The following is a 257,115-nucleotide window of genomic DNA, read 5'->3' as shown; positions in this document are numbered from 1 at the left end:
CCGTATTTTGTTGGTCAAATGTCTGAACATAACCTGGTTACGACTGGAACATCCATCCATCCATCCATCCATCCATCCATCCATCCATCCATCCATCCATCCATCCATCCATCCATCCATCCATCCATCCATCCATCCATCTTCTTCCGCTTATCCGGGGTCGGGTCGCGGGGGCAGCAGCTTTAGGTGGGACTCCCAGACTTCCCTCTCCCCAGCCACTTCATCCAGCTCATCCCGGGGGATCCCAAGGTGTTCCCAGGCCAGCTGAGAGACATAGTCTCTCCAGCGCGTCCTGGGTCGTCCCCGGGGTCTCCTACCGGTGGGACATGCCCGGAACACCTCCCCAGGGATGCGTCCAGGAGGCATCCTGATAAGATGCCCGAGCCACCTCATCTGGCTCCTCCCAATGTGGAGGAGTAGCGACTCTACTCCGAGTCTCTCCCGGATGACCGAGCTTCTCACCCTATCTCTAAGCGAGAGCCCGGACATCCTGCGGAGAAAACTCATTTCGGCCGCTTGTATCCGGGATCTCGTTCTTTCGGTCACGACCCATAGCTCGTGACCATAGGTGAGGGTAGGAGTGTAAATCGACCGGTAAATTGAGAACTTTGCCTTTTGGCTCAGCTCTCTTTTCACCACAACGGACCGGTACAGGGTCCGCATTACTGTCGACGCTGCACCGATCCGCCTGTCGATCTCGCGCTCCATCCTCCCCTCACTCGTGAACAAGACTCCAAGATACTTGAACTCCTCCACTTGGGGCAGGATCTCATGCCCGATCCGGAGAGGGCATTCCACCCTTTTCCGATCGAGGACCATGGACTCGGATTTGGAGGTGCTGACCCTCATCCCGACCGCTTCACACTTGGCTGCGAACCGTTCCAGCGAGAGCTGGAGATCACGGCCTGAAGAAGCCAACAGCACCACGTCATCTGCAAAAAGCAGAGACGAGATGCTGAGGACCCCAAACCGGACCCCCTCAACGCCTCGGCTGCGCCTAGAAATTCTGTCCATAAAAATTATGAACAGAATCGGTGACAAAGGGCAGCCTTGGCGGAGTCCAACCCTCACTGGGAACGAATCCGACTTACTGCCGGAAATGCGGACCAGACTCTGGCATCGGTGATACAGGGACCGAACCGCCCTTATCAGTTGGCTCGGCACCCCGTACTCCCGAAGCACCCTCCACAGAACCTCCCGAGGGACACGGTCGAACGCCTTCTCCAAGTCCACAAAACACATGTGGACTGGTTGGGCGAACTCCCATGCACCCTCGAGGATCCTGCCGAGGGTGTAGAGCTGGTCTACTGTTCCACGGCCAGGACGAAAGCCACACTGCTCCTCCTGAATCCGAGGTTCGACCTCCCGACAGACCCTCCTCTCCAGCACCCCTGAATAGACCTTACCAGGGAGGCTGAGGAGTGTAATTGGAACACACCCTCCGGTCCCCCTTCTTAAAGAGGGGAACCACCACCCCAGTCTGCCAATCCAGAGGCACTGTCCCCGATGTCCACATAATATTGTAGAGGTGTGTCAGCCATGACAGCCCCACAACATCCAGAGCCTTTAAGAACTCCGGGCGGATCTCATCCATCCCTGGGGCCTTGCCACCGAGGAGTTTTTTAACTACCTCAGTGACTTCGACCCCAGAGATTGGAGAATCCGCCTCAGAGTCTCCAGGCCCTGCTTCCTCAATGGAAGGCTTGTAGGTGGAATTGAGGAGGTCTTTGAAGTATTCTCCCCACCGACTCACAACGTCCCGAGTCGAGGTCAGCAGCACGCCATCCCCACTGTAAACAGTGTCTACGTTGCACTGCTTCCTCCTCCTGAGACGCCGGATGGTGGACCAGAATTTCCTCGAGGGCCGTCCGGAAGTCATTCTCCATGGCCTCACCAAACTCCTCCCACGCCCGGGTTTTTGCCTCAGCAACTGCCAAAGCCGCGTTCCGCTTGGCCATCCGGTACCTGTCAGCTGCCTCCGGAGTCCCGCAGGCCAAAACGGCCCGATAGGACTCCTTTTTCAGCTTGACGGCATCCCTTACCGCCGGTGTCCACCAGCGGGTTTGGGGATTGCCGCCACGACAGGCACCAACGACCTAACGGCCACAGCTTCGGTCGGCCGCCTCAACAATGGAGGCGCGGAACATGGTCCACTCAGACTCAATGTCCCCCGCCTCCCCCGGGTCATGGGAAAAGCTCTGCCGGAGGTGGGAGTTGAAGCTCTTCCTGACAGGAGATTCTGCCGGACGTTCCCAGCAGACCCTCACAGAGCGTTTGGGTCTGCCAGGTCGGACCGGCATCTTCCCCCACCATCGGAGCCAACCCACTACCAGGTGGTGATCAGTTGACAGCTCCGCCCCTCTCTTCACCCGAGTGTCCAAAACATGCGGCCGCAAATCCGATGACACGACTACAAAGTCGATCATCGAACTGCGGCCGAGGGTGTCCTGGTGCCAAGTGCACACATGGACACCCTTATGTTTGAACATGGTGTTCATTATTGAAAATCCGTGTCGAACACAGAAGTCCAATAATAGAACACCGCTCGGGTTCAGATCGGTGGGGCCGTTCCTCCCAATCACGCCCTTCCAGGTCTCACTTTCATTGCCCACGTGAGCATTGAAGTCACCCAGTAGAACAATGGAGTCCCCAGAAGGAGCGCTCTCCAGCATTTCCTCCAGGGACTCCAAGAAGGGTGGGTACTCTGAGCTGCCGTTTGGTGCATAGACACAAACAACAGTCAGGACCCGTCGCCCCACCCGAAGGTGGAGGGAGGCTACCCTCTCGTTCACCGGGGTGAACCCCAACGTGCAGGCGCCCAGCCGGGGGGCAATAAGTATACCCACACCTGCTCGACGCCTCTCACCGTGGGCAACTCCAGAGTGGAAGAGAGTCCAGCCCCTCTCGAGAGGGCTTGTAGCGTAACCCAAACTGTTAGTGGAGGCTAGTCCAACTATATCTAGTTGGAATTTTTCTGCCTCGCGCACCAGCTCGGGCTCCTTTCCAGCCAGAGAGGTGACATTCCATGTCCCAAGAGCCAGCTTCTGCAGCCGGGGATCAGACCGCCAAGGTCCCTGCTTTTGGCCGCCGCCCAGCTCACACTACACCCGACCCCTTTGGCCCCTCCCACAGAAGGTGAGCCCATGGGAAGGGGGACCAACGTTTCCTTTTCAGGCTGTGCCCGGCCGGGCCCCATGGGCGAAGGCCCGGCCACCAGACGCTCGCCTTCGAGCCCCGCCTCCAGGCCTGGCTCCAGAGGGGGGCCCCGGTGACCCGCGTCCGGGTGAGGGAAAACGAAGTCCATTTATTTTACTCATCATAAGGGGCTTCTGTGAGCCGTGCTTTGTCTGGCCCCTCACCTAGGACCCGTTTGCCATGGGTGACCCTACCAGGGGCATGAAGCCCCCGACAACATGGCTCCTAGGATCATAGGGGCACGCAAACCCCTCCACCACGGTAAGGTGACGACTCACGGAGGGGCGACTGGAACATATGATCTGGATAATGAAAAAAAAAATCATAAAAAGGAAAAAATCATGCATCACATCGCCCACAGAGGTAGGAAACAACCAAAAATACAGAAAAAAGGTAGTGATGATGTAACTAAGATTATTCCAGGTTTTGAGTGTGTGCGTGTGATATATATATATATAAAAAAAAAAAAAAAAAAAAAACTCTTCCTCACCCCCCGTGGGTGGTCTCTTTTTCCCTTCAAGCTAGGGTCCTCTACCAGAGGCCTGGGAGCTTGAGGGTTCTACGCAGTATCTTTGCTGTTCCTAGTACTGCACTTTTCTGGACTGAGATGTCAGATGTTTTTCCTGGGATCTGTTTCAGCCACTCCTCCAGTTTGGGGGTTACTGCCCCTAGTGCTCCAATGACCACAGGTACCACTGAAGTCTTCACTCTCCAGGCCTTCTCCAGCTCTTCTCTGAGCCCTTGATATTTCTCAAGTTTCTCATGTTCCTTTTTCCTAATATTACCATCATTTGGGATGGCTATGTCAACCACAACGGCTTTCCTCTGCTCTTTGTCCACCACCACAATGTCCGGTTGGTTCGCCATTACCATTCTGTCTGTCTGGATCTGGAAGTCCCAGAGGATCTTGGCTTGGTCATTCTCTACCACCTTTGGAGGTGTTTCCCACTTGGATCTTGGGACTTCCAGTCCATACTCTGCACAGATGTTCCTGTACACGATTCCAGCTACTTGGTTATGGCGCTCCATAACTATGCTTTACCTGCCAGCATCTTACACCCTGCAGTTATGTGCTGGATTGTCTCAGGACCTTCTTTGCACAATCTACACCTGGGGTCTTGTCTGGTGTGGTAGATTTGGGCCTCTATCGCTCTGGTGCTCAAGGCCTGTTCTTGTGCAGCCAGGATCAGTGCCTCTGTGCTGTCCTTCAGACCAGCTCTTTCTAGCCATTGGTAGGATTTCTGGATATCAGCTACTTCAGCTATGTTTCGGTGGTACATCCCATGTAGGGGCTTGTCCTCCCATGATGGTCCCTCCAGCCTCATCTTCCTTTGATGCTCATTGTCTGAGACATTCACTGAGCACGTGATCCGTTGGGGCCTTATCCCTGATGTACTTATGGATCTTGGATGTTTCATCTTGGATAGTGGCTCTCACGCTCGCTAGTCCTCGGCCTCCTTCTTTACGGCTAGTGTACAGTCTCAGGGTGCTGGACTTGGGATGGAACCCTCCATGCATGGTTAGGAGCTTCCGTGTCTTGATATCTGTGGTCTGTATATCTTCCTTTGGCCACCGTATGATTCCTGCAGGGTATCTGATTACTGGTAGGGCGTAGCTGTTAATGGCTAGGGACTTGTTCTTGCCATTGAGCTGACTTCTTAGGACTTGCCTTACTCGATGGAGGTATTTGGCTTTGGCTGCTTTCCTTGTTTCCTCGTCAAGGTTGCCATTTGCCTGTGGAATTCCAAGGTATTTGTAGCTGTCCTCAATGTCTGCTATTGTTCCTTCTGGGAGTGAGACCCCCTCTGTGTGGATTACCTTTCCTCTTTTAGTCACCATGCGGCCACATTTCTCAAGTCCGAATGACATTCCGATGTCAGAGCTGTAGATCCTGGTAGTATGGATCAGGGAGTCAATGTCCCGCTCGTTCTTAGCGTACAGCTTTATGTCATCCATGTAGAGGAGGTGGCTGATGGTGGCCCCATTCCTGAGTTGGTATCCATAGCCCGTCTTGTTGATTATTTGGCTGAGGGGGTTCAGTCCTATACAGAACAGCATTGGGGACAGAGCGTCTCCTTGGTATATACCACATTTGATGGTCACGTGTGCAAGTGGCTTGCCATTGGCTTCAAGTGTGGTTTTCCACTGTTTCATCGAGTTGGCGATGAAGGTTCTCAGAGTCCCATTGATGTTGTACAGCCTCAAGCATTCAGTGATCCAAGTATGTGGCATTGAGTCATATGCTTCTTGTAATCAATCCAGGCAGTGCTCAGGTTGGTACGTCTAGTTCTGCAGTCTTGGGTGACTGTTCTATCCACCAGGAGTTGATGTTTTGCTCCTCTGGTATTTTTACCAATCCCTTTCTGAGCAGTGCTCATGTATTGATCCATGTGCCTGCTGATCTTATCTGATATTATGCCCGACATCAGCTTCCATGTTGTAGAGAGGCAGGTGATTGGCCGGTAGTTGGATGGGACTGTACCCTTTGATGGATCCTTCTGGATCAGGATCGTACGCCCTTGGGTTAGCCACTTGCAAGTGCTTAAAAAGGGCATACTGTCTCCCGTGTGGTTCTTGCAAAAATAAGTTAGAGTGAGGACCACTCTAAAATTTTGGTGCCGTAACCCGGATCCTCATACCCGCTGCTGGTGGACGGAGGACGACGTGCTGCATTGTCGACAAGCCAGCGTCCATTAGGAGGACCTGGAAAAGAAAGACCCGGGAAGAAAATTCTTCGCTGGGCCAGCATCTTAGGTCTGCCTTCGTCTGACAACAGTGGATTGATGGGGTCCGGTAGAGCAACGAACCAGGGGACAAGTAAAAGCCCTAAAGTAAAAGATGTGAAACGCGTAAAACGTAGAGGTGCACGAGATATCGCTTGGGTTTAAGTCCCAGTGGAAGAAACAGCCTAAGAAAAGCAGAGCATCTTTTTCATTCATCGAAGAAGTGCGTAGATTCTTCTTTGTCTGTTTTTCCAAGCTAAGGGATCGGGCTTCGGTTAGTGTCCCAGTGGAAGGAACGTGCTAAGAAAAACAGAGCTTATTTTTTGTTAATCAAAGAAGAGCGTAGATTTTTCTTTGTCCGTTTTTCCGGCCAAAGAACAGCTTGGGTACAACTCCCAGTGGAAGAAACGGGCTAGAAAAAAAACTGAGCTTCTCTTTCTTAATTGAAGAAGGGCGCAGATTTATTTATTTTTTGTCCGTTTTTCTAAGCTGTTTGCATGAAAGTTGTGTGGTTGAATGTGACTGGTAGGATAAATTGACTAAAAAGCAGTTCTAGCATTCATCCACGGCAATAACACAGGCTAGTAGTTTGTTGAAAGGTCAATTTAAACCTGCATTGAGGATCCTCAAAGAAAAAAAAAACTTGAAAAAAATTGGAAAAACTAAAATTACTAAAACTAAGATGGGAAATAAAAATGATAAATCTCTAGCTCTTGAAGGAGATGAGAAGCACATGGCGAGTAGATTTTCTAATTGTATGTAATACATGCAGAAGTGGTAGGAAAAGTATGGGGTACAAGGAAAGTTGAACGTTGTGGTAGAACTTTTGGAGGAGAGTGTGGCTAGGAAGCCAAAGGGATTGAGAAATGAAAGAAAAGAGAGAGAAATGCATTGTGCTAGAGTGTGGTTGAAAGCTTCACAAGAGAGAAGAGAGCAAATTCAAAAGACAAAAAATAGATAATAAAGTGATGAGGCTGCCATTTAAGATTTGAAAAAGAATTCAGGGTGCACAGTGGCATCCCATTCAATGATGCAGCTGAGAGTGCTTATCAGCAACATCTTAAAAATGCGCTCCTCACTGGTCTCCCCCCTGACTTAGGCAACTGGGTGAGGAAACACTTGGTGGAAGCGGACACTGCTGTTACAACGACCATGCAGTGGGTCAGAGATGCTGACAAAGTGATCCAAAAAAGCGCAAGTTCTGATGTACCGTAATTGCCTATAAACCGCACCGGATTATAAACCGCACCAGCTAAAATTCAGGGATATTTCAGTTTTTTTCTTACATAAGCCGCACCGGACTATAAACCGCACGTGCACACGAGTTTTTTACAAAGAAAGACAGTACATAGAAAGCCTTTTTAACGTTTTAATAACATACTTGAATGTGTCTTTCTAAACATTTCCTGTGACGCAGCAAGTCAAGTCAAGTCAAGTTTATTTGTATAGCCCTAAATCACAAACAGTCTCAAAGGGCTTCACATAGCCAAAAATTGACAATTATTCTCAAAGCATCCCCTGATCATAAGCTCCCAAAACGGCAAGGAAAAACTCAAAAAAACCCTGGCAGGGGAAAATGAGAAACCTTGAGAAGGGACCACAGATGGAAGGATCCCCCTTTCAGGATCACCAGGTTATAATGGATGCAGAGAGTGCACAAGTAATACATAATATGAAAATCAATGAAAAAATGGAAAAATGGAAAAATGCAGCAGTAGTACCGCAGCAACGCGGAAGTGTGCACGCGAGTTATTAGCAAAGAAAGACTGGACACAGAAAGTTTTTTTTAAAGCTTTAATAACATACCTTATAATTTTTTTCCAAACACTGCCTGTGACGCAGCAGTAATACCGCAGCAACACGGAAGTAACAGCGAAGTCACTGAGACGCAGCGGTAACACAGCAGCAACACAGCAGCAACACGGTAACACAGGACTAACAGGGCTGGTTAAAAAAACATACCAGTATAAGTAAAAAAGAGCCGTCTTCATCTTCCTCCTGTGCACTGAAACCATCGAAGTCTTCCTCCTTAGTGTCCGATTGGAATAGCGTTAGATATCCTTCGCCTCACACTTTCTCAGTCTCTCTTTCGTCGTCGCTTTTATGCATTTCTTCGAGTGTGAAGAGGGTCTGTTCATGCTAATCTTATTCATGCACGCAGCGCTAAATTACATTAAACTAGAGAGCGACACGTATAGCTTAAAAGCGGCATCATATGCATTTCTTTTGTCCCCCATAATGACGGTTTGTGTATAAAAGCTTCCTGTCTTTGAGTGAGTGCGGGTGTGTGCGTGATGCGCGAGACGATCAAAACACAAACTAGCACGTCTTCTTCGGCGCATTATCTCTTCTTCGTCTGTCTCGCCCTTGCTTCCTGCTAGAGCGCCCCCTGGAGACCGGAGGCCGTAAAAATCCATAAGTACGCTCCAGAGTAGACACAAGATAATGTCATCAACATCGACTGCCTTTGGCTTAAAAGCGGCATCATATGCATTTCTTTTGTCCCCCATGATGACGGTTTGTGTATAAAGGCTTTCTTTCAGTAATGTCCGTCTTGATCGCGTTCTGCGTGATGCGCGAAATGTAAACACAAACTAGGGCGTCTTCTTCGGCGCATTATCTCTTCTTCGCCTGTCTCCCTCTTGCTTCCTGCTAGAGCGCCCCCTGGAGGCCGGAGGCCGTAAAAATCCATAAGTACGCCGCGCCGCCACTTAAGCCTCAGGGTTCAAAGTAACCTTCTGAATAAAATGCATTAAAAGTTCACATTCATTACAACTTGTTTTTGGTGAGCAAAATGTCAGAAGAATTGAATTTAAATGCTGATTGATTGGGTTTTAATACAATGCAGATGGTCCAAACAGTGCCACTGCTTTGTGTAATCTCTGAGTCACATGGCAGAGTCGGAGAAAGGGTTTAGAGCACAGGTGTCAAACTCAAGGCCCGGGGGCTAGATACGGCCCGCCACATCATTCTATGTGGCCCGCGAAGACAAATTGTGCATCAAATTCGTGTGTCATTACTAGAATTACAAATTGTCTTCACTTTCAATATCTTTTTTTTTTTATATTTGACCAGTTTTTACTCGTCTGATTTGAAAACGAGTTATTTGTCAGTTTGTTTTGTAGCTTTTACTGTATATAATAGTGTTAAGAGTAAAAGTGATCAAGTCATCACAAAAATCACGAAAAAAATCTTATATAAGCCGCACCTGACTATAAGCTGTAGGGTCCAAAATTTTGGGAAAAAGTCGCGGTTTATAGTCCGGAAATTACGGTATTTCATCTAGCCCGCATGTGGCCAATCGTAATTTAAAAAATAAATAAATAAATTTGTGTCGTGCGTACAATACAACTGTTTCGCTTTTATTTTGAAAGGCGTCGCACTTCCGTGTAGCGTACGTGTATGTGAACTGTGCGTGAAGGTGAACAGTGCGAAATAATGCTGCCCGAGAAACGTGTGCTGACCCTCAGAAAAGAAAAGTTGACAAGGAGTGCCGTGTTTTCAACAAGACATGGACTGCCAAGTATTTCTTTACAAAAATGAAAGGTAAAGCCATGTGCCTGATTTGTGGTACACAGGTCGCTGTGTTTAAAGAATGTAATTTGAGTCGCCACTATACGACCAAGCATGAGAAAAAATACATCAGTCTGATAAACAGGGCGCATCAGAGGCTGATGCATTGCTAGCAAAACTGCAAGCCCAGCAAGGACTTTTTATCAAACTTCACACCCAGAGATGGAGCGGCTTTGTCATTTGAAGAAAAGTTAAAGAAGTTAAGAATAAATTGTACTGATTAATAATTGTTTTTTTATTTGACCTTTACACCACAATTCCACATAGCTTAATATAAATATAAACAGAATAATTGTATTCTTCTAATTACCAGTACCAACTATTTAAAATAAATAATTTAGTGCATTTTACAATGGAAGAAAATTGAGCAGGTTTAAGTTATCGTAGGTGTGGCCCTCTGACACAACTCAGGTTTTTCATGTGGCCCCTTGTAAAAATTAATTGCCTACCCCTGATCTAGATGATGACGGCTTTCCTCTGCTCTTTGTCCACCACCACAATGTCCGGTTGGTTCGCCATTACCATTCTGTCTGTCTGGATCTGGAAGTCCCAGAGGATCTTGGCTTGGTCATTCTCTACCACCTTTGGAGGTGTTTCCCATTTGGATCTTGGGACTTCCAGTCCATACTTTGCACAGATGTTCCTGTACACTATTCCAGCTACTTGGTTATGGCGCTCCATGTATGCTTTTTCTGCCAGCATCTTACACCCTGCAGTTATGTGTTGGATTGTCTCAGGACCTTCTTTGCACAATCTGCACCTGGGGTCTTGTCTGGTGTGGTAGATTTGGGCCTCTATTGCTCTGGTGCTCAAGGCCTGTTCTTGTGCAGCCAGGATCAGTGCCTCTGTGCTGTCCTTCAGACCAGCTCTTTCTAGCCATTGGTAGGATTTCTGGATATCAGCCACTTCAGCTATGTTTCGGTGGTACATCCCATGTAGGGGCTTGTCCTCCCATGATGGTCCCTCCAGCACTTCATCTTCCTTTGATGCCCATTGTCTGAGTCATTCACTGAGCACGTGATCCGTTGGGGCCTTATCCCTGATGTACTTATGGATCTTGGATGTTTCATCTTGGATAGTGGCTCTCACGCTCGCTAGTCCTCGGCCTCCTTCTTTACGGCTAGTGTGCAGTCTCAGGGTGCTGGACTTGGGATGGAACCCTCCATGCATGGTTAGGAGCTTCCGTGTCTTGATATCTGTGGTCTGTATATCCTCCTTTGGCCACCGTATGATTCCTGCAGGGTATCTGATTACTGGTAGGGCGTAGCTGTTAATGGCTAGGGACTTGTTCTTGCCGTTGAGCTGACTTCTTAGGACTTGCCTTACTCGATGGAGGTATTTGGCTGTGGCTGCTTTCCTTGTTTCCTCGTCAAGGTTGCCATTTGCCTGTGGAATTCCAAGGTATTTTTAGCTGTCCTCAATGTCTGCTAATGTTCCTTCTGGGACTGAGACCCCCTCTGTGTGGATTACCTTTCCTCTTTTTGTCACCATGCGGCCACATTTCTCAAGTCTGAATGACATTCCGATGTCAGAGCTGTAGATCCTGGTAGTGTGGATCAGGGAGTCAATGTCCCGCTCGTTCTTAGCGTACAGCTTTATGTCATCCATGTAGAGGAGGTGGCTGATGGTGGCCCCATTCTTGAGTTGGTATCCATAGCCCATCTTGTTGATTATTTGGCTGAGGGGGTTCAGTCCTATACAGAACAGCATTGGGGACAGAGCGTCTCCTTGGTATATACCACATTTGATGGTCACGTGTGCAAGTGGCTTGCCATTGGCTTCAAGTGTGGTTTTCCACTGTTTCATCGAGTTGGCGATGAAGGTTCTCAGAGTCCCACTGATGTTGTACAGCCTCAAGCATTCAGTGATCCAAGTATGTGGCATTGAGTCATATGCTTTCTTGTAATCAATCCAGGCAGTGCTCAGGTTGGTACGTCTGGTTCTGCAGTCTTGGGTGACTGTTCTATCCACCAGGAGTTGATGTTTTGCTCCTCTGGTATTTTTACCAATCCCTTTCTGAGCAGTGCTCATGTATTGATCCATGTGCCCGCTGATCTTATCTGATATTCTGCCCGACATCAGCTTCCATGTTGTGGAGAGGCAGGTTATTGGCCGGTAGTTGGATGGGACTGTACCCTTTGAAGGATCCTTCTGGATCAGGATCGTACGCCCTTGGGTCAGCCATTCAGGGTGAGTCCCATCCCTTAGCAGCTGGTTCATTTGTGCTGCCAGGCGCTCATATATATATATATATATATACCTATACCTATATATATACCTATATATATATATATACCTATATATATATATATACCTATATATATACCTATATATATACCTATATATATATATATATACCTATATATATATATATATATATATATATATATATATATACCTTGGGCGGCTCGGTGGCGCACTGGGTAGCACGTCCGCCTCACAGTTAGGAGGGCGCGGGTTCGATTCCACCTCCGGCCCTCCCTGTGTGGAGTTTGCATGTTCTCCCCGGGCCCGCGTGGGTTTTCTCCGGGCACTCCGGTTTCCTCCCACATTCCAAAAACATGCTTGGTAGGCCGAATGAAGACTCCAAATTGTCCCTAGGTGTGAGTGTGGGTGCGAATGGTTGTCTGTCTCTGTGTGCCCTGCGATTGGCTGGCAACCGGTTCAAGGTGTCCCCCGCCTACTGCCCGATGACGGCTGGGATAGGCTCCAGCACGCCCGCGACCCCAGTGGGGACTAAGCGGTTCAGAAAATGGATGGATGGATATATATACCTCAGCTGCAGTGATCCTAGAAATGCTTGGCTACAAGAAGAATGACCATATGCGACCACAACAGTGCCCACCATGGAAGAGAAGGCTGGAGGCCAAAATCAAGATAGCACGGAGAGAATTGAGCCAAATGACAGAGGCCCAGAAAGGTGCAATGAAAAAGCAAGTTCCCAAGAAATACAGCCAGATGCCCATACCTGAAGCACTCGAAACTGCCAAACAAAGACTCCAAGCCTTGGCCAGCCGCCTAAAGAGGTACACAAGAGAGAATGAAGCCAGACGAATAAACAGGTAGTTCACAACACAACCAGCGAAAGTGTACGCTCAGTGGCAGGGGAATAATAGCAGAGCAGACCCACCAAGGCTGGACACTGAACAGTACTGGAAGGATATATGGGAGCGGGAGGCATCACATAAGAAGGATGCACAGTGGCTGGTGGCTCTGAGAAAGGACCACAGCAAGCTCCCTGAACAGAACCCAGTAACCATCACAGTGGCAGACATCCAGAGAAGAGTCTCAGGAATGAAAAACTGGACAGCACCAGGCCCTGACATGATCCACAACTACTGGCTCAAGAAACTTACAACTCTCCATATATATATATATATATATATATATATATATATATGGAGGCCAAAAAAAAATAATTAGATGTGTTGATTTGATTGAAGAGTTTGTCCTTAATGACTTGAGACATCAGGCCGTGAATGGCTTCAATGGTCGTCTTGCAGCTGTCCCTTTACAGGATCTAAACCCGATAGAACACCTCTGAGACATAATGTTTTAGTCCATCAGACGCCGCCAGATTGCTCCTCAGACTTTACAGGAGCTCACATACATGTGTATATATATATATATATATATATATATATATATATATATATATATATATATATATATATATATATATATATATACACATGTATGTATACATACATACATACATACATACATACAACATATATATATATATATATATACACATACATACATACACACACACGCACACACACACGCACACACACACACACACACACACACACACACACACACTGCTCAAATAAATTTAAGGAACAGTTTTTTATCAGGGTATGGCATGAATTAAATTACACTTTTCTGATAAGGTTTTAGTCAGGTACGCGGCAGAGTTTTTTTTTAATCAGTTTCAACTGCATTGGTGTTGATGGAATTAACAACAGGTGCTCTAGAGGGGCAACAACGAGATGGTCCCCAAAACAGGACTGCTTTTGCAGGTGGAGGCCGTTTCAAGTTCCTCCCTCTTGATCTTTTTTAACTGGCTTTAGCTAGAGTCATTATCATGACTGGGAGCATGAGGCGATTTCTTAACCCTCCTGAAGTTGAGCAGATTGTCCAACTCCTCCAGGATGGCACATCCATGCGTGCTGTTGCAAGAAGATTTGATGTGTCTCTCAGTACAATCTCCAGAGCATGGAGGAGATTCCAGGAGGCAGGCAGTTACTCTAGGAGAGCTGGACAAGGCCGTAGACTGTCCTCATCCCATCAGCAGGACCCATATCTGCTGCTTTGTGCAAGGAGAAACAGGTTGAGCACTGCCCGAGCCCTACAGAATGACCTCCAGCAGGCTACTGGTGTGAATGTCTCTGTCCAAACAGTCTGAAACAGACTTCACGAGGGTGCCATCAGGGCACGACGTCCTGTAGTGTACCCTGTGCTCACTGCTCAGCACCGTGGACCTTGATTGGCATTTGCCATAGAACACCAGAATTGGCAAGTCCGGCACTGGCGCCCTGTGCTTTTCACAGATGAGAGTGGGTTTACCCTGAGCACCTGTGATAGACCTGAAAGGGTCTGGAGAAGCCAAGGAGAGCGCTATGCTGCCTGCAACATCATTCAGCATGACTGGTTCGGTGGTGGGTCAGTGATGGTCTGGAGAGGCATTTCCATAGAGGGACGAACAGACCTCTACAGGCTAAAGAGCGGCAGTCTGACTGCCATTAGGTATCGTGATGAAATCCTTGCACCCATGGTCAGACCCTACGCTGGTGCAGTAGGTCCTGGGTTCCTCCTGATCCACGACAATGCCCGGCCTCATGTGGCAGGAGTATGCAGACATTGTCTGGAGGATGAAGGAATTGACACAATTGAATGGCCCTCACGATCACCTGATCTAAACCCGATAGAACACCTCTGAGACATAATGTTTTAGTCCATCAGACGCCGCCAGATTGCTCCTCAGACTTTACAGGAGCTCACTGATGCCCTTAGACAGATCTGGGAGGACATCCCACAAGACACCATCCGTCGTCTCATTAGGAGCATGCCGCGACGTTGTCAAGCATGTATACAAGCACGTGGGGGCCACACAAATTACAAAAAATAATTTTGAGTTGCAGAAATTGAATTCAAAATGGACAGGCCTGCCACATCATTTTTTCACTTTGATTTTTGGGGTATCTATATACTGAGCCCTCTGTAGGCTGACAACTTTTATTTCCATCAAAAGATGTGGTGTCCTTTTGTTCCTGAGACATTAAACTTTCCATATCAGTATAGATATTCAACATTTTTGTTGTCACCATTAAAATCTGATGTGTTTTCAAAGTTTTCCTTTAATTTTTTTGAGCAGTGTATATATAGGCGGCTCTCTGTTGCACTGGTTAGCACTTCCGCCTCGTAGCAAGGAGGGTGTGGGTTCGATGTGTCCTACGTAGGTTTCCTCCGGGTACTTCCTCCCACATCCCAAAAACATGCTTGGTAGACCGGTTGGGCACTCCAAATTGTCCCTAGGTGTGAGTCTCTGGTGCACTGCCCTGCGATTGGCTGGCAACTACAAACCGGATTCGGTTGAAGTTGGGAAATTGTGTAAAATGTAAATAAAACCAAAATACAACGATATGAAAATCCTTCTCAACCCATATTCAATTGAATACACTACAAAGAGAACATATTTAATGTTCAAACTGATAAACTTAATTGTTTTTTGCCAAATAATAATTAACTTCAAATTTCATGGCTGCAATAATTCCAGTAGAAGTTGGGAAAGGTGGCAAAAAATACTGAGAAAGCTGAGATAAGTTCATCAAACACCTATTTGGAACATCCCACATGTGATCAGGCTAATTGGGTACCATGATTGGGTATAAAAGGAGCCTCCCCAAACATGCTCACTCATTCACAAGCAAGGATGGGGTGAGGTTCACCACTTAGTCCACAACTGCGTGAGAAAATAGTTGAACTGTTTAAGAACAACATTTCTCAAAGCAAAATTGCAAAGAATTTAGGGTTTTCAACATCTACGGTCCATCATATCATCAAAAGTTTCAGAGAATCTGGTGAAACCACTACACGTAAGCGCCACGGCCGGAAACCAAGAATGAATGACCGTGAGCTTCGATCCCTCAGACGGCACTGCCTTAAAAACTGACACGAGTGTGTAAAGGATATCACCAAATGGGCTCAGGAAAACTTCAGAAAACTACTGTCAGTAAATACAGTTCATCACTACATCAGTAAGTGCGGGTTAAAACTCTACCATGCAAAGCAAAAGCCGTTTATGAACAGCATCCAGAAGCGCTGCCGGGTTCTCTGGGCCCGAGCTCATGTAAAATGGACTGATGCACAATGAAAAAGTGTTTTGTGGTCTGATGAGTCCACTTTTCAAATTGTTTTTGGAAACACTGGACGTTGTGTCCTCCGGATCAAAGAGGAAGCGGACCATCCGGACTGTTATCGACGCAAAGTTCAAAAGCCAGCATCTGTGATGGTATGGGGGTGCATTAGTTCCCATGGCAGAGGTGACTTACATTTCTGTGAAGGCAACATAAATGCTGAAAAGTACATAGATTTTGGAGCAACATATGCTGCCGTCTAAGCGACGTCTTTTTCATGGACGCCGCTGCTTATTTCAGCAAGATAATGCCAAGCCACATTCTGCACGTGTTACAACAGTGTGGCTTCGAAGTAAAAGAGTCCAGGTTCTCACCGGGCCCGCTTGCAGTCCAGACCTGTCTCCCATTGAAAATGTGTGGCGCATTATGAAGCGTAAAATACAACAGGGAAGACCCCGGACTGTTGAACAACTGAAGGGGTTTATCAAGCAAGAATGGGAAAGAATTCCACAAACCAAAACGTTTATTGAGTGTTATTAAAAGGAAAGGTGATGTAACGAAGTGGTAAACATGCCCTTTCCCAACTTCTACTGCACGTGTTGCAGCCATGAAATTCTTAGTTAATTAAGTTAAGTTAACTTAAGTTAATTATTATTTGAAAAACAAAAAGTATGAGTTTGAGCATTAAATATGTTGTCTTTGTAGTGTATTCAATTGAATATAGGTTGAAAAGGATTTTCAAATCATTTTATTTTGTTTTTATTTAAATTTTACACAATTTCCCAACTTCAACCGAATCCGGTTTGCAGTTCAGGGTGTCCCTCGCCTACTGCCCGATGACTGCTGGGACTCCAGCATGCCCGCGACAAGTGGTACAGAATATGGATGGATATATACTGTGTATGTGTGTGTGTGTTTGTGTGTGTGTGTGTGTGTGTGTGTGTGTGTGTGTGTGTGTACACACACGCACACACACAGAAACATTGACAAGAGATTTCAACAAAAGATTGTGCCAATGGTGGATAAAGAACCTCGACGAACATCTAAACAAGTTCAAGCTGTCCTGCAGTCTGAGGGTACAACAGTGTCAACCCGTACTATCCATTGGCATCTGAATGAAAACAGACTTAATGGTAGGATACCCAGGAAGACCCCACTTCTGACCCAGAGACATAAAAAACCCAGGCTGGAGTTTGCCAAAACCTACCTGAAAATGGCAAAAGCGTTTTGGACGAATGTTCTCTGGTCAGATGAGACAAAAATAGAGCTTTTGGGGAAAAGGCATCAACACAGAGATTACAGGGAAAAAAATCGAGGCCTTCAAAGAAAATAACACGGTCCCTACAGTCAAACAAGCTCCCTGATTTTTTGGGGTTGCTTTGCTGTCTGGCACTGGACAGCTTGACTGTGTGCATGGCATTATGAAGTCTGAATACTAACAACACATTTTGCAGCGTAATGTAGGGCCCAGTGTGAGAAACTGGGTCTCCCTAAGAGATCATGAGTCTTTCAGCAAGACAATGACCCAAAACACACTTCAAAAAGCACTATGAAAGTATTTGAGAGAAAGCACTAGAGAATTCTAAAGGGGCCAGCAATGAGTCCAAACCTGAATCCCATAGAACACTTGTGGAGAAATCTCTAAATGGCAATTTGGAGAAGGCACCCTTCAAATCACAGGGACCTGGAGCAGTTTGCCAAAGAAGAATGGTCTAAAATTCCAGCGGAGCATTGTAAAAAACTCAGTGGTGGTTACTGGAAGTGGTTGTTCACAGTTATTTTGTCTGAAGATTGGGCTACCAAGTATTAGGCTAGTGCCAATACTTTTGTCCGGCCCATTCTTAGAGTTTTTTTGTAAAATGACAATTGATTTGACTATTTTTCTATTTTCTTTTGCTGTTTTTCATTGCCAGCAAAATAACTTAAGATAATAATACAAAATCATTTGTAATTGCAATCATTTTCTGGAAGAAATTGCTCATTATCTGACAGAATTTAAGGGGTATGTATATAATAATAATAATATATATGTTAGAGATTTGCTCACTCTAACTTATTTTGCAAGAACCACACGGGAGACAAGCAAGTCCTTTTAGACACCTGCAGGTGGAGAGTTCACTCGCTCAAGGAATGAAGTCTGAAGCCTCCTTCCTGCAAGTGGATATTTATTAAGAGAAACAGAGTGGGGGTATGGGTAGGCTGGCTAGAAAGCCCTTGTCCTCTAGTCTAAACATGTCAGGGGATGTTTTACGACCTTGTGATAAGGAGGACAAGGTAAGGTATTTATTACCTGTTGCATTCCAACATAATCCTATGATAAAGATAACCTGGAAAACCCTAACAATATATATATACACACTCACATACATACGTATATATATATAACAAATATAGGCTTACAGGTGTTAGAGTGGTGCTCACTCTAACTTATTTTTGCAAGAACCACACGGGAGACAGTATGCCCTTTTTAAGCACTTGCAAGTGGAGAGTTATTCGTCGCTGTGCGTACAGCAATGATCGAATGAGGTCTGACTCAGGCCTCCTGCAAGAGCATTTTTATTGAGAGAAACAGGGTGGGGGTGAGAGTGGGGTTGAGAGTGGACAGGATGGGGTTGAAGCCCCTGGCCTCTGGTCAAAAAGCATAGCAGGTTTTTTTTTTTACGACTTTGTGTAAACAGAACAACTTTGATTGCTTCCTCTGCAGCTGGTCAATCAGTTCAAAAGATTTTAGCACTTTGTTCTACTACTTTTGTTAAGACAGGACAAGCTAGGTTAATTATTACAGGTTACATTCCAACATAAGCATAGGATCAAACTAATCTATCAACCCTAACATATCCCTCCTCTTTATCATATGATTATGTCACCCTGATTAACAAACATAAGCAAGAAAATATAATGAAGATAGAAAAATAAATACAAAAACAAGTACATCAACGTATTCATCACTTGCGAGGCATTTCCGACGGTCAGATTATCAAGTTTCTGTGAAATACGTTCAGCTAATCGGCATTATCGCAATCTTTTGTCCGCAGCGCATTAAAATCATCACATTCAACATGCCTGAGATGTTGCATTCGCACTTCAGCTACAGTAGAAGACACAGATCTTGATACAGCTGACTTCAAACATGAGATGACACAGGTCGTAAACGAGCACAACAATACCAGCACAACAAGCATAGGAGTCACAAGTTTCAACAGCAGTTGCCACCAGGCCCCGGAGAATAGTCATGAAAAGAAATCCCATTGATGTGGGACTTTGTCTTTTGACATAGCCTGCTGTAAGTTCTTCAGTGAGTTCACGGCGTCGTTGATGTGAGTGTCATTAACTCCTGGAATGTATGTGCAACAGGAAGTCCCAATGATGTGGCACACGCCACCTTGCTCTGCAGTCATCAAGTCCAGAACCATCCTTTTTTGCAACACCATCAGTCCAATAGCCTGAATCTCTCTGTTTTGTCCATCATTGACTTGCAGTGAGAGATTCACAAAGGATTGAAAACGATAGTTTAGTGTCTCGATGAAGACTGATTGTTTTCCAACTCCGATCCAAAGAAAAAGCGCATGAACGACTTTGTCTCTGACGGACCACACTTTGTGGCTGTCAGGGACAGTCGCACCCCAGACAGGGTAATGTGGTTCAAAGGCTGCAACAGCCCTGCGTCGACGTCCAGAAGAGTTGTGTGCTGTCGTCAGCTGATGATGTTGTATCCTGTAGGTGTGGTCGGTCCCCCACACTGGTGCACACACCCGTGTCCAGTTGGCGGGCAGCATCGGACAACTCTTGTGACCACAAAACCACGAGCCATTCTGAATGAAGTAGGTCCCGTCCGATGGTGCAGCCATGTTGGTAGGAGAGCCCTTATGCCTTGAAATGGCTCTCCCATCCTGGCACTCAGCGGTGATGTCCAAAGCTCCCATCCAGTTTCCTCCTGGAAAGCAGTCGTTAATGCATTCGTGGGTTTCATTTTCTTAGATGAAACACGTGTAGTCCATTCCAGGTAGCCTTTTTGTTTAGGCCACTTGTGGCATCTGTCATCCTTCAACAGTCACATTGAGATTAATACAAAAGAGTTCGATCACAGGTTCTTTTCTGTGAGTCCAGGGCAGTAGGTGTAGCGTCACTGACTGACAGCACGGAGTTGAAATCCAACTCCTCCCACAGAGGTCATGCATTTCGCTTCGGTGACAGTCATTTTTCTGGCCTCCAGGTGAACTTGCGTGGAGGAAGGGGGGGAGTTTGGAACACACAGCATCCCTCCTGTGTGTGGGATCGCACAGTGAACGTCACACACCGGTACCAAGTGTTGGTTTCGTATGGGTTTCTGGGGTCCCATGACCAGTAAAGAGTTCTCATCATGTGACCATCTTTTTCCTCGGACGACATTGTCACTTGGTCTATTCAGATGAGCCCATAGACCATAGCACGCTTCAGCCACAACGCAGCAGAGGATCCACCTGGCATATGGAGCCCCGTTGCTACGAGGATGGCAGAGACACCGATATTTCCCATTGCCTAGTCAGAGTGGGGATCTTATGGATTCCATTCTTCACCAACATTGAGACGCCCTGCCCTAAACGACGAGGCCCCTTTGTAGTCAGACTTCCCCCCACTCCGAAAATGGGGTACAGCACTCTCTGTAACGTCCAGTGGTTAAGGTGAAACTTCGCTGGGCCTTCCAGCAATGTTCAGTGCAGTGGGGGTAGTCAGCAAGGCTTGGAATGGTCCCTCCCACCATGGCTGGCCCAGTTTGTCCTCTTTGATGACCTTTCTGTCGTCTCAGTCTCCTGGCTTGGAGCGGTTGTTGACCTGTGGGAAAGAAAGATCAGGCGGCAGTAAATTTGCATTTGACACATCTTTCAGTTTGAGTGCTCTGATCATGCTATCTGCCAAGGACTGTTCTTCGTCTGTTCTTTGCAACTCTTGTAGTCAGTTGTATTGCCCTTTTGAATTGGGCAAATGGGAGTGTTTGCCGGAAGAGTTTGAGCACTTCCTAATGATTCCTCCTAACCAAAGACCATTTATGACAGCGGCTATCCCATTTATTGCCTCCTGTTTTAAAGGAGATTCTCTGATCTTGGTTGGATTTGTACTGCAGTAATGGACATTAAAAGTCCTACTTCAGATAGGCACTTTGTCAACAGTTTTTCAGGAAGCCCAGCCAATTCCCCCTCCTCCTTTTCATTAAGTGTTGATTAGCCAGGGAAGCGCATAAGTGCGTGCCCTTAACACCTACACCACTTCCTCATAGCTTATTTAGTAACTTTTCAATCATCTTCCGATTGCTTCAAGCAAAGCTTTGAAAAGCTTGAGAAAATTTTAACTTAATGGTATGACGCCAAATGTATTAGAGAATCAATTTGTCGTAAAGTGTTGTATTATTACTATCTTTCACTATCTGTCCTACTCCCTCCCTCCTTCTGAGGCTTGGCAACGCCCATGCCTCACACTTTGTCAAACTTTTTTTTTTTTTTTTGGAAGACGTGTTCTTTACTACATAGGATTCTATCATCATTTAATTTGACCTTCTTTCCAAAACACTTCTCAATTTCCCGGTTCACACATCTTCTGCATGTGTTATTGGTTCTCCAGTTTTTTTCTCTAGTTAATTATCAATCCAAAAGCAACCCTTTTTTTTTCTTAGCATTTAACTTACTCAAAATCACTCTTTCTTCAAAGTCGCTCTACTAATTTTCCATAGTAGTCTCCAACAACTTCAACCATTCAACCTGTATTTTCCTTTCATTCAGGCAATCATTCATCAATGCTCATTTACATCTCACACACAGTCTCCAAAAAGGAGTCTTTCTATCACATTGGTCCCAATTTATCCAAGCACTCCACACAACATTCATATACCATTTTCAACTCAAGGTTCCTGATAGAACAATCCACCAGTCCAAAAAAAACTCAACACAAAAAAACTGCTGGCAAATTAATCAGAATTGTTTTCTTTGTTTTTTAATTTAAAGAACTCAATCTCTCAGATTTAGCTCACATATAGAAGTATGTATAATCTTATAACACAACCAATCAATTATTCCTATTAAATGTAGCATTGCAATGTCTTAAATTCACAATTTTGCTTCTTCCAATTCCTGAAAGCATGTTTTGTCGGTTTTTTTTTTCCCGAATTTCTCATGAGGGCTTGACACTAACATGCACTAGTGTGTAAAGGATCGGACAGTACAGCCAAGTGCGTAGCGACAGACTTTATTGTGGAAGGGGATGATGGGAATAGCTGGCACTGGAGCGGCGATCGGGCTGGGGTGGACAAACAATTCTGCGGGATTCCAAATAGTCAAGCGAGTCAGTATCTCAGGGATTGATGAGCGAAGCAGCATCAAGGGACAGACTGACACTCGGGTCTGCGCTGGCGGCGCTGATATAGCGCTGTCCATGAGCCCGTGGCAGGTGACGGCGATTCCACTGACAGGTGGGCGTGGTCCTGTCGCAGGTGGCGCCAGCACGTGACATAGTGTGGATCAGTTTCTGCTCGCAAACAGATTTCTCTTTTTTTCTCTCATTTTTATTTTTCAAAATTGTTTCTGTTCTGCGGTGCAAATTGGATAGACCACAGTCTAGCAAATTTCTTTACACTACAAGTTTAGCCAATTGTCATCATTTTAACACATACGCACACACATGCACAGCTCTCGCGCACGAAAGGTAGGTCCCAGCACCAATGATTCGTCACAGGCTGGCCTTTTCCTGCAGTCGATCATGAGCTGGTTCCTGCCCACACACGCGAGGACAGCACATTCTAAGTTTTTATTTATCATCTAGAAGCAATTTGCATTTATTTACCACTTGATTTGCAAATTTTAACTTTGGTGTGCACACAATTTGATCTCTGGTCATTTGTCATTGGGCATACAAACAGCATTGTCATACTTCTTGTATATAAAGGAGCTCTAATAATCTAAAAAAAAAAATTCTAATAATCTGACAATAACATGTTTTGCTGTATGGACATCTCAAAGTCAAAGTCAAAGTCAGTTTTATTGTCAATTTCTCCACATGCCAAAGACACACAAAGAAACCGAAATTTCGTTCCCCCCTATCCCACGGTGACAAGACATGGCTCACAACAGACAAACAAGTAAACAAGTATAACAAAAGCGTGCTGAATAAATAATGAATAAATAACACAACAATAAATAAATAAATAAGAGGAGCAGAAAAAAAAAAGGAGCAAGTGCGCGTACAGCAGACATTCCCGAAAATAGCGCAACAGTGCCGCACGCTACGCAGAAGGGGGTAGCGAGTTCAGGGCCCTAACACCCTGGAGAAAGAAGCTGTTGGCGAGTCTGGTGGTGCGGGAGCGCAGGCTCCTGTACCTCTTCACAGAGGGCAGAAGGTCAAACAAAGAGTGAGCCGGGTGACTCACATCTCTGGCAATCGAGGTTGCCTTGCGGGCGAGATGGGAGGCGTAAATGTCCTTCAGGGAGGGGAGCGAAGCACCAATAATCTTACCAGCCGTATTCACTATGCGCTGCAGGGCCTTCAAGTTCTGTTCAGTGCAGTTACCACCCCAGACAGCGATGCAACTGGTGAGGACGCTCTCAATGGTGCCACGGTAGAATGTAGACAGGACTGCCTGAGGAGCACATGCACGCCTGAGCTTCCGCAGGAAGTACAGGCGGCGCTGAGCTTTCTTTGCCAGTGACGAGGTGTTTGCGGACCAGGAGAGGTCCTCACTGATGTGCACCCCCAGGAACTTGGTGCAGCTCACCCTCTCCACCACAGCACCGTCGATGATCAGCGGCAGGTGTGTTGTGTGACCCTTCCGGAAGTCAACAACGATTTCCTTGGTCTTATTGACGTTCAGCAGGAGGTTGTTGTCCCGGCACCACGTGGTCAGAAGGTCAACTTCCAACCTGTACCGAGTCTCGTCGCCCTTCGTGATGAGACCCACCAGAGTCGTGTCGTCAGCAAACTTCACTATGCGGTTGTCGCTGTAGGTCGCAGTGCAGTCATGCGTCAGCAGGGTGAAGAGCAATGGACTGAGCACGCAGCCCTGGGGGGCCCCCGTGCTCAGCGTGATGCTGGCGGAGATTTTGTCGCCAACACGCACCACCTGAGGCCTCTGTTATTTCTTTCTCTGTATGAGCATGAGCGGTCAAAGGGGAGGAAGCTTGTCATGCTGAAAATGTGACTTTTGCTCTGCCTCTTCCTCCGCCCTTTGATATGTTTTTTACGACGACACTCTCTTGACCAGTGTCCATGTTTCCCACAGTTCCAACAGTTGGCTGAATCTGATGGGGGTTTTGATTTGAATAGTGGCTTGTGACCTTGTTGGTCTCTAACTCTTCCTCTGCCCCTTTGGGAACTTTGGAAGAAGACCGTTGTATCTTCATCTAGATCATTACCATCATCATCTAGATCAGGGGTAGGCAATTAATTTTTACAAGGGGCCACATGAAAAACCTGAGTTGTGTCAGAGGGCCACACCTACGATAACTTAAACCTGCTCAATTTTCTTCCATTGTAAAATGCACTAAATTATTTATTTTAAATAGTTGGTACTGGTAATTAGAAGAATACAATTATTCTGTTTATATTTATATTAAGCTATGTGGAATTGTGGTGTAAAGGTCAAATAAAAAAACAATTATTAATCAGTACAATTTATTCTTAACTTCTTTAACTTTTCTTCAAATGACAAAGCCGCTCCATCTCTGGGTGTGAAGTTTGATAAAAAGTCCTTGCTGGGCTTGCAGTTTTGCTAGCAATGCATCAGCCTCTGATGCGCCCTGTTTATCAGACTGATGTATTTTTTCTCATGCTTGGTCGTATAGTGGCGACTCAAATTACATTCTTTAAACACAGCGACCTGTGTACCACAAATCAGGCACATGGCTTTACCTTTCATTTTTGTAAAGAAATACTTGGCAGTCCATGTCTTGTTGAAAACACGGCACTCCTTGTCAACTTTTCTTTTCTGAGGGTCAGCACACGTTTCTCGGGCAGCATTATTTCGCACTGTTCACCTTCACGCACAGTTCACATACACGTACGCTACACGGAAGTGCGACGCCTTTCAAAATAAAAGCGAAACAGTTGTATTGTACGCACGACACAAATTTATTTATTTATTTTTTAAATTACGATTGGCCACATGCGGGCTAGATGAAATACCGTAATTTCCGGACTATAAACCGCGACTTTTTCCCAAAATTTTGGACCCTACAGCTTATATTCAGGTGCGGCTTATATAAGATTTTTTTCGTGATTTTTGTGATGACTTGATCACTTTTACTCTTAACACTATTATATACAGTAAAAGCTACAAAACAAACTGACAAATAACTCGTTTTCAAATCAGACGAGTAAAAACTGGTCAAATATAAAAAAAAAAGATATTGAAAGTGAAGACAATTTGTAATTCTAGTAATGACACACGAATTTGATGCACAATTTGTCTTCGCGGGCCACATAGAATGATGTGGCGGGCCGTATCTAGCCCCCGGGCCTTGAGTTTGACACCTGTGCTCTAAACCCTTTCTCCGACTCTGCCATGTGACTCAGAGATTACACAAAGCAGTGGCACTGTTTGGACCATCTGCATTGTATTAAAACCCAATCAATCAGCATTTAAATTCAATTCTTCTGACATTTTGCTCACCAAAAACAAGTTGTAATGAATGTGAACTTTTAATGCATTTTATTCAGAAGGTTACTTTGAACCCTGAGGCTTAAGTGGCGGCGCGGCGTACTTATGGATTTTTACGGCCTCCGGCCTCCAGGGGGCGCTCTAGCAGGAAGCAAGAGGGAGACAGGCGAAGAAGAGATAATGCGCCGAAGAAGACGCCCTAGTTTGTGTTTACATTTCGCGCATCACGCAGAACGCGATCAAGACGGACATTACTGAAAGAAAGCCTTTATACACAAACCGTCATCATGGGGGACAAAAGAAATGCATATGATGCCGCTTTTAAGCCAAAGGCAGTCGATGTTGATGACATTATCTTGTGTCTACTCTGGAGCGTACTTATGGATTTTTACGGCCTCCGGTCTCCAGGGGGCGCTCTAGCAGGAAGCAAGGGCGAGACAGACGAAGAAGAGATAATGCGCCGAAGAAGACGTGCTAGTTTGTGTTTTGATCGTCTCGCGCATCACGCACACACCCGCACTCACTCAAAGACAGGAAGCTTTTATACACAAACCGTCATTATGGGGGACAAAAGAAATGCATATGATGCCGCTTTTAAGCTATACGTGTCGCTCTCTAGTTTAATGTAATTTAGCGCTGCGTGCATGAATAAGATTAGCATGAACAGACCCTCTTCACACTCGAAGAAATGCATAAAAGCGACGACGAAAGAGAGACTGAGAAAGTGTGAGGCGAAGGATATCTAACGCTATTCCAATCGGACACTAAGGAGGAAGACTTCGATGGTTTCAGTGCACAGGAGGAAGATGAAGACGGCTCTTTTTTTACTTATACTGGTATGTTTTTTTAACCAGCCCTGTTAGTGCTGTGTTACCGTGTTGCTGCTGTGTTGCTGCTGTGTTACCGCTGCGTCTCAGTGACTTCGCTGTTACTTCCGTGTTGCTGCGGTATTACTGCTGCGTCACAGGCAGTGTTTGGAAAAAAATTATAAGGTATGTTATTAAAGCTTTAAAAAAACTTTCTGTGTCCAGTCTTTCTTTGCTAATAACTCGCGTGCACACTTCCGCGTTGCTGCGGTACTACTGCTGCATTTTTCCATTTTTCCATTTTTTCATTGATTTTCATATTATGTATTACTTGTGCACTCTCTGCATCCATTATAACCTGGTGATCCTGAAAGGGGGATCCTTCCATCTGTGGTCCCTTCTCAAGGTTTCTCATTTTCCCCTGCCAGGGTTTTTTTGAGTTTTTCCTTGCCGTTTTGGGAGCTTATGATCAGGGGATGCTTTGAGAATAATTGTCAATTTTTGGCTATGTGAAGCCCTTTGAGACTGTTTGTGATTTAGGGCTATACAAATAAACTTGACTTGACTTGACTTGCTGCGTCACAGGAAATGTTTAGAAAGACACATTCAAGTATGTTATTAAAACGTTAAAAAGGCTTTCTATGTACTGTCTTTCTTTGTAAAAAACTCGTGTGCACGTGCGGTTTATAGTCCGGTGCGGCTTATGTAAGAAAAAAACTGAAATATCCCTGAATTTTAGCTGGTGCGGTTTATAATCCGGTGCGGTTTATAGGCAATTACGGTACATCAGAACTTGCGCTTTTTTGGATCACTTTGTCAGCATCTCTGACCCACTGCATGGTCGTTGTAACAGCAGTGTCCGCTTCCACCAAGTGTTTCCTCACCCAGTTGCCTAAGTCAGGGGGGAGACCAGTGAGGAGCGCATTTTTAAGATGTTGCTGATAAGCACTCTCAGCTGCATCATTGAATGGGATGCCACTGTGCACCCTGAATTCTTTTTCAAATCTTAAATGGCAGCCTCATCACTTTATTATCTATTTTTTGTCTTTTGAATTTGCTCTCTTCTCTCTTGTGAAGCTTTCAACCACACTCTAGCACAATGCATTTCTCTCTCTTTTCTTTCCTTTCTCAATCCCTTTGGCTTCCTAGCCACACTCTCCTCCAAAAGTTCTACCACAACGTTCAACTTTCCTTGTACCCCATACTTTTCCTACCACTTCTGCATGTATTACATACAATTAGAAAATCTACTCGCCATGTGCTTCTCATCTCCTTCAAGAGCTAGAGATTTATCATTTTTATTTCCCATCTTAGTTTTAGTAATTTTAGTTTTTCCAATTTTTTTCAAGTTTTTTTTTTCTTTGAGGATCCTCAATGCAGGTTTAAATTGACCTTTCAACAAACTACTAGCCTGTGTTATTGCCGTGGATGAATGCTAGAACTGCTTTTTAGTCAATTTATCCTACCAGTCACATTCAACCACACAACTTTCATGCAAACAGCTTAGAAAAACGGACAAAAAAAAAATAAATCTGCGCCCTTCTTCAATTAAGAAAGAGAAGCTCAGTTTTTTTTCTAGCCCGTTTCTTCCACTGGGAGTTGTACCCAAGCTGTTCTTTGGCCGGAAAAACGGACAAAGAAAAATCTACGCTCTTCTTTGATTAACAAAAAATAAGCTCTGTTTTTCTTAGCACGTTCCTTCCACTGGGACACTAACCGAAGCCCGATCCCTTAGCTTGGAAAAACAGACAAAGAAGAATCTACGCACTTCTTCGATGAATGAAAAAGATGCTCTGCTTTTCTTAGGCTGTTTCTTCCACTGGGACTTAAACCCAAGCGATATCTCGTGCACCTCTACGTTTTACGCGTTTCACATCTTTTACTTTAGGGCTTTTACTTGTCCCCTGGTTCGTTGCTCTACCGGACCCCATCAATCCACTGTTGTCAGACGAAGGCAGACCTAAGATGCTGGCCCAGCGAAGAATTTTCTTCCCGGGTCTTTCTTTTCCAGGTCCTCCTAATGGACGCTGGCTTGTCGACAATGCAGCACGTCGTCCTCCGTCCACCAGCAGCGGGTATGAGGATCCGGGTTACGGCACCAAAATTTTAGAGTGGTCCTCACTCTAACTTATTTTTGCAAGAACCACACGGGAGACAGTATGCCCTTTTTAAGCACTTGCAAGTGGCTAACCCAAGGGCGTACGATCTTGATCCAGAAGGATCCATCAAAGGGTACAGTCCCATCCAACTACCGGCCAATCACCTGCCTCTCTACAACATGGAAGCTGATGTCGGGCATAATATCAGATAAGATCAGCAGGCACATGGATCAATACATGAGCACTGCTCAGAAAGGGATTGGTAAAAATACCAGAGGAGCAAAACATCAACTCCTGGTGGATAGAACAGTCACCCAAGACTGCAGAACTAGACGTACCAACCTGAGCACTGCCTGGATTGATTACAAGAAGCATATGACTCAATGCCACATACTTGGATCACTGAATGCTTGAGGCTGTACAACATCAATGGGACTCTGAGAACCTTCATCGCCAACTCGATGAAACAGTGGAAAACCACACTTGAAGCCAATGGCAAGCCACTTGCACACGTGACCATCAAATGTGGTATATACCAAGGAGACGCTCTGTCCCCAATGCTGTTCTGTATAGGACTGAACCCCCTCAGCCAAATAATCAACAAGACGGGCTATGGATACCAACTCAGGAATGGGGCCACCATCAGCCACCTCCTCTACATGGATGACATAAAGCTGTACGCTAAGAACGAGCGGGACATTGACTCCCTGATCCATACTACCAGGATCTACAGCTCTGACATCGGAATGTCATTCGGACTTGAGAAATGTGGCCGCATGGTGACTAAAAGAGGAAAGGTAATCCACACAGAGGGGGTCTCACTCCCAGAAGGAACAATAGCAGACATTGAGGACAGCTACAAATACCTTGGAATTCCACAGGCAAATGGCAACCTTGACGAGGAAACAAGGAAAGCAGCCAAAGCCAAATACCTCCATCGAGTAAAGCAAGTCCTAAGAAGTCAGCTCAATGGCAAGAACAAGTCCCTAGCCATTAACAGCTACGCCCTACCAGTAATCAGATACCCTGCAGGAATCATACGGTGGCCAAAGGAAGATATACAGACCACAGATATCAAGACACGGAAGCTCCTAACCATGCATGGAGGGTTCCATCCCAAGTCCAGCACCCTGAGACTGTACACTAGCCGTAAAGAAGGAGGCCGAGGACTAGCGAGCGTGAGAGCCACTATCCAAGATGAAACATCCAAGATCCATAAGTACATCAGGGATAAGGCCCCAACGGATCACGTGCTCAGTGAATGTCTCAGACAATGAGCATCAAAGGAAGATGAGGCTGGAGGGACCATCATGGGAGGACAAGCCCCTACATGGGATGTACCACCGAAACATAGCTGAAGTAGCTGATATCCAGAAATCCTACCAATGGCTAGAAAGAGCTGGTCTGAAGGACAGCACAGAGGCACTGATCCTGGCTGCACAAGAACAGGCCTTGAGCACCAGAGCGATAGAGGCCCAAATCTACCACACCAGACAAGACCCCAGGTGTAGATTGTGCAAAGAAGGTCCTGAGACAATCCAGCACATAACTGCAGGGTGTAAGATGCTGGCAGGTAAAGCATAGTTATGGAGCGCCATAACCAAGTAGCTGGAATCGTGTACAGGAACATCTGTGCAGAGTATGGACTGGAAGTCCCAAGATCCAAGTGGGAAACACCTCCAAAGGTGGTAGAGAATGACCAAGCCAAGATCCTCTGGGACTTCCAGATCCAGACAGACAGAATGGTAATGGCGAACCAACCGGACATTGTGGTGGTGGACAAAGAGCAGAGGAAAGCCGTTGTGGTTGACATAGCCATCCCAAATGATGGTAACATTAGGAAAAAGGAACATGAGAAACTTGAGAAATATCAAGGGCTCAGAGAAGAGCTGGAGAAGACCTGGAGAGTTAAGACTTCAGTGGTACCTGTGGTCATTGGAGCACTAGGGGCAGTAACCCCCAAACTGGAGGAGTGGCTGAAACAGATCCCAGGAAAAACATCTGACATCTCAGTCCAGAAAAGTGCAGTACTAGAAACAGCAAAGATACTGCGTAGAACCCTCAAGCTCCCAGGCCTCTGGTAGAGGACCCGAGCTTGAAGGGAAAAAGAGACCACCCACGGGGGGTGAGGACAAGTTTTTTTTTTTTTTATATCAGCATATATATATCGCAGCAGTAGTGCGTCTTCCTGGTTTTAAAAGAAGAGAGAAGAAAACAACAAGGACGAAGAAGAAGAAGATGACAACCAAGAAAATAACGACGACCAATAAGAAGCAGCAGAGGAGGAACAGGCATGGCCATCAAACTTGATTTTAAAGGTTGAACGTCGCATTAATCCACCAGGATTGTACCCTTGGCTAAAATGCATGGCAGGAGTCTTGTTCTGGTAAGCCATTTTAGGATCAAATAAAAAGATTTTAACTGAAGTTTTAGCCAACGTTCCGTTGTATTAGTCTGTTGCCGGCAGGCAGAAGACACTCCTCACAGAGCCTGCGGCTCGCTATTTATTCTTCATTTTGCATTTTAAAAGGTAAAATTATTAAGTGTATCAAGTTTTAGAGGGAAAAAATTTTAATCAAAAGCCAACCTCGACTTCGCGGATTTCACGTATTGCGGGCATTTTCAGGAACGAAACCCGCGCGATAATCGAGAGAACACTATTTATACAAGCACCCTATAAGATAAATGCTATAAGACCCTTCAAACCTAGCACAACTGGCGCAATTTGCTCATGATGAGTGGGCCAAAATACCCGCTCAGAGGTGTATGTCTCATTGAAAGTTCATTGTAGTTATTACTTTTTCAAGTTGTATTTGTCATCATTTTTGTCCAGGCCAATTTCATGCATTTGTTTTTCAAAATAATTCAGATGAAACAATTCAAAAGTAATATCTGATTTTCATTTTCTATTTTGCACTCCATTTGAATGTATTACTTTTGTCAGATTCTATGACCACTGTGGTTTTTTGGGTGGTGGAATAGCGGCCGGGGGTCCATTGTATTGCACTTTTGGTTTTCTGAGGGTTGCATTGGTAATAAAGCTAGTACTGCATTAATTCTATTAATTTGTCATAGAAATGAGTTCCTTTATTTGTATTGACATACTATTTAAGTAATGTTCAAGTCACGTTGTGCACTAGAATCCAAACATTTGTGGGTTCTATACTGATAGGATTCCCACCACATGTCCTGACATATCAGACTGTTATGTTCCCGTCTTTCAGGTTACAGCTTTGTACCACTGCTCTCTTCAGCTCTCCAGCACGGGGTAATCCATTATGCAATGGTCAAGCAGACATGGGTTCATAAGTGTGGAAGTGGATTCCTTTGGAGCATGTAATCTTCATCACTGCACCGTTTAGGCTGGTGTCGTTAATCAATCTCATCATACCTTCTGCGATCATTGATGGCCTGGAGATGAGGGAGGAGATTGGTATTAAATGACATTTAAAAAAAAAAAAAAAAGCCACTTAGATTAGCATAGACGAGAGCAGGCATGTCTAGCTCCCGGCCTGGAGGGACGCTGTCCTACCTGTCTTCTAAGATCCCCTGCTGCAAGACACCTGATTCAAATAATGAATTCATCAGCAAGCTCTGATGAAGCTTGATCATGGAATACAGGCAGGACAGAAGCACTCCAGGACTGAGTTTGGACACCCCTGCACTGGTCTTGTTTGATCACTTCTCTGGAGAGGCCTCTTTACTATTAAAAAGCTTTGCCAACATCTTGCACTACGCCATAAAATACGCCCCAAAATAGTAACTATATCTATATCTATACTTATATCAGCCTCAATTATGGATTGGGGCTTGTAGTGTGGTTGACTTTATTATTTAAACAATGTTCATCATCACCTCTGACACTACTGGTTCACTGATCTTCTTTAATGTGAGTAATTTAGTGTCACAAGCCACTTGTTGGCTGATTATAACTATACTATACATGAATTTCCTCAAAGACAAAACATCCTCCCAACTCCAAATAACATAAACAACTTGACAGTAACAGGCATCTAAACAGAATAGGGTAAAAAAAAAAAAACTCTGTGCTGTCTTCTATACTTTTCAACAAACGGTTTAACTACATCTTTAAGAATTATATCTGGATTTATTGTCAGCCTTTTGATGTCCTGTATTCAAAGAACATATTGCGAGTTGAGTTAATTCATAGGCCACAGATTCATACATTTTCATTTCAACCCAATTTTCTGTCAACCAAGACATCACACACGAAGGCCGTATTTTTCTACACTGGCGACTGCGCGCTTGCCATAAAATCAGCTTCATTCATGCCAGCGCAAGTCTGGTCAAGCATTTTTGGGCCATCTGGCCATCAACTCATCTGGCAATTTGGTAAAAGAAAGAAATCTGTGTTTGGCAAAAAAATGGATGCATCATCATTTTAATGCTGGGACAATGGTTTAGTTTGGCATGTTTGTGAATTTGTTGACCCTCTATACCTCACTGGGTCTTCCTGGCGTGCCTCAGGGGCATTTTGCAATTTGGCAACAAAAAATAGACAACATTTAAGACAGGGTCAAGGGAGCTTTATTTCGATGCGCAGGTGGTCTAACACAATTTTGGTGTATTTAATTGAGGTGCAGGCAGACAAATTTGGCGCTCTGCGGTTGTTCATGGTGGACATCATGATTTTCCATTTAGAAATATGACGACAGCGTGGGACACTCTGAGTCATTGTAGAAATCCATAGATTGAAGAAATTATAATCATTATCATCTCAAATACATTTTATTAGCAGTGCCTTCAGTATTAAAAAGAGAGGGGGGCTGGCATCCACAGCGCCCACACCCCCACCACAATTTCAAAATCCCCGGTCAACGTACATGAATTAAGTGCACGTTGATCGGCTGATCAAGAAAAGATTACCATAATGTCAGGCACGACGTACTCGGGTTTGTGTGTTGAACACCCTGATTTTGATGCAAATGAAGAACACCACATTAATGTGCATGGAAAAGTCTACTTCCATGCAACAATGGCGCGCACACACAGGCCTGCTGGGTGAGAGGCCTGGTCCTGAGGTCCACCACAATAATATAATTTTCCTTAAATTCTTTCTTGTACAATTAAAATTAAATGATTAACTGTAAAAGCAGCAAATTAAGATGATAGTTCCGTAACTACCTTTGTTTCTATTAAATCAAAATAAATGGTCAGCTACTACTTCAGAAGAGACTGTTCAAGCTTAGTTGTTCCACTACATTTCATTACAGTTGGTAATCGCATGATTCCAGAATGAATTACAACTTATATGTTTGCATGTGTTATGGAAGGCATACTCACTGTAAAACTCCAAACTTGTTCATGCTGCGCTTGAAATCATCCTTGAATTTGACAAATTTCCCCATGTTTTCCTCCTGTTCTACTGAATGGAGCAGAGGAGTGTCGACAAAGGCAGGACACAGCACATTGATACGCACGCCGTAGTCACTCTGCGAAGATGCATCCTGTAAAATATGACAGTGATGTCCCACCGTAGACAGCACTCAAAGTATATGTTTGGTTTACATGACTAGCTCCTATCTAGCTACTAATGGTGCATTTGAGTATGTGCTACTTACGGCCATAACCCTGGTAAAACCAATGACTCCATGTTTTGTGGCTGTGTAGACAGGCTGGTGAGGAGAGTGCAGGAAGGCTGTTGCAAAACGATGCGTAAAAGACAGCCATATTAATGTTACTTAAACGTATAGCAATAATCTAAAGAAAATATCAACAGCTACTCCTTCAGCCATCACCTTATCATGGCGGAGGGATTTTTGTGTCTCTACATTGTTGTGTTTTTATGCCTTTATGCCTAGGTGAAAAACCAGACAAAGCACGGTTTAATAACCCCAAAGTAAAGATATTCATTGGGCCATATTTTGTTTCGCCTGGACGCGGATCACCAAGGCCCTTCCCTGAAGCTAAGCCCGAAAGTTGGTGGAGGGGTTTTGTGTCTCTACGTTGTTGTGGTTTTTATTCTTTATGCCTAGGTGGAAAACCAGACAAAGCACGGCTTAATACCCCAATTATGAAGAAATCCATTGGGCCATATTTTGTTTCACCTGGATGCAGATCACCAAGGCCCTCCTCTGATGGAGTTGACTGAGGAAAATTAACCAAATGGGGTCATATGTGAAAAGTAAACCAGTTTCACCACTCCACTGTCGATTCAGGTCCTTGGAGAAAGTCATACTACTCCATATATGATGACTACCTACAATAGTTAGTTTCCCCGTTTATATAGTTTACCGTAATTTCCGCACTACTGAGCGCACTGAAAAACGTAAACTTTACTCCAAAAACCACAGTGCACCTTTTAATGCAGAGCACCTTATATATTGATCAATTGATGAATTTGTTGATTCATACTGGTTGTACACAGCGCTCTGCGAAAATGTTTCAGTTCGTTTTAGTACGACTAGTATATTACAAGGTCGCATCGCTTCCCAGCATTACGGCAACCGTGGTCAGGGGGTGTCACTGAATAGCTGTTGTACCCACGAGGCTATTTCATTTCAAAATAGGCTGTTCCGTTAATGTTTTCGAGTACGTTTACGGATCAGTATCCAACGGAATCATGAATAAGCAGCGTCAATGTGTTAAATCAGTCTTTAGTCGGTTCCGATCACTTTTATGGAAGAGAGTTTGAGAAATGTGATTATTTACCGGGGGCTGCCACGACACTTTGCTGAGGCTCATGGGAGTCTGCGAGCTGAGGCTCATGGGAGTTTGCGGGTGGCTAGTGCTATAATGATAACTGCTATACGCACGAGGCTATTTCATTTCAAAATAGGCTGGTCCGTTAAATGTCAAAGTCAAAGTCAAAGTCTCCTTTATTGTCAATTCCTCCGCATGTCAAGACACACAAAGAGATCGAAATTACGTTTCTCACTATCCCAGGGTGACAAGACAGAGTTCACAACGCGCATACAAGTAAACAACACAGGAAAAATAAAACAAGAAGATGAACATATAAGAGTGATAGCACGCTAGCCGCTCCCGATGCACAGCAGAGTCCGGAAAGATGACAGTCAACCAGGCCACTGCGAACACGAGCACACAGCAGGCACGCACTGTCCGGTTCGTGGATCCTATCAGGCGAACGCAACCCATCTTGTCGTCCCGCGAACGAACGTACGCCAGGAGAATGGAAGGCACGGCTGGGCGAGCTGGGTTGGCCGCAAGCCTGGCCCGACGTCTTCGCGCTGGCCCCTCTTCCGCTGCCTCGCAGACTCGCTGCCGACGCATCCCAACAATGCTCCAGGACGGAGCAGTACGAGCTCACGACGCAGTCCAACCGGGGGAGGAAGAGCAGGCCAGTCCGGCGTCGCTCCATGACGAAGCAGTCCGAGCGCCCTTAATCTCTCCGCACCAAAGTCCAGAACGCCATAAAACCCACTTCCGCCGATGTTGAGCAGAACATGCCCGCCGCACTAGTAGCACGACGTATCACACGAAACGAACACACACAAAACTGCCGGACAAACACTCAGTAAACACTCACAAAACACCGAACGGGACAGAGAGTGGCCGCTGCGTGTGCACGCGCCGCCATCTTGTGAAATGTTCGAGTAAATTTACGGATCGATATGGAAGGGAAACATAGGTAAGCAGTACCAATGTGTTCGATCAAACTTTAGTCAGTTCCGATCATTTCATAGGAGATAGTTTGAGAAACGCGATTGTTTACAGGGGGCTGCCACGACACTTTGCTGAGGCTCATGGGAGTTTGTGCGTGTCTAATGCTATAATGATAGCTGCTATACACACGAGGCTATTTCATTTCAAAATAGGCTGCTCCGTAAATGTTTTGAGTAAATTTACGGATCGATATGTAAGGAAAACATAGGTAAGCAGTACCAATGCGTTAGATCGAACTTTAGTCAGTTCTGATCATTTTATAGGAGATAGTTTGAGAAACGCGATTGTTTACAGGGGGCAGCCACGACACTTTGCTGAGGCTCATGGGGTCTGCGAGCTGAGGCTCATGGGGGTCTGCGAGCTGAGGGTCATGGGAGTTTGTGGGTGGCTAATGGTATAATGATAGCTGCTATACGCACGATGCTATTTCATTTCAAAATAGGCTGCTCTGTTAATGTTTCAAGTAAATTTACGGATCGATATGGAAGGGAAACATAAGTAAGCAGTACCAATGTGTTAGATCGAACTTTAGTCAGTTCCGATCATTTTATAGGAGATAGTTTGAGAAACGCGATTGTTTACAAAAGGCTCGTTGTTTATTGGCTAGTAGATGCATACCGCAACCCTAGTTAACCTCAGTTTGTTGCAGTATAGCTTCTATTTTATGCACCTTTTAATCCGGTGCACCCTATGTATGAAATAATTTCTAAAATAAAAAATTCTATGAGGGTGCGCCTTACAATCCAGTGCGCTTTATAATCCAGTGCGCCTTATGGTGCTAAAAAAACGGTAATACACTTCTGCTTTATGGTAGGTCTCAGGTCAAAGCACAAGGTTAGACAGGATGTTTGTGGGACAGTTCTATAGGTAAAAGTACTCACCAAAAGGTCATTTGTTTATAATGAAGCTTTGTCATTTTATATGAACAACAAGAAGCAAGATGTTGATCCATCTAGCAAGATGCGCATTTCTCTATTCATTCAGTACAGGGGTCCCTGATCCCAGTCCTCGGGGTCTGGTGTCCTGCATATTTTTACATGTCTCCCTTCTGCAACACACCTGATTCAAATCTTCGGGATGGTTATCAGCAACTTGCTGATCACCCAACCATTTGAATCAGATGTGTTGCACCAGGGGAGACATAGAAAACATGCAGGACACCGGCGGACCCCGAGGACCAGAATTGGTAAGATCAGGGGGATCTAGTGAGTCAATGTCTGCGTATGAATTTAATTTGTGAAAAATTTGATTTGCTCTTGAAGGTGAAAAAAATGGTGGAAGTCCAAGGTATTTGTCCACATGTGACAGTGTGCACAATATAGTGTGTAACTGTTTAGTACCTGCCATAGAAGAAACATTGATGATTGTGCCTCCTTCCTTGCCATGCTCCTTACTCATATGTTCTAGAGCCAGGTAGGTCCCATTTATGACAGACGTCTGTAACGAAATGGACAACCTCATCATGGTGACATTCTTCACAACAGACGTGTGACACACAAGCAGAAATTAAAATCTCAAAAAATAATTTAATTACATGTTAATCAAATTGGAACATTTTGTTCAAACATGGTAACAACTTAGGAGTGGTTTTACGTCCTTCCTAGCACATACCAAGAAAACCCTATAGAACGTCAGATAAGTCCCCTGGAAAACAATCCCTGCTTATGTTTGTTGATGAGGAATTTCCTCCTCTTAATTAGCTCAGCAGTCAAAGATGGTGAAGAAAGATAAACATTTCTGCTCTCGGTGCTCAGCCAAATTGTAGAATTACAATTACTTTGCAGTCATACAATAGTTCACGAGAGCAACTCCTCTTTTTTCCTTCTCATGTATTTTTCTATGTGGATCCATTCCCGAGTTCCACAATGCATCACATGAGGCACGTGGACGGAAAATTGATGTGTTAAAACTGAAGACTATGTCTGTCCAGAATAGAACCTCTGGATTTGCATTAGTATGATCTTTGGTGTTGAAATATCATATACAAAATGCTTAATTACAAATTATTTTATGGTTTGAGGACATAGGCATATTTATAGAAAAAAATGGTGAGTGCAAAGCTGATGATTTGTTATCGTAACATTTCACTTTCAACGAAAACTTTATAAATCTCCCAGGGAGTCTAAACATTGCTTTTTAATTTTGTTTGCTCGGCAGAATTTGTACAGTGCTAAATCATCCCCGGCTCCCAAAAAAGTGTCATTCCTGCTCCCGAGGCTGTGTGAATGACAAACTAAGAGTTGACAGCATTATGCCTCTGGACAAAGAATTGGCAGGAACAGGAAATTAGTCAAGCCACACAAAGGAAATGTAACTCCAAACAGCACTAAAATAATCGAGAAACAAGTTTAATGTACACAATCGTTCATGAATTCAATTAAATCACATTTTAAAGGCCGCTCCTCTGGTGAATATGATAACCATCTACTCAAAACACTTCACTGTAAAAAAAAAAAAAAAAAGTTTTTCTAATTCACTCGCTGGGTAGCTGTAGTTGGTTTACTTACTTTACTCATTTGGACCCAGCAGACTTGGTCAGAGATTGAATTTGGGCGGTCAAGAAATATGAAGCTGACTGCCTATTTGAAGTGTACTAAACCTCAACTAAAGTTAATGCAACATAATACTGAAAATTGATTGTCCTTCATTTGATTAAGCAGTATATGAACATTAAATTCGTAATGCAAGTATCAATGGGAACTGATTCCCTGTAAAAAAAAAGTTACATTTGATTAAGTATCAAAATAATGACATAACCTGCGCAGCATCCGTTTGACCTGTTTTGACATAGTAAAATGGCACATGGCACTGTTCTTTTTTTTTTCTCCTGGTTTATTTTGCTGCAAAACTCCATCAATAAGTGCTGCCATGATTCAGATAGCACTCCTAAAACTGTAAGGTGTCATGTTCTCATTTACAGCAGCAGTGGTTGGCAAAGGCAGGTAGCCTGTCAGCCTCCACTGTAGGTCAGGGAGGTCCAATTCTGATTCTCAAGAGCCGCTATCCAGCCTGTTTTAGGTGTGTCCCTTCTCCTAGACACCTGATTAAATAGATCAGCTAATCATCCAGCTTTGGGAAAGCTTGAGAACGATTCAGATTTGTAGTCTGTTGAGTGAATCAATGTTTGGAAGCTCACAAATGTACTTTGTGGGGATTCTAAGGAGTACATTGAAGTTTGCAGTATTAGTTAGCAAAATAAATAAACTCCACACCTATTATCACCTCACCAAATTCACTTGAATGGTCTTCTCCCAGTTCTTTTCATTGTTGATTCCAGCATTGTTGATGACAATGTCTAGACGACCAAACTGGTCGACAGTGCTCTGGAAGGCATCTAAATGACAGAAATCAAATGGCATGAGTGAATGATTTAAGACATTTGTATAACTAAGGATAAAATTTGACACGGGCTCTTATGATAACAATCGTTGAATGCAGGGTTTCTCAAACTACGTCAAGAGGAGCAGAAAAATAGTACTTTTATGATTCTTTTTCAACAAACAAAAATTAACTTTGACAAGATAGTTGTAAGTTGTTATTTTTTTTGTTAAATTCCATCATTTTATGTACTCATTCACTTTCCAAAAACAAATGTGAATGGAACGCCTTTGTGATGTGACACACATGCACACAAAGCAAGACGCCGAATGACAAGTACAAAAGACGACCGGCAGTGTTTAGCCTCCATAGAGGCTCATCCTATAGAGGAGCGATGCGCGAGGAGGTCAAAATAGGTAGGGAAAATTAGGTGAGGCTTTTTGATCACTTTTCCTGGAGACCTCTACTAAAGATGACATCACATCACGATTGCCACGCATGATGAACCACGTGTGACTTAATGCAATACACAGGTCAAGTGGATAGTTTTCATTTTTTTTATCTTTGCTTTAATATGAATTGTTATGCCTAAAAAAAAAACAAAGTTTAAATCAGTGGTTCTTAACCTGGGTTCGGCCGAACCCTAAAAGTTCGGTGCGTCAGTATCAGGGGTTCGGCAGAGCCTTCACTGCGGAGGTCTGAACACACCTGAATTATTGTGTAAATCCGTGACGACACATATCTGAACTGGTCTCGCAAAGGCAACAGCACAAGTCACACTGATTTGCAGGTATGTACCGTATTGGCCCAAATATAAGTCGATGTTTTTTGCATTGAAATAAGACTGAAAAAGTGGGGGTCGGGTTACATTCGGGGTCTAGACATTATACCCAGTCACAATGCTAGACGTGCCAGATATCTTTAAAGGGAATGCTAAACTTAACTCCCCAGGTCAAAGCGAACCCGTCACAAAAAATAAAAATAGCTGTTAGAAAGGTTCCTATGTTGATGTTAAAATGTTGGAAAGTTACGTCACCGTGCCTTAAATCTCACGTGAGTTACCTCAGCTTATCGCAATTATTGGAGCTTGTGCGCAGCGGTAAGTTAAAGGTTGCTGGTATCGACTGAGTATGTTGCTGTGATCGTGTGCGTCTTTGACACAAAGTGAGTATATGCATTTCATTGTTACTACTGTCTACGGGGTGGCGGGTCAGAGCTTGCTTTGACAAAGGAAGCGTAAGGCGCTCCTTCCCTCCGCTAGCCTATGGGAGGTCCTTGGGCAAGACTGAGTACCCATTTAGCCCCCCTTGTCAGGGTCACGATGAAGCCACGGGAAGCAGGTGGTGGATGAAGTTTGAAGGCAGCCAGAGAGTATCTTTGTTACTGATTTTGGACTTCGTTGTTCTGAGCAGAGGATACCCTTAGGTACAATGGTCAGGACAGCCGCCCAGTATGGGCACTGCTCGGACAGAAAGCAATTGCAACCTACTGTCTGTAAAATTGCAAAGAAAGCCATGGAAAGACATTCAATGCTTAAATCGAAGATGAAAGCTTCGGAGGACAGAGAAGAATGGAGGGCCATGGCTTATACTCAGGAGCGACTTAGATATGTTTTTTTCACAGATTTTTACTTGATCATTAAGACATCACTTACTTACAAGTATAGTTGACCACTTCCCATATTATTTTTATATAGTTGATCACTTCACATGCTTTTATATCTTTATCTTGAACATATTCAAAACATAAAAAAATAGAGAAAACATCAAATAAAGCAATTAACGCTTTAAAGCACCATATCCAAGTCCACTGTCTGCTGTATGTACACTTGCTCCATTTTTGCTCCTCTTTTATTTATTATTATTATTATTTATTATTATTTGTTTATTTATCATTTATTCAACACTCTTATTTATTTATTGTTTGTGCCTTCTTGGGTTTTTCTGTGTTGCTTGTATGCATATGTGTACTATCTCACCGAGGGATAGTGGGAACGTAATTTCACTCTCTTTGTGTGTCTTGGTATATGAAAAAAAATCGACAATAAAGCAGACAAATTATATTTTCAGACGAAACTGGATGAGGGCGCTCTAAATTTCACCGTTGGCAATGACTCATCAACTGGGTGGGCTTAAGAAAAATGGCACCAAAAAGAAACTCATATTTTGCAGGTTACAAACTTCAAGCTGTAAAATACGCAGCTGAAAACAGTAATCGAGCAGCAGAAAGAAAGTTTGGAGAACCGTGATGTACCAATGGATTACTATTTCAAGTGACGTCAGTGGCACGGCGCGGTGCGGCGGTTGTTTACATAAAGGACAAACGTACCCACGTAAGGACTACCGGCATCATTAGCGGTGATCATTTCTAAGTGACACGGAGGACAAAGAGTTTGAAGGAATTAAGGATTTGGAGTGACATAGAAGGTTTGAAAAACTATTATGGCTTTTACGTACGCCCGGTCCTACTCTACTGAGTCGGCGGCTGGCACTCGGCCGAGTGGCTGTCCGCGAACGGTGCATGGGGCTCGGACATGGCCATTACGCACGCCCGGTCCTATGCCATGGACTCTCGTGTCTGGAAGTCCACGCCACCACACGCTTGGAAGTTTGTTTTGTTTAATAAAGAGCCGTTTACCAAACCCACGTCTATCCTTGTACTTTGTTAACGCTACAATATAGTTATATACTAGATCTGTGGAATAAAGACGAGGCTGACGTCAGGGCGCACGCGCGGCGATGTTGACAAAGGACGAGGAATTTGATCGATGGCTTTAATGGATTTAAAGTGCATGGATGGTTTGATAATATTATTGCTTATATTATAGTTATTTGAAATATAGTTTATCTATCGTTATATGAGCCTGTGGAATATTTCGAAGTGCAAGCGCCCTCAGCCGCGAGCACCCATTGTTGACAAAGAACGATCGATGGATTTAATGAATTGGAGTGACACCGATGATTTTATAAACGTGTTATTCATGTAATCGTTTTCTTTAATAACTCTATATGTTACGTCAGGCCCATTCTCAGCTCTTCGTTTGTGTTTGTCACGTTAGCATACCTATCGTTTAGCCTGTTGCTATGTATCGAACGATCGATGGATTTAATGAATTGGAGTGACACAGATGGTTTTATAAACATGTTATTTATGTAATAGTTGTCCTAAATCACTCTATATGTTACGTCAGGCCCGTTTTCAGCTCCTCGTTTGTGTTTGTCACGTTAGCATACCTATCGTTTAGCCTGTTGCTATCGTATCGAAAGATCGATGGATTTAATGAATTGGAGTTACACCGATGGTTTTATAAACATGTTATTCATGTAATAGTTGTCCTTAATCACTCTGTTACGTCAGACCCGTTCTCAGTTCTTTGTTTGTGTTTGTCACGTTAGCATACCCATCGTTTAGCCTGTTGTTGCTATCGTTTAGCCTGTTGTTGCTCGTTCATGACTGTTTTTGGTGTGGGATTTTGTCGAATAAATTGCCCCCCAAAATGCGACTTATACTCCGGAGCGACTTATATAAGTTTTTGTTTCACTTTTTGGGGCATTTTATGGCTGGTGCGACTTATACTCCGGAGCGACTTATAGGCCGGAAAATACCGTACTTGTATGTTGTTGATCATCAGCTTTAGTTTTTCTCTTAATCGTGGTAGTATTATGGGATAAATTCGCTGCAAAACAGGGCTGGATGGTTCACAGCTTGCGTCAGCGGAATGCGGCAAAAATTAAAGTAAAAAAGTATGAATTGTAGCCCCTGACAGCTCAGCTTCTATTCACTTAGAATAACTTTCTGGTGATTTCTGGTGACTATTGATAGCTTTGTAACCCATTCCTTCTTTTCTTACCGAAGAACGTATCTAAACTTGGTCCATGATAGCTCATTTTGAACTAGAAATGATCTTTTATGCTTTCTCTCTTTATATCTTCAAAGTTTCTCTTCAGCTGTCTAAACCACACGTCATCTCCAGTTAGTTCAAAACGGTGTCGTTGTACTGTCTCCCTTTTTATTTACGGATTCAGTACATTTTCAGTCACTTAAGGACCCGTCAATGGCTTTTTCGTGCACAAATCCCTCCCACAGCGAGCCACCAGTTTGTTTATCTCCACATGTGAACAGACAGATCAGGTTTCATCAACAACTGACGAGGTGGTAAAACCTGCATGTGTCAGTAGCGGCTGCATTCCACACTTGGCCAACACACAATCAGAAACAAAGACACCTGACTTCAGAGAAGTTATGTTTTCAACACATACTAGGTAGACACATTCTAATTGACAGCAGTCACACATTTAGAAGCACCGTCAAACAGCATTCCACAGTTGGTAACCTGCAGGGTTTTGCAGTGTCACACATGGAAAGCACTTTCCTTTTGCTCCCTCGAAGGCGCATTTCCCCATATACAGTGCGCAATGTTCAACATAACGCACTGTTGAACCAACAGCAGAAATGCAGCGAAACAAGCAGTCATGTGACTACGTACAAGACCAGACAAGCTTCATTTGAACTGAAATTCGATTGCTGCTTGTCAGCGAGAACCTCAAGTGACCGGATTGTCACAGCTTGTCTGTTGCAGCTGTTCTCACACTCTCAATGTAACCGTCAGCATATGCAAGCATAGAAGCAAGGAAACGCTTCTGGAAAACTTTTGTAAAGCCTCTTGGAAAGTCGGAAATCATTTACCAATCCAAGACTTTTTATGAATTCGCTATCGTGTTGGGCTAAAACCATAGGAGCAAAAATTAGACTTTTCTATTATGGGATAACTATATGAAATGTTCCCTATTACACTGTCACCCCCACAAGCTGTTACCTCTCAGTGAGTCACCATTGGAAACATCACACTGAATAAAAGTGCAGCTGTCAGCTCCAAATTCCGTGTCCAGTTGTTTCTTGCACTCATCACCACAGGTCTTGTTCAGGTCAACCACAGCCACCTAATGGACACAAAAGCTTGAAGGAAAACATCAAAAGGACTGTGCTGATGTTTTTGTTTGTGTGAAATAAATACACTCGACTGCCAATCAGTCTCAGGTAATATTGTCAGTATTTCAGCCAACAATCCCCCAGACCGCTTCATCAAAACAGTCACTTTCATGTAATGATCATTCTATGACAGTGATGCAAATTAGCACACAGAATCTGTGCCACCAGGTGAAACCAAAGTAGTTAGGTCAAAACAGGTTGTGCAGCAAAAGATAAGAGTCAAGACAGTTGTGAAAGAGCTGTCTATTCAGGGAAACACAATAGGTTTCATGACAATGTTCCGACAGTGTGAGAAACGGTCAAAGTGATGACAAGAAGCGGTTTGACAGATCAGGACTGACCTTAGCTGAGCTCTGTAGGAGGGACTGGACTACGGCTCTCCCGATGCCCTGAGCTCCCCCGGTCACCAGAGCCACCCTCCCATTCAGAGACATGATCCTATACACTTTGGCTTATCTGTGTCAACCTATCGCTCACTTTGAATTCTTTCTTTTTTGCTGTCCACCTACCTGAGGACTCACATACCTATCTGACGCCTTCTCTGTCTTTGAACACACTCGGAGGCTTGCTCAGTATTCCGTCTGTTTCTACTCTTTTGGTTGGGTATTGCTTTCCCTCCCCCTTTTCACTGTCTCCCTCTCTCCTTCTGCATATCAGTCCAAACAAATACTGTGTGTGTGTATGTGTGTGTGTGTGTGTGTGTGTTTGTGTGTGTGTGTGTGTGTGTGTGTGCGCGTGCGTGTTTGTGCGTGAGTGAGCGCGTCATATAGTCTAAGTAAACTGTTGGATAATAATTACAGATTTATTCAACAGTTGTACCTGCCCTCCTAACTCCACCTATTTCCTTCCCCACCCCTTTCTCAGCACTCTATCACGCCTCTCATTTTCACATTCATAATCTACGGGATATCCTACAACCGAGTACAACCATTTGGATCCAGTATTAACTATCTGCATTTCCCATCTGGAAAGACGTTGAACTCACCCAGGTTATGGGACAAAGGAGAAGCAGTGGGTGCAGGATTTCACTCCAGTGTTTGGTAAATGTTGCATTACATTGAGTAACAATGGGCTTGAACAGATGCCGTGTAAACATCTACAACTCGGAGAAGGAGGAGACCAGGAGCTCTATTTACTACTAGTCACTTGAATACGATTTATATTATATTTAACCTTGTTTGAAAAGAACCCTATTATAACAAAAGACTTGCCGTTTTAATAACAATGCTATTGGATAATAAAAACTAACCAGTTAATTTTCCAGTTTGATAAATGATCCTGTTTCACCTCACACATCTTTCAATACAATTTTTTTACAGTCACAATTTACAATGACCGCTATAATAATCAATAATATCTGGTCATTTTGCCAAAACAGCCAATGAAAACACATGCTTTCAGTATGTCCTATGGCCACTAGAACCACCCTTTAAACACATTCTACAGATTCACACCACGGGGGGGGGGGGGTTAGGGTTAGGGTTAGGGATGGGGGGCATCTAACGACTTATTGTTGTTTTAAAGATCTGTCATACAACTTACTCAGAGGAGCAATTCACATCAATACACTGTAGGGAGAGCCCTGCAGCAATAATTTGACAATTCAATCCATTCATCCATCTTTTTTGACTGTGATGTCGCATTTGCTTATAATGTGTACAAAGATTGTGATTTTAGCAGCTATCTTTAAACATAAAGATATTTCATTATTATTTTTATTATTATTGGTCCAAAATACACGAATTGCATTGAGTGTCATTTTAGCAACTATCTGTAAACATTTTATTGTTATTATTGGTCCAAAATACACTAATTGCAGTGAGGGTAATTATTTTTGCATGGTTATCACGTTTATCTACCACAGCAACTCGCTCAAGGCAGGACTGAAAATGTTCCTGTTTATTCCTGGGGAGTTTGGAAGCCAAGCTATCGTGTATTCTTGATGAGGAAAGATCTTGTGCAGTACAAATTGTAGAACGTAGATCCTGAGCTTTTCTTAAAAAAACAATTACCGTAATTTCCGGACTATAAGCCGCGACTTTTTTCCAAAATTTTGGACCCTGCGGCTTATAGTCAGGTGCGGCTTATATAAAAAAAAAAAAATCGTGATTTTTGTGATGACTTGATCACTTTTACTCTTAACACTATTATATACAGTAAAAGCTACAAAACAAACTGACAAATAACTCGTTTTCAAATCAGACGAGTAAAAACTGGTCAAATATCAATTTGCAATTGTAGTAATGACACGAATTTGATGCACAATTTGTCTTCGCGGGCCACATAGAATGATGTGGCGGGCCGTATCTGGCCCCCGGGCCTTGAGTTTGACACCTGTGCTCTAAACCCTTTCTCTTACTCTGCCATGTGACTCAGAGATTACACAAAGCAGTGGCGCTGTTTGGACCATCTGCATTGTATTAAAACCCAATCAATCAGCATTTAAATTCAATTCTTCTGACATTTTGCTCACCAAAAACAAGTTGTAATGAATGTGAACTTTTAATGCATTTTATTCAGAAGGTTACTTTGAACCCTGAGGCTTAAGTGGCGGCGCGGCGTACTTATGGATTTTTACGGCCTCTGGCCTCCAGGGGGCGCTCTAGCAGGAAGCAAGAGCGAGACAGGCGAAGAAGAGAATGCACCGAAGAAGACGTGCTAGTTTGTGTTTACAACATTTCGCGCATCACGCAGAACGCGATCAAGACGGAGATTACTGAAAGGAAGCTTTTATACACAAACCGTCATCATGGGGGACAAAAGAAATGCATATGATGCCGCTTTTAAGCTAAAGGCAGTCGATGTTGATGACATTGTGTTGCGGCACCCTTTTCTTTATTTCATGGTTCCGTCTACTCTGGAGATATATGTGTCGCTCGCTAGTTTAATGTAATTTAGCGCTTCGTGCATGAATAAGATTAGCATGAACAGACCCTCATCATGGAAAATGCTAGAAGAAATGGATAAAAACGACGACGAAAGAGATACTGAGAAAGTGTGTGGCGAAGGATATCTAACGCTATTCCAATCGGAAATTGAGGCGGAAGACTTCGATGGTTTCAGTGCACAGGAGGAAGATGAAGACGATGAAGCTCTTTTTTTTACTTTTACTTTAACCAGCCCTGTCAGTTCTGTGCTACCGTGTTGCTGGTGTGTTACCGCCGCGTCTCAGTGACTTTTACCGGTATGTTTTATTTAATCAAACCCTATTAGTGCTGTGTTACTTCCGTGTTGCTGCGGTATTACTGCCGCGTCACAGGCAGTGTTTGGAAAGAAATGTTAAGGTATGTTATTAAAACTTTAAAAAAGCTTTCTGTGTCCAGTATTTCTTAGTTAATAACTTGCGTGCACACTTCCGTGTTGCTGCGGTACTATTGCTGCGTCACAGGCAATGTTTAGAAAGACATGTTAAAGCATGTTATTCAAACTTCAAAAAGGCTTTCTGTGTACTGTCTTTCTTTGTAAAAAACTCGTGTGCACGTGCGGCTTATAGTCCGGTGCGGCTTATGTAAGAAAAAAACTAAAATATCCCCGAATTTTAGCTGGTGCGGCTTATACACCGGTGCGGCTTATACACCGGAAATTACGGTAAGACTAAGTTTATGTTATTTGGCAAAGGCACAGCGAACATAAAGGTACGAATAGAAATAGATGAGACTGAAATTGGGTGCAGGAAAACACATTTCTTGGGGTTACAGTAGATGAGTCGGAAGCCACACATCGAACACGTACCGTCCAAAATCTCAAGAAGCATTGGAGTCATACAAAGCAAAAGAAGGACTGGATTATCATTCACTTCGGACACTTTATTGTTCACTTGTCTTGCCATATTTGCATTACTGTGCTGAGGTTTGGGGTAATACTTACAAAACTTCACTACAGCCAATATTCTATTCTATTCTATTCTATTCTATTCTATTCTATTCTATTCTATTCTATTCTATTCTATTCTATTCTATTCTATTCTATTCTATTCTATTCTATTCTATTCTATTCTATTCTATTCTATTCTATTCTATTCTATTCTTATCATCCTGCAGAAAAGAGCAATAAGGACTATTCATAAAGTCAACTACTTGGAGCACACAAATCCACTTTTCATACAATCCAAACTATTGAAATTTACTGACATAGTATCTTATCAAACAGCAATCATCATGTATAGGGGAAAAGCAAAACAACTACTAGAAAATATCCAAAACTTATTTAGGATTCGGGAGGGAGTTAAGGGGGAATCACAACTTCAAAATCTTAAACATAAGAACAACCTTAAAAAGTTTCTGTATAACTATAACCGGGATCAAACTATGGAACAATCTGAATGAGGAACTCAAGCAAAGTCCAAATATCCACCAGTTTAAAAAAAATTACAAAAATATGTTGTTTAGCGGGTACAAGGGCAAAAAATGCCAAACAGAAAAATAAGTGTGAAAGTGTGTCTACTTGTGTTCTGTTGTAGATTTATACGTTGAATCATTAGTTTGATGGATAAAGTGAGAAAGGGGCAGAAATCTAAAAAGCTATGCTTCCTCCTACTCCTTTTTGGGCATTCTTTGTTATTGTTTTTTTCAGTTTGGTTTATTGTTTGTTTGTTTCATGGACTTAAATATGGCACTTTAAAGTGTTATTTATTTTGTTTTTCTGTTTTTATGTTTTATATATGTTCGAAATAAAAATATATCAATCAATCAAATAATCCCAAATACAATTTGTCTTTCACCTGCCTCAGTCAACGTGTGGCTTTCTTTGAAGAATACAATGATGATGTTATGCGGAAGAGTGATGAACATTGCAAGAATCACGCAAAGTGACATTTTATTAAAAATGCTCTTTGCTCTTATAAAATCACAACCTCTCAGAGATTTGTATTTAAGTGACAAAGTGAAATCCCCACAAATCCAAACACCTATACCACCTTTGGACCACAGTTGAAGAAATAATACAAAATCAGAATAGCGCCAGTTCATTGTTGAAACAATACCAATAAACAAAATGAGTCTATCTTGTATACAGTACACAGAGTGCAATAAATATAATTTTAATTGAATGAAACGACAATGGAAATCTAGCAAGGAAAGCTTAATATTTTGAGGATTTTCACTTTCAACAAGTGAAATTGAGTGCTACTTTTCATTAAAAAATACTGGGAAAAGAGCCACCGTATTTGCGGTTCCACTCTTCTTACCTGTCTGTGAATACAGAATCAATTTTGATGTTTGAAATTAGAGCAGCACATCAATGAAAACTATCATTTAAAATAACATTTAATGGAGTCAAACTGCAAAGGCAGAACTTTGTGTCCAGAATGAAGACATCCACATCGATTTGAATTAGTATTCTGATTAGGAGTTAGGAGGGTGCGGGTTTGATTCCAGCTCCGGCCTTCCCTGTGTGGAGTTTGCATGTTCTCCCCGTTGTTTGTGCCTTTTCAAACGTGTTAAACTGTGTCCATGTGCAAGCGCAAGAATGTTCTGCAAGACACATCTGCAACCCAAATTATGTTAAATTATGTACAGGTCGGAAGTTGACCTTCTGACCACGTGGTGCAGGGACAACAACCTCCTGCTGAACGTCAATAAGACCAAGGAAATCGTTGTTGACTTCCGGAAGGGTCACACAACACACCTGCCGCTGATCATCGACGGTGCTGTGGTGGAGAGGGTGAGCTGCACCAAGTTCCTGGGGGTGCACATCAGTGAGGACCTCTCCTGGTCCGCAAACACCTCGTCACTGGCAAAGAAAGCTCAGCGCCACCTGTACTTCCTGCGGAAGCTCAGGCGTGCATGTGCTCCTCAGGCAGTCCTGTCTACATTCTACCGTGGCACCATTGAGAGCGTCCTCACCAGTTGCATCGCTGTCTGGGGTGGTAACTGCACTGAACAGAACTTGAAGGCCCTGCAGCGCATAGTGAATACGGCTGGTAAGATTATTGGTGCTTCGCTCCCCTCCCTGAAGGACATTTACACCTCCCATCTCGCCCGCAAAGCAACCTCGATTGCCAGAGATGCGAGTCACCCGGCTCACTCTTTGTTTGACCTTCTGCCCTCTGGGAAGAGGTACAGGAGCCTGCGCTCCCGCACCACCAGACTCGCCAACAGCTTCTTTCTCCAGGCTGTTAGGGCCCTGAACTCGCTACCCCCTTCTGCGTAGCGTGCGGCACTGTTGCACTATTTTCTGGAATGTCTGCTGTAAGCGCACTTGCTCCCTTTTTTTTTTGCTCCTCTTATTTATTTATTTATTTGTTGTGTTATTTATTCATTATTTATTCTGCACGCTTTTGTTATACTTGTTTACTTGTCTGTCTGTTGTGAGCCATGTCTTGTCACCGTGGGATAGGGGGGAACGAAATTTTGGTTTCTTTGTGTGTCTTTGGCATGTGGAGAAATTGACAATAAAGCTGACTTTGACTTTGACTTTACACCATCTTCATTCATCATGAAGTGTGTCTAAAATCTTTAGTAATTAAATTTGTTCTTGTTATTGCTAATCAATAGTAATTATATTCTACGCTTGTATGACGCTTGTATGGTCATTCAGAATATTAATATTAATTTTGAGGATTTTGAAATTCCATGGTGCACCAATTTAACCAAACAGTGATAGAGATAAAACTAAACTGACTGTTGATGAGTTATATAACAGCTAACAGGAATTAACACACAGGTTTACAGTGTCAGTTTTAACAGCGACTGCTTACTCTTCTTTGTCTTTGTCCTGTCTTGATCTCTGCTACTGTGATTCAGATTACTATGGTAAACTGATTTTTTTCCCATCTCCCCCGATTATGATGATGGGACAGCTTCCATTTTATTTCACCAAAAATTTCATACCTGTCACGCCCGTGCCAGAGCACGCTCGGCCGGCAACTTCCCTCAGCCACACCCCTTCATCACCGTAATGTCTGTCACCTGCTTCCTCTTGTTACCTTATGTATTTAAGGCCTGTCCGTGTGTTTCTCCCTGTCGGTGTCTACTGTTGTCTTCCGTGCCTGTCCGCGCCCGGTGTTCCTGTCGTCTGGTTTTCCCCCCGGTCTTGTCTGGAGGCTCACGGTCATAATTTTATCCTTGTTCAAGTGGACTTCGGTCGGTCTGTCTGTCTGTTTGATAGCGGTGAGTCTCTGTGTGATAACAAGTGATAACAAACTTGACTTTTCCAGCTAGCATTAATATGAAACACTTGTAAGACTCTGCCCTTTGGTGTGATATCTTTATTTGTACACATTTAAAAAGACACAAATAGAAAGTGTTCAAAACAAAAAAAATTGTCATGCTCGTATATCATATAAAACCTTAAAAAAAAAAGTAATACAAGAACCCAACATACCCAACTGCGACCAGAAAGGCTCATGTGGGGAGGTGAAAATGGACTACTATATTTTAAAATACAAATACATGTTTTTTTTTTAAATGATAAACCGATTTTGAATTGACTCTGAACGCTTTATGTAGCATTTAATTACTGCTGCATACGTATATACATAAATTGCATACACGTAATTTTAATTAATTTATTCATTCATCCATTCTCTGTACCACATTTTTAAATTCATATTTTAAATGTTGCGCTGAGCCAAATGCCATGAAATTCATTGTGTGTCATACACCTGTGCAGATCTTAACGGTTAGGTTAGTTTTCCGAATGACAAAGTCTGTCAAAGTGTATGAGCTCTATTTTTGTGCTCTGACAAATCCAGAGTTGATGTGGGTTAGATCAGCAGTTGGTAGTTTTGCAGACAAGTGCAAACTGGCATACTGTACTGTATTTAAAAAGGAGCAGTTTCCGCTGTGAACAGAGCTGACCATTCTCAGCCAATAAAGGTGACTCCTAATTCCCTTTATATGAAACACCCTAACGTCTCTTATGGAGATAGCTCTGTGCAGAAAATGAGGCATGCCAGAGAATTTTCATTGCTCTTAGCCAGTGTGGCGACAGACAACACAAGGTGGTAACATCATTACATTTGGTGATAATCACTAGCGAATTAAATAGTTGGCATTTAGGATGTCCGCTGTTGTCAATTTTATTAATCCACACACATCCGGAGAGCTCTGAGTCTGTCTGCCTGTGCCCCGATCAAATCTGTCAAAAATCACATTAGGCTACGTGCGTCACTATTTAGACATGGTACGGGCAGGCATATCCTTGAGTCCGACTTTCTGCTACTCAATGGTCATTCAGGCGGTCCAGCCTGTGATTAAGCAAAGCACGCCCATACCATGAAGCTCCCTTCACCATGCTTCCCTTCACACATGGTGTTGTAATGTGTGTTCTTCCCAAACAATTCAATTTGGTTTCATCTGTCCACAGAATATTTTTACAGTAGTGCTGTAAAACAGCCAAGGGCTCTTTAGCAAAATTCAAAATGCCCTCCTTGGTATTCTCCCATGAACTTCATTCTTGTTTGATGCTTGTAGATTTGTCAACAAACATTGGGGTTTGCCAGTGATTTCAACGTCTTTAGAGAATTGGTTCTTTTTTTACCTTTTGCAGACCCCTTTACTTGATAGCCATACATTAGAAGAGAAGCAACAAATTTGTCTGACCATAGACTGATGAACATCAAGACTCTTAGACACTTGTGTAACCTATTCCATCATTATACAACTTTAGTTTAAATACAAAGACAAATCCTGACCTCAGCCCATCCGAGATGCTGTCATAAGACCTCATGAGAGATATTCACACGAGGTCCCCCACCCCCAAAAAAGAAACAAAATTCTTTGTGTGGTATTAGTTCATGCAAACTCTGTGTTTATTCTTGTGATTTTGATGAGACTTCATTTTATGACCAACCTTTGCAGAAATTCACAGAATTCCAGAAGCTTCCCGGCAGTGGTGACTCATCAAAAGAGGGCGCGAGCGAGGGCACTGCCCTACGAGATCAGTTCTTATTATCTTTCACTTCTTTTCAAAATTAGTGCACTTTTTTTGTAATTAGCAAAAAGTGGACAGAGTTCAAACCAGTCAAGAACAGTCTGGCTGGATTTAGGGCGAAACGGTTCAAGTGACCCAATTCTGGTGTGGTTTTTTTCCTCCAATGTGGCTCAGTCTGGATAGAGAACGAGGCAGGAAAATCATGAAAAAACAGTACAAATGCAAACCAAATCAGGCCTTAAACATATGAGTTATGAATTGCGTCAGTTAGGGAAATTTAAGTAAACTGGTTAGATGCACAAAGCCATTGTGATCCGGATGTCATTGCAAATCTCAATCGAATAGACTGTCTCTCGGCTGGCCTAGGAAACTGTCAAATGTAAAAACTGGCCAAAGTATCAATTAAGATTAGTAGATTTACAGTCACTTCCATTTTTTTTGTTCTTCTGCCATGTGTTTGCCTGCTTGCCTTTCTGGCATGAGTGTTGTTTTTGGTGTTAATTTAATATAAGCACGTGATCATAATTTGAACGTGATAGAGATGAAACAATACAGACCCTCAAAAATGAAGTAGGCACTGAATTGAAATCGGGCATTGAAATTTCAAGCACAGATCTCAAACCCTGTTTTCTCATAAAAAAAACCCATAACTGTTGTCTGAGTCATGCCGAATTATCTTCAACATGACCAAATCATGATTATTTTACATCTTTGTTTGCTTGTTTCTTCTTGTACATCTATGATTGTGGCAACATTGGGGCAATTTGAGGTCACAGGTCACATGATAGAGGAAATGTGACCAAATAAAGGAAGAAAGCATGTCCCCACATATGCAGTGCATGTGTGTCTTTCTTTATGGATAATGGAAATCTTCATGGCGAAGTATTTTATAAAGAACCCAGTAGAATATGTTGAAAAACAGGAAGGCAAGGGGGAAACCGGCCCTCGACACCGTGTCAATCTTTTTGGCTCGGTCGATAAATAACTTCCTCATCTCCTCCATGCTTTTCCCACCTCCTGAAGCGACGCCTGGACGATTCAGAGCAGCGTTTGCCGTGGCTCCTTGAGTGTTTGGTGCAGTGACAGTATTGTTAGTGGTGGCCTTGGAGTCCTTGCTATTGCTGGGAGTGGAGGTTACAGCAGCTGTAGAGGTCACTCTGGTCTCATGCACTTCCCCTTCCTGTTGGACAGAAGAGAGCAGTAGAAATCTCACTGTTTTTGTGTGCTCCATAAACTTCTAAATTTTATTGACAATACAGTGAAACCTCCAAAGCCAAATAATTTGTGGTCTGATGCTGGTTGACATTACACTTGGTCTAATTTCAAAGGCAGTTTGCTTTGGTAAACAAATAATTAATAGTACATTAATTTGGCCCACTCTTTTCTTCAAAGATCCACAAGTCATTCCATATTTTCCCCCTCCTATTTACAGCAACATTTTACATACATTCAAGTGACAGCTAAAACATTTAACATGTCATTTAAAACATGATTTGTATAGTTAATAAGGGTTTTGTTGACACCTGACATTTTCAATATTTCCTATTAATATAATATTTTTCTCAATCAAAGATTTGCCACCTTCCCAAAAGAGATTGTGCTTCGTTTGGGTAAACTACCCTGTTTGTATTCTTGATGAGGAAAGATCTTGTGCAGTACAAATTGTAGAACGTAGATCCTGAGCTTTTCTTAAAAAAACAATTACCGTAATTTCCGGACTATAAGCCGCGACTTTTTTCCAAAATTTTGGACCCTGCGGCTTATAGTCAGGTGCGGCTTAAATAAGATTTTTTTCGTGATTTTTGTGATGACTTGATCACTTTTACTCTTAACACTATTATATACAGTAAAAGCTACAAAACAAACTGACAAATAACTCATTTTCAAATCAGACGAGTAAAAACTGGTCAAATATATAAAACAAAAGATATTAAAAGTGAAGACAATTTGCAATTCTCGTAATGACACACGAATTTGATGCACAATTTGTCTTCGCGGGCCACATAGAATGATGTGGCGGGCCGTATCTGGCCCCCAGGCCTTGAGTTTGACACCTGTGCTCTAAACCCTTTCTTTTACTCTGCCATGTCACTCAGAGATTACACAAAGCAGTGGCGCTGTTTGGACCATCTGCATTGTATTAAAACCCAATCAATCAGCATTTAAATTCAATTCTTCTGACATTTTGCTCACCAAAAACAAGTTGCAATGAATGTGAACTTTTAATGCATTTTATTCAGAAGGTTACTTCGAACCCTGAGGCTTAAGTGGCGGCGCGGCGTACTTATGGATTTTTACGGCCTCCGGCCTCCAGGGGGCCCTCTAGCAGGAAGCAAGAGCGAGACAGGTAAAGAAGAGATAATGCGCCGAAGAAGACGCGCTAGTTTGTGTTTACATTTCGCACATCACGCAAAACGCGATCAAGACGGACATTACTGAAAGGAAGCCTTTATACACAAACCGTCATCATGGGGGACAAAAGAAATGCATATGATGCCGCTTTTAAGCCAAAGGCAGTCGATGTTGATGACATTATCTTGTGTCTACTCTGGAGCGTACTTATGGATTTTTACGGCCTCCGATCTCCAGGGGGCGCTCTAGCAGGAAGCAAGAGTGAGACAGACGAAGAAGAGATAATGCGCCGAAGAAGACGTGCTAGTTTGTGTTTTGATCGTCTCGCGCATCACGCACACACCCGCGCTCACGCAAAGACAGGAAGCTTTTATACACAAACCGTCATTATGGGGGACAAAAGAAATGCATATGATGCCGCTTTTAAGCTATACGTGTCGCTCGCTAGTTTAATGTAATTTAGCGCTTCGTGCATGAATAAAATTTGCATGAACAGACCCTCTTCACACACGAAGAAATGCATAAAAGCGACGACGAAAGAGAGACTGAGAAAGTGTGAGGCGAAGGATATCTAACGCTATTCCAATCAGACACTAAGGAGGAAGACTTCGATGGTTTCAGTGCACAGGAGGAAGACGGCTCTTTTTTTACTTTTACTGGTATGTTTTTTTTTAACCAGCCCTGTTAGTGCTGTGCTACCGTGTTGCTGCTGTGTTGCTGCTGTGTTACCGCCGCGTCTCGGTGACTTTGCTGTGTTACTTCCGTGTTGCTGGGGTATTACTGCCGCGTCACAGGCAGTGTTTGGAAAGAAATGTTAAGGTATGTTATTAAAGCTTTAAAAAAACTTTCTGTGTCCAGTCTTACTTTGCTAATAACTCGCGTGCACACTTCCGCGTTGCTGCGGTACTACTGCTGCGTCACAGGCAATGTTTAGAAAGACATGTTCAATATGTTATTAAAACGTTAAAAAGGCTTTCTATGTACTGTCTTTCTTTGTAAAAAACTCGTGTGCACGTGCGGCTTATAGTCCGGTGCGGCTTATGTAAGAAAAAAACTGAAATGTCCCTGAATTTTAGCTGGTGCGTTTTATAATCCGGTGCGGTTTATAGTCCGGCAATTACGGTAAGTATTTTGTGTGAAAATGTTGGGCATCGCTGCTTTATTGTAAAATTGTGGGTACACATTTATTTAAATATGGCAAGTTCAAATTGTCTGCTTACTGTGTTTTACAGTATGCAAATAAGCAGCAGTCTATGTTAATTGTCTAGAGGCTTGATTTACTAAGGGTTTGTGCCAGCATAAACGTTTGCAAACTTGAATTATCACACAAACAGATGTAGATGCTGATCTGCTAACCCGGTGCTCAGAGGATTACATTTGCTAAATGGGCAAAATGAACGTGAAGTTCATTTCGTAGATTCCCGCGAGGACTATAAGAAAATAGATTCATTTTGCATGCAAAGTGAGATTTGTCAATCCTGAACCAAATTGTGTAGCTGATTTTGAGCTAAAATACCATGTCTGATATGCAGGTCAAAACTGGCACACAGTGTGGCACCACTGTGTCGTCCAGGCATGATGAGAGGGGGCAGCGAAAACCTTGACGCTTGGGTAAACATTTTTGAAATGCCAGAATAAAAAAAAAAAAATTGAGACAACGGAATTCTGGAACTAAATGTTGAGCCAGTCTCGAGGTGTTAGGCCATAGTCTCACCTGTGACAAAACTCCTTTTTTCTCTGCATTTCTCAGTGTCACTTGCAGCTGGCATCTGCAGAGCACATTTATGGGTCTGCTGTCCTAGTTTTCAACACTATGATATGCAGGATATGCACATCCGATTGCTGTGCACTCTGGACAACACGGCTTTTACTGAATTGCAGGCTTCCCCCAAAATTTACTTGAGGGATCTTTTTTTTCTACACCTCACATTTCTTTACCTCTTCAACAAACACTTCCCACTCCATCACAACAACCTTTATTTTGCATTTTTCCAGGACAAAAACAATGAGCGCTAAATTAAAGTGCAAAATCCTCTTTTAAATGCTTGACCATTTTTACCCCTGTCAACATTACGCTCAATCAGTTGGAGTAGGTGAACACGCAATTCCTTATTCAGGGTCTAAATAAAAGATGGCAATCTTATTAGATCATGTGTAACAGGCCTACCATCAGTGCACGCAATGTTAGTGTGACATGCAATTTAGCACACACTATTGGGGGATTCAGTAAATCAGGCCCTCAGTGTTTAGATTTGTCTGATATTTGCTTAGAATACAAGCAGATACTTGTAGAAATACATGTCAAAAATGTTTGGTGCAGCATGATTTTAAATATACTGTAGGATATTTCACTGTCTTTGCATTTTTCTGTGATTAATACCCTCCTGAAGGTTATGCCCTCATCTCCTCTCAACCAGCTTTATTTGCCGGCAGAATGCTGGTGAAAAAAGACAATAAACTGGTTGCATTATGTCACATGCACATGCAAATACATGCCAACACACAATGTATTGTGCCATTCATTACCCTGCAGTTGCTGCTGTAGATGTTGGTGATAGATCCATAGACAGGGTCTGATGCCTTGAGGCCGTTGTCGACGTTTACATGATGGAGAGATTCAGCTAGCGCATCTGCATCAACTGCACCTCCACCGCTCTACCAGTCGACAGCATGCACACCAGTGATCAATGGAGAGAAACCAAAAAGGGGGAAGGGGGGTGCATCCAACACAAATACCAAGTACGGAGTGCTCATTAATTCAGTCAATGTATTATACGTGTTCGTTATATTTGTAAAGTCATTCGATTATAGTTACACAATTACAATTATAGTTACATTTTATTGCCGTGGGTCGAATTTCAAACTACCTGCTACATTTTTAGAAAAATTTACAAAACACTTTTAACTACAGACACTTAAATTTGAAATGTATATCTTTTAGACTGATGTTTTCCCATCCTTAATTATCATGAGTTATTTGTAATAATCATTTATACATGGTAAAGCTACATTCAAAATAAGATCTTACACATGTATGTCTTCTTCCTTGTTTAGAATCATTTTCTTCCAGTCCAGTATTCCACTAACACACAAGATTTCTCATTTACATCATTATCTTGTGTTAGTTAAAAACTTCATTTTCACAAATAGTAGGCAGAAGTCAAAAGGAGAAAATTGCTTGAGAAATACAGTCATTTTCTAAAATTTTGCAATCATTTGCTATCATATATTTGTTTTGTTCAGCGAGAAGAAGTGGTTTAATCTAAAAGAGAATTGCCTTCTAATTCGTATGCAAAACTTCTAATGGAAAAAAGTCCACCACTTCTATTAATTTTCCATTACATTGAAAAGAAGTAAACGTGTTATCTGCAGTAAATGTGAAATCAGCATGTTGACTGAATGATGGATGCTCCCAGGAAACAAAGATTCAAATCATGCTCATCTTGTTTAGATGGCTTGTGAAAAAAACAAAACTACATACTGCGATGAAGCCATGCAGAGACATGCATTAACACAGTGTAGCGACAATCACCTCTGCATTTAAACTCCACAGGAGTTGTCTGAAGACCCATCCTGTGCATGCACATATCAAACATTTCACCCCCCTCAATAAGCAGAAGTCATGGAAGATACTAAATGCATTTAAAATCATTAAAGCAAACTGAGAAACCGCATGCATATGCAATTCTGAGGAGAACTTTGAGAGAATTTCATTTCTGTTTTTCATTTTTCTTAATTTGTATCTGATTGATGTTCTATACAGTAATCTATTAATTTACCTATTGGAATATGAGGTACGTATATTTTAGAAATACAATGTGCAATGTTTTTCAGATTTTACTCATGGTGGATTATGTGACCATTGATTAGATTTCAAAGCTAGTTTTAGGCACAAAGTAATAATTGCACATTTCAATTTTAGGAATAGGTGATCCTAACTCCTCCTGTTCAAAAGACCGGATTGGATTATAGAGTGCCTCAGCCTATCTGTGAAGCGGAGGCCGGATTCCCTTTATTTTTTGCAGTTTAAAAGCCACATCACTTCCTCCACTCTCTCGTTCCTTTCTTTGTTTGCTGCTCCCTAAGGCCTGTTTTATGACCTTCACTCATGGGCGCGGCTGGACTCTGCTGGCACGTGGTCTCACTTGGGAAACCTGTTTTCTTTGTTGGCTGGATGCCAGCACTGGTCCACGCGTTTGTACAAAGGCCGTGACTGTGAGCTCACGTTGGCCCTTGATCGACTCCGCAATAGGGGGACTTAGCGTGCTAAAACCTTTCTGAGGCCTAAAACAGGCTGAACACTGCAAAAGCCGGGTGTGCATCACCAGGCCGGCACCACTAGAGAACTCCCCCTGACCACGTGCTGTGCGAAACCAGCCTTTTCCAATTTCCAATTTTTATTTTTGCCTTTTTCTTTCAACCTTTCGCCACCTTCTTTCTACGTGGCCTGGCTGGACCTCTAAGTTTTTTTTTAACCAAACTCATTTATTAACTGTAGCCTCCTTTGGATTAATAAACTGATTTCAGGTTTCCGTTAATTTAAACTTTTTTGAAACTATTAAGAAAAAAACAACATGGTGCCCTAGTGGCAGTTGATTACACCGCTGGCAGTAGATTTCTGCCACCACTAACAAAATGGATAATTATTTAACTAACTAATTAATAATTAGTTACTTAGTTAATTAATTTCAGCCTTTATTACCCCATATTCGCTACAACAGAAATAAGGTGGGGAAACTTAATCATGCTCAGTTATAATAAAAGTTGAAACCTCAGTTTGTCGGGAATGATTGGAGCAGGATGACGAAATACAGCTTGAACCAGGGTTTATTAAAGGGAAAGGGAGTTGGAAGGGAGGTAGGTGGGGAAAATGAAGACACAGACGGGATAGAGACTTACGGCCAGCAAACAGACAGACACAAGTCCACTCGGACACGGAACAGAATCTGACCGTGAGCCTCCACACAAGACCGGGGGGGAAACTGGACGAGCTGACAGGAGCACTAGGCACGGACACAGATGGGAGACAACAGTAGACACCGACAGGGAGAAACAAACGGGCAGGGTTTAAATACATCAGATAATAAGAGGGAGCAGGTGACAGACATTACGAAAACGAAGGGGTGTGGCTGAGGGAAGTTGCCGGCCGAGCGTCTCTGGGACGGCACGTGACAGAGTTCTCATTTCATGTTGCAGCAAGCGAATGAAGTACTAGTATTTCACCACTGGGGGACAGCCTGATGCCCTTAAATCAGGGGTCACCAACACGGTGCCCGCGGGCACCAGGTCGCCCGTGAGGACCGCATGAGTCGCCCGCAGGACTATTCCAAAATTAGCTCAAATAGCGGCACTTGTCAGTGAGCTGCATCTATTTATTTTACAGTCGAACCTCAGTTTTCGAATGTCCTGGTTCTTGAACAAATCGGAATTCGAACAAAAAAATTCGAGATTTTTTGGCTTCGGTTGTCCAACAAAATTCGGAGGTCGAACCTCGCGAGATGAGCCGGGAGGAACCGAGAAAACCCGACCGCGCCGCCCGGATGCCGACTGACTCCGTTGTTATTGTATTTTCGTTACTTTTAGAATTGTATTAACCCCTAATCATGCCTCCAAAGAAAGCAAGTGAGAGCAGTAAAGCCATCCTAAAACACAAAGACGCTCTTAAAGCAATGCGACAGTGAGCACCCGGCGCGCTGTGGTTGCGCGATCGGACCAAATTAAGCTCCCTGCGCACTGAGGTCCACTTAAATTTTGGAAAGTACATCAGGACTTTAAAAATATTTTCTAAATTCTAGCCACGGCTCTGTCACAATAATGCGACCAGCGCGGTGCAGTTGCGCGGTCGGCGATGCGCTACTGTTGCGCGTTCGGTGGTGCGCTGCAGCTGCGCGATCGGACAAAATTAAGCTCCCTGCGCACTTAGGTCCACTTCAATTTTGGAAACTACGTACATCAGGACTTTAAAAATATTTTCTAAATTTCAGCGACGGCTCTGTCACAATAATGCGATCGTCGCGGTGCAGTTGCGCGGTGGGCGACGCGCTACGGTTGCGCGTTCGGCGGTGCGCTGCATTTGAGCGATCAGACAAATATGCGCAAATGAAAAAATGCTTAAAAAAGACGCGGGTTTTTTGTCTTGAAACGGATTAAAAATGTTTCCATTATTTGTAATGGGAAAAATAGATTCGGAATTCGACCGATTCGCTTCTCGAACCGCCTTCTGAAACGGATTGTGGTCAAAAACCAAGGTTTGACTGTATTTCTGCTATTCTTGTTAAAATCACACTTACATGTTAACTGCAAATGACAATAATAACACAGTGAAAGCCGAATTGAGAAAATTGGCTATTTCAGAAGTGTATGTCAAACTGGTAGCCCTTTTGCCTTAATCAGTACCCAGGAAGTAGCTCTCGGTTTAAGAAAGGTTGGTGACCCCTGCCTTAAATTGACATGCTTAAAAGATAACATGAATCACTATTTCATTGTACAGCTACAGAAAAATGCTCCAATATTGGAGTATTTATTTTTCCCCTGTACATATCTTTGAGTACCTTGCTCTTCTTGGGATGTCGCCTGAATCGTAGCAACTCTTTATGTTGCCTAGAAACAAAATTAACTGCAGCATACTCCAACAGTGCAGAGAAGACAAAGAGAAGACACACTGCCATCCAGATGTCTATCGCCTTCACATAGGAGACCTATAAGATACAATGACACAACTCATAGTCAAGGTCCAGATTTGAATATGAATTGAGGATTTTGTTTATATTTCATTAATTCACTCGGAAACGCATGTGAACCTTGTCTGTAGTAATTATTGTTTTACAGCAACTCTCCGTAAAACGCTTTGAAATATTATTTTAAAGTAGAAGCTACTAATTGAACATCTGATGCCTGTTGTGTCAGAGGATGTGACCTCATTTTTTAATGAAATTATGCTGTATTCAGACATGCGGAACATAGTAGAGTGCAAAGCTCTGTTTGGCACTGAGAACACGATAAAACTCCTTGCTCCTTAACACACACACACACGTTAATGTGGTGTTGGTTGGCAATACGTGAGAGAGAAATGGGCATGCTAATAAGGGTGATGTAACAAAGTGCTTCATTTCTAATTTTTTCCCATGCATACAAGATGCCACAAAAAGACTGAAGGGCTCTTTCTCTCCCTGTCTCACACACACAAAAACACACGCACACACACACCCACAAACACACGCACGCACGCACGCACGCACGCACGCACGCACATGCATGCACACACCAGATGCGCTTAATTCAAGATTCAAGAAGTTTATTGCCCATGTTTGGGCATGCCAAACAAGGAATTTGACTTCGGTAGATCTCAGCCTCTGTTCAACATTTAGGTGATTAACAACATTCAGGACATGTGCAAAAATTGACAATTATTCTCAAACATCCCCTGATCTTCTTTATTATGCATTTTATGGCTGGTGCGACTTGTACTCAGGAGCGATTTATAGTCCGGAAAATACGGTAAATGATTAATGGACTGCACATAGCGCTTAATCTACAGCGTATGGTGCCCAAAGCTCTTTACAATGTATCACATTCACCCATTCATACACCAAATGTGAGGCTGCTGCCATGCAAGGTGCTGCATGGGTCCACTGGGATCAAATTAGGGTTCAGTGTCTTGCTCAAAGACACTTGAACACAGTCGCAGGGTTGAGGATCAAACCTGCAGTTTTAGGGTTGGGAGATGAGTGCTCTGAGCCACGCCGCCCCTAAAAAAGCCATGTGTAGTGACAATAGGCCATATTATTGTGTGCATGACTGATGAAAGGTGTCCAGCTGCTCACTTTTCAGACTGCAGGCATTCTCCTGGCCACTCAAATCTGTCAATTATGCTCCCTCACACCAGGTACGCACTCTGGGTGGAGCAAACCTACACTGTGGGTGTTCTCTGTCAAATCTGGCTCTGTGCGCATGCTACGTGCACCGCTGATCTACAATATAGGACCTTCTCACTGACACCAATTTACACAAAATGCTCTGCTTCCGGTCGCCAGATTCCAGGACAAAATTGCAAAAGGAAAACACTGTTTTTGTTAGGGATCGGACAGTACAGCCAAGTGCGTAGCGACAGACTTTGTTGTGGAAGGGGATGATGGGAACAGGTGGCGCTGGAGCAGCGATCGGGCTGGAGAGGACAAACGATTCTGCGGGATCTCAAATAGTCAAGCGAGTCAGTATCTCAGGGACTGATGAGCGAAGCAGCATCAAGGGACAGACTGACACTCGGGTCTGCGCTGGCGGCGCTGATATAGCGCTGTCCATGAGCCCGTGGCAGGTGACGGCGATTCCACTGACAGGTGGGCGTGGTCCTGTCGCAGGTGGCGCCAGCACGTGACAGTTTCAAAGTTAGTTAAATGCTATCTAGGGCTGTCACAACCAAAACGTTTAAGAATCAAATTATCCTATCAATAATTCCATCAATTACTCTGCTAATTGCCTCTAACTATGACGTAGCTGCCTATTTTTTTAAATGCTTGACAGTGATAAGCATGCATCTGAAAATAATTGTGTTTGCCAAGGTGGGTGTATATTAACAGTATTCTCACATGTTAACAATATGAGTGAGCCCACGAGCCGCTGGAACGAACGTGCATTATATTGGTTAGCTATTTATTTTTGTTGTACACGTTTCCAAGATGTGTACATGTTTCAAAGACCCCTCCGTGAATCGTCACCTTATCGTGGTGGCGGGGTTTGCGTGTCCCAATAATCCTAGGAGGCATGTTGTCGGGGGCTTCATGCCCCTGGTAGGGTCACCCATGGCAAAAGGGTCCTAGGTGAGGGGCCAGGCAAAGCATGGCTCACAAAAACCCCTTATGATGAGTACAATAAATGGACCTCATTTTCCCTCCCCCGGCCGCGGGTCACCGGGGCCCCCCTTTGGAGCCATGGCCTGGAGGTGGGGCTCGAAGGCGAGTGTCTGGTGGCCGGGCCTTTACCCATGGGGCCCGGCCGGGCACAGCCCGAAAAGAAAACGTGGGTCCCCCTTTCCATGGGCTCACCACCTGTAGGAGGGGCCAAAGGGGTCAGGTGCATTGAAAGCTGGGCGGCAGCCAAAGGCGGGGACCTAGGCGGTCCGATCCCCGGCTGCAGAAGCTGGCTATTAGAACATGGAATGTCACCTCTCTGGCTGGAAAGGAGCCCGAGCTGGTGTGCGAGGCAGAAAAGTACCGACTGGTTGTAGTCGGACTTGCCTCCACACACAGTTTGGGTTCTGGTATATGCCCTCTTGAGAGGGGCTGGACTCTCTTCCACTCTGGAGTTGCCCACAGTGAGAGGCGTCGAGCAGGTGTGGGTATACTTATTGACCCCTGGCTGGGCGCCTGTACGTTGGGGTTCACCCCAGCGAACGAGAGGGTAGCCTCCCTCCGCCTTCGGGTGGGCGGACGGGTCCTGACTGTTGTTTGTGTCTATGCACCAAACGGCAGTTCAGAGTACCCATCCTTTTTGGAGTCCTTGGAAGAAGTGCTGGAGAGCGCTCCTTCTGGGGACTCCATCGTTCTACTGGGTGACTTCAATGCTCACGTGGGCAATGACAGTGAGACCTGGAAAGGCGTGATTAGGAGGAACGACCCCCCGATCTGAACCCGAGCGGTGTTCTATTGTTGGAATTCTGTGCACGGATTGTCAATAATGAACACCATGTTCAAGCATAAGGGTGTCCATGTGTGCACATGGCACCAGGACACCCTAGGCCGCAGTTCGATGATCGACTTTGTAGTCGTGTCATCGGATTTGTGGCCACGTGTTTTGGACACTCAGGTGAAGAGAGGGGCAAGCTGATCACCACCTGGTGGTAGGTTGGCTACGATGGTGGGGAAGATGACTGTCCGACCTGGCAGACCCAAATGTACTATGAGGGTCTGCTGGGAACATCTGGCAGAACCCCCTGTCAGGAAGAGCTTCAACTCCCACCTCCGGCAGAGCTTTTCCCATGTCCCGGAGGAGGCGAGGGACATTGAATCCGAGTGAACCATGTTCCGTGCCTCCATAGTTGAGGCAGCCGACCGAGGCTGTGGCCGTAAGGTGGTTGGTGCCTGTCGTGGCGGCAATCCCCGAACCCGCTGGTGGACACCGGCGGTAAGGGATGCCGTCAAGCTGAAAAAGTAGTCCTATCGGGTTGTTTCAGCCTGTGGGACTCCGGAGGCAGCCGACGGGTACCGAATGACCAAGCGGAACGCGGCTTCGGCGGTTGCTGAGGCAAAAACCCGGGCGTGGGAGGAGTTGGGCGAGGCCCATGGAGAACGACTTCCGGACGGCTTCGAGGAAATTCTGGTCCACCATCTGGCGTCTCAGGAGGGGAAAGCAGTGCACCGTCAACACTGTTTACAGTGAAGATGGCGTGCTGCTGACCTCGACTCGGAACGTCGTGAGTCGGTGGGGAGAATACTTCAAAGACCTCAATTCCACCCACGTGCCTTCCATTGTGGAAGCAAGGCCTGGAGACTCTGTGGTGGATTCTTCAATCTCTGGGGTCGCAAGGCCCCAGGGGTGGATGCGATCTGCCCGGGGTTATTAAAGGCTCTGGATGTTGTGGGGCTGTCATGGCTGACACGCCTCTACAGCATTGCATGGACATCGGGGCCGGTGCCTCTGGATTGGCAGACTGGGCTGGTGGTTCCCCTCTTTAAGAAGGGGGACTGGAGGGTGTGTTCCAACTACAGAGGAATCACACTCAGTCTCCCTGGTAAGGTCTCTTCAGGGGTGCTGGAGAGGAGGGTCCGTCGGGAGGTCGAATCTCGGATTCAGGAGGAGCAGTGTGGTTTTCGTCCTGGCCGTGACCCTTGTTCGCTCAACGAGTCCATCATTTGTTTTGTGGACTTGGAGAAGGCGTTCGTGTCCCTCGGGAAGTTCTGTGGAGGGTGCTTCGGGAGTACGGGGTGCCGAGCCAACTGATAAGGGCGGTTCAGTCCCTGTATCATCGATGCCAGAGTTTGGTCCGCATTTCCGGCAGTAAGTTGGATTCTTTCCCAGTGAGGGTTGGACTCCGCCAAGGCTGTCCTTTATCACCGATTCTGTTCATAACTTTTATGGACAGAATTTCTAGGCGCAGCCGAGGTGTTGAAGGTGTCCAGTTTGGGGAACTCAGCATTGCATCTCTGCTTTTTGCAGACGACGTGGTGCTGTTGGCTTCTTCAAGCCGTGATCTCCAGCTCTCACTGGAGCGGTTCGCAGCCGAGTGTGAAGCGGTCGGGAGGAGGGTCAGCACCTCCAAATCCAAGTCCATGGTCCTCTGTCGGAAAAGGGTGGAATGCCCTCTCCGGATCGGGGATGAGATCCTGCCCCAAGTGGACGAGTTCAAGTATCTTGGAGTCTCGTTCACGAGCGAGGGCAGGATGGAGCGTCAGATCGACAGGCGGATCAGTGTGGCATCGGCTGTAATGTGGACTCTGTACCGGTCCGTCGTGGTGAAGAGACAGCTGAGCCAAAAGGCAAAGCTCTCAATTTACCGGTCGATCTGCGCTCCTACCCTCACCTATGGTCACGAGCTATGGGTCGTGACTGAAAGAACAAGATCCCGGATACAAGCAGCCGAAATGTGTTTCCTCCGCAGGATGTCTGGGCTCTTCCTTAGAGATAGGGTGAGAAGCTCGGTCATCCGGGAGAGACTCGGAGTAGAGCCGCTGCTCCTCCACGTTGAGAGGAGCCAGATGAGGTGGCTCAGGCATCTCAACAGGATGCCTCCTGGACGCCTCCCACCGGCAGGAGACCCCGTGGACGACCCAGGACGCGCTGGAGAGACTATGTCTCTCAGCTGGCCTGGGAACGCCTTGGGATCCCCTGGGATGAGCTGGACGAAGTGGCTGGGGAGAGGGAAGTCTGGGAGTCCCTCCTAGTGCTGCTGCCCCCGCGACCCGACCCCGGATAAGCGGAAGAAGATGGATGGGTGGATGGATGGATGGACGTTTCTAAGAATCCACGTCACGTCACATTGCTCTCTGCTAGAGATGTTTTGACAACAGACATCAATATGCTAGGTTTAGCATTATTGTTTAACAAAAATGAGTTGCCATTTCCATCTGTTATACATCTTAATACAACATTTACAAACACCATGCAGTGCTTTGCATATACTGATGCTGGGGTAAATACTTCTAAGTAGCAACCACACCGCACGGTGGAGCACTGGTTAGCCACGTCCGCCTCACAGTGCGAAATTGTGCGTTCGTTTCCGGCTCCGGCCTTCCACAGTGGAGTTTGCATGTTCTCCTCATGCCTCCGTAGGTTTCCTCCGGGTACTTCCTCCCACAATCCAAAGACATGCATGGTAGGCCGATTGAGCACACCTATTGTCCGTAGGTTGAGAGTGTGAATGGTTGTTCGGCTGTGTCTGCCCTGTAATTGGCTGGCAATCAGTTCGGCGACCACTTTTTGAAGTTGACTTGCTCACCTTTTTCCTCCTAGCCCTATTGCAGACAATTGCAGACAATTCCGTCGACTCACAAGATACATGCACCTCATGGCGGACCAAGCCGGCTCCCGATAAAAATGTGTGTTTTGTGTTAAATGTTGTTAAATGTTGTCTGAGCACACGCCGGAGGAGAAGGCGAGGTTCCCGAGCCGGCATCACACACCGACTGAAGAGAAACCCTCACAAAACAGCACTTCCATCTATTCTCCTTTCAAACGTGCGGTCGTTGGAAAATAAAATGGACTATCTCAAGCTGGACTTAACTACAGAACGAAAGGTGAGAGAATGCAACGCGTTCATCCTCACAGAGACGTGGCTTCACAACAACGTTCCGGACAGCGCCATTAAACTGGATGGGTTTACAACTTTCCGCGCGGACAGAAACCACGCCAGCATGGGTAAATCTCGAGGAGGTGGTGTGTGCATTTATATTAACAACAACTGGTGTACAAACGCTGTAGTTATTACAAGTCACTGCTCAGAGAACATTGAGTTTTTAACCCTCAACTGAATTCAATACCGTCAACATCACAGCTGTCTACGTCCCCCCCAGCGCTAACACAAAGGAAGCACTCTCCATCCTGTACAAGTCTGTGAGTACACTACAAAACACACACCCGGACTTGGTCTGCATAATCGCTGGCGATTTCAACCAGGCCAAATTGAAAACAGTAATGCCACACTTCCACAAGTGTGTGAACTTTGCAACAAGGGGAGAAAACACACTTGACCAGGTCTACACCAACATCAGACAGGCCTTCAGAGCGGTTCCCCACCCCCACCTGGGTTCATCAGACCATCTCTCTGTTATGCTAATTCCAGCCTACAGACCTCTGTTGACGAGAAGCAAACCAACTGTGAAGCAGATCAGGGCCTGGCCAGAGGGCTCCACAGCAGCTCTACAGGACTGTTTTGAACGCACAGACTGGTCTGTCTTCAGGGAGGCGGCCACCACCAACCAGGACGTCAACCTCACCGAATACACAGACTCTGTAACTGGATACATAACGAAGTGCATGGAAGATGTAACCGTCACCAAAGACATTACAGTGAGAGCAAATGAAAAACCCTGGTTCACCAGGGAGGTACGTGAGCTCCTGAGGGCACGCAACGCTGCTTTCAAGTCTGGGGACAAGGAGGCCCTCAAGACTGCTAGGGCCAACTTGCACCGGGGCGTGAGAGTAGCCAAGCGTGCATATGGTCAAAAAATCAAGTCACACTTCACAGACACAAAAGACCCAAGACGCCTGTGGCAAGGCATCCAGTCAGTCACAGACTACAAACCATCCCCCCCACCGTGTGAGGACAACATAGACTTCCTCAACTCTCTCAACACCTTCTTCAGCCGGTTTGAAGAAAACAACACCACAACACCCACAAAAACCCCAGTACACCCAGACAGCACAACACTTCAACTGGACCCAGCGGACGTGAAGAGGACCCTACTCAAGGTGAACCCCAGGAAAGCTGCAGGTCCAGACAACATACCCGGGCGCGTGCTCAGAGACTGTGCAGACTCACTCACTGACGTCCTCACAGACATCTACAACACCTCTCTGAACCAAGCCATCATACCAGCAATTTTCAAAGCTACCACCATCGTACCACTACCCAAGAAGTCACCAGCATCATCACTGAATGACTACAGACCCATAGCACTCACTTCCATCATGATGAAGTGCTTTGAGAGACTGGTGAAGGCCCACTTAACATCCACCCTCCCCACTACTCTGGACCCATACCAATTTGCCTACCGCCCCAAGCGCTCCACTGATGACGCCATAGCAACAGCACTCCACCTCTGCCTGGCTCATCTGGAGAACAAAAACAGTCACGCGCGGATGCTGTTCATTGACTTCAGCTCTGCGTTCAACACAGTCATCCCCCAACATCTGGTGAATAAGCTGAGTACAGTAGGTGTCAGCACTTCACTGTGCAACTGGCTGCTGGACTTTCTAACGAACAGACCGCAGACAGAGTCGGAAACAACTCCTCAGCGACCACCATCATAAACACCGGGGTGCCGCAAGGATGTGTGCTATCTCCCCTGCTGTTCACGCTGATGACCCACGACTGCTCTGCCAGATTTGAAACGAATCACATCATCAAATTTGCAGATGACACAACAGTGGTGGGCCTCATCAAAGACAACGATGACTCAGCATACAGAGAGGAGGTACAGCAACTCATCACCTGGTGTGATAGGAACAATCTGCTTCTCAACGTAAACAAAACAAAAGAAATCACTGTGGACTTCAGAAAGAAACAACCAACACACATCCCACTCATCATCAACGGCAGTGCAGTAGAGTCTGTGAAGAGCACAAAGTTCCTGGGAGTGCACATCACTGATGACCTCTCGTGGACTACCAACATCACTGCGCTGGTCAAGAAGGCGCAGACACGACTCCACTTCCTGAGAAGGATGAGAAGAGCCGACCTCCCCACCTCTGCACTCACCACCTTCTACAGAGGTGCTATTGAGAGCATCCTGACCAGCAGCGTCTCTGTTTGGCATGGCAGCTGCCTAGCTGCAGACAAAAAGGCGCTGCAAAGGGTGGTGAGGACAGCAGAAAAGATCACCAGGTCACCCCTTCCAGCCATTCAGGAACTGTACACTTCGCACTGTTCCAAGAGGGCAATGAACATCATCAAAGACACTACACATCCTGCACACAGACTGTTCTCCCTTCTACCATCAGGGAAGCGGTACCGCAACCTGCGGTCCCGCACAAGCAGACTGAGCAACAGCTTCTTTCCTCAAGCCATCGGACTCATGAACACACTGAGGAAAACCACTTGAACATTCCAAGTCACCATGCCACTTGGCACTTTACTCTTGCACCTTATATACAGATTTACACTTTTTCACTTTACTCTATGACCACTGATTGTACTTCTGCTGCTGTGTATGTAAGTGTGTGTGTGTGTGTGTGTGTGGGGGGGGGGGTTGTGTGTTATGTCTGTATTATGTCAATACTCTTATTACACACCGTGTGTGTGTGTGTGCGTGTGTGTGAGTGTGAGAGAGAGTATTTTACTGTATAGTATTGCACATGTTTTATCAGCATGTTAGTGTTTGAATGACTGCAATGTGTAAGTGTGCATTGTCTGTGTTTATGTTGTGAATGAATATGTCAGAGAAAGTTAGCTGTGTGTGTGTGTGTGTTGTGTGTGTTGTGTGTATGTGTGTGTGAGTAAGAAAGAGATTTATGTCAATGTCTTATTTAAATGTTTTTAGTTAAACTGCACATTGGAGACTGGTCAAACGCAATTTCAAACTTCTGTGGTAACCCTGTTACATAGGATTTTTGACAATAAAGTAAACTTGAACTTGAACTTGAACTTGAAGATACTCGAACTTCTTTGCTCCGTATTCTCCAAGCCTGCTGCTCTTTTCATGTCCCGGCCGGTAAAGGACTGGCACATTGTGACATTGTTTTTATTTCATCAACTGCACTGTGTGTATGCGTGTGTTAAAAACCCTCCATTTGTCTTAGTGTCTTCTTGTTCATACACATGTGATATAGTAATTACGTTCTTGCCCTTGATTGGCTGTTACCAACGTGACACGTCATTTCATCATATGTGAGCAGAATGGGTGAAGTCCATTCAGTCTGAAGACCGTTAATAAAATCACTGTTGCTCCTAACAAATCATTTAGGATTGACAGAGACATAGCATCTCCACATAGAATGCTCTAAAAAGAAATGCAAAACTAGTCTCACATTTGGAATTTTATGTACCTATTGTACATTTAGCAAATGAATCAGGAATTGATAAATAATTGCTAAATACATAGATGTCACGTGCTGGAGCCACCTGCGACATGACCACGCCCACCTGTTAGTGGAATCGCCGTCACCTGCCACGGGCTCATGGACAGCGCTATATCAGCGCCGCCAGCGCAGACCCGAGTGTCAGTCTGTCCCTTGATGCTGCTTCGCTCATCAGTCCCTGAGATACTGACTCGCTTGACTATTTGAAATCCCGCAGAATTGTTTGTCCTCCCCAGCCCGATCGCCGCTCCAGCACCAGCTGTTCCCATCATCCCCTTCCACAATAAAGTCTGTCGCTACGCACTTGGCTGTACTGTCCGATCCCTTACAGTACAGACTGACCCACGCTATGCAGCCAGCGAACGACGAGACGGCATTGAGCTGACTGGAGCGAGCCGAGACCGCCATCAGCAGCCTGTCCGCCGACATCCGGCACCTGATCGAGGTTGGTCAACAACAACAGCTACAGCAGCAGGAGATGGCCCAAGCCCTCCAGAGACTGTCGGTGGCTGTGTCCCCGGCTGTCACGGCACCCCTGCACCGCCCGTCTGCTGAGGCCAGGAGGCTCATGGACGTCTCGGAGCCCCGCCTTGGCAACATCGAGAAGTTTAACGGCGATCCCAAGCAGGTGAGGGCATTCGTGACCAACTGCCGCATAATGTTCAGCCTCCAGTCCGTCACGTTTGCGTCAGAATCAGCCAAGGTCGGGTTCGTCCTAACCCACCTCACGGGCGAGGCGCGGCTGTGGGGTCTGGCCGAATATGAAAGGATGGCCCCAGCTTGCGATTCCTTCGACGCCTTCGCAGAGGAATTGCTCTGCCTCTTCGACCTGGGATCCGCCGCCGAAGACGCCGCCGAGGAACTGGCGACGCTGCGTCAAGGTAGCCGCTCGGTCGCGGAGTACGCCCTTAAGTACGATCGGGAGAGGAGGTCCCCGCGGAACCCGCATGGTCACATTCCTCCGTCTGCTACGGACCCGCCAACCACACGACCCGCCGAGCCCATGGATCTGGGAGGGTTCCCTCGGAGGAGTACCGTAGACGCCTCTCACTGGGCTTGTGTTTTTACTGTGGGGAAGGGGGTCATCGGGTGGCGGGGTGCCCGTTAAAAGGCCGGAGCTCACGCGGCGTCGGGGGATCCGCGTGAGCTCGACCAGCACCGGCTCTCCCAGTCCCAGCACGCTCACGCTACAGGCACGTGTCCAGCTTGCGGCGGGCGACCAGAACGTGGCGGCCTTGGTGGATTCCGGCGCGGAGGGGAACATCATGGACATTAGCCTAGCACGTCAGTGGGGTGTTGGCTTCCTCCCTCTGAGCCCGTCCATTCCCGCACGTGCCATTGATGGCCGTCTGATCGGCGAGGTGGCTTTCTTGACGGAACCAGTTAAGTTACTGCTCTCCGGTAATCACCACGAGAGCATCCAGTTTTTTCTTCTTTCCCTCCCAGGACAGAAGCTCATACTGGGGCACCCTTGGTTGAGGCAGCACAACCCGGTGCTGGACTGGGAGGTGGGGGTTGTTCGGCAGTGGAGCGAACGCTGCCATCGAGTGTGCCTGAAGGCGGCCACCAGCCCACTCGGCAGAGCCCCGCCCAGGTACAGTCCCGACATCTCCAATGTCCCAGCTTTTTACCACGAACTCAAGAAGATTTTTAGTAAAGCCAGGGCCGCTTCTCTTCCTCCACACCGGTCCTATGATTGCACCATCGACCTGTTGCCCGGCACCTTCCCTCCCAAGGGACGCGTCTACTCCCTGTCCGCTCCTGAGTGCCGGGCTATGGAGGAATACATCCGGGAGTCCCTGGCAGCCGGTATCATACGGCCGTCCTCTTCACCTGCGGGAGCGGGGTTTTTCTTTGTGAAGAAGAAGGAGGGCACGCTCCGCCCGTGTATCGACTACCGGGGAATAAACGAGATCACTGTAAAGAACCGATACCCTCTGCCTCTTCTTTCTTCTGCCTTCGAGAGCCTTCAGGGTGCCACCATCTTCACAAAGCTGGATCTTCGCAACGCCTTACACCTGATCCGCATCCGTGAGGGAGACGAGTGGAAGACGGCTTTCAACACCCCGAGCGGACACTACGAGTACTTGGTGGTTCCGTTTGGGCTCACCAACGCCCCAGCGGTTTTCCAGTCCCTGATAAACGACGTGTTACGAGACATGCTGGACAAATTTGTGTTCGTTTATTTGGACGACATCCTCATCTTCTCCCGCTCGCTCCCTGAGCACATCAAGCATGTTCGGGCGGTGCTGCGACGCCTCCTGGAGAATTCGCTCTACGTGAAGGCAGAGAAGTGCGAGTTTTACGCCTCCTCTGTCAAATTCCTCGGCTACGTGGTGCGTGAGGGATCCATCGAAATGGACCCTGGGAAGGTGCAAGCGGTCACATCATGGCCTGTTCCCGAGACACGCAAGGGGCTGCAACAATTCTTAGGATTCGCGAACCTTTATCGCCGTTTTATCATTGGATACAGCACGGCGGCCGCGCCCCTCACCGCCCTTACCAGCCCCGCCTCCCTGTACAAATGGACAGAACGGGCAGAACAGGCATTTCAGGAGCTCAAGAGGAGGTTCACATCCGCTCCCATCCTCAGAGTTCCCGATCCCGACAGACAGTTCGTGGTCGAAGTGGACGCCTCGAACGTGGGTGTCGGGGCGGTGTTGTCTCAACGTAGCCGCCAAGACGATCGTCTCCACCCGTGCGCCTTCTTTTCTCGCCGTTTGTCAGCCTCAGAACGGAACTATGACATCGGTAATCGGGAGCTCCTTGCCGTCAAGTTGGCTTTGGAGGAGTGGCGGCATTGGCTGGAGGGCGCCACCACTCCGTTCATTGTCTGGACCCACCACCGCAACTTGGAGTATCTGAGATCGGCCAAGAGACTGAACGCGAGACAAGCACGGTGGGCTCTGTTTTTTGACCGGTTTGAGTTCTCTCTTTCCTACAGACCGGGCTCCCGTAATGCGAAGGCGGACGCCCTGTCGCGTTTGTTTTCTGGTGGGGAGGAGGGACAGGGTCCGCCTCCCGCTATCCTCCCGAGCTCAGTTCGGGTGGCGGCTCTTTCATGGGAGATTGAACGCCAAGTGGAAGCCGCATCACGCGATCAACCCGGCCCCAGCAACTGCCCGGAGGGTCGCTTGTTCGTCCCTGAAGGCCTGCGGTCGTCCGTCCTGCAATGGGTGCACGACTCACGCCTGGCCTGTCATCCCGGAGCTGCACGCACGAGGTACGTGGTGGCACAGCGTTTCTGGTGGCCCACCTGTCAGGTGGACACCAGCGATTACGTCAGAGCCTGCTCAAATTGTAACCCATGTAAGACGTCTACTCGTCCTCCTGCCGGGCTGCTTCAACCCTTGCCAGTTTCCCAGCGTCCCTGGTCTCACCTGTCAATCTACTTTGTCACGGGCCTCCCCCCCCTCGGAGGGAAACACGGTGGTCCTCACGGTGGTGGACCGTTTCAGCAAGATGATGCATTTCATCCCTCTGCCTAAGCTCCCATCTGCAAAGCAGACCGCGTCCATCATGGTGCGGGAGGTGTTTCGTCACCACGGTCTCCCACAAGACATCGTGTCAGACCAAGGTCCACAATTCGCTTCCACCTTCTGGGCGGAGTTCTGCCGACTCCTCGGCGCCACGGCCAGCCTCTCCTCGGGGTTTCACCCTCAGTCCAATGGTCAAGCGGAGCGCCTGAACCAGGAACTGGGCCGCAGGGGACCAGCGCGGGTGGGTCCAACAGCTTCCCTGGGTAGAATATGCTCACAATTCCCTCCCCAGCTCGGCCACGGGACTTTCGCCTTTCCACTGCGTCTTCGGGTACCAGCCACCCTTGTTCGCCCACCAGGAGCGTGGTGCAGCGTGCCCGTCGGCCCAGGCTTGTGTCCGCCGTTGTCATCGTGCCTGGGCAAGGGCCCGGGTCACTCTTCTCCGCTCTGTTTCAGGCTACGCCAGGCGAACAAGCACCGGACGCCGGCTCCGTTGTATAGAGTGGGGCAGCATGTGTGGCTCTCGACGCGGGATTTGCCGCTGCGAGCGGGATCCCACAAACTGGCGCCCCGCTTTGTTGGACCGTTCCCTATTCAGAAGGTGATTGGCCCGTCCGCGGTCCGTCTTCTCCTTCCAGAGTCCATGAAGGTTCACCCCACGTTCCACGTGTCCCGTGTGCGGCCCATCTATGAGAGCGCGTTGGCGCCGGCGCCCGTTCCGCCGACGCCGCCCCAACTCGTCGATGGGGGTCTGGTTTACGCTGTCCGCTCCGATCGCGGCGGCGCGGTCGTGGCCTCCAATACCTCGTGGATTGGGAGGGTTATGACGACGCGCACCGCTCCTGGGTTCCGAGCCGCTGGATACTCGACCTTTCGCTCATCACAGAGTTCCATCGCTGTTATCCGGATCAACCGGGTCCTCAGCGCGGGCGCCTGAGGAGGGACGAGGGGACCCGGGGTGAGGGTCCGGGGAGGTCTTGTCCGCCGGTACCGGGGTCTTCTGCTCCCGCGTCCGTCGGTCCTGCGTCTGGCGGGGTGTCGGACGTTTCGGCGGTGTACTGACCCCCCCACCTGGTCGCCCGGGGTATTGCCTTTTTTTTTTGTTTGTTTTTTGGGTCCTGGGGACGTCGGGAGCCGTCCCTTGTGGGGGGTTCTGTCACGTGCTGGCGCCACCTGCGACATGACCACGCCCACCTGTCAGTGGAATCGCCGTCACCTGCCACGGGCTCATGGACAGCGCTATATCAGCGCCGCCAGCGCAGACCCGAGTGTCAGTCTGTCCCTTGATGCTGCTTCGCTCATCAGTCCCTGAGATACTGACTCGCTTGACTATTTGAAATCCCGCAGAATTGTTTGTCCTCCCCAGCCCAATCACCGCTCCAGCGCCAGCTGTTCCCATCATCCCCTTCCACAATAAAGTCTGTCGCTACGCACTTGGCTGTACTGTCCTATCCCTTACAATAGACATATCTTCGTTTTCATTTTAGCATTTACACAGGCAATAAGTAAATAAAAAATTACAATACAAACTTTGTAATCACAGCAAAATATTTTGCAAATATTATAAGTTCAGTCATTGTCAATCTGTACTTAATTAAAAAAATCTGAATATACTAATCAAGACAGCCATCAACTAGCTCCAGCACAATCCTCGTGAGGATAAACTTTCCGAATAATGAATGAATGAATGAATGAATGAATGAATGAATGTCTTGTTATGTAGAAAAAAAAGAAAGAAAAAGGTTGCAAACAAATCAAGTGCTTGTCCAACCAACTTAAAAGATGGCAGCATTAGCGCTACCAGGTGAAAAGTTATTGTAGAGCAATGCATTTCATTGTATATTTGAAATCTCATGGTCAAAGTGTAAAATAGCTTAAACTCATGAAACACACTGGAAATTATATTAATTAGGTGTACCTAATTCAAATTTGTAATTTTGTCAGACTGGTTTACAAAGAGATGCACATTGCTAAAAACCTAACTGAATAAGTCAACAATACTATCATGTAATCGTGTTGACCAACTCATGCACAGTAACGTATTTGTCTTTAATAATTGATCATTGCACATCAGTTCTTTTAAAGCTGACCGGCAGTGCACACTCCAAGTTAGGCAGTGCTCTAACTGTCAAATTACTGTTGGATGTTAAGAGGAGCGTAACGCATCGAAATGAAAGCCAACCAAACTAAAGCTAAACAACAAAATACCCCACAACTGACCTTTGGCAATGAAGTCCTGGAGCCTGAGCTCTGTGTGGTCATTGTGAGGACAGTAGTGATGCCAAGCGCCACTCTGGCCGGGGCCGCATCCATGTTAATCCAAAAGGAGACCCAGGAGAGAATAACAATCAGCAGAGACGGGATGTACATTTGGATCAGGTAGTAGCCCATCTGACGCTCCAGGTGGAACCGCACCTCAATACAAGTAAATTTACCTGTAACAGGGCATATACACAAGGTGGAGATACTGCTGTCTATGTTTCACAAACTATACAGTGAAGGCCGGTTGATGACTTTTCCAATTTTAGTGTTTCAGTGTAGGACCATGTTGTGCCATGACATGTGTTGTGGCATTGTAGTCTGTTAGTAAAGATGCAGTGTAATAACATCAAGAAGAAAAAGCAGTGAGGGTCCTCGAATTATACTGAAGTACCCAACAGTGAGAGTCAGTCACAAACAGAAGAGAGACATTTGCCTGGGCGTATGCTGTGGTTGGATGTGGTATTTAAACCAGTGTTAAAGTAGCAATTGTGTGAAAGTTTACTGTAACATCCATGCTACATTCCATTACAAACTTATGCGGGCCTGCATTATTTTTGTTTCAATACAGAATGTTTAATTCTCATCTGTATTGTGTCAGTTTCACAGTAGAGTTCAACTCTGAATAACTAATAGATACTTTAGTGAAAGTCTCCCATTTCCCGACTGATATAGTGAGAACAGGCACTTAGTAACACTAAAAGTGTATTTTAGGAAGTGCAACTGTGTTTTATTATCGAATAAGTATAACTTTTAAAATAATATGTACTCTCTATTTAGCAGATGCGTCTGGAATGTACTATGTCCTGCAATAAAGAGGAATTTATTGTACTTTTTTAGGGAGTGGAATATTTTCGTACATTCAGAAGTGTATGAGTATGGATGTTACCTGTGTTGTAGTGCTTGGTACAGTATCTGAGGTCGGATTCGTCTTTAAGGATGAACTGTGGGAGCGTTAGTCCTTCGGCCACTTGGACCGGTCCATTCTCCTGCCACTCGAAGATCAGGTCATTCATGGTGTAACCAACTGTAAAAGGTGATTCATAAAAAACAGGATAATTTATTTTCATTCAACTTGTGAGGCAGTAGGTGCTCATCTGGGACATTTACACTGCTTTATCTCTAGGGATAGGATGAGAGAAATCCAACAAAATGAGATGTCTCACAAGATTGAGTCCTCAGGGACCAGATGAGATTTTTGCAATTTTTTTGATATAAAATAATGCCTTTGTCAATTTACAAAATGTTTTCTTTTTATTGAGCAGACTGCAAGAAATTGTATGATTTAGCCCTAAAGTGCAAATGTGAATACAAACACGAGAGTCAGTTAGTTAGAGGCTAATTTTTCAAATGCGGCTGAGGTCTTTCCTCCTACTGAATAGTTTAACAAAAAAGTATCCAGCCATCCATTATCACGAGGGTCATGGGCAATGGCGTGCTGGGTAATCGGGAGAGCCGGGCTTTTTCTCGGAGGGCCACTCCAATGTGTGTGTGAGTGTGTGTGTCGGGTGTGTGTGTGGGGGTGGACCATCATTTTCATATAGGCTACTACTTAATTAAGTTGTATAAATGGTTTTAATCCATGAAAAACCAACATGTCTTAAAACACCCCTTTTCCATCGCAGTTTTCTTTCATGTATTTTCAGTTGGGAGATACCATTACCGTATTTTCCGGACTATAAGTCGCTCCGGAGTATAAGTCGCACCAGCCATAAAATGCCCCAAAAAGTGAAAAAAAAACATATATGAGTCGCTCCGGAGTATAAGTCGCATTTTGGGGGCAATTTATTCGACAAAATCCCACACAAAAAACAGTCATGAACGAGCAACAACAGACTAAACGATAGCAACAACAGGCTAAACGATAGGTATGCTAACGTGACAAACACAAACAAAGAGCTGAGAACGGGCCTGACGTAACATATAGAGTGATTAAGGACAACTATTACATGTATAACATGTTTATAAAACCATCGGTGTCACTCCAATTCATTAAATAGCAACAACAGGCTAAACGATAGGTATGCTAACGTGACAAACACAAACAAAGAGCTGAGAACGGGCCTGACGTAACATATAGAGTGATTAAGGACAACTATTACATGAATAACATGTTTATAAAACCATCAGTGTCACTCCAATTCATTAAATCCATCGATCGTTCTTTGTCAACAATGGGTGCGCGCGGCTGAGGGCGCTTGCACTTCAAAATATTCCACAGGCTCATATAACGATAGATAAACTATATTTCAAATAACTATAATATAAGCCAATAATATTATCAAACCATCCGTGCACTTTAAATCCATTAAATCCATCGATCAAATTCCTCGTCCTTTGTCAGCATCGCCGTGCGTGCGCCCTGACGTCAGCCTCGTCTTTATTCCACAGATCTAGTATATAACTATATTGTAGCGTTAACAAAGTACAAGGATAGACGTGGGTTTGGTAAACGGCTCTTTATTAAACAAAACAAACTTCCAAGCGTGTGGCGGCATGGACTTCCAGACACGAGAGCTCCATGGCAGAGGACCAGGCGTGCGTAATGGCCATGTCCGAGCCCCATGCACCGTTCGCGGACAGCCACTCGGCCGAGCGCTGGCCCCCGACTCAGTAGAGTAGGACCGGGCATGCGTAAAAGCCATAATAGTTTTTCAAACCTTCTATGTCACTCCAAATCCTTAATTCCTTCAAACTCTTTGTCCTCCGTGTCACTTAGAAATGATCACCGCTAATGATGCCGGAAGTCCTTACGTGGATACGTTTGTCCATTATGTAAACAACCGCCGCGCCGCTGACGTCACTTGAAATAGTAATCCATTGGTACATCACGGTTCTCCAAACTTTCTTTCTGCTGCTCGATTACTGTTTTCAGCTGCATATTTTACAACTTGAAGTTTGTAACCTGCAAAATATGAGTTTCTTTTTGGTGCCATTTTTCTTAAGCCCACCCAGTTGATGAGTCACGGCCAACGGTGAAATTTAGAGCGCCCTCATCCAGTTTCGTCTGAAAATATAATTTTTTTCAGATGTAGTTTTTTGTTTTGTTTATTTGGTTGTTTTATCAAAGTCAAAGTCTGCTCTATCGTCGATTTTTTTTTCATATACCAAGACACACAAAGAGATTGAAATTACGTTATCCCTCGGTGAGATAGTACACATATGCATACAAGCAACACAGAAAAACCCAAGAAGGCACAAACAATAAATAAACAAGAGTGTTGAATAAATGATAAATAAACAAATAATAATAAATAATAATACTAAATATAAGAGGAGCAAAAATGGAGCAAGTGTACATACAGCAGACAGTGGACTTGGATATGGTGCTTTAAAGTGTTAATTGCTTTATTTGATGTTTTCTCTATTTTTTATGTTTTGAATATGTTCAAGATAAAGATATAAAAGCATGTGAAGTGATCAACTATACTAAAAATAAGATGGGAAGTGGTCAACTATATTTGTAAGTAAGTGATGTCTTAATGATCAAGTAAAAATTTGTGAAAAAAAACATATATAAGTCGCTCCTGAGTATAAGTCGCCCCCCACCCAAACTATGAAAAAAATGCGCCTTATATTCCGGAAATTACGGTACATGTTCCACCCCCCCGCACTCATTGAAGTTGGTAGAGTCCAATTTAGCTTTGAGCCTGAATGACGCAAGTTGTAGGGAAGAGGAGTGGCCTGTGAGTAAAAAGAAAAAGCCAGGTGGGGTTGAAAAAACTAAGAAAAAAGGAACGCTTTAGCTAACAGGTGTCAAACTCAAGGCCCGGGGGCCAGATACGGCCCAGCACATCATTTTATGTGGCCTGCGAAGACAAATTGTGCATCAAATTCGTGTCATTACTAGAATTGCAAATTGTCTTCACTTTTAAAAATATCTTTTTTTTAAATATTTGACCAGTTTTTACTAGTCTGATTTGAAAATGAGTTATTTGTCAGTTTGTTTTTTAGCTTATACTGTATATAATAATATAAATTTGGTAAACGGTTGTTTTTTTAACAAAACAAGAGTTCAACGAGCCAACAACTACTGAACTGTAACGATAAAAAGTTGCTACATGAAATAAAATATATCAAAGCACTATAACATAAATAGTTCACCACCACACGGCCCCAAGCACCGGCGTCGACTTCCAGGCGTGTGGTGGCGTGGACCTCCATCCCCGGAGGTGGCACTTCCAGCCACGGAGGTGGAAGAGAGCTCCATAGAATAAGACCGGGCGTGCGTAAAAGCCATGTCCGTGCCCCATCCACCGTCCCTGGACAGCCACCCGGCCGAGCGCCGGCCCCCTACTTCCATCCACGGAGGGGAAAGAGAGCTCCGTAGAGTAGGACCGGGCATGCGTAAAAGCCATAATAGTATTTCAAACCTTGTGTGTCACTCCAAATCATTAAATCCTTCAAACTCTCCGTCCTCCGTGTCACAAACAAAGCCGCAAATGATGGCGGTAGTACGTGGGCCCCCTTCGTCATCCCGTGATCGAATCCTTTGTCCTTTATGTTAACAACCGCCGCGCCGCTGACGTCACTTGCAGTTCAAACTACAAACTGTAATCCCTTGCTATATCGCGGGTCGTTTATTGCGGTTTCACTTTTTTCATTTTTTTTGAAATTTGTGAAAAAAATCACATATAAGTTACTCCTCAGTATAAGTCGCCCCCCACCCAAACTTTGAAAAAAAAAACGCGACTTATAGTCTGAAAAATACGGTAACTAGTGCAAAGGTTTAGGCGCTAGTCATTTAGCTCCGTACAGTCTTTATATTGTCCATTTAAAATACTACTTCAAAATCAGCGAAGTCGATTGAAGTGTCCGCTAAATAACAAATTTTGTTCTGAATTTATTTGAAATGTTTTTATTTAACCTAAGCTACATCCCAACGTTTTGGGCATCACCAATGGTTGCGTGTTGTTTTCCAAATGTTTTAAAGTTAATGCTCACAGTTGAAAAGAAAATGTATTTTACGATAAAAATAAATTGGGGTCCATGACTTAACCAATTTAGACAGAAAGATGCGTAGAATCGAAGCGGATGAAATCAAGGTTCAGGTGTAGTTAAAGGAGACATCTCATGAAAAATCGAATGTTTTTGCTTTTAAAAACATTTTCTTTCTTTGGAGTCTCCAGGAGTGTAGAAAAGTGTAATATATACCTCCAGATGCTGCAGAGATACTTTTATGATCGTTTTGGGGGGCTATTTTTTACTCCGTTCTTCGTTTTCTATTACCGTAATTTCACAACCATAGAATGCACATACCGTATTTGCCGGTGTATAAGTCGACTCGGTGTATAAGTCGACCCCTTAAATTCGACGGAAATTTACGATTTTATGATATACCCTTTGTATAAGTCGAGCTCAATTGTTGCATTATATTAAACTTCAAAATTCAATCAGAAATATGCGAAATTTATTGACGAAATGTGTTCAAATTCCGGGAGGCCGTGCGCATGCGCAGTGGCAGGAAATAGCTCCAGCCGAGCGGATCGGCACTTTATAAGCACCGCGGAGGAGATCGCGGAGTCTCATTCGACTTCCAGCGGCCAGCGCACTTGCGCACGCCGCCTGGCACCACCGGGAGGCCATGCGCACCGTGCGCACGCGCCAAGTGGCCGGAAATAGCTCCCGCCGAGCGGATCGGCTCTTTATAAGCACCGCGGAGGAGATCGCAGAGCCTCATTCGACTTCCAGTGGCCAGCGAGCTCGCGCACGCCGCCCGGCACATCCGGGAGGCCGTGCGCACGCGCCAAGTGGCCGAAAATAGCTCCCGCCGAGCGGATCGGCACTTTATAAGCACCGCGGATGAAATCGCGGAGCCTCATTCGACTTCCAGCGGCCGGCGAGCTCGCGCATGCCGCCCGGCACATCCGGGAGGCCGTGCGCACGCGCCAAGTGGCCGAAAATAGCTCCCGCCGAGCGGATCGGCTGTTTATAAGCACCGCGGAGGAGATTGCGGAGCCTCATTCGAGTTCCAGCGGCCGGCGAGCTCGCGCACGCCGCCCGGCACATCCGGGAGGCCGTGCGCACGCGCCAAGTGGCCGAAAATAGCTCCCGCCGAGCGGATCGGAACTTTATAAGCACCACGGATGAAATCGTGGAGCCTCATTTGACTTCCAGCGGCTGGCGAGCTCGCGCACGCCGCCCGGCACATCCGGGAGGCCGTGCGCACGTGCCAAGTGGCCGAAAATAGCTCCCGCCGAGCGGATCGGCACTTTATAAGCACCGCGGATGAAATCGCGGAGCCTCATTCGACTTCCAGCGGGCTGCGCACTCGCGCACGCCGCCCGGTTCAAATTTTCTAAGTGCCAACGGCTCTTGCGCCATAGAGTCCGCCTCGGCTGGTTCCCCATGTCGGCCAGAACAAGTGAAAATTCGTCCTCTTCCCCTGGAAGTCTGGCCAAGTATGGCGAATATTTTCTAAGTGCCAACGACTCAACCGCCGTAAAGTGTCTGCCTCGGCTGGTTCCCCATGTCGGCCACCAAAAGTGAAAATTCGGCCTCTTCCCCTGGAAGTCTGGCCAAGTTTGGCTAATATTTTCAAAGTGCGAACGACTCAACCGCCGTAAAGTGTCCGCCTCGGCTGGTTCCCCATGTCGGCCATAACAAGTGAAAATTCGGCCTCTTCCCCTGGAAGTCCGGCCAAGTTTAGCGAATATTTTCTAAGTGCCAACGACTCAACCGCCGTAAAGTGTCCGCCTCGGCTGGTTCCTCCGGTCGGCCAGAACAAGTGAAAATTCGGCCTCTTCCCCTGGAAGTCTGGCCAAGTTTGGCGAATATTTTCTAAGTGCCAACGACATTCATTTAGACATGGCGATTGAATGTTTACGTACCGGTAGTTATTGTCGTTGCTTGACACGCGATGACTCGCACATTCGCTCAATACCCAGTACTTCCCCCTAGCAGTCATCGTCGCTGTCTGGCTTTCCATGTCCGTTATTGAGGTGAGAATATTTGAAATTGTTGCTGAGGATGCGTGTTAATGCGACGAACACTTTATAATGATTCAGTTTCTTGCTGTTTGATGAGCCTGACGGACGCACACCCACGCACAATGAGATGCATGAGAAACGGCCTTGGTTACCATCACATTTGAAGCGATGAATACGAAGTTAAATTTTATGACTCGGTGTATAAGTCGAGGTCGATTTTTTTCGGTCGATTTTGGATCGAAAAAGGTCGACCAATACACCGGCAAATACGGTAAACGCATTAATTTAATTTCCTCAAAAAACAAAGGTGCGCCTTTTAATAAACAGGCGTAATGTCAGGCATGTCAGATGGCGAACTTGCCCAACTCTTTAATTTGGATACAGAAGATGAGGACTTGGACGGATTTGCGTATGAATATCGATCAACAATAATGTGAGTACAGTAGAGTACATGGTTAAACAGTAGAATAAAGTACAACGGAACTCACTTTCTTGCTCCTGTGACGTTTTTTGTTTGTTTACCGTAGATCATGGGATGCATGCGCCCTGTGATGCGGTGCGCCCTATGTGCGTGTTAAATACAGTAATGGCACACAACTGAGACTGCGCCTTTCAGCACGGTGTGCCCTTTGGTCGTGTAAATACGGTACGTATTTTTATCTATTACATCACATCCGTTGGGGCGTGACAAACCAAACAAGGTAATGGGTGTTGCCAAACAGAAATCCGAGTAACAAACATGGCGGATTCGCAAATCCGCCATGTTTATTACGATTCGGACATGTTTATTACTTGTAGCCCAAACAACTCAAGGATGTCGAAGTGGAGAGATCAAAATGTTCCGTTGTTGGATGCATCAATCAACACAAATTATTGCACCATCCCCTAACATCAGAACCTCAAAGAAGTGCCAGGTCAAATTTCATATTTCAATCAGTGTTCCCACGCCTGTGGTCGAAGTCCTGCTTGTTCAAGGAGTGTTTCAGAAATATTTTGTCAGTATAGAGAAGGATTCGCTGAAAGACTTCGTTTCGTTGATGTTTCAGTTCCTTTAACTTTTAACTTTGACTTAACTTCAATCTATGGAAACGATGGACACAGTAAAGCTTGAGATGACACGAACATAATAAACTGTATTTCACTTTGTCGATGCACTCGTTTTCATATCATTAGCGTCAGTCTTTCTGCTGATTTTGTAGCTGTTTTCACTTCTTCTGGGTGTATTTTGAGTAGTTGTATCAGATAAATAGCATCAAAGGTGCTGTATTATTCTTGGGGAACACAATAATGTGTTAAATGCATTCGTTAGCTTCTCGCTAACGCTAGTGCTAGCTTTATCTCAGCCTCCCACAGTGCTACGTATCCAATCTTCCATTTCGTTCATGTCAGCAGAATTGGCAGCATCTCTGATTTGCACTTCATTTTGTCACGAATGAAGCAGGACAACCAAATGCAACGCGGGCTCATACAAAATTTAAAGGAGAGTGTTTAAAATACAATGATGTATTTAAAAGTACAATTGAGTGTTTAAAAATAAACACAAGGGACGCGCCAGCCGGCCAGCACGCAAGAGCAGAGAGGAGCTAGACATGTTTACACTTCATAAAAGGTTCATAAAAGTCTTGTGTGGATATTGTAACAATGTATTTACTCTAATTCATTCTCTTATTTATTCAAATAAATAAGAACCTTTCTGAAAGGGTTAACATTTCTACAAAAGTGTTTAGAAATACAAAAAAAGTGTTTAAAAAAAACAATGAAGTGTAAAAAAACTATTATAAAGGTTCATAAAAGTCTTGTGTGGATATTGTAACAATTTGATGGTTTTTAATTACAGATTTTACAGAACCAGTCAAGCATGGAAAATAAGGCTGTTTTGAACTGATTTCATATACTGATCCAAATACTGCATCATTTGATTTTTGGTATCTCATATGCCCATGCAGGCTGGGCTTTCAGTAGCATGCATGACACATGCAGGCCCCCCACCACACACACACGCACACACATGCACGCACGCACACACTCATGCACTCGCACGCGCACATGCACACACGCACGCACGCACGCACGCACGCATGCACGCACGCACACACACACACACACGCACACACACACACACACACACACACACACACACACACACACACACACACACACACACACACACACACACACACACACACATACACACACACACACACACACACACACACACACACACACACACACACACACACACACACACGGGCATGCACACAATAGCACCTTAAGAAAGAAGACCAACTTCATCTTTTGTGTATGGCTTAAGGCATGTACCAGCTTTTACCAGCTGTTCCGCTTTTTAAAAAATGGTCCATAGAGCACCATGTTAATGCAGGTTTTTAAAATCTTCCTCCTCTTGCGTAGTTCAGTTTTTTCTGTTTCTCCATTTTACCATTTTTAATCTTTGTCAAGCTGGGTCATCCTGGTCAGAGCGTGGTCATTTAAATGATTATCTCAGTATAACACCAGTTTGTCCAATCTGTCTTCATTATCTGAATACAGATGCGGCTTAAAAATAATTACTTTTCTCATCCCAGTAAGCACGACAGTTGCATACGGTTTCAACATACATGTTAGCATTGGACGTTTAGTTTAGCGCTATAGTGAATGAATGAATTTGTGTGTGCGCGCATGTGTGTGTGTGTATGTGTGTGTGACGTGTGCACATGGGCATGCAAATAAGTACCGTAATTTTCGGACTATAAATCACGTTTTTTTTCATAGTTTGGGTGGGGGGGGCGACTTATACTGAGGGGCAACTTATATGTGAATTTTTTCACAAATTTTCAAAATTCAAAAAGAAAAAAGAAAAGAAAAGTTAAACTGCGATAAACTAACCGCGATGTAGCAAGGGATTACTGTAATTTGAATTTCAAGTGACGTCAGTGGCGAGGCGCGGCGGTTGTTTACATAAAGCACAAAAATTCCATCACGGGATGACGAAGGGCCCCACGTACTACCGGCACCATTAGCGGCTTTGTTTGTAAGTGACACGGAGGATGAAGAGTTTGAAGGATTTAATGATTTGGAGTGACACAGAAGGTTTGAAAAACTATTATGGCTTTTCCGCACGCCCAGTCCTACTCTACGGAGCTTTCTTTCACCTCCGTGGATTAAAGTCGGGGGCCGGCGCTCGGCCGGGTGGCTGCCCAGGGACGGTGGATGAGGCTCGGACATGGCTTTTACGCACGCCCTGTCCTACTCTACTGTGTTCTCTTTCACCTCCGTGGATGGAAGTCGTGGGCCGGCGCTCGGCCGGGTGGCTGTCCGGGGACGGTGGATGGGGCTCGGACATGGCTTTTACGCACGCCCGGTCTTGTTCTATGGAGCTCTCTTCCACCTCCGTGGCTGGAAGCCCATGCAGGCTGGGCTTTCAGTAGCATGCATGACACATGCAGGCCCCCCACCACACATGCACACACACGCATGCACGCACGCGCACACTCACGCACCATCCGTGGATGGAAGTCCACGCCGCCACACACCTGGAAGTCGACGCCGGTGCTTGGGGCCGTGTGGTGGTGAACTATTTATGATATAGTTATTTGATATATTTTATTTCGAATAGCAATTTGTATATGTTTTTATCGTTACAGTTCAGTACTTGTTGGCTCGTTGAACTCTTGTTTTGTTAAATAAAGAGACGTTTACCAAACCCACGTCTTTCCTTGTACTTTGTTAACGCTATAATATAGTTATATACTAGATCTGTGGAATAACGACGAGGCTGATGTCAGGGCGCACGTGCGGCCTTGTTGACAAAGGACGAGGAATTTGATCGATGGATTTAGTGATTTGGAGTGACACAGATGGTTTGATAATATTGTTGTTTATATGATAGTTATTTGATATATATTTTATATATTGTTATATGGGTCTGTGGAATATTTAAAATATTTAGACGTTAGCGGCGCGGCGCATACGCGGCATCGTTTCCATAAAGGACGATCGATGGATTTAATGAATTGGAGTGACACAGATTTATAAACGTGTTATTTATGTAATAGTTATTTGAATAACTCTTAATGTTACGTCAGGCCTGTTCTCAGCTCTTTGTTTGCGTTTATGTCACGTTAGCATACCTATCGTTTAGCCTGTTGTTGGTCGTTCATGTCTGTTCTTGGTGTTGTATTTTGTCGAATAAATTTCCCCCAAAATGCGACTTGTACTCCGGAGCGACTTATATGTTGTTTTTTTTCCACGTTATTTTTTTCATTTTATGGCTAATGCGACCTATATTCCAGAGCGACTTTTAGTCCAAAAATTAAGGTACATTAAAAGAGTATGTATGCTGACCCCACTCCCAAAACCTAGAATAAAAACTTTCCAAAGAAAATACAAAAGACAGATTCAAGATTCCAGAATTTCTATTCGCCATGTTTGGGCGTGCCAAACAAGGAATTTGACTTCGGTACATCACAGCCTCTGTTCCACATTTAGGTGACTAACAACACTCAGGACGTGTGAAAAATGACAAATATTCTCAGGCATCCCCTGATCTTAAGATGTCCTTGGTTACAACTATTTCTGTACCTGGCTTGGGAGGTAATTTAATTCAGGTGTCATAAAGTTTGATAATATTGTTGTTGATTTTCGGAACAAGGAAATAGGGTCAAGCAACCAAATATGAAATCATGATGCGACTCTCGTGAGAATGTTGTGTCTTGGTTCAGATAATGGATGGATGGATGGATGGATGGATGGATGGATGGATGGATGGATGGATGGATGGATGGATGGATGGATGGATGGATGGATGGATGGACATTCTCAATTTGAACTCAATTAGTACCAGAGCAGGGGTAGTTTAATCAATCAATCAATCAATCAATCAATCAATCAATCAATCAATCAATCAATCAATCAATCAATCAATCCTTTATTTGCCAAGTTTGAGCATGCCAAACAAGTAATTTGACTCCGGTATATCTCGGCCTCTGTACAACATTTCGGTAGCTATCAACATTCAGGACGACAGGTGCAAAAATTGACAATTATTCTCAAACATCCCCTGATCTTAAACTCCCAGGAGGGCAAGGAAAAACTCAGAACTCCTACTAGGCGAAATGAGAAACCTTGAGAAGAGACCACAGATGGGAGGATCCCTCTTCCTGTCATGAAGGGAATAGAGCTGGGTGACCAAATGCAGCTTGGACCAGGGTTTATTGAAGGAACTCAAAAGACAGACTATAGATACTCGACAAGGGATCTGAATAACTGAACAGAAAGACGAAACAAGACGAGAACAGACAAGCAACTAGAAAAACAAGAAGACATGAGACGCAAACAATCCGACGGGGAGTGACACGCAGACAGGACTGAAATACAAGACAGGTAACGAGAGGCAGGTGACGGCAATTACATAGATTGTGAGCAGAGACAGGAGGGGAGGGGCGACGCGAACAGAAATCATGGCAACATTAAAGCGTACCTTTGGTCATTAGCCATATTAACATTTTTCTATTCTACGAATATGGCTTAATCAAATCCCTGAAGTTTATTCAAAAAAAGCAACTCATGTAGGAAATAAATGGCTTTTATTAAGTGTGACATGGAAATACTGGGAGCATCCATGTTGCTTAGTTTGTAGCCCGGATCAGGCAGCGGCGTGACATCAGCAAGTTGATGCTCCAGCAAGCTCCAATCTTGTCCCCAGCGTTGGTGCAGTGCGAACAATTTTTGCCCATAAACAGAGGAAAATTGATGTGAAAAGGCAGCAGCGTCATGAAAAGAGATCCCAGAGACAAAATAATCCCGTTTTGAGACAGGTGTGTATCTGTGACAAGCAGTTTTTGTCCCCGTTTTGATAAATTACTGGGCAATTATTGTGGTTTGTTTACATTGGTTTCCCGTCATGGGGGACAAGCGTATTTTGCCAGGGAAGTCAGTTTCCTGTTAAGTGATTTTAGTAATGGCTATGATCAATTGGTCTTTTAAGTAAATGTCTGGAAGCTGATTTGTATAATACAGGGATGAGAATGGCAAATGTAAAAAAGCATGGAAAAGAAGGGGGGTTATACGCTGTCGCGGCGGGTGGGGGAATGCCCGCGAGAGTCGCCGAGGCTAACGTTGCTAGCCGGCCGCTCCCCCCATATATAAAAAAAAAAAAAATTTTCCCAACGGATTAACATGATTCACGAAAATACTTTCGACAGAAATAAACTCGGAAATCTGCGGGTCCGCGGAAAATTCTCATCCCTGTATAATGGCAGCCGGATAGCTTTGCCAGTGCGAAAGTGGGGTGGGGTGGGGGGCACAACCTTTTCTACAGAACATCTAATCGTTGTATTCATTTATTCCTACATCATTACTCACAATACCCTTAAATTTCAACATAATCGGTTTCTTATAAAGGTAGTATAGAGGCCTGATTGGGGCGCCTCAAAACGGAATCAACTTTGTGACGTCATATCCGGGGCGCCATATTTCTTCCCCAGGCAGCAAAAGTGCCGGTCAAACGGCAATGTTTCAGGGTATATACCTCTTGTCTCTAAGAGGTGTTGTGTTATTTCTTTTTTGATATTATACATTTACTTTATACTAAATCAGTGCCAGGCGGCTCGGTGGCGCACTGGGTAGCACGTCCGCCTCACAGTTAGGAGGGTGCCCTGAACCGGTTGCCAGCTAATCGCAGGGCACACAGAGACAAACAACCATCCGCACTCGCACTCACACCCAGGGACAATTTGGAGTGCTCAATCGGCCTACCAAGCATGTTTTTGGGATGTGGGAGGAAACCGGAGTGCCCGGAGAAAACCCACGCGGGCCCGGGGAGAACATGCAAACTCCACACAGGGAGGGCCGGAGGTGGAATCGAACCCACACCCTCCTAACTGTGAGGCAGACGTGCTACCCAGTGCGACACCAAGCCGCCTTTATTATTATTATTATTATTATTATTATTATTATTATTATTATATATCGTATTATACTTAAATGGAAGTGGAATTGGATAAAGAAACATTTCTCCAAAAAATTCTCTGTACATGTACGAGTGTTGTATTTCCTGTGCTCTCAGCATCATTACATCACAGTAAGCTGCATTATCTCAGAAAAAAATTATCTCAAATAAACACATCACATAAATTGAGCTACCGTATGTATGGTGTGGTTAGTGGGTTAAAGCAGAAAAATTACTGAAAAAAAAATCATCTGATCCTTGTCTTGTCAGTCCCCTGCAGTCACTGTCAGGCTGTGTTCCCTGAATTAGCCTTCACAGAAATTAGGTTACCAATTTATGACTTTGAGTCATTAAAAATCTGTTGCTACATGGCACTTTTTACAAATGACATCAGTCATGACATCAAATCGTGCTGCGGCTTGGTACCAAATTGGGGTACGGGCTGGTGTTTCAATCAGAGATATTGCTTCTAATCTGGTTTCTTGACCCTATCACCACCACCAATCACAAATAGATAACGCACCTTTCATATAAAAAAAAGCAGGTGGATTGTCCCGGGGTGCTGCCCTACCGCTGAACTATTTTGAATGAGAAAAACATAAAGAATAAAATAAAATATAAAGGAATTACAGTAGGACGCACGGTGGGTGGCGCACTGGTTAGCACGTCCGCCTCACAGTTCAGAGGGTGCGGGTTCGATTCCACCTCCGGCCCTCGTGTGGAGTTTGCATGTTCTCCTGCCTGGGTGCCTGCGTGGGTTTTCTCGGGGCATTCCGTTTTCCTCCCACATCCCAAAAACATGCATGGTAGGCTGATTAAGCCCTCCAAATTGCCGATAAGTGTGAATGCGAGTGCGGGTGGTTGTTTGTCTCTGTGTGCCCTGCGATTGGCTGTCCCCCGCCTACTGCCCGATGACTGCTGGGATAGGCTCCAGCACGCGGCGACCCCCGTGTGGACAAGCCGTACAGAAAATGGATGGATGGATGGAATTACAGTAATACATATTTTTTTAATCATATGTGTATCTATTCTTAGATAAGCAGGACAAATTGTATATAGTTTATGACGAATAAAAAGGTTTTGTTTGTAAGTTGTTTGATTTTTCGCAAGGGCACAAGAAATAACGAGATACATGGCGTGCCACATTGCAGAGGATTTGCAGCCATTTTGTTGTGGACAACAAGGGTTTTAAAAGGGCAGTAGCGAACCTGAAGCTTAAATGCGGGTTTCCTTCATGAGCACATTTTAGTCAATCTGTATTAGTCTTTCCACCGATGCACAAGCTGTCATCCAACAGAACTTTATGCAGTCAGAGTGTATCGCAATCACCACAAATGGCTGGACTTCATATACAACCCTGAGTTATATTACCAATACAGGACATATAATGAGTGAATGGGAGTTTAAAAGATATGTTAGGGCTGTCACTATTGAATATTTTGGGAATTGATTATTCGATCCATTATTGCGCCTTTTAATCAAATAATCATTACAATTTCATTTGCATTAATTTATATTAAAAAATATATCGATTACTGTTTATTAACCAATTGTTTTTGTTAGTTAGGCATTATTTCGAAGTTAAAGAAACAACTGAACACCAGCTAAAGCAATATCACAAAAAGCATTCATGGTCATTGTTTCCCAAAGTAAACGCATATGCTCTTATTTTGATAAACAAAGCTTAATCAGTCTGCTTTATAGAAGGACTAGAGCTATCAAATAATTTATACTTTTGAGAGTCTGAAATCTGTATTTAATAATGACTCTAAACGATCACTCAATTATTAAAATCGATTACTTTTGCCACCTGTACTATGTCCTACAAAATTTAGAGAAATGGGAATTACAATACTTCTTCACTGAAAATCAAGGCAATTCTGTTTGTCTAATTTGTAAAGAGACGGTTGTCTTGTTTAAGGATTTCAACCTAAAGAGACTATCAGACTAAACATGCTAAACACATACCTTGACAACATTTAACATCAACAATAATAATAATTGCTGTTGTCATTTGTAATTGCAATCATTTTCTGGAAGAAATTGATCATTATCTGACAGAATTTAAGGGGTATGTATATAATAATAATAATATATATGTTAGAAATTTGCTCACTCAAACAATATTTTGCAAGAACCACACGGGAGACAAGCAAGTCCTTTTAGACACCTGCAGGTGGAGAGTTCACTCGTTCAAGGAATGAAGTCTGAAGCCTCCTTCCTGCAAGAGGATATTTATTAAGAGAAACAGAGTGGGGGTATGGGTAGGCTGGCTAGAAAGCCCTTGTCCTCTAGTCTAAACATGTCAGGGGATGTTTTACGACCTTGTGATAAGGAGGACAAGGTAAGGTATTTATTACCTGTTGCATTCCAACATAATCCTACGATAAAGATAACCTGGAAAACCCTAACAATGGGCAATGCAGGAAACATCAAACTAGCAGTAAACGAGGCTGGACAGTCTCCACACAAAGTGTTTTACTCACACTTCAAACCTGGCACCCCAAGCCTGGTAGGCAGTGTGAGTATGCTGTGACATTTTTTTCATTGCGGTACATCTGCCACCGCTGTGCTGACCATTAATCAAAAATCTCACCGTGCATAATCTTACAATGGTTGTAGCAACTAGATGGAGCAGCTTGCTTGACATGATTGAGAGATGCTTGGAACAACCACAAGCTGTTGCTACAGCTCTTTTAAGTGATGAGTTTAGACCAGACATGGGCAAACTACGGCCCGCGGGCCACATCCGGCCCACGGGGCCGTTTAATCCGGCCCGCCAAACGTGAATAAATTGTATCATTGAACTTTTTTTGGGGTCATTTTTCCTGCAATTAGTATGTTTCCCCAATAGATGGGGGAGCGCCCGCCCGCGCATTTACTCCCGGAAGCCGTGTCAGAAAGCTCGGTGCACACTCACAAGTGCGTGTACGTACTAAGTAGTACGGACCCGGCGCACTCCGTGCTCTATTTCCATCAGTGCCGAATTCCGAGCGTGGGCACGTGACCTCTGAAATCACAAATGCTGAGTATTTTATAAAATTTCTCACACCATTCACGGCTACCATTGAGGAGTATGGTGAGTCCCAGCAGACCATATTTCTCATTTCAAATAAATCATTCAAGACAGCATGGTATGTAATGCCAGATACCCAAGCCTCATTGCACAAATTAAGGCAGCTATATTAAAGTGGTGAATTTGTATTTGTGTCCAGTACTTACAGCTTTCCAACTGCATAATGCAGGTCTGAACATCCATGGGGAAGTTTTTTAGATCCATTGGACATGAGAGCGTTAACGTTAATCTGAAAGCATACAGAAAAGTGTATAAGTGAGAAGTAAGTGAAATACATTGACAGTGTTGAACTGTGAACTGAAAACAATGCATGGCTCTAGTAGTGGCTTGCTGAAAATCACAAAACAAACACGACAGGTTTAAGCATTTTATGTGCAAGTAAAGTGCTTGTGAACAGTATAAATTGTATAAAATAAATAATTACGAATGGGTGTTTATAATAGTAGAATATAATAGTTCACTGTGAATTACTCCCGTGTTATTGTGTTTCAATGAAAAAACAATGGAATGCACTTGCTTAACAACAACAAAGTTGCATTTGAGTACTGTAATTTCTAGAGTATAATACATTATGTTCTGGACTTGTGTATTATGAACTTCACCTTTTGCTGGTAAGCATTCTCAAAAATCAAAGTCAAAGTCAAAGTCAGCTTTATTGTCAATTTCTCCACATGCCAAAGACACACAAAGAAACCGAAATTTCGTCTCCCCTATCCCACGGTGACAAGACATGGCTCACAACAGACAAACAAGTAAACAAGTATAACAAAAGCGTGCTGAATAAATAATGAATAAATAACACAACAAATAAATAAATAAATAAATAAATAAATAAATAAATAAATAAATAAATAAATAAGAGGAGCAAAAAAAAAAAGGAGCAAGTGCGCGTACAGCAGACATTCCCGAAAATAGCGCAACAGTGCCGCACGCTACGCAGAAGGGGTTAGCGAGTTCAGGGCCCTAACAGCCTGGAGAAAGAAGCTGTTGGCGAGTCTGGTGGTGCGGGAATGTGACTGTTATTGGCATAGTAATTTGAGAGAATGGAATGGTCTTATGTTCATGACATTTTTTTGTGTAAGATAAGTGTAAGTGTAAGAGGAATTGTCTTAGCTTTCTAACAGTTTCTGCTTTCACTTGTCAACTCAAGATATGAATACTGCTACATAGATGCATGTCCCTTTTGAGCTGCGTGCCTATGACAACGCTTAATGTGATCTTTCATTTTTTGTCATTTTTCATTTCCATCATTTATTTAATTCATTATAAAGGAAAAAAAACATAAATACAAATGTTCTCTAATCTAGAATGAAATGGAGCAGAAAGACGACTAGTCTTATTTTATCTGCTGCTTTTTTTCCCATTATTAAGTTACAATTTGCACTATATTTAATTATTACGTCAACCTTGCTTACATGGCTGCACGTACCTACCCAAAATGGGGAAAAATGAGCTACCGTGTTTGCCGGTGTATTAGTCGACCTTTTTCGATCCAAAATCGACTGAAAAAAATCGACCTCGACTTATACACCAAGTCATAAAATTTAACTTCGGATTCATCGCTTCAAATGTGATGGTAACCAAGGCCATTTCTCATGCATCTCATTGTGCGTGGGTGTGCGTTCGTCAGGCTCATCAAAGAGCGAGAAACTGAATCATTATAAAGCGTTTGTCGCATTAACACGAATCCCCAGCAACAATTTCAAATATTCTCACCTCAATAACGGACATCGAAAGCCAGGCAGCGACGATGACTGCTAGGGGGAAGTACTGGGTATTGAGCGAATGTGCGAGTCATTGCGCGTCAAGCAACGACAATAACTACCGGTACGTAAACATTCAATCGCCATGTCTAAATGAATGTCATTGGCACTTAGAAAATATTCGCCAAACTTGGCCAGACTTCCAGGGGAAGAGGCCGAATTTTCACTTGTTCTGGCCGACCGGAGGAACCAGCCGAGGCGGACACTTTACGGCGGTTGAGTCGTTGGCACTTAGAAAATATTCGCCAAACTTGGCCGGACTTCCAGGGGAAGAGGCCGAATTTTCACTTGTGGTGGCCGACACGGGGAACCAGCCGAGGCGGACACTTTATGGCGGTTGAGTCGTTCACACTTTGAAAATATTTGCCAAACTTGGCCAGACTTCCAGGGGAAGAGGCCGAATTTTCACTTGTGGTGGCCGACATGGGGAACCAGCCGAGGCGGACACTTTACGGCGGTTGAGTCGTTGGCACTTAGAAAATATTCGCCAAACTTGGCCAGACTTCCAGGGGAAGAGGCCGAATTTTCATTTGTTCTGGCCGACATGGGGAACCAGCCGAGGCGGACTCTTTATGGCGCAAGAGCTGTTGGCACTTAGAAAATATTCGCCAAACGCTCTCGATGGGACAGAAGACGACCTTATCTGGGAAGAGGAGGAGGAAACTGAGGATAGAGAAGACCAAGAACATGCCCTTTATGACGACAAACTAAACGAAAACGAATGGAACGAGCTTTTCGGAAATAGCGATGATGAAGACGAATTTTGAACTCTGCGTACCGGCAATCACTTTATAATTATAATTTGTTGTTTCTTAACTAAAAATAAACCAGTTTCTAAGAGTGTTCATTGTTGTTAGTCTCTATCGGCGCGTAATATCACAGGGTCATGAAGTAAATAATATTTAAAATGGCGTATAGATCGCTCGCTACAAACTCGCGAATTTGAACACATTTCGTCAATAAATTTCGCATATTTCTGATTGAATTTTGAAGTTTAATATAATGCAACAATTGAGCTCGACTTATACAAAGGATATATCATAAAATCGTAAATTTCCGTCGAATTTTAGGGGGTCGACTTATACCCCGAGTCGACTTATACACCGGCAAATACGGTATGTGTCTTGGATGCAATCAAGCAATGCTTATGTGGTGAAAAAGACTGTGTGGTAATGCTAATTATTACTTTTGAGAGCCTGAAATAATAATAAACAGATTTGGATCATCTTTAGTTAAACAATGTCTCTAAACGATTACTGGATTGGTTTGGTTTTTCAACCTTTTTAAATTTTATTTATTGGTTTTAGCCTTGTATTTGATTATACATTGTACAATGTCTCTGCGGAACCAAAAGGTTGCTGAGGGTCTGCTGGACTGTTTCTCTGCTCCTTTTCTACTTGATGTAAGAGTCACGTGGAACTCACCTTATAGAATATAAAACATTTCCATTCTTAAAAATCCGCAGCAACTTGTTGTCTGTTGTAACCTCATGGAAGTGTGCACCCTTTTCATTGGCGAAGAACAGATCTGGCTTCCAAATGGAGTCTAACATAGAGGGGTCCAAATCCAAAGAGTCATCTGGATATTCTGCATAGGCAAGCCTGGGATCATTCCACTGCTGACGAAGGAAAATGTTTACACGATAGTCCTAAATGCACAAGAAATAACAATATGAAGATTAAGCAATACCACATGGCATCTGAAAATGCATCAACACACAAATTGCATTTGGTGATAGAAAGTATTGAATTAGATTACACATGTTAGTTCAAGAGGGATTTTTTTTTGTGTGTGTGGACTGTGCAAAAGCTAGAATTGTAAGTTTAGCTGTGTAAAAAAGTAGTATTTGTACTGTATGTAGTATGTATTCAAATCATACAGTTAACCATTAGAATTAGAACCCTTTATGATAATGACACTAGATGAGCTATGATTGATTTTAACACAATAAGATAAAGCATGAAGCAGAGAAGTGACATTTTAAATATTTTTATTCAATCATTGTTTTTTTCGGACTTCATGATTTCATGATTTTTCTGCCTTCTCTGACCATCCCTGCTACAATGTAAAATATTACTTAATACGTAACACACTTAGCTAAGTGGAAGTACCGTAATTTCCGGACTATAAGTCGCGGTTTTTTTCATACTTTGGGTTGGGGGGCGACTTATACTCAGGAGCGACTTATATATGTTTTTTTTTCACAAATTTTTACTTGATCATTAAGACATCACTTAAAAGTATAGTTGACCACTTCCCATGTTATTTTTAGTATAGTTGATCACTTAGCATGCTTTTATATCTTTATCTTGAACATATTTAAAACATAAAAAATAGAGAAAACATCAAATAAAGCAATTAACACTTTAAAGCACCATATCCAAGTCCACTGTCTGTTTGCTCCTCTTATATTTATTATTATTATTTATTATTATTTGTTTATTTATCATTTATTCAACACTCTTATTTATTTATTGTTTGTGCCTTCTTGGGTTTTTCTGTGTTGCTTGTATGCATATGTGTACTATCTCACCGAGGGATAGTGGGAACGTAATTTCACTCTCTTTGTGTGTCTTGGTATATGAAAAAAAATCGACAATAAAGCAGACAAATTATATTTTCAGACGAAACTGGATGAGGGCGCTCTAAATTTCACCGTTGGCAATGACTCATCAACTGGGTGGGCTTAAGAAAAATGGCACCAAAAAGAAACTCATATTTTGCAGGTTACAAACTTCAAGCTGTAAAATACGCAGCTGAAAACAGTAATCGAGCAGCAGAAAGAAAGTTTGGAGAACCGTGATGTACCAATGGATTACTATTTCAAGTGACGTCAGTGGCACGGCGCGGCGCGGCGGTTGTTTACATAAAGGACAAACGTACCCACGTAAGGACTACCGGCATCATTAGCGGTGATCATTTCTAAGTGACACGGAGGACAAAGAGTTTGAAGGAATTAAGGATTTGGAGTGACATAGAAGGTTTGAAAAACTATTATGGCTTTTACGTACGCCCGGTCCTACTCTACTGAGTCGGCGGCTGGCACTCGGCCGAGTGGCTGTCCGCGAACGGTGCATGGGGCTCGGACATGGCCATTACGCACGCCCGGTCCTATGCCATGGACTCTCGTGTCTGGAAGTCCACGCCACCACACGCTTGGAAGTTTGTTTTGTTTAATAAAGAGCCGTTTACCAAACCCACGTCTATCCTTGTACTTTGTTAACGCTACAATATAGTTATATACTAGATCTGTGGAATAAAGACGAGGCTGACGTCAGGGCGCACGCGCGGCGATGTTGACAAAGGACGAGGAATTTGATCGATGGCTTTAATGGATTTAAAGTGCATGGATGGTTTGATAATATTATTGCTTATATTATAGTTATTTGAAATATAGTTTATCTATCGTTATATGAGCCTGTGGAATATTTCGAAGTGCAAGCGCCCTCAGCCGCGAGCACCCATTGTTGACAAAGAACGATCGATGGATTTAATGAATTGGAGTGACACCGATGATTTTATAAACGTGTTATTCATGTAATCGTTTTCTTTAATAACTCTATATGTTACGTCAGGCCCATTCTCAGCTCTTCGTTTGTGTTTGTCACGTTAGCATACCTATCGTTTAGCCTGTTGCTATGTATCGAACGATCGATGGATTTAATGAATTGGAGTGACACAGATGGTTTTATAAACATGTTATTTATGTAATAGTTGTCCTAAATCACTCTATATGTTACGTCAGGCCCGTTTTCAGCTCCTCGTTTGTGTTTGTCACGTTAGCATACCTATCGTTTAGCCTGTTGCTATCGTATCGAAAGATCGATGGATTTAATGAATTGGAGTTACACCGATGGTTTTATAAACATGTTATTCATGTAATAGTTGTCCTTAATCACTCTGTTACGTCAGGCCCGTTCTCAGCTCTTTGTTTGTGTTTGTCACGTTAGCATACCCATCGTTTAGCCTGTTGTTGCTATCGTTTAGCCTGTTGTTGCTCGTTCATGACTGTTTTTGGTGTGGGATTTTGTCGAATAAATTGCCCCCCAAAATGCGACTTATACTCCGGAGCGACTTATATAAGTTTTTTGTTTCACTTTTTGGGGCATTTTATGGCTGGTGCGACTTATACTCCGGAGCGACTTATAGGCCGGAAAATACCGTACTTGTATGTTGTTGGTCATCAGCTTTAGTTTTTCTCTTAATCGTGGTAGTATTATGGGATAAATTCGCTGCAAAACAGGGCTGGATGGTTCACAGCTTGCGTCAGCGGAATGCGGCAAAAATTAAGAAAAGTATGAATTGTAGCCCCTGACAGCTCAGCTTCTATTCACTTAGAATAACTTTCTGGTGATTTCTGGTGACTATTGATAGCTTTGTAACCCATTCCTTCTTTTCTTACCGAAGAACGTATCTAAACTTGGTCCATGATAGCTCATTTTGAACTAGAAATGATCTTTTATGCTTTCTCTCTTTATATCTTCAAAGTTTCTCTTCAGCTGTCTAAACCACACGTCATCTCCAGTTAGTATTTATTCATTGTTTATGCCTTCTTGGGTTTTTTTGTGTTGCTTGTATGGATATGTGTACTATCTCACCGAGGGATAGTGGGAACGTAATTTCAATTTCTTTGTGTGTCTTGGTATATGAAAAAAAAATCGACAATAAAGCAGAGTTTGTCTTTGATAAAACAACCAAATAAACAAAACAAAAAACTACATCTGAAAAAAAATATATTTTCAGACGAAACTGGATGAGGGCGCTTTAAATTTCACCGTTGGCCGTGACTCATCAACTGGGTGGGGTTAAGAAAAATGGCACCAAAAAGAAAGTCATATTTTGCAAGTTACAAACTTCAAGTTGTAAAATATGCAGCTGAAAACAGTAATCGAGCAGCAGAAAGAAAGTTTGGAGAACCGTGATGTACCAATGGATTACTATTTCAAGTGACGTCATGGGCACCGCGCGGCGCGACCCACGTAAGGACGACCGGCGTCATTAGCGGTGATCATTTCTAAGTGACACGGAGGACAAAGAGTTTAAAGAAATTAAGGATTTGGAGTGACATAGAAGGTTTGAAAAACTATTATGGCTTTTACGCACGCCCGGTCCTACTCTACTGAGTCGGGGGCCGGCGCTCGGTCGAGTGGCTGTCCGCGAACGGTGCATGGGGCTCGGACATGGCCATTACGCACGCCCGGTCCTCTGCCATGGAGCTATCGTCTCTGGAAGTCCACGCCGCCACACGCTTGGAAGTTTTATTTTGTGGAATAAAGAGCCGTTTACCAAACCCACGTCTATCCTTTTACTTTGTTAACGCTACAATATAGTTATATAGTAGATCTGTGGAATAAAGACGAGGCTGACGTCAGGGCGCACGCGCGGCGATGTTGACAAAGGACGAGGAATTTGATCGATGGATTTAATGGATTTAAAGTGCACGGATGGTTTGATAATATTATTGCTTATAGTTATTTGAAATATAGTTTATCTATCGTTATATGAGCCTGTGGAATATTTTGAAGTGCAAGCGCCCTCAGCCGCGCGCAGCCATTGTTGACAAAGAACGATCCATGGATTTAATGAATTGGAGCGACACCGATGGTTTTATAAACATGTTATTTGTGTAATGGTTGTCCTAAATCACTCTATATGTTACGTCAGGCCCGTTCTCAGCTCCTCATTTGTGTTTGTCACGTTAGCATACCTATCGTTTAGCCTGTTGCTATCGTATCGAATGATCGATGGATTTAATGAATTGGAGTGACACCAATGGTTTTATAAACATGTTATTCATGTAATAGTTGTCCTTAATCACTCTATATGTTACATCAGGCCCGTTCTCAGCTCTTTGTTTGTGTTTGTCACGTTAGCATACCTATCGTTTAGCCTGTTGTTGCTATCGTTTAGCCTGTTGTTGCTCGTTCATGACTGTTTTTGGTATGGGATTTTGTCGAATAAATTGCCCCCCAAAATGCGACTTATACTCCGGAGCGACTTATATATGTTTTTTTTCACTTTTTGGGGCATTTTATGGCTGGTGCGACTTATACTCCGGAGCGACTTATAGTCCGGAAAATACGGTAGTTCCCACCATGCAGGTCATTAAATCAAGATCACTATAGCTTAGTCACCTTCCCCTGTATACTAAGGATATAAAGTATGTTACTCCTCGAATGACTGAAGTATCAATATTTCGATTTGAGAATCAATTTCAGCGAATACAGATATGGTATCGGACGTACTGATATCTCAGTATTGACATGCACATCACTGACTTGTGCTGCTTGTTGCATTCAACTATCAGTTACGCAACTTCCCAACATGGAGTAAAGAAAAAACTGTGACTACCGCTACCTGTGAGTCTAAGGGCCTGATTTACTAAGATCCAAAATAATGAGCGCAAAATGGCATGTTCACAGAAGGCGCCCAGTTCACAACAAGTGTAATGGTGATGAAGGCCACTGTATCTAAAAGAGGGTTTTTAGGTAGCTCTAATGGTTTCTTTTCACCATGCAACATTTGAATGAGCACTGCAAGCACAAACAAGCATATGATTGAGTTACAGAAATATATCGCTCCAATAATTTTTGTGAAACCAACGATTTATCTCATTCTAGTACTCGGCCATCCTGCATAATTGCATTTCAAAGTTGGAATAGCTGCTCTGCAATACCACCAGACAATTGTCACAGTGCGCTGAAATGATTTTGACACAAGGACATGCAGAGTGGAAACTAGTTTTGTAATAGGTGCCCGGATTCATTGTCAGAGATGGGACGAGACACAAACATAGTGAGACGAGATACGTATCTCACGAGATCGTTTTCATGAGAATGATTTCTCCAAAAAGATCCTAATAATGTCTAATCTAATAATTCTCCAGTTTTTAAAGTGTGCAGATGAAAATAAAATGAATGATCTACTGTAATTTCTGGACTATAAGCCTTTACTTTTTGCTCAAGTTTTGAACCCTGCGGCTTGTCGTCCGGTGCAGCGTATCTATGGATTTTTTGTGATTATTGTGATGACTTGATCACTTGTACACTCGTAAAAAGGCTGTAGACCGCTGTTGAGCGGCACCGCTTCACTGGGTGGAGGGATATGTGACAAGGTCACTGAAGAAAAGAGTGGTGTGTTGATCGCATGTCCATCCGCCAGGCAAATAGTGCCGTATAATTGACACAAAGAGGAGACAGAACGAGATCAAGACGGATGTTACTGAAGAACGGAAGCTTTTATACACAAACCCTCATTTTGGGGGACAAGAGAAATGCATATGATGCCGCTTTTAAGTTAAGGCAGTCGATTTGGCTCTTAACAAGCACTGTGGAGGTTTCTGACAGTCACTAGGAGGCACTGGGCTATTGTTGATGACATCTTGTTGCGTCACCCTTTATTTATTTCCTGGTCACGCGTCTCAGTGACTTCTACTGGTGTGTTTTTTTTTATCCAGCCCTATCAGTGCTGTGTTACTTCCGTCTTGCTGCGGTATTACTGCCACGTCACAGGCAGTGTTTGGAAAGAAATGTTAAGGTATGTTATTAAAACTTTAAAAAGGCTTTCTGTGTACTGTCTTTCTTTGTAAATAACTCACGTGCACATGCGGCTTTTAGTATGGTGCGGCTTATTTATGAAAAAAAAAAAATTCCCTAATTTTTGCTCGTGCGGCTTATAATCAGGTGAGGTTTATGGTCCAGAAATTACGGTAGCTCTAAAGTGCAAATGTGAACATAAACAGGGGAGTCACTTTTGTTACAGGCTTATTTTTTAAAATACTGCTTGTATTCAGAGATACAAAATCTACTCCTGTCTCAGGTTTGACAAGTCATGTGAGTGCTAAATGAACCTGTTTGCATGCACTCCTCTCAGAATGCACAAAGTTGTGTGGAAATTTTGTGAATTTGGCAGGCACAATCCTGGCTGTGCTCGGTTAGTAAATCAGCTGTTTGCGTGTGCAATCAAGTTTGCTCCCCTTTTTTGCACATGCAAAACCTTTGGAACTCAGACTCTAAATGGCAGCAATTCTATAAAAGTATTTTTGAAGATACTGTTCAATTTAGATATGATGAAATCAAACATTTAAACACAATCCAACAGATCATGTAAATATACAATACTACAAGTAATTCCAACAATTAGATCTTTAGAAATTTGTTTCACTCTCTGTAATTTGATGTTGCAGGGTCCTCTTCCATACAATTATTTTTGAAGACGCTGTTCAATTGAGATGATGAAATGAAACACTGCACAACCCAAGTTCACAGTTCAATTAAGACATGATGAAATTACACACTACACAATTAAACATGTCTGTTTCACATGGATGTACTATACTATTCTGTAATTCAAACAATTTAATCTTAATGACCCTTACATGCCATTATCATTTACTGAGCTGTACCTGTTTGATCTACGTCATTAATTTTTTTTAACTCCCTGTAATATCATTTTGTAGATTCTTCCTAAGGCATTTGATGTGAATGTAATTCCTTCACATTGTGACAGTATCATAATCATCGATGAGAGAGAGAGAGAGAGAGAGAGAGAGAGAGAGAGAGAGAGAGAGAGAGAGAGAGAGAGACACACACACACAGAGACACTGCGAGGGAGATAGAATTATAGAATTATAAATATTTAAAAAACATCCACAATTATGTGGAGAAGCCTTTTTATGGGGAAGGAGGGTAACACTGGTTATATAAACTGCAATTACTTTTATCCTAATGTAATTTGTGGATAGATGTAATTTTAAATGTGTTACTCTATATAGAGTTTGTGTTCTTATATTGCAAGTGGGTCCCACAGATGACATTTATAGTATTGTTAGGAGCAAACCATCTAGAAGTGTCAAAGTGTTTTGGTTTTCTGTCCTGCATATTTCCTCATACTAGTTCCAGTTATTAGTTGTAGCATTGACATGTACACAAAATGAAGAAATATGAATGTACCCTTACATCACCACTGAACTGGTGGACTGTAGTTACTGTGAGCAACACTTGAACGAACATGTACATGTTTTTACTTGAAGTGTCCTGCTCTAAAGCCAAACCTTTGATAATGTAATTTCTCCCTTTGTGCTCTGCTCACACACAGAGAGAATAGATTAAGAGGGATTGCGTGAGCAATTGAAAAAAGAGAGTCGAACAGCAGTAAATCTGTTTAACATAGATAGCGTGTGCAGACCACAACGACCAAACCGGGCTTTAAGCCTTCCTTCTGTGTGTGCATGTGTGTGTGTGACTTACATTAGATATTTAATCTTAACCTTAAATCTCTTGACCTTCCTGTATTTGTTTCCACTTTCAAGGTAAAAAAAAGTGTTTCAGAAAAAATATCTCTGAAAAAGGTACTCTTTTTTTCAATATTTACTTAAAATTACTGTAATTTTCGGACTATAAATCGCATTTTTTTTCATAGTTTGGGTGGGGGGGCGACTTATACTCAGGAGCAACTTATGTGAATTTTTTCGCAAATTTTCAAAATTCAAAAATCTGTGATGTAGTGAAACCGTGATAAACGAACCGCGATGGAGCAAGGGATTACGGTCATTTGACCTGCAAGTGACGTCAGCAGCGCGGCGGTTGTTTACATAAGGACAAAGGATTCTATCACGGGATGACGAAGATGACGAAGGGCCCCACGTTTGAAGGATTTAATGATTTGGAGTGACACAAGGTTTGAAAAACGTATTTATGTTAGTTATTTGATATATTTTATTTCGTGTAGCAACTTGTATATGTTTTTATCGTTACAGTTCAGTAGTTGTTGGCTCGTTGAACTCTTGTTTTGTTAAATAAAGAGCCGTTTACCAAACCCACGTGTTTCCTGGTACTTTGTTAACGCTACAATATAGTTGTATACTAGATCTGTGCGGCGCGCACGCGGCGTTGTTGACATAAAGGACGAGGAATTTGATCAATGGATTTAATGATTAGGAGTGACACAGATGGTTTGATAATATTGTTGTTATATGATAGTTATTCGAAATATACTTATATATTATTAATAATTAGAAATGCAACTTACGAGTCCGACGTCAGCGGCGCATATGTGGCGCATACGCGGCATTGTTTACGTAAAGGACGATCGATGGATTTAAGAAATTGGAGTGACACAGATGGTTTGATAAACGTGTTATTTATGTAATACTTATTTGAATAACTCTGAATGTTACTCAGGCCCGTTATCAGCTCCTCGTATGTGTATGTGTCAAGTTAGCATACCGTATCGTTTAGCCTGTTGTTGCTGGTTCATGTCTGTTCTTGGTGTTTGATTTTGACAAATAAATTTGCCCCAAAAGTGCGACTTATACTCCGGTGCGACTTATATATGTTTTTTTCACTGTTTTGTGCATTTTATGCCTGGTGTGATTTATATTCCGGTGCGACTTATAGTCCGAAAATTACGGTATATTATTGACAATACTGACTCTATTTAATCTCTAATAAAACTAAAATAACCACAATTTATTGTCTATTAATGTCGCTTCCATTCATGGCAGTAAACCATATTTAAACGTGGTAATGATATCATGAGGTTATGTCACTGGGAACTCCCATTTATCAAGAGGAAATGAGTTGTGGGTGGCTCATAAAACAGATGGTAAAGAGTAGAGAAAGGTCTTAATCCTAAAGTAACATATGGTCCCTGTATATGTCCCTCTCTCTGGACTGGTTTGAAGTATGAACTTTCGATCAAAACCTCACTGATTGTCTTGACCCTTTCACTTTCCCTCATAACTGAATAGGCCCTTATTGGCCATATGCCACTCACACGTTTTCAAATCACTCAACAGCTTAGAGCAGGGGTGGGCAAACCTTTTGAATTGCGGGCCAAATTGGGTTCTAAATTTTGACTGAGGGGCCGAACCAGCAGCAGATGGATGTAGTGTTTGTGTGAAGTAATTCTAATGACATGTAAAGGTAATTGCATAAAAGGTTTTGGACTTTAGTAGGTAGTAAAGCATGGATATTCCAAAAAAGCTTTTTGAAAACAAATGCATTTATTAACAGCATTAAAAATGAAATTTCACCAAAAAACTATCAGTGATTTTCATTAAATATGACACTGTTATTATGAATAACAGTTTCCATCACTTCAGCGCCTGCAGGTCAGATTTATGAAATATGTTTATCTTATATCAAACGGCAAACATTCTGACCAAATACATCATCTTTAAGAATCTGTGAATGTAAATAAAGTAATAAAGAAATCAAAACGGTGACGGATATCTGAAAATCAGAGCAGAGCTTTAACTCACAAATATCTGGTGACAGAGGTGAGGAAACAGGAAACACTTAAAGTCGGCCTTAAAAACTTTAAGTTAAGATTAGTCGAAAACAGGTACATCAAAAACTTGCCTCTGTACTTGACTTTTGTTCCGCAGTTTGTCGGTGAAAAAAGTTTTACTGAGTCTTCAAAGTAGCTGTCAACCTCTCCGCTGTAGCCGCTCGTTCATGTGTTGACTGCTAGCGTAGTTAGCATTCCATTGTAGCAGAGTGACTGCTAATATTGTATTCCTTGAATACTGCAACCGTTTCTTGGCATATCAGACAAACCGGCATTGATCGGACTTCAGCGAAAAAATATTTTGTTGTCCATTCTTTTTTAAACAGTCCACCTTTTTAAACAGAGTCCACCTTTCTTTTCCTTGGGCGACTCATTTTAATGGAAGGATTCCAGGGGAAGGTTTGTGGGTGGCTTTAGCATAAAACTGTATCTGAAAGCTCAGCACGCAAATTAGGAGAACGCTAACGTCACAGCCCACACTCACAATTCTGCACTGATAGAAATCGATCTATTGAGTACGTACAAGCACTTGTGAGAGTGGACTGAGCTTTCTGACACGGCTTTCGGGAGTATATGCGGGGGCGGGCGGTTCCCCATCTACTGGGGAAACACAGTCATTGCAGGGAAAATGACCCAAAAAATGTTTAATAATACAATTTATTCCGGTTTGGTGGGCCAGATTAAACGGGCCCGTGGGCCGGATGTGGCCCGCGGGCTGTATTTTGCCTATGTCTGGATTAGAGCAACAGTATGCATACACATCCTGCTGCCATCATTAGAAGTTCATCTATTGGTCATTGAGTTATATTGGTTTTAATTTGAAGAAAAAAAAAACTTCTCACAAACACTTCTCACAGTCTGCCTGTCACAAACAAGAGTTTCTTGTTGCTCTTTTATTAACCACAATAACCAGCTCTCCCAGGATGAAAGTTCCTCGTGTGTTTCAGTTGCTCCTTTTTGCAAGAAGGTAAGATATTATTTTGTCCATCATTTCCAAAACAGAGCTGCAAATTACTGTGCTTCTATCCTTTAATAATGATCATTTTTGTCAAAAACACTTGATGGCATGATTGCTTTCTCCTTGAGCTGAAGCAAATGATATGGACTTAATCGTTGGGGTCAAATGACACTGCAGTTATTGGTTGGTCTTTGAGGATGGCTTCTATCTCACAAACTAGTGGTTGTTGTTTTAGAACAGGTGTAGCGGACACTGATTCATCGTCATAATTCAGTTATTGTGTGTTGTTACCCTGTCTTTGTTTACTGCCGATGAGTTTGTTCCATTGTGTATTCCTGCGGTCCCTTTGAGAGGGACGCATAAGGGATTGACAGGAGTTTTCTTCCTGGGTTATGTGACTGTGGAACTTGGAAGTACAAAAATAAACAACACGTTGTTGCGTAGTTAAAAAGTAGAACTTGCCTTATGTTTTCACTCTGCAATTTCTACAAAGATCTTTATGACTAGTCTGATCAGTCTCTCCCAGACTCTGCCACGGTGGGAAGGAAAGGAAGGATCAAAGTCCATTTTGCTCCTTCTGTTCGAAGACTGTTTTGAATCACGCAATGTGAGCTGATTTTAATGGGAAAGAGAAGCACTTGTGAATGTGAACACCAGACCCTTGAAAATCAAGATTGAAATTAGATTATATTTTAAATTGGTATCGTGTTCAAACGTCAACATGAGGCCCGGAAGAGCAAAGTCAGTGTAAAGTGAGGAGGATCTAATTGGAGAAGAAAATGAAAAGGATCTAATTGGAACTGGAAAATTGACCAATCTTTCTCTGACATGTTCCTCACCAATGGACGCAACAGTTACTTGCTTTTAAGGATGGGATGAGACACAAATCCCATGAGACAAGATGTGTTTTAGTCAAGCTAATTGACTAAAAAGCTTTTGAGAACCCACAGTCACCAGAAGACTTCACTGCAGTTAACCGAAGGAAAACATCTCTCTTCTGCAACATTTTGGCTGGATTTTTGTTTTTTTAAGAACTCATTCTCCTAAGTGCTCCTTGCACAACATAAAGTAATCAACCAAAAGATTATATGCCAATATTTAGCAGTCAATCAGTGAGCATGCATCCCCTGCCTATCAAGGGATGTATCTTTTATTTATTTATTTAGCTCTTTACATAAAAACTGGCCTTACTTAAACCTATTAAAAAGGTCCTACTTAACAGTGGCTAGCGGATGTGTCATTTAATAAGTGTCACTATGACAATCGGGATTTATTTCCTCTTTTAAAGTGAAACGGGATCACTTCCTTTCTGAAACAATAAACCCTAAAAGCTTTTCCCCATCATTTGTCAGCATGACGATCTCGTAGCACGCGGCCGCCGCGTAGCATGCTGCAATTTGTGCTGACTGGACTCACTAATAGAATTGTTCGCAAAATAGTAAATGATTCCAAGGCATTGGTAACGTGGGAACTGGTTCTCAACAAGAACTGGTTCTCAAAACGGAATTCCTTGATCAACATCATTATCAGATCTGTAGTATACATTACAACTTTGGACCCTTCATATACCTATTACATATGATGTTACACATCCAGCATTACAGAAGATGAATAGTTAACACGATTAATGACAGTGTGGAGCTGCTGCCTTAGAGCGAGAGGCTGTACATCCAGTTTTAAGGGCTTCATTGCCTCATTGCCTCATTAGCTAGCCTGTCGCCACATATTATGCAAAGTGGGCTTGGCGCGTCATAGTCTTTTAAATGCAGCTTTCTTTTTCTTAGAAGTCGTAGCCTCTTCTTCTTCCGTCTCCTCATTGGGCTTTTTTCCCTTTACGAAGAAGCTTTCCAAACATCTCTGTTTCTTGCTCATTTTTGCTTGCTTCGCGGGCTCAACTGAGGTGACATGTCACGTGACCGAGACGAGCGTCTTGACCTGAACCGACGGATGTAATTGGGAGAGAATCGCCAATTTTTTATATATTTTTCAAAATAAATACTTACTCATTTTTGCTAGCTTTGCGGGCTCGACTGGGGAAATATGTCACGTGACCGGGACGAGCGTCTTGACCTGAATTAATTGATTGTCGATAAAAACAAAATATATATAATTTTTCTGTGCGGCTTGGCGGCACCAAGTGACCCACGGACCGGTACCGGTCCGCGGCCCGGTGGTTGGGGACCACTGCTGTATAGGTCACCGGCAGTGTTCCCTCTAATTTTTCAAGTGTCTGTGCAAACACACAAGCTAAGCTCCCTGTGCACACTGTGGACTGTGTGCAAATCCTAAATAAATAAATAAATAAATAAATAAATAAATAGAATATTGTCAATGAAAACTTTAACTTGCTCTTGGTCGGATTTTGTTTTGTGTGACACGTCATTCCTTTTCTGTCGGTCTTTTGCGCTCTCCCGCAATAATGTACCGATCCCCTGTCCCATCTTCAGTCTTTGTTGAATTCCAACAGGTTTCAAATGACATTTCTGATGAATGGGATGCTTGAGGTAGTCCTACTTCCATTCCTTCCATATTTTTCCCTCCGTAAACTTGCCCGCCACTTTACCTTTACTGCATGTTTTGCAGGAGACCTTTCTCATTCGAAAAATTGAAAATCTCACCCAGTTTCACCATTTCCTCTACACTCCGACAGCCATTCAATCTTAAAAGAACTGCGACATCTCTTGTTTATTTTGACTTGGCAAATGGATTTGTCGCTGCTCATTTGTTTCGCCATGATTAGCTAATTTAGCATTTGCATCGCTTGACGCCGCCGCACTGTCGTTAGTTAGGTAACCTGCGCGGCACAGATGGGCGGGACAAATGTTCAGGCACTGCCAATCCTATGATTGGCTGTGTATCGTAAGTGAACCATATCATATCATTGGTTGCACACCTGTCAATTACTGATTTACGCTACAAAAAGGCACAGAAAGAAAATCATTCGTCCACTTAATTAGATTAGATTAATTAACATTGGATATTAATCAATCAGTTTATGGTGAATTTTATTTTGTGCGCAGCATGGAGTTTCTTGTGCGCAGAGACTGCGTGACCAGGGCGCAATTGCGCAGCTGCGCAGCTTAGAGGGAACACTGGTCACCGGCGAATCATAGGATTGCCGCATAGTGAAAGACAGCCAACTAGTTTAGAATGATGTCTTTAATTAGCGCCAAATAAAATGCTTTTGGATTACGGAGTGTGTGTGGGTGTGAATGTGTGTGTGTGTATGGGGGGGTGCATAGTGCTAACGCCTTCACACCACCTGCGGAATGGGTGCGTTGCGGTCTCTGTACAGTACACGTACTGAAGACACGCGCACTGCAATTCACACTCCATGCGGAACAGATGTTTTGCGTGTCTGGAAAGTCTGCACCTGCTCGACCACATGATCACTGAGGTTCATGCTGAAGAGTTGAGTTGCCAATAACCACCATAGAACTATATAGAGCAGGGGTCACCAACACAATGCCCGCGGGCACCAGGTCGCCCATGAAGACCGCATGAGTCGCCCGCAGGACTGTTCTAAAATTAGCTCAAATAGCGGCACGTGTCAGTGAGCTGCATATATTTATTTTACAGTCAAACCTCGGTTTTCGAACGTCCTGGTTCTCAAACAAGTCGGAATTCGAACAAAAATTCGAGATTTTTTTGCTTCGGTTGTCGAACAAAATTCGGAGGTCGAACCTTGCGAGATGAGCTGGGAGCACCCAAGAAAACCCGACCGCGCGGCCCGGATACCGACTGACTTCGTTGTTATTGTATTTTCATTACTTTGAGGTTTGTATTAACCCCTAATCATGCCTCCAAAGAAAGCAAGAGGGAGCAGTAAAGCCATCCTAAAACACAAAGACGCTCTTAAAGCAATGCGACAGTGAGCGCCCGGCGCTCTGCGGTTGCGCGATCAGACCAAATTAAGCTCCCTGCGCACTGAGGTCCACTTAAATTTTGGAAAGTACATCAAGACTTTTGAAATATTTTCTAAATTTTAGCGACGGCTCTGTCACAATAATGCGACCAGCGCAGTGCAGTTGCGTGGTTGGCGACGCGCTACAACAGTAGCGCGTTCGGCGATGCGCTGCAGTTGCGTGATCGGACAAAATTAAGCTCCCTATGCACTGAGGTCCACTTAAATTTTGGAAAGTACACCAGGACTTTAAAAATATTTTCTAAATTCCAGCGACAGTTCTGTCACAATAATGCGACCACCGCGGTGCAGTTGCGCGGTGGGCGACGACGCTACGGTTGCGTGTTCGGCGGTGCGCTGCAGTTGCACGATTGGACAAATATGCGCAAATGGAAAAATGCTTAAAAAATGCGGGGGGGGTTTGTCTTGAAATGGATGAAAAAATGTTCCATTATTTGTAATGTGAAAAATGGATTCGGAATTCGACCGATTCGCTTCTCGAACCGCCTTCTGGAACGGATTGTGGTCAAAAACCAAGGTTTGACTGTATTTTTGCTATTTTTGTTAAAATCACACTTAGTACATGTGAACTGGAAATGACAATAACAACACATAGTGAAAGCCAAAGTGTGCAAATTGGCTATTTCAGAAGTGTGTGTCAAACTGGTAGCCCTTTGGCTTAATCAGTACCCAGGAAGTGTAAATGATAGCCACATTTCCCTTTCAGATGATGTGTACTGGCTGCACGTTATGACAACATAAACTTGGAAGTAAATGACCATCCAAGATGAACAAAGATATTGATACGGGCTACCATGACTACTGTAATGAAATGGTCAAATGTGGATACTACTCCAGGATTAGCTCAACAACCGCATTGATATGGAAGGAAAGCTGTTCATAATTCATTACAACAGCATCAGTTTAAACTCCAACTTTGGAAAAATACAGGATTATCTATTGACATTGGATAAGCCCTTTAACATCAATGCATTGATGCCACTGAAACTTGGGCTAAATATGGTATGGAGGCAAGGGCTTCACTTTGAAGATACAAATTTGTCTACAGGAGGAGGATCAACAAATCTAGTGGAGGGGTTATGCTCCATATTGAGAGATTAGATTTTTTGTCAATGATGGTACAAAACGTAATAGAGTTTGTATCAATTGAGAGCAGTAAGAGAAAAGGTAAAAAAACACATAAAATCTATATGAGTAATTCGCTTGCTAATCTGAATCAGAATGAGGCCTCCCTGTGTGAAATAATGATGTCTGTGCATCTGAGGGCCTTAAAAAAACAGTCGAGTTCATTGCTAAAACAATACCATTGTCAGCATGTCAAAATGATGAAATGTACCCCAATTTATTACAACTGAATCTGGATACCGTATTTCCTTGACTATAAGTCACAGTTCTTTTCATAGTTTGGCCAGGGGTGCGACTTATACTCAGGAGCGACTTAAAATTATGAACACATGACAGTAATCCCTCGCTACATCGCAGCTCCAGTACATCGTGGATTCCCCCCCCAAAAAATAATTCTCAATAAAAATTCAAAATTGAGGAATTATGGAACGAAAGTTGCCCGCACGACAGCAAAAGGCAGGGAGTGCTCACACAATTGCAGTACGTACACTTGTACCTTGTTATAAAAAAAGTTGTTATAATAAGAGTTCTAAAACATATTTACAGTATTTTTATTGTACCTTGTTTAAATTATTATAATAATAAAAGAGTTCTAAACAAATATTTACAGTATGTACACTGTATTTATGGAGCTAGGTGATGGGCAGGACTGGATAAGCAAAATTGCTTCATCCCTTTGCCCATTTCGGCAAGTCGTGTTGTGTTAACTGTGTAGGAAATGTTATAGTGATGAATGGTGACAATGTACTAGCCAAAACAAGCAAACAAAACAAACAAACAAACAAACAAACAATGTACCGTAATTTCCGGACTATAAGTCGTGTTTTTTTTTCATAGTTTGGGTGGGGGGGTTATACTCAGGAGCGACTTATATATGTTTTTTTCACAAATTTTTACTTGATCAATAAGACATCACTTAGTTACAAGTATAGTTGACCACTTCCCATGTTATTTTAGTATAGTTGATCACTTCACATCCTTTTATATCTTTATCTTGAACATATTCAAAACAAAAAATAGAGCAAACATCAAATAAAGCAATTAACACTTTAAAACACCATATCCAAGTCCACTGTCTGCTGTTGTACACTTGCTCCATTTTTCCTCCTCTTATATTTATTATTATTATTATTATTATTATTTGTTTATTTATCATTTATTCAACACTCTTATTTATTCATTGTTTGTGCCTTCTTGGGTTGTTTTGTGTTGCTTGTATGCATTTGTACTATCTCACCAAGGGATAGTGGGAACGTAATTTCAATCTCTTTGTGTGTTTTAGTATATGAAAAAAATCGACGATAAAGCAGACTTTGACTTTGATAAAACAACCAAATAAACAAAACAATTAACTACATCTGAAAAAAATTATATTTTCAGACGAAACTGGATGAGGGCGCTCTAAATTTCACCGTTGGCCGTGACTCATCAACTGGGTGGGATTAAGAAAAATGGCACCAAAAAGAAACTCATATTTTTTAGGTTACAAACTTCAAGTTGTAAAATATGCAGCTGAAAACAGTAATCGAGCAGCAGAAAGAAAGTTTGGAGAACCGTGATGTACCAATGGATTACTATTTCAAGTGACATCAGTGGCACGGCGCGGCGTGGCAGTTGTTTACATAAAGGACAAACGTACCCACGTAAGGACTACCGGCATCATTAGCGGTGATCATTTCTAAGTGACACGGAGGACAAAGAGTTTGAAGGAATTAAGGATTTGGAGTGACATAGAAGGTTTGAAAAACTATTATGGCTTTTACGCACGCCCGGTCCTACTCTACTGAGTCGGGGGCCGGCGCTCGGCCGAGTGGGTGTCCGCGAACGGTGCATGGGGCTCGGACATGGCCATTACGCACACCCGGTCCTATGCCATGGAGCTCTCGTGTCTGGAAGTCTACGCCGCCACACGCTTGGAAGTTTGTTTTCAGAAATCAGAAAACCTTTATTGTCATTCTACATAGTACAATGAAATTGGAGGCCTCCATTCAGTGCATGAGAGGTAGATAAAAGTACAAGTCATGTTATAAATAGATACAAATAAATAATCAACAGAAGAAGAAGGATGCCCCGGTGTCCCCGTCCTTAGGAGCACCACAAACTAAGGAGGGATACAGTAAGGAACATAGTCAAGTAAATGAATAATAGGAAAGTAAATGAAGAATAGGAATCAGTAGTGCGGATAAAGTGCGGTAGTAGTGCATGGAGGAAAGTGTCATCAGTGCCGGTTGGAGTTGAGGGCGGCGATGGCTTTGGGAAAGAAACTGTTTTTGAGTCTGTTTGTCCTGGTCTTCATTTGCCTGTAGCGCCTTCCAGAGGGCAACAGGTCAAACAGGGCTGAGCCAGGGTGGGAGCTGTCTGCTGAGATGGCCTTAGCTCTGCTGAGGCAGCGGGCAGTGTAAATGTCCGTAAGGGAGGGGAGAGGGCGGCCAATGATCCTCTGAGCTGCCTTCACCACTCTCTGCAGCTTCTCCCTGTCAGCGGCGGTGGAGCTGCCGAACCATACTGTGATGCAGTACGTCAGCAGACTCTCGATGGAAGAGCGGTAGAAGATCAGCAACAGGTCGGTGTTGAGGTTGTACCTCCTGAGGACTCTCAGGAAGTCTAACCGTTGCTGGGCCTTCTTGACGATGGTGGTGATGTTCTCTGACCAGGAGATCCGGTCAGAGATGTGGACGCCCAGGTACTTGACGCTGTGGACCCTCTCCACCTGCTCGCCGTTGATGAAGAGGGGAGCTGGCTCAGGGCTATGCCTTCTGAAGTCTATGATGATCTCGTTAGTCTTCTTGGTGTTCAGAGCAAGATTGTTCTCTGAGCACCAGTCAGCCAGCTTCAGGACCTCCTCTCTGTAGGCTGCCTCATCGCCCTTGGAGATGAGACCGACCACAGTGGTATCGTCGGCGAACTTGACAATCCGGTTGTGGTTGTGAGCCGGTCTGCAATCGTGAGTGTAGAGGCAGAAGAGGAGGGGGCTCAACACACAGCCCTGTGGGGAGCCGATGCTCAGCGTACGGGTGGAGGAGAGGTGGGGGCCAACTCTCACAGCCTGGGGTCGGTTGGTCAGAAAGTCATTAATCCAGGCACATGTGAGAGAGGGGAGTCCGAGGGTGTCCAGCTTTGTGGTGAGTCTGTCCGGGAGGATGGTGTTGAATGCCGAACTGTAGTCCACAAAGAGCATCCGGACATAGCTCTGCTGCTGCTCCAGGTGGTTCACCGCATAGTGGAGGGCTACGGCGATGGTGTCCTCTGTGGATCTGTTGGTCCGGTATGCAAACTGGTGGAGATCAAGGTGTGGGGGGAGACAATCTTTGATGTGCTGAAGAACCAGCCTCTCAAAGCACTTCATGATCACCGAAGTGAGGGCCACTGGTCGGTAATCATTCAGGCTGGAGATGGCCGACTTCTTCGGCACTGGGATGATGGTTGAGGTTTTCAGGCAGGGTGGGACGGTTGCTTGGGCCAGCGAGCGGTTGAAGATCGTGGTGAAGGTGGGGGCGAAATCCTCAGCGTATGCCCTCAGCACCTTGCCGGGGACTCCGTCTGGGCCTGCGGCCTTTCTGGGATTCACTGCAAGGAGCACCTTTCTGACCTTGTGCTCCTGAACAGTGAGTGGAGTGATGTCAGAGCCGGATGGGGGAGGGGGCAGGGCTGGGACAGGGGAGTGCTGCTGGGATGTTCCAAACCAAGCAAAGAAGCTGTTTAGCTCCTCTGCCAGCTGTGCGCCTTGGTCTTCGATTTGAGCGGCACTGCCCCTGAAGTTGGTGATCTCCTGGATGCCCTGCTACACCTTACGGCCGTTGTTGCTGGACAGGTGGGACTCGATGCGTTGTCTGTGGTCCGCTTTTGCCCGTTTGACTCCTCTCCTCAGCTCAGCTCTGGCAGCGCTGTACAGAGCTCTGTCTCCTGACCTGAAGGCAGCGTCACCGGCTCTGAGGAGAGAGCGGACCTGGCTGCACATCCAGGGTTTCTGGTTAGGGAAGACCCGGATGGTTTTGGTCACAGTCGCATTGCTGGTGCAGAACTGGATGTAGTCCAGAACTGTGTCTGTGTGTGTCCCCAGCTCCTGGTGGTCAAACAGGTCCCAGTCTGTACGTTGAAAACAGTCTTTGAGTTTGTGGAGTGCATCCTCAGGCCAGGAGGTGATGGTCCTTAAGGTGGGTCCGAGTTTGAGTCTGAGAGGGGTGTAGGCAGGGAAGAGCAGGAGGGACAGATGGTCTGATTGCCCGAGGTGGGGGAGGGGGATGGGTCTGTATGCATGTTTGATGCTGGTGTAGAAATGGTCCAGGGTGTTCTCGCCTCGTGAAGCACACTTCACGTGCTGGTGGAAATTCGGCAGTACAGTCTTTAAGTTGGCCTTGTTAAAATCCCCCGCTACAATGTGAAAGCCGTCAGGGTGAGCCCGTTGTTGCTCGCTCACAGCTCTCAGTAGGAGAGAGAGTGCCGTGCTTACGTCAGCGTCGGGTGGAATGTAAACAGCAATGACGATAACAACAGCTAGCTCCCTCGGGAGGAAAAAAGCCCGGCACCTAACTAACATGTACTCGAGGTCCGGACAGCAGTGGCTGCCTACGATGGTCGCATTATTGCACCAGTTATCGTGCACATACATACAAAGCCCCCCACCCCTGCGTTTACCGGAGTCCAATGTTCTGTCCGCGCGTAGCAGGGAGCGGCTAGCTAGCTGCATGCTAGCATCGGGGATGTCCGGGTGTAGCCAGGTTTCGGTTATAATAATCACACAACAGTCCCGGACGTAGCGGTTTCCCGTGAGCTGTAGATCCAGGTCGTCCATTTTATGCAGCAGGGATCTGGCGTTGGAGAGAAACAGGCTCAGGAGAGGCGGCTTGTGCGGTTGTTTACGTAGCCTTAGCATTAGGCCAGACCGACGCTTCTGCTTCCTCTCTCTTCTTCGCCTGCGTCGCCTCCCAGACCCGACAACAATCCACGGAGACCCCGGCGGTCTCGCGATCTCGTCTGGGATGTTGTGCTTGCAGTGAAAGTTACTTGAAATAGATATCCGTGATTGATATCCAATGTCCATGAGCGAGTGGAAAGTGTACTTGGGATTCCCAGTGCAGAGTGTGCCAAAGAGTAAAAATAAGAAAAGATAGGTAAAGAGAAAAGAGCACTGGCGTGAAGAGCCGTAAGCCGCTGCGTCCGTCCGTTAATAAAGAGCCGTTTACCAAACCCACGTCTATCCTTGTACTTTGTTAACGCTACAATATAGCTATATACTAGATCTGTGGAATAAAGACGAGGCTGACGTCAGGGCGCACGCGCGGCGATGTTGACAAAGGACGAGGAATTTGATCGATGGATTTAATGGATTTAAAGTGCACGGATGGTTTGACAATATTATTGGCTTATATTATAGTTATTTGAAATATAGTTTATTTATCGTTATATGAGCCTGTGGAATATTTTGAAGTGCAAGCGCCCTCAGCCGCGCGCAGCCATTGTTGACAAAGAACGATCGATAGATTTAATGAATTGGAGTGACACCGATGATTTTATAAACATGTTATTCATGTAATAGTTGTCCTTAATCACTCTATATGTTACGTCAGGCCCATTCTCAGCTCTTTGTTTGTGTTTGTCACGTTAGCATACCTATCGTTTAGCCTGTTGTTGCTATTTAATGAATTGGAGTGACACCGATGGTTTTATAAACATGTTATACATGTAATAGTTGTCCTTAATCACTCTATATGTTACGTCAGGCCCGTTCTCAGCTCTTTGTTTGTGTTTGTCACGTTAGCATAACTATCGTTTAGCCTGTTGCTATCGTTTAGCCTGTTGCTATCGTTTAGCCTGTTGTTGCTCATTCATGACTGTTTTTGGTGTGGGATTTTGTCGAATAAATTGCCCCCAAAATGCGACTTATACTCCGGAGCGACTTATATATGTTTTTTTTCACTTTTTGGGGCATTTTATGGCTGGTGCGACTTATACTCCGGAGCGACTTATAGTCCGGAAAATACGGTACCATAGCAATGTTTAGCTCGAGTTTGCAGAACAGTTACTTAATTTATTCATACTTAGTAATTGTTTAATGTATTTATACATATTTTTTTATTTTATTACATGTGTAACGTCATTATATTCTCTGAAATAGGAGGTCAGTAGGTCATAGATATGTGATTTTGTGTTTTTTTTTGTGATATATGTTTTTTTAGGAAGAAAAAAAAACTTGCTGGCAGGACTGTTTTATTGTGAAATATACCAGATCCACCTCTTACAGGGGTCGGCAACCCGCGGCTCCAGAGCCGCATGCGGCTCTTTAGCACGCCCCTAGCGGCTCCCTGGAGTTTTTGCAAAAATGCGTGAAAATGGAAAAAGATGTTGTTGTTTTTTTGTTGTTGGTGGTTTTTTAGATATGGATTTTAGACGCTAATCGTGACACAACCATAGGTCGGAACCATTCTTATACCGTAAAAATGTATGTAGTTGTAAATATATTAAAAATACAGAATTTAAGAATGCCACCAAATAGCAAAATTTTGTCATAGCCTGCGACACAGCACAGGTGATTTGTAATCAAACAGGTGTGTGAGTGATGGGTCATGGATTCAAAAGGCAAAAAAAAAAAAAAAAAGATTGCTGATGAGAACAGAAGGTTTAAGAAAGAATGGACTGAACTTTTTGCTTTCATTGGCAATGAAGCATTGCCTGCATGTTTGATTTGATATGAGAAGTTGTCAAATAACAAGAAGAGGAATTTGGAGCGACATTTTCAGCTAAAGCATGCTAAATTTGCTGCCGATCACCCAGTTGCAACTGAGAGGAAAGGTGCAATTCCAGTGCTGGTGGAGAAATTTGAGGATTTGAGTTACAGTTTCAAGAAGTGGATTGCATCTCCAGACTCTATTACTGCTGCAAGTTTTGTTGCAGCCCCGGAGATAATAAAACGCGGAAAACCATTCACCGATGGCGAGTACATGAAGGGATTCATTCATTAAAATATCAGAGTGCCTATTTTCAGACTTCAAAAACAAAACCGAGATCATTCAGAAAATTAAAGACATGCCTCTCCGCACAAACAATATCACCGATCAGCAAATCAAGGACATCAATTCAGCTCCAGCTTTTTCTCCATTGCCTGTGATGGATGAGTCGTGTGACGTGACCGATATTGAACAGACAGCTCTGCTATGCAGGTACGTGACCTCTAATGGGGCGGAAGAAGAAATGATCGAATTGATACCACTATTTTTTTTTAAATATTTTAACATTAGGCATACAACTTATGTATTGACAGTCTAGTATGTTGCCTTATAAAAGGCTTTTAGATTTTTGCGGCTCCAGACAGGTCCTATGTTTTTTGTTTTTTTTTTGGCCAATATGGCTCTTTGAACATTTTGGATTGCCGAACCCTGACCTCGTACATCAACGCCCAATTTCCTGTCTGAGATGTGTAATTTCTTGAGCTTCATGAATATACACAAATAGAAGGCTTGCGGTCGCCGGAGACGTTCCTCATATGGACCGCAGCTGTTCCGCAGCCAGTGTGCTTCGACTCATTGACTCCAATGATTAATTTCCCTTGCGCAGTTTGTATGCAATGCATCTGTTTCGCATGCAGTGTGACTTAGGCAGAACAAAGAAAGTCTAAAAATCTAAAAATAGACGAGCCTTTTGTTTAACTAATTTGTGACTCATTTATTATGAACTTAGTCAATGTAAAGATTGTAACCAAAATTCAGGGAGAGATTCCTATAAATTTAAAAAATACCTAACTAGGTAGTAAATCGAGGTTGATAATGATAACCTTCTGGTTTAAGCTTGTTGGAGCACTTGAAGTCGAACAGTGCTTTGGTTAAAAGTTTTGCAGTAATTACCACACAACCAATGACAAACAGCGTGATTTTAAGAATAAAGACTATTAAGAGTATTTTAACACTGATATTTTCTAATTTATTCATTTTCTAATCTAACAATGTCTATTAAGTTGTGATACAGTACTTGAGGGCAGACTCTGAATACTATGTGTGTGAGGGTAGTCAATAAATATATACACAAATTTGGGTCTGGACTGAATTCATGCCACCTAAAAGAGTATTTGCTGTCAGAGTTACGAAATGTCTTGACTGCACATCCGCTATTCCTGTCTGCTTGACTGTCACTTCTCATTTTGATCACTTTCTGCTTCTCTCTGTCATTTTCTCTGTGCAATATTGTTTCTGGTCAGAGTTTAGGACTTGAATTCTAAACTAAACTAAAATTCTAAACTTCATAATTTTCTTTGGGAAAATTATGTACCGTATTTTTCGGACTGTAAGTCGTTCATGTCTGTTCTTGGTGTTGGATTTTGTCGAATAAATTTCCCTCAAAATGCGACTTTTTTCACTTTATTGTGCATTTTATGGCTGATGTGACATATATTCCTGAGTGACTTTTAGTCCGAAAAATACGGTAAACTTCAGATGTAAATAATTGCGCTTGAGCATAATTATCCAGATTAGCTGATTTATCAATTATGCGACCTATTAGTGTTTGCACTTTCAAAATGTTTGCAGTTTTGCAACCATTTTGAGTGGTTTTGTGATTGATATTAATAGTTTTAGAAATTGAGGTTCAAGAATGTTGTTAAAGTTTAATCATTTAGAATGAACTGTAATGAGTAACAGTAATTAGAAGTACTTCTTGGTTTCCAAAACGTTGGTGACATACTCTAAGGAATTTTTTAACAGCAGTCTACTACATATCTACAGATTGTTCTACTAAGTTTAAATGTGTTAAAATAAGTTTAAATGTAGTATTTATTGTGGACAAATCTGTGGTAAGTCGAATTGAGTAACGATTTGGCCATAAAATATGAATACTGATTGCTATATGCTAAATGTATTTATATATATTTAAATATATGCTTGTGGAAGGCTTTTAATGCCTATCTATTGTTGTCTTTATCTTATTCTAAGGCACTTTACGTAACAGTTGGTTATTGTAAAGGGCTATATGAATAAGATTTGATTGATTGATTGATTGATTGATTGGTTGATTGATTGATTGATTGATTGATTGATTGATTGATTGATTGATTGATTGATTGATTGATTGATTGATTGATTGATTGATTGATTGGAATAAATTTATATATTACGCGTCCATGAGCAGTCATCTTATCGTGGTGGAGGGGTTTGAGTGTCCTAATGATCCTAGGAGCCAAGTTGTCTGGGGCTTTATGCACTGGGCAGGGTAACCCATGACAAAATGGTCCTAGTTGAGGGGCCAGACAAAGCACGGCTCACAGATAATTGAGATGATGATGAGTGGGTCACCGGGGCCAACTCTGTAACCAGGTTTAAAGGTGGGTCTCGAAGGCGAGCGTCTGGTGGCCGGGCTTGCACCCATGAAGGCCGGCCAGGCACATCCTGAAAAGGGAACGTGGGTCCGACATGCCATGGGCTCACCATCTGTGAGAGGGGCCAAAGGAGTTGGGTGTGCCGGGAGGTGGGCGGTAGCCAAAGGCCTGGACCTTCGCGGTTCGATCACCGGCTACAGAATCTGGCTCTAGGGACATGGAATGTCATCTCTCTAGCAGGAAAGTAGCCCAAGCTGGTGTGTAAGGTAGAAAGGTTCCGTCGGATATCGTCGGACTTGCCTCCACACATGGAGGCTAGGGAGAGGGAAATCTGGGCCTCTTTGCTAAAGCTGCTGCCCCCGTGACCCGACCTCGGATAAGCGGTAAAAAATTGATTCTGTTTGAAAATACAAGCTTATAACATAACTCGCATAAAGTCCACTTTAAAATGTCTCTTAGCATTCAAAGATATGTCCGGATCGCTCAACTCATTATTTAGTTGATGTCTTGCATGAATATACTTGACACATGATTGTAATAAAAATGCATTGAAATTGCCATTTAGTGGTGTGAAAAAGCGGACCTATAAACCCACTAATTTCTACACAATGTGAATGACTTGAGATTTATTCATTCTCATTATTATGTACATACCATGGTGGTTTCAGCAATGGAACCAAAGCTGTTGATGAAAATGTTACAGGAGACATTGACTGGAGGACCTGTAAAAGGAGAATTTGAATTATTATACATTTTGTTGTTGGTTTTTTTCAAACTTCCCACTGTTGGATACATAGTAGCAATGTGTACTCTGACTATTCTATCATTAAACATACTATTTTATTTTGAAAGAAATTACCTGCAAGAGATTCAGTCAAAATGTTAGTGCCAGTGTGGCTAATCTGATGAACAAGAAAACAATCTGTGGCTATGTCAATCAGGTGCAGACCAAGGTGGCACCAATGAAAACTACCAATCTAGTTGGTTAAAGACAATATTGGTAAGATTAACCCATAGATCCGTCAGACATTCTTGGTCAAAATGACCAATTTTCATTGGTTGGTCCTACCAATATAGATTGGTTGAAAATGGCTTTAGATGTTGGTGTGGTATTATGCCCACTGAGTGTTCTTCTTATCAAGATGCATTTTATGTTACTTGACAGATGAAAGAGTTTTGTCTTTATTTCTCTATTTACAGTCAGTTATTGTGTTGCTTTGCAGGTTAGTTGTTTTTAGGTCATGAAATTTGTTATCTACAGCATAAAGTAAAAAGAGACTGATGCCTATTGAAATACACACTAGTTCAGTAAATTTAGATCAGGTCAAGAGCATTGAACTTTGTATACTTTCATTCAACTGCTTAGGCAGAGTATATTTCAAAAGGTTTTAAATCTCAATGGTGAGAACCTGGTTAAATTAAAGGGACAATAAAGCGAACCCAACATTGGCACTTATATGATAGGACTGTATTAAATAATGTACTACAATTCCCCCGTGAAAAAGAAATCTGAAAAGATTTAACGGTATTTGGGGACAGAGTGGTGGTGCATTTACTTACACCCACTTTTTGGGTGGTGTCTGCTTGATTGACACATCAGCCTGGCTACGTTAGACAAGGAAGCGAAGGCATGTTACTCTTGTTTTCTGGCTTGCTTAATATGCTTAGTCAACATCCTACTGTTTTGGAATACAGTATTTTTGGAACATTTAAGACAGCTAAGATGCCTAGTAGTAGAGTGTCCGCCCTGAGACTGGAAGGTTGTGGGTTCAAACCACGGCCGGGTCATACCAAAGACTATAAAAATAGGACCCATTGCCTCCCTGCTTGGCACTCAGCATTAAGGGTTGGAATTGGGGGGTTAGATCACCAAATGATTCCAGAGCGCGGCACCGCTGCTGCTCACTGCTCCCCTCTCCCCCAGGGGATGGATCAAAATCACATGGGGATGGGTTAAATGCAGAAGACAAATTTCACCACACCCAAATGTGTGTGTGACGATGATCATTGGGACTTTTTTTGGGACTTTAATAGATTCACTTTGGCTGGGTGTTGCAATACGCCAAAAGAAAAAAAATCAATGTACATCTATTCCCGAAGGACGAAAAAATTAGGCTTGCCACTCAGCGAGAAGGCTTGCCGTGGACCGCGTCAGCTGCGTTCCAATTCAATTTTGGATAAATAAATGCAAGACAACGCCCTGGAGGTCGGCTTGTTGGAAAGATTGGGAGCACTAGGAGGAGGCTGACTGTTAAACTGAGTGTGGCCGTTTAAAGCACCTCCTTTTCGGATAGGCTGTCCATACGTGGACTTCAGGGGAAAATGTAAGTTAAATGAATCCTTACAAATTTCAATTCCAAATATGACGGCTTATGAACAATTCAGCTTTTATAAAGTTTTTCAAGACGTGTCATGTTTGCATATGTAGGTGAGTGATGAAAGGAAATAGACAGACGTAATGTGGCATTCTAGCTACAGAAATTCTCATTTCATCATCTTAATTTAGCCATGGAAAGGTGAATTGTTTCATGTGGTTTTCAGAGTTTGAAATGGGCCTAAGTAGAGGTGTCCACAAGCAATGTCTGTACAATGACTTCTAATGGGGAAATTGTGATCGCTTCCTTCCGTGATGTGATCAACCAAGACATGGAGGGGTGTGGCCTTATTCCTCATTAAAAGTTGGCCATTCTAAAGGCATTACCGTAATTTCTGGACTATAAGCCGCGATTTATTTCCAAAATTTTGGACCCTGCAGCTTATAGTCAGGTGCGGTTTATATACGATTTTTTTCGTGATTTTTGTGATGACTTGATCACTTTTACTCTTAACACTATTATATACAGTAAAAGCTACAAAACAAACTGACAAATAACTCGTTTTCAAATCAGACGAGTAAAAACTGGTCAAATATTTAAAAAAAAAAGATATTATTAAAAGTGAAGACAATTTGCAATTCTAGTAATGACACATGAATTTGATGCACAATTTGTCTTCGCGGGCCACATAGAATGATGTGGCGGGCCGTATCTGGCCCCCGGGCCTTGAGTTTGACACCTGTGCTCTAAACCCTTTCTCTTACTCTGCCATGTCACTCAGAGATTACACAAAGCAGTGGCGCTGTTTGGACCACCTGCATTGTATTAAAACCCAATCAATCAGCATTTAAATTTAATTCTTCTGACATTTTGCTCACCAAAAACAAGTTGTAATAAATGTGAACTTTGAATGCATTTTATTCAGAAAGTTACTTTGAACCCTGAGGCTTAAGTGGCGGCGCGGCGTACTTATGGATTTTTACGGCCTCCGGCCTCCAGGGAGCGCTCTAGCAGGAAGCAAGAGCGAGACAGGCGAAGAAGAGATAATGCGCCGAAGAAGACGCGCTAGTTTGTGTTTACATTTCGCGCATCACGCAGAACGCGATCAAGATGGGCATTACTGAAAGGAAGCCTTTATACACAAACCGTCATCATGGGGGACAAAAGAAATGCATATGATGCCGCTTTTAAGCCAAAGGCAGTCGATGTTGATGACATTACCTTGTGTCTACTCTGAAGCGTATGGATTATGGATTTTTACAGCCTCCGGTCTCCAGGGGGCGCTCTAGCAGGAAGCAAGAGCGAGACAAACGAAGAAGAGATAATGCGCCGAAGAAGACGTGCTCGTTTGTGTTTTGATCGTCTCGCGCATCACGCACACACCCGCGCTCACACAAAGACAGGAAGCTTTTATACACAAACCGTCATTATGGGGGCAAAAGAAATGCATATGATGCCGCTTTTAAGCTATACGTGTCGCTTGCTAGTTTAATGTAATTTAGCGCTTCGTGCATGAATAAGATTAGCATGAACAGACCCTCTTCACACTCGAAGAAATGCATAAAAGCGACGTAAGAGAGACTGAGAAAGTGTGAGGCGAAGGATATCTAACGCTATTCATATCGCACACTAAGGAGGAAGACTTCGATGGTTTCAGTGCACAGGAGGAAGATGAAGACGGCTCTTTTTTTACTTTTACTGGTATGTTTTTTTTAACCAGCCCTTTTAGTGCTGTGCTACCGTGTTGCTGCTGTGTTGCTGCTGTGTTACCGCTGCGTCTCAGTGACTTTGCTGTGTTACTTCCGTGTTGCTGCGGTATTACTGCCGCGTCACAGGCAGTGTTTGGAAAGAAATGTTAAGGTATGTTATTAAAGCTTTAAAAAAACTTTCTGTGTCCAGTCTTTCTTTGCTAATAACTCGCGTGCACACTTCCGCTTTGCTGCGGTACTACTGCTGCATCACAGGCAATGTTTAGAAAGACATGTTCAAGTATGTTATTAAAACGTTAAAAAGGCTTTCTATGTACTGTCTTTCTTTGTAAAAAACTCATGTGCACGTGCGGCTTATAGTCTGGTGCGGTTTATGTAAGATAAAAAGTGAAATATCCCTAAATTTTAGCTGGTGCGCCTTATAATCCGGTGCGGTTTATAGTCCGGCAATTACGGTAGTTATTTTATTATTTCTTAGACTTAGAGACTTAGACTCAACTTTATTGATCCCTTGGGATTACTCCTTCAGGGAAATTCTGTGTCCAGTAGCAGTAAAATACAAAATATACAAAAAAATATAAGAGATAAAAATAGACAGAAATATGCAGAAATATATACAGTGCAAGAATTAGCAATGAAATGTAAAATTCTCTACAATGAATTGATTAAATAGAACATTCTAACTGTTTAAATTTACCTGATCAAAAAATATACAAAACTGCTAGTTAATGAAAAATGGACCATCTTTGGGTTTGTGTCCCTTTAAGGTTAAATAAATGAAAACAAACCCCAATAGTTCAGACAGATATGGGTATGCTGTAATTTAAAATCATAGCTGTTGTCAGCAATATATGAAACAATTCATACATTACTGCTTATTGTGTCGCATTTGTGTCATTTTTGTGGCGTTTTGGAACTAGACAGTAATTTCAAAAATATACTACGGCCTGAAATATTTGAAAGTAGAAAGGTATATTCTTCAAATTATTTTCCTCCTTTGTACACAAACGTCTTTTGAAAAAAAAAACTATAAAAAACAGAACCATCAGCTTGGTTAAGTGATACCTTTAAAGTTTGGTCTTATTCTGGCATCATATCCAGATGTCCTTCCCATCAGTTTGTCCAGAAAGTCAGAGGGAGACATTGGCACTTGTCGAGTTCTTGGAGCATGGTCAACCTCCTTACACTGGCCAACACTGTTATAGTGGCAAAATACACAAAAAAATACTCAATTTAGCTGCACAACACATTTTTAATTTAATACAGACGAGCGAGTAAGCAATACGGATGAGCGAGCAATGCAGACAAGTGAGCGCGTGAGCAATACGGATGAGCGAGTAAGTGAGCGAGCAACATGAACGACTGAGTGGAGTACGGATGCTGCATTCGAAGAAGGTCGGAAGACGGAATCATCCCACTCGGCTCTTCTCAGTTCCCACCTTGAAATGTTCAAGGCGAATGTCAACAACAGATCTGGGTGATTCTGATAGATTGTTGTTCTCTTTTATCACAACACATTTTCACCTCCAGCAAACCCTCTTCATAATTTCATTAATTTATATAAATAAAAAATAAATGTGGGGCGGCACGATGCGCACTGGCTAACACGTCCACCTCACAATGCGGGCTTAATTCCAGGTCTTGCCTTCCTGTGTAGAGTTCATATGTTCTCCACGTGCCTGCGTGGGTTTCCTCTGAGTTTCATCCCATATTCAAAAAAGATGCATGGTAGGTCGATTGAGCACTCTAAATTCCCTTTAGGTGTGATTGTGAGTATGAATGGTTGTATGTCCGTGTGGCCTACATTTGGCTGGCAACCAGTTCAAGTTGTCTGCCCAAAGTCAGCTGGAATAGGCTCCAGCACGTCCCCGACCCTTGTGAGGATAAGCGGTTCCGATGGATGGATGGATGGATGGATGGATGGATGGATGGATGGATGGATGGATGGATGGATGGATGGATGGATGGATGGATGGATTGATGGATGGATGGATGGATGGATGGATGGACGGACAGACAGATGGAGGGACAGACGGACTGATGGACAAACTGACAAATGGATGGATTCTAAAACAGCTGCATTTGTAACAAAGTATTTCACATGTAGCAGTAGGACAAACACAAAGACAGTGAAAACAGTCAATTGAAACACACATTAATACTGTATTTTCCGGACTATAAGCCGCTACTTTTTGCACAAGCTTTGAAGCCTGTGACTTGTAGTACGGTGCAGCGTATCTATGGATTTTTCATGATTTTTGTGATATCTAATACACTTATACGCTTGTTAGTAAAAAGGTTGTGGGAGAAGCTCAGAGAGGTAAGCTATGACGTGCGGTGAGGTTCATGACTGGGGAGGCACTGACGTGGTTGTTTGTCTCTGTGTGCCCTGCAATCGGCTGGCAACCGGTTTAGGATGTCCCCCGCCTACTGCCCGATGACTGCTGGGATAGGCTCCAGCACGCCCTCGACCCCGTGGGGACAAGCGGTATAGAGAATGGATGGATGGATGGATGGATGGATGGATGGATGGATGGATGGATGGATGGATGGATGGATGGATGGATGGATGGATGGATGGATGGATGGATGGATGGAGAAAAATCAAAGCAATTGTGTTTGTCTAATTTGGAAAGAGACGGTTGTCTTGTTTAAGGATTTCAACCTAAAGAGACACGATCAGACTAAACATGCTTGTCACGCCCGTGCCAGAGCACTCTCGGCTGACAACTTCCCTCAGCCACATCCCTTTATCACCGTAATGTCTGTCACCTGCTTCCTCTCGTTGTCTCATGTATTTAAACCCTGCTCGTGTGTTCCTCCTTGTTGGTGTCTACTGTTGTTTTCGGTTCCTGTTCGTGCCCTGTGTTCCTGTCGTCTGGTTTTCCCCCGGTCTTGACTGGAGGCTCGCGGTCAGAATTTTAACCCTGTCCAAGTGGACTTCTGTTGGTCGGTCTGTCTGTTTGCTGGCCGTGAGTCTCTCTCTCGTCTGTGTCGTCGGTTCCCCACCTGCCTCCCTTCCAACTCCCTTTCCCTTCAATAAATCCTGGTTCAATGCATTTGGTCGCACTGGCTCAACTCATTCCTGACAATGCTAACACATCGACAAGCTAACATGGAGTGACCGCGCTGATAAAGTGAAGCAGCTTCAAGCTGAACTGGCATCACAACAGTGATTCTTCACACGGGGCTGCGAGTCAAAAGTAAATATTACTAAAGCAAGCTACGAAGTGGCCATGTTAATACCTACTATTGATGTGATGAACCTGTAGACGTGACACAAACTATTACTTTCTGAAAGATATTGTAAATGACAAGAGCGTAATTCACTTGTTCCAAGTTTAGATAATAACAGACAACTTTGCATTACTTATAACTGTTTAAAATGTTCATGAGACAAAAATAATTTTAAACTCATAAATTTAAGGTACACTGCTCAAAAAAATTAAATGAACAGTTTTTTATCAGGGTATGGCATGAATTCAATTAGACTTTTCTGATAAGGTTTTGGTCAGGTACGTGGCAGAGGGGGTTGTTAATCAGTTTCAGCTGCATTGGTGTTGATGGAATTAACAAGTTAAAAAAGAAATAAACCAAGCTAGAGAAGCGTGGATTGGAGACCAGTGCAAAGATATTGAAGACAGCCTACTCAAAAACAACAGTAAAAAGGCCTTCCAGACAATCAAAGACCTCACCTCCACAAAGCAATCAAGGACCACAATAATACAAGACTCCAAAGGGAATTGCTTAACCGAAGAAGCACAAGTGAGAAAGAGATGGACAGAATACTGCTCCGAACTATACACACATAAAATAAAAGGCAACCCAAAAGTCCTTACTGCCCCTTCAGCAACAAACAATCACAAGGACTCTATACTGCGAGAAGAAATAGTTACAGCAGTACAGTCACTAAAACCAGGAAAATCACCAGGCGTGGATAACATCACAGCGGAATTGATCAAGGCGGGGGGTGACCCGATCATAGATGCACTTTTACTTATCTGCAACAAAATCTGGACAACAGGCGAGTGGCCAACATCATGGACACAATCACTTATCACCCTTCTCAAAAAAGGCAACGTCCAGCTCTGCCAAAACTACCGCACTATCAGCCTCATCAGCCATCCCAGTAAGGTAAATGCTAAAAGTTATATTAAGAAGACTAATGCCCCAAGCCGAAAAGATAATAGCAGAAGAACAGGCTGGATTCCGACCAGGTCGCAGCACCACAGAACAAATATTCACTCTTCGGATACTGTGCGAAAAGTACCAGCAACACCAACAGGATCTTTACCACGTATTCATCGACTTTAAGAAGGCATTCGACCCCGTGTGGCATGAAGCGCTTTGGGCAACCATGAAACTCTATAACATCAATGAGAATATAATTGCAGTCACTGAGAACTTATACAAGACAGCCACAAGCGCGGTATACCTACAAAACAACATAGGAGAGTGGTTTAGGACAACAATAGGAGTGCGTCAAGGTTGCTTGCTATCCCCCATGCTCTTCAACATCTTCCTTGAAAGAATAATGACAGAGGCCCTTGAACAACATGAAGGCTCAGTGAGCATTGGAGGCAGAAAGATCACCAATCTCCGCTTTGCAGATGATATTGATGGTCTTGCCGGCGACGTACAAGAACTAGTCGACCTGATCCACCGAATAGAAGAGACAGACTATGGCATGGAGATAAGTGCAGAAAAAACAAAACTAATGACCAACAACCCCAACGGATTCACCGGAGACATCAAGATTAACAACCAGACCCTAGAGGTAATCAACAACTTTAAATACCTAGGTGCTGTGGTCTCAGATGAAGGATCTAAACCCGAAATACTTGCCAGGATTGCCCAAACAACAAATGCAATGACCAAGCTGAAGACCATCTGGAACAACAAAAATATCTCTACCAGCTCGAAGATCAGACTAATGCGCTCCCTAGTAATCTCAATCTTTCTATATGCTTGTGAATCCTGGACCCTAACAGCAGACACTGAAAAGCGAATTAAGGCACTGGAAATGCGATGCTACAGAAGACTCTTCGGAATATCTTACAAAGACCACATCACAATTGAAGAGGTAAAATCATGTGTAAAGAGTGCAATCGGACCATACGTCGACCTACTAACGACAGTCAAAAGGCGGAAACTGGAATGGTACGGCCATGTCACAAGATCAACAGGACTTACCAAGGCGATCCTGCAAGGCACAGTGAACGGAGGCAGAAAGAGAGCGAGACAGAAAAAGAGATGGGAGGACAACATAAAGGATTGGACAGGCCTAAAAATATACGTGCTATTGAGAACAGCGGAGAACAGAGAGCAACGGAGAAAACCGACTGTCAAATCCTCAGCGGTGCCCCAACGGACAAAGGTCTAAGGGATTGGAAGTGGAAGTGGAATTAACAACAGGTGCTCAAGAGGAGCAACAACGAGATGGTCCCCAAAACAGGACTGCTTTTGCAGGTGGAGGCCATTTCAAGTTCCTCCCTCTTGATCTTTTTTAACAGTTTTTCCACAAGTGTTGGCTTTAGCTAGAGTCATTATCACGACTGAGAGCATGAGGCGATTTCTTAACCCTCCTGAAGTTGCGCAGATTGTCCAACTCCTCCTGGATGGCACATCCATGCGTGCTGTTGCAAAAAGATTTGATGTGTCTCCCAGGACAATCTCCAGAGCATGGAGGAGATTCCAGGAGGCAGGGAAATACTCTAGGAGAGCTGGACAGGGCCGTAGACGGTCCTCATTCCATCAGCAGGACCGATATCTGCTGCTTTGTGCAAGGAGGAACGGGTTGAGCACTGCCCGAGCCCTACAGAATGACCTCCAGCAGACTACTGGTGTGAATGTCTCTGTCCAAACAGTCAGAAACAGACTTCAAGAGGGTGGCCTCAAGGCACGACATCCTGTAGTGTACCCTGTGCACACTGCTCAGCACCGTGGAGCTCGATTGGCATTTGCCGTAGAACACCAGAATTGGCAAGTCCGCCACTGGCGCCCTGTGCTTTTCACAGATGAGAGTGGGTTTACCCTGAGCACCTGTGATAGACGTGAAAGGGTCTGGAGAAGCCAAGGAGAACGCTATGCTGCCTGCAACATCATTCAGCATGACAGTGATGGTCTGGAGAGGCATTTCTATAGAGGGACGAACAGAACTCTACAGGCTAAAGAGCGGCAGTCTGACTGCCATTAGGTATCGGGATGAAATCCTTGCACCCATGGTCAGACCCTACGCTGGTGCAGTAGGTCCTGGGTTCCTCCTGATCCACGACAATGCCCGGCCTCATGTGGCAGGAGTATGCAGACATTGTCTGGAGGATGAAGGAATTGACACAATTGAATGGCCCTCACGATCACCTGATCTAAACCCGATAGAACACCTCTGGGGCATAATGTTTTAGTCCATCAGACGGCGCCAGGTTGCTCCTCAGACTTTACAGGAGCTCACTGATGGCCTTAGACAGATCTGGGAGGACATCCCACAAGACACCATTCGTCGTCTCATTAGGAGCATGCCGCGACGCTGTCAAGCATGCATACAAGCATGTGGGGGCCACACAAGATATTGAAAATAATTTTGAGTTGCAGAAATTGAATTTAGGCAAAATGGATGAGCCTGCATTTTTTCACTTAGATTTTTGGGGTGTCTATATACTGAGCCCTCTGTAGGCTGAAAACGTTTTTTCCCATCAAAAGATGTGGCATCCTTTTGTTCCTGAGACATTAAACTGTCCATATCAGTATAGATATCCTACTTTTTTTTTTCACCATTGAAATCTGATGTGTTTTCAAAGTGTTCCTTTAATTTTTTGAGCAGTGTATTTCATACAGTTTTTTTCAATGTTATCTGACTCTTCAGATATGAATGAAAGGCAGAATTTGTGTTCTTAGAGTTTTTCACATCTGCCTGAGTGGCTTATATTTGGTTATTTTGTCATTTGAAAAATAAAGACAATTGTGGCAATGAAATTCATTTTATAACAGTGTGTATTTGCATGAAATTTTTGTAGTTAAAAAATGTCCGAAAAAACTATTGGAACCCGGGCCCCTTCACTTTATCAAATCTGGCCCTCCCTGCAAAACGTTTGGACACCTCTGTGACATTCACCATCAGTTTAATTTGGATGAACTACCTTGACCTATGAGCGTTCACATAGTTGCTGTGTGTGAATACAAGACTGGTGGCAAGAAAATTCTTATAACCAGGTACTACCAATACAAGGAACCTTGGTCTGAAAATGACCCATAACCAAAGTGGTGGAAGAGGAGGAGGGGTTAGGTGGAGGGACTGCGCGCGTTGCAATTCTGAGCGGAGCACTATTCCCATAAGAACTCAAACGTAAAAACAGTTCGGTGGGTTACATTTTTATGTTGTTAATGAATGGAATGGGCTCAGGTTTTCTAATTTTCTCATCTTGAGCAAAATAAGGGCATGTGCATGGGCACCACTAGGGGTCAATCTCTGCACGTGCCTACTACATGCTACATTTGTGTGTTTGTGTATTCAGCGGATGTGATAAGATAGAACATTTCCAAAAATATCCCTGCTTTCAGCAAGGACAGCCCTGATAAACAAAAGCGCACACGCATGCGCACACGCATGCGCACACGCATGCGCACACGCATGCGCACACGCATGCGCACACGCATGCGCACACGCATGCACGCACGCACGCACGCACGCACAGACACACACACACACGCGCACACGCACACGTAGACACACCCACACACCCACACACGACATGTCTTTTTAGTATCATCAGCTTTTACTTTGGCATTTTGGAGGTACTAGCATTTACTCTAATGGAGTGTGACCTTGATGTTTTGGTTTGCCCTCAGGTAGATTACTCATTTAACCTCTCCTTAACATGCTCATGCACGAACAGTTTGAGGAAAGAAGACCAGCTCTCATTCCGATTCTTGAGTAGTGGGACGTGACACATTATGGAATACATATGAAAGAATATCTTATCTTAGTGCTTTATATGTACATAAATTCAATTTATTTGGTCCAAATAATAACAGCTATAGGGATTTGTCTTTTAACATAGTTTTAGTGTTGAAATATTTTGGGATTATATAAGACATCCTGAGCAGCACAGTGATTCACTTAGCACTGTTACTGTCTTAATTTGAGGTGACACTACTGGACAGCTGTTTTTTAATTTAATAGCAGCTATTTATATGTACATAAATTCAATTGATTTGGTCCAAATAAAAAAAAGCTATTGGGATTTGTCTTTTAACATAGTTTTAGTATTCAAATATTTTAGTATTATATAAGATATCCAGGGCAGCACAGTGATTCACTTAGCACTGTTGCTGTCTTAATTTGAAGTGACAATACTGGACAGCTATTTTTTAATTTAATAGCAGCTGTCCAGTAGAGAGTATACTCGTGTGTATATATATATATATATATATATATATATATATATATATATATATATATATATATATATATATATATATATATATATATGCCCATTGTGTGTGTGTGTGTGTGTGTGTGTATCAGGGATTGCGCATACCTGGGTTTTTGTTTGTGTTTACATGACCTTTAAGGACCTGAATACTCCCAATATTCGTGTTTTAAAATGGTTATTGACTCCATCTGCATGTACACGTAGTCATGGTAACTAAAGCGGTACATGACTCTGTCTTTTAACATAGTTCTACTGTTGAGGGGGATTGAGCGAGGGAGTGAAAAGGATTGTGTTGCTCAATTGATTAAAGAAGATCATCCCCTTTAAAACACTCTAAATTCAGATCACCCTAAATAATGCTGTATTTAGTGGTTGTAATTTTTTGTTCTTGGCGCATTTTGACAGGTGCATGTTGCTTTTCAAGTTACATTTGCTGTATTAATATAATCATTAAAACATTTTTTTCAGACTCTCAACTCATTTCATTATAATATATCTTAACCTACATCTTGGGACAATCTTTGTTTCTAATCCACTGGATTGTTGAGGGATGATTGGTCATTTTTCGAGGCTCTTAAATCAGTTGCTAAACCACTTAGGCATCTAAGGAGACACCTCACCCAATTCTTCGTTTGTCCTTTCCTCTGTTTCCCTTTTCACATACATTTTCCATGTTCTCTCGTCTTCGTTCTTAAACATGAGAGAACAAACACAGCATAACATTCAAACCTCGTAAATATTTTATATGTTTTTAAGGTAGAACTACTGTCTCTCATACACTGAATACATTAGGAGCAGAGTGTAGAAGGAATGTTAATCTTACAATGAGAAATGTGCTGCATTTAAATTTTTGGCACAAAAATGGAGGCACAGACCTTATCGTGGGTTATATGTACCGTTGTACCCCTCGTGAATAACCCAGATCTCTCTCCATAGAGGGTAGTCACCCAAGGTAATATTTTGTTGACATCCAACGATGCCATCCTCAGCTGCAGTGTGACGTAGGACCCCAAAAGGCAGGGATGAAGGCAGGTAGAAAATGGTTGATAACGCTTTATTCATAGAAAAACCCAAAAATATGCCTGAACTGCCAAGAGTAAAAAATCAAAATCAACAATCAAAATCCTCAGCATTTATGGGTGAGTGACAAGTGTTAGTCTGAGTAGATTTGAATGGTTTAGGGTCAAAAGCTTTTGAGGGAAATGGCAATGGTCCAATGAGCCTTTTTATTCCTGATTAAAGGCGAAGTTAACCCAAAAATTTGCTTTACAATAATATGTTTTATGTGACACTACGTGTCTAAACACAGCATTCTGATTAATATTGTGTTTGTGGAATACGAATTAAGCAGCAAAATTAACCCATTTTTATCCATCTCAGTGGACTGCCATTTTACCACCTGCTGTCAACTGAAAATTCCATCATAGTTGGTCAGGTCTCGGGTAAAAAACATATCTCTGCAGTTTTCTTGAGCTGATCTGGTTGGTTCCAGCATAGATCGCTGATGTCTTACTGTGGTGCTTTTTGAAACCATGTTGATGGTTGAAAGGTTTTCCATCAGTGCCAGAAGTGATAAAATGTCACAAGTTTTCTCAACAGGCGAAAGAAGGCTGATTGGTCAAAATGATTTGCCTTGATTGATAGGTTTCCCCGGTTTGGGCAGTGGAATTATACACGTTTCCAGATAACCGGTATTTCAAGTGTTTGTTGCGATAGATTGAAGAGTTCTGAGATATTGCATGGGGACAGAAACATGGTTTTTGAGGAACATTGTGCAGATCCCATCTGGGCCTAAAGTCCCCATCTCAAACATGAGGGGCAAACATTTACGAACATTTGCAGAAGTAGCAAAATGCGCATTCACGTCAGAATTGTCAACAGTTTCAGTAATATATATATATATATATATACATATATATATACATATATATATACATATATATATACATATATATATATATATATATATATATATATATATATACATATATATATATATATATACATCCATCCATTTTCTGAACCGCTTAGTCCCCACGGGGGTCGCGGGCGTGCTGGAGCCTATCCCAGCCGTCATCGGACAGTAGGCGGGGGACACCCTGAACCGGTTGCCAGCCAATCGCAGGGCACACAGAGACAAACAACCATTTGCACTCGCACTCACACCTAGGGACAATTTGGAGTCTCCAATTGGCCTACCAAGCATGTTTTTTGGGATGTGGGAGGAAACCGGAGTGCCCGGAGAAAACCCACGCGGGCTCGGGGAGAACATGCAAACTCCGCACAGGGAGGGCCGGAGGTGGAATCGAACCCGCACCCTCCTAACTGTGAGGCGGACGTGCTACCCAGTGCGCCACCGAGCCACCATATATATATATATATTAAAAACAATTCACTGAGTTTTTTTTTTTTTTAATATATATATATATATTAAAAAAAAAAAAAAAAAAAAAAAACTTTTCCTCACCCCCCGTGGGTGGTCTCTTTTTCCCTTCAAGCTCGGGTCCTCTACCAGAGGCCTGGGAGCTTGAGGGTTCTACGCAGTATCTTTGCTGTTCCTAGTACTGCACTTTTCTGGACTGAGATGTCAGATGTTTTTCCTGGGATCTGTTTCAGCCACTCCTCCAGTTTGGGGGTTACTGCCCCTAGTGCTCCAATGACCACAGGTACCACTGAAGTCTTAACTCTCCAGGTCTTCTCCAGCTCTTCTCTGAGCCCTTGATATTTCTCAAGTTTCTCATGTTCCTTTTTCCTAATGTTACCATCATTTGGGATGGCTATGTCAACCACAACGGCTTTCCTCTGCTCTTTGTCCACCACCACAATGTCCGGTTGGTTCGCCATTACCATTCTGTCTGTCTGGATCTGGAAGTCCCAGAGGATCTTGGCTTGGTCATTCTCTACCACCTTTGGAGGTGTTTCCCACTTGGATCTTGGGACTTCCAGTCCATACTCTGCACAGATGTTCCTGTACACGATTCCAGCTACTTGGTTATGGCGCTCCATGTATGCTTTATCTGCCAGCATCTTACACCCTGCAGTTATGTGCTGGATTGTCTCAGGACCTTCTTTGCACAATCTACACCTGGGGTCTTGTCTGGTGTGGTAGATTTGGGCCTCTATTGCTCTGGTGCTCAAGGCCTGTTCTTGTGCAGCCACGATCAGTGCCTCTGTGCTGTCCTTCAGACCAGCTCTTTCTAGCCATTGGTAGGATTTCTGGATATCAGCTACTTCAGCTATGTTTCGGTGGTACATCTCATGTAGGGGCTTGTCCCCTCCCATGATGGTCCCTCCAGCACCTCATCTTCCTTTGATGCCCATTGTCTGAGACATTCACTGAGCACGTGATCCGTTGGGGCCTTATCCCTGATGTACTTATGGATCTTGGATGTTTCATCTTGGATAGTGGCTCTCACGCTCGCTAGTCCTCGGCCTCCTTCTTTACGGCTAGTGTACCGTCTCAGGGTGCTGGACTTGGGATGGAACCCTCCATGCATGGTTAGGAGCTTCCGTGTCTTGATATCTGTGGTCTGTATATCTTCCTTTGGCCACCGTATGATTCCTGCAGGGTATCTGATTACTGGTAGGGCGTAGCTGTTAATGGCTAGGGATTTGTTCTTGCCATTGAGCTGGCTACAAGAAGAATATATATATATATATATATATATATATATATATATATATATATATATATATATATATATACATACATATATATATATATATATATATATATAAACTGCTCAAAAAATTAAAAGAATAGTTTTTTTATCAGTCTATGGCATGAATTCAATTACACTTTTCTGACAAGGTTTTGGTCAGGTACGCGGCAGAGGGAGTTGTTAATCAGTTTCAGCTGCATTGGTGTTGATGGAATTAACAACAGGTGCACTAGAGGGGCAACAACGAGATGGTCCCCAAAACAGGACTGCTTTTGCAGGTGGAGGCCGTTTCAAGTTCCTCCCTCTTGATCTTCTTTAACTGGTTTTCCACAAGTGTTGGCTTTAGCTAGAGTCATTATCATGACTGGGAGCATGAGGCGATTTCTTAACCCTCCTGAAGTTGAGCAGATTGTCCAACTCCTCCAGGATGGCACATTCATGCGTGCTGTTGCAAGAAGATTTGATGTGTCTCCCAGGACAATCTCCAGAGCATGGAGGAGATTCCAGGAGGCAGGCAGCTACTCTAGGAGAGCTGGACAGGGCCGTAGATGGTCCTCATTCCATCAGCAGGACCGATATCTGCTGCTTTGTGCAAGGAGAAACAGGTTGAGCACTCCCCGAGCCCTACAGAATGACCTCCAGCAGGCTACTGGTGTGAATGTCTCTGTCCAAACAGTCTGAAACAGACTTCACGAGGGTGGCATCAGGGCACGACGTCCTGTAGTGTACCCTGTGCTCACTGCTCAGCACCGTGGACCTCGATTGGCATTTGCCATAGAACACCAGAATTGGCAAGTCCGCCACTGGTGCTTTTCACAGATGAGAGCGGGTTTACCCTGAGCACCTGTGATAGACGTGAAAGGGTCTGAAGAAGCCAAGGAGAGCGCTATACTGCCTGCAACATCAATCAGCATGACCGGTTCGATGGTGGGTCAGTGATGGTCTGGGGAGGCATTTCCATGGAAGGACGAACAGACCTCTACAGGCTAGAGAATGGCAGTCTGACTGCCATTAGGTATCGGGATGAAATCCTTGCACCCATGGTCAGACCCTACGCTGATGCAGTAGGTCCTGGGTTCCTCCTGATCCACGACAATGCCCGGCCTCATGTGGCAGGAGTAAGCAGACAGTATGTGGAGGATGAAGGAATTGACACAATTGAATGGCCCTCACGATCACCTGATCTAAACCCGATAGAACACCTCTGGGGCATAATGTTTTAGTCCATCAGACGGCGCCAGGTTGCTCCTCAGACTTTACAGGAGCTCACTGATGGCCTTAGACAGATCTGGGAGGACATCCCACAAGACACCATTCGTCGTCTCATTAGGAGCATGCCGCGACGCTGTCAAGCATGCATACAAGCATGTGGGGGCCACACAAGATATTGAAAATAATTTTGAGTTGCAGAAATTGAATTTAGGCAAAATGGATGAGCCTGCATTTTTTCACTTAGATTTTTGGGGTGTCTATATACTGAGCCCTCTGTAGGCTGAAAACCTTTATTTCCATCAAAAGATGTGGCATCTTTTTGTTCCTGAGACATTAAACTGTCCATATCAGTATTAAACATAAACATAAATAGTTCACCACCACACGGCCCCAAGCACCGGCGTCGACTTCCAGGCGTGTGGCGGCGTGGACCTATACTATAGGGGGTTAGCTCGGATGGTTATGCTCTTTTCGCCCCTAGGTGTCGGTCAGAACACAGGAGGGAAGACGTGGTTCAGTTTTGATTGCATTACTGAATTACAGGCAAAAATTAACAGGCACTGTGGCTCACAGGCAAACTGGCAAAAGGGTATCGGCACATGTTTGGTGGTAAGGATGTGAGAGCAGGTGTGTGTAGTGTACATGGGTGAGTCTTTGGGTGTGTGAATGTGATTCTTGTGTGTGTGATTATTGTATGAAGCGTGTGAAGGGTGTGTGTGGGGTGTGTGTGTGTGTGTGTGTGTTGTGTCCGCCGTCTGTGTCCATGTGGCCACAAAGTTCTGGGTGCTGTATCCGTGTTCTGATGGAGCAGATATGTTTATATAAAATAATGAGAAGATTTGCACACATATGAACATGAAAACGTATATGAGTTTGTCTAACCTAACAGAATATCCACACATTGCTGTTTCACCCACTTCAATACGTACATTTACATTCATAACGGCACTCTAATTTAATCAAAGTTCATGGGACCTTGCTACTGAAAGTCATTAACGATGTACACAGTGGCTCACTGATAAAGCATTGGCATTCTGCATCTTTTGTATGCTTCTGATGAGAACCCTGAGGGCAATAATTGATCATGATGATGGGCCATGAGGGTTTTGATCAAAAATTCCAATCATGCTCTTTAAATCGACCAATGGTCACCAATTGCTTGGCGCATCCCTAGTGTTATACAGGGTCCAGTAAAATGATCTGACACATTCGTAAGTTTAATAAAATGCAAATAAATTAGAGAAACAAAACTTTATTTTTTTAATTTTCGAAAACAACATATAATGCCATTTTGTTTTGTTTTGTTTCGTTTCCTTTCATTTTTGTTTCGTTTTTGAATAATGTTATTTTGGTCTTACCACTGCCGCATTTTTTGGAGTGCTGGGGGTGTGAGGTCGGCCGGTTGATTTTCGTTTTAATATTGATCCACTGGCTCTGAAGTTAGTAACCCATAACGAGATCGTGTGTCGAGCAGGTACGGGGTCATGTCTACCAAGTCTGAAGCGCAAACGGAATGCTCGTTGTGTTGCAGTTACAGATTAGGTGTTGATAAACGTTTCCACTATGAAAGCGTGATGCTCACCGGTCCAATTCATGTTAGCAACTGAAACGAAAATGAAATGAAACAAAACGAAACAAAACAATATGGCAATATATGTACTTTTCGAAAATTAAAAAAAAAACTTTTTTTTGTTTCTTTAATAATTTATTTGCATTTATTAAACCTACAAATGTATCAGATCCTTTTGCCGGATCCTGTATATGCCTGATTAGCGAGCATTTGTGTATTTGGTACACTAACGACCTAATGTTCTTAAGGTGTGCAAACTTGCCAAACGAGCATAAATGCCTTTGTGAATTCCGAGAGGAGTTTATGAAAATAGATTAATTTCGTATGCATGGTGTGATTTATCAGACCATGAGGAAAATTGCGATAGCTGATTTTGAATCTTTTCTGAATACTGAATCTGAAAGGCTATGGAATTTGCTTTAAAGGCGTAGAAAATGAGCCGAAAACTTCTCACATTCAGCCTCTGTGAGCTGTGTTTATTAACTGACTCCGTAACATCCAAGGCGCATGACAGAAAAAGCCGGCAACTGTAAACGTCACGGGAACTCTTCAAGGGACCGCAACTATAAATTTAATCAGAGCGTCATAACATATAACAGAACACACATATGATGAAGTGAATTATGTCATCCTTGGAGAAAGCACTACACATGCCCCCCCCATGATCAACGGCGTGGGGGGCGAATCAAACGTCCAGTGCGGCTCCACTGCACGAGAGAAGGCAGAACCGCCCCCTCCGTGCCTGTCTGCAGGGCTCCCCTGCGGCATGGCGGAGGAGCAGGAGGAACGGGAAGAGGGGGCCTAGTCGAAGGCCGTCCCCGTTTCGGGGGTTGCGCCAACTCAACAGGCCTGGCCAGATCTAGGTGAGCTGGTTTAAGGCGGTCCACAGACACACCCCCAATGTCTACCACAAAGTGCTTGTCTCCCGTTTCCACGACGCGGAAAGGGCCCTCGTAAGGCGGACGGAGAGGTCCGCAGTGGCCGTCAACTCGAATAAAGACATAGCCAGCAGACTGAAGGCCACTGGGGACGTGAGAGTTTGGCAAACCATGGCAGGAGGTAGGAAGCGGAGGAAACAACCTGGCATTGTCCAATATGCTGGAGCGTTGGAGTGCGGAGGACCAAGGGGTCGCGGTGTTGGAGACGAACTCCCCGGGGACCTGTTGTGGCTGACCAGAGACCAGCTCCGCGGAGGAGGCCTGGAGGTCTTCCTTTGGTACAGTCCTGATGCCCATCATGACCCATGGAACTGTCCTTCAGGCCGGCACGCAGGGAGGCTTTCATTGACCTGTGAAAACGTTCACAGAGGCCATTGCCCTGGGGGTGGTAGGCTGTGGTGCGGTGGAGTTTAACACCCAAGCTCCCTGCGACAGTGTTCCAAAGTTCAGAAGTGAACTGAACGCCATGGTCTGAGGAGATGTCCGATGGGGTGCCAAAACGGGACACGCAGGTGCCAATAAACACCCGTGCCACATCAGCTGATGTTATAGATGACAGAGGAACCGCCTCAGCCCACCGTGTGGTCCTGTCGACCATAGTGAGCATGTGAGTGTAACCCTGCGAGGGTGGAAGTGGGCTAACTGGTCGAAACGGTATTCTGGCACTTGAAATCGTTCCAGTGGCGCTTTGGTGTGACGATGTACTTTGGCACGTTGGCATTCGACACAGGTGTTCGCCCAGTTCCTCATGTCCTTTTTAAGTCCGTGCCAAACTTGGCTGCCACCAGCCATTGTGAGGACTTGGTACCGGGGTGTGAGAGGCCATGGATGGCGTCAAAAACAGGCCGCCTCCACTTCACAGGCACAACAGTTCTGGGACAGCCCATAGAGATGTCACAAAGCAGAGTGGTGCCAGCGTCTTCGAATGCCACCTGCTGCAGCTGCAGTCCAGTAGTGGATGAACAGCAAGCATGCACATCCGAGGCAGTGGCCTGCTCTGCTGCCATGCTGTTGTAGTCCAAGCCGAGCTGGACCGCTCCCGCAACAGCACGGGAGAGGCAGTCTGAAACCTGGTTGTGTTTTCCAGAAAGGTGTGCAATGTCTGTCGTGAACTCCGAGATGTAAGTCAGCTGCCGCTGTTGCCTGCCAGATCATGGTTGAGCGACTTTAGACATTGCGAAAATAAGAGGCTTGTGGCCCACAAAAACGGTGAACCAGCGTCCCTCCAGCAGTGAACGAAAGTGTCGGATGGCGAGGTACACACCAAGTAGCTCCCGGTCGAAGGTGCTATTCTTCCGTTCACTGGGACGTAAATGCCTGCTGAAAAAGGCGTGAGGCTGCCAAGCATTACCCACCCACCGCTCGTGAACCGCACCGACCATATAGTCTGAGGCGTCTGTGGTAAGTGTGATTGGGACAGATGAGGCGGGATGGGCCAACATGGCAGCCTTAGCCAGGGCAGTCTTAGCATCCGCAAAAGCCTTGTCCCTTTCTGGGTTCCAGTCCACAGCGTCTTTAGGCTTGCCACCTTTCAGAGCTTCGTACAAGGGTTGCATGGTTTGGGCAGCCCTGGGGAGAAAACGGTGGTAGAAGTTAACCATGCCAAGGAACTCTTGTAAGGCTTTGACAGTGACTGGGCGCGGAAAAGTAGTGATGGCCTCCACTTTTGACGGGAGAGGAACGATCCCGTCCTTCGTGACTCTGTGCCCCAGAAAGTTCATGGTGGAAAGGCCGAACTTGCACTTTGCAGGATTGATGATGAGCCTGTGCCCTGTAAGGCGCTCAAACAGAGTGTGAAGGTGCTCTGAAGGCGATGAACTGCCCACCAGGATGTCGTCTAGGTATACAAACACGAAAGGGAGATCCCGTAACACGTAGTCTATGAGCCGCTGGAAAGTTTGAGCAGCATTTTTGAGCCCAAATGGTGTGCGCAAAAACTCAAACCAAATGGTGTGATCACAGCTGTTTTTGGGATGTCGAGAGGGTGTACGGGCACCTGATGGTGTCCCCTGGTCAGGTCCACCTTCGAGAAAATGACCTTGCCAGCCAGGTGCATGGAAAAATCCTGGATGTGGGGCACAGGGTAGCGTTCAGGCGTTGTCACGTCGTTGAGCCATCGGTAGTCCCCGCAAGGACGCCAGCCCCCTCCTGGTTTGGGGACGAGGTGCAGGGGGGAGGCCCAAGGACTGTTTGAGCGTCTAACAATCCCCAGGCGCTCCATGGACTCGAACTCCATCTTGACTACGGCAAGCTTGTTCGGCTTGAGGTGACGAGCACGGGCGTACAAGTGGGCCAGTGGTGTCAATGTGGTGCTCGACACCGCGCTTGGCTGTGGAAGAGGAGAAGGTGGGCCGGGACAGTGCTGGGAACTCGGCGAGCAGGTGTTGGAAACCGTCTGTGACGGAGAGCAGGCTGGAGAGGTGTACTGCACCAGAGTTGCTGAGCGCGCAGGCATAAGAACAGAAAGTGACGTCGTCGATCAAGCGCTGATTTTTAACGTCCACTAACAGTCCATATGAACACAAAAAATCCGAACCCAAGTGCGGAACAGCGACCTTGGCCATCACAAAGTCCCAGCCAAAGCGTTGTCCCCCAAAACATAGTTTGACACGCCTTGTGCCGTACGTATGGATAGGGCTTCCATTGGCAGCTTCCATGGGGGGTGGGGAGGTAGGGGGTGGGGGTGGGGGGGGGGCGTGGGTGTCCGCCACCACGTCCACCTGTGAAGCAGGCAGTAGACTCCGCTGCGCCCCTGTGTCGCAGAGGAAACGTCGGCCGGAGATGGGGTCATGGATGAAGAGCAGCCTGCCGGCATGGCCGACGCTTACAGCCACTAGTGAGCGCCGGCCTTGGTGTTTCCCACACCACCGAAGCTGCATGGAGAGCGGCATCGTTTGGCCTTGGAGACAAACTTGGCATGGTAGAAGCACACACCCGAAGACTGTTGACGACGCAGTTCTGCTTCTGCGACGAGCGTGTGACCATCCAGTACCTCAGATCCAAGACCAGTAGGGAGGAGGGCAGCTGTGCAGGGCTGCTGACTAGCCAGGAAACACTTGTCAGCCTCAGCTGCCAGTACTCTTCAATCCGTGCTGGCAGTGTTGGCCAAAGCAGGAAAAGGAAATCCAGCTTGTTGTCACCCAGCAGATCGAGTATCCGGTCCATTAGTTCTGAGGGCTTGCTGCCACCAAGCCCCTGAAGAGAGAAAAGCCTACTGGCCCTCTCAGTGTCAGTTCAAACGTCTTTAGTAAGTATTCCTTCAGAGACTCATACTTTCTTGTCAGAGGAGGACGTTTAAGAAGGCTCATCACCCTTGAAGCTGTAGAACTTAAGAGGGCAGATACCACATAGTAGTATTTTGTTTCATCGGCGGCAGTTTGACGTAAGGCAAACTGTGCCTCAGTTTGAGCGAACCAGGCTGAAGCAGAAGATTCCCAGAACCTGGGGAGCTTAAGAGACACAGCGTTGGCGGTCATGTCGATCTGGATACGTCCAGTAAACAAACGTCGGGGTCACCAGTGTGGAAGTTGCTTTAAAGGCGTAGAAAACGAGCCGGAAACTTCTCACATTCATACTCTGTGAGCTGTGTTTATTAACTGACTCTGTAACATCCAATGCGCATAACAGAAAATGCCGGCAACGGTAAACGTCACCGGAACTCTTAAAGGGACCGCAACTATAAATTTAATCAGAGCGTCATAACATATAATAGAACACACATATGATAAAATGAATTATGTCGTACTTGGAGAAAGCACTACAAGGCACACATACTGCAGGCAAAAATAGAGGCAGAAGGGAGAACTTTCTACTTGTGAAAACATTTTTGAAATGTCAAAAGAAAAAATTATCGCAACACTATCTATTGAGGAATACAGTCTTAGAGGTTCTAAAAAATCTAAAAGCTAACATGGAACCAGTGATAAGAGGGATACCATGTTTCATGTCTGCATTTCCTTGCATATGGGTCATTTGATTTTAACGCAATGTGACCACTGGTGCTGGCATCTCCTTCAGCAGTTTCCAGGTGTGTTGTCCTAACTGTTAAACACACAGGATGGGAAGATACGTTACATCCTACTCATGCTCAGGTCAAGTTAAATCAAATAGAGTCGGCTTTCAAAAAATGATTGTAGACATGCAGAAGCTATTCGCCATATTTGGGAAAACAATGTATTTGTACGACAATGAATAAAACCATGACAACAAGTCTGAATCTTCCCCATTCTTCTCCAGCTAGTCTTGCTGACCTGGTGTTCTTTTTGATCGCCTGACTAAAGCGAAAGGACAATCTTGCCAAAAACCTTGTGCATCAGCACCACCTGCACAAAAATAGACAGCATCTACTCCCTCTCGCACAAGATGGTTCCCCCTGCCACTGCTCTCAGCTGCCTTTTTCATATCGGCCATCTTAGTTTGAGGTCATCCACCACCTCTTGAATGTTTTTGTGCCACTCCAACACTTATGAAACCAACATCAACATCATCTCCATAAATCTCTCGAAGAAATTTGAGACAATTTGACTTGGTATGTTTGGTTGTGTAACAAAGTTTACCAGCATCGATTTCACAAATTAATAAAAAGTGCAGAGTAACTCGAGAGAACAATCAGTCTAATCATGTTCAATATTACAGCCAAATAGTGTCAAGATTTTGCACAAACTTGTCACATAAGCCAAATGGATAGAGAAGACTCAACGCCTGAGTGTTATACAAGAAACACAAACATGAGGAAGAGTCAGTCTTGATTCTATTGAATGACAATAAGCTTGTGAAATTGTGCCTCCGTATCCATGCATGACCTTCTAAGAAGATTTTCTGGCAGGGTCTTAGTGAACACATACACTATAAGTAGAGCGGAACCTATGTTCTGTTCCACCACCACAAGTGATTTGTATGCCTATAGTTCTGGAATACACCACTTTCCAGCCTTTGCTGCGGCACTCAGACACCAACTCAGCATATTTGGCCCTTTTATGTTCGTTGGCCTCCTCCAATCGATCTTCCGAGGTGACTGTTAACTCTATCTACTATTGTATATATATTGGAGCTGAAACGATTCGAGTAATTCGAGTAATTCGAATAATTCGATTAGAAAGATTACATTTACTCTGCCTCGAGGATTCATTCATTCCAACTAAGCTGAAAAACCGCATGCCCGGAACTATGTACACGTGGAGTATGTTTCCGCGTATGTTTCAGTATAACCTTTAATTTACGCAGGTATTTTATGTTTGCACTTTTAATGGTCATGTAAACAGCCTTTATACAATGTTACAATGTTGGTTGTGCAGTAAAGGATACATACAAGAGTACATCTTGAGTACCGTAATTTCCAGACTATAAGTCGCGGTTTTTTTCATACTTTGGGTGGGGGGGCGACTTATACTCATGAGCGACTTATATATGGTTTTTTTTTTCACAAATTTTTACTTGATCATTAAGACATCACTTAAAAGTATAGTTGACCACTTCCCATGTTATTTTTAGTATAGTTGATAACTTAGCATGCTTTTATATCTTTATCTTGAACATATTCAAAACATAAAAAATAGAGAAAACATCAAATAAAGCAATTAACACTTTAAAGCACCATATCCAAGTCCACTGTCTGTTTGCTCCTCTTATATTTATTATTATTATTTATTATTATTTGTTTATTTATCATTTATTCAACACTCTTATTTATTCATTGTTTATGCCTTCTTGGGTTTTTTTGTGTTGCTTGTATGGATATGTGTACTATCTCACCGAGGGATAGTGGGAACGTAATTTCAATTTCTTTGTGTGTCTTGGTATATGAAAAAAAAATCGACAATAAAGCAGAGTTTGTCTTTGATAAAACAACCAAATAAACAAAACAAAAAACTACATCTGAAAAAATATATATTTTCAGACGAAACTGGATGAGGGCGCTTTAAATTTCACCGTTGGCCGTGACTCATCAACTGGGTGGGCTTAAGAAAAATGGCACCAAAAAGAAAGTCATATTTTGCAAGTTACAAACTTCAAGTTGTAAAATATGCAGCTGAAAACAGTAATCGAGCAGCAGAAAGAAAGTTTGGAGAACCGTGATGTACCAATGGATTACTATTTCAAGTGACGTCATGGGCACCGCGCGGCGCGACCCACGTAAGGACGACCGGCGTCATTAGCGGTGATCATTTCTAAGTGACACGGAGGACAAAGAGTTTAAAGGAATTAAGGATTTGGAGTGACATAGAAGGTTTGAAAAACTATTATGGCTTTTACGCACGCCCGGTCCTACTCTACTGAGTCGGGGGCCGGCGCTCGGTCGAGTGGCTGTCCGCGAACGGTGCATGGGGCTCGGACATGGCCATTACGCACGCCCGGTCCTCTGCCATGGAGCTATCGTCTCTGGAAGTCCACGCCGCCACACGCTTGGAAGTTTGTTTTGTGGAATAAAGAGCCGTTTACCAAACCCACGTCTATCCTTGTACTTTGTTAACGCTACAATATAGTTATATAGTAGATCTGTGGAATAAAGACGAGGCTGACGTTAGGGCGCACGCGCGGCGATGTTGACAAAGGACGAGGAATTTGATCGATGGATTTAATGGATATTATTGCTTATATTATAGTTATTTGAAATATAGTTTATCTATCGTTATATGAGCCTGTGGAATATTTTGAAGTGCAGCCGCCCTCAGCCGCGCGCAGCCATTGTTGACAAAGAACGATCGATGGATTTAATGAATTGGAGGGACACCGATGGTTTTATAAACATGTTATTTGTGTAATGGTTGTCCTAAATCACTCTATATGTTACGTCAGGCCCGTTCTCAGCTCCTCATTTGTGTTTGTCACGTTAGCATACCTATCGTTTAGCCTGTTGCTATCGTATCGAATGATCGATGGATTTAATGAATTGGAGTGACACCAATGGTTTTATAAACATGTTATTCATGTAATAGTTGTCCTTAATCACTCTATATGTTACATCAGGCCCGTTCTCAGCTCTTTGTTTGTGTTTGTCACGTTAGCATACCTATCGTTTAGCCTGTTGTTGCTATCGTTTAGCCTGTTGTTGCTCGTTCATGACTGTTTTTGGTGCGGGATTTTGTCGAATAAATTGCCCCCCAAAATGCGACTTATACTTATATACTTATATATGTTTTTTTTCACTTTTTGGGGCATTTTATGGCTGGTGCGACTTATACTCCGGAGCGACTTATAGTCCGGAAAATACGGTAATGTTTTTATTTTCTATAAAAAAAAAAGAAAAAAGCATGATTTATCCAATTACTCAATTAATCGATGTAAATAGTCGCTAAATTACTCGAATACAAAAATTATCGATAGCTGCACCCCTAATACATATAGTGCAATCAATTGTGAAAATACACAACCAAATACATCCCAGCTAATTTATGAAAATGCCTCTGTGAGCAAGCTGTTCAAACTACCATACATGGTTTACCATACTAATAACAGTGAGAACTCATTTAGACAATTACACTGGGTGAGGATTGCTCAGAAGATACAAAAGTCAAGTCAAAGGAAGCGGAGTTGGTATTGTACATTGTTGGCTCTGTAAATCAACAAAAAAATAACACTAAACGAAAATCCAATCTTCTTCAGGTATCAGATCCTCTGACATATGAGCTGCAGGCACGTATACAAAACCCAGGGAAGTGCAGTCAATGTACGCAAGTGAGGCACTTCTGACCCCACTGCAGCCCGGAGATGATGGAGATGAGGTTTCCTTGGGTTTGTGGTCACTGAATTCTTGATTAATCGATGGAATCATCAACAGGATAATCAATTATAAAAAGATTAGTTTGTTAAAGCCCTAGATTTACCACATATATATAGCACATGCTGAAGTTCCAACAGTCTGTTTAAAATATTTGATAAATGTCTGCGACACATTACATCACTCTCTCCACCAGAAAAGCAACTCAAAGTACATCAAACCCACCTGTTGTGGACGTGCAGACTTAGCCACCATCTCGAACTGAGAAGGAGCCTCATGAAATGTGCCTATCTTTGCAAAGAGACCAAACCTTTTCATTTGTCATCATCATACCAAAGAACAGACCCAAGAACCAAGGTGAGTTAGTCAGCAATATGTGGACCAAAAAAATTGTGTCTTCTACAGCAGCAATCTCAAAGTCAAAGTCAAAGTCAGCTTTATTGTCAATTTCTCCACATGCCAAAGACACACAAAGAAACCGAAATTTTGTTCCCCCCTATCCCACGGTGACAAGACATGGCCCACAACAGACAAACAAGTAAACAAGTATAACAACAGCGTGCTGAATAAATAATGAATAAATAACACAATAAATAAATGAATAAATTAGAGGAGCAAAAAAAGGAGCAAGTGCGCGTACAGCAGACATTCCAGAAAATAGCGCAACAGTGCCGCACGCTACGCAGAAGGGGGTAGCGAGTTCAGGGCCCTAACACCCTGGAGAAAGAAGCTGTTGGCGAGTCTGGTGGTGCGGGAGCGCAGGCTCCTGTACCTCTTCCCAGAGGGCAGAAGGTCAAACAAAGAGTGAGCCGGGTGACTCACATCTCTGGCAATCGAGGTTGCCTTGCGGGCGAGATGGGAGGCGTAAATGTCCTTCAGGGAGGGGAGCGAAGCACCAATAATCTTACCAGCCGTATTCACTATGCGCTGCAGGGCCTTCAAGTTCTGTTCAGTGCAGTTACCACCCCAGACAGCGATGCAACTGGTGAGGACGCTCTCAACGGTGCCACGGTAGAATGTAGACAGACTGCCTGAGGAGCACATGCACGCCTGAGCTTCCGCAGGAAGTACAGGCGGCGCTGAGCTTTCTTTGCCAGTGACGAGGTGTTTGCGGACCAGGAGAGGTCCTCACTGATGTGCACCCCCAGGAACTTGGTGCAGCTCACCCTCTCCACCACAGCACCATCGATGATCAGCGGCAGGTGTTTTGTGTGACCCTTCCGGAAGTCAACAACGATTTCCTTGGTCTTGTTGACGTTCAGCAGGAGGTTGTTGTCCCTGCACCACGTGGTCAGAAGGTCAACTTCCGACCTGTACCAAGTCTCGTCGCCCTTCGTGATGAGACCCACCAGAGTCGTGTCGTCAGCAAACTTCACTATGCGGTTGTCGCTGTAGGTCGCAGTGCAATCATGCGTCAGCAGGGTGAAGAGCAATGGACTGAGCACGCAGCCCTGGGGGGCCCCCGTGCTCAGCGTGATGCTGGCGGAGATTTTGTCGCCAACACGCACCACCTGTGTTTGTGAGTGTTCTCTCTTTTTCCTCTTTATTTCCTTCTTTTCTCCTTTTTCTTTCTGTCTTTTTGTCCATTCGGCGATGCTGGTGCCTTCTACCGCACCTCGGTATCGCTGTGGATGTGATTTTCTTTTTTTTTTTTTCCCTGGGACCGGGATGGCTGCGCACATCGGTCGAGACCGGCGTACCTCTACGACGGCTTCCTGCTTATCCGGCTGATGCTGACCGGGTCCCTTGCCTTGCAGCCGCGACCCCTGTGCTCCCTCGTGCTCGTCAGAACCAGCGACCTTCGCCGTGCTAGCCCCGTGGTGACCATCTGCACGTGCCCCGACTGGGTGCCCAGGACGCTGCTCACACGTTTGCCTGCTTTGTGATGTTTTCACCGATTCACGACCACGGTCCATTGGGTGCCGTTGAACTGGACTACCCTTACACCTGTCTGTGGACCCCGTGGAGGCTGTTTTGTGTGTTTTGGGGTGTTTTCTGATATTGAGGGGTGCTGGTTGGGCGCTGTTACTTTTTTCTTTTGTCTTTTTGCTTTGCTTTGCTTTGCTTTGATGGCTTTTATCTTTCGCACTTTCTGGCTTTCTTTGTGGCGCCGTTGTATGGCAGCCTTATGAGGGCCTATTGAGTTGCGCTCATGCCATCTGTGTGTCTTTTGTATACCCGCTCTGTGGTATGGATACTGCTGGGGCCTGAATTTCCCTGAAGGAGTAATCCCAAGGGATTAATAAAGTTGAGTCTAAGTCTAAGTCTACGTCTGAGGCCTCTGACAGAGGAAGTCCAGTAGCCAGTTGCAGAGGGAGGTACTGAGGCCCAGCTCGTCGACTTTGCAGACGGACGAGTCGCTGCGGCACAATGGTGTTGAAGGCAGAGCTGAAGTCCACAAACAGCAACCTCACATATGAGTCCTTTCTCTCCAGGTGGGTGAGGGCCGAGTGGAGGGCAGAGCAGATGGCATCCTCAGAGGACCGCTTGGCACGGTACGCGTACTGGAAAGGGTCAATGGTGGGGGGGAGAACGGATTCGATGTGCTCCATGACAAGCCGCTCAAAGCACTTCGTGATGATGGGCGTCAGTGCCACGGGCGGTAGTCATTGAAGCAGGACGGTGCAGGTTTCTTCGGCACAGGAACGATGGTGGCAGCCTTGAAACACGAGGGGACGATGGCCTGCTGCAGGGAAACGTTAAAGATGTCCGTGAAGACACCCGACAGCTCCCCAGCGCAGTCCTTCAGCGCTCGACCCGGGATGTTGTCAGGGCCCGCCGCCTTACGGGTGTCAATAGCGGCAAGCGCCCTCCTCACACCGTCGGCAGAGAGGCGCAGGGGCTGCTCGTGTGGGGGGGGGGGAGTGTTCTTCAGCGGGCAAGTGCTGTTCTGGGCGTCGAAGCGAGCAAAGAAGCGGTTCAGATCGTTCAGCAGACGGACGTCGCCCTCACAGCTCCTCGGCGCGGGCTTGTAGTCCGTGATGGTCTGAATGCCCCGCCAAAGGCTACGTGCGTCCTTGCTGTCCTTGAAGTGGGTGGAGACCTTGCACGAGAATGCCTTCTTCGCTTCTTTGATGCCTCGGGACAGGTCGGCCCTCGGTGTCCTCAAGCCAGCCTCATCCCCCGCTCTGAAAGCCTTGTCCCTGGCCCTCAGCAGTCTGAGGACAGCCCCTGTCAGCCACGGCTTCCAGTTCGCGCGAGTGACGACGGAACTCCAACCGTTTTAGCATTATGAACCAGATTATTGTCAGATAATATTTTCATGTACTGGCTTTTAAGGTGTAGCGGATCAATACAACAAAATGAAGTGATACGACCGGCATAAAAATGGTATTGTGGTGCTGAAGTATAGGAAACGTAGGAGGTGTGTTGCAAAAGACTCTACTAAACATACTCGTAAAACGGGGAATAGAAAGAACAACAACGCAAGTGTGTTACCACATAAACACCACATTCCCAACACATCCTTCAGCTCTTAGTTCCATGGGTGAATTCTGTATGCGAACATCACAGTATAATATAGTAATAAACGTGAATCCACTGTATACTTATATGCAACTTTGTTAGCAGCATCCTCAGAATGTCACACACACAGCATAAGACATGAGTAATGTGATGTTATATTCATGTCACCGAGGTGTAGGAGAGAATCTGGTCCATCTTTTTAAATAAAAGATCGTCCAGTCTCAGATAAATACAAGTGAAATAATACAAGTTATTTATTCTTTCTTGTGTGGCTCGGTACCAACTGATCCACGGACCGGTCTGCGGCCCGTGGACCACTGTTCAACAATTATTATAAATTCACGATACATTTATGAAGTCAGCGTTTCACAAACTTTAACGAGCCAAGGCACTCATTTTACGTTAGAAAAATCAGCACATCACCAAACCAAAATGTCACACAAAGTAAGAATACTGAAATACAGTAGCATAATAATGATCTCGTGTCAGTTTACTCAACTTATTAACTCAGTATGAAATCGTGTTAGATTGAACACTCACAGAAAGCCATGACTTATTCTGTTGTATAAATGGCATCAGGTGCATACACCTGTTTATTGTACAGTGGTGCCTTGAGGTACTAGTGCTTTGATTTAAACAAGTTTTTCAAGATACCAGCAATCGCTTGACCATTTCTTTGTCGTCAGATATAGAAAATTCTGATCTCCACTGCCAGATGGCAACCATCAATTGCATCAATTGCTTGCCATGCAATGGAAGGGCACTATTAGTTGGTCGCAGATTAAAGCACTAATTATGTTAGTTAAGCAACCAACAAAAGATACCACAGAAGAACTAGGAAGGACATTACATTAGGTACAGACGTGTTTTTGTGTTTACAGGTTATGTGGAGAGCTAATCTCAATACTGTACTGTTGAGTGCATTTTATTCCTATGAAAAAACATTTAAAATATATATAAATATTCTGTTTATATGCTAGAGTAGAACAAACTAATTGCAATTCCATTCATTTCAACATTGAAAGACAAGAAATATGAGCGTTTTGTTGTAGAAGCAGGCCTGTAGTACTTTAATATGGACTCGAAACTGTCTTTTGTCTTCTCTGACTTGACTGAGACTCCTTGTCATTTGACTTGGACTTGTCTCTGACTCAGGCATAGGACTCACCAAAATATTTTTATTGAATCGACTGAGTCCAACTATTTTCATTCCTGAAGATTAACATCCTTCTTCAAATCCTCCCCAGGCTGTCACTCTGATGAAATCATACCACTCATAGAGACTCAGAAACATAACATCCTGCTCTCACCACTTAAATGTTGTTAGTTACCTGAATGTTGCCAGTCACTTAAATGTTGTACAGAGGCAGAGATCAACCAGAGTCAAATTCCCTGTTTGGCATGCACAAACTTGATCAATAAAGCTGATTCTGAAAAGAACCTTGAAATAAAGATTTTCAGAGGCCTATTCTAACATGATCAAAGTAGCTATCTGATTGGTTAACCTGACAGCGATCATCAGATGATCTTTCAGTCATGTCAGCCAAGAGCAGAATTACGAACAATCATGATCTGACATTAGCCACAACATCTTAAAAAAGAAATAACCATGAAACAACCTGCAACCTGTAAGACAATTCTGGCGATGTTTTGTAACCACCTCACAGTTTGCTGTTCCCGAGTGACCAATCTCCTCCTTATCTAATAATTATTAAATAATTATTTTGGAAATTGTTTTTGTTGTTTATGTCAAACACTTTTGACAAATCAATAAAAAGAGATGCAAATTGTTATTTTCTGTCAACAACAACAGTAATGTCATTTGCCATTTTAATTAGCACAATTTTTTTGTGACCAAAATGATTTTACTTGCTCACTAAAAAAAGTTTGTATTGGTCAATAATTTGTCAAGATTGCAGGGGTGACCCTGTCTTTTATTAATGGGAGGGCAAAAGTTGATTTCCATAGAGACAGGATCTCAATTTTTTTCTACAGTGAGGTTAAAAAGAATTGTAAAAGACATTGCTACTATGTTTGCTGCCAATTTCATGCATCTATCAAGTTGCAACCAGGAGGTTCTTTTTACAACTAATCTTTTGAGGGCTTTAAGGACTTCCTGAATAAAAGGATCTCCAGCGTAAGTAGGAATTGTGAAGGTTTTCACCAAGACAATTCAAGACAGAGTCAAATATCCCGATTTTTATAAAAATACAAATTAAGACCGTTTGGAATTTAAATGCCTTTACAGAATACGTAAAATATGGTAAATATCTTTGGAAAACACGACTGAACCGCATTCGGGGGTCTCATTATTTGCAGTAATGCCATGTTTTGTTCAATGACTGTTATTCTGAAAAGTTTTAATATTGACTTAAATCTCATTTAGAAAGAATGTTTTGACTAATCACTCATCTGTTCTTTAAATAATGGTTACATATCTCACTAATTTTGTCAAGGAACTGGGTAAATTTGAGGACACATGTATTTTGAAACAATGTGGTCTACTGTTACGCGAGGAAAATAAAGTATTATGCACTTCGTAGCTCGTCACGAGCAGTGGCGTGGAACAACCGTAATTTATTAAAATGACAATCTATTTGAGTGACCTCTTACCAGACAAACAGCGACAGTCTCCAGAAGAGTAGGAAAACTCCAATAGAGTGGTTCTTCCTCTTCATCGCTTCAGCGACGTTCGGACGGAGCCGTCCTGTCTCCTCGCGATTTTGGAGCTTTCAGCACAGCAAACACAGCTCTTCCTTCCGCTGTAATTTAAAGACCAAAACGATGACTCCCAAATTCACATGGTTGTGTTATTTCACATCACTTAATGACATAACACAAAGGTTGCGCTAGGAATCCGCTATCAAAAACAGGTGACTGGAAAAATACAAACAAAACAAGGACCAATGAGGTGCGCGCGCGCCAGCTGTTCAAGCTCAGCTCTGGGCTCAATGCGCTCGAGCAAGTGCAGAGTCGTAAGCAGTCAGCACGGGGCAGAGATAACCGCCACCTCATTGGATGATTGACAGCACGCCGACCCAATCATTTTGTCGCGTTTCCCTAAACAGAATAGCATCTGAAATTAGAAGACCAGCGAAGTGGAACTAATATAACACACGCCAATGAACCAGTATGCGTCCCCGTAGCTTTCCATCCTGCTGCCCTGACATCTTCCTCCTGTTCTTTCCATTTGTTTCTTCCTCCATCTGGCTTAAACACACTTACTCATTCTGCTCTGTTGGGCAGAATTACATTGAGACGCATATGGTTGATATTCCCTGTCGTAAAGTAACCTAAGTTTATGCAAGTTTGCCATATGTGGCCAAAGTGGGGGTGCGTAGAGAGGAGAAGTTGATCGAAATGACATTTGAACCCACAATTCTGTTCAGCCTACTGCGTTTAAGGTTAAGAAACTACCTACTTTTGGCAATTATCATATATTACATTATGTACGCTCTCAAAATAAGTCAGCAAAGCTATATATACTTATGTAATCTATGAAGAAAGGCGGGAAACACAACATATGTGTAATTGAAGAACATACGTATTTTTGGAGACGATCTGTAAGTGGCAAAGAAGCCTCTTGTTTTTTGCGTCTCTCTTTAATGGCTAGGAACAACTCTTTCCAAAGGTGTGGACTCCCCCACCCCCCGCGCATGATCCCCGCGAGACTTTGCGAGACTTTGCGAGACCTTCACTGCATCAAATTATCGTACTGCTCTAACGCAGGGGTGGGCAAACTTTTTGACTGGCGGGCCGAATTGGGTTCTAAATTTTGACCGGGGGGCCAAACCAGGAGCAGATGGATGTGGTATTTGTGTGAAGTAATAGAAATGACATGTAAAGGTCATTGCATATAAGGTTTTTACTTTTAGTAGGTAGTAAAGCATGGATATTCCAAAAAAGCTTTTTGAAAACAATACATTCATTAACAGCATGAAAAAAAATATTTCACCAAAAAACCACCATCAGTGATTCTCATCAAATACGACACTGTTATTATGAATAATAGTTTCCATCACTTCAGCGCCTGCAGATCAGATTTATGAAATAGGTTTATCTAATGAGGCGAAATCACATCAAACGGCAAACATTCTGACCAAGTACATCATCTTGAAGAATCAGTGAAAGAATACATCTAAATAAAGTAATAAAGAAATCAATAGTATTGTTGGTCTCCCTTTTTTACTAGTGCACCATGGTCTGGAGTAAAATTTGTGGTAATTTTTAGGATACAGCCGTGTCACGACTCATCCCCGGTTGTTTTATTATGTGTAGGTTGTCATTATTTCTGTCCGTGTCTGTGTACTCGCCCCTCCCTTCCCGTGTCTACTCACAATCTATGTACTAATCACAGTCACCTGTCTCTCGTTACCTGTTGCGTATTTAAATCCTGTCTGCGTGTCACACCCTTGTCGGATTGTTTCTCGTCTCTCGTCTGTAGTCTCGTCTGTATTGGTTTTTCTCGTCTTGTCGGTTACCCCTGTCACTCTGCCTCAGTTAGCCTAAGTTATGTTAGTTTGCTGGTTCTGTTGGCTTGTTCCCCTTATCCTCTCTTCCAACTACCTTTTCCCTTCAGTAAACCCTGGTCCAAGCTGCATTTGGTCGCCCCGCTCCATTCCAATCCGTGACAAAACGAGGTCTCGGTCCGTTAACCTAGATCTGTGACGGGATTTGTTGACGTTCATGTGGCTGAATGTCTGCTCACACACGTAGGTCGAGCCAAATTGTCCACCCTTTTTTTTTTTTTTTTTTTTTTTTTTTTTTAAAACTCGGCACTCAGTGTCCACCTTTCTTTTCCTTGGGCCACTCATTTTGATGGAAGGATTCCAGGGGAAGGTTTGTGGGTGGCATGAGCATAAAACTGTATCTGAAAGCTCAGCGCGCGAATTACGAGAATGCTGACGTCACAGCCCACACTCGAAATTCGGCACTGATGGAAATCGAGTGCGGAGTGCGCCAGGTCCGTACTACTTAGTACGTACACGCACTTGTGAGTGTTCACAGAGCTTTCTGACCCAGCTTCCGGGAGTAAATGCGCGGGCGGGCGCTTCCCCATCTATTGGGGAAACATAGTAATTGCAGGGAAAATGACCCAAGAAAATGTATAATGATTCAATTTATTAAGGTTTGGCGGGCCGGATTAAATGGCCCCGTGGGCCGGACATGGCCCGCGAACCGTAGTTTGCCCATAAATGCTCTAACGTATGCGCAAGCGCAAATTTGGCATGATTATATGGCATCTCCCCCTCTTTTGTGTTATTTTCATAGGCTGTTTCACCCAGAACCATCGTGTCACCCTCTTCTTACAAATGTGCTAGATAAAAGAAATTGAGTTGACTCTTAACATCAACATGAATTCCGACCGTGGTTCACCTCCAGAGTCCTTAGTGTACTAGTTCTGATTTTCCTCCCCATCAGCAGCTCCGCTGGGCTATAGCTTGTTTTGGAACGCAACACATGAGTGCCATGACAGGATCCTTGCGTTTTAGGATCCTTTTATCTGCCTGTACTGCTCTTTCTACATGTCCGTTGCCTTGTGGGTGATGAGGTAGCAAACCTCTGGAACTCGGCACTTGTAAACTGAGGACCACTGTCACTTACCACTTCATTTGGAATGCCAAATCTAGCAAAAACTGAAGCAAAGCTTTTGGATCATTTGTGTACTTGTTGTAGATGGCAGGTGCAATATCTCGATGAATCTCGAGGTGTAATCTGAAATCACAAGGTAGACGTTTGAATTCGCAAAGGTCCATAGCTACTCTCTTCCAAGGTCGCGCCGGAAGTGGTGTGGATAGGAGTGGCTCCTTTTATTGTGTTCTTTTCATCTTGTAGAAAAACTTGCCATGATGACACAAGCCTGCTAATTTCTGATTAAAGTCCAGGCCACCATACTGATGAACCCGCTCTCTGTCTACATTTGGTAAGACACTTATCTCAGAACAGGGACATTGTGTACAGAGAGCACTGTTTTTAATTGAGCATATGCTTTAGTATCAACTGGCCATCCTCTCTCTGAGTCTCGTAACACATAGGAGTTCAAGGTCAGCAGCTGTTGCTACCCTAATTTCATCTAACTAGCTTGTGGATGCTGGGATCCCTTCCGCCACACTGGCCACATAGCAGGCCACATTGCTGTGCGTTTCCTTCCGTTGAATCTCATGAGCCTCATGAGAAGACGCTGGCAACGTTAGGTTACATTGTCCCGGCTACGATTATTGATGAGAGGCACAAGTGGCTTGTGATCAGTTAGCAGCTTAAACTGTTCCAGTCCATTAAGGTCATATCTGTCAAATAGTATCTGCCAAACTTCTTGCATGCCCATATACCGGCCAACACTTCCTTCTCTATCTGTGCGTAGTGAGATTCTGCATCACTAAGCCTTCAAGAACAATATGCTACTGGCTTCCAGTGACTCCCAGGGAGTTGGGGTAGGACACCACTCAGTCCATAACTACTTGCATTAGCCGACACTGAAGGTGGCTTGTTCACATCGTAGTAAACAAGTATTGATGCAGTTGTTAGCAAGTGTTTAATGTTCCCAAAAGTTTTTTGGTGAGCGTGACTCCATGTTCACACAGCATCATTCCTCAGTAGCTCGAGCATTGGCTGGCTCACTGTCGAAAGGTTTGGAATGTACCTTCCCAGGTGATTCACCATTCCCAGTGCTCTGTAGCTCTTTTATATCCGCTGATGACGATAGCTATCGTATAGCCTCCAGCTTGTCAGGATCAGGTCGGATGCCAGACCAGTCAATGAGGTGACCAAGGAATCACAGCTGGCTCTGTTTGATTTTACACTTCTCCTTGTTAAACTTCAAGCCAGCAGTCTCCATGCGTTGCATTACATTCTCCAAGTGATCATCATGCTCCTCCTCTGTGGCCTGTATACCTTCTTCTACGGCTGTCATCTATGAAGACCGCAACCCCTTTCAGGCCCTGAAGAGTCTCCATCATTTTCCTCTGGAAGATCTCTCATGTACTTGTAATTCCAAACGGGAGCCGTTTGAAGTTGAAGCGGCCAAAGGGAGTGATGACTATTGTAAGCCTACAGCATTCTGGAAGAAGCCAGTTCTTTGCAGGTCGCTGGATAACTCTGGGGGAGGTACCAGTTTAAAATGTTAACCGTCTGCAATTGGGGAGTTGGTATCTCAATAGTCAGTTTCTCCAGGGCACTCGTTTCACCAATCTGATCTTTGCATTCGTTAAATGGAAGTTGGTTTCACACATACGTCAATAGACCACCTCCTCTTGCCTCCCCTTGCACTGGTCGGTCTTGTCGAACGGCCGTGAAGTTACAGAGCTCAGTGGTGTTGTCTTTCGGCATCAGTTTTGTTTCTTGGATACACACTAGGTCCACATCTGTTGCTTCAAGGAGGTCTTGTACCTGTCCAGGACCAGGAAACGTGCATGTAACATCTCTACAGATCCTTCTCACCCAGTTTGCAGTCTGTTCGAACTACTCCCCTCCGGACGGCGTTACAGAGCTCTGTACGCCAAAACCAGCAGACACAGAGACAGTTTCTTCCCCCAGGCTGTCGCTCTGATGAACTCACACCACTCTTAGAGTCTCAGAGACATTGCTGTGCAATAACATCCTGCTCTCTGCGCTTTATTTTGAATTATCTGTATTATGTGTCCACTCTTCATCCATTGCAGCCTGGTTATCCTAGAAGAGGAAACCTCCCATCTGTGGTCTCTTCTCAAGGTTTCTCATTTCCCCTAGTAGGAGTTTTGAGTTTTTCCTTGCCCTCCTGGGAGTTTAAGATCAGGGGATGTTTGAGAATAATTCAAAGTTATTTCTGATAACAATTTGCTTTCACCTTTGCAGAAAAAATTGGTGCTTGACTTCCGATCTGTGGTCTTGCTGATGCACCGTATTGCAGAGCCTGCTGGTTTTGAGTAAGACTTCTATCAAAATGTGTTCCCCTAGCTTTGTTAACATTGTGAACTGAGGGACAAAAAAATTTAATGTTAAATTACAATTTGTTTTAATTTTATTTAACTTATTATAATTTACTATATACTTATTTACGGCTCTTATGAATTTTAAAAACATTGAATGCAAAAACTCTTTTGGGGAAAATATTCTTACAAAAATAATGGGTGATCAGTGAATGTGAGTATCAGTGACAATTATAGTGATCATGTCACGAAGGGCCATAGAGAAAGAAGTGAGGGAAGTGTTGCAGGAATGGAGGCAAGGCAGAGTGACAGATTGCCATGTCAAAGACGACAAGGAACATTGGAGACGGCAGTACTTTGCACCCTTTCTGTTCATCTAGCCATCCTCACCATCCTAATGTGAAAAATATGAATTAGACATTAGGTTCTGGATATTACAGAGAAGCATGGTGCAACAACATTTACTGTCAGCTGCCTACCACTCTATGCACCTGCTCTGATCCAGCTACACAAATTTTGCAAGCTCACTTGCAGCATGCACACTAATAAAATTATCAAGAATAAATTATATATTAGAAGATTTTTAGACTTGACATTTTAATCAACTATTCTGTGAGCTTTTTTAAAACATGCTCTCGCCGTCTCTCCCACACAATTTCTCTCTATACTATATATACAGTATAGAATATGTATACACACACACACACACACACACACACACACACACACACACACACACACACACACGCGCGCGCGCACACTCACAGTCCACACACATACACACACACACACACGTCACACACCGGAGTCAAAAAGTGTGTGTACGGCGAGTGGTGTGGTCACAAAGCCATCAAAAGAAATTTATCCAGTGCTTTATATTCTCTATGGTTGAACAATACAAAACAATGTTGTGTTTGCTTTTGCCTTGTTTCCGGACAGGAAACACTCTTCATATGCCTCAAAATAGATAACTAAAATATTTTTAATCTAATAACATTATTTTCATATGCACACTTCAAATGGTTCCTGGTCCATACACAGGTGCATTGTAATACAGCATCATGTTACTGCACTGAGAGAAAGATAGGCACTATGGGACTATGGCACTCTTTGGGACGGAATATTAATTTACTGTTGTTTCTACAATGCATGTATGTAAAATTCGTTTATCAAGAACAATTTTGATGTCAACTCAAATGACAGTTTTCCCCACTCCCGCACTGTTACTTAACTTGTTAGACAGTCTGAGTTTTCTGAATGCTGTTTGAAATGTGGTCCAAGTCACATTGGTCTTAACAAATAGGCCACAGCCTCTGGTCAACAAACTTCCTTTTCCCTCATAGCACGCATCCTGAAGGACACAGAATATCACCCATGTCATTCCAATCTAGTGTCACTCTCCCTCTGCCAACCCCAAGGGAGAAGTCTCTGATGAGCTTTTTTCCTCTTAAAATATAAGGATATTATGAGGACCAAACCTCTTTGCATATTTGCATGCTGACATTAGCATTTACCTCAAAGCAATGCTGTGCTCAGTCTCACACAGCCTCTAGCATGACTGTTGACTCTTACTAAGTCCTTTTAAAGCACTAAACAGTCAGATTATATTTTTTCATCTGACTGTGCATGGAACTGTGCCAAAATGTAGCCGAACTGAAGCGAGACTGCATGTTTTGTTTTTTGTAATGGGCAATTTCATAAATGCAACTAATATGAAATTTAGGCAGGCTTTTTATATGGATGTGTTCATAACTGATTTTTGGTAGTCACCACTGTGATATACATACTCCAGAATCTCAATTTGCCCCCATGCAATTTTGTAGAATGCAGCACCATGAATAAAGAGAAGAGACAGTCGCGCCAACTTGTGTGACAGCCTGCTTAACCCGTGGACATATAAATAGCATGAAAGACTAAGGAGAGAGAAACAGATGGAAAATGCATTATTAACTAAGTTCATTACAGCTCACGGTTAAACACCAGAATACAAGGCATTAAGACTGAACAGTGCAAGTCATTTTGTACCATATTAATTGATTTATTTGGTATCTTGTATGTAATTTTGCATTTGTGGCAAATAAATCCTATTCCTTCCTGTTCACTGAACTAACCCATTTACAAAGAATGGCAAAACCCTGCTATTTCAAATGAAGAAAAAGGCTCAATGAGGCCTATTTATTGGAAAGTTAGAAGAAGCATTAAGCAAATACCCTTTGGTTGTATCAACAACCATCAGCATCAGTGCAAAGATGCATACCATGAGACCGGACATGAATTATGTTAGCATCTGCATTTGTTTAATCTATCGAATAACAAGTCATCTCTCTAAAAGAAATGTCAGCAGAGACAAATGATATGACAGACAGCATTTACCCCAAACAGTAAATCCTTCATGCACACAGTGTAGTTAATATAAGTGTATCTAAAGGTGACCTTCCTCTGAGGGCAGATGATCCTCATTCAAGCCATTCTGCAACTGACAGTGAAATGCAGAACGTGTTATAAATATATGTTGCTCACACGCATGTACTTACAGACATGCAAAGACACACAAGCACGCACGCATGCTCGCACGCACAAATGCACACACTTACAAACACACACATTCACATGCACACACACGCACGCACGCACACACTCAATCATGCACGCACACACGCACGCACACGCACGCACAGACACACACACACACACACGTGCACACGCACACACACGCGCACACACGCACACACACGCACGCACACACACACACACACACACACACACACACACACACACACACACACACACACACAAAACAGCATTTTTTTCACTAATTACCTTATTATACGAGTACACCACACATAACAAAACTGGGTGCTTCAACTCTCTGGCAGATTTATTAAAGTTTTTTTTTTCCAAAGGAGCCAGTAGCTACAATGTACTTTATCATGAGTGACTTACTTCCACCGAAAGTTATCACAGTTTTTATTGATTGCTTTGACCTATCTGAAGAAACTGGGAACCTCTCCGTCTTCATCATCACCATCTGAGCAGGAGAAACCTCATGCAAATGTGTTAACACGTTCTCATTGGATTAACACAGTTTTCCCACTGTTTGGCAAAACAATTAACACAGATCTCATTCAAGAAGTCCAAACTCCATTGTTTTAGCTGTAGTTACCGAACAGAGACCATATGCTCCGAGCTTTTTGAAACTCCCTGATCACTATGCATTCACTAAAAGCACCTGTCTGACACTTCTTTACAAAATGTTTCATTTCTTTGCAAGCATGGATCGAGGAGGTCTAAAGCAGATGAGAGGTAGAGTGAGAGTAAGAGGTAAAATACAACAGATACAAGAGCTATAATGCAACACCGATACTCCTTTAAAAACTACGTGCAATAACTATTTATTATCTACTTTCTGTACAAACCTCATTCATGTTAATACGTACATATACCCACATTAACATACTGTAAATAAGATTTTTTTTAACCTTCATTCTTAGACTAATAGCTATATTGTAAATAAGATCTTTCACTTTTATTCTCAGATTACCTTTTATACTTTTTTAAATTTTGTAATGTTTGCTCTATGAAGGGAGCAGCTGTCCGAATTTCGTTGTACAACTAAGTTGTAAAATGACAATAAAGGGCATTCTATTCTATTCTATTCTATTCTATTCTATTCTATTCTATTCTATTCTATTCTATTCTATTCTATTCTATTCTATTCTAAAGGGGTCAGAGGAAGAGGAGTCTGTGTGCGAGGTGGAGGTATAGCTGAAAGGGCTCAGAATAAGAAATGGAAGAGTATCACTTGTGGCTTTCTCTTATACTCTTATAGTATAGGCCTACTATAGATTTTTGTTCTTTACTGTAAAAGACTCTTTTAAAATGTTCCTCATTTCTCACACAGTAATGGATTTTATTTTTATTTCCATGTATTCTCTGTGTGAATATTTCATTTGTCAGCCACAGTCTGAAAAAATAATAATATAAATATAAAAAAAATAAAAAATAATTTGCATCAAAGCTCATTTGATTCTTGATGCATTTTTTGCAAGAGGGCAAATCTGATTACAAACGGCACTGGCATAGGTTGGAATGGTGCACTGATTTGCACGAGTGCTGTGTTTTGTATTTTGTCGCTCATTGTATAATGATTGACTGGCGGTGCTCATACACTTGTGTCAAAATTTAGTTGTTTAAAGGGAAAATTTCAATTTCAGTATTTTAAATGTTTTGGGACAGGTACTGCCTTTTGCAAACAAAATGTGTAATTTTGACCACTGTGCCATGTGTTTAGCCTGGTGATCCTGAAAGGGGGATCCTTCCATCTGTGGTCCCTTCTCAAGGTTTCTCATTTTCCCCTGGCAGGGGTTTTTTGAGTTTTTTCTTGCCCTTTTGGGAGCTTAAGATCAGAGGATGCTTTGAGAATAATTGTCAATTTTGGCTATGTGAAGCCCTTTGAGACTGTTTGTGATTTAGGGCTATACAAATAAACTTGACTTGACTTGATTTAGCCCTCTGCGTTAACTGTTTTTAAAATGTCAAATTTGACTTGACAGCTGTGTCAAAACAATCAATAAAAACTGTACTTCGTCAAAGATAAAGTGATTGCTAGTTATTTGTTGCTTGCCAAATCAGGAGAACTTCCAAGAACTTCCTTTGGTCAAGGTGAAATCATAATCACATCCAATGTGAATTTTCTCGAAATCATACAGCAGAAACAGTTGTACTTGTAGCTTAATTTATTTAGTGAAGACATGCTTTATCACTTAGAATGTTTTTCCAAGGATATATTTGGTCTTGTTCTTTCAGAGCTGACAAAGCATGTACAGAGGCAACTAAAACATTGAGTGATGAACTTTCAAAAGGTTTACTACATGTATTGTCTTTTAACCCTCACTGCTTTCCGATGCAGTATAGGGGCTTCCTCATCCATGCGGAAGAATTAATCATTTGCGGGATAGTATTATGCTTTCACAGATGTGCTTCCTGCGGAATTAACTATGATATGTCTTTGAGGCCAAACACAGAGGCTGGATGAATAGGTCACTAAAAGAATGGAAGCAAGGATGTCATATGGTAAAATGACCTCAATTGGAATATGAAAAGCTGCTGTCTAATCAAATTTGTCAATTAAAATTCCATGACACAAAAAAAGTCAATCTGTCAACAAGAGCCTGGGTAATTTATGAGAAATTAGTATTTCTGGTTCAATGAACTCATGACCGATAGTGTAATTGTTATTGTCTTGTTCATGTAATGTAGGACACTGAAATTTCCTTGTTGTCCGAAGAGCCCATACTACAAATCATTGTGATCCTTATCAGGCTTTCCTGGCTTTTACCCAGGCTTTGAGTCAGCTGCGTAGGAGTATGGGGACACACCTATAACAGGCGGGATAGGGGCTCTTAAGGACCAGTTTCCTGAAAGGTTTGAGACATTTTCTATATTTTGCCAATTTTTACTCTTGTAAATGTGTATTCTATAATTTCATTTTGGATTGTATTTTCTCCATTTGTTTGGTTTTATATAAATATTTCACATATACTCTTCAGGGTTGCAGGGGTCAGCAGCCAATCCCAACAACTAAGCAAAACAGGAAAACAATTCTGGTTATTTCCCAGTCAAACAGAAAGAAAGTAAAATAAGGAAGAGAAAATTGATGAAAATAAATGTAAAATGTCTGTGTAATGTGTGTATATTGTCAAATACTCTTGAACTCGTTCTATTTCCTTATCCTAAAAGCACACTTCCAGGTGAGGCTCATGTTACAAACATTCCTGGATATAGACACGCCCTTCTCTAAGAGGGAGGGAAAAAAGACGAAAGAAAGCTGCTCAAGTCTTTATTGAATTCAAAGATCCATAATAATGTTTTTGCTTCCTTGATGGATTCTCCCACGAAAACAGGGCAGGTTTACTTACAACCTCGCAAAGCTGGCAAAGTAAGTAGAAATTTGTGTGAAATGACGGGGTTGGTTTAGTGATTTTCAAGTGAAAATATGTTTTCGTTTTGACAAAATTAACCTGAAAATACTCTAAAGTTCTGTTTGTATTCGATTATTGAAACTATTCATATCCTACATACAATAGGAGGACGAGCTGCGCTTCATCAGAACCTTAGAGTTAATATGAAAGGTCATTTCATAAGCAGTGTAATTATAGTGCATGATGCAGTTTGTTCATTCGAATGATTGCTTGATTTAGAGAATTTAAATAGAATAGTTTTCATTCTTTCCTCTTTATGCTTAAACACAACTGTACAACTGTTGTGCAAGTGAGCAAGCAGGAGCGGAGCCCAAACAGGGCATGTTGAAACACAACCAGTTTTTGTGATACAGATTCCTGTACAGTAGATACTGTCACACCACAGTGAGGGAAAACCTCGTCTCAACTATGATTGGATACTACTTCTAAATAAAGTACTAAACAAACTTAATCACAATGTATTTATTATCTATGTAGTACTTTTCTCTTTCCTTTTAGAAATGGAAGCCTGTGTTGTTGTCACTGGTTCCACCCAGCAACAATGGGGTTGGTCGATTGGAGATTCAGTTTATAGCAGGTACATTCATCTTACTTTTTATCTGCATTCAAGTACCAATGAGCACACTGTAATTGTCGGGCTAATTCTCACTCAATGACTTTATTTATTCATTTATTTATTCATTTATTTATTTAAATCGGGAGAACACACATTAATGAACATCGGTACCATCCAGCACACCTGCTACCCTAGTAAGGTTACATGAGTCAGGAAATGAATGGATGAGTACCAATACTTTTTATTTGGGATGTATTTAATGTATAAAATACAGTGGATTATAAAGCACACCTTCATTGAATTTTTTTATTTTAGAAATGTGTTCATATATAGGGTGCCCTGGATTAAAAGGCGCAAAAGCTACTGCATCAAACTGGGATTGATTAGGGTTGCGTTATGCATCCACTAGATGGAGCTGTGCTAAAGGGTATGTCAACCCAGTCAATGAGGTAAAAAAAGTCCAACTCCCACTCCCATGAGTCTGCCTCACAGTTCGGAGGGTGCGGGTTCGATTCCACCTCCGGCCCTCCCTCCCTGTGTGGAGCTTGCATGTTCTCCGTGTGCCTGCATGGGTTTTCTCTGGGCACTCCGGGCACCTCCCACATCCCGAAAACATGCTTGGTAGGCCGATTGAGCACTCCAAATTGCCCCTAGGTGTGAGTGCGAGTGTGGATGGTTGTTCGTCTCTGTGTGCCCCAATTCAGGGTGTACCCCGCCTCGTGCTTGATGAGGCTCCAACACGCCCGCGACCCCAGTTTTTGCCAATCTTCTAAATTGTGTGTTTTAAAAGGTATTTTTGATTGCTCTCAAATTGATGATGAGCATTTTTACACATTATTTTTGTAGATTTGTCTTTGTTAAAAATGTTCATGTCTCTACAGAGTAGAGTACAGAGAACACAGAGTATTTGTCTGTAGGGTCAAATTAATCCAAGTCATGGATTGGTCCACGCTGCTCTACTTTACTTGGCTCTACACCAAAAAACAGTTAATCTAGACTGCCACTGTCACTACCCGGCAGCCCCTACTTATCTTGCTAGTTACGTCATGTTACAGGGACCATAACTCACGTGCACTGCGCACACTGACAAAAACAATGGTTTGTGTGGATGAACACCTTTTGGTCTCTCATGGATCTATCCAGCTGCCTCTTCCCATCTTTGTAAACTAATAATGTTAAATAATCCAAGTATTTATTTACTGAGAAGTAATTATTTTACCTCTCTTCGTCGGTTAACGGCATCTGTTTTACCTGGGTGGTGGTTTGCGTAGCCACACATTGATGACAGTTGTCTTGAACCAATCATTGGCCTCCAGAGTATTTCCGTCACGTTTTAAAATCATTGGCCACCAGAGTATTTCCGTCACGTTTTAAAACCGGGCTAGTAGGTACCAAAAAAAACTAGTCGAGTCGAGCCAAGTAGATTTGTCAATGAGACTGGGCTAAATGTTGAGTCGAGTCAGGGTCAGTCAGCACAATTATAGTGATAAACAGGAATACTTGGGTTTTATTGGGAAGTGACACTGCCCTGAACCACAAGTCAGTTATGGATGCATTATTGGATGATGGATGGATGGCCGGCCGGCCAGAGAGATGGATATTCTTTATGGATTTGTATACGTACATGCCTTTAGGCTCAGTACATATACAGACACAGACATAGGTAGCGACTGGCTGGTGATTAGGTTTGTATGTGCGTTTGCATGTATAAGTGTGTGCGTGTGTGTGTTGTGTGTGCATGCATGTATGTGTGTGTATGTGTTGTGTATGCATGCGTGCGTGCGTGTGCATGTGTGCTGTGCCTGTGTGTGTGTGAGCAACAAAAAACATGCATGCAACAGCAGGGTGAGCAGCAGAAGATGAAAAGTAAATTTGACAGCTTAAATAGACCCCAGGATTGTGGAGATGAAGTTATGTAAGCTCACCGGATGCACATTTTCTCTTGTTATCTGTTTACACTTGCATGCGTGCCTCGATGGTTTACACATTACATATGATGAATCCAATATTCCTGCAAATAACCACATAAGAATTAAAATGTTACTTAAAAATAGAACAAACAAATCAGCCTTGAATTAAAATGCTCCTTTGACATTTGCCAAAATGTGGGCAAAGAATAAAGAATGCTCAAGCTGCAAAAATAGAAGTAGCTCTGAGGCTGGTATATTCATTAGTAGAGTCATTTTAAAACACTCCACACTGAGTTGACCCAAAAAAGTCGAAATGGCTACCATGATAAGAAATGTTTTATAGTAGTGATGCAAATTATTTCACCTGTTAAAAGTATTTGGAAGGATGTTTATCATATAAATACTGTTTAACGATTTGAAATCTGAGACTCAATTTTAGTATACAATGCAAGTGCGCCTGGGTGTAGAAATGGGTACGTATTTTAAATTTTTGTGTCGCTGCAATCTCAGCGTAATGGTGTTTAAGATGGTATAAATATAACTAAATGTAACCAAATACAATATAAAATGAATGGAAACAAATCTTTGTTAAATATCTCCAGACGTATTCGTTAGCCAAGTTACATATAGCCTACATTACTCTGTCAATCAACTAGACAAATGAATAGTGAATAGCGGTGGTTGACTTTACCATAAGATTAACCTTAATTTTTTTTTTTTTTTTTCAGGATAATGTGTGTTTGGTCTTAATTTAAGTTTGGCATTTGCTGTCAGTACAAATGGATTATCGAAATGAAATTTCAATCCATGAATCAACCAAATATGTCAAAACTGTACACATGCTCAAAGAAACATATAATACACTGTGTTAAATACCCTTTGACCCATTTCTGTATTTCTTCCAATCCTTGACCTGGCTTTCATAACTCCCTTCTGCACTATTGTTAGCTGACTGATTTGCTTATGTGCCATCATGATCTTGTCTCTTAGCCTGCTTCTCCATGAGGGGGCAATTTGTATTTTTGCATTATTCATTACTTTTTCCAAGTATCTCAATCTCTATATACTATCTTGTAGTGCTCTGCACGAATGAGTCATAATTCACAGGGAATTTGATGACTTGTTGACCAGCTCAGTGGGCTGGTGGTAGAGTGTCTGCCCTGAGACTGGAAGGTTGTGGGTTCAAACCACCGGGTCATACCAAAGACTATAAAAACGGGACCCATTGCCTCCCTGCTTGGCACTCAGCATTAAGGGTTAGAATTGGGGGGTTAGAGCACCAAATGATTCCTGGGCGCGGCACCGCTGCTGGTCACTGGTGCCCTCTCCCCCAGGGGATGGATCAAAATCACATGGGGATGGGAAATGCAGAGGACAAATTTCACCACACCCAGATGTGTGCGTGATGATGATCACTGGGACTTTAACTTTAACTTGTTGGATGCTGCTGGAGCCTGCCAAGGACACAAGCTCTGGTTAGATTTGCGCTAACTAGTAAATAGAACGACACAAGCGAATGGATTTAAAATTGGACCAAAACAATGACCAGTTCAGGAATTGGATCGATGGTTGGAAGACCACCCTTCGTGTGAGCATATCTCAAGTCCAGGGATGTACATCGGTACACATGTACTATTCTGGTTGGACCTAAACTGAGGCTTTGAGTTCCAAAATCAAGTGAGTCAGCTCTCACAAATGAGTAGCTGAAGAGTGTTGCAACCAAAATTGAAGCATAAACCCTCAAATAATGAGTGATGAATAATGTCTGGAAATGTGAAGGCATCATGGTGCTTACTTACATCATAGTGTAATGCAATTAAATTACAGTTTATTTACCAGTGTTTTATATCCATACATTTTCTGAAACACTTCTCACGGGAATTGTGAGCGTGCTGGAGCGTATCCCAGCTGACTCTGGGCAGTAGGCAGGGGACACCCTGAACTGGTAGCCAGCTAATTTAGAGTGCTCAATCGGCCTACCATGAGTACCCAGAGAAAACACAAGACGGAGCCGCAATTGAACCCGTAACCTCTCCACTATGAACCCAACCAGTCGACCACCATGTTGTACAATTATTATAAATGTTCCATAATATACTGTTTTAAAAACATTTACGGCAATTTGTTGTAATGACCGTAGTGACCCTTCCCATGGGCTCACCACCTGTGGGAGGGGCCGAAGGGGTCGGGTGCAATGTGAGCTGGGCGGCAGCCAAAGGCAGGGACCTTGGCGGTCTGCTCCCCGGCTGCAGAAGCTGGCTCTTGGGACATGGAATGTCACCTCTCTGGCTGGAAAGGAGCCCGAGCTGGTGTGCGAGGCAGAAAAATTCCGACTAGATATAGTCGGACTAGCCTCCACGCACAATTTGGGTTCCGGTACAAGCCCTCTCGAGAGGGGCTGGACTCTCTTCCACTCTGGAGTTGCCCACGGTGAGAGGCGTCAAGCAGGTGTGGGTATACTTATTGCCCCCCGGCTGGGCGTCTGCACATTGGGGTTCACCCCGGTGAACGAGAGGGTAGCCTCCCTCCGCCTTCGGGTGGGGGGACGGGTCCTGACTTTTGTTTGTGTCTATGCACCAAACGGCAGCTCAGAGTACCCACCCTTCTTGGGGTCCCTGGAGGAAGTGCTAGAGAGCGCTCCTTCTGGGGACTCCATCGTTCTACTGGGTGACTTCAATGCTCGCGTGGGAAATGACTGACACCTGGAAGGGCGTGATTGGGAGGAACGGCCCCTCCGATCTGAACCCGAGCGGTGTTCTATTGTTGGACTTCTGTGCTCGACACGGATTTTCAATAATGAACACCATGCTCAAGCATAAGGGTGTCCATGTGTGCACTTGGCACCAGGACACCCTAGGCCACAGTTCGATGATCGACTTTGTAGTCGTGTCATCGGATTTGCGGCCGCATGTTTTGGACACTCGGGTGAAGAGAGGGGCGGAGCTGTCAACTGATCACCACCTGGTGGTGGGTTGGCTCCGATGGTAGGGGGGAAGATGCCGGTCCGACCTGGCAAGCCCAAACGCTCTGTGAGGGTCTGCTGGCAACGTCTGGCAGAATCTCCTGTCAGGAAGAGCTTCAACTCCCACTTCCGGCAGAGCTTTTCCCACGTCCCGGGGGAGGCGGGGGACATTGAGGACCATGTGGACCATGTTCCGCGCCTCCATTGTTGAGGCGGCCGACCGGAGCTGTGGCCGTAAGGTCGTTGGTGCCTGTCGTGGCGGCAATCCCCGAACCCGCTGGTGGACACTAGCGGTAAGGGATGCCGTCAAGCTGAAGAAGGAGTCCTATCGGGCCGTTTTGGCCTGCGGAGGCAGCTGACAGGTACCGGATGGCCAAGCGGAACGCGGCTTCGGCGGTTGCTGAGGCAAAAACCCGGGCATGGGAGGAGTTTGGTGAGGCCATGGAGAATGACTTTCGGACGGCTTCGAGGAAATTCTGGTCCACCATCCGGCGTCTCAGGAGGGGGAAGCAGTGCAACGTCAACACTGTTTACAGTGGGGATGGCGTGCTGCTGACCTCGACTCGGGACGTCGTGAGTTGGTGGGGAGAATACTTCGAAGACCTCCTCAATTCCACCTACACGCCTTCCATTGAGGAAGCAGGGCCTGGAGACTCTGAGGCGGATTCTCCAATCTCTGGGGTCGAAGTCACTGAGGTAGTTAAAAAACTCCTCGGTGGCAAGGCCCCTGGGGTGGATGAGATCCGCCCGTAGTTCTTAAAGGCTCTGGATGTTGTGGGGCTGTCATGGCTGACACGCCTCTACAACGTTGCGTGGACATCAGGGACAGTGCCTCTGGATTGGCAGACTGGGGTGGTGGTTCCCCTCTTTAAGAAGGGGGACCGGAGGGTGTGTTCCAATTACAGGGGAATCACACTCCTCAGCCTCCCTGGTAAGGTCTATTCAGGGGTGCTGGAGAGGAGGGTCCGTCGGGAGGTCGAACCTCGGATTCAGGAGGATCAGTGTGGCTTTCATCCTGGCTGTGGAACAGTGGACCAGCTCTACACCCTCGGCAGGATCCTCGAGGGTGCATGGGAGTTCACCCAATCAGTCCACATGTGTTTTGTGGACTTGGAGAAGGCGTTCGACCGTGTCCCTCGGGAGGTTCTGTGGAGGGTGCTTCGGGAGTACGGGGTGCCGAGCCAACTGATAAGGGCGGTTCGGTCCCTGTATCACCGATGCCAGAGTCTGGTCCGCATTTCCGGCGGTAAGTCGGATTCGTTCCCAGTGAGGGTTGGACTCCGCCAAGGCTGCCCTTTGTCACCGATTTTGTTCATAATTTTTATGGACAGAATTTCTAGGCGCAGCCGAGGCGTTGAGGGGGTCCGGTTTGGGGACCTCAGCATCGCGTCTCTGCTTTTTGCAGATGACGTGGTGCTGTTGGCTTCTTCAGGCCGTGATCTCCAGCTCTCGCTGGAACGGTTCGCAGCCGAGTGTGAAGCGGTCGGGATGAGGGTCAGCACCTCCAAATCCGAGTCCATGGTCCTCGATCGGAAAAGGGTGGAATGCCCTCTCCGGATCGGGGATGAGAACCTGCCCTAAGTGGAGGAGTTCAAGTATCTTGGAGTCTTGTTCACGAGTGAGGGGAGGATGGAGCGCGAGATCGACAGGCGGATCGGTGCAGCGTCGGCAGTAATGCGGACCCTGTACCGGTCCGTTGTGGTGAAGAGAGAGAGAGCTGAGCTCTCAATTTACCGGTCGATTTACGCTCCTACCCACACCTATGGTCACGAGCTATGGGTCGTGACCGAAAGAACGAGATCCCGGATACAAGCGGCCGAAATGAGTTTTCTCCGCAGGATGTCCGGGCTCTCGCTTAGAGATAGGGTGAGAAGCTCGGTCATCCGGGAGAGACTCGGAGTAGAGTCGCTACTCCTCCACGTTGAGAGGAGCCAGATGAGGTGGCTTGGGCATCTTATCAGGATGCCTCCTGGACGCCTCCCTGGGGAGGTGTTCCGGGCATGTCCCACCGGTAGGAGACCCCGGGGACGACCCAGGACACGCTGGAGAGACTATGTCTCTCAGCTGGCCTGGGAACGCCTTGGGATCCCCCGGGATGAGCTGGATGAAGTGTCTGGGAGTCCCTCCTAAAGCTGCTGCCCCCGCGACCCGACCCCGGATAAGCGGAAGAAGATGGATGGATGGATGGATGGATGGATGGATGGATGGATGGATGGATGGATGGATGGATGGATGGATGGATGGATGGATGGATGGACACCTATTTTTTTTTGTCTAGTCATCTGTCTGGGGGTTCTGCGTTTATTTTTTAAAAGAAAACACTTCCTTCTAAGAAATGAGGCATGGTGTATACAGAGGCCACTATATGATAATGGACACGATTGTGAAATTTTTCTGTTGCTCATATGTTGCAGGTGGCGGTGGAGCAAGGGAACATATTGGAGGGCTGAAGAGACACCAGCAGTTGCAAGAAAGCAAGGTCAAAGTGGTCCGACTCTCTGAGCTTATAAGTGTCCAAAGACTCCCACCAAATGCTGAAGCCTGTCCCATGGTGCCTGTAATTATTATGTAGGATTTCTACATACTGTACATAAATAGCAATAGTTGATTAAAAATGATGTCTGTTTTTAGGAAAACATGTCCGCTTTTTGTGTGGAGTCGCAAGACAGAACAATGGTTTTTGCTACACAAAAAGATGATTGTGTGGACTGGGTAGAGAAACTTTGTCAAGGAACCTTTCAGGTTAGACCACAAATTATATTGTATTTGATAACTGTCAATGCTTTTCTTTTGCATACACAGTTGTCTCTCTAAACCAAAACGTCTTCGGTTAAGTTAATTGGTGACGTTTCTCTCCCCTCAGAGGAGCACTGGCTCAGACACTAATGAGCTTCGTATGGAGGAAAATCAGATATATGCAACGACAAATGATGGTAATGTCTACTGTAGTGCTTTGATATTTCTCCACCACATGACCCCCTAGCCTTTTCAATAAATATTTTTTTATTCTGGTTTCGATGGGGGACAAAATAGAACAGTCTTTGGGTAAATTAGGCTCATAAAGTTTAAAGTGTCATTCATCGAATATTAATACAACTAGCGTGGTATTACATTTCCGTATACTCATCTTTTGTCCCCTCAGAGTTCAGTGTGGTGGTGCAAAGGACAGATGCAGCGATACGTTGTGGATTGCAGGGATCATACCGGCTACAGGTTGGACAAAAGACCCTGCTTTTGAAAGATACCCAGAAAGTCAACATTGTAAGACAATGGCCATATGAACTGCTACGACGATATGGTAAAGATAAGGTAAGGGTTATCAAATGTATAAATGATTAAAAACATTCAAAGCAAATTGCACATTTAATCGACATTTGAATTGGTTACAGGAACATGTACAATAATATTCCTGCTTTGCTTTTTACGTTCATTCATTTGTTGAACTGCTCCTCACAAAAATTAAAAAGCCTTCAAATTCAGAACCGCTTCTGCAATAAACCATGTCGTTAGAGTCTTCTCAATGACGGTACTGACTCTAGATTTCCATCTGGTCCCGGAAATACCATGGACTAAAAGTGTAGATATACAATATAGGAATAAAGTTGTAATTTTATTTTTTAAAGTCAGTCAGAGTAAAATAGTGATTTTATTGGGTGAATGGCAAACAGTAAATACAACAGTAAATGCAAAAGTCCAAGACCAGCACCTGCTGTCGCTCCACTGAGAGACCTGTAATTTAGTCATTATCTTAATAAAACTGTTTTATTGTCATCTATGTTTTTAGTGATGAAGATCATTATTATTTATTATATTATTATTATCGCATTTATTATTTATTATTATTGTTTTTTTCATCCATCCTCTAGCGTATCCCCTTGTTGTCTGTTGTTCAGTGCTCTATTATTTGTGAGAGTAAATGTGCATGCAGGAATAGTTTTCTTTATGTGTGTCTTTAAGTATCAGTGGGATTGGGTTTCTTTAGTCTTCTGTGTTTTATTTGTGTGAAGATTTTTATATTATTGTTTGAAAAATGCTAAATAAATAAAGTCTAATATTAATACTTTTATATCTCCAAAAATACTTTTTCATCATGGCCCTTAATACGTATGATATTAAAGAGTAACGTTTGTGTGTGTGTGTGTGTGTGTGTGTGTGCGTGCGTGCGTGCGTGCGTGCGTTTTCAAGTTGGCCTTAACGATTGAAGCAGGAAGAAGATGTGACAGTGGTCCTGGAACATTCACCTTTGAAACAAAACACTCTGAGAAAATATTCAACCTGATTCAGAGAACAATCAAGCAAAAGACTTTAGCTGTTACATCAAGTAACCTTCATCAGGAAGAAGATAAAGGTTTAGTTGTCAAGAAACAAGTTCATTCCTCTCTGCCTGAAATACCAGAGATGACCAGTGCGGCCTCTATTCTGGAAAACACAAATTTACAGATAGACACATCTCCCGGCACAGAAGACAATATGGTATGTCAAGATTGTTCTGCTCACTTATCCGAAAATCAATTACAGCCACCTCCAATCACTCTCATGCCTCTCCCAATGGTCCCAATATTTGACAAACCCTGTCGAGATCTTCATGGTTGCCAACCTGAAACGGAATATGCCAACCCAGCTGACTGCATCAAAAATTTACCAAAACCTCAAGCTACCATGTCTCATGTGTATGTGGACCCCGCAAGTGTTCTTCCCCTTCATCCTCCAACTTCAAAAGAAACTATAAATCCAGGCTCCAAGTTATTCATACCACACCCTTGCTCCATCACCAGTCACCCAGATTCTGTTTATTCAGAAGTGTACGATAAAGTCAATGTGGGCAAGAATGAACAAAATGCCAGTTCAAGTGAGCAACATTTTAAGCATTTGACAGAGGATGAACCAATTTATGCTGTACCCGTGAGGAAGGAAGATGAAGTTTCTGATAGAGATGAAACCAAACCAGACCCTTTTGCCCATCTCTATGCTCAAGTGAACAAAACACCTCCATCATCTAGTCCCTCTTCAACACCACCTACCCCCTCTTCATCATCTTTAGTTAGCATCGCTGCTGCCAAAATCTCGGACAACCGTCTTGATGATGTAATCTACGAAAACCTAGGCATCATTTAGTAACTCAGTTTGTTGCTGATTGTAAACTCTCAAAGCTGAATAACTTAGTTGCCCAAAATGTCAACTGTACGTTAAGAAATGTACCGTATTGGCCCGAATATAAGACGACCCCAATTATAAGACGACTCCCTCTTTTTCAAGACTCAAGTTTGAAAAAAAGACTTTTCGAACACCAAATATAATTTTTATACAGAAAATAATTACATCTGAAATGATTATAATATATTCGAGAGAAAAACCATGTTATTTTGCCTCATTCAAATCATGCAAAAACTGTCTATCACATCTTAATATCTGAACATTTAAATATGTAAACTAAAGTGCAATCACATTTGTAAATGAATGGCTTATGGTTTTCGAACTGTAAATAAACCAATAAAACAACAAAATTGCAATAACTGAATTAACCATCAAAGTGAAGTCTAACTGTAGTCTCGAAACAAATCTGAATAAGGAAAAACATTGCAATAAATTAATGCAAACTGCTACCGCTATTGTTGGGGAGCCTGAGGACTGTATCGGGTGTTGGCTCGGATGGTTATGCTCTTTTCGCCCCCGGGTGTCAGCCAGAACACAGAAGGGAAGGCGTGGCTCAGTTTTGATTGCTTTACTGAATTATTGGCAATAATAATAATAATAATAACTAAATAACCATAAATGAAATACTCTCGGCAACACACTAAACATAAGTCATCGATCGAGACAACAAAATACATTTGCTGGCGACCGTTAGTCGCCGTGCCGCTGCGTAAAGGCTACTCGTACGATGCGAGGGAAACTTAGAGGACGCCGGAGCTGTCAATCAAACGGCGCGCACACGAAGCAAACCGCGATCGGACAAACGGCACAACAGTGGACAGTAGTAACAATGAAATGTGCAGGACTGTCTCAGAAAATTAGAAAATTGTAATAAAGTTCTTTATTTTCTGGAATGCAATTTTTAAAAAAAAAAGGCTTTCATTCTGGATTCATTACAACCCAACTGAAATATTGCAAGCCTCTTATTATTTTAATATTACTGATTATGGCATACAGCTTAAGAAAACTCAAATATCCTATCTCAAAATATTAGAATATCATGGAAAAAGTATACTAGTAGGGTATTCAACTAATCACTTGAATGGTCTAATTAACTCGAAACACCTGCAAGGGTTTCCTGATCCTTGAAAAACACTCAGCTTAGTTCAGTAAACTAAATCTCAAGTATGGGGAAGACTACTGATCTGACTGCTGTCCAGAGGACCACCATTGACACTCTCCATCAGGAGGGTAAGACACAAAAAGAAATTTCTCAAAGAGCAAGCTGTTCACAGAGTGCAGTTTCAGCACATCCACAAAAAGTCTGTTGGAAGGGGGAAATGTGGCAGGAAACGCTGCACAACCAAGAGAGATGACCGCAGTCTTAACAGCATTGTGAAGAAGAGTCGCTTCCAGAATTTGGGGAAGCTTCAAAGACAGTGGACTGAAGCTGGAGTCCAGGTATCAAAAGTCACTGTTCACAGACGTGTCCGGGAAATGGGCTACAATAGCCTTATTCCCATGGTCAAATCACTTCTGAACTCAAGACAACGGAAGAAGCGTTCGACTTGGGCTTTGGAAAAGAAACACTGGACAGTTCCAGAGTGGTCCAAAGTCCTCTTTTCAGTCGAAAGGAAGTTTTGTATTTCATTTGGATGTCAAGGCGCCAGAATCTGGAGAAAGGCTGGAGAGAAGCAAAATCCAAGTTGCTTGAAATCCAATGTGAAGTTCCCACAGTCAGCGATGGTTTGGGGAGCCATGTCAGCTGCTGGTGTTGGTCCACTGTTTCATCAAGTCCAGAGTAAATGCAGCTGTGTAGCAAGAGATTTATGAGCACTACATGCTTCAGTCTGCTGAAAAGCTCTATGGAGACGATATCATTTTCCAGCATGATCTGGCACCTGCCCACAGTGCCAAAACCACCAGTAAATGGTGTACTGACCATGGCATTACTGGCCTCGATTGGCCTGCCAATTCCCCTGACCTGAACCCCATAGAGAATTTGTGGGGTATTGTGAAGAAGCTGAAAGACACCAGACCCAACCATGCAAATGAGGTAAAGGCTGCTATTGAAGCATCCTGGGCATGCCACGTCGCATTGATACAGTAATCCGTGCAAAAGGATTCCATACCAAGTACTGAGTGCATTAATGGACATTTTCAAATGTGTGATTTTGTTTTGCTGTTTTAAATCTTTGTTTTTACTTGGTCTGTGGAAATATTCTAATTTTTTGAGATAGGATTTGAGTTTTCTTAAGCTGGAAGCCATACTCGGCAATATTAAAATAAAAGGCTTGCAATATTTCAGTTGATTTGTAATGAATCCAGAATATATGACGTGTTTTTTAAATTGAATTACAGAAAATAAACTATCACAATATTCTAATTTTCTGAGACAGTCCTGTATGCAATCTATTTTAAGACCAGATAAAATGTGGATTGATATAAAAATAACAGCAGAGTGAACTTAGAATTGACCTTGATTTTCCATTGGGAAGGGGTTGAGCATTGCGATATCTTGTCACACACTTAATTGTCACGGATGAGTTGAGCCAGGGCGACCAAATGCAGCTTGGACCAGGGTTTATTGAGGCAAAAGGTAGTTGGAAGGGAGGATGAGTCCAGACCGCAATCGGCATTATTCGGAAGGCGGAGCTGTGCGCAGCGCTGGAGTCACCACGCACCGCAGCAGTGGGAGCAGGTCCAGGGACGATCGCGGGTCCGGCGCAGCTGGCAAGAGGTCCGGCGAAGGCCGCGGGTCCGGTGTTGGTGGCAAGAATTCCGGCGACGGCCGCGGGTCCGGCGACAGCCGCGGGTCCGGCGACGCCTGCGGGTCCGGCGACGCTGGGGTGGAGCCCGATGGCGGCCGCGAGTTTGATGGCGCCGGGAGGAACCCCACTGGCGGCCGCGAGTCCGGCGTCGCTGGAGTGAAGTTCGATGGCGGCCGTGGAGCCGATGGCGCCAGGAAGAACTCAGATGGCGGCCGTGGGTCTGGCGTCACTGGAGTGAAGTCCGACAGCAGCTGCGGAGCTGGTGGCGCTGGAACAAGCTCCGACAACGGACGTGGATCAGGTGTCGTGGCGGTAGCTCGTGGAGGAGGTTGGTCCAGGCGGTGGTCGCTGAAGTGGTCGGATTGTTCTGTCATGGATGAGTTGAGCCAGGGCGACCAAATGCAGCTTGGACCAGGGTTTATTGAGTGAAAAGGTCGTTGGAAGGGAGGATGAGGGGAACAAACCAATAGAACCTGCAAGCATAACTGAACGGACACAGAGGTAACCGACAGACCAACTTGGAGAGAAACTAACCAAACCGAAAGACAAACCGACGAGACTACAGGCGAGAGACGAGAACAATCCGACAGGGGAGTGAGGGGCAGACAGGACTTAAATACACGACAGGTAACAAGAGGCAGGTGACTGTGATTACATTGATTGTAACCTGGTGATCCTGAAAGGGGGATCCTTCCATCTGTGGTCCCTTCTCAAGGTTTCTCATTTTCCCCTGGCAGGGTTTTTTTGAGTTTTTCCTTGCCCTTTTGGGAGCTTAAGATCAGGGGATGCTTTGAGAATAATTGTCAATTTTTGGCTATGTGAAGCCCTTTGAGACTGTTTGTGATTTAGGGCTATACAAATAAACTTGACTTGACTTAGGTAACACAGGAGGGGAGGGGCGACGCGAACAGAAATCATGGTAACATACTCATAATAAAACAACCGGGGACGAGTCGTGACATTAATAGTACATGCGATGCACACAAACACATCTGAAAGAAAATATCAAAGGTTAACTGTACTGTAAATGTAAAAAGTACATCTTATCATAAATTATAATTTTAAATGTATTATTTGCAATTGGTTGAAAGTTGACTTTTTTTAATAAAATAAATCTCTTTCTATTGTGTGTTATCAAATTTATTTGTGATAAATCAAATACCAATTTCTTTTCAATAAAATTATAATGAACAGAATTCCTGATTAATTACAGAATTATTAATTAACTATAGAGATTTGTAATTATTACAGAATTATTAGATTTATTTTTTTAAATTAGACTTCCAGGGTTAGGGTTGGCCATGGATTGTCAACGCTGACTTGAACCATGCTATTTATTGCTGGAACTTTCTTCCCTGAAAGAGTATAATTTGTCCTATTTACTGTTTGACAATGTGCCCACCCCTCCTCCCCCCAAAAAGGGTACTTTAAAAGAGAAAGAATTTGGCCCAAGTCATTTGCGCTTAAGAATTATTACAATTAACATAAGAGTAATAATAATAATACTGTTAATGGATGGATGGACGGGTTGTAATAATAATAATAATATTAATAATAATCATTAAAAACTGAGATGACACAAACTGTTTTATTAAGATACAATAATAACAATAATAATTATTTCATTCTTTTACAGTATTAATTTTGTTACCAATTGTTATCTGAAATGACGAGAAGGCCCGGTTGTAGCGTATGGACGCATTTTGCAATCAGTAGTCGCCACCTGCTGGCCAGTAAAAAATACCACAGGCTGCTCAAAACTGTACATGCTCCTCACAATATACTATGTGACTTGTTTCCCATATACAGACAGGACCTCATTTGTCGTTCTTCCTCTTTGCTACAGTACATTATATTTCCAGTTAAAGTAATTTCCAATTATTATATACAAGAGTGGTTGATGTGTATCTGGGTGTTTCAAAAAATTAAATAAAGTAGCTGCTTTTTGCGGATGTGGTATTGTCGTCTTCAAGCCGTTATCTTCAATTCTCACTGGAGCGGTCCACAGCCGAGTGTGAAGTGGTTGACTTGAAAATCACCACCTCCAAATCTGAGACCATGGTCCTCAGTGGATAAAGGGTGGAATTCCCTTTCCGGTTTGGGGATGAGATCTTGCCCTAAGTGGATTTGTGCTTGAGGTATTGTTCACGTGTTAAGGCAGGACAGAGCAGGAATCAACAGGTGGATCCGAGCAGCATCTGCTGTTCTGCGGACCCTGCATTGGTCCGTTGTGGTGAAGAAGGAACAGATCCGAAAGGCAAATCACTCAATTTACTGGTTGATCTACGTTGTTCCTACCCTCAAGTACGACCTGTGACCGAAAGTACGAGATCCCAGATACAAGAGGCTGAAATTAGATCCCTGCGCAGGGTGTCCCTTAGAGATCAGATAGGTAATTCTAGAGGGACTCAGAATCGAGCGACTGCTCCTTCACGTTGAGAGGAACCAGAGAGGAGGCTTGGGCATCTGATTAGGATGCTTTCTAGATGCCTCCCCTCCTGAACACCTCGCTGGGGCAGGAAGAATCCTACTAAGATACCTGAGCCACCTCATCTGGTTCTCTACTGACTCAATACGCCCCAAGTTGAGGTCAGCAGCATCCCATTTTCACTATACACAGTGTTAAAGGTGCGCTGCTCCACCCTCTTAAGATGCCAATTGTGAACCAGAATTTCCTCAAAGCTGTGTGGAAATCCTTTACCTTGACCTCGCCCATTTCCAGTGGTGGGCCGTCAGAGACAGCAAGGCCTTCTTGCTGGCCTAACATAACCATAAATCATAATAATGATAAAGGTTTATTTCATTTTTTAATTTACTTTCCCTAAATATCTATAAGTATTCACATTCTCTTCATGTTATATTATGGTCCTTCCAGTGCTGTTGTTTCTAGGTTAGAGTTTTCATCCAATCAGTTTTCAGCTATCTTATGTTGCCAGGCTGCATGAAAGCTGCCCGGGCCTTTAGAATCACCAATGCGGGGTCTGTTCACTGTAAGTGAACGGACAAATACAGTTGATGAATAGTTGTGATGGCCAATCAGAGTTGTGTCAGTAAGGCCCTCGAGCTAGCCTCACGTTAAACGTAACATTTATGCGTGATTGGATATGGATACTTTCTAATTTGAGCCACGGCAGTGCTATGCCGATCAACAAAGTCACACCCCTGGAACTGTTAACTGTTAAAAACATTTTTAACCTACAATGGCCAAAGGATAGCAAGATGTGGTTGTGGTTGCTGATATACTGGCAAGGGGTTTGTTCACCATTCCCACGCAAGCAACTACGAGCGGTACCTTACGGTTTCTGATGGACGCCGCAAATTGTTCTGCTGGGATTGCCTTTTGTACGCAAAGAATCAATTTGGTGTGAGAAGTAAAAGGAAATGTGCTTTCGGGAGTTTGCAAACAGATTTTTTAAGGTTGTGTTAAACTTATAATCATATTAATATCTAGTATTGGAGTGCTCGTGTGGATTGGTGGGTGGCGAAGAATGTGCAGGCAAACTGCATGAACTTGTTTTCTTCAAAGTGTTGTGGAATAGGCCCAGATAGGGAGTACCGGACGAGAACACCTCAAGGTCGGTGAGAAACGAGAACAACAGCACGTCTATGTGGCCGGGCTTCGCGGGGAAAACCCAACCGCCTGACCTCAGCAACACCTGGACGGGGAGGAGATGACCATCGACCAATCATCTCACAATATTTTGCATGCTTTAATATTCATATTGTGTTTCTTCACAACTGGGCAACCCGGAAGAATGTGTCGTCTTTTGGTGGTCACAAAAACGCACGAGTTTTAGTGTGAGGGACCCGGGACCCAGGCCTGTATTAGTGCGCTTTGTCAGGAATAAACAATTGGTAAATTTGGTCTGATTGATCTACTGGTCTTCTCTTTGACAGAATGAACTCGCAAAATTGTTAGGTGCGCCAGTGTGTGGATTAGGACATAGCAATTTATGTGTTAAGTGTTGATCGCAATTTGGAGTCAGATCAATAACTAAAATCCGTAACCTAACAGAAGCTACACTGGATTTGCAAACTTAGATTTTTTTAACCAAGGTAGTGAGACACCAAAACACGTCTGGACACTTGCAAGCTACGGTGCTTTTGAAAACTTTGGGCAACACCAGTGTACTCACAGCTCTACGAACAGGTGCGCACACCAGATATGTTTTAATTGCTGATGAGAGTTTGTTGATTCGGAAGCTTCGTAAACAGACAAGAGCGGGCACATTCACTTGGCCGTGAACCACCTCTGAGCAGGTCATGAGAAACTAGTCCATTTTGGACACAACTGAGACGATGCAATGCCTAGTATTGCTTAAGTGTGTTTCTAACTATTCTCCAGTCCTGGTGTTATAAATGCTGGCATGATGAAAATTATCTATTGACCAAGTTGAACATCACTGAAAGCCTAGGTGTGAAATGCTTCACCCACCACTGCCCAACTGCTCACGTGCCCAAATGTCGGGTGGGTTTCGGGTTTGCCATCTCGACAGGTACCAACCACCTTACGGCCACAGCTCCGATTGACCACCTCATCAATGGATCCATGGTACACTCATACTCAATGTCCCCCGCCTGCTTCGGCTCGTGGGAAAAGTTCTGCCTGCGGTGGGAGTTGACACTCTTTCTGACAGGGGACTCTGCTAGATGTTCCCAGCAAACTCTCCCAACACGTTTGGGTCTACCAGGTCGGACCGGCATCTTCCCCCACTGTCAGAGGCAACAAAGGTGGTGATCAGTTGACAGGTCCATCGAACCGTGGCCTTGGATATCTTGGTGCCAAGTGCATAACCGTGAGCAGTCAGCATTATACTTAACTGCATTATACCAACGTCCCACACTGAGCTTCCGTAAGTGCTAAATCTGACTGTGTGTACCTGAAAATGTTGGCAAAACACAAACATGTACATCCTTTAAATAATTATATAAAGCTCCACTATTTTGGATTTATTAACTGATATATATTGGACCGAAGAGTTACTTTCTTAAGCAAGCTGCCAAATTAGTTTGATGTTTGAAAATCAACACATTGTGTCATGGCTTCGATGCTTCTGTATGATTAAATTGGGCAGTAGAGCAATACTATTCATTCATTCAAGGAATTATTTTTTTGTCAGCTTGTTGCATTTGTTGTTACATTTTCTCATGAAATTAAGACACAAACACAATTGTTTCCTGATCAACAAGTACACAAGTGTAATATTTCATTTTATTTATATATGCAAGCAAGTTTATGTCTTTAGAAATAAAAAAGCCACTGTCTGCCCAAGCTGTTGGCACAGATATGTACAAAAATGGGGGAGTGAATCAAAGAAAGCCTGCTACTAAGCAAATACAGTGGAGTACAAAAATTCTACGATGGAAATGAAGAAGAAGAAAAAAAATCTCCCTACGTCCAAAATGTCTAATATTGGTGTTCATGTAGTTACTACATGAACACCAATATTAGACATTTTGGACTGTATATAGCTGACTCAGACTCACTTCAACTAAGTTTTAAGTCCTGTGGTGGCACTCATGATGGTCAACAGCTGAATTAATTCAGGAACAGAGGAGCAGATTTTTCATCCTGTAATTCAGAGTTGACGATTAGAGCTGCAGAACTCACACTGTAAAATTCCAGTCTTAGATTAAAATAAAATGTCACAAAATGTTGTGATACACATTTTATGTTTTGGAAGGTTTGCTTTATGCTGAACTGACACATAACCAAAGCTAGAGCTGTGGAAGTGTTGGGAGTGTGAGTCCAATTAAGCACCGGACAGCAGGTTGACAAGAAGGATGCAGGATTGGCATGAGTCAATATAAACATTTTCACAGGGAGTTTCAAACAAATGGGGAGCAAGCAGCTCATGTCCACTCCTCTTTCTCACACCAGTTGTGACATTTTTGATTCACACAGAATATTTCCAGTTCAGGAAATCTGTGATTGTTTCTTACATCATTTATAGCATGCTACCACAACCAGCAAAAATCATGTCCCCTTTCGACTGTAGCTAATCAAGATTTTCATTAACTTTATCTTTTTTTTTAAGCAGTCGTTGTAGACTTGCTTTGGCTACATGAGCTGTGCAGCATGGGCTTGTTGCTAGGTAACATGTTGATTTAGTGACAACATGGTTTGAAGGACCAAGACTGAAAGTCCTCAGTGCAATTTCACGTTTGCCAAAAGGGAATTGCTCATTATAACTACATGTGAGAGAAAGAGGCAAAGGGTGTGAGCTGAGGCTGGTTGGTGCATTATGGGTGACCAGAGCAATACATTACGTCATGGCAAATCTCATGAAAACCAATGAATATGACTTGCAGTTTCATCATGCACGCCTATTCCAGAAATTCAAGGATAAAATGTTATATTTAGTTGTAGTTTTGTTAAACTGGTACAATATATTGCTCTGGTGGTAAACAACTAAAGAAGCTAGCTAGCTTAGCAACACCATTAGCAACTAGGACTTCAATACCGCAAGCTAAAAAGTGAGGAACAAAACAAAAATAGCAGAACAGCGCAAGTGGAAATTATTTTTCATACTGTTTAATCATTAAAATTATGACCATTGAATGCATAACCATGCCACAAACAACAACTAGATTCACTGTCTTTTTTTATTAACCTAGAATAAGTTTTTCTTCATTTTTATGAATTAATTCATTGTCATCATTGTTACTTCTTCATGTTATACCAATGCTGCAAGACTATACACAGGTCCCACAAAGGGGACATCAATGCACATACACACCAATAATAAGAGATAGAGAGCTCACAATGGTCAATAAGTGCACAAAACGTTTTTTTTTTATCTGAGGTTAAAAACACTGACAAGACATCCATTGTCAGGCAATGAAATAATATGAAATGAATACTGTTAATGCAAAACTAGACCCTTATAAATACTGACATGTATTCAGCCAAGACACACAAGCACACAGCCACAATCTGGTGAAGGTTGCCTGTTGTGCCTCATCCAGGCTGCATTTACACACTGTCAGGACGCCTTGTCGATTCTAAGTTGGTTTAACTCAATATCAATATATTCTTTCACAGGACTGTGGTTTTCCACATGATGCAATTCGATCTTTCAAAAGCTCTTAAATGTTGAGAAAACATTGTGTCTAACCTTGTGTTCATTTCCGATTCATAGTCAAGACAATGTCAAAGCATTGTACCTTATATACTACAATTTGTGAAAGATGCTTGTTTAATTTTACCAAATCATAACACGCCAAAATCTCAACATTTGTTTTATTAACCAGCCTAATTGTTTCAAAAATATATTTTACGTGATTTTGTCTTCCATCAATATTGTGTATGTGTTTGTGTGTGTGTAAATACACTTCTAAGGGTGAGAAGCTGTACAATAAAACTAAACTTCACCTTTCAGACTGTTACCTATCAGAAATCATCTTCTCGGCTGCTCCCCCCAACTGTTTCACATAAATGTAATCTTTACACAGAATATATGTAGGTGCCGTGCACAATACTTCTTACAAAAAACATAAATTTGCCTTTTTGGACACCCTTCCATAATCATGATTTGACAAAAAAGCATTAAAGGTTCTTACTAAAATAGTGAAATGTTGCTGTGAACAGTAAAAGAGCAGAATTATGGCTCAGAGTGATGGCAATAGTGGAGTTTGTGTGTGCATGTGTGTATGTGTGTGTGTGTCTCTGCTGGTTGTCTCGTCATCAATCTATTAATCAGTCAATCAATCATCCTCATTTCAGCTATTCCACTTTCAACCATCTCTACTGGCAGATAGAGACTCACGTTCCCTCAGCGCTTATTACGATCATACAATCATTTTACGAATCAGTTTCTTGCCACTTAATGCGAACAAAACATGTATTTTCACAGAATTACAATTAGGATGCAATGTAGCTCTCAATCCATAAAAGGGTAATGTGACATTCTCAAAGGAATAAGCACTAAACTGAAATAAAATGACTGCTGTTAAAGCTATCAAATATTTCCCTCCTGTATCTCCTGTGATGCCTATCATGTCTAGCAAAGGCCCTCAAAAGATGTGAGTCCTACGCTTCTGAAAAGACACAGTTAGGACTGGAAAAACACACACACGCTCACCCTTACATTGAAAGCTACACACACAAAATAAGCCACTATTAAACAGCCGAGATACCATTCACAGTTATCTCTCCTTGATGCCAATGACGTGTTGTCTGTTGTAGTGAGGATCTGGATTAATTTCATTACAAAAAAGCAATTTTGGTCCAATTAAAGCCAGATACACAAAGACATAGCTACTACTGAACATGATAGCAAAACCATAGAATCAAAGTCTCACAATGGCTGGTGTTTATACGTGTACAGATGAGTTTTTTTGTGTAGTTGTGTGTGCAGAATCACATAAAAATGTGAATGTGATACCAAGCCCCCACCCCCAACACACTGCCCTTTATATGTACCCCTGTTAAAATTACACATGTACGATGCTGGTAAAAATGTGGCAAAAATTCTAAAAAGTGAGAAAAATCTAGTCTTAACAGACATGAAGACAATATGACATTGATATGACATTGTAAAAGATTTTGTGCTGCTATGATGTGCTGTTTCTGGAGTACAAATCACAAGTTTACACAAACATTGTCAGGGAAAGGTAAAGAAGCCCAATTTCAACAGTTATTTCAAATCACCGACCACCTTTAATGCTAGTTGTGAACCAATCTAATCTGACATTACGAATAGAGTATAAATAACACTAATTCACTACCAACTTACTGGGCCATGATGCCACCTTATCTAGGCAATATGTTTGGATTAATATCACGATTAACTAGCATCAACATTTTTAAGTGCATTTTGTTGAAAAAAAAAAAAAGCCACAGCCTGCTATGCTCATGAACATTGGTGGCATAGGATACTTGTATTTATTGTAATTGGAAGTGAGTACTGTTAAGGAAGCAACCGATGAAACTGGGCTCCAGATGAGAGTTGGGAAAATATTTGGTCAGGGTTTATGTGAGTCAAGCTACCCATTTGCACTCATTTAAGTACAAACTTTCCCGTAAACCATATTTCTTTGCAATACCAGTCATCATAATGTGGATAAATGACATAGCACAGCATGACACCACCATACGACACTGCCTGCACAACACTGACCATTCATCCACAAATATACGTATGTTTGTGTGTTTTTGTGCATGTGTGTGGGATCTGCGCGTTGTCGGTATCGAGGATTTTGATGGCGGTTTCTTGATATTACACACCCTCGATGAAAAGATGATCTTACATACAATGAAGTCTTCCGTGTGTCTTCGACTGACTGTTGCTTAGTGTCATGCAGACATTTCTGATGATAGTTCTTTCATTTAATTCATCTGCAGTGCTAAGCATTTTTATTAAACCACTACCCAATTATATGGTTTATGACACAACCTTTAATTTTTTTTAACAATTAACACCCCAGTAGTTTTTTGAAATGCTAAATTGTAATGACAGTTATCCATGATTTTTCAAATGTACTGTTCTACAAAATATAGTATATATATAGAGAGCGTAAACCACATTATCAGTCACATAGCTATTTACTTTCAATGGTTTCACTTGGTGATTATTAATTATTTTTGTTAATTATTTTTTGAATTCTCAGACAAGCCCAGCAGACCAGTCGAGAGCTCAGTGAAATCAAAGCTCTACATTTCATGCACTTCATGATGCTGAAAGGTATCTTCTCACTTTAATGACAGGTGGTCTACTAAAATTGTTAAGCACTGCACATTCATATTGCATAACTTTGAATCGTCGGTCTAAGTCTTCATAGTCTAGGTCAGCACACGGAGGATATCAATGTTTCTTTTCTTCATCATTTTTGATGCTTACCACAGGTCTGTATATATATATTTTTTTCATACTGATGTATATTGATTAATATGTTATGTTCGTATGGATGACTGTGTGCTGCAGGTTTGTGTGTGTGAATAAATACTTTAGTGTGTCTGTTTGGTAAGTGCATGCATTGTTTCGCATCATATGTGTTTATGTGTAGGCATTGAGGCGTTCTTTGGAGCGTGTAGAGTGGATATCATGCAGCTCCTGCTCCTCCTTCGACTTGATATCTTCATATTTCTGCATCCGACTTGCATCTTTCAGGTATCCCCAGTTAGCAGCTAAGGCCATCAGAAAATGGACCTACAGGGACAAGAGGAAAGCAAGAAGGGATGGAAGGAAGAAGTTATTTTTGAACTTTCATTGCTGAGATTACAGTGGAACCTCTGTTTTCATATGGGAATATAGACAACCATTCAAACTCACAATCATATCTATGGGCAATTTGGAGTGCTCAATCGGCCTACCATGCATGTTTTTGGAATGTGGGAGAAAACCGGAGTACCTAGAGGAAACCCACGCAGGCATGGGGAGAACATGTAAAGTCCACACAGGAAGGCTGCAGCCAGAATTGAACCCACAACCTCTGCACTGAGGCGAACGTGCTCACCAGTGATCCACTGTGCCGCCCATGGCCCTATTTTCTTGCCTAGCACATTTTTTAAACTGCAATTTGTTCTTCTGAATTCAGCATGTGAGTGGGTGGAGTGTTTCTGGGATGAATACCAACTCCCTGTGAATCTAAGGAATGACAAAACAGGACTGTAGGTGGTCTGTGACAAAATTTAGTTTTTTACGCAATGGCTGACAAAGGCAAAGGTGCTATGAGGTACTATCATTAACAGCAATGATATTGGTAGATTTACTCACTATATATGGCATAGAGATAGATCTCTGAAAGAACTAAATCACGCCATCAGTGCAAATCTGCACAGTTTAGTGACTCACTTGCCAACCACCCCCCTCCCTGTTGCCTTCAAAAGGAAGCTGAATTCAGTTATATGCACAGTCGGCAATGTACCTAACTAAAAAAAAAAAAAAACATTTTGAATAAACTACCGTATTTTTCGGAGTATAAGTCGCACCTTTTTTCATAGTTTGGGTGGGCGCGATTGTCGTTGTTGGCTCATTGAGCTTGTTTTGTTAAATAAAGAGCCGGTTACCAAACCCACGTCTTGCCTGGTACTTTGGTAACGCTACAATATAATTAAATATACATAGATCCGTGGAATAGTTGGAGCCGCAACTGACGATGAGTTTGACGTCAGCGGCGCATGGAGTTCCAGAGTCAACAACTGTTTTCTTTTTTTTTTTTTTAAGTGACACAGAGGACGAAGATTTCAATGGATTTAATGATTTCGAGTGACACGGATGGTTCGATAAAATTGTTGTTCATATTATAGTTTGATATATACTTTATACATAGTTATATGGGCCTGTGGAACAAGTTGAACTGCAACTGATGTCAGCGGTGCACCGCACACACTTCCGGGGTTAGAAGCACCAGTGTTTACACAAAGGACGAAGATTCCAATGGATTTAATGATTTGGAGTGACACGGATGGTTCGATAAAAATTTTCTTTATATTATTGTTATTTGATATATAGTTTATATCTAGTGATATGGGCCTGTGGAATAATTTGAACTGTAACTGACAACGAGTCTGGTGTCAGCGGCGCGCCGCACACGTGGCGTTGTTTACACAAAGGACGAATAATTCGATGGATTTAATGATGTGGAGTGACACAGATGGTTTGATAAACGTGTTCTTTATGTTATAGTTATATGAATCACTGTTAATGTTAAGTCAGGCCCGTTCTCAGCACCTCGTTTGTGTTTATGTCATGTTAGCATACCGTATCGTTTAGCCTGTTGTTGCTGGTTCATGTCTCTTCTTGGTGTTGGATTTTGTCAAAAAAATTTCCCCCAAAAGTGCGATTTATACTCCGGTGCGACATATATATGTTTTCTTTTCCCTTTATTGTGCATTTTATGACTGGTGTGACTTATACTCCGGTGCAAATTATAGTCCGGAAAATACGGTATGTATGATCAATTAAATATCCATCTATTTTTTTTGTATTGCTTATTCTCAATAGGGTCGTGGGTGAGATTGAGCCTCTCCCGGCTGACTTTGGCCAAGAGGTGGGGTACTGGTTGAAATTAAATATTGTTTTCTTTGCAATAAGTTGCATGCTCACCATTGCAATCACAGCAGCTCCTGCTCCAGCCAGTGCACACACAAACAGATGGAAGGTCAAGTCCAGCTGCAAGAGTCAAAAGAAGGCTTACAATTGTTCATGTGTGCTCTTTTTATGCTTGTTTTATATTTGTTACCATTTTAGTCAGATCAAATCATACTGTACTTGTTACCTCATTAGATTCACACATCTTGAAGAACTTCTCAGATCCCGTGCATACCTTCCTCTCCTCAGATATGGTCACGGCCCCTGATGAACAGAAACCTGATCAAGACTAAATTAAATTGTAATTTTTGTGTCTTTAATTTATATGTATAATGGAGCCTCCAAAGTTGATCACAATTCCTCCTGTGACGCCGGTTGGTGTTCACGTTGTAATTTCAAAATAGCTATGAAAGATTTTTCATTTTACTGTCAATTAAATTAACTGTCAATACTGTCAATACTGTCAATTGAAGTCATATTTTAACATTAATACTAGTAGAAATGTAAATCAATTACTTTTAACAATAATATAAATCATACTTAGACTAACGTATTTGGTGAAAGCACAAAACGCACTGACCTATATATAAAAAAAAATGAGGAGCTGCTGACACTGATGATAATAGACAACTTGTTGCCCCCAGTTACTTACAGAAATGTTGGAAGTAAGGGGAGTGACACACATCATGTCTATAGAACTCCGGATGTTGCTGTAATGCATCCCACAGTGCACTGCGCCAGCCATTCTGGCAGGCTAAAAAGTTAGGCGCTTATTTCACTGCATTGTTTTTGCTGCCCCCCGATGTAGCTCTATGCTGATTTTGGACTTGCTGTATTGTGGGATAAATACTCACTTGTGTTGTGTTGTACTGTATAATAAGAGGCTGAGACGGCTTGCTGGGGTTCGATGGTCACTTTAGTGCTGCACTAACTCACAACCTATTGTCAACTACATTGCAGCAGCGCCCCTTGGTGGTCGTAGTAGTAACAATACACCACACCCACCATTGGTTAACCTGTGAGTATACCTTTTTCAAAACAACTACTTTAATTCCAATTTGCATAATAATTAGAGATGTACGTACAGGGATGGATAATTTTGATTATTGTGAGGAACACATGTTTTGCAGCAAGGGTCAAGGTCGAATTAGCTCATGCGGAACTACCCTTTGAAACATGGGTGTTACTCATTGATCCAAACATTAACAATATTTACATACCAAACTGGCGGAGGTCCAGACAGAGGTTGGCTCCCTCAACCACGCTGGTGTTCTTGCACATGGACCAAACATTGAAGTACATGAAGACTGGCAGGCTGGTGAATGCTGTGACACCCAGCCACACCAGGAAAAACAGGTAGGCCAGGAACATCAGCTGAACAGACAGAACAAACTCGGTAACACAAAACTAGAAATCTAAATCGTGCTTTTCTAGTCTTTTAGTGAGACAATAGCCAATATATCCAAGGTCCATTATCCAGTAGTTTACATTTTTCAGAAAAAAAAACATATTTGTCAAAACTCTCGTATGTCCAGACAATGTTGCACGAGTAAATTGATCTATGAAAAAGAGTCCTCTCTGACCCCATCTTGTACTTCAAGTTTGATTTCCAAGAAACCACCAAGCCAGATGGAAAACAACCAATGAGAGACAAGGCCTGGCTAACAAGTTTTCAGTTATTGGCAGAGCACTCGACAGCACATTCTTAGTGGCATCCTGCTGATTCGTTATGTTGGGCTTCAAGGGGTTGCTGAAACTGTGGTGGAAAATCCACCTCTGTAAAATGAACAAATAATGCCCATCCCTCATTTGGCAACTGGGCATTAGACTGGCAGACATAAGAAGAGTGAAAAGGTCAGCTGAGAAGATTTAAAATGCAGAATCAGCAATATTCCTGCTCAACAAGTACTATAAGTTTATCACCTTTGTTAATTTTTTGGATAATGGTATGTTCCAAAAAAATAAAACTTCAAAAGAGTAACATTGAAGCCCCTATTTTGGTAGACAGATGGCCATGTGCTCTGCAAGGGGAGATTTTGCCGTTTACCTGCCAATGTCATGCACAGACCCAAGTTGGTCTATTTCTGTTTTCACATAGTCATTGTGATTAGCGAAGTGAGACTACATTCAAGTTTTGCTACCAGTTTAATACTGTTTAACAAGTTTCCCCTTAAATGCAATTTTCACAATCAATATCTTGGCTAAGTTACATTTTCATTTTTCAATTGGGGAAAAACTTTAATTTCATTGAGGTGTTTGAGATGCTGTTTCCTTGTTTTCCTTATTTTAGATTTTGTATTTATATTTATTGGTGAACTTGTGTGTGTTTGTGAGAGAGAGAGAGAGAGAGAGAGAGAGAGAGAGAGAGAGAGAGAGAGAGAGAGAGAGAGAGAGAGAGAGAAGCATCTGCTGCAACATCAATACATTGCGGTATTCCTGGGCTTTTTTTTCCATCTTGAACTCTTGTGTTGCTGACACAGCTTAAAATGTCCTGTTATGCCTCCCGTGCTAATTATTTGATGTCAAATTTGAATAAAACATTTGTGTTTCAGAAATCAATATATTACTGCTTTTCCTGGTTCGAAAATTCACAACAATAGAATATGGTTCCAGTTGATGAGCATAAAGTGAGTCACCCATCTCTTAGGAGGCATGAGCTGAAACAAAATATAAAAAACTGTGAAATCCTATTGTGTTTGGATATAAGATTTCTTACAAATGCAGTCAGGCAGCGTCCACAAGCAGTAATCTTGAACTCTCCATACAGATCTCTAATTGCTCCAGTGGTGAAAAATGCCTCCACCAGCAACAGCACTCCAAAGACAAAGAATCCAGCTGCAAGGCCGTAGATGATGTACTTCAGGATGTCAATGCTGCAGTGAAAATAAACATCACTCTTTCATTCCCAAGGTCCATTCTAAATTTTTACATTATGAATCATTTCATCATCAAATCATGAAATAATTACAGAAGTGGATTTTAATTTTCAAAGAAAGGAAATCAGATATAAAAGTGGAAATAATCCTGAAGTATGTTTATTGCGATAAAAGGTGATGGTGTAACAATATTTTTTGGTGCCTCGTGGAGAGCTTGTCTTTTTCATGTAATATAATGATCCAGAACATATATTGAATCATAGGTGTCCAAACTATAGACCGGGGGCCATTTGCAGCCTACCGTCCATTTTGGGTAGGCTGCGGCATACACTATAAATAACTGACATGGCCTGTAATGCTACTTAAATAAAAAAGTGGGGGTGGGCAGCATTAGAAAAAGAGCTTTCAAAAATCCGAAGGGATGTGAATAATGAGGCCTTCCATGACAACTAACTACCAATTACACAAAAAAAAATCTAGATAGGCAAAGACACAAATAAATTTACAGTTAAAATAGTAACACAATTTCTCTTCAAATCACTGTGGAGAATTCAGATAATTCCGTTTTAGAAACAAAAGTGGTTTCCTTTGCTTTCTGCTGGATGTCAAAGTCCGATATTAAATTAATGGTTTTCAAATCTGGTCATTTTACCACAGATTGTTCTTGATTTGGTTTTAAATGTGGAGATGGGATTCAACTGTAACTCATTATAGGGGCTGATTTATTCTAGTTAGCTACCCCACCGCCTCCTAAATGATTTCCTATCGTCTTTAACCCAAAATAGCGATATTATACAAAATAATTATAATTGCTTCATTTATTGATTGTTTTTTTCCGTGTTTAGCAAGATAAATTAAAAATACTCAATGTAGCTCTAGCATCATTCTATTTTTCTGGATGTAGCCCTCAGAATAAAAAAGGATAGACACCCCAGTTAAGACTTAAATGAATGGCTTCATCATCAGCAGTGGCAGGTTCTAATTCTGATTTTACCACTACTACAGTTGGGCATGTAAGGCAACTTAAGTGTCTCATTTAATAGAAATTGTTAGCCTAAACAAAAGTGTGATGTTCATATTTTCATCCAGTGATCCCAACGCCCCGTCTCCTGTTTTTGTTTTGCAGGAAAAATTCCAGAATTTAAGCTTTTAACTTTGTAATCCTGCATTCCACTTCAAAATCACCAAATATTTACATAAGTCAGAGTAACATAGCATCTTCCAAAGGAGTTGAAGGACCACATAAACTAACATGTTTTGTGAATATATGAATATATGCTTGCTCATCTCTGATTGATAGGGATTTTACTTAACACATGTTAAAAACTACATTATGATTCAAACTGTAACAAAAGCCAAAAGTATTGGTGCATTTTTAAAACAAGACATTATGACAGTTAGTCATTTAAATGTAAACACAAGTTCTGGCTAATCATGATTAGATAACCAGATATGGTTTGGATTGTTGTTGTCACTCACATGCTGAACACATCCAGTGTTTCTCCAGGTGCTCGGATGACCTCAAAGTAGTTCTGGAGGATGGTGACGGTTCCACTCAAAGCCTCATGACCACATCCGCAGAACAAGGCCACGCCCATGTAGAGGATGATGGTGGCGATGAGGGATGCCCAGGGCAAACTACCCACACATCGCTCACAACACTCCTTACAACCTGAAAAAGAAAACCACATTATTGAGTAATGCCCGAATGCCTTTACAGTAAAATTATCATGTTGAAGATCGAGTTGATAATACAGGAATGACCTTTATTGACTTTATTTGTTTGTTTGTTTATTGTAATGGAGGAAAAATATTAAAAATTAGACTACAAATTCACAACATGGTAAATGTTGGTAAAGAGCAAAGTGAGCACCCTTTTATTTTGTATTTTATTGTTGTGACATGTTATGAAATAAGCTGTTGAAATGGCTAATGGGTGTGTCTAAGGCATAGCAATTGAAGCTATTAAGTTCACTTCTGACACAGCGTACTTACAGTTTGTCCTTTGGGGATATTAATGTATTCATATACAATATGCAAAAGTCATTTTCAAAGACTTATTTATTGCTATATTTCTTTTAACAGGGGTCATTTTTGACATTTGATGAAGCAGGTGGGACGGTGGAACACTGGTTAGCATGTCTGCCTCACAGTTCAGAGGCATGGGGTTGGATCCCGGCTCCGGGCTTCCTGTGTGGCGTTTGCATGTTCTCCCCATTCCTGTGTGGGTTTACACTGAGTGCTCCGGTTTCCTTCCACATTCCAAACACATGTATCAGGTTAATTGAGCACTCCAAATTGCCCTTTGGTATGATTGTGGTTGTGACTGTTGTCTATGTGTGTCCTGCAATTGGCTGACAGGTTCAGGGTGTCCCTTGCCTACTGCCCGTAGTCAGCTGGTATAGCATGCCCGCAATCCTAGTGAAGATAAACGGTTCGGATGGATGGATGGATGGATGGATGGATGGATGGATGGATGGATGGATGGATGGATGGATGGATGGATGGATGGATGGATGGATGGATGGATGGATGGATGGATGGAATAGACTTCAGATTCAAACCTGAACAGGATAAGCATTAGAAAATTATTTCTATTATCAATCTTTTTTCATTTTCATTATTCATTATTTTCACAAATATATTACTATATTAACTTCATAGTGATGGTCAACATACTCCTCATATTTCTAGAATTATGTGGAGTTGATAACTATATAAGTCTCAATTAATCAGTGAGATCCAGAACAGATGGATATACAAAGCCAAGATACGATTTTATTTCAAGCAAACTAAATTTAATGACTGAATGGAAAGGAAGGAAATGACAAATTATTTGTCATCACTTGTGCTCATTTTCCTTATCATCCTGCAGGTTTTGGCAATCCATTTACCAATTGTAATTTGAATAAGGCCAGGACATCATTCTATTCAACTGTGAGTGTGAGCATGGTGAGTGGGTATCTATCCGTCTGATATATGGTGGCTTGTCCTGAACTCCGGTACTTGTTATATATAGCAAAATGTATTTAATATTATAGTGAGCGGTGGTGGGGTCACTGAGTTTATTTGAGGGGCAACTGCTGCCTCTGAATTTACAGCATTTAATATACCTTTGGATGGTTTTAAAGCTCCAATTGCTCCATGTCTTCTACTAACCTTCATTTAGAAATTTCTTTAAAATGGTCACAGCTGTTTTAGCTCAAATTGTTATCTATTGTGTTTTTGTAATGATAATTTCAAAGTGTATACCTAAAGAACCACACGCACACATGCACGCACGCACACACACACACACACACACACACACACACACACACACACACACACACACACACACACACACACACACACACACAAACACACACAAACACACACACACACACACACACACACGCATAGATAAACAGCCCACATGCAAGTACATGCAAAAAACAAAATGTATTGAAAACAATAAAAGCATCTCCCTCGTTCTTAGAAAAGAGCTTGTGTGTTTCCATTTGTGTGAGTCATCCTACTGCTCATGTTTAATTGACCAGCCATGTTGCCATGCCAGCAGGGGTGTGGCAGGAGCCTGCTGACCCACTTTGCCTGTAGCGTTGTCATGGCAACAGTGCAGCTCGGCAAGCATCACAGCCATACTAATACACATTTTCCTGCATAGATTCACAGGCACAAATCATGTCAGTTCATTCCGTGATTTATTTTGCAGAGATCAATGTTTTAATTCAAAATAAGAGCCATAACAGTGGAAACATGGTATAAAATAATTTGCACTGAAGAGCTGAAATTTTGAAAATGTTAATTACAATTAAGCTCATGTATACTAAAGAGAGAGCAACAGCAATGTGTACATATTTTCTTAGTTTAGACCAGGGGTGTTGAACTCAGTTTTTTCACGGGCCGCATTGTAGTCATAGCTTCTTTCGGAGGGCCATTAAAGTCAAAGTCAAAGTCAAAGTCAGCTTTATTGTCAATTTCTCCATATGCCAAAGACACACAAAGAAACCGAAATTTCGTTCCCCCCTATCCCATGGTGACAAGACATGGCTCACAACAGACAAACAAGTAAACAAGTACAACAAAAGCGTGCTGAATAAATAATGAATAAATAACACAACAATAAATAAATAAATAAGAGGAGCAGAAAAAAAAAAAAAAGGAGCAAGTGCGCGTACAGCAGACATTCCCGAAAACAGCGCAACAGTGCCGCACGCTACGCAGGAGGGGGTACCGAGTTCAGGGCCCTAACAGCCTGGAGAAAGAAGCTGTTGGCGAGTCTGGTGGTGCGGGAGCGCAGGCTCCTGTACCTCTTCCCAGAGGGCAGAAGGTCAAACAAAGAGTGAGCCGGGTGACTCACATCTCTGGCAATCGAGGTTGCCTTGCGGGCGAGATGGGAGGTGTAAATGTCCTTCAGGGAGGGGAGCGAAGCACCAATAATCTTACTAGCCGTATTCACTATGCGCTGCAGGGCCTTCAAGTTCTGTTCAGTGCAGTTACCACCCCAGACAGCGATGCAACTGGTGAGGACGCTCTCAATGGTGCCACGGTAGAATGTAGACAGGACTGCCTGAGGAGCACATGCACGCCTGAGCTTCCGCAGAAAGTACAGGCGGCGCTGAGCTTTCTTTGCCAGTGACGAGGTGTCAACCCAAATAAATGTATGAGCACCTCATATTATGTACAGTAAAAGCTTCAAAACAAACTGACAAATAACTCGTTTTCAAGTCAGACGAGTAAAAACTGGTCAAATATTTAAAAAACAAAAGATATTATTAAAAGTGAAGATAATTTGCAATTCTAGTAATGACACACGGATTTGATGCACAATTTGTCTTCGCGGGCCACATAAAATCATGTGGCGGGCCGTATGTGGCCCCTGGGCCTTGAGTTTGACACCTGTGGTTTAGACAATCTCATATTTTAATATTCATATGTGTGCAAATCTTCTCATTCATATAAACATAACTGCTCAATCAGAACACAAATATAACACACAGACCTGTATAAAGACACACACATAGACACACACGCACGCACACACACACACACACACACACACACACACACACACACACACGCACGCACACCCCCCCCCCCCCACACACACACACACACACACACAGGGGGGGTGACGCCCCCACACTCACGGATACCAAATGGTCATGTGACATTTTCCCGCCTTTTCCGGACAGTATAAAACAAGCTGACCTGGAGAAGGAAACTGTTGTTTCATCTGCTGCCCTGCCATGTGTACTGACCGCCATTAAACAGCCCACGATCTTACCAATAAAGAACCAACTCTGTACTCCACACCTTTGTTTTTTTTCTGGCTCAACAACGGACATCGCTCACAATACGCAACAATACTTACTATATAAAAACACATTTGCATAAACAATAGCCATTCAGCCATTTTCTGATTAAAGATCACAATTATTTGTCACATTAGTGAGGCAGTTTTAAACCAGATGGAGGAAATATGACACACCGTGTTATGCATGTGTGGAGAGGGACTGCTTTTTTTTTTTTGCTTGTGATTGCATGAATATGACATTACTCGAAATATGTAGAGGATGCATATTAATTAAGTTGTATTAGACAAAGTATGTGTATAGCAGGTATTTATCATTGTGTGTTCTATACTTCAGTCATATTATAATCCATCACATATTTCCTTATTTGGGTTTGATAAGCAGGCAAGACCCAGTGACCTGGTAAAAACTGGGGCACGATAAGCACAAATGGCAGTATGTGCTCCTAAACATGAGGGTAATTCCTTTTTTTGTGAGGAGGTACAGCATTGATAGTGCAGTCATTTTTTTTCATTTTTGATGACCCTACACCAGTCACTTACACAAGGTAAGACCTGCTAAACGTCAGGCGGCGTATTCTGCACCTTTTTCTGTCGCCAACTTTTACCAATCCCACAAAATTTTGAGGGGATAATTACAGGGGTGCAGCTGCACTTTGTGGGGCCTGTTATCGACAAAGCAAATGAGGGAAGTGTGCTGGCGTCTTGGTGAATCTTCAAATTCAATCTCCTTTGATTTCACTAACCAATCTACACTCTCGGGCAATCAAAATGGACTTTGGGTATTTTGCCGCTCATTGTTGGAGTGAAATCTGGCTCAGTGCATTTCAGACGATGCACTTCAGTCCAATACTGGCTTTGGGCCATCAGACCACAGTTAATGTCGAACCTTTTAAAATTTTTGTTTTTAGTTATTTAATCAGCCTATAAATTTGAGTTTATAGATTCTATATTGTTATTGTGGTTAAACCAAGCTAACATTGCTGTTATTTGATTGCTCAGTTGTGTTAGTATTTAGTCATTTCATTTACTTGTTTACTTATTTTGCTTTGGTCAACAAAAATATGTATGCAATTGCTGAACTCAAAAGCAAATGACAGCAGTAACTCGAATGTCCCATATACTGTAGATTCTTGAAATCCTCATCGTGCACACAGTCGCACGCAATCACACACGCGTGCTCTGCTGGCATGGCCTTCTGAAATTATTTTAACTGTCAGTCAGAATGTTTATTCAACCTTAATTCCCTCCTTGCCGCTCCATTACTGTCCATGGCTCACACTCGTGCCTGCAATTTCTCCTTTTAAGACGTGACCAACACATTCACTTAGCACTGTTAGGCATTTCGTAATAAGAGTGATAACAACAATAATATCTGACCTACAGAGAATATAAAAAGTATACACACTCCTGTTTAAACACAAGGGTTTTGTGATCTCATCAAAAAATAGAAATAAATAAACTATTCCTAAAAATGTCATGTATAAACTATACAACTCTATTGAATAAAAGGAGGAAAAGTAAATATAAACAATTGAGATCATGGGCTCTATTATTCTGCTCAAGTCTAAAGCAAAACACAGTCTACTGTCCACATTGGTCGAGTTTTCTTTTTTTGTTTTAGTATTTTCCTTGACATTGTACAGCTAGAAATGGACAGAAGAGGGCATTTGGGATGGGATGTAGCAGACTCACGGGCAATCATCGTGGATCTCCTCATGAAAATTAGCAAAGTCTAAGCGCACACAGGGATTTACATTACAGAAGCAAAAACAGACTTGCTGCGGTCTGTGCAAAAAATGGTGTTTATATCGGTAAACTGCAAGATCTCCCCTTGCAAATAATGTAGCCCAATACACATGTGATGTGGCCAATTGGAGACCGCCTTGCACCCACTTCTGCCCCCCTTTCACCCCCACAATAGCTACTATGTTGCACTGTCGTTATGGGGCAAATTTGTTCAATGAATTCATTTCTAGAATGATTCAGAGGGGTTTTGCCACACTGTTGTCATATCTATGGATGAAATACGATGGCATCCACCACACAAGTACGCAAAGCGACAAAACTGTCTGTTTGCGCCTCAAGAAAATACACCACCTGCGCTACCAATTAGACTGCTTTTTCTCACCAAATTAGCCAGCAGAGCAAGTGTAATAGAAATTGCTCTCAATCTGCCAGGACGTCTAATAATGCGCAGGACTAAAAAAAAAGTTAAAGTCAAAAGTCCCAATAATCGTCATCACACACACATCTGGGTGTGGTGAAATTTGTCCTCTGCATTTAACCCATCCCTGTGTGATTTTGACCCATCCCCTGGGGGAGAGGGGGGGAGAGGGGAGCAGTGAGCAGCAGCGGTGCCGCGCTCAGGAATCATTTGGTGATCTAACCCCCCAATTCCAACCCGTAATGCTGAGTGCCAAGCAGGGAGGCAATGGGTCCCATTTTTATAGACTTTGGTATGACCCAGCCGGTGGTTTTGACCCACAACCTTCCAGTCTCAGGGTGGACACTCTACCACCAGGCCACTGAGCTGAAACACACTAAACATATAGAATGAATATATGGCAATTTTTATGCTGAAAGCAGGGACACCTCCAAATGAAAATTGCGATTTTGAAGTTATGGCATGATGCTGCACCATCATGCTTCACTGTAGGTTTGATATTCTTCTGGTGATTAACAGTCATGTTTGCGCCAAACATACCTTTTGGAATTATGGTCAAAAAGTTGAAGTGTTTTTTTTTTTTTTGTAAGATGAGCAACTTTACTCCATAGCCCAGACACATGAAGAGATTGCTGTCACATGAACTAAATAGTCAGTAGTTGTGACTCTTCCATGGTGCTGTCGATCCTTTGGTACACCTCCTGACCAGATTTCTCATCTTTTCATCAAGTTCCAAGGCACATCCAGCTTTTGATAATGTCACTGTTTGATGATGACTCTCTTTACTGTTTATTCATGGTGGACAGTATTTACTGCCTTAAAAATGAATTTGTACAATGAGGTTGCTCTGTTGAAGCTAACTCTGGACCATGGCATGCACTGTTGAATGTAACTACAAAAAAATATCTACTAGAACAGCAACATTTTATTTAGGGTACCAGTGCTTCTCAATCATTCTCTGTTATTCCCAGGAAAAAAGTCCCCCTCCCGCAACTCTTCCCAGTGACTATAATTAGTATTACAGTCAAGCCTCGGTTTTCGACTGCAATCCGTTCCGAAGGCGGTTCGAGAAGTGAATAATGGAAAAAAAATTAATCCGTTCCAAGACTTAAAAAAACGCCTATTTAAAGCATTTTTTCATTTGCGCATTTTTGTCCGATCGCGCAACTGCAGCGCACCGCCGAACGCGCAACCGTAGCGCACCGCCAACCGCGCAACTGCACCGCGCTGGTCGCATTATTGTGACAGATCCGTCGCTGAAATTTAGAAAATATTTTTTAAGTCCTGATGTACTTTCCAAAATTTTAGTGGACCTCAGTGCGCAGGGAGCTTAATTTGGTCCGATCGCGCAACTGCAGCGCGCCGGGCGCTCACTGTCGCATTGGTTTAAGAGCAAACCTCGGCAAATTACGGCTCGCGGGCCACATCCGGCCCTTTGTACGTCCCTGTCCGGCCCGCATGAGGCCAATCGTAATGAAAGAATAAAAAAAAAATCGTGTCGTGCGTACAATACAACTGTTTCACTTGTATTTTGAAAGGCGTCGCACTTCCGTGTAGCGTACGTGTATGTGAGCTGTGGGTGAAGGTGAACAGTGCGAAGTAAAGTTGACAAGGAGCGCCGTGTTTTCAACAAGACATGGACTGCCAAGTATTTCGTTACAGATATGAAAGGTAAAGCCATGTGCCTGATTTGTGGTACACAGGTCGCTGTGTTTAAAGAATATAATTTGAGTCGCTACTACACGACCAAGCATGAGAAAAAATACATCTGTCTGATAAACAGGGCGCATCAGAGGCTGATGCGTTGCTCGCAAAACTGCAAGCCCAACAAGGACTTTTTATCAAACTTCACACCCAGAGATGGAGCGGCTATGTCATTTGAGGAAACGTTAAAGAAGTTAAGAATAAATTGTACTGATTAATAATTGTTTTTTATTGGACCTTTACACCACAATTTCACATAGCTTAATATAAATATAAACAGAATAATTGTATTCTTCTAATTACCAGTACCAACTATTTAAAATAAATAATTTAGTGCATTTTACAATGGAAGAAAATTGAGCAGGTTTAAGTTATCGTAGGTGTGGCCCTCTGACACAACTCAGGTTTTTCATGTGGCCCCTTGGAAAAATCAATTGCCCACCCCTGTTTAAGAGCGTCTTTGTGTTTTAGGATGGCTTTACTGCTCCCACTTGCTTTGTTTGGAGGCATGATTAGGGGTTAATACAATCCTCAACGTAACGAAAATACAATAACAACGAACGGAGTCAGTCGGCATCTGGGTCGCGCGGTCGGGTTTTCTCAGGTCCTCTCGGCTCATCTCGCAAGGTTCGACCTTCTAATTTTTGTTCGACAACCGAAGCAAATACATCTCGAAATCTTCGTTCGAATTCCGATTTGTTCGAGAACCGGGATGTTCTAAAAGCGAGGTTTGACTGTATTTGTCTGTAAAATTGTAATAAGTACACCTCTACATCACATTGTATCCTAATTAACATGTTCCAAGGGGTCCCACGCACCACCCCTGCTATCGCACCAGCTGGACCCACCCCATTACTTGAAAAAGGTTAAGCAGATGCACTGCGTGCGCTGATGTCCATTTAATATGAGTATGAATGTGATTGGTTGATTCTGAACACAGTCATATTTCCAGTGAGAAAAGGATGTACACATTTGTACAACCTTATTATTGCAGTTATTTATTTGTTATTCTCTTCTCTTATTAGTTGTCTTATTTTCCGATTTAATTGTACAGGCTATTGGTCAATCAAAATGGTCAAAAGGTTTTAACTAATTTGACTACAAAAGCTGGCTTTAGAACGGGGTGTGTAGAATTTTTATATCCACCGTAGCATTCTGTAAACATATTTGACAATTAAAAGTCTTGCTGGACATAATCCATCTCCCAATTTACGCATTCCCTTTTGTTTTATTACTTTAATCTGAATGACAATATAAAAAAAACATGATGAGGATAAGCGGTGCCAGGGATGATGACAGATGGATGAACAAATAGTTGGACAGATGGACGTACAGATTGATGGATGGATACTAGTTGAAAGTCACTAGTCATTACTTGAAAGTCAAGCATTGTGTTAGGATACTCCCAGTATTCATACTTTTTGCTGGGCTCTTCAATTTAAGACTGGTCCATATAGTAGCTATTAAATATCAATAAAAGGAATTTGCAAGTATATGTACATTAGATTCTTTATTATTCACTTTGCACACAAGTTTATAAACATTAAGTTATAGTTTTTTTGAGTCTCCACTTACTGAAAATGTGCACAGTTTGAAAAATTTTACATGACTTTGAGGACCTTTTACACTGATATAAGAACAGCATCGGACATCATCAGAGATCATTTTGTCTGTATCATGAAATCAAACTACATGTATTTCCTGGAACAATCCAATGGAATTAAATATGATTTTGTTTGTTTGTTGGTGGATATGTTCTATTAATCCTCAATTTAATACAATGTATTATTTAAACAATGTATTACTCTGATTTTATTCTCTGAAGGCAAATTCCATGTTCACTGTTGTTGTACATACTGTCATGTGCATGAACATAACACAGGACCCAAACCACTCATATGCAGAGAAGCAGATATATCAACCTGAAAAGAATTTGGTGCTTTGCCAGCCTGTCTCCAACAATCAGATGCATTCGGTTTTACCCTCTTCTATTTTGTTCCCGCTCTCACACCACTCTACTAACGCGCTCCTGCTATGAGTGTGCTAAGTCGATTTATATTGACTACTTCTTCTCTCCATTAAATTCTTCTCTTTTAGTGGTCATAATAATGAAATGGATACGAGGCTTATATACAGGGCCTATTTTCATTTGTATGTCTCTTGTCAGCTTTCTTTCAGACTTAATTGAATAGTTGTACAGACTAAAGAAATCGTGGAATTACTTTTCTACTAGTGAAATGACCACTCGCTGTTTCCTGTAAAGAGCAGCTGCCTTTCTGGCAACATCATATGCCACAACTCATTCTTGATTATTCCCAAAATCCCTAGACAGAGTGGTGTTAGTCGTTAATGTCTTCCACTTTTGGTTTTCCAGCAACATGACATGTCTGACCTGTTTTATGTTTGTTCATTGGGTGATTAAACTATGGAGGATTTGTAAACCAAAAATCTAGACTCAATGGACATCACCATATTCTGAGTTTGCTCTATGGAGATGCTTTGCCATGGACCCACTGCTGCCAAATAATGCAAAGCACAATCATTTTGAGTAGCATCAAATTTGACTGTGATAAGTGAACACATAACTGTTTCAATGACTGTCTCAACAACTGCTCTGGTAGATTTCCCAAGTGGCAGCAGAAAGAAGTTCCTCTGCTGGACTCCCATTTTCAGTGCACAAAGATTGTAGTTTCCTGAAATTTGACAGTTTTGATTGTTGACACAGATAATTTGGACAGTGTGAAGAGCAGGCTTTGTGAAAGATGTCTCCTCCAGTCCACAACTTCTTGTGTCTTGAGCATGTTCAGCTCCAGGTTGTGCAGGTTGCATGAGTGCACCAGCCTCTCCAGTTACTGTTGATATGTACACTTAATTCCATCATTGAAGCAGACAATAACTTAAGTGGCATCTGCTTAAAGCTGGAAGCACTGAGGTACACTCTTATACTATAGAGAACAAATAAGAGTGAAAAGAGGACTGGTGTTGATGGTGCATGTGGGTGAGTTTTCCATAGACACGTTGGCACGCCTGTTAAGAAGCTCTTAATTCAATGGCAGGTAGAGAGTGGAGAACTTCAAGGATGATGGTTTGAAATGCATTGTCAAAGTGTTGGAAAGAAGTGCTGCCCCGTGTTGACTGCATCAGCCAGTGAGCTATTTGCCCTGTTGGCAAACGGCAAAGAATCCAACATGGTGGTCAGATGCTCTTGAGGTAGTCTAAACAAGGTACTTAAAGGACTTTATGACCACAGATGTGAGATTGACAGACCTATAAGCATTTAGTGCCAACTGCCACGTTTCTGGAGAACAGGGACAAAGTTGGAGCAGTTCAAGTGAGTGGTAATTCATTCTGTTCCAGAGAAACCTTTAGTGTTCACAGTGACTGAGTGAACACTGGCGCGATCAGCGCAGACATTCAGTAAAGGACGTGGAAACCCACCTGGACAAGGAGCCTTCTTGCACAACATCCTGTTCTTGAATTGTTTAAGGCATTTTTTGAGCCCCAACATTTGGTCGCCAGACGGTCGCCTGCACATGTAAAAGATTTCCTCGCAACAAGAAAAATCACTAAAACAGTTGGCAAACATCTGGCGAAAATTTGCAACCTTGAACAAGCCCTGACGAACTCTGACATGAAAACAGTATTCGTTCCTTTACAACAGAAAAACCCGCAATTGTTCGCCACTAAGGACTTTACTCATTGGCTACGTTTACATGGACGCGCATTTATTCAGATTAGAAGCCCGATCGGAATAAAAATTAACACACACCCATTCGGAATATTCTGATCGGATCAAGACAATTCAGATTATGATTTCATTTCAAACAAGAGGGGTGGTTCAGCGTACATGAAAACATTTATTCCAAAAGTCGGAACAAACCCTCTTTCCCGCGCATCTCTGTGTGGTCAGTTTATGCGATTCTGTTAGTCCCGGAAACAAGTAGAAGCAGCGCAAGCATGAGACTCGGCAGACGCAAGAATTGTCCTGGAGGATACATTGCAGCTCCATTAAGACGTGTTAATTCGGCATAACAGCGCAGATGGGAAAATACGCAGAATAATGCTAAAGTGGACGTTTAAAGTGGAAATAGATGGAGCAATGTTTTGTTGACACGCAAATCGCAATGGCTTCTTCTTCTACTGCTATTTCCGGTATAATCTGTTGATCTGCGCATGTCAGAATGAATTGTTCCTCGTGAAAGTGTGACGCATCAACATGCAAGTCCTAATCAATGTTTTTAATGTCCATGAAAACGAATCAGATCAGATTGAAGAAATTTTGTCCAATTTTTTTCATTTACATTCAGTTAATCAATCCTCGACACTGTCAGGACTCGTCCCCAATCGTGTCATAGTTCTGTTCGCGTGTCTGTGTGCTCGCCCCTCCCCTCCTGTGTGCCCATGATCAGTGTGATTATTCCCACCTGCCTCTCGTTACCTGTCGTGTATATAAGTCCTGTCTGCCCCTCACTCCCTGTCGGATCGTCGATCTCGTCCCGTTTGCTGTCCTTGTGGTTCCTGTCTGTTTCGAGTCTGTTTCTGTTTGCAATCCCTGTTGGCCAGTCTGTCATGTTATTAGTTTGCCAGTTCTCGTCTGTTTCCCTTGATGCCTCGTTCCACTTCCCTTTTCCCTCAATAAACCCTGGTCCAAGCTGCACTTGGTCGCCCTGCTCCATGTTCCATCCGATCCGTGACAGACACAGTGCAGATAAACAACAGGAGTTAATAGATGGTCTCTCCTTTGCATTTACTGATACGTTAAACTTGATTTTATGATCCTAATAACTATTAAGCAATTTGTTAATCACCACAATGTCATTCTCCATTGTATTAATTATGAATCTTATTTATAGCTCTATTGCTTGCATTTTCAAAGGATCAATAGAAGACACATTACATGACAGAATAGTGAATCCACAATCACACTACAGAAAGATAACAAAATGATGGAGAGGAGATGAAAAGAATGCTAAACAAGGGAGTGTTCAAACTTGCAATGGCAATGTATAGGGGGAAAAAAACATCTTCCGCCTCCTGCAGTCCACTTGAAGTTGTAACAGCCCATCAGAATAGGGGTTTTTATACACCCAACAGACTAATAACTGTAAATTGTTTTAGAAGGTGCAGTAGCTATGATTGAACATTTTCCTCCTCCACTTTAAATGACATAATGATAAGAATGAACCCTTAATAGATCATAATAAAAACACGTGGAACATAAAATCTATGAAGACAAACATTATTAGGCTGGTAGGTACCACAAATGATTGAAACTCTCATTAAATTCTAATTACTCCCAAATTATTTTCTTTAAAAAAAATACTCGTGATGCTGTTAAATCTCATCTGCGTGTAATTATTGTGTTGTTAAGTATGATTCTGGCTGCCTTGCAGGAGGAGAGAGGGGGTCTCGTGGGCGTAGGCCAAACCACATATTATCAGGTTTGAATTTTGTTCCTATTTTGACAAAAATGAACAATATCAAGGACAGGGAAGAGTGACTGAACAAACAGTGGCACGGATAAAAGATAATTACAATGAAAAACAAGTTTGCATCAAATACCAACCGCAAATCCGATCGATCCAATCAAATACCTTCCAGACAAAAAAATGAATAAAAAAAAAATGCATGGAAGAAAATGACAATGTTTCTATGGATTCAGAAGTGAATTTCAATGTAATGTTAAATGCAATTCAAATAATAATACTTATTCAAAGCAAAAATGATTTGTGTCATTGGTACAATTTGTGTGCCTGGAGTATGCATGTTTCACAGAATGCAAGGAAGAAAATGGACACGCCCATTTTGACAGACGACAAATGACATACTGTAAAAACATGGCTATGGTCTAAACATGACTGAAAAATGAAATACTCAGAGGGACTAATGATGAGCTAAATAAAGCATGTAATTAAAAAAATATAATAAGAACACAAAATGGTTGATCGGTTGTAGAGAGGGGAAGCAATGATGGTGAGGAGCAGGGAGAGTGAGACAGTAAAAATGCAGCAACATTGTGATGGACAGACAATCCCGGTAAATCCAGTTAAAAACTGATAAACGGCGACACTTATGAATAAGAAAAACAGCGCGGGGCTCTCATGAGATAGGCAAAAAAGGAGGGTAGGCAGGGGAGAGGGGCACAGACAGACGAAAACAGGAGACATGTAAAGAGAGGAGAGAAAAAAGCGCTCAGACAAGCGTGAAGCGGCAACAATAGAGGCTAACAAAGAAAATCCCAATAGAGACATCAATCAGTGCTCCACTTTAACGTTTTTCCCCCTTTCTACATAAACGTTCTTCATCCACCCATCCATCCAACAATTCCTTCCATCCATATCATCTGTCCATCCAGCCTTTCCTAAGCAAAACAACATCGTCCCTCCAAAGTCTGCCATTTCATCTCATCCCCAATCTGCTTCATTATCCATTCACCAAAAGACCCAGAACAGAATATGGCCGTATGTTCTGCAAGACTAGTCACTCGATGAATGCGCTCACTGGTAAATAATGGCAATGAGTCTGGGAGTGAAAATTATTTTAAAAAATGTTATTTGGACCATGAGCAATACATATACAGTAAATATCGTGTTTTTCCTCTAGATGCAGCACATGCATGGTGTGTCTGCCTACAATATAAAAAGCCACTTGGAAGGATGTGTGAACAGAACAATGAAAGAATGCAAGAATGCACACAGATAATGAGATGAAAATAAATAACATATTTCCTTTATATCCTACCTTTCTGGCTTTGTGATTCATCCATGTTTTCTTCCATTGATGCAGATTAGATTCCTTTTGTCTCAGTATCGGGTGAAACGTCTCAAAGCTCCTTGCTAGCGCTCAGCAAAGTGTGCTTGTGCGTGAATGTGGGAGGCTGCCTGTGCACGCGCGTATGTGTTTTTCTCTCCCTGCAAATGATGGAGGATCAGGGAAGTCCTGCTTTTAGCGCCGTCTCTCCTCATTTGGGCTTCTCTTGCATCCTATTTTATAGGCGTTATAATCATACGGACCTCTCTATGAAGATATAGTACATGTGTATAGAGTATTATACACTGTATCCCTTTTGGAAAATTAATAATAACAATAATAATATGACTATTTTTTAAGACAATGTCAAATGTGGAAAAAAGTCCATGCTAATGAGCCTGCGGGTTAAAGATTTTATTCAATGCTCACAAACAAAGGGATGTTGACTAAATGTGTTGTGATAATTTCAAAATGGCATTTGTACTATAATATGTGAAGAAAATGGGGCTCAGCTAGGCAAAAATAATACATGCTTTGTGCAACACTACTACACTAAAAACACTAAACATTTGTGATATCATGTTTTGCTTCTGAAATCAACCTACAAGGTCCAATCTTCATTCATCCGCATTTCATGAAATTATCGATGCCTTGGTTTTATTAAGTAGTTCATAGAAGTTGAAGCACAATTTCTAAATTTAGAAATCAAGTAGCAAATGTAATTTATACACACTGTGATTGGCTGTAAAATATTCTTTCTCTGCTCAGCTTCTCTTCATCCAAAGTTTGCATTTTCATCTAAATATGTCTGTTTTTTTGCAATAAAGTCTAATAGAAATACAATAATAACAATAACAATAAAATAAAAAACACAGTCCCTCAGCAAAGCTAAAATTGATGTCGACTCGAGTCGCTGTTTTGATGACTTGTGAATTGACTCGACAAAAAATGAAAAAACTTGAGACTCGACTTGGACTTGGAAGTTAAAGACTCGCGACTTGACTTGACTTGAGACACGATGACTTGAATGACTTCAGTGTTATTTAGTTTATGTTTTCAGTTTGAATATAAAATCAATAATACATTTTGAAAAATAATATCGGTCGTGCCCTATTGTGATTTTCAATACCAGCTTTTTTTTTTTTTAATACAAATGTCCCACGCAGGATTGATCTGAACGTGTTTATTGGAGAATCATGCCCCTTTATATCAGACACGCGCAAACATGTCAGTACCGTGAGTCATCACCTTCGGCTATCGCAATTACTTTTATGACGGCAAAAGACGGACAGCACAGTGCGAGATATGCAACAAAAACATTTTGGACAGCCAGACGACAACTTCAAACTTTGTCCGTCATTTGAAGAGACATTCTGCCAAGTAAGTGCTTTTCATTTATCTAAATAGCTTTAATGCAATGAATATGATGATGAAACTGATATTTTGTCTTTTCACTACTAAGATCAGATTCTGCGGGTAAAATTGCAATAATAATGTGACTTGACTTGGACTTGACTTGACCTATTTAATGACTTGACTTGACTTGCCCAAGAAAAAAATGACTTGGGACTTACTTGAGACTTGAAGGTTAAGACTTGAGACTTACTTGAGACTTGCACATGTGTGACTTGGTCCCATCTCGGCTCTGTGGTGAGAAATATGTGCAAATATAAGCAAATAACACGCTGACATTATTCATATTATTCATCTCTTCCTCATGACTGACGTCGCCGTTAACAAGTTCCGGTGTTAGCATGTGCTAAATTGCTAATGTAGCCATCGTCTTAGTTTGTCTAGAATACGTATTATACTTACCGTACTGTAATACTGTGGCAGAAGTAAGAAAAACATCTTTATTCTCTGACTGACTGTCAACAAGTCAGACAAGACACAAGTGAACAAAGGAACAAAGACAAGATGTGTAAAACCTGCAGATAGGAGTGGGTTTAATGGTTAAACCCACTCCTAACTGCAGGTTTTACACGTACAAAAATGGGGTGGTGTCATGGAGTGAGTGGAGCAGGGTGATCAAATGCAGCTTGGACCAGGGTTTATTGAAGGGAAGGGAGAAGATGAAGAAAGGAACAGGCGGAAAGAGGCTCACTGACAGCGAGCTGGAAACGGAATTCCCCTCAGACCAAGAACAAACTCGGGAGCGGTTCTGACCGTGAGCCTCCACATGAGACCTGGGGAAACAGATGAAGACGCAACAGGCGCGGACACAAACGGTAAAAAACAGTAGACACCGATAGAGAGGAAACACACGGACAGGGTTTAAATAAATGAGGGAGTTGGTTACAGTCATTACGGTAATGAAGGGGTGTGGCTGAGGGAAGTTGCCGGCTGAGCGTCCCCTGGCACGGCACGAGACAGGTGGAGCTCATCCAATTGCAACACATTTGTTTTTATTTTATTGAAGGGGGTGTTTCTGTTAACATACAAACAAAAGAGGACGAAGTCAACAGGTATGTCGCTTCACATCTCATATAATGTATGGTTAACCACTCTTCTTCCATCGCTTGCGTTTTTTCACCCCCGTAATATTGCTAAGATTCGTCCGATTCTTTCAAATAGTGATGCGGAAACTATTATACATGCATTTATTCCGTCGTGCCTTGATTACTGTAACGCAGTGCTTCTTAAATAGTGGGACGCGCCCCCACAGGGGTGTGATACCAAGGGGGGGCGTGTGTGACACCAGGGAACATGCTTTTCTTTTGGCTGTACTAGATTAGATAATAACTAGACATCCACTGCAGTAGGTGGGAGTGGCGGTTTCACTGGAAGAGTGTGCACAAGGAGTAGTCGCTCTACAGTGTAGAGCGGACGGAACACACAGCACAGAGCAGGCGACAAAAAGTGCAGTGGGACACCATGGAAAAATATTGAACAGAGTTGAAAAGAACGGCGGAGAGAGACGGAGATAAGAGAATTGAGAGTCACACGAAAGCTAAGAAGACAAGGAAATATGACGAAGCGTACGTAGCGCTCGGCTTCAGTGCGACTACGATGGGAGACGAGGAAAGACCGGTGTGTTTACTGTGCCTTACAACGTTGGCAGCGGACAGTATGAAGCCAAATAAATTAAGGCGGCACTTATAAAGTCATTGCACCTCAATCACGCTGACAAGATGCTTGAGGTTTTTCAGCAAAAACCGGCTGAATATTGCCAACAATCATCCCACTTTGTGAATGCTACTTCAGTCAATCAGCAAGCACTGTAAGCATCCTATAAAGCAGCGTACCAAATTGCTCAGTGCAAGAAAAAAACACACCATTGCAGAAGAGCTGATACTACCTGCAGCAGTGGATATGGTCATGCTGCCTCAATTTGAGCATAAATTGTTTTATTCATTTTTGTTTTGTAGGTTAAAATGTTTCATATATTGTGCTCCTGAGTTAATGTTGCTGATTACTTTGAATTGAATATTATTTATTGCTGTTATTTAATTTCCCCTCCATGAGTCGTCACTTTACTGTGGTGAAGGGGTTTGCGTGTCCCAATGATCCTAGGAGTCATGTTGTCTGGGGCTTTATGCCCCTGGTAGGGTCACCCATGGCAAAAGGGTCCTAGGTGAGGGGCCAGACAAAGCACGGCTCCAAAAGCCCCTTATGAAGAAAAACATATATGGACTTAGATTTCCCTCGCCCAGACGCGGGTCACCGGGGCCCCCCTCTGGAGCCAGGCCTGGAGGTGTGGCTCGAAGGCGAGCGTCTGGTGGCTGGGCCTTTCCCCATGGGGCCCGGCCGGAAAAAGCCCGAAAAGGGAACGTGGATCCCCCTTTCCATGGGCTCACCACCTGTGGGAGGGGCCAAAGGGGTCGGGTGCATTGTGAGCTGGGTGGCGGCCAAAGGCAGGGACCTTGGCGGTCCGATCCCCGGCTGCAGAAGCTGGCTCTTGGGACATGGAATATCACCTCTCTGGCTGGAAAGGAGCCCGAACTGGTGTGTGAGACAGAAAAGTTCCGACTAGATATAGTCGGACTTGCCTCCACACACAGTTTGGGCTATGGTACAAGCCCTCTCGAGAGGGGCTGGACTTTCTTCCACTCTGGAGTTGCCCACGGTGAGAGGTGTCGAGCAGGTGTGGGTATACTTATTGACCCCCAGCTGGGCGCCTGTAGATTGGGGTTCACCACGGTGAATGAGAGGGTATCCTCCCTCCGCCTTCGGGTGGGGGGACAGGTCATGACTGTTGTTTGTGTCTATGCACCAAACAGCAGCTCAGAGTACCCACCCTTCTTGGGGTCCCTGGAGGAAGTGCTGGAGAGCGCTCCTTCTGGGGACTCCATTGTTCTACTGGGTAACTTCAATGCTCACGTGGGCAATGACAGTGAGACCTGGAAGGGCGTGATTGGGAGGAACGCCCCCCCCCGATCTGAACCCGAGCGGTGTTCTATTATTGGACTTCTGTGCTCAACACGGATTTTCTATAATGAACACCATGTTCAAATATAAGGGTGTCCATGTGTGCACTTGGCACCAGATCACCCTAGGCCGCAGTTCGATGATCGACTTTGTAGTCGTGTCATCGGATTTGCGGCCGCATGTTTTGGACACTCGGGCGAAGAGAGGGGCGGAGCTGTCAACTGAGCACCAACTGGTGGTGGGTTGGCTCCGATGGTGGGGGAAGATGCCCATCCGACCTGGCAGACCCAAACGCTCTGTGAGGGTCTGCTGGGAACGTCTGGCAGAATCCCCTGTCAGGAAGAGCTTCAACTCCCACCTCCGCTAGAGCTTTTCCCACATCCCGGGTGAGGCGGGGAAAATTGAGTCTGAGTGGACCATGTTCCGCGCCTCCATTGTTGAGGCGGCCGACCGGAGCTGTGGCCGTAAGGTCGTTGGTGCCTGTCGTGGCGGCAATCCCCGAACCCGCTGGTGGACGATGGCGGTAAGGGATGCCGTCAAGCTGAAGAAGCAGTCCTATCGGGCCGTTTTGGCCTGCGGGACTCCGGAGGCAGCTGACAGGTACCGGATGGCGAAGCGGAACGCGGCTTCGGTGGTTGTTGAGGCAAAAACCCGGGCGTGGGAGGAGTTTGGTGAGGCCATGGAGAATGACTTCCGGACAGCTTCGAGGAAATTCTAGTCCACCATTCGGCGTCTCAGGAGGGGGAAGCAGTGCAACGTCAACACTGTTTTACAGTGGGGATGGCGTGCTGCTGACCTTGACTCGGGACGTCGTGAGTCGGTGGGGAAAATACTTCGAAGACCTCCTCAATTCCACCTACATGCCTTCCAATGAGGAAGCAGGGCCTGGAGACTCTGAGGCGGATTCTCCAATCTCTGGGGTCGAAATCACTGAGGTTAAAAAATTCCTTGGTTGGAAGGCCCCGGGGGTGGATGAGATCCGCCCGGAGTTTTTAAAGGCTCTGGATATTGTGGGGCTGTCATGGCTGACACACCTCTATAACATTGCGTGGACATCGGGGACAGTGCCTCTGGATTGGCAGACTGGGGTGGTGGTTCCCCTCTTTAAGAAGGGGGACTGGAGGGTGTGTTCCAATTACAGGGGAATGACACTCCTCAGCCTCCCTGGTAAGGTCTATTCAGGGGTGCTACAGAGGAGGGTCCGTTGGGAGGTCGAACCTCGGATTCAGGAGGAGCAGTGTGGCTTTCGTCATAGCCGTGAAACAGTGGACCAGCTCTACACCCTCGGCAGGATCTTCGAGTGTGCATGGGAGTTTGCCCAACCAGTCCACACGTGTTTTGTGGACTTGGAGAAGGCGTTCGACCGTGTCCGTCGGGAGGTTCTGTGGAGGGTGCTTCGGGAGTACGGGGTGCCGATTTTAGCCGGAGCGGCGGTGCTATACAAGCTAGCGCGACGGCGGCGACGCGGAAAACGAGCCGGAGCCCTCGTAAAGCTGAGGCAGAGAGGGTTCCGTTCTGCCCTACCGTCAATTCATCTGGCGAATGTCCGCTCCCTGGCGAACAAGATGGACGAACTGCTGCTCCTCACTTCAAGGAACACGGAATTCAGCAGATCCGTCGCGCTGTTTTGTTGAAACGTGGCTTAGCGAACGAACGCTCCACCACACCATGGAGTTAGCTGGGTTTAGGCTAACGCGTGCAGATCGCAGCCCGGCGCTCTCCGGAAAATTAAAGGGAGGTGTTCTCCTTCTACATTAATGAACGTTGGTGTACTGATGTCACGGTGTTGAAAGAGTTTTGCAGCCCTCTCCTAGAAACACTTTTCATAAACTGCCGGCCGTTCTATTCACCACGGGAGTTCTCCTCAATCGTCATGGCGGCTGTTTACATTCCACCACACGCACGTGCGAGTGAAGCCACGCAGATGCTGGCTGACCAGGTGACAGACATGGAGAAACTTCTCCCAAATTCACTAATCATTGTTCTGGGTGATCTTAACAGGGTGAACCTCGCACATGAACTCCCCAGATACAGACAGTACATAACGTGTTAAACCAGAGGGGCACAGACACTGGACCACTGCTACACCGTAATTAAGGATGCATACCACTCTGTGGCTCGTGCAGCTTTAGGACTCTCGGACCACTGTTTGGTTCATCTGATCCTGGCCTACAGTCAGAAACTAAAACCTTCTAAGCCTGTGGTGAGGACTGTGAGGAAGTGGACAGTGGAGTCAAGGCAGGACCTCCAAGCCTGCTTTGACTGCACTGATTGGGGAGTTGTTGAAGCTTCAACTTCAGACCTGTATGAACTCACTGACACTGTCACATCATACATCAGTTTTTGTGAGGATCTGTGTGTGCAGACTAAGACCTTCTGCACGTACAACAACGACAAACTTTGGTTTACACCGAACCTCAGGAGGTTGCGCAAAGTCAAGGAGGAGGCCTACAGGAGCGGCGACCGGGACCTGTTCAAGCAGACCAGAAACACACTGAACCGAGAGGTCAGGAAAGCCAGGAGGTGTTACGGGGAGAGCTTGGAGAGACACCTCTCTGCCAATCCTGATCCCTCAACAGTGTGGAAAGGTCTGCAGAGCATCACGGGCTTCAAGAAACGAACCCCCTACCCCCCTGTGGAAAGCCCAAGGCTTGCTAACTAGCTAAACAGATTCTACTGCAGGTTTTATCGGTCCTCCCACACAACGGGACCTCCTGCAGCACAATCTACATACTCACCTCCCCCCACAACTGCTCTGTCCACACCTCCATCACCGTTGTCGCCGACTCTCTCTCTCGCAGTGGCCGTGCCCGCACACCAGATCCGCGAGGAGGAAGTGCGCCAGATGTTCCGGAGACAAAAGATCAGGAAGGCACCGGGCCCAGACGGCGTGTCACCTTCCTGCTTGAAAGTCTGCGCTGAGCAGCTGGCGCCCACCTTTGCACGGATCTTCAACTGTTCCCTGGAGCTGTGTGAGGTGCCCTCATGCTTCAAGAGCTCCACCATCGTTACAGTGGCCAAGAAGCCCGCCATCACAGGTTTGAATGACTATAAACCTGTCGCACTGACATCTGTGGTCATGAAATCTTTCAAGAGGATAGTGCTGAACCACCTGAAGGATGTCACGGGCCCCCTGCTTGACCCCCTACAGTTTGCCTACGGGCAAACAGGTCGGTGGATGATGCGGTCAACATGGGACTGCGCTACATCCTGCACCACCTGGACACCCCAGGAACGTACGCCAGGATCCTGTTTGTGGACTTCAGCTCGGTGTTCAACACCATCACTCCTGACATCCTCCAACAGAAGCTCATCCAGCTCGCGGTGCCTGCCTCCACCTGTCAGTGGATCACCAGCTTCGTGACCAACAGGAGACAGCGTGTGAGGCTGGGGAGCATCACATCTGACACCCTGACCACCAATACTGGAGCCCCTCAGGGGTGCGTCCACACCCCACTGCTCTTCTCCCTCTACACCAACGATTTCTCCGCAAGTGACTCTTCTGTGAAGCTCCTGAAGTATGCAGACGACACCACTCTCATCGGACTGATCCAGGACGGTGATGAGACTGTGTACAGACAGGAGGTGGAGTGGCGGGTCCACTGGTGCAGCCAATAACACCTGGAGCTGAACCCGCTCAAGACCGTGGAGATGACAGTGGACTTCAGGCGAGACCCTTCACCACTTTCACCCCTCACTATCCGCAGTAATACTATTCTCTCCACATACACCTTCAAGTTACCGGGAACCACAATCTCTCGGGACCTGAAATGAACCGGCCACATAGACTCTGTGCGGAAGAAGGCCCAGCAGAGGCTGTACTTCCTGAGTCAGCTCAAGGAGTTCAACCTGCCGCGGGAGCTGCTGAAGACCTTCTACACTGCCATCATCCAGTCTGTCCTCTGCACCTCCATCACTGTCTGGTTTGGATCGGCCTCCAAACAAGACAAGCACAGACTGCAACGGACAATCAGGACTGCAGAAAAGATAATTGGAATCAACCTCCCATATACCCAAGACTTGTCCAGGACCAGGAAACGTGCAAGTAACATCTCTACAGACCCTTCTCACCCAGGTTGCAGTCTGTTTGAACTACTCCCCTCCGGACGGCGTTATAGAGCTCTGTATGCCAAAACCAGCAGACACAGAGACAGTTTCTTCCCCCAGGCTGTTGCTCTGATGAACTCACACCACTCTTAGAGTCTCAGAGTCATTACTGTGCAATAACATCCTGCTCTCCACACCTTTTTTGAATTGTCTACACTGTTTATACTATGTGTCTTCTCTGCATCCATTGCAGTCTGGTCATCCTAGAAGAGGGTCCCTCCCATCTGTGGTCTCTTCTCAAGGTTTCTCATTTCCCCTAGCTGGAGTTTTGAGTTTTTCCTTGCCCTCTTGGGAGTTTAAGATCAGGTGATGGTTATTCTTTATTGTAAGTTGGTCTTAATTTTTTATTTATGTTTTGTTTTCTTTAATGTTAATAAAATGGGGGCGGCAAAATGTTTTCTTCTCTCTATGGGGGCATCACAGAAAATTATTGAGAAGCACTGCTGTAACACATTATTCTCTGGTCTTCCTAAATCCAGTATCAAAAGTCTACAGTTAGTACAAAATGCTGCGGCGAGACTGCTCTCACGGGTGAGAAAATTTGACCATATTACCCCAATATTAGCCAATTTACATTGACTCCCGGTCCATCAACGGGAGTCAAATTCCTTGTTTGGCATGCACAAACTTGGCCAATAAAGTTGATTCTGATTCTGATTTAAGATGTGACTTCAAGGTTCTTCTATTAACCTATAAATCACTGCGTGGCTTAGCGCCTTCGTATCTCGTCGACCTAGTTGTTCCTTACGTTCCGTCCCGTTACCTCCGTGCGCAAAACGCTAGTCTTTTAGTGACCCCGAGGACCAAAAGGTAGTCTGCAGGGTCTAGAGCATTTTCTATTCGGGCTCCAGAGCTTTGGAATGCCTTAGCGATAGATATCAGAACTGCTACCGCAGTAAAATAATTTAAGACACGATTAAAGACACATTTTTATGCCATAGCCTTTAATTAACCTGTGGTGGCCGATTCGGCTGTAGTTTGTGTCTTCGTCCCTCCCCAAACTGATAGCAGCTGTCTGGATTTCTTGTCAACAATCGGGATGAGGGAACTGTGGCGGATTGCCACCTGCAAAGACACTGCCAGGAAAATAGAGGGCACCTCTTGCAGCTTTTATTTTGGAATGTTTTATATTATGTGTTCTATGTGCCCTCTCTGCATCCATTGCAGCCTGGTCATCCTGGAAGGGCAATCCTCCCATCTGTGGTCTCTTCTCAAGGGTCTCATTTTTCCCCTAGTACGGTTTTTTGAGTTTTTCCTTGCCATCCTGGGTTGTTTAAGATCAGGGGATGTTTGAGAATAATTGTTCATTTTTTGTACATGTGAAGCCATTTGAGACTCTCTTGTGATTTAGGGCTATACAGATAAACTTGACAAGATAGAGATGGATGCGTCTGAGAGGCTAAATTGTTTTCTGGGTGTTATGCTCCACATTGGTGCAATTACACCAGGACAGTGAGGACACCAGCCAGTGCACCTCCCTCCTGTATGCTAACTAATCATAGTCTGAGATGAGGTGTTGAGGTTGGTGTTGTCCACCAACTTGATCCGTCTTATGGATGGATGGCTGGAGGCGCAGAAGTTGCTGTATGAGACGGTCCAGGGGGAAAGTACACACCCCTGATGGGCTCCTCTGCTGATAATTCTTGTGTCCCAGATAGTCTCTCCCAGCAGCACGTGTTTTTTCTGGTCCATCAGGTATGTATGTGATCCACCTTCAGTGTCTCTGCTCCACCTGCACCCTGGTTAGTAAAAATCCCTGGTGCACATTGCCCACAGTCACACTTCCACTGACGCTTCTTGGTCACAGCCACACCCCACAATAATCATCTCTCATTGCAGACACCTGTTTCCCATCACCCACTCATCACCTGTCATTCTGCTTCCTCAGCTCCGCTTCTTCGCTGCTGCTGCTGCGCTGACGGAATTCCAACCACCCACTACCCTTACCCCCTTCATCAATAAATTTGTGCTGCAACTGGTTGTCCAGTTTTGTTCGTCACAGAACAAACTGACCACAATGCAACCAGTGCGTCTGTCACCTGCAGAGGGAGTTGGGCAGGTAGGGCTTAGAGAGCTCCTGAAGTAGCGCTAGGATGATAAAATTGAAGGCAGAACTGTTGTCCACAAATTGTTGACGAAAGTCTGAAGCTTTGTGCGTGTGTGTGTAGGTGTGTGTGTGCATGTGTGTGCGAAGGTGCTTGTGTGTGCGTGCGTTTGCGTGTGTGCATGTGCGTGTATTTGTGTTTGCTTTATTTTCTGTGTTTGGCAGCAATAGAACAAGAGCACAGATTTAACACAATCAGAACAGCCAGATGATATTCTGAGCCTTTAGGAACTCCAAGGGGGAAGCCTTGCCACTAAGGAGCTTTATAACAAATACGCTGACTTCTACCCCAGAGATACAGTCCACCTCAGAGTCGTCAGAACCTGGCCCGAATATAAGACGATGTTTTTTGCATTGAAATGAGACTGAAAAAGTCTTTAACACAAAGTGCGTGTATACATTTCATTGTTACTACTGTCCACTGTTGTGCTGTTTGTCCGATCGCGGTTTGCATCGTGTGCACGCCGTTTGATTGACAGCTCCGACGCGCTCCTTTAAATTTGCCTCGCATCGTACGAGTAGCTGTTACGCAGCGGCACGGCGAGTAACGGTCGCCAGCAAATGTATTTTGTTGTCTCAATGACTTCTGTTTGGTGTGTTGCAGAGAGTATTTCATTTATCGTTATTTAGTATAGCAGAACCGTTACGCGCAGTTTGTTATGTAATGTGTGCCGTGTACTAGTGTTGTGTGACGTCAGAAGATGAGCGTTTACTTGTGTTTCTGTCTGTTGCAGAACAACACACATACGCACACACACACACACACACACACACACACACACACACACACAGACAAAGGGATTCTAATCCATCTCCCATGTAGCTTCTTTTGATAGAATCTCCTATTGGTAACTGTATAGCAGACGTTTTAGCATATAATCCCATACTCTGCTCTCTCACTTCTACTTTTTCATGTCGGTGCAGTCGTAGGTGGCCCCTATTGCAGTCATTGTCTTGTTAACTGTCGCCGTTTGACTCCTATGCATGATTGTGTGAATGTCAAAAATTGAACGTACCTAACTTTCTGACCATCCAACCTCCACTGTGGTACAAAAAACCTTACTATTGTATTGAGTAGGTACATTGAGCAACCTAGCTTCCTCCTGACTGCCAAATGTCCTGTTCTAAAATTTATATAACTCGACCTCTACGTTTTAAGTTTGATGAGCCAAAATATCAGATCTTGCTCTTGTTTCCTACCGTTTTAGCCTATTCGTTTTATCCAAATCCGTTCAATCTCTGATTGTAATGCTTTTCTCTGTAGCCCTACGTATTTTTCAAATTTTTATTTATTTATTCATCAAATCTCCTCAGTTCTGTCAAACTCAGTGCACAATGAACCTCCCTTCCACTTTGAACCATCCATCCATCCATCCATTTTCTGAACCGCTTAGTCCCCACGGGGGTCGCGGGCGTGCTGGAGCCTATCCCAGCCGTCATCGGGCAGTAGGCGGGGGACATCCTGAACCGGTTGCCAGCCAATCGCAGGGCACACAGAGACAGACAATCATCCGCACCCACACTCACACCTAGGGACAATTTGGAGTCTTCAATCGGCCTACCAAGCATGTTTTTGGAATGTGGGAGGAAACCGGAGTGCCCGGAGAAAACCCACGCGGGCCCGGGGAGAACATGCAAACTCCACACAGGGAGGGCCGGAGGTGGAATCGAACCCGCACCCTCCTAACTGTGAGGCGGACGTGCTACCCAGTGCGCCACCGAGCCGCCCTCACTTTGAACCAAGCTTCACCAAATTTGGTAACGCCGTAGCAAGGAGTGCGATTTGGTTGTCGGACACTCCAAGTCCATATCTTTTTGCCGCACTTCACCCTCTCACGTTAGTGTTCTTTGGCTGTTGCTTCAGAGCGACCCCATCCATCACTCTTGAATGAGTTCATTGTTCAAATGAGTCAATTTTCATCATTGTGAGTTCCTCCGCTTTTCACTGTCTTTTCTCGTCCAGGAGGATGTTGTCTGTCCTCCGGAGTGTACTTGTCCTCCTCCAAGCACAAAAGCAGTCTTTTCTTGTCCTTCGCCAAAGGTCAAAGGTGCTTCAGAGCCAGGCACCATTTTGTAGTTGTTCACGGCTGCAGGCGAAGTCTCGGATTGGGTTTCAGGGACCCTGACACTGAGAATGACAGGCTGGGACGTCAAACTTGTAAGACTATCTCCAAATGTAGCTGCTTCCATCAATTTGCTGGTAACATTGTTTACCAAACTTCAAATTCTTCTAATAACAGCGGTCTCGTTTTTATATCGTAAATCCTGCAACTCATCCTATTTTTTGAGCTACATTTTATCTATAGTTCCAATTTAATCGGACAGTATGTTGTCTTCAGTATCATTATTGAAAATCAACTCATCGAGGTCTGCGTTCCACATCAAGCCCTGATCTGTATGTCTTGACCTCTCACATGTTATTGTCATGCTTGCTCAAAAATGTGACTTAGAGTATGGTGCTGTGAATTCTCAATCTCCCCAATGAAATTGGATCCCACCTCGTAGTTCTTATCGTTCTCATGTTCCTGTTAGCCTGCAATTGTCCAAATCAAAAATGTTTTCTTTTAACTGTCTTTCTTTTGAACCTCTAAATCTCTCGTGTTGCTAACCTATCTACACCAGAACAAAAAATTTACCACAGTACAACACCAAATGTATTCGAAAATTCATTGTCATAAAGTGTTGTATTCTTACTATGTTCCACTATCTGTCCTACTCACTCCCTCCTTTTGAGGCTTGGCAACGCCCATGCCTCACACCTTGACAAACTTTTTGGGAGAATGCGTTCTTTACTACATACGATTCCATCATCATTTAATTTGACTTTTTTTCCAAAACGCTTCTCAATTTCTCAGTTCACACATCTTCTACATGTGTTCCTGGTTCTCCAGTTTTTTCTCTAGTTAATTATCAATCCAAAAGCTACGTGTTTCTTTCTAACATTCAACCTGCTCAAAATCACTCTTTCATCAAAGCCGCTCCACTAATTTCCCATAGTAGTCGCCAACGACTTCAACCATTCAACCTTTCATTCAGGCAATCATTCATCAATGCTCATCATATGCATCTCACTCAGTCTCCAAAAAGGAGTCATACATTGGTCCCAATTCATCCAAGCTCACCACACAACATTCATATATCATTTTCAACTCAGGTTTCCTGGTAGAACAATCCACCAGTCCAAAAAAAACTTAACTAAAACAAACAACTGGCAAATTAATCTGAATTTTTTTTTTGTTTTTAAATTTGAAGAACTCAATCTCTCAGATTTAGCTTGCATTTAGAATTTTGTACAATCTTATAACACAACCAATCAATTATTCCTATTAAATGTAGCATTGCAAAATCTTAAATTCACAATTTAGCTTCTTCCAATTCCTGAAAGCATGTTCTGTTGGTTTTTTTTCTTCATCGAATTTCTCATGTGAGCTCGACACTTAACAAGCACTAGTGTGGATTAGTTTCTGCTCGCAAACATATTTCTCTCTTTTCCTCTCATTTTTATCTGTCAAAATTGTTTCTGTTCTGCGGTGTAAATTGAATAGACAACAGTCTAGCAAATTTCTTTATACTAAAAGTTTAGCCAATCTTCATCAATTTGGGACTTTAACTTTAACTTTAACACATACGCACACACATGCACAGCTCTCGCGTGCGGAAGGTAGTTCTCAGCAACAATGATTCGTCACAGGCTGGCCATTTCCTGTGGTCGATCATGAGCTGGTCCCTCCCATGCATACGAGGACAGCACATTCAAATTTTATTTATTTATCTTCTAGAAGCAAGTTGCATTTCTTTACCACTTGATTTGCATATTTTAACTTTAGTGTAACACAAATTGAGCTCTAGTCATTTGTAATTTGGGCATACAAACAGCATTGTCATACTTCTTGGATGGACAAGACTTCTAATAATCTAAAAAAATTCAAATAATCTGACAATGACATGTTTTTCTGTCATATGGGCATCTATTCTTTCTTTCTCTGTATGAGCATAAGCGGTCAAAGAGGAGGAAGCTTGTCATGCTAAAAATTTGGCTTTTCCTCTGCCCCTTCCTGCACCCTTTGATTGATATTGCTTTGCAGAACGACACTCTCGTGCAAAGTGTCCTCGTCTACCACAGTTCCAACAGTTGTCTGAATCTGATGGGGGTTTTGGTTTGAATGGTGGCTTGCGACGTTGTTGGTATCTAACTCTTCCTCTGCCCCTTTGGGAACTTTGGTAGAAGGTTGTTGTATCTTCATTTTGATCATTATCATCATCTAGATGAAATACATCAAAACTTCTGCCTTTCTCAATCCCTTTGTCAGCGTCTCTGGGCCACTGCATGTTTTTTGTAAACCAAGCAGTGTCCGCTTCCACCAAGTGTTTCCTCACCCAACTGCCCAAGTCAGGGGGGAAACCAGTGAGGAGCGCAATTTTAAGATGTTGCTGATAAGCACTCTCATCTGCATCATTGAATGGGATGCCACTATGTACCCAGAATTCTTTTTCAAATCTCAATTGAATGGCAGCTTCACCACTTTTCAACTTTCTATCTTTTGTCTTTTGGATTTGTTCTCTTCTTTCTTGTGAAGCTTTCAACCACATTTTAGCACAATCCAATTCTCTCTCTTTTCTTTTCTTTTTCAGTCCATTTTTCTTTCTATCCACACTCTCTTCTAAAACATCAACTACTATCTTCCACACTTCAACTTTCAACTTCCCTTCTACTCCATACTTTTTCTTCCACTTCGGCATATATTGCATACAATTAAGAAATCTACTCGCCATGTACTTCTCATCTCCGTCAAGAGGTAGAGATTTACCGTTTTTATTTCCCATCTTAATTCTAGTAGTTTAAGGTTTTACAATTTTTTTTTGAAATTTTTTTTCTTTGAGGATCCTCAATGCAGGTTTAAATTGACCTTTCAACAGATTACTAGCCTGTTTTATTGCCGTGGATCAACGCTAGAACTGCTTTTTAGTCAATTTATCCTTCCAGTCACACACTCAATCACACTAACTCCAGCGCTTTTTTAGGCCTCATGGCTCGGACAAACCAAAGCCGTATCTCATAGCTCGGACAAACCAAAGCCGTATCTCATAGCTCGGACAAACCAAAGCCGTATCTCATGGCTCGGACAAACCAAAGACGTATCTCATAGCTCGGACAAACGAAAGCCGTATCTCATGGCTCGGACAAACCAAAGCCGTATCTCATAGCTCGGACAAACCAAAGCCGTATCTCTCGTGCACACAACTTCAGGCCTTTAACTTACTTGTCCCCTTGGTTCGTTGCACTGCCGGGTCCCGTCAATCCACCTCTGTCAGACGAAGGCAGACCCAAGATGCTGGCCCAGCGAAGAATTCTCTTCCCAGGACTTTCTTCTCCAGGTCCTCCTAATGGACGCTGGCTTGTCGACAATGCAGCACGTCCTCCTTCGTCAGCCAGATAGCGGGTATGAGGGATCCGGGTCACGGCACCAAAATGTTAGAGATTTGCTCACTCCAACTTATCTCGCAAGAACCACACGGGAGACAAGTAAGTCCTTTTTGACACCTGCAGGTGGAGAGTCCATTCGTCGCTGTGCGTGCAGCGATGTTCGAATAGATCTCTGGACTCTCCTTCCTGCAAGCGGATATTTATTAAGAGAAACAGAGTGGGGGTTAAGAGTTGACAGGTTTGGTGAACCCCCGGCCTCTGGTAAGATCAGAGCAGGGGGTGTTTTACGATGTTGTGGGAAACAGAACAACTTTGATTGCTTCCTCTGCAGCTGGTCAATCAAGCAGAGAATGCAACCACATTATTTTACTGCGTTGTGAGAGCAAGACAAGATTGGTTAATCATTATAGTCTACATTCCAACATAATCCTATGATAAAGATAACCTGGAAAACCCTAACACTATGGAAAAGAAGCACTGGACAGTTCCAGAGTGGTCCAAAGTCCTCTTTTCAGTCGAAAGGAAGTTTTGTATTTCATTTGGACGTCAAGGCGCCAGAGTCTGGAGAAAGGCTGGGGAGGAGCAAAATCCAAGTTGCTTGAAATCCAGTGTGAAGTTCCCACAGTCAGTGATGGTTTTGGGGAGCCATGTCAGCTGCTGGTGTTGGTCCACTGTGTTTCATCAAGTCCAGAGTAAATGCAGATTTTAGAGCACTACATGCTTCCGTCCGCTGAAAAGCTCTATAGAGATGATGATTTCATTTTCCAGCATGATCTGACACCTGCCAACAGTGCCAAAACCACCAGTAAATGGTGTACTGACCATGGCATTACTGTCCTTGATTAGCCTGCCAATTCCCCTGACCTGAACCCCATAGAGAATTTGTGGGTTATTGTGAAGAAGAAGCTGAAAAACACCAGACCCAACCATGCAAGTGAGCTAAAGGCCACTGTTGAAGCATCCTGGGCATCCATAACACCTCAGCAATGCCACAGGCTGATTGCCTCCATGCCACGCCGCATTGGTTGCAGTAATCCATGCAAAAGGATTCCCAACCAAGTACCGAGTGCGTTAATGGACATTTTCAAATGTTTGATTTTGTTTTGCTGTTATAAATCTTTTTTTTTACTTTGTCAGAGGAAATATTTTAATATTTTGAGATAGGATATTTGAGTTTTCTTAGGCTGTATGCCATAATCAGCAATATTAAAAGGCTTGCAATATTTCAGTTGATTTGTAATGAATCCAGAATGCATGACATTTTTGTTTTTTTAATTGTATTACAGAAAATAAAGAACTTTATCACAATATTCCAATTTTCTTAGACAGTCCTGTACATTAGTGCTGTAGGTTGACCCGTCAGAATCACTCGACGGTGTTCTTCACAGTATCAGTGTGGGACGGGACTGCTCCACTGTTATCTGCTTGGGAAAGGAGGGACAATTGTGTACATTACATCAAGCTGATTGGGCTATGTGGCAACTTGTGCAGCCTACTAATTTTTTGTTTTGCAACGGAAATTCTAAACAGGAAGTTACAGAAACATACTTTTACAGCTCTTTTACAGGTAAAAATGCACAAAGTGCCTACTCTGCGAGAACAGAATTAATTTCAATGTCCATGTACTCGTCCACGGGTGTTACCAGTGAGGTCAGGGGCCGGGAACCTTTTTGGCGGACAGAGCCAAAAATACTCATTTTTTAAAAATAATTTTTCATGAGAGCCATACCATTTTAAAAAAATGATAGGCTAAACACAATTAAATGCATGTATTTTAATTAAGACCAACGTTTTTTTGAGTGTACTAATGTATTCTTTTTATTAACGTTTTTATATTGAGGCCTAGAAAAGAAACTCACCATTAATGAGACTTCTTGGGCTGCATCGTTTTGGTGATGGCTTTGTAGTCCGGTTGATATGTGGTGAGGTTGAGCTTCATGCAGGCGTTGAGGATCTCATCAGTCATAATGGCCAGGTCGTGAACGGTTCGTACTGACAGAGACATGTCTTTTATCCGTTTGAGTATCTTTTCTTTATCCGTGAAGTTGTCAAAAGGTGCATTAGCCACATCAAGCAAAAATGTTTTGAAATACTCACCATTCATGAATGGCTTTCCGTTCCTCACAATTGCTGATGCGCCAGCAAAACTAGCTGAATTAAAGTCACCTTGTCTGGTCCATACACAAAGTTGCTGTTGTCTAGCTTGGACCTTCCTCTTCACACGCTTTCTTTCTGCTGTCCCCAGCTGTGTATTTGGTTGCAAATATAGCTCGTCGTGTCTCAAAGTGGCACTTGATATTGGAGCATTTCATTGATGCAATTTTGTCATAACATATGAGGCATGTAGCAGAGCCTCCTCTCTCCACAAATGTGAATTCTTCAGTCCACTCACTCTGAAATGTTCGGTAATCGTCATCTTTTTTTCTCTTCGCCATCTTTCTTGCTTGCCTGGCACACACCAGCTACCTAGCTGAAATTTTAAATAAAGCGGATGGAATTTACCTCTCACGTAGGCACAGTATTGTCCAATAAAAATCGCGCTTTTTTTTGTCTGACCTGGCGTCACCCTTCTGTACAGCGAAGGGCAGCTGGGATTGGATGATATGACGCAACAGTGGATTTCAGCGGTAGAAAACAGATGGGATGGATTGCAAACGTGATCATATTTTATGTTTTGAAAGCTAATTTAACATTTTGATTTGAACCTGCAAATCTTCTCCAGTTTAAGCCCACAGCGAGTCAAAAGTTGAGATGTAACTCTTTATTGACACACTGGCATTATTTATATATCGGTGAAGCAGCGCAAGGGTCTCCCAGAGGACATAAGATAACTGGGTCTTTGAGCGGTCCTATTAGTCAGGTTAATAATACCAGACATCAGAGAGAAATTACATTTGTGTATGGATACAAGACATAAGAAAGAAATAGCATCCGTGTGTGGAGGAACAAATTATGCAGGGACAGTTTGGTGCTGCTACAATTTCAATAAATAAAGCTCTTTCCCTTAGGGCAGGGTTCACCAACTACATTTGTCAGAGGGCCAGAATATCCCATCACCTTATGAGCCACACCCACTAATAACAATGAACTAAAAATCAAACTTTGACATAGCAATATTGTTAATATATTTTTCACATGATAAAACTGAAGGTATTCTTAGCCTTTATGGGTGAGGCTCCTACAACCTTGCTGTTGTTAGTTGCTTTAGTGTGGACTACATGCTATTTTCTCTTTGGTCCTCGTGATTATGGAATCCAGTCACTGGCCGGATTGGACGGCTTGGCGGGCCGGATTTGGCCCACAGGCCTGCCTTGGGGGAGAGTCCTTCTGATTTATAAAAATTCTTCTTCCATTATCATAGAGAGGGAAAATGTTCTTCATGTTATGGTTATAACAGTGGTTCTTAACCTGGGTTCAATCGAACCCTAGGGGTTTGGTGAGTCAGTCTCAGGGGTTCGGCAGAGCCTCCACTGTAGAGGTCCGAACACACCTGATTTATCATGTACATTTGTGATGATGCATATCTGAACTGGTCTCGCAAAACACAACAGCAGGAGTCACACTGATTTGCAGGTGTGTAATTTGTTGTGAGTTCATGCACTATGTTGGTTTTGTTCTTTGAACAAGGTGATGTTCATGCATGGCTCATTTTGTGCACCAGTAAAAAACATCAATGTCTTGAATTTTTTTTTTTTTCTTTTCTCTAAAGAGGGCTTCGGTGAACGCGCATATGAAACTGGTGGGGTTCGGTACCTCCAACAAGGTTAAGAACCACTGGGTTAGAAGAAAAACTGTGTGTGGGGGGGGGGGGGGGGGGGGGGGAAGGAAGGAACGCGAAGGAAGAGGAAAAATAACCTTGAAAGAAATTGGTTTTGGTTAGAAAAAGGAAGAGGGTTGTAACTTGGAAAAATAATTAGTTGGGGTTGGGAAAAATATAAGATTTTAATCACAAAGGGAAACAAAAATGCCCCCAAGGGTTCAATTTAAGACTATAGCAAAAAGAAGAAAAGCAGGAAAGAAACCAAAAAGCAAAAACGAGGAAAAGAAGAAACAGTAAAAGTAAAAAAGGGGTTGAGAAGGAGGGAAGGGGTGATGGAGCAAAAGAAAAGAGGGGAAAACATCAGAAAAAGAAAAAAAAGTGGCTAGGTGGAAGAAATATATTTTTTTCTGAACGCACTAGATCGCAGCAGAGATTCCTCCTCTCTAGGAGTTTTGTAGAGGCAGTTTGATCCAGCGTACGCCAGGTAAGTGAGGTCGTAACTGATTGAGAGAGAGAGAGAGAGAGAGAGAGAGAGAGAGAGAGAGAGAGAGAGAGAGAGAGAGAGAGAGAGAGAGAGAGAGAGAGTCTGCACATTACCGCATTTAACACCATTAGAGCTGTGTACAACATAATGTGAATTGATGGGCTGACTGATAGAGGCACACACAGTGGGGGGTTGTGTGTTTGGATGGGATTAACATGGAGGATGCCATGAACAAGTCCATAAATTCAACTGGTGCAAGCAGAGCAGTTGGATGTTAAAATAACAAATGAAGCAAATGAAACCATTGTAGCTTGGATCACATTTGTTTGAAGAAAATATAGTTGAATTAATATTTAGTTAATTCATTAATTCTCCGCCACTTCTCCGAGGATGAATCGTAAGGGCAGCAATTTAAGAGGGGAAGCCCAGACTTCCCTCTCGTTAGCCAATTTATCCAGCTTCTCTTGGGGGATCTCAAGGCGTTCCCAAGCCAGCCATGAGACATAGTCTCTGGGCCATTCTCCTTTCAGTGCGCCGATGCCCAAGCCACCCCATCTGGCTCCTCTCAACGTGGAGGAGCAGCATGATGACCAAGCTTCTCACTTTATCTTTAAGGGAGAGCCCGGACACACTGCGGTGGAAATTCGAACCACTCATATCTGGGATCTTATTCTTTTCGTCACAACCCGCAGCTCATGATTATGGGTGAGGATAGGAACATAGATTGACCAGTAAATTGAGAGCTTCGCCTTTAGGCAAAGGTCCCTCCACCAGGATCTTATGCTGGAGAGGAGAGGAGATAGATAGATAGATAGATAGATAGATAGATAGATAGATAGATAGATAGATAGATAGATAGATAGATAGATAGATAGATAGATAGATAGATAGATAGATAGATAGATAGATAGATAGATAGATAGATAGATAGATAGAGAGACAGACAGACAGACAGAGCGACAGACAGACAGACAGACAGACAGACAGACAGTCTCCTGAGGTAAACCTATTAATTCTATCTGAGAATGTTGTCGCCGAAGAGTTGATTTGAGTGTAGAGGGCTGAGAAAAATGGAAACAAGAGCTGACCTGATCCGGAGTTAGTTTTTTTTTTATTTTTTTTATTTTATCAACAGCATTTTATTTTCAAAAACATCATCCTACGCATCTGAAGAGGACACAGGGAAAATAAAGATGTTATGTTGTTTTTTTTCCCCCCAAAACTCAATTCTTTTAAGTGTGGCTTCATTTGCGTGCCATGGATAATGTTTTACTATCCAATTTATGATTCCATTAGCCAGAGAATTCACAGTTTGAATTATATATATGTTCATCAAAAAACAAACCTGTGCATTGATTTTGCAAGACTGGTCGGTAGTCTCCCACCAGTCTAATCTACTTGCTATTTTTTTACATGCTCGTGACACTGTGTTTTGAAAACATTTGAATTGGTATTTGACAGACACTTGAAGGTTAAGAGTTGAAAGTTGGAAAATACTTGTGTCTTGTGCATTCAGTATTTGACGTATTCCAATCTCTGCCAGATCAAAATCCCTTTACTGGTCCACTCACGATGGTCCTGTTATAGACTGGTTGTTCCAGCAGAGGGTGGCAGAGAACCAGTGGTGGTTGCTGATCTTTCAAGGAAGGGGAGACCAATTTCGGCCCACATAAGTAAATTCTACCCTCCGTTCCATCAATCGCTGATTCGCTCATTACGCTGTCAATCAAAAAGGGATTTAGCCTCCAGACAGATCCTCCAATCATCATGCAGAAGCTGAACGTCGGGCTGGACGAGGCCAGCCCACTGCCCTATAGACCCCCAGAGATGGTGGGAATCCGACGGGCGGGACAAAGCCCAACATTTGTCCAATGACTGGTGTCGTTTCGCTGCACTCTTTGCTTCCCTATTGAACTAGGTGGACGCTCAACGTCCACACTGTTTAAAGCAGTGGTCCCCAACCTTTTTTGCGCCACGGACCGGTTACGTGTCAGAACTATTTTCGCGGACCGGCCTTTATATGAATAAATAATACATTTATTAAGTAAATAATACATTTATAATAAATATATAAATACGATTAAATAAAATGATACGACTGGCATGAATACAAGTATAAACGACATAAAAATAAAACTCACCATTACGTTGAATTAGTGGGAGCCCTGAGCTTGTTTCACAGAAACGTGCCGGTCCCATCTAGGCGTAATCAGAGACAATGACACCTGAAGTGGTTAATAGTCTACACTATTTGTACTGTGTCCTCTCTGCATCCATTGCAACCTGGTCATCCTGGAAGAGGGATCCTCCCATCTGTGGTCTCTTCTCAAGGTTTCTCATTTCCCCTAGTTGGAGTTTTGAGTTTTTACTTGCCCTCCTTGGAGTTTAAGATCAGGGGACGCCTGAGAAGATTTGTCATTTTTCACACGTCCTGAGCGTCACCTAAATGTTGAACAGAGGCTGTGATGTACCAAAGTCAAATTGTTTGACTGTTTGGCACGCTCAAACATGACGAATAAAATTCTTGAATAAAAGTATTGAATATAGTTTGTCTTTTAATGCAGGATGCTTGGTCTCCATGTGCCGAAGCAGTTTTGAAGGCTTCGTTGCCTCGCCAGCGAGCCTGTCGCCACATAACGTATTATGCAGAGTGGGCTTGGCGCGTAAGTCACCTGTGGCGATAGATCCATATTTTAAGTAGGACTCCAGAAATTTTCTTTTAAATGCAACTTTCCTTTTCTTAAAAGTCGTAGTCGAATTTATGGACTTGTTCATGGAGTCCTCCATGTTAATCCCATCCCAAAACACAACCCCCCACTGTGTGTGCCTCTATCAGTCAGCCCATTAGTTCACATTATGTTGCATACAGCTCTAATGGTGTTAAATGCGGTAATGTGCAGACTCTCTCTCTCTCTCTCTCTCTCTCTGTCAGTCGCTCTCTCACACACGCACACACGCACGCACGCACGCAGGCAGACACACGCACACACACTCCTCAGTGCAGTCATAAGAAAAAAAACAAAAAACAGGACTCTATTAGTCACCATGTGTGTGACTTTGTGTGTGACAGTATTATAGCCTTGCATATATATCTGTGTTTGCCCACCTTTTACCAGGTTTTATGTGTGTTCCCAGACCTGCTGATCAAAAACATGCACCGTTTACTGGGCAACCCGGTGGTCTGAATGGTCACGGGTGGTCTCAGGATTTACAACATGCTGGGTTCATGTGCGTGTACATGTGTTTTCTGGGTTGCAGACTGATGTTTGGTACCTGTCCAGTTGGACAATTTGTATGTCTTTACAAGGCACGGCCATTTTTTTTTAATATGGGCAATGCAAGTTTGTGTTGCAGATCACATTTTACATTGTGTTAAGAGACTTGAGATAAATGGAAGATGCTCTCTGTAGGACAGCTGTGATCCAAGATTATAGCTCTTATACTGTATAGAAAATATGCTTTATGGATGATATATGGTCACTCATTGATCAAAAATACCTTCATTCTAATACAGTAATCGCTGGTTTATCGCGGATAACTGGTTCTAAACACCACCCGCGATAAGTGAAATCTGCGAAGTACGGTCATCAACAAGAAGTACTGGGCAGGCTAACGAGTTAGCGGAAAGATGCTAATTCGTGATCGCGAAAACAAACTTCTAAAGGAATGTAAACGAACATTTGGAAAAATATTACTTTTGTTTTGCAGATGAATGAGATGACTTCAGCCAGAATATTTTTTGTTGTATTCTTCTAAAATGCTCCACACGTGCGTATATGTGAACAAAAACGTAGAAAATGACACGTGGCCATAGCTCAAAACCTTGACTTGATTGAGCAAAACCAATGTGATTTTTGGATTTACCGCATCAGATTCGTCATGTCAAGTCAAATCAAGTTTATTTGTATAGCCCTAAATCACAAACAGTCTCAAAGGGCTTCACATAGCCAAAATTGACAATTATTCTCAAAGCATCCCCTGATCTTAAGCTCCCAAAAGGGCAAGGAAAAACAAAAAAACCCTGCCAGGGGAAAATGAGAAACCTTGAGAAGGGACCACAGATGGAAGGATCCCCCTTTCAGGATCACCAGGTTGTCATGGATGCAGAGAAGGCACAAGTAATACATTATATGAAAATCAATGAAAAAATGGATGTCGGAGGTGCCCTCAATTGTCCTGGCAGTGTCTTCAAGGAGGTTGAGCTGCAGTTTCTTCATCTTGAATTGGTCCCCGAGAATCCAGCTAGCTGCTATCAGCTTTTGAGCCACCTAACCCCCTCCCCAGCCAGGGAGGGGGTGGGCAGAAAGAACAAAACAAACTCCGGCCAAATCAGCCACTACAAGTTAGTTAAAGGCCATCTCATAGAAATGTGTCTTTAAACGTGTCTTAAATGTTTCTACTGAGGTAGTAGTTCTAATATCCATTGGTAGGGCATTCCAAAGCTCTGGAGCCCGAATAGAGAATGCTCTAGAGTCTAGACCCTGCAGACATTTTCTTAGCCCTCGGTGTAACTAAAAGACTAGCGTTTTGCGAACGAAGGTTACGAGACGGAACATAAGGAACGACTAGGTCGACGAGATATGAAGGCGCTAAGCCATGCAGTGATTTATAGGTTAGTAGAAGAACCTTGAAGTCACATCTTAAATGGACCAGGAGCCAATGTAATTTGGCTAACATTGGGGTAATGTAATCAAATTTTCTTGACCGTGAGATCAGCCTCGCAGCAGCATTTTGCACTAACTGTAGACTTTTGATACTGGACTTAGGAAGACCAGAGTATAATACATTACAGTAGTCCAGGCGCGATGTGATGAACGCATGTATAATAGTTTCCACATCCCCGGTCGAGAGGATAGGACGAATCTTGGCAATATTACGAAGGTGAAAAAACGCAATCCTGGTTATATTCTTAATGTGTTTTTGAAAGGAGAGCGTTTGGTCAAATATTACCCCGAGATTAGTTACCGTATCACTCTGAGTGATAGTACGGTTATCTATAGCTATAGTGGTTTCCTTAAATAAGTGTTGATAACGAGTAGGACCAATTATCAACATCTCAGTTTTATCTGGGTTAAGACGAAGGAAGTTGAGAGACATCCATTGCTTGATCTCCGCAAGGCACGCCTCGAGATTACAACAGTCCCGCGGATCTGTCATCGATAACGGCATATATAATTGGGTGTCATCCGCGTAGCATTGAAAACTAATATAATATTTACGTATTATGTCCCCAAGCGGAATCATATAAATATTAAATAAAATCGGTCCGAGTACCGATCCCTGTGGGACACCACACGTAACATTATAGAGCTCAGAGGACGTATTGCCATTGACCACTCGGTGCGTCCTATCTGATAGATAGGAATTGAACCAGCTGAGTGCTGACCCTGAGGTACCAACACAACTTTTAAGACGCCCTAATAAAATATTGAAGTCTACAGTGTCAAAGGCAGCACTAAGATCGAGTAGTAACAATACAGACGACGTATTTGAATCCATAGCTATGAGGAGATCATTAGTCACTTTAGCAAGTGCTGTCTCTGTGGAATGATTAGCTCTAAAACCAGACTGAAAAGAGTCATATCGATTATTAGCAACCATGTAATCAATAAGCTGCTGCGCTACTACTGTTTCAAGAAGTTTTGCTATGAATGGGAGGTTTGAAACTGGCCTATAATTACTGAGACAGTCCGGGTCCAGATTTGCTCGCTGAAGTAGTGGTTTAATAATAGCGGTTTTAAAGGCTGTTGGCACTATGCCAGAGGAAACAGACAGATTGATTATATTTAAGACGGACGGTCCTAAAATTGGAAATAATTCTTTAAGTAGTTTGGCTGGAACCGGGTCGGGTAAACATGTTTGTTTAGCCGCACTAACCAATTTTGTAAGCATTTCAAGGGACACGCTTTTAAAATTTGAGAGGGTTATTGCATGATCCCCAGCGCTAGTAACCGGCGGAGCGATTGGAATGGTATTCTTGATCTCGTCCCTAATGGACTCAATCTTTTGAGCAAAAAATTTCATAAACTCATCAGCTGAGTGGAAGGAGCTATCGGGGGTCGGCTGGCGCAGAGTTAGTTTTGCCACTGTATCAAATAGGTATTTAGGATTGTTTTTATTGAGATTAATGACTTGCGAAAAATAACGAGTTTTTGCTAAGATAAGCGCATCTTTATATTTCAGGAGGCTGTCCTTCCATGCCTGATGGAAAACCTCAAATTTGGTTAAACGCCATCTGCGCTCATGCTTTCTAAATAATTGTTTAAGCGTACGTGTTTCATCTGTGAACCACGGACTTGGCCATCTACGGCGAGTTTTCAGACGTAGCGGTGCCACAGAGTCGATGGCTTTTAATAATGTCGCATTGAATTAATTTGTAAGATTATCAATAGAGCCGCTGTATGCGGGAAACATGACGGTTGCCGGCGACAGTAACTCAGATAGCGCAGTTGCAGTCATGGAGTTAAAATTACGGCTGCTATAATTCTGATTGCTCTCTTGTCTTTGACAAGGAACTAAAATTTCAAATTGTATTAAGAAATGATCAGACAGAACAGTAGTGTATGGCAGTACTGCTATATTTGATGTTGCTAGTCCCCGGGATAATACCAGATCTAAGGTATTTCCATTCTTATGCGTTGCTGCCTGTACGGCTTGCGTAAAACCAAACGTATCGATTAAAGTTTGAAATGCCGAAGTCAGTGGTTCTGACGGTGAATTCATGTGGATGTTGAAATCACCCATGATAACTATATTATCTGCATTTGTCACTAGATCAGCCACAAATTCTGAAAATTCATCCAGGAAGCCAGAGTAAGCCCCGGGTGGACGGTAAATAACAGCAAGATAGAAAGACGGTAAAGCAGTGGATCGCACAATGAGAACTTCAAATGTTTTAAATACGTGAATTGCGCTAGGCCTAAATCTGAGCTCAGAATTTGAGATGAGGGTGACATCCCCACCCTTTTTTCGAGGACGTGCCACATGCGAGCTCACAAAATTTGGAGGCGAGGCCTTGCTAAGTGGCAGCAGTTCATTAGGTTTTAACCAGGTCTCGCAAAGACCAAAAACATTTAGATTATGTTCCGTGATAAGGTCATTAACGAGAACTGTTTTCGTATGAAGCGATCTAATATTCATAAAACCGAGTTTAAGTGTAATCGGTCGATCAGGGTGCGTATCTATCGAAGGATTTTAAAACGGGATGCGAGTAACATTGTGTTCTCTAGGCCTAACATCACCTCTCAAAAGTTTATTAGCGCGGTGGGATGAAACGACCGTGGGAATTTGATGATGAATATTTGTTACACATGTGAAGTTATCTAAAACAGGCACCGTTTCATCAGCAAGACCAGTCGGGACGGAGTGATTGGATTTGTCTACTACCCCAGTAGAAAGTGTGTTTATGTGTACTGCAGGCCTATTTAAACTGTCACGCTCTAGTCTACACGAGGAGCTATGTGTATGCTGAAAGTCTAGCCTAGCGCTAGTTAACTTTAACTTAACAGACTCCAAACCCATCCTCACAGTTGGTCTAATTACCTGTGCCCTGGCCTGCTCTAAAGTGACCTGTCATGAGTGGCTCAAACAGTAATCTATATTCCTAGAAAGAGTGAAGGCGCCTTCACGGTTACGGTGAAGGCCGTCCTTCCTCAGCAGGTCGGGGCGGCCCCAGAAGGAGGACCAGTTACCTATAAAATACAGTCCCTGCTTTTTACAGAACCCAGCCATCCATCGATTAAGGGAGACTAATCTACTAAACCTCTCATCAGTGCCTCTCCCAGGCAGGGGGCCAGAGACAAATACTCGATGCCGACTCATCTTTCTGGCAAGATCACAAGTCCTCGCTATGTTTTTCTTTGTGATCTCTGATTGTCTCATCCTAACATCATTGGAGCCGACGTGTCCTATGTCCGAGTAGCTAGTGTTGGTGGAACTACGCTGTTGACTAGGCCTATTGCGAGTCAGCTCCCTAAGATTAGCTTCTAACTCGGGTGCTCTGCCCCCAGGAATACACATGACCGTGGCTGGATTTTTAAGCGTAATATTTCGGGTAATGGAGTCACCTATGACCAAAGTGCTAGGGCCAGTAGACCGAGATGACTTTGGACGGCTATGTGTCTTACCTAGCTCATCGCGATTAGCAAGCCGCTTGGGGCTAATGCTAACCGGGCTAGCGGGCTGACTACAGACCGCGTCTGTGTCCGCCACATCTACTGTTATCGCACTATTCTGCTCCAACTGGCAGACACGTCCCTCTAGCAGGGACAACCTCTCTAAGAGAAGGGTGCAGTTGGTGCACGAAGCCGTACAAACCTCTTGGTCCACTGGGATACTTTGTGTCCGAAGGGCGACGATCGATCTAGTGGCGTCCTAAACTCAGCTGAAAAAACTCAGACAACAAATTTGTTGTTGACCTGTGTTATTAATAACTGAACTCTGGGAGACATAATACATAGTGGAGCATCTCAATTAAAATCTTTTTTAACAATGTCATGTCCTACAATGATACAGTCAAAACAGTTTAAAGAATAATGTCTTGTTGAAACACTGTCCAACATGCCAAACTTACATTCAGCATCTTGAAGGTAGTCTTGCCAGAAAGCTAGGGTACAGCACTCTTCTTGGAATGCATTACTCCCTCTTTCAGAGTGAATGATCCTAAAGAGATATTCTACATCAGCTGCTGTTAAACTCTTTTCAGCCTTCACTAAAAGGCATTTCATCTGTAGAGGGTATCTCTGTAGAGCTTCCAGGACACCTAGTGACATTAAGCCATCTCTGAACCTATTAAAAGTGAAACAAATCTGAATGTGTTGTTCTGATGTTCATTTAATGTTCAATTTAGTAAGGAATTTTGTTCTTTTTTGGAGGGGTGGAGCATTTGCTTTACCAACAGAGCAAATGGCTTTTAATTGCAGTGGTGCAGTATGAAATGGAACTCTACACCCACTATTGAAATTGTTTGTATACAATGGTAACAGTTTCTATAGTTTCAATGACAGCAACTATAAACATACCTTTCAAAAGGTGCACGGGTCCGCTGGAGGACATACCAGTGAGCCAAGTCCAAAGCAGTCTCTTGCTTGTTTTGCAGTGTTATGTGAACATTGTGACCTGCAAGACTGATCAAGCTGACTGCCTGTGCGACTGCATCTTGCAGTTGTGATTCAGTCTCAGCTTGTAAGATCTGAACATATTAAATTTACATTAGAATATGAGAACAGTAAATATTTATTGACTTTTATTTACAACTAAGATATACAATGGTTTGTTAATGAGCAAATGCAAAATTAATAATAACTTTATAAATTCAACAGAATCAAAGGAAAATATGCTCACCGACTGCACCTGTGACCTTGTATCTTAAACAAAATAATTTTATGTATATATATATATCTGAAGCGGGCGACTGCTGCTGCAAAAGCAGGACATGACTGACAAGACAAGGACCGAATCATCAGGAACCGGGGAGTCAAGCGTTCTAAGATCAATGCTGACAAGGACATGACGAGACAAGATGACAACTGGAGTTGCGCTGGTTGCGCTAATATAGCCCTCCTGATGAGCCAGTGCCAGGTGCAGGGGATCACGGTGATAGGGGGGCGTGGCCGAGCGGCCGGCGGCGCTCACTTGTGACAATGACATTTTTTTTTTTTTAAATTGCATTACAGAAAATAAAAAAACTTTACCACAATATTCAAATTTTCTGAGACAGTCCTGTAAATTTTCATTAAACCAAATCTGGTCCACTTTGCAAAAAGTTTGGACACCCCTGCACGACAGATCTTGCAACTACGGCAAGCAGCCGCCAACTTCATTTTGTTCCGTAGAAGAAGAAGCGAACGGTGCATGCTGAGATATACACACTGGTATATATATTTCTTTTTCATTTGTCTTTTATGTAAAGACCCCAAAATGTCTCCTACTAAGAGACATGCCTACGACAAAGAGTTTAAACTCAAGGCGGGCCGTCACCCGGAAGAACACGGGAATCGAGCTGCAGCGAGAGAACTTAACATCAACGAGTCAATGGTACGGAAGTAGAGGAAGCAACAAGACGAGCTACGCCAAGTCAAGAAGACTAAAAAGAGTTTCCGAGGGCACAAGGCACGATGGACAAATTTGGAGAACAAACTCGAGCAGTGGGTTGTCGAGCAAAGAGCCGCAAGTCGAAGTGTCACTACAACCACTATTCGAATTAAGGCTTTTGCGCTAGCAAGCGAACTTGAAATCAATTACTTTAAAGGCGGTCCTTCGTGGTGCTTTCGCTTTATGAAGAGACGTAATCTCTCCATCCGCACACGAACGACTGTTTCACAGCAACTGCCAGAAGACTACAAAGAAAAGCTGGCCACTTTTCGCGAATATTGCAAAAGCAAGATCACTGAAAAAAAAAAAAATCCGGCCAGAGCACATCATCAACATGGACGAAGTTCCACTCACTTTTGACATTCCTGTGAACCGCACTGTGGATAAAACGGGAGCACATACTGTAAATATTCGCACCATAGGGAATGAGAAATCAGCCTTCATGGTAGTTCTCGCTTGCCAGGCAGAAACTTCCCCCCATGGTTATTTTCAAGAGGAAAATCTTGCTAAAAGAAAACTTTCCAGCCGGCGTCGTCATCAAAGCCAACTCGAAAGGATGGATGGATGAAGAGAAGATGAGCGAGTGGTTGAGCGAAATATACGTGAAGAGACCAGGTGGCTTTTTTCACACAGCTCCGTCCCTGTTGATTTATGACTCCATGCGCGCCCACATCACAGATGGTGTCAAAAAACAAGTAAAGCGCACTCATTCAACACTCGCTGTCATTCCAGGTGGATTGACAAAAGAACTCCAACTGCTAGATATCAGTGTCAACAGGGCTTTCAAAGCTAGGATGCGAACTGCGTGGGAATGGTGGATGACAGAAGGCGAACACACGTTCACTAAGACGGAGACAGCGCCAGACGACATACGCCACTATCTGCCAGTGGATCGTAAATGCATGGGCTGATATTTCTGTCTCAACCGTTGTCCGAGCTTTCAGGAAGGCAGGAATTGTCACTGAACTGCTAGACAGCAGCAGCGACACTGACAATGACGACTTCGAAGAGACGGAGCCGGGGCATGTTGGATACCGTATCCGCCCAACTGTTTGATTCGGACACTGAAGAAGAAGAATTTAAGGGATTCGTGGATGAAGACTAACTTACTGAAGTAAGCTTTACGTATTTTTTGTTTGTTTGTTGTGTGATATTAACATTATTGATATACTGTTATCCATCCACCCATCCATCCATCTTCTTCGCTTATCCGGGGTCGGGTCACGGGGGCAGCGGCTTCAGGATGGACTCCCAGACCTCTCTCCAGCCACTTCGTCCAGCTCATCCTGGGGGATCCCAAGGCGTTTCCAGGCCAGCTGAGAGACATAGTCTCTCCAGCGCGTCCTGGGTCGTCCCCGGGGTCTCCTACCGGTGGGACATGCCCGGAACACCTCCCCAGGGAGGCGTCCAGGAGGCAATCTGATGAGATGCCCGAGCCACCTCATCTGGCTCCTCTCAACGTGGAGGAGAAGCGACTCTACTCCGAGTCTCTCCCGGATGACCGAGCTTCTCACCCTATCTCTAAGGGAGAGCCCGGACATCCTGCGGAGAAAACACACGTGTATATATATATATATATATATCTATATATATATATATATATCGTTGATCCATATTGGTTGTACACAGCGCTCTGCCAAAATGTTTCAGTACGTTTTAGTACGACTAGTAAATTACAAGGCCGCATCGCTTCCCAGCATTACGGCAACCGTGGTCAGGGGGCGTCACTGAATAGCTGTTGTACCCGCGAAGCTATTTCATTTCAAAATAGGCTGTTCCGTTAATGTTTTCGAGTACTGTTAGATAAATTGTATATACATGTTATCATGCGTTCTCTAATGAGTACTTATTAATAAGATTATTGCACAGAATGCTTGCTGTTTCGCCTTGCAGACGTCCACCAGACGGATTGTGAAAAACAACACGTCAAACGATGCTGTCTGGAACTTCCTGACCTTCTATACCTCTGGGAATCCAAGAAAGTTGTTGATAGCTCAAACTATTTTGTTGATGTCTGCACATGGCATTTTGTCCTTGCATTCTTTTCTCATGGCATCTTGTCTGTGACTTCTTGTTTCACATAGCATTTTGTCCTTGCATTAGTTTTGTTTCTCATGACATCTTGTCTGTGACTTCTTGGTTCACATAACATCTTGTCCTTGCAATCTCGTTTCTTTTCTTATGAGACAAAGCCCACGCCTTCTCCCCTCCCCTTAGGGGCTAGTCTCACATTGTGGGTAGGGCATTCCAAATAAAAAGAGCAAAGAGTGCAAACAGATTTTTAGTGTAGTCAGATTGCTGTAAATCTGAATGCACTCCTTGCGAGAAAAAACTCAATATTCTGCCTCACTTGTTTTGTCTGCTGATCCTTTTCTTTTATACAGATATTCAGTCAGAGAATTAACCTGACAAGTACGTTTACGGATCAATAACCAATGGAATCATAAATGAGCAGCACCAATGTGTTAAATCAGTCTTTAGACCAGGGGTCACCAACACGGTGCCCGCGGGCACCAGGTCGCCCGTGAGGACCCCATGAGTCGCCCGCAGGACTGTTCTAAAATTAGCTCGAATAGCGGCACTTGTCAGTGAGCTGCATCTATTTATTTTCCAGTCAAACCTCAGTTTTCGAACGTCCCGGTTCTCGAACAAATCGGAATTCGAACAAAAAATCAGAGATTTTTTGTTTAGGTTTTCAAACAAAATTCGGAGGTCGAACCTCGCGAGATGAGCCGGGAGTACCCGAGCAAAGCTGACCGCGCGGCCCGAATGCCGACTGACTCCATTGTTATTGTATTTTCGTTACTTTGAGGATTGTATTAACCCCTAATCATACCTCCAAAGAAAGCAAGTGGGAGCAGTAAAGCCCTCCTAAAACACAAAGACGCTCTTAAACCAATGCGACAGTGAGCGCCCGGCGCGCTGCAGTTGCGTGATCGGACCAAATTATGCTCCCTGCGCACTGAGGTCCACTTAAATTTTGGAGAGTACATCAGGATTTTAAAAATATTTTCTAAATTTTAGCGACAGCACTGTCACAATAATGCAACCAGCACGGTCCAGTTGTGCGGTCGGCGACGCGCTACTGTTGCATGTTCGGCGGTGCGCTGCAGTTGCGTGATCGGACAAAATTAAGCTCCCTGTGCACTTAGGTCCACTTAAATTTTGGAAAGTACTGAAGTGTAATTTGGAATTCCCTCCATTTCTGTAGGTGGCCTTAGAATGTCCACCTGGCGTCAGTGATACAATTCTATTCTATATTTGCTGGTCAGGGAGAATTCAGTTTCAACAATGTGTGCAATCCTATAATAAGGTAAAGTGGCTGTTGTCGTCCATCACCAACAACGCTGGTCAAGATCTCCTTTTTAGGACTGAAGTAAACTAGTAGATTGAAAACCGCAGTTGGTACACAAAGCCATGACATCAGCTCCTTGCCAGGTATAAAAGATACGGGGCCTGACAGGGATAGGGGGGCTTTTTACATCCAACTTTTTGGAAAGACTTCACTCTGACATCGGTTGAATAAACTCTTTTCCCAATCAGCCGGGTGTCCCTGAAGTGTTCATTTGTCTGGAAACAGCCACCGACCACCGAGTGTTTTTTTGGAGACCAGCGAAGCAACAAAAACCATATACCACATTTTTGGCGTCACGAACAGGATTCGTGTTCTCCAGGGGACCTTCCCGTCCGCTCTCTCCGCGAGCATCCAGCGGCCGGCTGACGACCTGTATTGAGGTGAGTTGCTTGCACTCAAAGTCGCTGCAGCATGCTCGCTCTTGGAAAGGGGGTGAGGGAGCGTTGTCCCCCACACGGAGGACAGTTAAACGGATCTGATGGGGCCACGGCGGGCTCCAGGGAAAGTTGTCTCTCCTAGTCAAAAGCCGTCATAATGCGTTGACCGCGTTTGGCCAATAGGAACAAGCACAATCTTGGCATCCGTACTGTGAGAGTGAATGGGAGAAGATATCCGGCCAGGTCAGGGACCTGTGGGCCGAAGAGAAGGATGCGCGCGAAGCCACGTCGTTTGGGCACTGATCGAATTAGAGGCGCATGTGAGTTATAAGGCTTGTCAATTTAAATGCTGGTGCAAGAGGGCCCCAGGTAAAACTTAAAAGGACTGGCAGTTTTTGAATATTAAGATAATACGATCTGCTTGCGGTTCGATTCTTCTATGGGGACGTATTATAATAGCATGCACGTCTGTCAAAGTTTGATAAATTTGAGCCTGTACAGACCGCGTTTGGGAAATAGGTGCTGGACGGCTAATGTGTGAAGAGAGATCCCACTGTGTGAAGGGGAAAACGTGGCAATGAGGCCTCTTGGAGTGCAAGGATTGGTATACCATGGGGGAAAAGTAATTTGTGTGCACACTTAAGTTAAATTCTGCAGAAAATAAAGGGGAAAATATAAAGCGCTATTAGAAACAAAACGAAACGAAACAAAAGTTAAGTAAGACGTGCGTATTTGTCAGTGCATATGTGCACTGATAACACCAAACTGCAGAGCAGCAGTTGGCAAGCAGCAAAACGCGGAATGGATTCGAATCCTGCTCTGTCTTCTATGTCCGTGCGTCATTGTTGTGAGCGCTGTCCGCTCAATGTCGTCTGTTTGAGAATGTCTGCGCGTGCAGAGACGTGAGGGATCCCATGTGTGTGTGAATGTACCCATGGGTGTGTGTATGTGAGCGTGTGTGTGTGCGCGTGTGCGTGATCGAGAGTACGAGTGTGTGGGTGTGCCCCTGAGTGCGCACGTGTGGGTGTGTGCTTGTAGAGGCAGCAAAAGCTAAAAGGATAGTGAGTTTCTCGGTGCTCTGGGGCGCGTGCCCGCCTGCGGTACCTGCTCGGGGAGGGGAATCTGGCTTCGGGGGCGGGGCAGGGAGTGGCCAACCTGTACCTGCCCACCGTGTTTTAAGGCTAGGCACTCCCCGTGTGGGTGACGTTGGGGCTGGGCGCGGGGCCGGAGTTGTGCCCATTTTGGGGACTACCTTGCTGGTAGCGAGAAAATGTGACAGGATAGGGCATGAGCAAAACAATGCATGACCAACAGTGGAGGTTCTGAGGTAATTGCAACCCAGGAGAATTAATGTGCCACAGCTGTCTAACAGGAAAAACAAGAAGCACGGGAATGCTACCTAATACGACACTAATTTAGATGTGCATGTATGTATCTCAAGAAAGAGTGTGGCCCCCTCGTAAATAATGAGGGACCCTCTGGGAGCAATGAGAAATTGGAGTTGAAGAAAAGCCCAACTTGTTAATTTAAATTAAAGACAGAATGATAACATTGAAAACCAATTATTGATATTGCTCTCTGGGGCTCTCCTCAATACTTCTGATTTTCTGTTTACATAAAAAACCTGAGACGGCGGATATATCCGTTTCTCCAGGGGGACAAAGAGACAGACTGAACTTCCAAGTCGTCTGGAGAAGAGCTTCGTGGAGCGTCGCATTCAAATTCTTAAGGCCAGTGTGATTTTGTCCACAAACTCTTGCATTTCACTCTAACCTGGGAACAGGGATTGCATAGCGGACTGACTACAGACTGATCATCGTAAACTTGTGAACAATTGTTTTTCAAACAAGGTGTCATCTCCAATATAAGTTGAGTGCGGGTACAGAAATAGCGCGGGCGGAGTACACCGGATCAAATATCAATTGAGAGAGCCGGTCTTAAGGGGTCCATCTGAGGTTGGCAAAATTTTATGTCTATTGTTTAGTTGATATTGTTACCTGCAATCAAACGAAATCAACCCCCCCCCAAAAAAAAAACAAATGGGAGAAAGGAACTATCAAAGTCAAAGTCAAAGTCAGCTTTATTGTCAATTTCTCCACATGCCAAAGACACACAAAGAAACCGAAATTTTGTTTCCCCCTATCCCACGGTGACAAGACATGGCTCACAACAGACAAACAAGTAAACAAGTATAACAAAAGCGTGCTGAATAAATAATGAATAAATAACACAACAATAAATAAATAAATAAGAGGAGCAGGAAAAAAAAGGAGCAAGTGCGCGTACAGCAGACATTCCTGCAAATAGCGCAACAGTGCCGCACGCTACGCAGAAGGGGGTAGCGAGTTCAGGGCCCTAACAGCCTGGAGAAAGAAGCTGTTGGCGAATCTGGTGGTGCGGGAGCGCAGGCTCCTGTACCTCTTCCCAGAGGGCAGAAGGTCAAACAAAGAGTGAGCCGGGTGACTCACATCTCTGGCAATCGAGATGTATCAGCATACAAGGCAGGACATAAAAAAGGAAAAAGAGGAGAAAAGAGGAAGGAAAAAAGAGAATGGGAATTGGGATTGTTAAAAATATTTGACAAAGAGGGACTCAAATTGAACCAAGAGTTCCAACAGAGAAAAGAGAAAATTAAAGATGAAGTGCAGAAAAATATGGAAGAAGCTAAGAAACTAATGGAAAAAGCAAACATGCCTTTTTCACATGTGTCCCCTGTTAAGAATCCCCCACCGTATGATGTGAGTGAAGACCGTGGAAATGTCTATCCACAACTTCCGATAATCAACCAGGAAAGAAGTTATCAGCTGGAGACGGAGGATAAGGACATTGTCGAAAAAGGAAGAGCAAAGACCACCATCATCATGCACCCTAGCCCTACCCGCAAAAGAAATAGAACACGATTTGCGAAGCAAGGCACTTTTGACTACACCAGAAAGGAGCTGCAGTATGACAGCCAGAGTGATGCTGAAGGAGCAGCGGGGGGCTATGACCCCACAATCAAAAGCATTTTGAAAAAAGCGGATGAAAAAGGACGCACTCCGGGGAAAAAGATTAGAACAAGAACATATTTTAGTAGTACCGACAGTGGAAGCGACAGTAGTGATGACGACGGGGGAGACAAGGATCCCACGCCTACCTCATGCTCCACCCCCACGGCCATGGAGGATTGGAGGAGAACCGCCTTAATGAGCATTAAGAACAGGAAAAAGCAATGCCTGGAGAAATTGGACTGGAGTGTGGAACCAAAGGAGCAAGAGGAGCTGGAGGAACAATTGCAAAGGTTGGAGGTCGCTGAACGCAAGCTGAAGAAAGAAGCGTCCAAAATACCAGCGTACCTTTTGAGCCAGGGGCAAAGATCAAGGCGGGCAAATACAATCCTACCAGTTTTGGTGAGAGGACAACAGCTGGAATACAAACCATGGCAGAATTCCGACATGTCAGCCATCCTTGAGAAGCTGCCCCCCATTCAAGACGGAGCACACCCTTGGATATCCAAATTGGAGGAGTGCATGGTGGGAACCCAGTTCGCGGTAGGCGACATTAAGTGGCTTCTGGCTAACGTGGTAGGAGTTCATACCATGAAAGACATTTTGGGAAAAGCAGGGTTACATCGCTTCGCTACAACATCAGCAAATGACTCTGACCTGTTTGCAGCGGTCCGAGGCCAGATGTGGGGAGCACTGAAGGCAGCGTACCCGACCAATGCAAACCCTGATAATATTGTGCTCGGACCCCTGGGACTGACAGAGAACGCACGCTCATACGTGGCAAGAGCATATCAGACTTGGAGACACATCACAGGAAATGATCCCGATACAACCCAAATGGAAAAGTCTATCTTGCGGGATAAGATCCAAAAGGGCCTGCCCGTGCAAGTGAGGAGCAAACTGGCTGAAGTGGTGGGACTGGGAAGCATGATGACTAATGTCTACACTGATCACATCGCTCATCAAGTTGATTGGTTCCGCAAGAAGGAGATGGCTCAAAAGGAGCAGGACCAAGAAGTGGTGAGGAGGCTGAACCAAGTGCAGCTCGTGGACAATAAAAAGAAAAAGAAGCAGACAGTTGTGGTGCAAGCTCCACCGCAACAAATCATACTACAGCCCACGTCCCCGCATGGCCTAACTCCGCAGGCAGCCATGATGGTGCCCTTCAGCCCAGCCCCTCAATGGGGAAACAGACCGACCCATCTCTGGGGAGCCACGGCCCGTGGAGACAAAGGACGGGCAGGAAGGCCTAATCTCCCGGGGGGCCTACAACAGAGACCTAATGTGTGCTATAATTGCGGACGACCAGGCCACATGTCTCGCCAGTGTGATAGGCCCTATAACAACTCCGCTGGAGGTGGCTTCAGAGGGGGAATCAAACCACGAGGCCAAAGGCCTCAGGGCCCGGTAAACCCCTTTGGGGGACCGGAGCCTGGATTTTAGGGGTGCCCAGAGTGCCCTAAGGGGGGATGTCAGGTCCGGAACAGGAGCCAACAATAACAGTGAAAGTAAATGATCAGCCTTTGACAGCTATGGTTGACAGCGGAGCGGCTTTCACTTGTATCCGGCCCAAAGACGCTACACATCTCCCCATGTCCGGTCATTTTGTGCGGACAATAGGGTTCGAGGGCATTAAACAGCTGATCCCTTCCACAAGACCAGTAAAGCTCTGCTGGCAAGACCACACAATAAAAATTCCAGTCCTGGTGTCAAACCGTACACCTATTGCCCTCCTCGGCAGAGATGCCCTGTGTGGATTGAACTGTACCATAAAGTGTTCTCCCGATGGATCTGAGGTTGAAATACCATACAAAACGTGCCACAAGGTGATGACGCAGTCAAGGTCCGGGAAGTCAACGCCCACTGTATTTTGGGTGGGAGATGTCAGCGACAACCTGTTGGAACCATACAAGAAGTGGGAAAAGTTCATCCGCTCCAATAGACCAGGAGCAAGGACCCCAGAGTAGCCATTCCACTGCACGCTACAATATCACAAAGACCTAACGCAGGCACAGGCAGAAGAGTGGTTGCATCAGCAACCTCAAGAAGTGCAATTGAACGGCACTTGCATTATCCTGGGACCACAGGGAGTGGCCATGAAAATCCAGAGAAACGGATTCATTGACAAGGAATTTATAGTCAAGAATAGCATCCCACATGTGACTTTGTTGATAGCAGAAGACTGGGAGCAGCAACATGTAGGAGAAATGATGGCGGAGGCGGAAACACTCAAGTTTTCCCCGCTGGCAGGAAACAATGCTCTGTGGGTGAGTGTTGATAAACGTTTGATGAAAATCATGGTTTCAGCGCATGGACATGGACAGCCCCAAACGGTGCAGCTGTCGCACGACTCCATCCTCAGTATGACGACAGATCAACTCAAAGAAGACATGCTACAACAGGTACCCGACTACCTGTGGTCTCGCCATAGTACGGATATTGGACTTGTAAAATCAGCACAACCGGTAAAAGTGGATCTTCGGCCAGGCTGCAGACCTCCATGGAAAACACAGTACCCCCTGAAGGAGGAAGCAGTGCGGGGGATTGAAACACAGGTCGAAGGCTTGCTCGTGGCAATGTGTTGAGGATAACGCAGACCCCTCTTAGTAATACACCAATACTGCCCTTGAAAAAGCCTGACAACACCCACAGGCTAGTACATGACCTTCGAGCCGTGAACGAAGTGGTGATTGACAATGTAGCCGATGTGCCAGATCCGCACACCCTGCTGGCACAGATTCCGCCGGATGTGGAATGCTTCTCAGTGGTGGACCTTTGTGGCGCCTTTTTCAGTGTCCCACTCAGTAGCGAATCACAAGGACTGTTCGGGTTCACGTTCAAAGGACAGTTTTATCAGTATCAGAGACTTCCTATGGGTTACAAACATAGCCCTCATGTGTTTAACAAAGTGTTAAAAGATGATCTCGAAGGGCTCGAAAGACAGGTGCAGAGCACTGTTATTCAATATGTGGACGACATTATAGTCTGTGCATCGGATGTCGAGACGTGCCACAAAGACTCGATCAAACTGTTGCAAATTTTGGCAGAAAATGGTCATAAAGTGTCTCAAAAGAAATAACAATACTGTCAAAAACAGGTTGACTATTTGGGCCAGAAAATATCGTATGGACAGAGACGTATCTCAGATGGCCATTTGGCGGCGATACGAACGGCTCCGAAACCCAGAACTGTTCGGCAAATGTTAACCTTTCTGGGAATTGCGGGATATTCGGCCTCTTGGGTCGAAGAATACGCCAAATTGATAGGGCCGCTAAGAGCTATGATCAAAGACACAGGCAATAATGATCTCCACGCCACGCTGGATTGGACACAGGATGGCCATGTGGCGTTTGAAACAATCAAAGCAAGGTTGCAAGAGGCCCCGGCATTGGCTTTACCAGATTACTCCAAAAAGTTTGTGTTATTCACGTCAAGCTCGGCGGGGGGTAGGTTTGCATGTGCAATTCTTTGTCAGCCTACAGGCACGGGGTCTGGACCCCAACCTGTGGCCTATTATTCGACATCCTACTCCGAGGTGGAGATGGGCCTGCCGCCATGCTATAGAGCTGTGGTTGGAGTCTATTTGATGTATGACAAAGCCTCTGCTATCACCATGGGTTATCCTGTGACAATTCTTACTCACCATAGTCTTCGGACTCTGTTGAACCATGGCAAGTACACCTTGACAGAGCCCCGGCTCCGGGACTATTACAGGCTTTTGGAGCAAGAGGATGTCACTCTAGCAAGGTGTAAACCCAGCTGAGTTTTTGCCAACTTCAGAGGATGGGGACCTCCACGATTGTTTGCATGAGTCAGAAAAATACTCTAGACTGCGGTCTGAAATGCAAGCCATCCCCCTGAGGGAGGCGGATCTCGAACTTTGGACAGACGGCTCTTGTTATGGAGTCGGGGAAAATTTATGCGCTGGCTATGCGGTCGTGCAAGCGCAGGGACCTGAGTTTGTGACGATCAAAGCTGAAGTGGTGCCACAACCGGCCTCGGCCCAACTTGCTGAACTGTTGGGGTTAACAGAAGCGTGCTTGCTTGCAGAAGGGGAAAGAGTGACAATCTATACAGATTCGGCACATGCGCATAGTGTGTGCCACCTGTTTGGTGCTGTGTGGAGGAATCGGGGGTTCAAGAAGACTGACTGTACTGTTATCCCGTTTATTCTTTCGTTAAACGCTCTAACACTGCCCCCTAGTGACCGAATTTAGGTTAGGTTTCATTCGTTCATTCATTTCCGGTTACTCGACCCCCACTCAGCCACTACACAGTTCGTACGCAGCTACCAGACAGTGCACATCGTCGCAGCGGGTTCGTGGCTCAGCCTTGGGGTATCTTAGTCTGTAAGTTATACATTCTAGTTGACTTTCTGTATATGTGTGTTTATAAAATGTACGCTAACATCCTAAGCTCCATTTGCCTGTGAATGCTACGCTAGTATTGCAAATGTGATTGTTTAGCGCTACTTTTGGCTACAATGCTATGCTAGGTTTACGCATGTGACGGTTAGGTAGGCTAATCGTCTCCATTTAAGTTTATATGTTTTCATTTCTACATCTTCTGTGATTTTGATGTACATTCTACTGGTGCACGGTTGTTGTGTGAATTACAGTTTTACAAATACCTGTACAAGAAATAACTGCCTGTGTGCCAAGTAAAGCAGCTACAAACTACGCGGCCGCAGCCTCCTTTTTCTTCAGTTGTTCGCTATCTGTCTAGCCTTGGCAGACGTCACGCCAGCGTGAGGACAGAATACTGACGGTTCCCCCATCCAGCATCATGCGCAGATAATGAAGCTGCTGGTGGCCATGATGAAACCTAGAGAAATAGCCATTGCAAAATGTGCTGCCCACAAGTCCGATGCGTCCAGGGTCACGCAGGGAAATAGAATGGCGGACGAGGCAGCCAGGGCTGTCACGAAAGGCAGCCAGAAGGGAAAAGTTTTGTTAATTACGCATGAGGTCGACCTCAAAGACAGGGTCACACTCAGAGATGTAATCTTAATGCAAGCAGCCGTTAACCGGATGGATAAACAGCTTTGGGAGCAAAGGGGGGCGAGTCAAGACCCTACTGGACTGTGGAGAAATCACGAGGGTCTGGTAGTGGCGCCGCCAGATTTGCTGGGACTGTTAATCCAGGAGGCACATGGGTTGGCCCATGTGTCAAGGGGGGAGGTAAAGAGAAAAATAACCGCAGAATACGGGTTTTGGGCGCCATATTTGCTCGAACAAATCGACCAGGTAATTGGAAAATGTGCAATCTGTTTGAAAAACAATGTGAGAAGAGGGGTAGCCACCCCCACGGGTTACATCCCGACTCCTAATGGCCCCATGAGAGAACTAGTGGTGGATTTTGTCAACATGATACAACCTGTCGAAGGGAAAAGATACATGTTGGTGGTCGTAGACCGGTTCTCAAGATGGCCGGAGGCCTGTCCAACTAAACGGAAAGATGCTCAGTCTGTGGCCAAGTTTCTGTGCCGCGAAGTTATCAGCAGATGGGGTCTGCCGGATAGGATTTCTTCAGATAACGGGAGAGAGTTTGTGGATAAAACAGTCAAAATCATAATGCAAAAATTGGGAATCAAACAGCGGCTCGGAGCAGTGTATCATCCACAAAGCCAAGGCATTTGTGAAAAAATGAACGGCGTCATAAAAAAATCGAATTTCCAAAATTTGTCAACATACAGGCTTGAATTGGATAGCTGCCTTACCGCTGGCAGTGATGGTTTGCCGGTCGAGTGAACTCCGCGATTTGCATTTGACCCCACATGAATTGGTAACCAGTAGACGCATGCCTTCACCGTTTTTGCGTACCAGTGGGAAAGGCCCAAGCCTGTCAATTTTGGAGGACGAAATGAAAGCCTATGTCAAACATTTAACCACGATACATAGGAATATTTCCACCTATGTTGTTGACAGACAGAAACAAGAAGAAGCACAAGAGAGACTCAAAGCAAATACTAAAGACACAGTTCAGCCAGGAGACAAGGTGTATGTGAAAGTGTTCCGCCGCAAGTGGTACAACGAAAGACGGCAGGGGCCATTTGAAGTTGTCCGCTGTACCGGAACAGCGGTGCAAGTAAAAAGGTTGCCAACTTGGTACCATCTGACACACTGCGTCAAGGTGCCCAAAGATGAAGAACCCCAAAGAGGGAGTCGCAGCTGCGAGAACTCCGAACAACTGCCAGAACAAGAGTCGCCCAGGGGCCCAGATTGGGATGAAGACGCGCAAGGTCGAGCTGTGGTGGATAACGTGTCTGCTGTATCTGTTCCTGAGGACATCGGGGGCGACACAGCCGACGACCGAGGAAGCCAACAGTTCGACAATGTCAATCTTGACGACGCGCCCTCCCCAGATGCAGGTGACTCTCCTCAGCACAGCGACACCGAGCCAACTACCACCGGAGATGGTGTCCCCAATGGACACGGTCACCCTACAGGACCCAGCAACGGACGCCCAGTCCGCCACAGAGTCCGGCCGGAGCGTTACATTAAGCAATGTTGAGGGAGTGTTGGGAAGAGCTGTCATACTGCCATGTAATTGCGCAAGGACAGGAGGGTCCCGGTGCAGACACACCGCCAAATGGAAAGACAACACCGGTAACATCCTTGCCCTGGCCCAGCGAACACATGTGGACAATGTACTGTTACTAAATACATATAGGCGATTTGAGGTGTTAGGAGATTGCGCTCTATTTCTGACAAAAATTGGCATGACTGATTTTGGAAACTATACGTGTACCTGTTTCAAAATGGGAGTGGGAAAGGCAGAACTCATGGGCGACCAAACGACGGTAGACAGTGTCACTTTCGTGACATTGACGGAGAAAAAAGAAATTGATGTCGAACAACCAGACAGCCCAGTCACGGAGTATGTTACGACGGAGAAGGCAGTCACAATCAAAATGAACATTGTATCCATGACAACGATTGGCGACAACATTGAAACGCAGTCGGCCGCGTCGGGGACGCTCATGACAATGGTGGAGGCGGTAAAGCCGACGCCTGATGTTCCAGGAACCGTCCACGAAGCGTTTGCGGACTCGGACTGGTCCCTGGCGGAGGTGCGAACCAATTTGCATGCTATGGCAAGACGGGAAGCTGCTTGGAAGGCTTATGGGTTCGATGCTTTGGCATTACCGGGGGTTGACGAATGGGCAGGAAGAAACATGTGGTATCACTGATGGTGCATTCGATCAAGTCGTCCAAGGCAGTGAGTGGGCCGTGCTTGGTAAGGGTAAAATCACCAAGTATGCTGAAAGCTGTTTTTCAGACTGTTCCGGTGCCGGTATCCGACGATTGCCAACTTAGGCTACTGCTTTGGTTGATGTATGAACAGTCGTGGAAAGCACCTGAAACTGACGCTCAGGTCAGGAAGATTTTTAAGCCCACAGGGGTGTGCGCATGGATAAGTGAACTTCCCTACTTGGATATGCTCGCCGTGCATGAGGACATTCAAGTTGCGGTGCCAGAATCCATAGATGTGCCATCTATAAAGGTGCCCGCCTGTTTTTGCTGTAATGTGACTCACGGTGGTCCAGGGGTGCCTATGGGGGTGGCAGATTGCGACTATTACTCTATGCAATTCCCGGGTGAAGCATGGGGGGAAAGGGGAGCCATCCATTCGGTGACCTTTCCTCTACCCGACTCCTATAATGCGATTATGGCGATGGTGGAGAATCGCACGGTGCCTGGAAACACAACCATAGGTAACCTTAGAGACATCTGGTGGGTATGTGGGACTAAAGCTTATTTGTTTTTGCCTTATGGATGGTTGGGTTGCTGCTATTCTGCTACCCTGAAGCTCCCGTTTGAGGTGATGACAATAAAGAGGGGCCACAAGCCAGAGGGGGAGACTTATTAGGCGGTCCCAAGCAGGGCCAAGAGGGAGATGGTGGAGTTTCACACTACGGACGCGTACCATTGGAGAATTAGCTTGGGAGAAAAATGGGGCCTTGGGATCTTTCCCTGGTATGGGGTGAAATTTTTGGCAGATCACATTGATAATATTACGTATACCCTCCAGGGATTTGCGAATGAGACGATCAAGGGCTTCCGACAGTTGTCACTTACCCAAAAGAGCCATCGGTTGACCCTGCTTAAACATGACATGGTTTTGGATTAT

The 257,115-nt window shown here is 43.7% G+C and overlaps 5 protein-coding genes, 2 long non-coding RNA genes and 1 pseudogene across 12 annotated transcripts; 4 read left to right on the top strand and 4 right to left on the bottom strand.

Annotated features, from left to right (window-relative positions):
* Positions 1-31,433: 31,433 nt before the first annotated feature.
* Positions 31,434-45,082, bottom strand: hpgd (15-hydroxyprostaglandin dehydrogenase). Its single transcript, XM_088372834.1, has 7 exons — positions 44,673-45,082; positions 44,159-44,282; positions 39,252-39,358; positions 37,365-37,461; positions 33,960-34,036; positions 33,682-33,845; positions 31,434-31,788 (listed from the first exon to the last, which is right to left on the bottom strand). Exons 1-7 carry the CDS (start codon positions 44,763-44,765, stop codon positions 31,665-31,667), a joined length of 786 nt encoding a protein of 261 aa, XP_088228960.1. The 5' UTR covers positions 44,766-45,082; the 3' UTR covers positions 31,434-31,664.
* Positions 45,083-51,520: 6,438 nt separating this feature from the next.
* Positions 51,521-157,502, bottom strand: glra3 (glycine receptor, alpha 3). 5 transcript variants are annotated; one of them, XM_088373349.1, is made up of 11 exons: positions 157,405-157,502; positions 156,474-156,622; positions 127,930-128,060; positions 123,495-123,562; positions 97,664-97,887; positions 94,623-94,705; positions 78,415-78,552; positions 77,487-77,701; positions 62,109-62,255; positions 58,084-58,212; positions 51,521-54,385 (listed from the first exon to the last, which is right to left on the bottom strand). In XM_088373349.1, exons 2-11 carry the CDS (start codon positions 156,536-156,538, stop codon positions 54,059-54,061), a joined length of 1,527 nt encoding a protein of 508 aa, XP_088229475.1. In that variant the 5' UTR covers positions 156,539-156,622; positions 157,405-157,502; the 3' UTR covers positions 51,521-54,058. The 5 variants fall into 5 exon arrangements, with proteins under 5 accessions (XP_088229475.1, XP_088229476.1, XP_088229479.1 ...); XM_088373350.1 differs by lacking the exons at positions 58,084-58,212; positions 157,405-157,502 and having other exon boundaries at positions 156,474-156,857; XM_088373353.1 differs by lacking the exons at positions 127,930-128,060; positions 156,474-156,622; positions 157,405-157,502 and adding an exon at positions 126,125-126,245.
* Positions 157,503-167,437: 9,935 nt separating this feature from the next.
* Positions 167,438-180,692, top strand: LOC148398622 (uncharacterized). Of its 2 annotated transcripts, XM_088372859.1 has the most exons (7): positions 167,438-167,702; positions 168,244-168,322; positions 175,588-175,724; positions 175,805-175,915; positions 176,037-176,106; positions 176,316-176,482; positions 177,359-180,692. In XM_088372859.1, the coding sequence occupies exons 1-7, from the start codon at positions 167,646-167,648 to the stop codon at positions 178,286-178,288; spliced, it is 1,551 nt and encodes a 516-aa protein (XP_088228985.1). In that variant the 5' UTR covers positions 167,438-167,645; the 3' UTR covers positions 178,289-180,692. The 2 variants fall into 2 exon arrangements, with proteins under 2 accessions (XP_088228985.1, XP_088228986.1); XM_088372860.1 differs by lacking the exon at positions 168,244-168,322 and having other exon boundaries at positions 167,551-167,702.
* A 5,556-nt stretch (positions 180,693-186,248) lies between these two features.
* gpm6ab (glycoprotein M6Ab) lies at positions 186,249-212,092 on the bottom strand. The gene is made up of 7 exons (XM_088372861.1): positions 211,915-212,092; positions 197,468-197,660; positions 195,829-195,985; positions 194,333-194,486; positions 193,300-193,376; positions 193,128-193,193; positions 186,249-191,228 (listed from the first exon to the last, which is right to left on the bottom strand). The coding sequence occupies exons 1-7, from the start codon at positions 211,949-211,951 to the stop codon at positions 191,076-191,078; spliced, it is 837 nt and encodes a 278-aa protein (XP_088228987.1). The 5' UTR covers positions 211,952-212,092; the 3' UTR covers positions 186,249-191,075.
* A 23,961-nt stretch (positions 212,093-236,053) lies between these two features.
* Positions 236,054-242,961, bottom strand: LOC148398620 (uncharacterized). The gene is made up of 3 exons (XR_015858114.1): positions 241,514-242,961; positions 241,192-241,361; positions 236,054-240,832 (listed from the first exon to the last, which is right to left on the bottom strand). It is a non-coding gene; the product is annotated as an uncharacterized LOC148398620 (long non-coding RNA).
* On the top strand, positions 241,696-244,600 carry LOC148398619 (uncharacterized). The gene is made up of 2 exons (XR_015858113.1): positions 241,696-242,878; positions 242,996-244,600. It is a non-coding gene; the product is annotated as an uncharacterized LOC148398619 (long non-coding RNA).
* Positions 244,601-248,670: 4,070 nt separating this feature from the next.
* LOC148398618 (uncharacterized) lies at positions 248,671-250,425 on the top strand. Its single transcript, XM_088374810.1, has 2 exons — positions 248,671-249,378; positions 250,054-250,425. The coding sequence occupies exons 1-2, from the start codon at positions 248,671-248,673 to the stop codon at positions 250,423-250,425; spliced, it is 1,080 nt and encodes a 359-aa protein (XP_088230936.1).
* A 4,491-nt stretch (positions 250,426-254,916) lies between these two features.
* Positions 254,917-256,854, top strand: LOC148398617 (uncharacterized; annotated as a pseudogene).
* The last annotated feature ends 261 nt before the right edge of the window (positions 256,855-257,115 follow it).

Source organism: Syngnathus floridae, chromosome 4 (assembly GCF_059516105.1).
Source record: "Syngnathus floridae isolate MCC-2025c chromosome 4, RoL_Sflo_1.0, whole genome shotgun sequence".
NCBI classification, from domain to species: Eukaryota; Metazoa; Chordata; class Actinopteri; order Syngnathiformes; family Syngnathidae; genus Syngnathus; species Syngnathus floridae.
This window is presented reverse-complemented; position numbering and strand designations above follow the sequence as displayed.

What these genes read in the sequence shown, in the direction of transcription:
- hpgd (XM_088372834.1), bottom strand. Translation starts at nt 44,765, where the DNA reads ATGTCTCTGAATGGGAGGGTGGCTCTGGTGACCGGGGGAGCTCAGGGC. An exon ending in TCCTACAGAGCTCAGCTAAG is followed by an intron (nt 44,283 to 44,672) that starts GTCAGTCCTGAT and finishes TGTGTCCATTAG; the next exon opens with GTGGCTGTGGTTGACCTGAA. An exon ending in GTTTTACCAGGGTTATGGCC is followed by an intron (nt 33,846 to 33,959) that starts GTAAGTAGCACA and finishes CATATTTTACAG; the next exon opens with GATGCATCTTCGCAGAGTGA.
- glra3 (XM_088373349.1), bottom strand. Translation starts at nt 156,538, where the DNA reads ATGAAGAGGAAGAACCACTCTATTGGAGTTTTCCTACTCTTCTGGAGA. An exon ending in CCAGGACTTCATTGCCAAAG is followed by an intron (nt 62,256 to 77,486) that starts GTCAGTTGTGGG and finishes TGTATCTTATAG; the next exon opens with GTCTCCTATGTGAAGGCGAT. An exon ending in TCTACAGCAGCAACTGCAGG is followed by an intron (nt 54,386 to 58,083) that starts GTAATGAATGGC and finishes TCTGTCCAACAG; the next exon opens with GAAGGGGAAGTGCATGAGAC.
- LOC148398622 (XM_088372859.1), top strand. Translation starts at nt 167,646, where the DNA reads ATGGATTCTCCCACGAAAACAGGGCAGGTTTACTTACAACCTCGCAAA. An exon ending in AACCTCGCAAAGCTGGCAAA is followed by an intron (nt 167,703 to 168,243) that starts GTAAGTAGAAAT and finishes CTTTCCTTTTAG; the next exon opens with AAATGGAAGCCTGTGTTGTT. An exon ending in ATATGCAACGACAAATGATG is followed by an intron (nt 176,107 to 176,315) that starts GTAATGTCTACT and finishes TTGTCCCCTCAG; the next exon opens with AGTTCAGTGTGGTGGTGCAA.
- gpm6ab (XM_088372861.1), bottom strand. Translation starts at nt 211,951, where the DNA reads ATGGAAGAAAACATGGATGAATCACAAAGCCAGAAAG. An exon ending in TCTGGACCTCCGCCAGTTTG is followed by an intron (nt 193,377 to 194,332) that starts GTATGTAAATAT and finishes TCTGTTCATCAG; the next exon opens with GGGCCGTGACCATATCTGAG. An exon ending in AGATGTGTGAATCTAATGAG is followed by an intron (nt 193,194 to 193,299) that starts GTAACAAGTACA and finishes TGACTCTTGCAG; the next exon opens with CTGGACTTGACCTTCCATCT.
- LOC148398618 (XM_088374810.1), top strand. Translation starts at nt 248,671, where the DNA reads ATGGAAAAAGCAAACATGCCTTTTTCACATGTGTCCCCTGTTAAGAAT. An exon ending in GGGCAAATACAATCCTACCA is followed by an intron (nt 249,379 to 250,053) that starts GTTTTGGTGAGA and finishes AAGAAAAAGAAG; the next exon opens with CAGACAGTTGTGGTGCAAGC.